Raw genomic sequence first — 255,087 nt, forward strand, 5'->3', positions numbered from 1 at the left:
AACAGCTACTTTTTCCCTCCCCACTCATACCACTCCCAGACAGTCCTAATAAAATTATTGCTTGAGAAATTGCTCTTTTGCTAATAATATATCTTTGTATCTTTTTGACCATTTTCATTTAAAACAATCACAGTAAGGTACTTCAATATTACCTAGGAATTATTTTATATTGAGATGAAAATGGCTGCATTTGACCTTTACAGCTTAAATTACAGTGCATTTATGTAAAAATAATAATAATAGGAATAGTATTGAGTTTAAAAATGTATAATTGGTGGAATGCTGTGGAATTAAAAATACTGATATATTTTGAGATCTGGCAGCGGACCCCCATAGTACTTCCGCGGACGGCACTTTGAGAACCCCTGCCATAGTGAATAGGCCCTGGGGATGATACGGAACCACCCATGCTCACTGAGAAATGTCTGCCACAAAGATATGACCTGAACCAGGCGTGCGTCGCCGGAGATTCCCACCCACCTCTCCAGCCGGTCAACAAGGATGTTATGATCAATAGTGTCAAGCGCGTCACTGAGATCCAAAATAACTAGAATAGAGCATTGCCTAATAATGTCGCTACCATGTTGTTGTTATGTTGTGTTGCTACCATGCTGTGTTGTCATGTGTTGCTGCCTTGCTATGTTGTTGTCTTAGGTCTCTCTTTATGTAGTGTTGTGTTGTCTCTTGTTGTGATATGTGTTTTGTCCTATATTTATATTGTATTTATTTATTTATTTTAATCCCAGGCCCCCGTCCCCGCAGGAGGCCTTTTGGTAGGCCGTCATTGTAAATATGAATTTGTTCTTAACTGACTTGCCTAGTTAAATAAAAATAAAAAATAAAATTCACCGGCTTCGGCAGCCAATAGAAGGTCATTATGGTCTTTCAATAAAGCAGTTTCCGTGCTGTGAAGTGAGCAGAAGCACGACTGGAATTTTTCAAATAAGTTGTTTATACTCAAACAAGCCAACAATTGCTTGAAAACAACGTTTCTAAAATCTTGGATAAAAAAGGAAGCTTAGCATAGGTCTATAATTATTCAGTGAGGAGGGGTCTAGAAAGAGATTTTTAAGGAGAGGTTGGACCAGAGCAGTTCTAAAATAGGCTGGAACAGAGCCAGAGGTCAGGGAACTATTTACAATAGACATAATGTTGGGGCCAACAGTAGGCATAACATCTTTTAGTAGTCTAGTGTAGTGTGTATTGGAGTTCAGACTATCCTATCAGAGTGAGAGGAAGGGAGTGAGAGAGAAAGAGGGAGATACAGACAGAAGAAGAGAAAGGATACTCACTAGTGTCTCAGGCGAACTTGTCACCTGTTTTTCTACCTATGTCTAGTGCCATTTAACCTGTGTAGTCTACCTGTCTGTCTGGGCCTGTGTCTGTGTAGTTTGTGTATGAGACCAGGAGTGGAAGCTCCTTTAGACTTTTGACTAGTAGACTTTCTAATCAAATGAGATGCATTCACTCACTCTGATTAATGAGTTCTTCCGACTGACTCCCCACTCTTCCACTGGCTCTATTAAAAGTGTGTGTTTACTCTTGTGTTTTGGCCTGTGGGCTTTTACCTTACCTCCTCAACAAACAGAGTCTGCCAGTCTGTTTTAGGAGAGCTAGGAAGGAGTGTAAACAGCCAGCCTGTCATGTGAATATTCATGACTGTGTGTGTGTAGACACCCACCCGTAGTGGTCGCCTCTCCTTCCAGTTCTCTGCTGCCACTGACTGGAACGAACTACAAAAATCTCTGAAACTGGAAACACTTATCTTCCTCACTAGCTTTAAGCACCAGCTGTCAGAGCAGCTCACAGATCATTGCACCTGTACATAGCCCATCTATAAATAGCCCAAACAACTACCTCTTCCCCTACTGTATTTATTTATTTATTTTGCTCCTTTGCACCCCAGTATTTCTACTTTGCACACTCATCTACTGTCAAATCTACCATTCCAGTGTTTTAATTGCTATATTGTATTTACTTCGCCACCATGGCCTATTTATTGCCTTTACCTCCATTATCTCACCTCATTTGCTCACATTGTATTTAGACTTATGTTTCTACTGTATTATTGACTGTATGTTTGTTTTACTCCATGTGTAACTCTGTGTTGTTATATGTGTCGAACTGCTTTGCTTTATCTTGGCCAGGTCGCAGTTGTAAATGAGAACTTGTTCTCAACTTGCCTACCTGGTTAAATAAAGGTTAAATAAAAAATAATATAAATAAATAAAAATGTTTTTTGAAGAGGACCACTGTGATATTTATTGATAAAGAAAAAATGCAGTGGCTGCCTGCCTGCTGCTGGCTCAAATTAAAGAATAGATTAAATATACAATAAAACAGATGATTAAGTTCAGTCAGTGGAATTACCTCCCTCTCACTACAGAGGATGTGTTACAATCAAAAAGCAGATAATACATTAACTCACTTTCATCCTTCTCAGAGGAAGTGATCAAAAAACAAATTTGTTCTATTCCTCTTCTTTTGGTCTGGTTGATAGATAGGATAGCTAGGTAAACCGGTTTATTCTTTGGTTCACTTCATTATTCCCTTTGAAGGACATAAAATACAATAAAGTCAACAAAGAAGAGAAGATGAACACAGAGGCTTTGAGATGGTTACACCAAATGTATTACGCATTAAGACCTAGATTCCCTTACAGAGAAAAACACTTGAATAAATAAGCGTTTCAATTAGTAATGACGTCTGTATGCCTTGATCTGATTAACTGTTTACACACGTGGGCCTGGATTCAATCAGATCAAGTGTAAAACAGCGTTGACCGACATACGCAGGGCAGATGTGTAACTGCGGTATGAGCTGATATATCGGTGAGTGGCTGTTAGTGTGTGACAAACCACTCCCTTCCTTATTAGCTTCTCCCTACTGGGTTAGAAGTTCAAAACGGAGCAAGAAAGTGTAGGCTCTATCCATGTTAGAAATAATGACTCTTAAACGTCAAACCATTGAGGTTAGGCTAATGCAATGTTTTCATGTTCATTTGGATGGGAGATTTATGCCTATCAGTCTAATTCGGCTGCATTAACTTCTATGCAGCTACATAGAATTTGTCGGATTATAGTCGGGTGTGGTTTAGTTGCATCCAGTGTATTGTCCAATTTTTGGCAATTTTTTACTATTATTTAACTAGGCAAGTCAGTTAAGAACAAAATCTTATTTATAATCACAGCCTAACACCGGCCAATTGTGCACCACCCTATGGGACTCCCAATCACAGCCAGATGTGATACAGCCTGGATTTGAACCAGGGACTGTAGTGACACCTCTTGTACTGAAATGCAGTGTCTTAGACTGCTGCACCACTCGGGAACCCAATGCAATGAGCCACTTGTGGATTTGACACCTCTAACCAATGGTTGGAACCGGTTCAGGGAACAGAACCGAAAACCGGAAAATAATGACATTATTTGAAGAACAGAACCCGAACCGAAAACGAAAGTGATCTATACTGTTTCGGAACAGAACAGTATTTTGAATCAGTTAATAATGTTATTTTACGTTCCAGGGATTTTTTTCAGACCCACAAAAATTATTTTGGAAACTGGAAACTTATTCCAGCATCTGCCTACCAGCTGGAAATCTTTGCCAGTGGGTGTGCGTGTGTGTGTAGGCTACTTGCCCCTCTACTTTGCTTCTCGTACTGTAGCCTACTGATGACGTTACAAGCGTAATACCGAAATTAGGGAGAGATGTTTAATTAGAGAAGAATGGATACTTTATTTTGCTGGTCGGAAGAGTGTAATGGAACAAAATAAAATGGATTCTAATCAAAACGAAATGGTTGGAAAATAATTTTGGTTCCAACCCCTGGCTCTAACGCAGTTCCACCTCCGACAATGCCAAAATAAAGCTATGAAGATGTCAATCTGATTGAATCTAGTGCCAAGATCTGCATAAAATGACTGTAAATAAATCACTTAATCTAATTTACATATTAATCAGTGTTGTTACACAGGGCGCACATGGCTGCCAGAGGATGTTAGACCCTCACACATGTATGCACGTATGCACACAGACACACGCTGGTGCTGCATTCCATTTTTGAGATACAACACCGGATCCTATCAGAAAAGGTATGCAGCATTTGAAGGCAATAGAAAAATGACACAAATGCCATTTATGACACTTAGTGCAAGAGAGGATGTATGCAAATTCATGGACATCAAATGAGGTCTGACAATATACATTATTTATTGTAGCCTCTTTATTTTGCTTCTCCATAGAAGAACTTTCAGAGAACAGGGACAGGAGATATTAGGTTCAAGCCAGGGTCCTGATTAGATTTGGTAGTATAGCTTTCACCAGTTCCTCCGCATACAGGAAACATGTGCCAAACAGTACAGCATAGAAAGGGTATACAAGAAAAGAAGCCACAGTTTGCAATATGTGGGAACCCACATATTAGCCCAATAAATCTCCTCTAGCAAAATGCATTAAAAAGACATAGCCATAAAAAGACAAAGACAAATGACTGCTCCCTTGAAATCAATCTTAAGATTTGAACAAAGTATTTGTGACTCATTTCAGGAAACTAGGCGTATGTCGTGCATCACTACTTCACAGAAGAGGCATTTGAACGTAACCTTTTTTTTAACAAAATGTTTTTTGGCATAAATGCCTTCAGGAACATGTTAACTTTCACGTGCCTTAATAATACATTTGTATGCCATCTGTAAATACAATTGTTCAATTATGAACCTAGTTGGTTTAGCCACGGAAAATGTCAGGAACCTTCCCGCTAGCCATGATTGTCTGAGATAATGGATGGGCTGGACATACCAAGAGATGAGTTTGGATTGGTCTGCCATGTAGCACACTTCTGTCTATAACATGAGCTGGTCAGTATGTGTAGGCAATCCTTTCTAATGCTGCTTTTTTGAAAGATATCACATAGTAGAATTGCAAATTGTGTTGCTCTCCACTTTCTGGAGGACTGAGTTTTGAAATCAGTGGAATGCCCGATGGAATTAGAATATGATAGCTTAGGATATGGAGAAAATTCAGCCGTTTGATTGTAAATATGCAGAGGGAGTCGAAAACAGAACACACAGAAGGCTGTTGTGTAAAACACCTGTCTCCGGATTACATCTTCAAACTAAGGGCAACCATGGCATCCGTGACAGAGAGGGAGAAGAGTCCATCCATGTATACGGGTAAGATAGTCTAGTTAGTTACATTTTCAGATTTGATCAGAAAGTCATTTTCATTTAAAGTTAAAGCGTACTGTTAGCTGGCTGGCTCGCTAGCTAACGTTACGTGTATTATCTGTGTTGTAATATTATTAGTATCTCAGAGCCATTTGCATTGCTAGTTATAGCCTATTGTTAGCTAGCTAACATTGAACCTGGTTGGTTAGCTACTTGCAGATTCATGCAGGGTACTAACGTTATGAGTTGGAATTATGGTTCATTGTTTAGCTAGCTAGCTAGATGTATAAACAAAAGACTTTACAATCCAAGTAACCATTTCACAACACCTTCTGTATCCTGTGCATGTGACAAATAAACTTTGATTTTATTTTATATAGTATATATTTACCAGAGACGGTAATGTGAAGAACATGATTAGGCTATAACGTATCAAAGTTCTAAAATGCTCTGGTAGAGTGCTGCTTTTATTTCATCACACTCACAATCGTAAGCAATTTTTCTGTAATTGGCTCGCTATTAACTTGTAAATAATGATATTGTTGTGAGTTTATTTTCCTGTAATAATGAAGACAAATGAGCTAAAGTGAAGACGTTGTCAGCTTTATGATATGGTCATTACTTGAACTGGCTAGCCAGCTAACTTAACATTAGCTAGCTAGCGAACAAGCTAATAAACAAACCAAAACATTGTTTAGAAAGTTGCTTTTAGTTCCCTGGTTTGTTAGATTGACATATACTAAATTCATTTTTAAACAGGTGGGTTTATTGGTGTTAAAATACACTAGTTACGCTATTTTGGACCACCAGGCTGCTGATGTCATGCAGCCTGTAGTTTTCTGTTTATACTTTTTCATAACAACAATGAGGGTATGAACGATGCTGAAGAGCTCTCCAATAGGTTAACCAAAACATTCAAGGGCCATTTTCTCAAAAGTGAGGTAACAAGTTTATCAACTTTCAAAGCAGAATTACTTTCCCATTGCTCCTCAACTGTAGTGTATGATATACCATTTTCTAGCTCTGTCTTTACTTTTATCCAATGTAAAAACATAAGACCGAATCGAGCCAGTCGGTCACATTTGCCATTTAATTTCTGCCTCTGCTCTTAATCGTCATTCTGCATGTATGAAGGGAAACATAAATATGGGTGATTGCAAAGAAAAATCTAATTATATTTGATGGACGTCTCTAAACTTTCCAGGATCCTAAATTCAGCAGAACAGGAAGTCACAGTAGCACTTTTAAATGTGACACAAGTTGCCATGGTTATGTGTGAGAGTAAGAAGTAATACAATAGGATACAGATGTAGGATCTTAATCTGAGCCAGTTTGCTACAGCAGGAAAATATTCTTGCAGCAACAGGAAATGTGAATTATTATGTGGATTATAATTAGTTGCAATATTCTTTTGGGGTAACCTACCAAATTCACATAGAAATTTGAGTTATAGATCTGTCATTCTCATTGAAAGCAATCTAGGAAGTGGTAGATCTGTTCAATATGCGTTATTTCTATGCTTCCCATTCTTAAGTTTAGTCTTTTACTTTCATTTTGGTAGACCAGCTTCAAACAGCGGAAAATAATACATTTTTGGTTATTGAAAATGGTACAATAATTCTCTACACTATACTTGCTTGTTTTGTCACATAAACTGAAATTAGAATTTTGCAACCAGGAAATGGTGAAGCGATTTCTGCATAGTAAATCTTTAATGGACATTTCTTGTATGGGTTGACATATTTTTTGTTAGGGCAAATCAAGGCTGACATTTTAAAGTGGAAATTACAAAAGTTAGAAGCATTTTTAAACCTCGAAAACATTACAAGTGTGTATTTCCTGCTGTGCAGCAACATTTTTCAGCAATAAAAAAAGTGATCAAATTAGGATCCCACATCTGTATGGCCCGAAATAGACAGGAAAGCTTCTGAAAAGAGAGAAGAGCGCTAAGTTCTCTCCGTTTCGTCCATAAGTGTCACGACTGTCAACAGAAGAGGACCAAAGCGCAGCGTGGTAAGCGTACATATTCCTTTTGTTTAGAAATGACGCCGACAAAAACAATACAAAACAACCGTGAAGCTTAAGGGCTATGTGCCACAAACAAAGTTAACCTCCCACAAAGAAAGGAGGGAAAAGGGCTACCCAAGTATGGTTCCCAATCAGAGACAACGATAGACAGCTGTCCCTGATTGAGAACCATACCCGGGCAAAACATAGAAATACAAAATCATAGAAAAACAAACCCTGACCAAACCAAATAGAGACATAAAAAGGCTCTCTAAGGTCAGGGCGTGACAATAAGTTACAGGCACAAGGAGTCATATTTCATTTTTTTACTTTATATTTTCCAGTAGCAAGAGTAACTATTTCCCCAATGTTAAAAAACAGAGAATCATAAAACTATAAAATCTAAATAAATCAAAAACAAACATTTAAATCACAGATTTGTTGTAACACATGGTGACCCAAATGTATTACAAATAATGAATAGAAAAACTGTTCCAGTGAAAGGTCTTCATCAGAACTGTCCATATGTCTCTAAATACACCACAAGCTTCTCTCTCTCTCTCTCTCTCTCTCTCTCTCTCTCTCTCTCTCTCTCTCTCTCTCTCTCTCTCTCTCTCTCTCTCTCTCTCTCTCTCTCTCTCTCTCTCTCTCTCTCTCTCTCTCTCTCTCTCTCTCTCTCTCTCTCTCTCTCTCTCTCTCTCTCTTACAGTCACACACATCCACATCATCCTTGCTCATTATAGCTTTCCTTCATTCAACAGCGGAGTAGTGAAATTATATTGACCATCTTGTAGAATACAAAACTTAAAACAATAACTACAATTATGAATAAATCAATCATAACAAATCAAATGCACAGTATGTGATATCATTCCATTTCAATCAAATATCTTTACAACTAGCGAAATAGAAACATTTTCTACTAGATTTTTGACTAAATTGTATTTCAAAATAAATCACTTTCATTAATTTCTTAAGATGTGAAAAGATTTTCATATACAGAGACGTTATAAAGGTGTAGTAAAAATATTTCCACAAATGTACAGTATATTCCTTCACATTTCAAGATCTGATATAACTTAAGTGGTCAGCATAGTATGGATACAGATAAGCTATGTGTTGATGCTGTAAAATGTAGCTTAATAAGCAACTGTCCTCTTTAGTGTTCTCATTTAGAAATCACAATATAACGCCAACACCCGTCTAGACTCTACAAACGATGATTGATTCATTTAAAATATATCAATTACTTCTTTAGTTTACATCATGATTAGGTTGCCTTATCAAACAGATTATCTAAAAACACATTGACATACATATAGCCTTTCCAACATCCAATCACACAAATCCATGTTTTTAGTCACAGACATTTTCAGCCAGGTCCCATGACCCACGGTTTGGAAAACACTCGGTTGATACAATAGGCTAAGAACAATCTGGATGTAAATACTCCCAATGGTATGAATCTTCATGTTGTCGCCTGCAGCCCCCCCCCCTCTCTCTCCCTCTCTCTCTCTCTCCAGTCTCAGTGTCTGGCTACTACATTCCAGAAATACTGGGTCCAGACTAATATTCTGTATGCTGACTGATGGAAGCACAGATCCACATACACCCCACCCAGAATAACTAAGCATTGTTCTATTGGAGTAGTAGTTCCCCTGACACACTGATCTACGGTCAGTTTTGTGAAACACTGGTGTAAAGTCTCATTAATCTCAATCTGTGCTAGGAGCATAAAAGGGCTGTGATAGTGGATTATATCTGTTTGTTCATCTCAGGAAGGAGTGGATGAGAGGGGAAGAGAAGGAGTAGATGAGTAGAGTGGTGAGGAGCCTGTAAGTGAGAATAGCAGCCCCAGACAAAGCCTCCTTTCTCTGTGAGAGACCTGCCTTACATTCCCCTCATTCTGTCCTACTATGTGTCCTGTGTGTGTGTTTGTGATATATTTTTTTAAACTTTTTTTGTTGCAGAATGACCATTACTTCAAATCAAATTACAAAATAAAGATGACACATAAAAAGGAAATAAAACAGCAGGACTGTGAGAGGCACTACTAAAACAATGACTGTCGATCAACAAACATAAACCAGACACATACACAGGCGAAACAAACCCAATCGCACGTCTCCCACAATACATGTCTCCACTTGAAGGGTGAGAATGAGGAACACAACAGTGGGCGTATAAAACAGAGAAAGAGCTTGTGGTGTTGAATCATATTAATCAGTGTTTATGTCGTGTTCACTGGCGTACCAGACACCCCCGCAATCCACGCAAGACCTTGCGAGGTGGCCCCGCAAAACTGTGTTATGCTACTGGTCATGTTCACTTTTGTTTTCCTATTTAGCGCTGACGGCTTGACATTTTCTGAGGGGCAACAATTATAAAAGATCATAAAAAATACATTCTGTCTCAGCATGATAGGGTACTATGACATTTCAAATTAATTATTTGAAATCTAGATATCTAGAATCCTTGGGAATAAATCTTGTCTTGAAAAGATTCTAAGCCACTTTGGTCTGTCCCTTCATGATCCTAAAATAGATACTCTTTCCCTGTCTCTGTCTTGTTCTCTCTACCTCTCACACATACCCTTCCTTAATCCACTTCTCTACCACTATATCCAACTCCCACTCACATACATACAAACACACTACATCTCAATCTATATCTCTGTGCCCTAACCCTAGTCTAGGGTCTAGTCAAAAACATCCTCTCTCCCTCTTATTTTCTCGCACACTATTTCTGTCTTCTCCTCTCCCTCTGCCAAGTCCTCACCACATCACTGTCTGTGTGTATGTATCCATGTATGTGTGTATGTATGTATGTATGTATGTATGTATGTATGTATGTATGTATGTATGTATGTATGTATGTATGTATGTATGTATGTGGTGTGTGTGTTTATGTGTGTCTCTACTCAAAGGAGAGCAGGTCGGGGTGTTGTTCAAGCTCCTCTGTGTCTGTAACTGCTGATCCTCTCATACAGAGGGAGCCATTCTCCATCAGCCCATCCTCACTCACACTCAGACTGATCCTGTATGGAGCCTTCAGAGGGGTGGAAGCCAGCCTCGTGTCCACTCCCGGTGCCTTCTGCCTGGGCTCAGACGTCTTCGACCTGTGGGGGTCCGGGTGGTCCTTATGGATGAGGTCTGGGACAGAGAGCTGGAGCTGAATCTGGGTCTTCTCTGGCTCTCTCCTCTTTTCCGTCTCATCCCCTTCCACTCCATCCATCTTACTACTTCCATTTCTCTCCATCTCCACCACCTCATCCTCCTCTTTCCTCTCGCTGTCCAGAGGGCCAGTCAGTCCAGTGAATCCGTCTCTCCCTCCATCATTCTCTCCATCCCTCTTTCCCTGGAGTGGGGTATGCTCCTTGCTAATGAGGGGGGTCTTGTCAGGGGAGGAGAGGAGGGAGTGATCGGGGGTCTCAGGGGGAGTGGTGACGACAGGGTCAGATGAGATCATCATGTCCTGGGTGGTCTTCAGGGCACGAGGAAGACGCTTCTTACCGGGGGGAGGGGGGTCCAGACGAGGGAAGGAGTCCAGAGAGGTATGACTGGAGGGAAAGAGAAGAGAACTGTGTCAATCCTTGTGTGTTTCTGTGACTGTTTAGTAGACAGGGGAGAGAGAAGATGCACAGACATCCGTTTTAGCTCTGCAGTTTAGCTATGAACAAAACCTAATACGTTGCCTGAACCTGAAATGAATGACTCAATTGTTCAATCCCTCCCCGTCACCCCCTTACTTGCTCGCATCTCTCTCTCTCTCAGTCTCATGCTGTGAGATTGTGTGTGTTTGTTGACTGTGTGTTTATATTATCAGTGGAATATTTCTCTGTCCCCCATAAATGAGCATATTGCCATGGTGATGACTTATCATTGCCATAGTAATAAGAAGTAAGTCACCGCAAAGAATACCAGTCATTTATGACTAGTCTGTCTGTACGTGACTTACCACTCACTGTCGCTGACACACGCTGACACACACACACACACACACTCACACACGTACACTCACACACACACGTACACATGTACACTCACACACTCACGCACACACACACAATCCATATTTCTCAACACATCAGTGTCCAAACACACATCACGGTTTTACCAATTATATGATGAGGATGTGAGTTCGGCAGCGAGTTCAGTCAAGAGACAGACAGATCAATGATCAGCTACAGTGTGTAGACAGACAGCTCATTCTTTCTCTTTAGACAGAGGGAGACCAAAGGCTGCGTGTGTGTGTGTGTGTGTGTGTGTGTGTGTGTGTGTGTGTGGTTTAATCTCTGTCTTCAGTCTAACTAACCCTCCTCTTACTCTGATGAATCATTTAAACATCTTTGACTCCGTGGTTATGATTTTAATATGGAGTGAAAAGTTGCTTTTTGAAATAACTAGCTACAGTTTCACTCAGAATAAAACCAATATTGGAGGGATTCTCCAGAGCACAGTGTCTAAAAGTGTCTGTGTGTAATGTGTAATGTGTACTGTGTGTATCCCTCCTTACCTATTGGCAGTAGTCCCCAGGGTCATCTCCTCCATATTGCTCCAGACTGCTCCTACGTTCTTGTTGACTTCTGTGACCCCAATGTCTCCTAGAAGACTGGGCTCCTTCCTCCGCAGCAGGTCATTGACCTTTGCCCCCACCACCTTTCCCAGGTTCAGGGCGTTCTTCAGCCTCTGCTGACCTCCAGCGACAGTGGTGGAGGAGGGGGCCTCGGCAGGGCTGCTACCCAGAGCAGGGTTAGCAGTGACCAGGGAGCGACGGGCCGAGGCATGGGTCAACCTGGAGGCCTGGAGCCCCTGGCCTGGAGCTCTGGAGGTGTTGGAGTTCTCAAACATACTCTGGTCAACTGGACGGAGAGAGGGAGGGATAGGGATCGTGTAAGATAAAAGTGAGGGTATTGTGAGGGCACATTCAATCAAGGCATTTCTAGTTAAATGCAAGGTTTCAGATACATAGAACATTACAGGCACCAATGGAATGGAACAGATATAAATGGAATGTATAGACGACATTAAATCTCATGACCTGGAGCCAAAGAACACTCCTGACATTCCATTTCTTACTGCATCTTTTATGCTACATTGCAGAATGTTGCAAAATCAAAAACATGTTTAAGTATGGCTTAGTGATAGAATGAGCAAATGGGGTGCCACAAGGCACAGTGTTACAACCACTCCATATGGATGCAACACGTTACACAACCATCAACAAGTCATGATGCAAGCAAGGGGCATGACACATGCGCATAACCACATCCACCAATCACAATGAAGCAGAAAAAGGGACCACAATGCATTACAGGATGGCTAAATGCACAAAGAAGCGGGTTGTTGTCAGTCCACAGTACAATAATAGATTTTCTTACCTCGTGGAGAAAATAATTTCTCAGAAGGCATTAGTAAGACACAACAAGTGCTTAGAATGAATAAAAAGTGTATTTGTAAAGCGGGTTCCAAACATTGCGTACAAAGCGTTATATAAATACATTTTAAGTTCTAAGTTAAGTCGTTTAGCAGATGGTCTTATGCAGAGTGTTTTCTAATAACCTCCAGTACATATGCTAGAGAAAATGTAGAGTTCAGAATGCTGAGCACATTCCAATGGGGCACAATTTACTGCCTGATTCTTTCTCGCTGATCAGACAAACGCTCCGGAGCCCTAACGGGCTCATCATAGGGACTAATAGGGACTTTACGGCTAAAAACCGTGTTGGATTGTAACTCTAAACACCACATCTCATCTCTCGACAGATATATGAAAAGAAACAGTGAGAGCAGTGAGACAGCACAGCACAGGTGCCCTTGACTTCACTTTGTGTTGCGGCTGCAATTCAGATGATTTCAAAGACACTGGCAGCTCCAGAGATCTTAGAATTTATTAGTGTGTCTTTGGAGAGTGAGCTAATATGAATCAGCAGTGAACGAAGGGTGTTTGAAGGAGGAAGAGAGAGGGAGAGTGGACATCCAGGTGGTTATTCACACAAACACTGATATCTCCTTTCAGTGTTAGAGGCTTGCCAGGGGGATGGATGCTCTGTAGCCTGACTAAAGAGAAGTGCTGTTAGAAAAATTATATTTGATTAAAAAAAAACATGAGCTGGCGCACACCCAGAAAATAGTTTGTGTGGAGGTGCTGACTAACGGCGAATAAACTATAAACTATCAAAATAAAGAAAGTCGCACACTCCATGTATAATCTCCCAGCAATTTAATGGGTATTTACCAACGTTTCGGTATCACTTCGGCAAAAATTATATTTAACAGAAAATGAATCTGTTTATCTCTGTGTGTGTGTGCGTGTGTTTGTGTGACAGCTCTCAGCCACTATTTATGCTAGAAAAGCAGTTCCCACACTTCTCTTAGCTAGAATTTTAAGTATGGGCGGGCATGATAATAAATAGCACAAACATAGTCAGCTCCATTACACATTAACTCCCCATGTTAAGACGCTGGAGCTTGTTTGTCTACACCCTGTACTACAATACATACTGGTGTCCCTCTCCTGTCTCTACCCCCCTCTCTCTCTTTCTCTCTCTTGTTTCCCCCCCTCTCTCTTATTTTCCCTCTCTCGCTCTCAACCGCCTAGCCTTAGGGATTGTTGCCATGTTAATTCTTAATTAACACCGAAGTGTTGTTTTTTCTACTCAAGTGCAGAGGTGTCACGTGTGCTCCCTCTCCGGCCTCTAGGTCACCAGGCTGCTCTTTATGGTGCACACCTGTCACCAGCGTTACAATCACCTGGACTCCATCACCTCTTTGATTACCTGCCCTTTATATGTCACTCCCTTTGGTTTCTTCCCCAGTCGTCATTGTTCCTGTTTCATGTTGGTGTGCTGTTCGTGTTTCTTGTTTTGTTCATTTATTTATGAAATGTATTCACTCCCTGAACTTGCTTCCTGACTCTCAGCGTACATCGTTACAAGAGGAGAATAAACATATAGGAATGAAGAACAGAAAACATAAAAGAAAGATCATTAAATGAAAAAAAGACAATTAAATGAAAGAGACAGAATTCTAGAAAGGTGTCATGACGTTGGGTTGGGGGTAGGTTTACGACAGTCATAAATACCTCTTTCCCCCTTTTTCTCTCTCCCCACTATAACTGATGTGACATAAGGAAACCCATGGGTTAACATAGAGATTCTGGGTAACATCAGAAGTTGGGGGAAATGAACTATATTCTGGTAATCCAACCAACTGTACATATGCGGTGGTACTTAAGGTATATTATGTCAGTTCGGTTGCCCTCTGACACATTCTCATCAATGATAGAATGACATAAACGCTACTGTGAAAAGTCTAAACGTCAGAGGTATCGGATTCACATGGAATTGTTGTTTAATTCAAATGTTTGAATATGACATTGTTTGTGAAGAGGTGAAATGTAATTTTACCTTCCAAATGAGAGATCTGTGTTTTCATAAATTTGGCTTCTGCTCAACCAGGGGCCCGCCCCTGTGAAGAGACCTGGGTAATAGACTTTTCAGACACACCCCTCTCCCTCCACTATATAAAGCCAGAGACAAGAATATAACTTCCTGTTCCGGGTACTCTAGGATGACGATCCAGGGTCAGAATGGTTCAGATAATCACTATAGATGAAGCCAACATCAGCATGGACTTTGATTGTGAATGGTATGAACTTTGAACTCGTATTCACTACAGAAGTGATATCTCCTAGCCTTGGAGTTAGCAACAGCTAAACGCAGGTTCGGAAGGACAGTCCAAGTATCCCGTCTTCCACACACAACGTTACTACAAAGTATCCTGTGACAACCAGAGACATTCTCCAAAGGACAGAGGACTCGGGTTGGCGATACGTTCTTCCATCTACCACCAACCTACTGAAGCGCAGCTCAGAGTAAATATGTATTGCATTTTCTTTCTCAAATGGGCGGTAATTTAGAATGCATCAGATACTGATTTACGAGAGCACAGCTTTTGCCCTGTTCCGAATCTCCCGCTCTTTCACTAGGACTCCCCCCCTTTCCTTTGTGACGGTTCTCCCCACTTTTGCACATATTGGTGCCCCGTTGTGTGGAGTCTAAGATAGAATGAGGCTTTCATTTTGATTCAGCCTGTATTAAATTGAAAAGCAGATTACATAATATACCAAGTTTATTATACACATTTTTGGAGTGATAGACAAGCATTTTCGGTTGTGTGTGCTGTAGATTCCCCCGCCCCACGTTGTTCTCTGACGTAGTCAGTGGATAACGTAAGCGAATACATTTCTTGTATGAGGCTGAGAAAGCTAATTATAGAAATCTGAGAAATAGTGCGTTTGGCCAAACGCAGGGCTATTTCTGCCTGGCGCGTTTCATACGCTGGTAGGGCAGGTCATTATTAATTTCTCGAGCGAGGACAAAGAGCCAGCCGATTGAAATTCAGGAGATATAGCGTGACCAGCGATAATTATCTCTCTCTCTCTCGCGATTCAACGCTTAGAGAACACGGTGCGTTTCATGTTTGCCGCGTGTACCGGTTAAAACATCGTCAAAAACCGCCGAAAAGGGTTTGAACATAATACGTTATTAGTAAAAACCTTTTCCCTGCCAAGGGAATCCTACGTGCTACATTTTCAGGCACAAAGGAGGGTTAGCTGGCACGAGGTGCTAAAGCTAACAAGAAAAAAAAATAGCATTTTTTTTTCTTCCTGGTGCCACGCTGAAATTCCTCCGCCTAGCGGAACAGAAGTCCCGCACCGGGTAGTTCCGTTTTATTTCAGGGTGTGAAGTCTGACCGCTGACGTGTGCCAGTATATTCGTTCATGAAGAATTATTCAGGTCACACTCAAGTCATCACTTATGATATCCAGATGAATATCAATGTCTTATCCAAATGAACTAATAAGTGTAAATCTGGCCATTTACATTCTGAAATAGATATTTTAAATAATATCCAAATTGTTTAGTTCTCTAAATAAGACATTGCAAACTTTTTCCAAACTAACCTAGATTAAGCACTTCTCAGGTTAATTAAAGTTTAATTCACAAATTGCCTATACAGGTTTGATTTATCATTAAATTGATCAATCAGTAAAATTTGGGTTTTTCAAAACCCATTCAGTAATCCAGTATTGACAGAAGCCCCGCCCAGCGGGAATCCCATGTGGTTTCGGCCTTAGGGAGAAGTGCCACAGTGTTGAATGTGCCCAACATTTGGTCTACTGTTTCACACTTATGATATCCAATCAACAGAGATTTTATGGATTATCGTCTCATTCAATAAGTTAAATTGTTGAACATAATTTAATGTTCTTCCAATCAAATGAGACACTTTTAAACTTATCATATTAACCTAGATGAAGCCACATCTCATGTTAATTAAAGTTTAATACCCAGATAGCCTACACAGGTAGGATTAATCATTGGCATTGATTAATTAATTCAATTTGCTTTTGCAAATTCATTCACGTCCAACTTCCACATTACTGGTACAGTACTGGTAGTTCGTCAACATCTATAAATAGATTAAACTTGTCTTTGCAGCTTCCAATTAATTCCAAACCCAAACTTTCAATAAATTTAGGGAAAATTTTTCCTCTAAACTTTTCTAATAATGTGCAAGCTATCAAAGGAGGGGGTCACCACTCCTCCGCTAAGTAGTGAACCTCCACCCATAAAAGGATCGATCTCTGACCTCAGCAGCGATACCAACCCTAATTATGCCATTAGTGAAAAAACAGCCGAAATTGCGAACACTCTCCAAAATCAACCATCAAACACAGGCTTTGTGACGGTTCTCCCCACTTTTGCACTAATGTATCGCCATAAGAATGTGGCATCGGTTCAATACCACCGTGCACAGCTGAAGCACGTGCCAGCCATGGCTAGCATTGGGGTACAGGCGGAGAGAACTGAGCCACTATTGACAAAAGCAGGAAATGAAAACATTCTGCTAGTCGAGGAACTGCGTTTGAAATCTGAACAATTGAAAGTAATTGCAAATACTTATGACAATGAACGAGCACAAACTCTTCAACAAAATCGTTGTCTCCAGGAACAACTCAATTTAGCCAAAACTAAATACGAGGTAGTCCACTCCAAACTAGATAAATCTGTTGAGTTATCTACAAATAGGAGCGCGCAATTTGATAACATGCAGGCAGTTTTATTGAACGTTACTCAGAGTAACACGGTTCTACTCAAAATTCTGCAGACCAAAGACGATCAGTTGATGAACACAATGACGAAGTTGGATGACAAATCAGCAGAACTCATTGAAGTCGCTGACCAAATGAATGATGAGAGAACTCGGGTGATGAAGATGGAAATCTTGATTTCTAAGCAAGCGGAAGAAATCTCATCACTGAATCTCTCGCTCCGTACTCAAGACCTCTATTTGCAAACCATGACAGATAAGTTTGAGACCGAAAGGAGCAAGTGCGACACTCACGTGTCCAAAATCAGTACTCTAAGCGCTCAAGTGGACTCTGCAATGCAGCAGAATACCACCCTTAGGTACCATCTGGAGGAAGTCCAGAAGGGTCACGCTCTACAGCGTGACTATCCATCCAAGCAACCGGAGCCCGGTACTCAAAGGAGTGAAGACGATAGGTTTCAGACATTGCCTCCGTCAGGTGTCCCCCAGTCTTCTCCGCTTGGCCATTCGGCACTGAGTAATATGGCGCCTCTTGGCCAACAAAGGCAAAGCTTGGCTTCTCCTCTTGGCCCTTTGGCCCCACTTTCCCCACAGGATAAAGCCCACCCTCTCCGCCCGCTTGACGCGGAATACCTTGACAAACTCGTCAAGTATTTCCCCACCTTTGACCCCGTTCCAGGTCAGCCAAACGATACTGAGACGTTCCTAGCTGACATAGAGGACGCGTTGGATGGCTACCCGAACGCTACGGGTTCTGACAGGGTTTACCTGTTGAAGCGAATGTCGAATAGACACGTGACAAGGTTCATTCGCCTACAACAGCAACACGTGCTAAATGACTACGCTAAACTTGCCACAGCTTTGAAATTAGAATTCAGTGGTTCTGCAACTCGCAAACACGATAGCTCACTGGCTAACACGGTCAAACAAGCTCGGAATGAACACCCACAAGCTTACTATCATAGGCTTCGTTCAGCTTACTTTGGCCTACTCACTGAAACAGGCATGGAAGACCTGTTACCATTTAAACAAATGTTCCTGTCGAACATGTATCCCACCTTCATTACCTACTTGGGCACTGCAGCCCACATTGGCTTGCCTATCTTACAACTCAGAGAGCTTGCAAGCACAGCTTTTGAGGCATCAAAAGCTCGCAATGCCAAGAGCCCTGACCACTCGGTTTTGAAGTTTGACCAGGAGCACTCACTCCAGTCAGAGGGTGCATTATCAGGTATTGGAGCGTTAAGAGATGACGCACAACAACAGTTTCTACCACGAAACCATGATTCCAATAACCTCCGCGGTCGAAATGACCGTAAAGCACGTCGCCATCAAAACGACTACCGCTATAATCGACCTGTTCACTACGTTCCTGCACCCAACCCACACAAAGTGTCAGAGCACAAGGGTAACAAAGGGTTGAAGGATGATCAAAACGTAGACCAATGTTCTCCAGAAGTTCCACTAGGTGAAGAACTAAAGCGAGAAACATTTGAGAAAAGGGTAAAAGATAAGTCACAAGGACTAGTTAGGGAATTACCGGACTCCAGGTCCGCAGGAATTAATACCCATAGCAAGGACGTTAAAATTCAAATCCCTCCTGCTTTCACTCGAGACCCTATCCAGGGCCCGATTGACCAAGAAACAAGCCCACGGGCTTCGTCTATAAACTCTGATACAAAGGTTGCGAAGAAAAAGGTCAAACGCTTCGTTAAAGCCAAGCCCACTCAAAATCGTAAAAGTCAATCTGCTTCCACCTTGAACAGAATTGACACATCACGTTGTTGCGAAAGACCACTCCACTTTGTGGGGAACATGTCCACTAAACACGAATCGAAACGACCATACCTGGAAACAGTCCTGGAGGACTGCTTAACTTGTCATGCGCTAATTGATTCGGGTGCGACAATATCACTCATCTCTCAAACATTGTTTGATGATCTAAAAAGGGCTTTGAAGCCAACTAAACGTTGGTTAAAAGTGGAACGATGCGACACTACACTTCGAGGGGTCACTCAGACTACCTCGCCTCTCACATTGAGAGTCATGCTGAAACTACACTTCAAGGACTTATCGCTCGTCCACCCTGTGTATGTTACTAGCCTCGAAACTGTACCCCTGCTACTTGGAGCAGACTTGATGGATCGGTTACTCCCATTGATGGATTGGAAAACCAACCAGGTATGGTCACAGGCCACAGTGCCTTCTCCACCGACCACACTGTCTTTCCCTAACGCTAGCTGCAACGCAGTCATTCACGAGGGGTATCCGTCGAAAGCACCCCTTGGGAAAAAGACGTTTAAAAAACACTTGGGGCAGAATCCGATCCAAGGAGATATTACGATATCTCAACACATTCCATCAGCCAATCTGATTGACAATTCTTTTCACGTTTTCGAGCCAGCTGTCTCTGTGAATGAGCTACTTCCCTCCTCCTTGCAGTCATGCAATACGGTAGTTGAGATGAACTTCTCTTGCCCTTCGGACACTTCCGCAAGCACTGCGGCCGTCTCAGCAAGAAAAACATTGATGCGCAGAGTATACTCTGCTTCCGATGACACACCTTCCACTTTGTGGGGGACTGTCAACCCTTGCAATGACAATAATGGCGTCAGTCCAGCAACTGACCCGATGACTCCCACTGGTGAAACACTTTGCGATATCACAGACCGATATCCTCGTCTCAGTTCGCAGGTACTGAAGAGGTTGCCACACGCGGTCGCGGTGGTGACTGACAGACCTCGACAGCCACTGAGGGTGTTGAAGCACAAACACCAGGAGATTTGGTTGAAAGGTTGCAGCCATTCTCATAACGCGGCCACTGACAACTCGTACATAGGGTCCGAACCTTTCGTTTGCGCCTTGGATACCAACACCACATGCTGGTGGGGGGGTCCCGAGACGCAAAGGGGGGGAATAGTAGCCCAGACCCATGATGAGCCTTATCGAGGCCGGTGGGGGGGTCGAGACTACGGACAACACCGTACGAGGCCGCCAGAGCATAAACCAAATCTAGTTGTAAACTCCCATTTGAGAACAGTGAGGAGCAGACAGGCCCCTAGACGGGGATTATCTTAGAACACATCTAAGATATTATTGAGGTGTACCACACTGGTCGTAAAGGAAGTCCAGTGGACTTGTCCACCTCCAAAACAAATGGCAACAATAATCATTCCTTGCCATGTGTAGTAGTCACTACAAGACAACTAGTAAAATGCTCTAATCATGTATTCCTGTAGGATAACATTTCAGAATAAATCGGTAGGACGACTGGACCCCTTGAGTACCAGTACCAATACCACAGTCAGCCCAGCAACACTCAGTAAGAGGATTAGTAACCTCACAAGTTAAATTGCTATTGATAATAGCAACATAGGAGTCACTCAGAGTGCAGCGCGGGGAAGGGAATCTCCATTGCACTCTTCCAATGGTTACACACGCCACTAATAAATAGAACCCTCCATTCAGGAGAAAAGTTATTAGAAGTCAGGAACCACGATCACACCACGTACGACTGGTCTAATACTTACAGTACTTCCGTCATGAGGTTAGCTCCTCCGTGGATAACATAGCTATGAAGTATATTTCTTCATACTTACTGCCACTACAATAGTGGAAGACAGTGACTGGTAGTAAAACCACTACAGACTCCTTCGACACCAATTCTGACTGACCTCCAGGCATTGACCTGAAAATTACCTGACTACGTCAGAGTCATTCTGAACAAGTTGTAATCTGCCAGAATACTTGGTTTCCTTCCCTTGGCATGTGTGCTTGCGTAAGCATAAACGCACATGTACAACGGAACATCCAATTAGGATTTATGCTAGGATCACTTAAGGGTCTGAGCAAAATACCAGCCTTAGTAAAGTTGAACATTTATTTTGAGGCCTTTAACTCTACAGCTACAGCACTCACCAGTTTTCTTCTCAGAAGTCCATAGGTCATCCCTGTAGACTACCCAAAACTAGTGCCTTACAGCTGTAGACGTATCATATAGTTATCAACTTAGGATAGTACCTTAACCAACACCCCGCAAATTAAAAGAGCCCTAGATATGACATTAGACAATGCCATGATAGGGTCATTTTGCCAAGTTATTTTGCCAATAACTATATTTTGTTTTGTTTATGCTTTCATTTATTTTGTTTCATTTTCTTCGGCATGTAGAAAGTGATAGCCATAAACAACTTCCCCATACAACCATCAGTTAGTGCCACAACGCCGCTCATTTGGGAGGAAATGTAATGATATATTTCATGAGTGTGTGTGCGTTGTTAACATCTGCCTAAGTTACTGCCCAGATCTTCCAGTCTGGACGACCAGACTACGGGTCCGGAACGGCGATCCCAATCCGGACCTCCGCTGCCCAGCCATGGAGCAGACTTCTTCATTTGCAGACACCCTACCCGGGTCGACCACACCAGAGGGGGGACTGCCACAGCGATCACCAACTGGGCATCTGCTGTCCAGCCATGGAGCAGACTTCTTCATTCGCAGAAACCCTACCTGGGTCGACCACCAGATGGGGACCACAACGATGGTCCACAACCAGAACAACCCACGGTCATTTGTATGTTGGTTTGCAACATGCAGGTTAATCGCAAGATTGAACCCAACATGGGGGGACTGTCATGACGTTGGGTTGGGGGTAGGTTTACGACAGTCATAAATACCTCTTTCCCCCTTTTTCTCTCTCCCCACTATAACTGATGTGACATAAGGAAACCCATGGGTTAACATAGAGATTCTGGGTAACATCAGAAGTTGGGGGAAATGAACTATATTCTGGTAATCCAACCAACTGTACATATGCGGTGGTACTTAAGGTATATTATGTCAGTTCGGTTGCCCTCTGACACATTCTCATCAATGATAGAATGACATAAACGCTACTGTGAAAAGTCTAAACGTCAGAGGTATCGGATTCACATGGAATTGTTGTTTAATTCAAATGTTTGAATATGACATTGTTTGTGAAGAGGTGAAATGTAATTTTACCTTCCAAATGAGAGATCTGTGTTTTCATAAATTTGGCTTCTGCTCAACCAGGGGCCCGCCCCTGTGAAGAGACCTGGGTAATAGACTTTTCAGACACACCCCTCTCCCTCCACTATATAAAGCCAGAGACAAGAATATAACTTCCTGTTCCGGGTACTCTAGGATGACGATCCAGGGTCAGAATGGTTCAGATAATCACTATAGATGAAGCCAACATCAGCATGGACTTTGATTGTGAATGGTATGAACTTTGAACTCGTATTCACTACAGAAGTGATATCTCCTAGCCTTGGAGTTAGCAACAGCTAAACGCAGGTTCGGAAGGACAGTCCAAGTATCCCCTCTAATACACACAACGTGTTCCCGTGACTACCAGAGACTTCTTCAAAGGACAGAGGACTCGGGTTGGCGACACAGGCCATCTACCACCAACCTACTGAAGCGCAGCTCAGAGTAAATATTCATTGCATTTTCCTCTTCAAATGGCGGTAATTTAGAATGCATAAGATAAGATTTACGATAGCACAGCTCGCCTATGCTCAAGTCTCCCGCGCTTTCACTAGGACTCCCCCCCTTTCCTTTGTGTAACAAGCTGTCATATCGATTCTGCCCGCTAGGGACGTTTTTCTGTATGACGTAATTTGTGATCAAGTTATGATTTAATTGTGTATATGTGTTTCTGTGTGATTAGTTAGGTATTTAGTAAATAAATAATTAAACCCAATTTTGTATTGCTGATTCAACTTGTTAGCCAGGATTCTTGCAGATAATCAAGGACTTACAACTTTCAGATGAGACTGAATAAAATTACGATTAATGCGACTGCTATTTAGTAAAATATTACTAAATCTTTAAGAGTTTATTCGAAAGATAACAGCTCTATAAATATTCTTTCGTGGTGTCCCTCTCTAGTTAATTCATATTTACATGATTAGTTCAATCAGGTAATATTAATTACGGAGAAATTATTTTATAGAATAGCATGTCATAGCAATTAATCTGGCATAGTCAAAGACACGACAAAGGCAATCAGCTGTTATGATAGTACGGTACAGTGTGGCACAGCAATTTAAGTAGAGGAGGAGTACGGAAAGAGAGAAAGTAAGAAAGGAGACGTTTATTGAGCAAAAGCAAGGTCAGTGACAGAATGAGATGCAGGGTAAGTGCATTTTCACTCCCACACATATACAGTACAGTACAGTATACTGGGTTTCTGTTTATACAACAGGCCAGCGAAGGACCTGATGGAATGAAACGTTTTGTACCAGAGAAAAAAGACCCAGGTTAACAGAACAGAGGGAGAAAGGTCACACTATTGAGATGCTCCCACAGCCCAATGAAGCCTTAGTCACAGGAATAGGAAACAAAGTTTAGCCACAACTTTGGAACTTAGAATCATAGGGTCCAGTCTAGTTGGGAGATACTGGAATGCAACGTAACGTTCCAATTGGTTTATTTATCATTTAAAGTTTTATCTGAAGTGTTATTCAAAGTTTTATCTCCAGAGTCGCATAATTGGCTGTATTACTTACATATACCCTTAGAGAGAATGTCCATGACGATAACAACTTCTACAGAGTCAGTCAGAGCTTTATATCAGTCTTATAGGCTGCTGTTTCTTTATGGACTCAACATTCCTCTTCATCTGAAGAAAAACTTTAGACTTTGTTCTCAGCTGTGAGTAACCCACTTCTGTCAGAGTGACCACACACACACACACACACACACACACACACACACACACACACACACACACACACACACACACACACACACACACACACACACACACACACACACACACACACACACACACACAAACAGTGGGTGAGACTTGAGCTGTTAGTCAGACAACAGCAGCCCTCCTCACAGAGATGTTATCACAGTTTGAGAAAAGAGGAGAGTAGGAGACAATCACAGGCTGACCACCTGTTACGCGAGCGCGGCAAGGAGCCAAGGTAAGTTGCTAGCTAGCATTAAACTTATCTTATAAAAAACAATCAATCTTCACATAATCACTAGTTAACTACACATGGTTGATGATATTACAAGGTTAACTAGTGTCATGACGTTGGCCTGTGGGTAAGGTTTATGACCCCCCCCATAAATACCTTTCTCCCCTCTCTCTCTTGACTCTACTGAAGGACTCTTGAATAGCCTTTGTTAAATATAGATAGTCGGGGAACATCAAACGGTGGGGGGAAAGGAACCATATTTCGGTAATAGAACCAGTTGAAAATATGCGTTGGTACTTAATGAATATGATGTCAGTTCGGTTGTCATCTGAGACATTATGACTGATGACAGGACGACATAAACTGTATCTGGGAAAGTCGACACATTCTAGTTATCAGATTCACATGGAATTGTTGTGCAATTTAAATGTTTGAATATGAAACTATTTGTGAAAAGATTAAATGTAATTTTAGCTTCCAAATGAGAGAATTGGGTTTTCATAAGGTTAGAGCTCTGCTCAGTCAGTGGCCCGCCCCTGTGAAGAGAAATGGGTTATAAACTATGAAACACACCCTTCTCTCCCTCCACTATATAAGCCCTTGACGAAAATGTAACCTGTTCCGAGGATGATAGGACGACGGTCCGTACGTTAAAAAGGACTAACATGTCAACTACAGAACTAAGCCAACCTCAGCGTGAGCTTGGTTGTGAATGGTATGAACTTTGAACTCTTATTCACTAAAGAAGTGAGACATCCTAGCCGTTGATTTAGCAACAGCAGCTGTAAACGTGGGCGGACGAAGTATCCAGTCTAACACACAACGACGATACTACAACGTATCCAATTTACCACCAGAGACATTCTTCCGAGGACAGGAAGATCTCCGTTGGGCAACACAACCAGCATCTACGACCAACCTACCGAAGCGCAGCTCAGAGTAAATATTTATTGCATTTTCCTTATCCAAATGGGCGGTAATTTAGAATGCATAAGATACTGTATTTACGATAGCACAGCTTCTCCCTTTGTTCCTCAGTCTTCCCGCTCTTTCACTCAAACCCAACCCCCTCCATTTGTGTAACCAGCCGTCATGTCGGCTCCGTCCACCAGGGACGTTTTCTGTATGACATAATTTGCATTCTGTGTATATGTAATTCTGTGGGATTGGTTAGGTATTTAGTAAATAAATAATTAAACCCAATTTTGTATTGCTGATTCAACTTGTTAGCCAGGGTTTGTGAAGATAACCAAGAATTTACAACTTTCAGATGAGACTGAAATAAGGTGACGATTAATATTGACTGCTATTGATGTAAAATATTACTAGGTCTTTCAGAGTTTATTCGGAAGATAACAGCTCTATAAACACTCTTTCGTGGTGCCCCGACTTTCTAGTTAATTACATTTACATGATTAGCTCAATCAGGTAATATTAATTACAGAGAAAAGATTTTATAGAATAGCATGTCATATCACTTAATCCGGCATAGCCAAAGACACAACACTAGCTTGTCCTGCGTTGCATATAATCAATGCGGTGCCTGTTAACCTCTTAGCGCTAGGGGTCAGATTATTATATATTTTTTTCAAATAACGTACCCAACGTAAACGGAAATTTTCTCTGGCCCAGATCGTAGAATATGCATATAATTTACAGATTAGGATTGAAAACACTCCAAAGTTTCCAAAACTGTCAAAATATTGTCTGTGAGAATAAGAATACTTATTCTGCAAGCGAAATCCTGAGAAAATCTACCCCGGAAGTGATATATATATATTTTAAAACTTTGTTTCCTGGCCTGTCTAACCTCCATTTAAAGGGGTATCAACCAGATTCCCTTTTCAATGGCTTCCTCAGGCTGTGACCAGGCTTTAGACATAGTTTCAGGCTTTTATTTTGAAAAAATGAGCGAGATGTTTCAAAACTAGTCAGGTGGCCTGCGAATAGTTCCTGCGCGGGAGAGAGGGGCTCCCCATTTTCCGTTTCTCTCTTAAAGAATAGGTTATGGTCCGGTTTAAATATTATCGATTATGTTTGTTAAAGACAACCTGAGGATTGATTATAAAAAACATTTGAAATGTTTCTACGACCATTTCGGATACTTTTTGGGATTTGTCGAACGGAACACGGCTTTTGATTTTTCATCATAACGCGCAACCCAAATGGCGTTTTTTTGTGATAAAAGTAATATTTATCGAACAAAAATAACATTTGTTGTGTAACTGGGAGTCTCGTGAGTGTGAACACCCGAAGATTATCAAAGGTAAGCGATTAATTTGATTGCTTTTCTTACTTTCGTGACCAAGCTAGCCAAGCTAATATAAGGTTAAACTGTTATAGAATTGAAAGCTACACTCACAAAAGCTTGGATTTCTTTCGCTGTAAAATATATTTTCAAAATCTGACACGATAGGTGGATTAACAACAATCTAAGCTGTGTTTTGGTATATTTCACTTGTGATTGCATGATTATAAATACTTTTAGTCATATTTTTTAATCTGATACGTTTGGAAATTTCCATCTTCCTTTCAGGACCGGAATGAGGCTGTAGTTTTTTTCATCATAACGCGCAACCCAAATGGCATTTTTTTGTGATAAAAGTAATATTTATCGAACAAAAAGAAGATTTGTTGTGTAACTGGGAGTCTCGTGAGTGGAAACGTCCAAAGATTATCTAAGGTAAGCGATTAATTTTATTGCTTTTCACACTTTCGTGACCATGCTAATTTGGGGCTAGCTGATGTAGCATTGAAAGCTACACTCACAAAAGCTTGGATTTCTTTCGCTGTAAAATATATTTTCAAAATCTGACACCATAGGTGGATTAACAACAAGCTAAGCTGTGTTTTGGTATATTTCACTTGTGATTGCATGATTATAAATATTTTTAGGAATATTTTTGAATTTGGCGCCCTGCAATTCAGCGGTTGTTTAGGAAAGTGAACCCGTATTCGGTATCCGTAGATCAGAGAAGTTAACGAAGGAAACCCCAATTCCCTTTGGAGTTTAACTAAATCAGAGGACCGCCCATGAGCACAGTTATGGTATTGCGTCCTGGGACAGGCCCTTTTCTGCTCTTCCGAATAAAACCCCCACCCGGGTTTTCTATCACTAGACCAGCTTACCTCGATAACGAGAGGGCCAAGGTTTGAGAGGAGACCATAAACCTAAGGTTTGAGTAGATGGCTGAATATTTTAACCACACCATGTGGCTAAACTCTTAGACTATCGATACCGACAGAATAAGAACAAGTCTTTGATATTAATTACTAGTCTGCAGCTAGGAATTCGGTGTCATTGAACGCGAAGACCGACAACCGCTGAAACATATATTCTATAACGACATGAATGAATGTCACTCTGAACTATCCATTCTAACCATGACAGACAGAGAGAGAGAGAGCGGACAAACTCTCCAACATAAACTAACTTTTCAACAGAGATCCCGACGACACACTGAGCGTAAATATATATATTGATTGCAATTATTTCCGAATGAGTGAGCGTTCATGTGCAAAGGATTAACATTTCAATTGTTATAATTATCAACTTTGTAGTGTCTCATCTCAGTTGACCCCCACTTCCCTTTGTGTCCACCAAGCCGCGATACCGGTTTATCCCACTAGGGAACTCCGTTATCATTTCCTTGTAACTATCTACTGTTTGTTTATGCATTTCTGTGAATTACTTAGTTAGTAAATAAATGATTTAAGACAATTGATGTATGGATGACTCATAGTGAACTGGGTTCGTGCAGATAACCAACAATTTACGACGTTTGGAATGAGACTAACATGAGGTAAATAATAATTCATTAATTCGAAGACTAAGTGATCAGATATTCAAATATCTGAAAGTTATATTAGGAAAATTATAACTTTATAATCTGAATATTTTCCTTGGTGCCCCGACTTCCTAGTTAATTACAGTTACATGATTAATCAGTTTAATCGCGTAATAATAATTACAGGGAGTTGTCTTCAGTTTTAATGATGCCAAAGACACGACACCCCTTAGTTCCAGTGAAGGGAAAGCTTAACGCTACAGCATACAATTACATTCTGGACGATTCTGTGCTTCCAACTTTGTGCCAACAGTTTGGGAAGGCCCTTTCCTGTTTCAGCATGACAATGCCCCCATGCACAAAGCGAGGTCCATATAGAAATGGTTTGTCGAGATCAGTGTGGAAGAACTTGACTTGCCTGCACAGAGCCCCAACCTCAACCCCATTAAACACTTTTGGGATGAATTGGAACGCAGACTGTGAGCCTGGCCTAATCGCCCAACATCAGTGACCGACCTCACTAATGCTCTTGCGGTTGAATGGAAGCAAGTCCCCGCAGCAATGTTACTTTTGATCATGTAGTGTAGTTTCTGTCTACAGGAGTAGCTAGCAGCTGCTCCCCTAGACTTCCAGTCATGCGCTAACACTAGTAAACCAATGGCTCCAGAAACTACCTTCAAATTGCATGCAGAGACAAACATGGTATTCATGAGTTCATCTGACTCTTGCCAAAATGTAAAACTATCCCTTTAAGTCACTGAACAAGACTGAAGGCTGGGTAGTAAATTAAATTTAACACGCTCATTTGTGGCGATGAATTAATTTAATTGACTGTTCCAAAGTAAAGTAGTGTCTGCACTGTGCACTAACCGGAGATGAAAATGAAGCACTTCAAATAAAATAGGCAAATTATTTTAGATGAGTTACGTCTAACTTTGGAGCCAGACATGACCCAGAGAGCTAGACTTCCTGTTCCCCTGACCCACAGTACAGTAGCCCAGCCACACACTACGCACACCCAGAGCACAGCTATTGTAGGCCAAACATCTATAATTCACACACCCTCGTTTTTTAATATGAATCATTGAAATTAGTGGGTGTTGGGGATGAATAATTTAAGTGCTGTACACTATAGAGCTAGAGGGATACAAGGAGGTCTGTTCATTCTCTAACCTCCTGTTGAGTTGTACACTGTCCTGCTTCCTGTCTGTTGTGGCTTGGACAGGGAGGTCAGAGGTAAAAGGTTAGACCTACAGCTACAGCGGTTGATGGGATTATGAGTTCCCTCCACAGTAAAGTGCTTCTCAATGAGGGGCCAGTGTGTTACTGTGTGTGTTACACCCCCCCCCCCCCCCCCCCCCCCTCTCTCCCTGTCTTTCTCCCTCCCCAACCCTCTCTCTCGGCCTCTGTCTCTCTACCCCATTCTCTCTTTCATTTTCAGAATTAAGCGGCCATAACATTTCATCAATGGTCCGTTTAGCTCAGTCCATAGGCTGTCTCTCCGTGGGTGTGGGTGTGTGTATGTATGTATGTGTGTTGCATCTAATTGATTCCCACTTGCACAGCCATTTTAAATATTACACTGAGGTTAACTCAAAGGTCTGATCAATAGAGTCATTCACAAGTTCACCAATAACATCCAATACATACTGTTGTGGTTAGCAGAGATCAACTAGAATGTGTTGGAGATGACAGGAGCGAGTAGAACCAGTGGTTCCCAGATCATGACCCCCCCCCCCCCACACACACACACACACACCTGTCAGCTGTGAGATTTATGGACGTGTCTGCACCCAAACAAGAGCAGAAAAACCTCAGGAACAATAATTAATCCTCTAACCTCCAGATTAATGAACATATCAAATCCTGTTACAGCAACACACTCTCAACAAAGAAACTCTCCTCAAATCCTGTTACAGCAACACACTCTCAACAAAGAAACTCTCCTCAAATCCTGTTACAGCAACACACTCTCAACAAAGAAACTCTCCTCAAACCCTGTTACAGCAACACACTCTCAACAAAGAAACTCTCCTCAAACCCTGTTACAGCAACACACTCTCAACAAAGAAACTCTCCTCGAACCCTGTTACAGCAACACACTCTCTCAACAAAGAAACTCTCCTCAAATCCTGTTACAGCAACACACACTCAACAAAGAAACTCTCCTCGAACCCTGTTACAGCAACACACACTCAACAAAGAAACTCTCCTCGAACCCTGTTACAGCAACACACACTCAACAAAGAAACTCTCCTCAAACCCTGTTACAGCAACACACTCTCAACAAAGAAACTCTCCTCGAACCCTGTTACAGCAACACACTCTCAACAAAGAAACTCTCCTCGAACCCTGTTACAGCAACACACACTCTCAACAAAGAAACTCTCCTCGAACCCTGTTACAGCAACACACTCTCTCAACAAAGAAACTCTCCTCAAATCCTGTTACAGCAACACACTCTCAACAAAGAAACTCTCCTCAAACCCTGTTACAGCAACACACTCTCAACAAAGAAACTCTCCTCAAACCCTGTTACAGCAACACACTCTCAACAAAGAAACTCTCCTCGAACCCTGTTACAGCAACACACTCTCTCAACAAAGAAACTCTCCTCGAACCCTGTTACAGCAACACACTCTCTCAACAAAGAAACTCTCCTCAAATCCTGTTACAGCAACACACACTCAACAAAGAAACTCTCCTCGAACCCTGTTACAGCAACACACACTCAACAAAGAAACTCTCCTCGAACCCTGTTACAGCAACACACTCTCAACAAAGAAACTCTCCTCAAACCCTGTTACAGCAACACACACTCAACAAAGAAACTCTCCTCGAACCCTGTTACAGCAACACACTCTCAACAAAGAAACTCTCCTCAAACCCTGTTACAGCAACACACACTCTCAACAAAGAAACTCTCCTCGAACCCTGTTACAGCAACAGACTCTCTCAACAAAGAAACTCTCCTCGAACCCTGTTACAGCAACACACTCTCAACAAAGAAACTCTCCTCGAACCCTGTTACAGCAACACACACTCAACAAAGAAACTCTCCTCGAACCCTGTTACAGCAACACACTCTCTCAACAAAGAAACTCTCCTCGAACCCTGTTACAGCAACACACTCTCTCAACAAAGAAACTCTCCTCGAACCCTGTTACAGCAACACACTCTCAACAAAGAAACTCTCCTCGGACCCTGTTACAGCAACTCCACTGATATTCCACAAATCCCCGCAGCCCCCTGGAGGTCGGGCCCCCCTCCCCAGATAGCATTCAAACACGTCATAAGCATGACAAAAATGTTTAGAACTATAAGAACAAATATATAATAATCTCAGCTTTATTGCAAAATGTGTAGAATAGCATGATTAGCTATAACAGTTCTCTCTACCCCATGGCAACACATATACATATATTTTTTTACCTTTATTTAACTAGGCAAGTCAGTTAAGAACAGATTCTTATTTACAATGACGGCCTACCCTGGCCAAACCCTAACCCGGATGACGCTGGGCCAAATGTGCGCCGCCCTATGGGACATCCAATCACGCCCGGTTGTGATACAGCCTGGAATCGAACCCCTTCCAACAATGAAAGGCTGCACTGCTTTCAGACCCTAGTCTTTGAGCCGACGAGGGAGGAGGGCTTATGTACCCTATCACCACAGATAGAGGTGAATAGCTTTTGGTTTTCATGCGTAGGCTCACACACACGCATGTGCGTAAACAAGCACAAATAAACACAAACCCCACACAAACAGACCCACCAGATAACCTCTTTATATGCAGACAAAACGGTTGGGATAAAGCATGCACTGATATTTTCACTAGATTTCAATTATGATGTGAGAAGATGCAGGGAGCTCAGAAGAACATGGTAAACAACATGGTAAACAACATGGTAAACATCTCCTCTGTAAACAGTAAACACCAACAGCAGCAAAATATCAGAACTGAAGAACAAAATCCTGTTAGTCTTATCTTTCTCTCCATCCCTCTCCTCTGCCTCTCCTTCTCTGTCGATCTGTCTCTCTCTCACTCCCTCATCTTTCTCTCAGCGTGGGTTCTTGTTTCTTTTGAGGCTGCAGTGACAGCCTAAGCCTGTTACCTCTGCTACGCTTCTGTGTGTGTGTGTGTGTGAGTGTGAGAGAGAGAGAGAGAGAGAGAGTAAACATTTGTTTTCCATGCCAATAAAGTCCCTTTGAATTGAATTAAGATGGAATTGAGAGAGTGAGAGAGAGCATCTTCTCTTTCATCATTCCAGAAATAACAAGTTAGTGTCTCTAAAATCCTACACACAGTTAGGACAGATGGGATGGACACCCCAGCCGCCTGCCAATAAAACCGCACAGCTGTGTGTGTGTGAGTGTGTGTCTATGTGCATGTGTGCGTGTGTATGCGTGTGTGCGCTGTCTGGTCAATTCCACAGCAGCTTTCCCATTCTCCCTGGGTGATCCACACTCCGTTAACTACAGAGCTGTGAATCTGGGAGTGTGGCTTTAATTAACATTGCCACTAGGCCACTGGGTGTGACAATGACAGTGACGTTGATGACTGTGGTGCTGTTATGTTGGCTGGGTGCGCATGAACAGAGAGACAGGTCTGAACATTTCAAAGTCCGCTGGGTGTCACTGTGACCTCTGGGATCTGCCACCAACCCTGCAGCATCATGTGGCGTTTCCCAGGACCCTGTTATCTCTGCTGTCACTAGGAGAAACCATCATATGTCAGAGGGGTAGGTAGTCAGCAGAACTGTCAATCTATTAAGAGTCACACAAACTTTTCTAACCGACTGACTTTTGCATGACTTTTCATAGTGGCAGAGCTGTGTGTGTGTGTGTGTGTGTGTGTGTGTGTGTGTGTGTGTGTGTGTGTGTGTGTGTGTGTGTGTGTGTGTGTGTGTGTGTGTGTGTGTGTGTGTGTTTGATAGGGCGTGTGAGTGTGTGTGGCATTTTACACAGTGTATGTAAAACTTTAGAAGAGCATCTGTCTAAATATTAAACAAATACTCATGATCAACTCCAGTGAGGTGTGTTGTCTGTGTGTGCCTTTGTGTTAGTCAGGGTGAGTGATGAGTCTTTATTGGTCATTGATTCAGGTCTGGAGCCAATTGCTCCTATTAATCATCAACACGTCCTTCAGCAGGAGAGGAGAGCAAAGGAGAGGAGATGGGAGAGGAGAAGAGAGAGGAAAGGAGATGAGGGGATAGGAAAGGAGACAGGAGATGAGGGGAGAGAAAAGGAGATGAGCAGAGAGGAAAGGAGAGGAGAAGATATGAGAGGGGAGCTGGTGTGGATAAGAGGAGAGGAAGAGAGGAAAGGAGGAGGATAAAAAGAGTATACATGGGGAGTGTTTATCCCAGAGGGTTGTGTGTGGGTGACTGGAGAGGAGAGAGGAAGAGAGGTGAGGGAGAGGCCAGAGGCTGTTGTGTGGGTGACTGAGGACACTAGAGATTGAGGAAGGTGAACAGCTGGACCCTAGCCTCTAGATCTGGAGGCCTTCTGAGACCATCACCATGCTTCACCAACTAACTACTGGATGAGTACAACCTAGAAACCTTCCTCGCTAACCCACTCAAGGAGATCACAAAAGGGGTTGATTGGAGGTGGTATAACTATTCCCACACACATGAACGCACACACACACACACACACACACACACACACACACACACACACACACACACACACACACACACACACACACACACACACACACACACACACACACAACGCACTCTGGGTCAGGTGGGTTATACATACAGGAGAACAGAGACTTCAGAGATCAAAGTTTGATCAAAGGTTGAATTCTTTTAAATAACTGTAACCTTCAATTCTCTGCTCTCTACTCTACTGAATCTGATGCAAGAGATGAGCTGAGGATAACTGACTGATGTAAACTGACTTGACCTGCTTTGGGCCTTTTACTGTATATGATTATTTCTGTAACCTCTATTCTACCCACACACAGTATTGTCCTACGGCCATGCGGTGAATAGGGTTTAATAGGAGGAACATTTGGCAGGTGCTCTTAGTCTCTGTTAGTGCACAAGATCTTAAAGGGGAACGGTTTCTGGCGGGCGTTCTAGTCACTGATACGACACAAAGTCCTATAAATGAATTACATTCCTAGAGGTCTGAATAATCCAAGATTTACATAAATTTGTGCACAAGGTCTTAAAGGGGAACAGTCCACATATGATTCCAAAAAACGGGTTATTCAGAAACAAAAAAAGCTGGAATAATACGTTCTCAACCAACATAATACATATTATAGCGCATCACAATGACCATGTAGAAAATGTCATGTTCCCCTCTATACATACAGATATCCTCATAATCTTCCTAAAAATAGTCTTTGCTTATGAATTGTGGAGAGGGAGAAGAGGCTCCCTCTGTAACAGACACCAACAGTTCTGTACACTTTAGGGCACGTGTCAAACTCGTTCCATGGAGGGCCGAGTGTCTGAATGTTTTCGCTCCTCCCTTCTCCTTGATTGATCAACAAGGTCACTGATTAGTTAGGAACTCCCATCACCTGGGTGTCTAGGTCTAAATTGAACACAAATAGAAAGGAAATAATAAACCAGTACACACTCGGCCCTCCATGGAATGACTTTGACACCCATGCTTTAGGGCCTGCACAGTGCAGATGCCTATACCATTACACTGTGTAGACAGACAGTTTGAGTCATAACCTGTAGGCTGGGGTACACACACAGAAGTGCAGAAAAGGAATCTGTTTACGATAATTCTGACAAAAATGTCTGTGAGCAGAGGGAGAGGAGCAGTGGTGGTCAGGTTATTATGGCTGGTCAGGTGTTTTCACCTGGTGGGGGTGTGTGTGTGTCAATCTGGGTCGAGCAGGGTGGTATGTGCTGGTGTGTGTTTATGAGTGTGTGCATGTGTGAATGTGTGTGTGTTGTCGTGCTACACTGCTATCTCATCCCCCAGGCAGTCTGGTGGTCCCTGTCTGTTAAGCACGTTTAGTAGACGGAGTGTCTCCTCATCAGACCTCCAGCTGTATATGATATCCCTCTCCTCTCTCTCCTCCCTCTCTTCTCTCTCATGTCTCTCATCCCTCTCATCACTATCATCACTATCGTCAGTGTTGGACTCGTACTCAGACGCAATGCCAGACTCCCGGAACCTCAGCAGCTCCAGACTGCCAAGCACCTCGTCGCGGGTTGATGACATCACCAAACCTGACCCGTCCTGACCTTTGACCCCATTCTGACCCCTCCGCTGCGGAGGAGTAGGAGGGCGAGGTTCAGGTGTTGGGGGTCCGGGCAGGAAGCGGAAACATTCTAGCTTGAGGAGACACTGATCCCTACCTAGGTGGTTGCCTAGGGGCAGGGAGGAGGAGGAGAGGGGGAAGGCCGTCCCGTCCTGGCCCATGCTCATGTTGATGCCCAGCGCTGGCAGGGTGAGGTTGACATGGTCCTGGGGTCGCGGGGTCGTAGGGTCACACAAAACTGGGGGAACGGTGGAACGGAAAGTGATCTCCAACAGACTATCCTGGGAACCCACTGAAGAAGTGAAGGAGGGAAAGAGAAAACAAAAATGTCATTAAGGATAAGCATCCTTCCACACATTGAGCTTACATTCATCTGTTTTACATGCTAATGCTAACATGAGCCTCATTCTCATCCACTCCTGGATGTATGAGCAGATTGGGCAACCTGGTCTCAGAGCATTTAGTATTATTCTGTATGTAAAACCGAGCACTCTATTTAGTATGATATGTTACATTTAGTATGGTATGTATTAATTTGTAATGTCCATCACCCATTTCCTATGATATGTTATGCATTTCACATCGTATTATATGTTAAGAAATTGCTAATGTTCGAATTTTCAAAACGTATGATATGTTACGAATTCTAGCTAGGTGGCTAATGTTAGCTAGCTGGCTAACGTTAGCTAGGCTAAGGGTAAGTGTTTAGGTTAGGGTTAAGTCTAGGAGTTAGGTTAAAGAGTTAAGGTTAGAGTTAGGGGAAGGGATAGCTAAAAGGGTTAAGGTAAGGCAAAGAGTTAGCTAACATGCTAAGTAGTTGCAAAGTAGAAAAAAAGTGGTATGTAGTTGAAAAGTTGCTAATTAGCTAAAATGCTAAAGTTGTCCATGATAAGATTCAAAATCGCGAACGTGTGGGTTGCTACACGTTCGTGTTATACACCCACCCATCTGAGTTATATGTTATGTTTCATATGGTATGTATTCATTTGTGGATGTCCATTACCCATTTCGTCTGATATATTATGAATTACAATTCATATTTTTTATTACGAATTTGCAAACGTACAATGTGTTATGAATTTCTAAAATGTATGATATGTTACGAATTCTAGGTAAGTGGCTAGGTGGCTAACGATAGCTAGCTGGCTAATGTTAGCTAGGCTAGGGGTTAGGGTTTAGGTTAGGGTTAAGTTTAGGAGTTAGGTTAAAGGGTTACAGTTAGGGTTAGGGTTAGCTAAAAGGGTTAAGGTTAGGCCAAACTGTTAGCTAACATGCTAAGTAGTTAACCTCTTGACGCTAGGGGTCAGATTTTTTAAATTTTTTAAAATAACGTTCCCAAGGTAAACAGACTATTTCTCAGGTCCAGATCGTAGAATATGCATATAATTTACAGATTAGGATTGAAAACACTCCAAAGTTTCCAAAACTGTCAAAGTATTGTCTGTGAGTATAACAAAACTGATTCTGCAGGCGAAAACCTGAGAAAATCTAACCCGGAAGTGATTCTTTTTTTTATATATATATATTTTTTAATCTGTGTTTCCTGGCACGTCTTTCTTCCATTTAAAGGGGTATCAACCAGATTCCTTTTCCAATGGCTTCCTCAGGCTGTGACCAGGCTTTAGACATAGTTTCAGGCTTTTATTTTGAAAAATGAGCGATATTTTTCAAAACTAATCAGGTGTCCTCTGAATAGTTCCTGCGCGTGAGAGGGTAGCTCTCCATTTTCTTTTTCTCTCTTATTGAATAGGTTACGGTCCGGTTGAAATACTATCGATTGTGTTTGTTAAAAACAACCTGAGGATTGATTATAAAAAACATTTGACATGTTTCTACGACCATTACGGATACTTTTTGGAATTTTCGTCGAACGGAACGAGGCTTTGGTTTTCTGAACATAACGCGCAACCCAAATGGCGTTTTTTTGTTATAAAAGTAATATTTATCGAACAAAAATAACATTTGTTGTGTAACTGGGAGTCTCGTGAGTGCAAACATCCGAAGATTATCAAAGGGAAGCGATTAATTTTATTGCTTTTCTGACTTTCGTGACCATGCTAATTTGGGGCTAGCTGTTGTAGCATTGATTGATACACTCACAAAAGCTTGGATTGCTTTCGCTGCAAAGCATATTTTCAAAATCTGACACGATAGGTGGATTAACAACAAGCTAAGCTGTGTTTTGGTATATTTCACTTGTGATTGCATGATTATAAATATTTTTTGTAATATTTGTGAATCTGATACGTTTGGGAATTTTCTTCTGCCTTTCAGGACCGGAACGAGGCTGTAGTTTTCTGAACATAACGCGCAACCCAAATGGCGTTTTTTTGTTATAAAAGTAACATTTATCGAACAAAAATAACATTTATTGTGTAACTGGGAGTTTCGTGAGGGCAAACATCCGAAGATTATCAAAGGTAAGCGATTAATTTTATTGCTTTTCTGACTTTCGTGACCATGCTAATTTGGGGCTAGCTGTTGTAGCATTGATTGATACACTCACAAAAGCTTGGATTGCTTTCGCTGCAAAGCATATTTTCAAAATCTGACACGATAGGTGGATTAACAACAAGCTAAGCTGTGTTTTGGTATATTTCACTTGTGATTGCATGATTATAAATATTGTTAGTAATATTTTGCGCCCTGCAATTCAGCGGTTGTTTAGGAAAATTATCCCATAAAAGGGATCCGTAGCGCAGAGAAGGTAAAAAGTAGCAAAAAGTAGTAAGTCATTGAAAAGTTACTAATTTGCTCAAATGCTAAAGTTGTCCGTGATGAAATTCAAACTTGGAACCTATGTGTTGCTAGACGTTCGTGTCATTCGCCCATCCATCCGCGTTGATAAGTTTCGTATGGTATGTATTAATTTTCCCACCCATCCAACCACCCCGACCAACCTACTTTTGTCTTATGTAACCATACCAAACGCATTATACAGTATCATACTAATTTGACTGTCCCAGATTTACGTTTATTATGTTACGTCCAGTCTACCAGACCAGGCTGGACTGGGGCATGGTAGGGATTGAGAAACGGTGTCAAACACTATATTAGGAGGAGGTGAGGTGCGGAGTGTGAGCTCAGGAGGAGAGGGCTGAGTTGGCTGAGGTGTAGAGCAGGTTGGTCCGTTGAGGTGTAACATGATAAATGATGTATAATGATGCAGCTGAGAAAGGGGTGGTAAAGTAACAGGTTACATGATAACATGCTGGTTGGTCTGTTGGAGTCTATGCTTGGCCAGAGAGCTTAAAGAGGTGTGAAATGGTCTGTGACGAGAGAGAAATGGGAGGAGAGAGAGTCACCAGGAAGAGAATAAATATGAAAGAGGGGAGGAGTCGATAAACAGGGTTTGATAGGATAAGGAGATGGAGGGAGGAGAGAGAAAGAAAAAAAGGCTCTATTTTCGTCTGCCGTTAACGCGGCGCTAGTGTCAAACACACGTTAGTTTGCAATTTTGTCATGTACAAACTGGCACACTGGCATTTTCCAGCCCTAACACCAGGTTCGGCAATTTACCTGTCTTATAGCAGCTCGCTGGCGCTCAGATGGGCGGGGTTTAAATATTTGAGGTGTGTTCTTAAAAACATGATCCAAAGTGCTAATTTCAGGAGGCGCTGATGGGGATATTTAAGACGAGTAGCCCAATGTGATTTTGGTACCTGTATACTTCGTATTTAGAAACATAAAAATAAATGTTTTTTCCCCATTTAGTTTTATTTGATTAAAAACCAAAGCATAACCTCCCCTTCTCTCAAAGTAGTCAAGGGTTTGACTCCTGACACAGCTTGGAAATATACTGAACAAAAATATAAACGCGAGGGGCGGAGCTAGCATGTTGGAGTGAACGGCGGTGTGTGAGAGGCTCCTGCAGCTTTTTTGCGAAATAATCTAACTTAACCTACTTTATGATACTTTTTACAGCAAACGTTTCTTTCTAATACAACATTGTAACTTTCTGTGTAAAAATGCCGAGTAATAAGCGACCAAAGGACAATAAATCCAAATCGGAGGCCTACTCCACACTAAACAACGAGACAGACATGGCGGAAGGCACAGGCAACAACGTGACACTTAAAGAACTTACCCGGGCTTTGGGAGAACTACGTGTTGCTTTAGCTGAGGATCTTAAGGCTACTATTGCTGAACTGGACACCAAAATCGAGAGCACCATTCGAACGGTCGCTTCGCAGGGCCAGAGTATTGTGGACCTTGAGAAAGCTTCTGAATTCAACGCTGGTAGGATCGACGAGTTAGAGAAGCTATGCTCGTCACTGCAGGATAGTGTGCAGAGGCTTTCTGTGAAAGTGGTCGACCTGGAGGGCCGTTCCAGACGTAATAACCTTCGCGTTGTTGGCCTGGCAGAGGGGGTTGAGGCGGGCTCCCGCCCCACCGACTTCTTCGCCAAGCTATTGAAGGATGCAATGGGATCGGATGTTTTGGCTTCGGACCCCCAGCTGGACCGTGCACATCGCGCCCTTGTCCCAGTGCCTGGACCGGGCCAACGTCCTCGCCCAGTAATCATCTGTTGTCACAGTTTCAAGACCAAGGATCTTATCCTGCGCGAGGCCCGAATGAGGGGCAACCTGTTACATAAAGGGCACCCCTTCCGTGTCTATGATGATTATGCGCCCGATGTGGCAAAGCACCGCGGCGGCTACAGAGATGTCATGACCAAACTCTACAAACTCCATCTTCGCCCAGCCTTGCTCTTCCCTGCAAGACTAAGAATTACCCCGCCTTCCGGTGAGAAGATTTGGCTCTCCTCGGTTTTGGACGCAGAGAAGTTTATCTGGGAACATACGCCAATCCCCCGTACAGGTTAGAGTGCCTTGTCATTGTGTGTTAGGGTCTGCTCATGGAATCGAATCCATACTATACCATAACGGGTGAAACCGTATTGAACGGTCTCAACAAGGGCTACCGAACATGTAAGATGCTGTGGAGGGCGGTCTGAGCTCTCAGTTAAAGTCACTTTCATTCTGGCTGTGTTCAGAGCGATGCCTATTTGGGATGCCTTCCAGGTTTGATCATTGACACTTTCGGATGAATATACTTATATTCCCCCATTTTTTGTTTTGTTTCGTTATTTATTTTTCAATTCTTACATTTATTGTTATTACAATACCATTTATTTATTGCTTGCAGGGGACTGGGGGTGATGGTTGGGAAGGGGCAGACACAGACACCTGAATAGCAAGTTGATGTTTTGTGCCGTTCTGCCTTTGTTTTAGCCGAGGGCCGCTCTCCCGATTAAATCCCCACCAGCCCTCTGTAGTGTCTGTGTAGGTGTGCGTACATATAATTATTATTTGTACTTTATAATTATTTTCTCTTAGCATTTTACTGTTATGTTTGTGTATATTTTAAATTAGTGTAGATTATTACACTGGGGCATGAATGTTTGTGTATGTATGTGTATGTATGTGTATATATGCATATGTATATGTGTGTGTGTGGGTGTGTGTATATGTATATATATTTTTTAAATATATACTTTTATATGTATTTTTTGTGTGTATGTACGTATGTATGTGTATGTGTGTATGTATGTGTGTGTGTATGTATGTATATGTGTATGTGTATGTGTGTATGTATATATATATATATATATATATATATATATATATATATATATGTATATGTATATATATATATATATATAACCTTTTTATTTATTTATTTTCTGACTGGGGGGTACGTTTAATTTAGAAAAATTCTTGTTTCCGATCTAACCCACAATATGTAAATGTACTGCTGTCTATGTCGGTTGCTGATGGTTCATGTTTAGACCGGCATTGCTTAGCAATATAATCTTGTGATGCTATATCTTGCTTATCTCAGGGATTGACCCAAGATGACGCTTAAGTGCGCAATATGCTTAAGTTGCAACTTATTCTCTCTAGGTTTATTAGATGCTAATTGAACACTTTATTCGCGGGAGCCTCCTCAGTTCATATGTTAGTAGAAGTTCTAGGATAGTGAGAGGTGAACGTATAGTTGGGATTTTATTTTTGTTTTACCTCTTGTTCGAGGTCGCGCCGTGCTTTTTTTTTCGGCCAGACAATGTGTTTATTATTTTTCTTTTTCTATTTTTTTCTTTCCTATTTGTGTATGCCTGTTAAAGGTGGGTTGATCGGGGGGGTAAATAGTGGGGAAAGTAGGGGAACAGGGTGGGAAGTAAAGGTGCTTGCAGGGGGGGAGGGGCTGGTTGGATACTGCTCGGGTGTAGCTGCTACATATGCTGATCGTGATGGTTTGGTGCGCTTTCTTACCTTTTTATTGAGTTACATGTTATGCAGGCCACCATAGGAACTACAAATGAGAGGAGGGCAGGGCTCACATTCACTTCCTGGAATGTCAAGGGTTTAAACGAACCAATTAAGAGAGGCAAGGTCCTAGCCCACTTGAAAGCACTCTCGTCTGATATTATATTTTTGCAAGAAACCCATCTGAAAAACAATTCTCATAGCAGACTTAAATGTAGGTGGGTGGGACAAGTGTATCACTCTAACTTCTCTGCCAAAACGAGAGGCACAGCGATTCTGGTACGGAAAGGAATTCCCTTTCTACATAAAACCACTATTGTGGATAAAGAGGGTCGTTATGTGATCGTAATAGGAGAGATCCACTCTACTTCTGTAACTCTACTAAATATCTATGGGCCAAACATTGATAACCCCTCTTTTTTCAAAAGAGTCCTTGCCCTGATTCCAGATATCTCCCATACTAACCTGATCATTGGAGGGGACCTTAACTGTGTGCTAGACCAATATTTGGACAGATCCTCTACCCGGCGAACCCCCACCTCCTATTCAAGTGAATTCTTGAATACCTACATAAAGAACTCTAACTTATTTGATATATGGAGGATCACTAACCCTAAGGGTAGGGAATACTCCTTTTACTCTCATGTTCACAAAGTTTATACTCGAATTGACTACTTTTTGGTTGATGCTAAACTACTCCCCTATACCTGTAATGTGAAGTATCATGATATTATAATCTCGGACCACAGTCCACTCACCTTCTCCCTGAGATTGGGTGACATCGTGCCAAACGAGAGGGTCTGGAGGTTAAATCCTCAGCTCCTCACAGAACCAACATTCTGTGAACACCTTAAAGACCAAATTACATTTTTCTTTGATACCAACGACAACACAGAGACTTCCCCAGCATTACTGTGGGAAACACTTAAGGCTTATTTGAGAGGCTGTATCATCTCCTATCAGACTGCCAGGAGGAGGCAAAACAGGGGAAAACTGGTAGAACTGGAGGGACAAATTCACTTACTGGATAGGGAGAATGCTAGACATCCATCTATGGAGAAACATAAAAAAATTACCTCTTTAAAATTTGAATATAATCAGATTCTCTCAGCTAAAATTGCTAAATCTTTTCTCTACGCCAAGCAAAAATATTTTGAGTTTGGTGACAAACCACACAAATTACTCGCCAGACAACTTCGAAAAAATGTGAGTGACCGAATGATTCACAAAGTTAAATCTGCATCTGGGGAATTACTCTCTTCCCCCAAAGACATCAATGACAGATTCCGTCAGTTTTATGAGACTCTATATACATCTAAAGCAGATCCTAACCCCTTAATTATGCAAAACTTTTTGGAGGACTGTAATCTTCCTGCCCTGAACCAGGAAGATTCTAACTTCCTGAATAAGGAAATATCTCTTGAAGAAATTCGAGAAACAATTAAAACTCTAAAGTGTGGCAAGACCCCGGGCCCAGATGGATACCCTGGTGAATTCTATAAAACATTCAGCAACATGCTCTCTCCCTACCTGCACAAAATGTTGGTTCAGGCCAAGGAGGATGGAGCTCTCCCATCTACTTTGGATGAAGCATTCATTACAGTTATACATAAGAAGGGTAAAGATCCGGAAGAGGTAGGGTCATACAGACCAATATCCCTCCTTAATACAGACCAAAAGATTTTAGCAAAAACCCTGGCTAACAGGCTTAGCACTTTAATTGGCAAATTGGTCCATTCGGACCAGACCGGCTTTATCCCGAACAGAAACTCATTCTTCAATCTCAGGCGCCTCTTCAACATTATGTATTCTCAGAGGTTACCAAACGTGGACCTTGCCGTTATATCTCTTGACGCCGAGAAGGCTTTTGACCAAGTTGAGTGGTCCTATCTATTCAAAGTCCTACAGAAATGTAATATTGGAGATGGGTTCATAAATTGGATCCAGCTTTTATATAGGAACCCCTGTGCGAGAATACTCACTAACCAATCATTGTCGCCCCGATTTAACCTCTACAGAGGGACAAGGCAGGGTTGTGCGCTGTCGCCTATGCTCTTCGCCCTAATCATTGAACCTCTCGCTCAGGCGATTAGATCTGATGCAGCAATACACGGCTATAATACTAAAGATACTCTAAATAAGATTTCCCTATACGCAGATGACATTCTCCTCTATGTAACAGAACCCCAAGCTAGTATTCCAGCTATTCTTGATGTGATTAATTTGTTTGGTACCTTCTCGGGATACAGAATAAATTGGAACAAGAGTGAATTAATGCCCATACGGTTACAAAACACCTCCTGGCTAGAACATCTTCCAGTTAAGTTATCTTCAGAAAAATTTACCTATCTAGGAATTGTAGTTACCAAACAATACTCCTTACTATTTAAAGAGAATTTCCCCTCTCTGATGCAAAAACTCAAGACAAACATACAATTTTGGAGAACTCTCCCAATTTCTCTGCTCGGAAGAATTAATGCCATTAAAATGGTCTTCCTCCCACAACTGCTCTACCTAAACCAGAACATCCCAGTATTCATACCTAAATCCTTTCATAAACAACTGGACTCAATTATCAATCCTTTCATCTGGGATTATAAAACACACAGGATAGGTAAAAAACACCTCTGCAAATCCAAAATGGAAGGAGGATTGTCTCTCCCAAATTTTATATTTTATTATTGGGCAGCTAACCTCCGCGCTGTTACGTTTTTGCTGGATGACGCACGTCCGTCACCCAGCTGGCTTAGTATGGAGCGGGAGGAGTGTCACCCCTTCTCTATTGGTGCTGTGATTTTGTCGCCTGTCAATCTGGAGAGGTCACTTTATCGTAACAATCCTATTATACATAGCACAGTCCGAATCTGGAAGCAAATTAAAACCCACTTTGAGCTTAGACCAATGTCATTCATGCTCCCTGTTGCCAGGAACCCCTCCCTTTCCCCCTCTAACCTTGATAACACCTTTGAGCAATGGGGAGAGTTGGGGATAAGTACCATAGGGGATTTATATATAGAAGGGACCTTTGCTTCCTTTGAGTTGCTGAGGGAAACTTATAATCTTCCCAGAAGTAACTTTTTCAGATACCTACAAATCAGAGACTATGTTAGAAAACACCTCCCAACATTTGGGAATGCTAAGCCTTCCATGTTTGACGGATGCATAAAAACATCCCCCACCTCAGACAAACTGATATCTCGTTTATATGATGCTTTTCAATCGGTTAGCACACCTTCTACAGATGCCATTAAGGCAAAATGGGAGGAAGAACTAGGGACTGACATTTCGGTGGCAGACTGGGAAGATAGCTTGGAGTATATCCACACCTGCTCCATTAACTCCAGACATCGTCTCATACAATTCAAGGTATTACACAGATTACACTATTCCAAAACCAAACTGCATAGGATATTTCCTGATACATCCCCTATGTGTGATAAATGTCAGGCTGCACAGGGTACACTACTCCACTGCTTTGCCCTATGCTCTAGCTTGTATGGTTACTGGTGTGGAATTTTTAGGATCCTCTCTGAAGTTCTGGAGACTTCAATTGACCCAGACCCGCTTCTGATAATCCTGGGAGTGTCTGATTCCCTAAACGGATTAACCAACCCTCAAAAACAACTCATCTCTTACAGTCTCATTTCGGCAAAAAAACTAATCTTGTTGTTTTGGAAAAAGAAGGAAGCGCCCACTACCAAATTATGGCTCAGCGAATTGGCAAACACTGTACACTTAAAAAGGATTAGATATATTCTGAACAATAAATTATCAACATTTGATCAAACCTGGCAGCCTTTCCTCTCTTACTTGGACCATTCGGCGCTGTGAATTTGTACTTTTTAACGCACTCTCAATTGTAATATTTTAATCCACCTTTGGGCAGCATGTGCTGGCACCGCCACCCGAGCAGTCGGGAGGGGAATAAGGGGAAGGGATAAAGGGGGGGAAGAAATGGGGGAGGGATAAAGGGGGGGAATAAGTGGGGGGTGACACCTACCCTCTTTCTTTCTACCTGTCCTTGTTCTGTATGTCTTGTTTTGTAATATTTGTTTTGTACCCAGAACTCTGGGTCTTTTTGTTTCTGTCTGCTCTTTTATGTTTAGATAAAAATTGTATACCTGCCTTTTATACCTATACACCATTCCTGTGTGTGTTCAATAAAAAATATTTGAACGGAAAAATATAAACGCAGCATGTGAAGTGTTGGTCCCATGTTTCATGAGCTGAAAAATAAAAGATCCCAGAAATGTTTCAGATACCAGAAAGCTTATTTCTCACAAATTCTGTGCACAAATTTGTTTACATCCTTGTTAGTGAGCATTTATCCTTTGCCTAGATAATCCATCCACCTAACAGGTGTGGCATATCAAAAAGCTGACTAAACATCATGATCATTACAGAGGACAATAAAAGGCCACTCTAAAATGTGCAGTTTGTCACACAACACAATGCCACAGTGGTCTCAAGTTTTGAGAGAGTGCGCAATTGTCATGTTGACTGCAGGAATGTCCATCAGAGCTATTGCCAGAGAATGTAATGTTAATTTCTCTACCATAAGCTGTCTCCAACATCGTTTTAGAGAATTTGGCAGTACATCCAACTGGCCTCACAACCGCAGACCACTTGTAACCACGCCAGCCAAGGACCTCCACATCTGGCTTCTTTACCTGCACGATAATCTGAGACCAGCCACCCAGACAGCTGAGGAGTATTTATGTCTGTAATAAAGTCCTTTTGTGGAGAAAATTGATTCTGATTGGCTGGGCATGGCTCCCCAGTGGATGGACCTGGCTCCCAAGTGGGTGTGCCTATACCCTCCCAGGCCCCCCCCATGGCTGCGCCCCTGCCCAATCATGTGAAATCCATAGATTAGGGCCTAATGAATTCAATTGACTGATTTCCTTATATGAACTGTAACTCAGTAAAATCGTTGAAATTGTTGCATGTTGCGTTAATATTTTTGTTCAGTATACCAAAGCTTTATGAAAATATCAAGTTTGAGAGGAGTAAAACAGTGAGCTGACATTCCCTTTGTATCTATGCATTGTAGGAAGGCCCACATTATTTTAGCCATGCAAGTCCTGTTTTGGATGTGCGTAAAACCCCCTCCATGATGTAGGCTATGTGTCCATGCCCATCATGAAAGGATATATGAGAACCTCTGTGAATACCGGTGAAACTCGTATATAGAAGTCTGTAACCTGTAAAAATAGCTTGTTTTCTGTTTCATATGTTCAAAAACCAAGCCCTCTCTTAGGCCTGCTATAATGAAGGCTGATTCAACAGCAATGTGTCTTTTTTTCCTGACGATTTTATGATATCATTACATGTATTTATTGTTGTTGTTGTTTTAAAACAAAACAGCTTTTTTCCCGTTACAACCTAACTTATTAGAATGATTCACTTTCCTGGTTTTATGGTGACAATGTCTGTGACGCGCTTGCAATGCAACTTCAGGAGATGTGTGAATGCAATCTGATAAGAAGATGGTTCCGATTCTGATCATAAAACATGGGCCTATTTGGGATCAGTATAACGATGAGTAGACATTCTTTCTATTCATATTGGATCTTTGTCCAGCTACTGTGAAAAGTTTGGATGTGTGTAAACCTTCCATAGTCTACGTTGTTTTAAAATGATATACCCACAGGGAGAAATGATGGTGTCTGTAAGTGTGACATAGCCTATTTAAAACAAGTTGTTTTGTTTAGAGTATGATTCAAATTATTTGTTTTCTTTTTAGGCCTTATCAAAAATGAATTGAATCTTGCTTATTGACAATGTTTGTCATGTCCCTGCTCCGCCATAATGTAATTTACAGTAGGAGCCCCTATGTCAGTGGGAATACTATATACAGTATATACAATTACTAAGAACAATGTGGACTGCAAATGTGTTCAAGTTAATGTTTTAAGCAAAGATAGGTTTACATTTTGTTATTTTGTTTCTGTAAGCCATTTAACAAACTATAACATACTAACATTGGAGTTGGAGTTGATTCCAAGGCAATACATAAATGACCGTAAATACACAACTTGAAGCAACCACATATTTTGCCATGGAGCACGTTCTGATTGGCCAGTGAGAGGCCAAGTCGACACACCCACAACTTGTTTATTCATAAAAACTCAGCCCTTTCGCGCCAACGCCAGCAAGTGCGCCGATAATTGTGATAGTGAAAATAGCAAAAATATTTCTGACACACCCCTGCACTTATAGCCCTACTGCCTGTGCTTAGATTAACCATTGCATTAGGTTTGCTAATATAGAGCCCCAAGACTATCTCCATGCTTGTGTGTGTGTGTGTGTGTGTGTGTGTGTGTGTGTGTGTGTCCGCAAGTCCGCTTGTGCGTATGTGTGGTAATGCATCCATGAGTGTACTCACTGGAGCAGGGTCCTGACATTTTGACCTCCAGCTCCTGGATCTGTTTGACCAGTAGGGAGATGTGCTGCAGCAGGTCCTTGTTCTGGAGCAGCAGCTGGTGCACTCTGGCCTGGGCCTCCAGTCTGGCTGTAGCCTCCGCACTCAGTTGGTCCTTCAACAGGTGCACCTAGAGGGAGAGAACACACACATACTGTACGTCTGAGATAAGGACACATTTGGGAGAAAGAGAACACACACACACACACACACACACACACACACACACACACACACACACACACACACACACAATACAGTATGTGCATACACCTGAGAGAGAGAGTACCAACACTCCTGAGATAAGCATTTACATAAACAAACACTCAATAGCGACTTCATGCTATTGAGTGTCAGTGTGTCTGTCTCACCAAAACCCATTCAATGAAGAACAAGACGCGGACTGCCAGACTCCAAGCTCAAGCTCATGTAATCTTAATGCCATGTATGGTCTGTAGCAGGATTAGACCAAAAGAAGAAAGACAGTTTCCATTAAAGGAGCAGCCTGCAGTGGCATTAGTCACTAAATCATTTAAACCAGAGAAGAAGATACCCTGTTTCTTCTCTATCCCAGGTGTCAACACAGACAACCCTGGGGATGAATCATGTCTTCTCAGAAACAAGTGGAGAGACACTGATGATGGCCAGAGCAGTAGCTGAGGGATTCCTTCAATATCAAGGGACATGCATGTGCATTAGTCTACAGGGTATTACTAGCCAGAGCTTAGATTCAATCTCTTTGATAAAGCTTAATTCCAAGGGGAGGCAGAGTGGCATTGGATGTAGGGCTGGCACAATTACCGTATAACCGTGTAACTGCCGATTAAGGATAAAGAAAAATAGTTTGTGTGTGGATCGCGGTTAAGTCCGTTTCCGCTGTAACATGGACTCTATACAACGTGATGAAACGATGTTGCTCCTTGTTGAAACAAGAAAGGTGTTCTAGCAAACAAGTATTTGGTTGCCTAGGCAACCCTGCAGCAGCAGCACATGCAGTCAGAAAATGTGAGTCTTTAAAAAAATGTTTTCAAAATAATTGCTATTCAAACGATTATAACGGTGACCGAGGACATTTGGCTGACCAATAACCGTCATCCAAAATAGTCACAGACCTAATTGGATGTGCTGTATATTTCACCACATAAGTTGACTGAGAACAGATTCTCATTTACAGCAACAACGTGGGGAACAGTTACGGGGGAGAGGAATGCGCCAATTGGAAGCTGGGAATGATTAGGTGGCAATGATGGTATGAGGGCCAGATTGGAAATTTAGCCAGGACACCGGGGTTAACACCCCTACTCTTACAATTAGTGCCATGGGATCTTTAGACATCCGATCCTATCCAAAAGACAGCACCCTACACAGGGCAATGTCCCCAATCACTGCCGGGGAATTGGGATCTTTTTTTAGACCAGAAGAAAGAGTGCCTCCTACTGGCACTCCAACATCACTTTCAGCAGCATCTGGTCACCCATCCAGGGACCAACCACAACCAATCCTGCTTAGCTCCAGAGGCAAGCCAGCAGTGGGATGCAGGGTGGTATGCCGCTGGCATATATCCTGACAAGAGAAGCGATGAAGACTCAGCAAAGAAAAAGGCTCATCGATTTGTGAATGGACGACAATGAGTGCTACTGTGGTATTTCTAACTTGACATTGAGCGAGCGCTTGTACTTAAAACTTTGTGATGGTTTCTATAGGAACACTTCTGCAGTGGTTTTCTGACTTCAAGGAGCATTATGAATACAAAGGGCTATTTCTGGCTTGGCATACAGCCCATGTCTCTAAAGCACTCCATTCATTTCTCACTTCAAGGAAAATGGAGCATGAATTGAGTCATGAGGCTGTAGCTAGAGAGTCCGAAGCTCTCTGATTCTGTCTTTCAATATAACAAGATGACATGATTCGGATTTCTTCATACATGTACCATAGCTACAAAAACTCTAACCAAGGTAACGCTACTGTGACAATTAGAACTTATCCAAACCAAAAACTGTGAATAGTTGGCAGCATTCACGCAAATCCAACGCATATAACCACGGCAAGGTGACTGGGAACATGAATATGTACAAACAGACCAGTTATGACCTCCGTAAGGCAATCAAAGAGGCAAAACGACAGTACAGGGACAAAGTGGAGTCGCAATGCAATGGCTCAGACACGAGACGCATGTGGCAGGGACTCCAGACAATCAAGAGTTATAAAGGGAAAGCCAGCCATGTCGTGGACACTGACGCCTCGCTCCCAGACAACTTAAACACTTTTTCGCCCGCTTCAAGGAAAACAACACAGAGCTGGCAACATAGGCCCCCGTCGCTCACGTGGACTGTGTGCTCCTGATCTCCGTGGCAGACGTAAGTAAGACATTCAAGCGTGTTAAGGATCATATCACCTCCACTTTATCAGACACCCTATACCGACTACAATTTGCATACCGTTCCAACAGATCGACGGACGACGCAATCGCAATTGCACTGCACACTGCCCTTTCTCACAAATACGAGACAAATACCTATGTGACAATGCTGTTCATCGACTACAGCTCAGCCTTCAACACCATAGTGCCCTCCAAGCTTATCACTAAGCTCAGGGTCCTGGGTCTGAACCCTTCCCTGTACAACTGGGTCCTAAACTCCTGATGAAGGTAGGCAACAACACCTCTGCCACACTGATCCTCAACGCGGGGGCCCTACAGGGGTGCGTGCTCAGCCCCCCTCCTGTACTCCCTGTTCAACCATGACTGCGCGGCCACGCACGTCTCCAACTCAATCATCAAGTTTGCTGATGGCACAACAGACCTGAGTACCAACAATGCTGAGACAGCCTTCAGGGAGGAGGTGACAGCCCTGGCAGAGTGACGCCAGGGAAATAACCTCAATGTCAACAAAACGAAGGAGCTGATCGTGGACTACAGTAGACAGCAGAGAGAGCACACCCCCATCCACATCAACAGAACCGCAGTGGAGAGGGCCAAAAGCTTCAAGTTCCTGAAATGGTCCCTTCACGCCGATAGCGTGGTGAAGAAGGCGCAACAATACATTTGGCTTGGCCCCTACGACCCTCATGAACTTCCACAGATGCAGCATCGAGAGCATCAGGCTGTATCACCGCCTGGTACAGCAACTGCCCCGCCCGCAACTGCAGGGCTCTCCAGAGGTTGGTGCGGTCAGCCCAAAGCATTATCGAGGGCATACTGCCTGCCCTCCAGGACATCTGCAGCACCCGGAGTCACAGGACGGCCAAGATGTTCATCAAGGACCTCAGCCACCGAGCCACGGCCATTACACCCCACTATCATCTAGAAAGTGGAGACAGTACAGGCGCATCAAGAGTAGTGCTACAGAGGGTAGTGCGTACGACCCAGTACATCACTGGGGCCAAGCTTCCTGCAATCCAGGACCTATATATTAGGCGGTGTCAAAGAAAGGCCCAAAAAATGGTCAAATACCCCAGTCACCCAAGTCATAGACTGTTCTCTCTGCTACCGCACGGCAAGCGGGACCGGAGCGACAATTCTAGATCCAAAAGGCTCCTTAACAGCTTCTACACCTAAGCCATAAGAGTGCTGAATAATTCAACAAATGCCCACCCAGACTATTTACATTGACTGACCCCCCTTCCTTTATTTTTACACTGCTGCAACTCACTGTTTATTATCTATGCATAGTCACTTTACCCCTACCTATATCTACAAATTACCTCGACTAATCTGTACCTCTGCACATTGACTCTGTACTGGTACACCCTGTATATAGCCTCGTTATTGTTATTTTATTGTGTTACTTTTTATTACATGTTTTACTTTAGTTTATTTAGTAAATTGTTGGTTTTGGCTTGGTTTTGGCATTGTTGGTTAAAGGCTTGTAATTAAGTAAAGGAAAGTAAGTATTTCACAGTGAGGTCTACACCTGTTGTATTCTGCACGTGACAAATAAAAGTTGATTCGATTTTTGATTTATCTCCAGGCCATCAGACTGTTAAACAGTCATCACTAGCCGGCCTCCGCCCGGTACCCTGCCCTGAACCTTAGACACCGTCACTAGCCGGCTACCAGTCACTTTAATAATGTTTACATACTGTTTTTACTACCTTATATGTATATACTGTATTCTATTCATGGCTCATCCTAGATAACTACTTCTTCTGTACACACCTTTTCTGTTCATATACAGTATTTATTGTCTGGACTCTGACATGATCGTTCTGATATCGCTCATTATTTTTTTAGTTTAGGATTATGTGTATATTGTTATTGTATTGCTAGATATTGCTGCACTATTGGAAACATAATCATTTCACTGCCACAACACCTGCAAAACATCTGTGTACGCGACCAATAAACGTTGATTTGATTTGAACGCGGATGTATAGCTGTCTGTCATCATTGGTGATGTAATAACTGTAAAGACAAACAGTTGATGGTGATGAAATGGGAAAAACAGCTGAAGGACTTTGTGTCTAATAAGAAGCCTCTAAACCGTACAGACACAAGATGGAGCCACTCTTCGACCCCACAACCTCCCCTCTTCCACTTACTGTACACTCCCCTTATTCTCTCCCCTTCGCCCCTTCACTCTCCTCTCTCCCCTTAGCTCTTCTCATCCTCTCCCCTCTTCCCCCATCCACCCCTGGACGGTAAAGAGGGTAAAAGACAGATCAGATTCCATCATCACTCCACAGCGACAAATTGGCAGTGATCTAGCCTACATTAGTGCAGGCCATCACCCTCAGAGTTCATCTGTAAATCCAGACAGTCTAACGACGCGGTCAGGGTAATATACCGCCGTACGACACCTCAAGCACCGCCAGGACACAACATGCGATATGGGGGTTGAGGTACGTGACTCTGAGGAGAAGGCATGCTGTACTGATCAAAGTGTGAAAGCTAAACTGAGTTTAGTCCGACAGGTCTTGGAGAAGGAAGGTGTCACATTTGTCCAAGACGTGACTTCTGAAGTCCTGTGAGACACGCAAAAAAAACGCTGCTCTGTGGTGATGGGGAACGCAGCCTGAATAATAACACAGAGCACAGAAAGACTAAATGTGTCTCTGTATGAGAGAGACAGAGAGAGAGAAAGAAAGAAAGAAAAAGTTAAAGAATGTGTTCTTAACTGACTTGCCTAGTTAAATAAAGGTTAAATAATAATAATATAAAATAATAAAAAAAGTAAAGTAATATAGATGGCTCAATAATGACAGTCTCTAATGAACTGTAACAGGCTAAAACTGGGTCCATCCCCTATAAAACGTTCCTTCTCAATCAACGACTTAGTGTTGAGGTGATGTCCCTACAAGAACCAGAGGATGTACAACTCTATTACCACCCAGTTCAGGATTATCCTCATGTAGTTTACGCAGCCAGGCAGAGAGAGACAGAGAGAGAGTGTGTGTGTGTGTGTGTGTGTGAGAGAGAGATAGCTTCCAGTAGTGTATGAATTAAACTGAACAAAATATATATATACAGTTGATGTTGGAAGTTCACATACACTTTAGCCAAATACATTTAAATTCAGTTTTTCACAATTCCTGACATTTAATCCTAGTAAAAATTCCCTGTCTTAGGTCAGTTAGGATCACCACCTTATTTTAAGAATGTGAAATGTCAGAATAATAGTAGAGAGAATGATTTATTTCAGCTTTTATTTATTTCATCACATTCCCAGTGGGTCAGAAGTTTACAAACACTCAATTAGTATTTGGTAGCATTGCCTTTAAAATTGTTTGACTTGGGTCAAACGTTTCGGGTAACCTTCCACAAGCTTCCCACAATAAGTTGGGTGAATTTTGGCCCATTCCTCCTGACAGAGCTGGTGTAACTGAGTCAGGTTTGTAGGCCTCCTTGCTCGCACACGCTTTTTCAGTTCTGCCAACAAAAGTTCTATGGGATTGAGGTCAGGGCTTTGTGATGGCCACTCCAATACCTTGACTTTGTTGTCCTTAATTAGGGATAGGGGGCAGCATTTTCACTTTGGATGAATAGCGTGCCCAAATTGAACTGCCTCCTACTCTGTCCCAGATGCTAATATATGCATATTATTATTACTATTGGATAGAAAACACTCTGAAGTTTCTAAAACTGTTTGAATTATGTCTGTGAGTATAACAGAACTCATATGGCAGGCAAACTTCCAAACAGGAAGTGGAAATTCTGAGGCTGGTTGTTTTTCAACTCATCGCCTATTCAAATCCCAGGAAGATATGGATTTGTTTGCACTTCCTACGCCTTCCACTAGATGTCAACAGTCGGTAGAACGTTGAATGAAGATTATACTGTGTTGTGGGGCCGGATGAGAGGGGAATGAGTCAGTGGTCTGGCAGATTGCCATTTCCTGGTCACGCGCATAACCTCATGATATCGCCTTGCGTTCCATAACTTATACAGACATGAAGGAATGCTCCGGTTGGAACGTTATTGGATATATATGATAACAACATCCTGAAGATTGATTCTCTACTTAGTTTGACAAGTTTATTCGACCTGTGATATAACTTTTTTAAGTTTTCGTCCGACGTTATGCGTGACTTGCACGAGCGTTTGGATATGTGTAATAATCGCGCTAGCAAAAGTAGCTACTTGGACATAAATAATTGACATTATCGAACAAAACAACAATTTATTGTCGAACTAGGATTCCTGGGAGTGCATTCTGATGAAGATTATCAAAGGTAAGGGAATATTTATGATGTAATTTCGTATTTCTGTTGACTCCAACATGGCGGAGAAATTCTGTTTTTATCTGAGCGCCGTCTCAGATTATTGCATGGTGTGCTTTTTCCGCAAAGATTTTTTGAAATCTGACACAGCGGTTGCATTAAGAACAAGTGTATCTTTAATTATATGTAAAACATGTATCTTTCATCAAAGTGTATGATGAGTATTTCTGTTATTATATGTTGCTCTCTGCAATTTCTCTAGATATTTTGGAGGCATTTCTGAACATGGCGCCAATGTAAACTAAGATTTTTGGATATAAATATGCACAGTATCGAACAAAAATGCATGTATTGTGTAACATGATGTCCTATGAGTGTCATCTGACGAAGATCATCAAAGGTTAGTGATTAATGTTATCTCTATTTCTGCTTTTTGTGACTCCTATCTTTGGCTGGGAAAATGGCTGTGTGTTTTTTGAACTTGGTGGTGATCTAACATAATCATATGTTGTGTTTTCGCTGTAAAGCCTTTTTTAAATCAGACACGATGGGTAGATTAACAAGATGTTTATCTTTCATTTGCTGTATTGGACTTGTTAATGTGTGAAAGCTCCATATTTCTAAACAATTTTTGAATTTCCCGCGCTGCCTTTTCAGCGGAATGTTGTGGGGGGGGGGTTCCGCTAGCGCAACGTGTGTCCTAGAAAGGTTAAGCCATTTTGCCACAACTTTAGAAGTATGCTTGGGGTCATTGTCCATTTGGAAGACCCATTTGCGACCAAGCTTTAACTTCCTGACTGATCTTGAGATGTTTCTTCAATACATCCACATATTTTTCCATCCTCATGATGCCATCTATTTTGTGAAGTGCACCTGTCCTTCCTGCAGCAAAGCACCCCCACAACATGATGCTGCCATCTTCACGGTTGGGGTGGTGTACTTCGGCTTGCAAGCCAACCCCCTTTTTCCTCCAAACATAACAATGGTCATTATGGCAAAACAGTTCTATTTTTATTTCATCAGACCGTACATTTTGGAGAAATGTCCTCTGATCTTTGTCCCCATGTGCAGTTGCAAACTGCAATCTGGCTATTTTTTTTGACGGTTTTGGAGCAGTGGCTTCTTCCTTGCTGAGCGGCCTTTCAGGTTATGTCGATATAGGACTCGTTTTACTGTGGATATAGATACTTTTGTACCTGTTTCTTCCAGCATCTTCACAAGGTCCTTTGCTGTTGCTCTGGGATTGATTTGCACTTTTCGCACTAAAGTACATTCATCTCTAGGAGACAGAACGCGTCTCCTTCCTGAGCGGTATGACGGCTGCGTGGTCCCATGGTGTTTATACTTGGGTACTATTGTTTGTACAGAAGAACATTGTACCTTCAGGCGTTTGGAAATTGCTCCCAAGGATGAACCAGACTTGTGGAGGTCTACAATTCTTTATCTGAGGTCTTGACTGATTTCTTTAGATTTTCCCATGATGTCAAGCAAAGAGGCACTGATTTTGAAGGTAGGCATTGAAATACATCCACAGGTACACCTCCAATTGACTCAAATTATGTCAAATAGCCTATCAGAAGCTTCTAAAGCCATTACATAATTGTCTGGAATTTTCCAAGCTGTTTAAAGGCACAGTCAATTTAGTGTATGTAAACTTCTGACCCACTGGAATTGTGATACAGTGAATTAATTATAAGTGAAATAATCTGTTTGTAAACAATTGTTGGACTTGTGTCATGCACAAAGTAATGTCCTAACCAACTTGCCAAAACTATAGTTTGTTAACAAGAAATTTGTGGAATGGTTGAAAAACTAGTTTTAATGACTCCAACCTAAGTGCTTGTAAACTTGACTGAGTTACAGCTCATATAAGGAAATCAGTCAAATGAAATAAATTCATTAGGCCCTAATCTATGGATTACACGACTGGGAATACAGATATGCATCTGTTGGTCACAGATACCTTAAAAAAAAAGTAGGGCCGTGCATTATCATACTGAAACATGAGGTTATGGTGGCGGATGAATGGCACGACAATGGGCTTCAGGATCTCGTCACGGTATCTCTGTGCATTCAAATTACCATCGATAACATGCAATTGTGTTCGTTGTCCGTAGTTTATGCCTGCCCATACATTAACCACACAGCCACCATGGGGAACTCTGCTCACAACGCTGACATTAGTAAATGGCTCACCCACACGACACCATACACGTGGTCTGCATTAATTAACAGTATGCTCTGGCAACAGCTCTGGTGGACATTCCTGCAGTCAGCCTACCATTTGAACGCTCCCTCAAAACTTGAGACATCTGTGGCATCCTGTTGTGTGACAAAACTGCACATTTTAGAGTGGCCATTTATTGTTGCCAGCACAAGGTGCTCCTGTGTAATTATCATGCTGGTTAATCAGCTTCTTGATAGGTCACACCTGTCACGTGGAAGGATTATATAGGCAAAGGAGAAATGCTTACTAACAGGGATGTAATCAAATTTGTGAACAAAATCTGCGAGAAATACGTTTTTTGTGCATATGGAACATTTCTGGGTACTTTTATTTCCTCTCATGAAATATGGGACCAACACTTTACATTTTGCCTTTACATTTTCATTCAGTGTGTAGATTAAATCTCATTAGCCACCAAAACTAAAAAGGTTCTGCTCTGCAGTGTGAGTCTCATCAAACACAAGTATTCACACTTGACTGATTATGTTAATGATTCTCCTCCTCTCCCTCTCTCATCCTTTCCTCTTTTTCTCTCTTTTCAACTCTCAATGATTGTGATAAGTGTGAGCTTTCATGGAGCAGCTAACTTCTAACTTCTCAGCTATTGTCAGCACTTTGGTTAGAAGTCCTTTCAGTCTCAGAGAGTTGGCACTGTCCCAAACTAACTGGGCCGATCGCTATCCGCACTCCTGGCCCTCCCTCTGAGGCTAAATGGAAGTGATATACTTGACCCACCTTGACACCTGATTGGCGGAGATAAATTATTATATTTTCTTCTTTACTGTCTGTTGCACAAAGTCAATCGTGACATCATCACCCTCTCAGGGCGATCAACTGACTGGACTGGTAGACAGGGGTTAGAGGGGTGCTTTCAATCAGGTACAGCTACCCGGGTACCCTGTCTCACACACACGCAAGAAAGTACAAACACACAGCCACGCACACGCACGCACGCACACACTCACAGGCCTTAAGAACTAGACTTCCACAAGGCAGTCACGTCTTCCTCTGCTTCACTTATTTTCCAAATGTTGTGTTTTATAATCAGCTTATTATTGTCTTCTTTTTAACCTCGGAGTGGGTTTTTAATTCTCCTTACTCATCAAGGGCCAGTTGAAACTAGCTATGGGCAAAGTCTTAATGCCGCAAGGCAGGCAGCAGAACTGATGGGTTTATCCATGCCTGTGCAGTGAGCTGGGGTTTGGACAGAGATAAGCAGGATTGGCTGCCTCTAATGTTCTGATGGCCCACAAGTGTAAAGCCTTACACTTTTAACAGCAAGACAATACAAACAGCAATTAGCCAATAACAACAGGAGGAGGCCGGACTAATCTTTACTTAATAGGCCTACATCGGCTGGAAGGGAGGAGAGGAATGGAGGGAGGAAGAGGAGGTTAGAATGTAAATATTGAGGTTGGTTATTCCCCTGTCCCCATCTAGCGTTGAGCTGAAGCTGTGTGAAGTGTGTGTTTGGGTTATTCCCATGTCCATGTCTGGTACTTGTAGAAGGAAAATTCTCTCTTTCAACACCAAAAACACTGTGTCTGTGGTTTGATCTGACGAGGCAGGGCTTTCCTCAGGGAACCACGGCCAAACACGCTGCTGGAGAGATAAATAAACTAACATCACAACCTCAGATGTATGGAACGACGTTTGGGTCTTTGCGTGTCAAAAAAGATACACCTCAAATAACACTATTTGACACGTTAAATAACACAATTCCATTAAAGAATGTTGTGTGTGCTGAATTTGCATGCACAAGCCCAGCGCCACCATTACAATCACTGTCAAAGCTGGACATTACCACGTTGGTAATAAGGCATTATTTGTTCGACCGAATGTGAAAACGTCTGTGAGCATTTGAAATTAGATCAGGATCAAACGAGCAGGATCAAAAATGTTTGCAAATATCTTTGATACAGATGTTGGTACCTAGCTAGCGCTAATGCAACCAGCCTGAAAACAATGAACAGTAGAAACTGCAGTCATTTTCAATATTCTTAGCAATGATTTAGGAATCCATGTGTTGGGTTCTGAGAATAGGAAATATACGTATTCATGTCACTGATGGAGTACTAAGGTTTAGAGGGTCTACACCAGAAGTTAATGGTTATAGGAGGAAGGTATATAGTGGGTGCAACTAAGCTTGGAATGTGTTGAGTGCAGGGAAGCGATTACATGTGGCAGGCATTGATAAGGGGAGTGAGCCATGGATTGGTGATGAGGGGGGTTGAGGTCGGTTCAGGTCAGGTCACCTTAAGGGAGAAATATACGTTTATGGCCCGTATGATTAGTGTCCTGCCTAGCAGTAAAGAACGATGTTTGTACAGATGGGTAGGAGGAGACTCAACCTATGAGGAACGGTTAAATATCAGTGCTTGTGTGAAAATGTTTTTGTCTGAATGCAGCTGTATTGACCCTCTAGGCAGAATAAACTTGGTTAAGCTTTCATAATGTCCGTTGAGTGTTTTACTCTGAGAATTAGAACCTAACACATGTGAGTAAGTATTAGCTAGGTAGCCAGTTGTTGTCCTCCTATTGAAATAACTAGCTAGCCTCCTACTTAACCCGGTTGCCCAAATCTGATGTTATAAGCAGCCAGCTAGCTTCATCTGCCTACTATGGCTTAACCGGATCGGGTTATGTGTTGTGAAGCTAGCCACAATAAGGATTAGCCACAACAGTGGAATTTGCGGTTCACCTTTAAAATAAAAGTCCCTCTTTGAAAGTGATGCAGAAGGTTTCAATTGGTGAAATCATGCCATATTTAGACTTGATAATGTTAAACATGGTTGGAGTGTTGGAATGTGGAGCAATGAAATGGGGTATCAGTTCTCGGTGACACCCAGAGAGCACAACTGCGAAGAGTTTATGGAAATATCAGTGTTGTAGATCTTATTGCGGGACTTTGACTGTGTGAAATCACCTCCCCAGTCAGCCTATTGTGCGTATTGACATTCATATTGCACTGTACAGCTTTACCTAAGGATTGGGGATCAATGAAATGTGGTATCAGTCTACTCAATACCCAAGTGCTTTTTTCCCAACGTCCTCCTCAGCGTTATCAGGGTTCAAAACATTCACACAGTATTGTTTTTCCTCTGGAATAGTGTTCAATACACATAGGTTGACAATAAATGTGGCTCAATTCACAGTTTCAGAGTCCCACAATAAGAGCTATGACGCTAATGTTCTCTGTGTGTCACTGAGTAGACTGATACCCCATGTCATTGATCCACAATCCATAGGTAAGGCTTTACAGTAAAATAAGTAATCCCCCAATGCAATTCTAAAGTCTAATACATCTAGTGTGATTTCAGATTTTTGTCAAATTAATAAATGATTGTCTTGTGTGTGTGTGTGTGTGTGTGTGTGTGTGTGTGTGTGTGTGTGTGTGTGTGTGTGTGTGTGTGTGTGTGTGTGTGTGTGTGTGTGTGTGTGTTCAAGCAGTTCGAGTTAAATAAAGGGAGCTCAGTTGTGAAATTGCGGCCATTGGACTCCAGGGTTGTTGCTAACTCGCTGACAGTGTGTGTGTTTTGTGTTGTGTAAGTGTGTGTGTGTTCATGGAGTTGCGTGTAAATAGAGGGAAAATAGGGAGAGCTTCGCCAACTGGCTGACAGTGTGAACCTGTGTGTGTGTGTGTGTGTGTGTGTGTGTGTGTGTGTGTGTGTGTGTGTGTGTGTGTGTGTGTGTGTGTGTGTGTGTGTGTGTGTGTGTGTGTGTGTGTGTGTGTGTGTGTGTGTGTAGGAGAGCTGGTGTTAAGGTCACACAAGGTAAGGTTGACATGATTCATGAAGGTTAATATTAGTAAAGTCAAGAGCTCACAGACAAACAAGATGGTAGCTAGCAGGGAACCACACACAAACACACAGTACACCGGGGCAAGGTTAAAACACCATTTGTTATGGTAATGACCATCTCACTGTAGTTCAAACAACAAGACCTACCACAATACTACAAACACCATCTGTTAACATACACAAACGTGTGTCTCAGTCCTACCTGTGCCACGGCTACATGTGTCTGTTGCTGTTGTTGCTGTAGTTGTTGCTGTAGCAGTTGGATCTGGTGGTGGACTGACAGGGGGGTGGTGGGAGGCAGAGTACCCGATGACGGCAGCAGCATCCTGGGGGACGCAAGCAGCAGAGAGGCCTCCTCTGGAACCTGCCATGGAGGAGAGGGTTAATGGTGGATTGATAGATTGAGAGAGGGAGACATCAATACAAGGAGAGAGAGGATGGAAGACGTAAGGAGGAGATGGCGAAAGATAAACAAAGAAAGAGAGACAAAGTCAAAGAAAGAGACATATTGATGTTCATATTCAGAATGTGTGCTTTGGCAGAGAGAGTGTACATTTCCCCCGGTGATAAGCAGAGCTTGAGGTAAAACAGAGGCATGGCTGAACAGGCCCTAAGAGAAAAGGAAAACTCATGCTCACTCACGCATCCACCCAGACAACCCAATATGTCACTACTGGAATAGCATTCACACAATAATGAATTGAAAAGATGAACAATAGCAGCTTGTATCTGTCAAAGGACTGGATGACTATATTGTTTTTCCTTGAAGAGCAAATTCAATCTGTCAGTGTGTCAGAGAGAGATAGTTGCATTTGTGTATGCGTGTGTCAGACAACGATAATTGCATAGACTGAGAAGATGCATTTACTGAGAAGAATTCATAAGATATACTTTATTAGTATAGATAGACGCAAGATAGAAATGTGTCTTCTGCTTTTATCCAACCCCCACTGATACACACACACACATTAGGTTGGAGCACAGGCCAGCCACAGAGCAGCGCCCAATGAGCAATTTTTTTAGGGTGTTAAGCTACTTGCTCAAGCGAACATCAGCGGTTGGTTGCAACTGAGATATTGATGCCAGCAACCCTCCGGTTGCCAGCTCACTCCCCGCCAGCACGGGGATTCGCTGGGGTTCAGAGAGAGATTGATTGATTGAGATTGATTAGTGTGGGAAATAAAGAAAGACAACTCAAGGTTTGTACCCCCACTGGGCCAGTGGATGAGTGATGGTGTGTCGCTGTCTGATCTACAGGTTAATGGGGACATTACCAGACAGGCTGTTTACTCTCACGACTTAATGATGAACAGTGGAACTAGGCCGCTGTGTGTGTGTGTGTATGTGTGTGTGTGTATGTGTGTGTGTGTATGGATGTATGTGTATGTGTGTGTGTAGATGCATGTGTATGTCTGTTTGTGTGTGTGTATGTGCGTGCGTGTAGTGATTTCATCAAGTGCAGTACACATCTTTGCACTGTTTATAATAATAAAGAATTATGGTTTCTTTCAGACAGACATTGTCAAAGCGACACTACAACACTGAAACACTGAATCACAATACACAGTTTGGTGGAAAATATCTCCTTTAAAGAGACCAGGTCTCCCATATCTGTAACCATGCCATCTCATCCTGCCATCTCATCAGAATAATTGCAGTAGTTTGAAGAGGAAAATAATACATTGGCTGTCAGCTCCAAGGCAGACTGTTTTATGTATTTTATCTGCTAAGTACCTTTGCATAGAGAACTGTCAGTGGTATAATGGGAGTAGGAGTAAAGAGGAAAGTTAAGAGGTTAATATAACACATGTGTAATGGTTAGGGGCGCTGGGAAGTAGAGAGAGAGAGAGAAAGGCTGTCTGTATTGGTCGGAAGAACTACACTGAGACATTACGTTGGTTGGGAATATGAAGGGGAGATGGAGAGAGGGAGAAAGAGAGAGAAAGTGATAGGGAAAGAGAGAGAGATTGAAAGAGAGAGTGGTACGGAGAGACAGAAGAGAGAGAAAGAGGGAGAATGGTAAGGAGAGAGACATAGAGAGAATGGTAGAGAGACAGAGAGACACTTTCTGTCAGTTTCCATAAAGGTGTCCATCCATCCCTCTCAGTCAAGCAGAGCTTTGTGACGAGTCATGCTCCACTGAGTCTTCTGTACACATATAGTACGATGAGTAGTTGAAAAGCTACACGAACAAAGACACAGTAGAGGTTATTCAAGACCCTTGTTGTCAGATATAGCGCCTTTACTCCTTCCTATGAAGAAACAGTCAGTAGATTTGTACTGTATATTTGAAGAAAGCAGATGGGTAGCGAGTGAATTGTTGTTATTCATGGTGATTTCAGGGTGTTTTGACTTGGTCTACGCCTTGGGGAGAAATACATTAAACCTGTGGTTTTTGAACAATGGCCCCCTGGCCTCTGTTGGTTAATAGTGAAATACCAACACATTCAGTCAACGCACTCTGGACCACACACACTGAGAGCAGCAGAGAGACCAATGTGTTAAATAAAACCCAGCGTCATTTTGCCTGAGGCTGTACTATGCCCCGCAGGCACAAAGAGACAGACAGACACGCACGTACAGACACATATACCAAGCAGTTCTAACAAGATAACGACAACACACTAACAGGCATACTGAATAAAGATTAGATTCCCAAACAGTGTCTGATCCACAGCCTTCCAAGTGTGTTTAACTCAACAGACAGCGAAAACAACAATCCGTATGCAGTGAATGCCAAATGTGTTTACAGCAATCTGGTCCCAATTTGGATGGAAACAGCATTTGCATTTTTTATTCAGACAAGTAAACAAACGAGGAGAAGAAAATGGGGTCTGAAGTTCGTGTTCTGAGCAGAATTACAACTACAAAACACTTCCCAAATATTTTTTGACATGACCAGAATTCAACATGCTGTAGATGCTACCCACTCTTTCCCCGCTCCCTTCCACCCTCTCTGCAGCACATGTAGGGCACTTCTTCCCCATCAAAGGGGAGATCAGATGTCCTGATACGAGACAGTCATGCCCTTCACAGTACACATTGAAGCAAACTACATGTTCCCTTCCAAGTCACTACTCCCTCCTTTCAGAGAACACTGAAGTGCACTCATCTCCTTCCCTTCAGAGGTCGAACTGCATGTTCCATTGCTCCCGAGTGGTACAGCAGTCTAAGGCACTGCATCTCAGTGCTAGAGGTGTCACTACAGACCCTGATTCGATCCCGGGCTATATCACAACCGGTCGTGATCGGGAGTCCCATAGGGCGGCGCACAATTGGCCCAACGTCGTGACGGTTTGGCCGGGGTAGGCCGTCACTGTAAATAAGAATTTGTTCATAACTGACTTGCCTAGTTAAAAAAAGGTTAAATAAAAATGTAAATGTTCCATTCCAAGTCTCCCTCCCTGACTATGGATGTCCTGAGATCCCTTAAATGCTATGGCCCTCTGCCTTTCAGTACACACACACACACACACACACACACACACACACACACACACACACACACACACACACACACACACACACACACACACACACACACACACACACACACACACACACACACACACACACACCCGTCAGGGGTCTGGGGCTAGTGTTGTAACAGCAGCTGTGAATAAGGCAGTGTGTGTGTGTGTTTACTCCACCCAGTCCCCTCAGATGTCCTTTGTAGCCGCAGTAATCTGCCCATCCATCTCTCTGCCATCCCATCCACTCAGCAACACAGCCCAACGAAGGGAGGGAGGAGAAGAACGAGAGATGAAGCAATGGACCCCTGAGACAGAGAAGGAAGACTGGCTCTCTCGTCCCTTAGCAGTGATTACACTAGCTGCTCTCTGCTATCTACCCTGTCCTTCTGACAACCTGGATCCACCCACAGAGCTGTGTGAGAGAGAGAGAGAGAGAGAGAGATTGTGTGTGTGTGGGGGGGGGGGGGGGGATGCAGAGGGCAGAGTAGCAGGGGCTAGGGGGTAATGGAGTGGGGCTAGGTAGGATTGGATAAGGGGTTGGGTGAGGGATGCCAGTGGTGTGTGTGTGTGTGTGTGTGTGTGTGTGTGTGTGTGTGTGTGTGTGTGTGATAGGGGATAAGAGAAGCTCATCCAAACAGAGCTCTAGGAGCTACAGGCTATTTTGGAACAGGGAGGAACGGGGGAGGAAGTTAACAACAAAGGACCTCTGAAGTGTCACTCCCTCTTGTATCCTGGCAACCATCCAGGACAGGAAGAAACCTCTTGATACAGGAAATATTTTCCAACATGCAAAATAACCATGCCTTGTACCAGTTTAGGCACACTGAGTTCCAGCCATATATCTCTCTCCCCACAAGTTTGTGACCGACTAGTTTTAAACCTGGTCGCCTGAATGTGCCTGCCGAACTAAAGACTAGGGAAACACGAACCATCAGCACTGTTGCCAACTAACTACAGTTGCTCTCTGGAGGCACAATCTAGACAGGATTGGAAATATCTGTGTGTGTGCGCGTTCGCGCGTGTGTAGGGTTGTTGTGATGGAGAGCACCAAGCTGAGAGCCCTGCATGTGGATTGAGAAGGCAGAAATACAGATTATGTAATACAACTGAGATGACAGGGAGAGCAGCCCCCCCCCACCCACACACACACATTAGCATCACTATCCTTGTGGGGACAGAAAAATGTATTGCCATTCAAAATCTAACACTAACCCCTAATTCTAACCCTAAACCTAACCCTTAAGCCGAAAATAGCCTTTTTCCTTGTGGGGACTGGCGAAATTCCCCCACTTGTTCCAATTGTCCTTGTTTTACTATCGTTGTGAGGACTTCTGGTACCCACAAGGATAGTAAAACCAAACCACACACAATGAAACTTAAACAGTCACTGCCATAATAGGACTACCCTAAGTGCATCTTAATATAGAATTACTGCAGTATCTTTAATAATTTCGTCTGAGTGTACCAAACATTAAGAACACCTTCCTAATATTGAGTTGCACCCCTCTTTTGCCATCAGAACAGCCTCAATTTGTCAGGGCATGGACTCCATAAGGTATCGAAAGCATTCCACAGGGATGCTGGCCCATGTTGACTTCAATGCTTCCCACAGTTGTGTCAAAATGGCTGGATGTCATTTGGGTGATGGACCATTCTTGATACACTCTTGAAACGGTTGAGTGAGAAAAACCCAGCATTTACAGTGGTGTGATATACAGGTTTTTATCTGTATTCTGTCCTCATAAATTAAGCACTGTGTCTATCTGTGTCTGTGACATTACTATTGATGACTGATATTAATGGCCTGCTCAGTACGACTAAGCACAGCCAGGTCAATGCCTCTAGACCTGGGGTAATGGAGGAAGGGGAGAGGTGTGTGTGTGCACGTGCGTGCAGCAGAGGAGTATTCTTAATCTTAATGCTAAGAGGTCCCTTCCCTCAGAACTGTCTGTGCCTGTGGCCATGTTTATATACGGTAGCTGATACAGTGAGCCTCCAAGGACAGTGTTTAAATGAGCAGACTGAATGACTCTAGTGTTACTATAGTAAATCTATGCGGCGCAACATGGGGAGAGAGAGTTTGTCAGTGAAGAGCTGATCCAATCAGTGAAGACATTATTCATGACAGATGATTTCTATGACGGTCTATGACATGGTTTGGCAAATGTCAACTCGTTGGAGAGGGGAGGCTAAAACAGCAATTTAGCAGTTAGCAGCACATTTAAACTATTGATACATGTATACCGTTAATGTTTCAGTGTTGTGTTTGGGTAGTTAATGGATATCAGGCTAAGTGGTTGTTGTTCTGAAGTTGTTCAGGTTAGACACTGGTGAAAAACACACTGTCATCATTTATTCACACATACACACACCACTGAACACTTAACACCCCATCTTCCTGATTCTTCAGTCATGAGGTGAAAACAATAATAGTCTTTGGAAAGTTGGCACTTTGAATTATTTACTGATACAGCGAAGAGAGAGAGCGAAACAGAGAGAGAGAGAGTGAGTGAGAGACTTCACTTGCTTTGGTAATGTTAACATATGTTTCCCATGCCAATAAAGCCCCTTGATTTGAGAGAGAGCATGTTAGAGAGTGAGAGAGTGAGAAAGTGAGAGAGGGAGAGAGAGAGAGAGAGAGAGAGAGAGAGAGAATGTTAGAGAGCGAGAGAGAGAGAATGTTAGAGAGTGACAGAGAGAGAGAGAGAGAGAGAGAAAAAGAGAGAGAGACAGCAAGCAGTAGCATCCCAATCTCCTGCTGTAGATAGTTTCCGAGGCCATCTGTTGGGCAGTGTAAGCAGTATGCGCTATTAAAACACACTTTTGCTTTCAAACACACCTGCAGGCATCCAAACAGGAGAGGGGAGGATAAGAGTCGAGTAGAAACAGACTGCACGCCTCGCAGCTGTTTGTTCTATAATTCACATCCAGATCACAGCAGAGCAAAGCAGAACAGAGTTCAGGGACAACAGTAGTATAATCTAAACAACCCAACAAAACTGAGTCCAATAGGTCTCAAACTGGACCATTTTGTTTCTCTCCGTCACCCACGCACATTCAACATTTAGATAATAAAGCATTTGACCTTTCCATTGTGTTGATTGGTTTATTTCCAGTTTTGAAGTATACCTTTTCTCAAGATGATTGATGAGAAAAGTATCATCCAACCCATTGGGTATCTCTCTGCACCCTCATATGCCATGTCTTGAAATATGCAGGCAGACGGATTAAAAGTACATTTTACGGTGCATTTGGAAAGTATTCAGACCCCTTGACTTTTTCCACATTTTGTTCCGCTACAGCCTTATTCTAAAATTGATTTAATAGTTTTTTTTGCTCATCAAACTCAAATCAAATCGTATTTGTCACATGCGCCAAATACAGTGAAATGATTACTTACAAGCCCTTAACTTCTTTATGATAGGGGGCAGCATTTTCACTTTTGGATGAATTGCGTGCCCATAGTGAACTGCCTCCTACTCTGTCCCAGATGCTAATATATGCATATTATTATTACTATTGGATATAAAACACTCTGAACTTTCTAAAACTGTTTGAATGATGTCTGTGTGTATAACAGAACTCATATGGCAGGCAAAAACCTGAGAAAAAATCCAAACAGGAAGTGAGAATTCTGAGACTGGTTAATGTTCAACTCATCGCCGTTTCAATTCCCTGTAAGATATGGATCTGTTTGCACTTCCTACTCCTTCCACTAGATGTCAACAGTCTGTAGAACGTGGAATGAAGCCTCTAGTGTGATGTGGGGCCGGATGGGAGGTGTTTCAGTCATTGGTCTGGCAGAATGCCAGTTCCTGGTCACGCGCTTTCCTCATGATATCGCCTTGCGTTCCATAACTTCTACAGACATGAAGGAATGCTCTGGTTGGAACGTTATTGGATATTTATGATAACAACATCCTGAAGATTGATTCTCTACTTAGTTTGACCAGTTTATTCGACCTGTTATATAACTTTTTTAAGTTTTCGTCTGAGTTTGCCTGCATTTGCGCGAGCGTTTGGACATGTGCACTAAACATGCTAGCAAAAGTAGCTACTTAGACATAAGTAATGGACATTATCGAACAAAACAACAATTTATTGTGGAACTAGGATTCCTGGGAGTGCATTCTGATGAAGATGATCAAAGGTAAGGGAATATTTATGATGTAATTTTGTATTTCTGTTGACTCCAACATGGCGGAGAAATGTTGTTATGTTTGAGCGCCTTCTCAGATTATTGCATGGTGTGCTTTTTCCGTAAAGTTTTTTTGAAATCTGACACAGCGGTTGCATTAAGAACAAGTGTATCTTTAATTATATGTAAAACATGTATCTTTCATCAAAGTTTATGATGAGTATTTCTGTTATTTGACGTGGCTCTCTGCAATTTCTCCGGATATTTTGGAGGCATTTCTGAACATGGCGCCAATGTAAACCGAGATTTGTGGATATAAATATGCACATTATCGAACAAAACATAAATGTATTGTGTAACATGATGTCCTATGAGTGTCATCTGATGAAGATCATCAAAGGTTAGTGATTAATTTTATCTCTATTTCTGCTTTTTGTGACTATTATCTTTTGCTGGGAAAATGGCTGTGTTTTTCTGTGGCTATGTACTGAGCTAACATAATCGTTTGGTGTGCTTTCGCCGTAAATCCTTTTTGAAATCAGACATGTTGGCTGGATTCACAACATGTGTAGCTTTAATTTGGTGTCTTTCATGTGTGATTTCATGAAAGATTGATTTTTATAGTAATATATTTGAATTTGGCGCGCTACATTTTTTCTGGCTTTTGGCCAAGTGGGACGCTACCGTCCCACATATCCCAGAGAAGTTAACCAACAATGCTTTAAGAAGTTAAGAAAAAAAGTGATAAATAAAACATTTAAAATAAAAGTAACAAATAATTAAACAGCAGCAGTAAAATTGTCATGCTCTAATCTGTTTCACCTGTTCCTGTGATTGTCTCCACCCCCTCCAGGTGTCGCTTATCCCTGCGTTTCCTGTCTCTCTGTGCCAGTTCGTCTTGTATGTTTAGTCAAGTCAACCAGCGTGTTTTTCCCGTACTCCTTTTCTATTCTCATTTTATAGTCCTCCCGGTTCTGACCCCTGCCTAACTCTGGACTACTTTCCCGCCTGTCTGATCATCCTGCCAGCCCTGACCTTGATTCTGCCTGCCCTTCGGTACCTTTTGGACTCTGAACTGGTTTTGACTCTTTTGCCTGTCCACGACCATTCTCTTGCCTTATCCTATTGGATTAGTTAATATTGTAAGACTCCAACAATCTGCCTCCTGTGTCTGCATCTGGGTCTCGCCTTGTGTCATGATAAAAATAACAATAGGGAGGCTATATACAGGGGGTACCGGTACAGAGTCAATGTCCAGGGGCACCGGTTAGTAGAGGTAATTGAGGTGATATGTACATGTAGGTAGAGTTAAAGTGACTATGCATAGATAATAAACAGAGAGTAGCAGCAGTGTAAAAGAGGGGTCTGGGTATCCCTTTGATTAGCTGTTCAGAAGTCTTATGGCTTGGGGGTAGATCCTGTTAAGAAGCCTCTTGGGCCTAGACTTGGTGCTCCGGTACCGCTTGCCGTGCGGTAGCAGAGAGAACAGTCCATGACTAGGGTGGCTGGAGTTTTTTAGGGCCTTCCTCTGACACCGCCTGGTATAGAGGTCCTGGATGGCAGGAAGCTTGGCCCCGGTGATGTACTGGGCCGTACTCACTACCCTCTGTAGTGCCTTGCGGTCAGAGGCTGAGAAGTTGCCATACCAGGAAGTGATGCAACCAGTCAGGATGCTCTCGATGGTGCAGCTGTAGAACCTTTTGAGGATCTGAGGACCCATGTCAAATCTTTTCAGTCTCCTGAGGGGAAATAGGCTTTGTCGTGCCCTCTTCATGACTATCTTAGTGTGTTTGGACCATGATAGTTTGTTGGTGATGTGGACACCAAGGAACTTGACACTCTCAACCTGCTCCACTACAGCCCCATCGATGAGAATGGGGGCGTGTTCGGTCCTCCTTTTCTTGTAGTCCACAATCATCTCCTTTGTCTTGATCATGTTGAGGGATAGGTTGTTGTCCTGGCACCACACGTCTCATCATTGTTGGTGATCAGGCCTACCACTGTTGTGTCATCGGCAAACTTGATGATGTTGTTGGAGTCGTGCCTGGCCATACAGTCATTAGTGAATAGGGAGTACAGGAGAGGACTGAGCACGCACACCTGTGGGGCCCCCGTGTTGAGGACCAGCGTGGTGGTTGTGTTGTTACCTAACCTTACCACCTGGGGGAAGCCCGGATCCAGTTGCAGAGGGAGGCGTTTAGTCCCTGGGTCCTTAGCTTAGTGATGATCTTTGAGGGCACTATGGTGTTGAATGCTGAGCTGTAGTCAATGAATAGCATGCTCACATAGGTGTTCATTTCATCCAGGTGGGAAAGGGCAGTGTGGAGTGCGATTGAGATTGCGTCATCTGTGGATCTGTTGGGGTGGAATGCAAATTGGAGTGGGTCTAAGGTTTCTGGGATAATGGTGTTGGTGTTGGTGTGAGCCACAACCAGCCTTTCAAAGCACTTCATGGCTACAGACGTGAGTGCTAGGGGTTGGTAGTCATTTAGGCAGATTACCTTAGTGTTTTTGGGCACAGGGACTATGGTGGTCTGCTTGAAACATGTTAGTATTACATACTCAGTCAGGGACAGGTTGAAAATGTCGGTGAAGACACTTGCCAGTTGGTCAGCGCATGCTCGGAGTACACGTCCAGGTAATCCGTCTGTCCCTGCAGCCTTGTTAATGTTGACCGGTCTTACTCACATCGGCTACAGAGAGCGTGATCACACAGTCGTCCGGAACAGCTGATGCTCTAATGCATTCTTCAGTGTTACTTGCCTCGAAGCGAGCATAGAAGTAATTTAGCTTGTTTGGTAGGCTCGTGTCACTGGGCAGCTTGCGGCTGTGCTCCCCTTTGTAGTCTGTAATAGTTTGCACGCCCTGACACATCCGACGAGTGTTGGAGCCGGTGTAGTACAATTAAATCTTAGTCCTGTATTGATGCTTTGCCTGTTAGATGGTTCGTCAGAGGGCATAGCAGGATTTCTTATAAGCTTCCGGGTTAGAGTCCCGCTCCTTGAAAGCGGCAGCTCTACCCTTTAGCTCAGTGCAGATGTTGCCTGTAATCCATGGCTTTTGGTTGGGGTATGTATGTACGGTCACTGTGGGGATGATGTCATCGATGCACTTATTGATGAAGCCAGTGACTGATGTGGTGTACTCCTCAATGCCATCGGAAGAATCCAGGAAACATATTCCAGTCTGTGCTAGCAAAACAGTCCTGTAGCTTAGCATCTGCTTCATCTGACCACTTTCTTATTGACTGAGTCACTGGTGCTTCCTGCTTTAGTTTTTGCTTGTAAGCAGGAATCAGGAGGATAGAATTATGGTTATGGTCTCTGTGTGTGGAGTAAATGTGGTTTAGAGTTTTTTCCCTCTGGTTGCACATTTTACATGTTGGTAGAAATTAGGTAAAACGGATGAGTTTCCTGGCATTAAAGTCCCCGGCCACTCGGAGTGCCGCCTCTGGATGAGCGTGAGCGCCTCCTGGATGAGCGCCTCCTGTTTGCTTACGGCCGTATACAGCTCATTGACTGCGGTCTTAGTGCCAGGATCGGTTTGGGGTGGTACATAGACAGCTATGAAAAATACAGATGAACACTCTCTTGGTAAATAGTGTGGTCTACAGCTTATCATGAGATACTCTACCTCAGGCGAGCAAAACCTTGAGGCTTCCTTAGATTTCGTGCTGTTGTTTACAAATATACATAGACCGCCACCCCTTGTCTTACCAGAGGCCGCTGTTCTATCCTGCCGAAAAAGCTTAAAACCTGCCAGCTATATGTTATTCATGTCATCGTTCAGCCACGACTTAGTGAAACATAAGATATTACAGTTTTTATTGTCCCATTAGTAGGATATACGTGATCGTAGTTCGTCTATTTTATTATCGTTGATTGTACATTGGCTAATAGGACCAATTGTAAAGGTAGATTGCCCTCTCGGCGACAGATCCTTACAAGGCACCTGGACCTTCATCCTCGATACCTCCATCTCTTTCTCCTGCGAATGATGGGGATGAGGGCCTTGTCGGGCGTCTGAAGTAAATCCTTCCCTTCTGACCCGTTGAAGAGAAAGTATTCTTCAGTACGGGGTGAGTAATCGCTGTCCTGATATCTAGAAGCTCTTTTCGGTCATAAGACACGGTGGCAGAAACATTATGCACAAAATAAGTTACAAATAACGCGAAAAAACATACACAATAGCACAATTGGTTACGGCATCGTAAAACGGCAGCCATCTCCTTCGGTGCCATTCGAACTCATAATGACAGCAAAAATGGGTTTTTAGAAATAAAACTTAAATATCACATTTGCATAAGTATTAAGACCCTTTACTCAGTACTTTGTGGAAGCACCTTTGGCAGTGATTACATCCTCGAGTCTTCTTGGGTATGACGCTACAAGCTTGACACACCTGTATATGGGGAGTTTCTCCCATTCTTTTATGCAGATCCTCTCAAACTCTGTCAGGTTGGATTGGGAGTGTTGCTGCACAGCTATTTTCAGGTCTCTCCAGAGATGTTTGATCGGGTTCAAGTCCGGGCTCTGGCTGGGCCACGCAGACATTCAGAGACGGATGATCAATGGAAACAGGATGCATCTGAGCTCAATTTTGAGTCTCATAACAAAGGGTCTGAATACTTATGTAAATAAGTTTTTTTATTTTTTTATTTTTAATACATTCGCAAACATTTCAAAAAAACTTGTTTTCGCTTTGTCATTATGGGGTATTGTGTGTAGATTGCTGAGGATTTTATTTTATTTTATCAATTTTAGAATAAGGCTGTAACTTAACAAAATGTGGAAAAAGTCAAGGTGTCTGAATACTTTCCGAAGGCACTGTACATTGTAATACCTCGGACAGCCAACCTTTTAACTCTGCCTATAACTACTGGACTTTATAGCACTCATAAAAGGCATGGACTATTCAGTCATTGTTAGTTTTACACTGAAGACATGACTCTGCCGTTGTGCTGTAGCATTTGTGAATTTTGTCTCGTGTAATACATTCAATACATTAGTTTATACTGGATTAACAGTATGACCTCCAGTATGATCTCCATCTTGTGCCAATATCAGTTATTTTTAAGTCTTGGTTCCAGTAGTTTACATTTTTTTCTAAGAGATTGTCTGTTAGAAAGGCTCTCTGCAAGGTTTTGTATATCTTACCTATCATATGAATATCCTTTTTTGACTCAAATGTAAGTAGCTATTTCACAGAACTTACGGACTGTGCCTTTAATCCACAACACTAGCCTTGGTGTCTTTCAAGTTGTTCACATGATGTCGTTGGATTGATTTGTGGCTGTGACCAAGGAGCGGTTGGAAGTAAAAGGCTTCGTCAAATGAATGAGACCTGACAGGAGAAAATAGACCTTAAGCTCTTTGGCATTTCCTTTCATGAGCTTCCAGAAAACCCACAGTGGATGAAGTACACCCCCCCCCCCCCCCCCCCCACACACACACATCTCTACTACCAGTGTCACACACTCCCGTCCCAATCCATCTCTGTGTAATCCATCATGTGCACACACACATACACACACACACTGAGTCAAGGGGGTGAGCAAGGCCTTTCCTAACCCTCTGTTGCTATAGCAATTTCACACCGTGTTGTTTCCAACCTGATCCATATAGAACACGCCGTTGACATAACTCTATCTTTAACCCTTTGATGCGTATGATTACATATTTGTAATCATTGTTGTGTGGTCCCTGCAGCGTACCATCGCAAATACAGTACCAGTCAAAAGTTTGGACACACCTACTCATTCAAGGGTTTTTATTTGTACTATTTTCTACATTGTGGAATAATAGTGAAGACATCAAAACTATGAAATAACACCTATGGAATCATGTAGTAACCTCCACAATCACTCGACCTCAACCCAATTGAGATGGTTTGGGATGAGTTGGAGCGCAGAGTGAAGGAAAAGCAGCATATTAGAAATCTTCGATGTATTTGTTACAGTGTGTACAAGTACCGGAGCACATGACTTGACAAGTCATTTACAGTTCTTGACAAATCACAAAGCAAATAAAATGTTATCGCCTCACAGATCATCACCTCAAATACAAGCCTACTGCCTAGCCTAACTGTAGCGTGAAAGCTAAACAGGGTTGCCAGATATGAATGAAACCATTTTAGGGGGGTTTTGGGGGGATTTCAAGTCCATGGAGGATAGAAATGGGGGAAGGTATCTTGGGGGCATACGATGCAGGAAATATTACTATGATGGGGGATTTAACAATAAATGGGGGGCAAACACAGGAGAAGTTTATAAGCTAAATAAAAATACAACTCCTGGAAAGGGGGTCTGAGCTGGCAACCCTGAGGTACCATAGTTACAATCTGAGGCTGCGTTCAAATCAACTGGGAACTCAGAAATCTCCGACTTCCGATTTCAGTACGCTCACGACAACTGGGAACTCTGAAAAAAAAGAGCTCAGACTGGGATTTATTTTTGAACGGTCATACAACTCAGTCTCTTTCTAGAGCTCCGACTTTCCGACCTAAAGATCACTGACGTCATGATTTGACCTCGTATTTTTTTCAGAGTTCCCAGTTGTACTGAAAGCACCATAAGTCAGTCGAGTGAACCATCCCTTCACCTCATTTTGTTATAACATCTTTGGTCTGACAGACGCTTACGTTACAACCAAAACACATTGTATTATGTCAACAAACATGGCGCCACACATAGCTGGCAAATAGCTTAGCATTAGCTCATCATAATCAGTACAACCTTCAAAAAAATATTTTTTACACACATTATATGTGTCCATTACAATCTAAACAAGAAATTGGAATGCATGATTTGTCACCAGTACTTGAAAAACATGAATAAACAGTAAATGCTCCATATATACAGTCGTGGCCAAAAGTTGAGAATGACACAAATATTAATTTTCACAAAGTTTGCTGCTTCAGTGTCTTTAGATATTTTTGTCAGATGTTACTATGGAATACTGAAGTATAATTACAAGCATTTCATATGTGTCAAAGGCTTTTATTGACAATTACATGAAGTTGATGTAAAGAGTCAATATTTGCAGTGTTGACCCTTCTTTTTCAAGACCTCTGCAATCCGCCCTGGCATGCTGTCAATTAACTTCTGGGCCACATCCTGACTGATGGCAGCCCATTCTTGCATAATCAATGCTTGGAGTATGTCAGAATTTGTGGGTTTTTGTTTGTCCACCCGCCTCTTGAGGATTGACCACAAGTTCTCAATGGGATTAAGGTCTGGGGAGTTTCCTGGCCATGGACCCAAAATATCGATGTTTTCTTCCCTGAGCCACTTAGTTATCACTTTTGCCTTATGGGAAGGTGCTCCATCATGCTGGAAAAGGCATTGTTCGTCACCAAACTGTTCCTGGATGGTTGGGAGAAGTTGCTCTGGTACCATTCTGTGTTCTTAGGCAAAATTGTGAGTGAGCCCACTCCCTTGGCTGAGAAGCAACCCCACATATGAATGGTCTCAGGATGCTTTACTGTTGGCATGACACAGGACTGATGGTAGCGCTCACCTTGTCTTCTCCGGACAAGCTTTTTTCCGGATGCCCCAAACAATCGGAAAGAGGATTCATCAGGGGAAATGACTTTACCCCACTCCTCAGCAGTCCAATCCCTGTACCTTTTGCAGAATATCAGTCTGTCCCTGATGTTTTTCCTGGAGAGAAGAGGCTTCTTTGCTGCCCTTCTTGACACCAGGCCATCCTCCAAAAGTCTTCGCCTCACTGTGCGTGCAGATGCATTCACACCTGCCTGCTGCCATTCCTGAGAAAGCTCTGTACTGGTGGTGCCCCGATCCCGCAGCTGAATCAACTTTAGGAGACGGTCCTGGCGCTTGCTGGACTTTCTTGGGCGCCCTGAAGCCTTCTTCACAACAATTGAACCGCTCTCCTTGAAGTTCTTGATGATCCGATAAATGGTTGATTTAGGTGCAATCTTACTGGCAGCAATATCCTTGCCTGTGAAGCCCTTTTTGTGCAAAGCAATGATGAAGGCACGTGTTTTTTTCCAGGTAACCATGGTTGACAGAGGAAGAACAATGATTCCAAGCACCACCCTCCTTTTGAAGCTTCCAGTCTGTTATTCAAACTCAATCAGCATGACAGAGTGTGATCTCCAGCCTTGTCCTCGTCAACACTCACACCTGTGTTAACGAGAGAATTACTGACATGATGTCAGCTGGTCTTTTTGTGGCAGGGCTGAAATGCAGTGAAAATGTTTTTGGGGGATTCAGATCATTTGCATTGCAAAGAGGGACTTTGCAATTAATTGCAGTTCATCTTATCACTCTTCATAACATTCGGGAGTATATGCAAATTACCACCATACAAACTGAGGCAGCAGACTTTGTGAAAATTAATATTTGTGTCACTCTCAAAACTTTTGGCCACGACTGTACACTATATATACAAAAGTATGTGGACACCACTTCAAATACATTTGATTCGGCTATTTCAGCCACACCTGTTGCTGACAGGTGTATCAAATCAAGCACACAGCTATGCAATCTCCATAGACAAACATTGACAGAAGAATGGCCTTACTGAAGAGCTCAGTGACTTTCAACGTGGCACCGTCATAGAATGCCATCTTTCCAACAAGTCAGTTCATCAAATTTCTGCCCTGCTAAAGCTGCCCCGGTCAACTGTAAGTGCTGTTATTGTGAAGTGTAAACATCTAGGAGCAACAATGGCTCAGCCGCGGCGTGGTAGGCCACACAAGCTCACGGAACGGGACCGCCGAATGCTGAAGCACGTAGCGAGTAAAAATCCTCTGTCTTCGGTTGGCACACTCACTACCGAGTTCCAAACTGCCTCTGTAAGCAACCTCAGCACAATAACTGTTCTTCGGGAGCTTCAAGAAATGGGTTTCCATGGCCGAGCAGTCGCACACAAGCCTAAGATCACCATGCGCAATGCCAAGAGTCGGCTAGAGTTGGGTAAAGCTTGCCGCCATAGGACTCTGGAGCCGTGGAAACGCGTTCTCTGTAGTGATGAATCACGCACCATCTGGCAGTCCGACGGACTAATATTGGTTTGGCAGATGCCAGGAAAACGCTACCTGCCTCAATGCATGGTGCCAACTAGAGGTCGACCGATTATGATTTTTCAACGCTAATACCGATAACGATTATTGGAGGACCCAAAAATAGCTGATACTGATTAATCTGCCAATTTTTATACATATATTTGTAATAATGACAATTACAACAATACTGAATGAACAATGAACACTTTAACTTAATATAATACATTAATAAAATCAATTTAGTCTCAAATAATGAATGAAACATGTTCAATTTGGTTTAAATAATGCAAAACAGTGTTGGAGAAGAAAGTAAAAGTACAATATGTGCCATGTAAAAAAGCTAACGTTTAGGTTCCTTGCTCAGAACATGAGAACATATGAAAGCTGGTGGTTCCTTTTACATGAGTCTTCAATATTCCCAGTTAAGAAGTTTTTGGTTGTAGTTATTATAGGACTATTTCTCTCTATACCATTTGTATTTCATAGACCTTTGACTATTGGATGTTCTTATAGGCACTATAGTATTGCCAGCCTAATCTCAGGAGTTGATAGGCTTGAAGTCATAAACAGCGCTGTGCTTCAAGCATTGCGAAAAGCTGCTGGCAAACGGAGGAAAGTGTGGTTTGAATGAATGCTTACCACCGCTCAGTCAGACTGCTCTATCAAATATCAAATCATAGACTTAATTATAATAAACACACATAAATACGAGCCGTAGGTCATTAATATGGTCAAATCCGGAAACTATAATTTCAAAAAACAAAACGTTTATTCTTTCAGTGAAATACGGAACTGTTCTGTATTTTATCAAACGTGTGGCAACCCTAAGTCTAAATATTGCTGTTACATTGCACAACCTTCAATGTTATGTCATAATTATGTAAAATTCTGGCAAATTAATTACGGTCTTTGTTAGGAAGAAATGGTCCTCACACAGTTTGCAGCGAGCCAGGCGGCCCAAACTGCTGCATATACCCTGACTCTGCTTACACTGAACGCAACGAGCCAGGCGGCCCAAACTGCTGCATATACCCTGACTCTGCTTGCACTGAACGCAAGAGAAGTGACACAATTTCAGGCATCGCATTGATTATATGCAACGCAGGACAAGCTAGTTAAACTAGTAATATCATCAACCATGTGTAGTTAACTAGTGATTATGTTAAGATTGATAGTTTTTTTATAAGATAAGTTTAATGCTAGCTAGCAACTTACCATGACTCCTTGCTGCCTGCAATCACGTAAGAGGTGGTCAGCCTGCCATGCAGTCTCCTCGTGGACTGCAATATAATCGGGCCATAATCGGCATCCAAAAATGCAGATTACCGATTGTTATGAAAACTTGAAATCGGCCCTAATTAATCGGCCATTCCAATTAATCGGTCAACCTTCAGTGCCAACTGTAAAGTTTGGTGGAGGAGGAATAATGGCCTGGGGCTGTTTTTCATAGTTCGGGCTAGGCCCCTTAGTTCCAGTGAAGGGCAATGTTAATGCTGCAGCATACAATGACATTCTAGACGATTCTGTTTTCCAACTTTGTTGCAACAGTTTGGGGAAGGCCCTTTCTTTTTTCAGCATGACAATGCCCCTGTGCACAAAGCGAGGTCCATACAGAAATGGTTTGTCGAGATCGGTGTGGAAGAACTTGACTGGCCTGCATGGAGCCCTGACCTCAACCCCATCGAATACCTTTGGGACGAATTGGAACGCAGACTGCGAGCCAGGCCTAATTGCCCAACATCAGTGCCCGACCTCACTAATGCTCTTGTGGCTGAATGGAAGCAAGTCTCCGGAGCAATGTTCCAACATCTAGTGGTAAGCCTTCCCAGAAGAGTGGAGGCTGTTTTAGCAGCAAAGGGGGGACCAACTGCATATTAATGCCCATTATTTTGGAATGAGATGTTCGACGAGCAGGTGTTCACATACCATGCAGTGTACATACGGTATGCTACAGTAGAAACGACAACACGATATACAGAAAATAAGGCACTTACTTTGATAGGAATGCACACATGTCCAAAGTTATTATTTGTAAGAAAACAACATAGAAGGCAATTCGGGCGCCAGCCAAAAAATGTGCCAGGGGGAAAAAGTTAGTGCAAGGCCTGTTCTGACTAGAGATGCGCAAATGTCTGCATACATGGTCTGGGGAAACACTGTCCGGCTCAGTAAAGCCTCAAACATACATTTTCCGCGACAGTAAAATGGGCTACTTCTTATGTAAATTAATGAGGAGGCGGAACACACCTCAATTCAAACTGTTGTTAGAAAATAATTTTAAATTGTGAAATTGACAAGTTGAAACATATCCTATAGATAATTAGCAGGCAGCGTGCCTTGGTTTAATGGCAGCACGGGTTAACTGTCCTGTTGCGTAACAATCACATTTTGGAACAGTGAGTGCATTCTGACATCACACGCATAAAAAAACTCATTCTGGGGCAACCGTTAGAGATATTAGGAACTCACGCATGAAAAGGTTAATAGGATTCAAGGATAGACTTCACCTCACAGACATCCATTTACCCTCTCTATAATAACCACAAGCTATCTGACTACTAGAAGATACTCAGCATGCTGTAGCAAAGCTAATTATGGGATTATGTTTATAGTTGTGAGTGTAGCTCTAACTACATGTTAATACCACATTAACTACATGGTAATTAGGTGTTAACTAATGTGTGTGTGGGTTCTCCCTGACTCACAAAAACAGTGTCACTGTACATATCAACCTATACATAGGCCACACAATATTGTTTTCCGCCTCCTCAAGCCATCTTTAGAGAGGCCACAATATATTGTATTCTCTGGTCCAAGAAATCTATAGATTGACCAACTGTATTATATTTCCTGGTGTAAGCAATCTATACAGTAGATAGACCAATGATATTGTATTAACTGGTCTAACAAGCAATTACTGTGTTCTCTCATTCCAGCCCTTAGTTAGAATACTGTATGTATGGAACTTTCATCCTGCTTTGCTTGCACCCCACTCCTCTCTCTCCCCCTCAAACACGCCCCAACCTCACCCCCCCAAAACACATACACACACCCCCATACCTTCTTGTCGTTGTCAATATTGTTGAGGTGTGTGTGGTCAGTCTTAGTAGCACCCACTCCGTCCAGGTCAGTGACGCCGCGGTTAAACTCCTCGACCGTACTGTCCGGTAATGGTAAGGGAGCATCCTCCTCATCGATGTCTGTCTCCACAGCAACCGCCGACTTCTCCGCTCCCGTTAACTCCCGGGCTGAGCGAACAAACACACCAACACATTGTCAGAAGGAGGGCCAATGGCGTAACAGACTTCTTTGTTAGAAAAAAAGTTGCTACACCACAAGAGGTAGAGAAACATAAAAAGATGAGAGGAGGGGAGAGGACTCAGAGGTATTTTGTTGAAAGTTGCTACACCAAAAGATGAGGAAGGATGACAAAAAAAGAGAGGGGGCAGGAGGGGAGGAGCTTCATTAAGGTGTTCTCCAGTGGTTCTCTTGTTCTCCCAGCTCTGACAATTAACACTCCAGATAAGCCCATTGGCTGTGCTCAGAGGCTCCTGAGGCTTACACTAGTGGGACAGACAGAGAGAGCTGGGATCAGCTCTCATGTGTGCGTGTGTGTGTCAAATCAGATTGTATTTGTCACATGCTTCGTAAACAACAGGTGTAGAATTACAGTGAAATGCTTACTTACGGGCTCTTCCCAACAATGCAGAGAGAAAAATAGAAAAATAATAGAAAGATAATAACACAAGGAATAAATGTGATGAGTCAAAAGATTTGGTGCAAAGGGGGGTCAATGCAGATGTGTGTGTGTGTGTATGTTTGTGTGTGTATGTGTGTATGTGTGAGCGTGGTTCGTGGATGCTGTGGGCTCATCTGCATATGAAAGGACGCAGCAGTCACTGGAGCCAGAGTCCTCCCACCACTGTTCTGTTCCACAGTCACAGTCTCTCTCTATAGACTGACTCATCTGTGATGCTATCCTCTCAAATGGTATTTTACACTCAATCAGGAGTGTGTTTGTGTGTGTGTATTCACCTGAGAGCGTGGACTCCTCGTTGCAGGTCTTGTCATTGTTTGCGTCCTCCTGTCCATCTGCGTTCTGGTGTGTGTGTTGCAAGCTGAGTTTATGACACACCTCGAATGCCTGGCCCACCGTCCGCACGATACGCATGGCCTGGGACTGGAGAGGATAGACGAAGGAGAGGAGAGGAGGGGGAGGAGGGGATGGAGGAAAGAGACAGAGGGAGAGAGAGAGAGAGTGGTTATTCAATGTTCTTTGATGAGCTACTGTGGATGACTTCTCTCTGTCTTTTAATTAAATATACTGTTCTCGAACCAGAGAAAGAGATAGAAAGAGTAAAGGGGAGAGACAGGTGGAAGAAATCAATAGCATTCCTATTCTTTTAAAATAGTTGGAGGAGGACTGGGGTGTAATAAGAGGTTATCAAAGAGCAGCCAAGAACACTTCATCACACCACAATCAGAATGACTGGACAGGATGAGTGTGTGTGTGTGTGTACATGTGTGGTGCATGTGTGGCTCAGTTGGTAGAGCATGGTGCTTGCAATGCCAAGGTTCGATTCCCACGGGGAACCAGTATGAAAATGTATGCACTCTCTACCGTAAGTCGCTCTGGATAAGAACGTAAATGAACATGATGGATTAGACCAGGGGTGTCAAACTCATATTGCACCGGGGGCCGCACTTGGTCTTCAAAGAGGTCCGGAGGACCGCACTGAAAATGTGTTATATTTCCTCACCGTCAAAATGTGCAAATAATAGTCCTTATCCATAGTCTAGCATTCTAGCTTTCTTTTCGGTGATTATAAGCGAGCTGTACAAAGTCAAGAAACTGTATAATTTCTACACAGTTTTGATTCATTTTTTGTCATTTTAAAGTATATTGCATCTCCCCTGTATGTTTGAGACCCTTGGATTAGACAGAGATGGATTGTGACAGGAGTGTGTGACATTGGTAGCATTGCAGTCTGAACGATTGGCTCTCTATTCGGCCGAGCAGAGAGAGACAGAGGACATTTCCATCCACATTCTGCCCTGCGCTCGCACACACTCCCCACACACACAATTTCATTCACACGGCCTTGTCCTTGCACCAGGATTACATTCATTCATACATTTACAATTATGTATAATCAATAGCAGGTGCAGCACTAGCATCGTTAGCCTTGTTAGAGTCTTTACACTCTCAGAAAAAATATGAGATTTAAGAACCTTTTACTAAAAAAGGTTATATACGGTGCATTCGGCAAGTACTCAGACGCCTTGTCTTTTCCCACATTTTGTTACGTTACCGCCTTATTCAAAAATGTATTCAACTGTTTTTCCCCCCTCATCAATCTAATCACAATACCCCAAAATGACAAAGCAAAAACAGGTTGACATTTTTGCAAATGTATAAAAATAAAATAAAAATATAAAATGTGCATAAGTATTCAGACATTTTACTCAGTACTTTGTTAAAGCACCTTTGGCAGCGATTACAGCCTCAAGTCTTCTTGGGTATGACGCTACAAGCTTGGCACACCTGTATTTGGGGAGTTTCCTCTCAAGCTCTGTCAGGTTGGATTGGGAGCGTCGCTGCATAGCTATTTTCAGGTCTCTCCAGAGATGTTTGATCAGGTTCAAGTCCGGGCTCTGGCTGGGCCACTCAAGGACATTGAAACTTGTCCCGAAGCCACTCCTGCGTTGTCTTGGCTTTGTGTTTAGGGTCGTTGTTCTGTTGGAAGTTGAACCTTCGCCCCAGTCTGAGGTCCTGATCGCACTGGAGCAGGTTTTCATCAAGGAACTCTCTGTACTTAGCTCCGTTCATCTTTCCCTCAATCCTGACTAGTCTCCCAGTCCCTCCTGCTGAAAAACATACCCACAGCACACACCACTGCTTCACCGTAGGGATGGTGGCAGGTTTGCTCCTTGACATTCAGGACAAAGAGTTCAATCTTGGTTTCATCAAACCAGAGAATCTTGTTTTTCATGGTCTGAGAGTCCTTTAGGTGCCTTTTGGCAAACTCCAAGCAGCCAGTGCCTTTTACTGAGGAGTGGCTTCCGTCTGGCCAGTCTACCATAGACGCCTGATTGGTGGAGTGCTGCAGAGATGGTTGTCCTTCTGGAAGGTTCTCCCATCTCCACAGAGAAACTCTGGAGCTCTGTCAAAGTGACCATCGGGATCTTGGTCACCTCCCTGACCAAGGCCCTTCTCCCCCGATTGCTCAGTTTGGCCGGGCGGCCAGCTCTATGAAGAGTCTTGGTGGTTCCAAACTTCTTCCATTTAAGAATGATGAAGGCCACTGTGTTCTTGGGGAGATTCAATACCGCATACATTTTTTGGTACCCTTCCCCAGATCTGTGCCTCGACACAATCCTATCGCAGAGCTCTACGGACAATTCCTTCGACCTCATGGCTTGGATTTTGATCTGACATGCACTGAGTCTGAATACTTATGTAAATAAGGTATTTCTGTTTCATAATAATGTGATATGTGAAATTAAGAACGTAATGTTCTTTATCTCCTAATGTATTACACAAGTTGACTGTAGGTCTTTACTTAAAAAGTAGCTACAAATATTCAAATTTATAAAACAAACTTCAAAGAAATAGTTTCAACAATATTGACGATATGTGTCTTTTTCTAAATACCCCTGTATACGGTATATTCGGTATACCACCCAAGCCTAGTTGTCATGCTGGAATGTCAGTTACATTTTGAATTGACCAAAAGGTTCTATATAGAACCCACCCTAAGAGTGAATGCTTTTACTAAACACATTATTTCCTCTTACTTTTAGCGATCTCGCTAAGTGGTTAGCTTCTTCCAAAATCAAGTATTCACTTGGCAACAGCAGAGAATCACGTTCTGGATTAAGAGCCTTGCTGCCTAATATTTGTTTTGTACAAGCAGCAAACTGTGAGTAGCATTTTTGAGTTACTTCTATACTTGTATCGATTAGATAAGAAACTGTACAAAATGTTTGCAATGTGCTTAACATTTAGTTAGCATTCTCTATGGGATTTTACATGTACTTGTTAGCATTACTAACCTTTGGATTACAGAGTATCAGTGGGGTTTGAAAACAGTGCCAGTACCGGTATTACAGAATATCCCGGAATGGCACAAGGCCGGTATGAAAGTATGACAATTTGGATACCGCCCAAACCTGATGACAACACAAGAGGACGGTGGTTGAACCAACTTGCAAGTAGCCTACCAATAAGCACGTTCTTTTTCAACGTATGAAGGTTAGCAAAGTTGATTATTTTATTAAAATATATGAAGCCAAAGTCATATGATAAACTATAGGCTAGACAAATAAAGTTGAAATATTAGCAGAATTTGAACATGTTTGTGAGCTAGCTACTTTAAGTCACCCTTTCAAGCGAGCCAGCTAATACAAATTATTTGTTATTATGGAATATTCCAAATAGAGCTATAGACCCAGCCTGACATTGGCAATTAGCTAATTGATACTTTTATTTCAGTATAGAGTCAATTGAAGGGACTGTGTTTCATGAGGCCATTAGAAAACTTACTGACTGAGAGGAGGTATGCATAAAATATTTATAATAAATGATGTCTTCATTTTGGCAGATTAACTGTTTTTTTCTCCTTCTTCTCTGGAACCAGTCAGGCAACAACCCATAGTGTACTGCCCAGCCGCTAGGGAGTTGGACTTGTGGGCGGTTCGAATTCTGGGCCAGGCGCTGGAAAGAAATGGGCGGAATTGATCTCACAACTGGAGGGCTGCTGGGTTCATATCCTCAAAACATTCCCTTACCGTTGGGCCCTTGAGCAAGGTCCTTAACCCCACAACATGCTCTCCATCCAGGGGCGCTGCGCTGTAGCTTGAACCTGTGCCAGACTCAACTGTATGTGTGAGGTGTGCTGTTTGGGGGGGTTGAGAACGAAGCAGAAGACACATTTTTGTTGTTCTCTATAACTAATGGACAAATATGTATTGTATTGAAGTCAGCCAGAGTTGACATGGGCCATCTTTCAAACAAAGAGATCTCTGAGGTCTCTCTGCTGGCCACCAGTGCATATTTCCAAACTATGCTTGCATATAATGACAATACATTCTAAAAACTATGCTGGTATTATTAGTCCATTATTGAATTGTTTATGAAATTATATTCTTAGCTAAATATGTTACTATTTATTAATAGTATCCATAAAAAATGGCAACATTCAGTGTTCTACATGGAACCCTTTTTGGTTCTATAAGGATTTTATTTTTTGGAAGAGTGTAGCCCAGATTAAGGACTAGCAGCACTAACATTGTTAGCACCATTTGCCTTGTTAGCCATTAACCCAGATTAAGTACCAGCAGTACTACCATCGTTAGCATCGTTAGAGTTGTAAACCCAGATAAAGGACCAGCAATAGAACAGCCCCCTAATGTTAGTGTGTCATAATGACTCTCTCGGTCTCTCTAACTGCCAAGCCTTTGTTCTGAGTCAAGGTGTTTCCCTCCAATTCAGCCTGCATATTACCAGCCATTATGGCTCAACAGTTTCTCAGACAGTCATTAAAACAGACAGGGCTGGGGTGCAACTGTGACTGCTCTGAACAATGGCAAGGGGAATGACTAAGAGGATGTCTTTGAAGATGAATTATCAGATTCATTAATTTGGAAAATGTAGCCAGATTGGTGAGTATTTGCATGGTCAAATAATGTTAGCCACCTGCTGGCTCAGTCTCCTGGGTGATGGATGCCCAAAGCTATGCCACTTGGCCCATGCCAGGGCCCTGTATCTGAGACTGGTAGAGTGGCAACTGGCAATGGATAGGAAGGACACACACAAGTCAGTCTCCCATTAGTCCAGGCCTCTGGTCTCTAACGGGTTCTCCCTGCAGGTCTCCCCCTCGTTTAACTGTCTGTGATGGAGATAGCCTCATTAATTACTCTGCCTTAAACTGTCCACAGGAGGACAGCTTGAGAGGAGGGAGGAATTTATTTGTATTTATTAAAATGTATTTAAAAAGAGAAATCCCATTGAGACCAAGGCCTCTTTTACAAGGGAGCCCTGCACACAATCATACAAATTCAAAATATTTACAATTCCAATGCAATAAAGCATTTATGAAAAGTAACTTACAAAACACGATCATGAAAAACAAACATTCCTCAATAAAATAAGTAATCAACCAGCTGTCTGAACTGCCCTAGCGGCACCAAAATATCCAACTTTAGAGGGTCCGGGAGAATGGAGGGAGAGGGAGGAATAGAGAGAGAGACAATAACAGAAAAAGGGATAGGGATCAGTGTTGCCAACTAATTTTCAGGGGAAGTTGCTAGGGGCAGGTCGATTTGTTGCTAAAAGTAGCTAAATTACATTGTGATGTCATTGCGTGATGACGTCAATACCTAATAACGTAAAACTGCGTCATTACATAGAATACACAATAACGTTTCTCAAATTGACTGGCCATCTCGGTGAAAAATATGATTTGACATTTGTTAGTTTAGATTTGTTTGTTTTTTATCACATATTTTTATTTGTAAAAGTAAGATAAACACAACACATTTTATATGATTAGATATTTTAATTTTTTTTAAACACAACACATTGAATTATTGAACATTTACACATTACACATTATTGAACAATTACATTTTTTAAATTTTCTTTTTAACTAGTAAACCTACACATTCTGAACAATTATAGTTTGAAGCAGTGTATTGGTAGTTAGTTAACATGCTACCTAACTGATCAACAATTATAGGTACAAGCTAATAACAAGGTATATATGCTATCTTATTGAACAAGCAACTTAACCCAAATAATGATGTGTGCACTAAGCATCTCTCTCCAGGTTGTTGTGCTGCTTGGCTGGCTAGCTGCTCAATGGTTTCCTCCAGATATTGCCACCGTTCTCATTGACACTGCAGTGCACACTGTCACCATCAGCTGTGTGTCTCCGCCAGTTCCAGAAAGTCCACTCCTTGCATACGTACTGTAAATATGATGAATCATAGATTGGCAAGGAAATCCTCTTCATCTTCACTGTCCAACTGCATTGTCATGGAGCTGGAACCAGCAGAAGAGGATGGAGCGGCCTTAAAGCTGTATGCTGCTGTGGTGCCAAACTGCTGCAGAACTTCACTTGGTCGTTTATGCTGGTAACAGGTTTCACCAGCCAGCTTCAGTCCATACTGAACCAGGAGTATGGAGTTGAGAGTGTGCAGTGACATTCTATTTCTTAACTTTGACTTGACCACACTCATTTGGCTGAACAGCCGTTCAACCTCCGCATTTGAGTGTGGCAAGGAGAGGGCAGCAAGTGCAGCTTTGCACAGTTCTTCAAATGGATTTGACCTGGAAGAGTCCGTGTAGTCACACACTTCACTCCAAAACTCGACTGTATTTTCAGTTGAGTCCCACCTAAACAGATGGATGTTTCTCCATTGGGAAACAATTGTATCAATTGTTTAGGGCTGGTACCCCAGTAGCTCAGCTACTTTAATAATTTCAGTGGTGCCTTTATTGTGCTTTAGCGTTTCCTTAACCCTGAACAAGGCCATGTTTCGCAAGACTTCTAGGTTGTCTAGGAGCCTTGCTTGCAGCTCCTTGCTTAAAGCAACAATGTAGTTGATGCACTGTCTCCGAATGACCTTTTCATCCTCTGGCGCAAGACTGAGTTGGTACACCGTGCTCTCGAAAAGGTACCCAAGGTATGGTGATGGACTGAGATGTCCATCAATGGCATCCTTCAGGACATACATTTTTGCCATAGGGTTGACTACTCTGCTGCAAATTGATGTTAAGAGGTGTACCAGATTGTCAAAAAGTTTGACAGGATCTGTTTGCTCTCCCTCAAATGACTTCACTGCAACTTGTACGTCAGACAGGGTTGATTTCAAGAATGTCAGGTAGACATAGTCGGTCTTGTCCATGTACATGCGTGGAGCACATCCGCCATGTATCAATGCTCACTGGCCTTGGTCAACTCAAAGTGGAGCTTCAGTTCTTCCCACTGGCTCAATATAGGAGTTACCGCAGGTTCAATTGATAGCCAACGTGTGGCACACACTTTGCTGATCCGCAGGAGTTTCTGGCCACAATTAATGGTGGCATACAATGCTTTGTACGCCTCGTGCCGTTCTGGGGAAATCAAAAACCAGTTGTAGGTTTTCCTGATTAAGTACTCAACGCTCCTAGGGATGGTTTCTTTGGATGCTGCACTGACAGCCAATTGTAAAAAATGGCACACACAGCGGATGAGTACCAAATTGGGCAATGCACATTCTTCCTTTAAAATCTTGTGCACCCCGTTGTGCACCCCAGTCATCACGGACGCATTATCAGTGCCAATACCCTGAAGATTCTCTTTTTTAAGGTTACACTTCTCAAGAAACTCAACTACCGCCTTTGCTATTGATCTGGCATTGCCCCGCTCCAATTCAACCAGCCCGAGAAATATGGACACAGCGGTTATTTTTTTAGCACTGAAATACTGAATCACCACACCCAGGTATTTTGTGACACTGACATCAATGGACTCATCCAAAAGGAGACTGAACTTCTCATCCCCCACATCTGATGTTACACTTTTGAGAAAATAAGGAGCCAGTATTCCCCTAATCATTTCTGTGCACTTGGTGCGGTGCATTTGGAAGTTTGTTGCTGCCACAAAATCTGAAAAGGCAGCTTTGCAAGCCATACCTAAATGGTTGCATGCTAGCAGCGAACAATGCTCCGCAATGGCCATTGCCATAGTAGCTTCTGCGCTTTTGCAGTTATCCACTTTCTTAACCAACTGTGGTAATGTAGACTGCGTTGTGGGTTGTACGGTTTTGATTTATTTATATGCTTTGCTGTAGCACAATGTTTTTTGATGTCATACATTTTTGCAAGCATATCTGATTTGAAGTACGCACAGTGCCCGACAATCAGCCCCAATTACTGGCTTCAGCCACAATTTAAATTCAGGTATAGACTCCCACTCTTTTGTGTACAATTTTGATTGAGACATGCTAATTGATGTTGTAAGTTCTGTTCAAGATCAAACATTCGTGACCAACTATATTCATTGGGGTTGTCTCGTCGAACGCATACTACTGCTGCTGCAGTTAGCCAACAATGATTTGCAATTTGCTGAAATTGCTGCTGGCCTGCTACTGCCTGTGCACAAGCTGAGCGCCTGCTGCTGACGTCACTCACAATGCACTTTTGCAGCCAGGCACGTGTGTTGTGACTAAGTGTGTGACAGAGATTTTTTTGGTTGTTGTGTCATTTAGAGGGAAAATGTGTGCATTTTAGCGTTTGAGTCACTTTTCAAAAGTTGCTAAATGTTCCAAATACATTTTTAAAAGTGTCTAAATTTGTTGCTAGGTGCTGATTGAAATACGAAGTTGCCAGGGTTGTCCGAAAAGTTGCTAAATCTAGCAACAAAATTGCTAAGTTGGCATCACTGATACGGATAGAGAGAGAGAGAGATATCTTAATGGGCTAACTGGACCAAACGTGGAGAGGTGTGTCTGTGTGCAATGGTAATGGAAATTCTCTAAGGATTTACAGGTTCACAATCTCAATGTTCTACCATGCTGTTTGACTTGTGGTGTCTGGCCTTTTTCACTGTTGATCTGTGAATTCCTTTAAAACCTCTTGAAGCTAGGGGGCAGAATTTTTATGTTTGGAAAAATAACGTTCCCATTGTAAGCTGCCTATTTCTCAGGTCCAGATGCTAGAATATGCCTATAATTGACAGAGTAGGATAGAAAACACTCTAAAGTTTCCAAAACTGTCAAAATATTGTCTGTGAGTATAACAGAACTGATTTTGCAGGTGAAAACCTGAGAAAATCCAACCCGGAAGTGACTTCTATTTTGAAAAATCCCTGTTCCATTGCTTGCCTATCCTCCATTTAAAGGGATATCAACCAGATTCATTTTCCTGTGGCTTCCTCAGGGTGTGACCAGTCTTTAGACATAGTTTCAAGCTTTACTTTTGAAAAATGAGCGAGATTTATCAAAACACGTCAGTGGATAGACAGATGTCCCTCCATTAGTTCCTGCGCGCGACACAGGTTGCTCGACATTTTCTTTCTCTCCAGTATTGAATAGTATACAGTCCGGTTGAAATATTATTGATTATTGATGTTAAAAACAACCTGAGGATTGATTATTAAAAACGTTTGACATGTTTCTACGACCTTTACGGATACTATATGGAATTTTCGTCAAGCCTTGATGACTTGCCTAAGGCTGTGGAATACTGAACATAACGTGCCAAACAAATGGAGGTATTTTGATATAAAAAAAATCTTTATCGAACAAAAGGAACATTTATTGTGTAACTGGGAGTCTCGTGAGTGCAAACATACGAAGATCATCAAAGGTAAGCGATTCATTTTATTGCTTTTCTGGCTTTCGTGACCAATCTACATGGCTGCTAAGTGTTCTTAATGTTTTGTCGATAAACTCACAAACGCTTGGATTGCTTTCGCTGTAAAGCATATTTTCAAAATCTGACACGATAGGTGGATTAACAACAAGCTAAGCTGTGTTTTGGTATATTTCACTTGTGATTTCATGAAAATATTTTATAAAAAAAAAAAAAAATGTAATTTGGCGCTCTGCAATTCAGCGGTTGTTTACGAAAATGATCCCGCTAAAGGGATCCGTGCGTCAAGAGACAAATAACTTGAAACCAAAAGAACTCCCTATTCTCTCTGTCTCTAATACGAGCAGGTCTTGTTGAGGTAGAATACAGTACAGCCATGGGCCTATAACACTTCATCACTGTGAATATCAGTGTAAAGGCTGTGAGTGTGTGTGTGTGTGTGTGTGTGTGTGTGTGTGCACATGCTTGGCATAGTTGATAGGGGGGGCAACGAGTGAAAGTGTGTGAGAGCGTGTGTGTGTGTGTGAGAGGGTAAGATAGAGTGAGTGTAAATGTGTGAATTCCTTTGCTACATTTAGCACACATTACTGGACTTTGCTTAGTAATGTCAATGGGACTGTGGATAACCTTACCCTGCAAGAGAGGCGAGAGAGAGCAAAAGAGAAAGTGTGTTTAGGTTTCTCACCTTCTTCTTGGACTTGAAGACGTTACAACGGAAGATGTTACTCTGTCCGTCTCTGGCGATGTAGCTGAAGATCTTCAGGTCCTGGGAGTCATGAGACACATAGAAAATCCTACAGGACAGAAACAGAGGAAATAGATACACAACCAAAAGTAACCATAGAGGAGGGACACTCAGGGCTGAACAATAACTCAATCTGTTTGTGTAACTCAACCTCTCACGCAAACATCTGATTAACGTCAATGGATGACAGCTGACTAATTAAAAACAGAACTACTATGCCAAAAAGAAGTGTACTATATTGTTTTGTATTGAGACTATAGGGCGTTTACATCATGGCATGTATTTGTCTTATTCAACAAAGCTAGCCCAGTCAAAGAATGCCTTTCTCTGCTTTGAGGTTCCTATTAAACTCTGTGTAACACTGACCCATAACGCTGTCGTGTAAACCATAATTCAAGCGGAAAATTGTTCTAATTGCTCTTGAAATGCTAGATGTCAATAAGCTCCGAGGTAGGAGACATCACACACACATTATTACACATTATCACACAAGAACACACACACACACTCACACAAACACCCCTAAAAGACAAATCAGAGGACAGCTACTGCGGTGAGAGAAAATAAACACAACCTTTAATTAAGAACTGTGTGTGTGTGCGTGTGTGTCACGCCAGGGGCCTAGCTGACGTCCAATGACCTCTTGGTAGCTGCAGTGCGTTATGTCCCTGCCTACTCTACGCTATGAGGTTCTTCACACTTACCTTCTCGCAAAAATATCCTCCGCTACACACACACGGCAGGGTAGCCTAGTGGTTAGGGGGCGGCAGGGTGGCCTAGTGGTTAGGGGGCGGCAGGGTGGCCTAGTGGTTAGGGCATTGGACTAGTAACCGAAAGGTTGCAAGATCAAATCCCTGAGCTGACAAGGTAAAAATCTGTCGTTCTGCCCCTGAACAAGGCAGTTAACCCATTGTTCCTGGGCCGTCATTGAAAGTAAGAATTTGTTCTTAACTGACTTGCCTAGTTAAATAAAAATACACTGAGTGTACAAAACATTAGGAACACCTTCCTAATATTGAGTTGCACCCCCTTCTGCCCTCAGAACAGCCTCAATTCATCGGGGCATGGATTCTACAAGGTGTTGAAAGCGTTCAAGAGATGTTGACCCCCATGCTTCCCACAGTTGTGTCAAGTTGGCTGGATGTCCTTTGGGTGGTGGACCATTCTAAACATGAGAAACTGGTGTGTGTGAAAAACCCAGCAGCGTTGCAGTCCTTCACAAACTCAAACCGGTGCACCTGGCACCTAATACAATTCCCCGTTCAAAGGCACTTAAATCTTTTGTGATGCCCATTCACCCTCTGAATGGCACACATACACAATACATGTCTTAACAGTCTCAAGGCTTAAAAATCTTTCTTTAACCTGTCTCCTCCCCTTCATATACACTGATTGAAGTGACATCAATAAGGGATCATAGCTTTCACCTGGATTCACCTGGTCAGTCTATGTCAGGGAAAGAGCAGGTGTTCCTAATGTTTTGTACACTCAATTTAAACTTGCGAACTTGTCACTTCTCCACCGCTATCTCCGGAGGTAGAGCACGACACTCTCTCGACAGTTGCTAAGCAGGATAGTGTAAACAGAATTGTCTGAGAGCCAACACTCTTTCAGTACATTTAAAAAGAATAGCAGAGTAATGTTTTTGAAACAGCTGAAACGTACAGACATTTTCCTTATTTTTGAGACTTGCTTTATTGAGTTTTTACCTGAAACTGTAGTAACAGCCTGTTACATTCTGAAATTGTCACCGTAGCTTTAAATCTTGACAGTGATTTTTTTTGTTTTTGCTTCACTGCACTGAGCCACTGATGTCCAGGCAAGATGCAACTCCCCTGGGAATGATCAACATTTTCAGTCGCAATTTGCTTTATATAATTACTTCCATCATTGTCTTGCATCAGATAGTGTGTCGATTCCGCCTCGTATCTCGCAAAGGGTAATGGGATAGACCAAAAGTAGTCATGCTACAATAGGCTGCCATAACATTCAAAAATAGAACCTTTTTTATTTCTATTTAACCTTTATTTTAACAGGGAAGACATATTGAGACCTAGGTCCCATTTCCAAATAATAATTATACAAATAATTGTATAATACAATATACACTGAACAAAAATAAATGTAACATGCAACAACTTCAATGATTTTACTGAGTGACAGTTCATATGAGGAAATCAGTCCATTTAAATCAATTCATTAGGCCATAATCTATGGATTTTACATGACTGGGAATACAGATGTGCATCTATTTGTCACAGATACCTTAAAAAAAGGTAGAGGCCACTCAGTACCTGGTGTGACCACCATTTGCCTCATGCAGTGTGAAATCCTGTTTCTGAGCTCTACGGACAATTCCTTCCACCTCATTGCTTGGTTTTTGCTCTGACATGCACTGTCAACTGTGGGACCTTCTATCGACAGGTGTATGCCTTACCAAATAATTTCCAATCAATTGAATTTACCTCAGGTGGACTCCAGTCAAGTTGTAGAAATTTCTCAAGGATGATTAATGGAAACAGGATGCACCTGAGCTTAATTTCGAGTCTCATAGCAAAGGGTCTGAATACTTATGTAAATAAGGTACAAAAAAAAACTTGTAAAAAAACTTTCGCTTTGTCATAATGGGGTATTGTGTGTAGATTGATGAGGAAAACAATTAATTTAATCAATTTTAGAACGTAACAAAATGTGGAAAAAGTCAAGGGGTCTGAATACTTTCCGAATGCACTGTATGGTGTCATTTCATGGGCTCTGAATAATACGGAGTGTTGCTGGCCTTTTACTTCACACATTCCATTGGCGCCCAAATCATATCATATGCTCTTACTGCATTACAGAAAACTCGCTAACCAAACAACAATGCAGGGCATGCTCACTGAATTAATGGCAACTACACTTTTTTTTAAATTTATTTTTTAAGTGTCTTAGATTTTTCCCAGACCTCAAAAGCCATCCCCTGATGTCGTGTAAGAATTGTTGTGAACACATAAAATCTAATTGTTGTTTTTCTACTCAAAAAGTGTACAAAAAAATGGGTAAACCAGAAAAAAATGGGGGAAATCCAAAAACCTGGAAACGGAATTTGGAAAGAAAACAGAAGTAGGCAAAACATTGTAATTGAAAGTCCCAACGTTTTTTTCTGTGCATGACTGCACTTTAGAGTGTGTGTCATCCTGCAACACACCATTTTAGGGGAAGTTGAGGTCAGGTCCAATATTGACTATGCACCCAAGAGGGAAAGAGGTTGGGCCATCCTAGAAATGTTTTAGTGAAATATAATATATACAATTTAGCAGACTTCCACAGTCATGCGTGAATAGATTTTTACGTAAGGGTGGTCCCGGGAATCAAACCCAATATCCTGGCATTGCAATGCTCTACCAAGGTTATAAATTATTTGTGAAGCCTCAACTTAATATGATTTATAAGGCCTTTATTAAGGGGTGCTTATGCCACCCTTTATAAAGAACAGGTTTATGTCATATTTGACATGGTGGATGGTTATATGTCACACAGTTATGCCACATTTATGAACCCTTTATAAAGCATGACATACGTTATAGATAATTTGTAACACATAGTTTGTGCTTACTGACTAGCTAGTGGCTACTGTGATATGTATGGTCAATTTGAGCAGTGGACCAAGAATGTCGTGTTGCCAGCCACAATGAAAAGTAAGGCAAGGATGTAATGTGAATTGAAAAGTAGAAATCTCCTCAGACTCTCCTTCATCTCTCGTAGTGGGAGTAGGGCCTATGCCCCGCCATGCCCATGGTGATGTAGGTAGATGGTGTGGTGATTAGCACAGAGAGTGTGACAAAGACAGGGAGGATACACACACACACACATTTTGATCTTGCGACATCACCAGGCAGGTTATAAGTTAATAGACCAATAACAAAGAGAGTTTCAAACCGCTCTGCCTGCCAATAACAGCTCATTTTTAGGCTACATATCCCTCCCATTAGGCTCATCCAATTAGGCCCCTCAGACCACTCCCAGACAGCTAGTGAAATTCTTGCTTGAGAAATTCCTCTTTGCTAAAGAGCAATTTGTTTCTTTCTGAGCATTTTAATTTAAAAACAATCACAGCAACGTACTTAATTGTTACCCAGAATTGATTTGATATTAAGATTTAAACAGCTGCATTGGACCTTTAAAGATAAAAGTGTTCATTATCTGTCTTCTTCAGCTGATCTGATACACATCGATCTCCCGCCAAGACACTGGCTTTCATGTAGAGGTGGAAAGGAGAGGGAGGATATCGACTGCCAAAAAGTGCCTGCCCAGAAGCTTTAAGGAAGGTGGGTTATCTGCTGCCAGAAAATGTGAGCTCGCTGTTCTGAGAAATCTCCGGGATCAATTTAAACGACAGACAGATACATGTACATCAACACCAAACAACAGATATATCAACACTGTGCCAAACTCTGCCTCAAAAACCTCTATAGTCTATACACCAATACCAACAGCAGCAGATGGATCTAGATTTAACACCTGTCACCAGACAAAGGAACACTAGATATGTCTATATAAAGCATAGAAAGACACCAGCCTTACTGTGTGTGTGTGTGTGTGTGTGTGTGTGTGTGTGTTAGATAGGGATGCACTGGAGCCTGACAGGTAAATTAAAACTTCAGTGTCTCAGTGGGGTGTGTATCAACAAGAGAGATGGAGGGAGAGAGGGTGGGAGGGAAGATGAGATGGAAGGAGAGAGAACATTGGACAGGGTACTCCCCTGTCCACCTAATGAAAGCAGTCATTGTCTTCAACCCCCCCCTCCCCCCCCTACACACACACCTTAAAAACATTTAGTAATCAGTTCAAGGCCCTTTTAACTTTGAAACCTTCTTTGCTTGACCCAGCGCTTTGTAGAGGATGAAAAAAATACAATTTGCTGAGGCAACATCACTTTTAATACACATACGCACGCACATGCACGCACACGCACACACCCTCACACACGCGCATATACAAACACACACACCACTTTTAATACCGTGATAGCCCAGTATGAGACAGGTTGATATGTCACAGTAATTTATGTGATGTGTTTTAGCTTGGCTTTGTTTACTCTGATTAATATCTGCTATGAAATATGCTGCCGATATATCAGATGCTAAGAGGCCACAGCATTCTGTCATCACACACATACACACACTCACACACACACCCACGCATGCTCTGAGAGAAATAAAGGAGAGAGAGCGAAAGAGAGAGTAAGAAAAATACAGTAAGTTAGTGATGACATTTGATCAATATTTTCCCATCTATCCTGCCAGATATCAAATCAAATCAAGCTTTATTTAGAAACTGAAATGTTTTTGTCCATTGTGTATTTCCGTTTGCTGAATATTTAGATTAAGCCTGGAATAAAAGAAAAAGGGCTACCTACAGTATAATTCAATGATAAACATATTTAGCTTCTATGTGGTAAATGGTATGTGTGTAAATAGATTGTGTACAGTGCCTTGCAAAAGTATTCATCCCCTTGGCGTTTTTCCTATTTTGCTGCATTACAACCTGTAATTAAAATGTATTTTTATTTGGATTTCATGTAATGGACATACACAAATAGTACAAATTGGTGAACTAAAATAAAAAAAAAGACTTGTTTTGAAAAATTTGAAGAAGAAAAAATTTAAAAAACTAAAACAGCAAAGTGGTGCGTGCATATGTATTCACCCCTTTGCTATGAAGCCCCTAAATAAGATCTGGTGCAACCAATTACCTTTAGAAGTCACATAATTAGTTAAATAAAGTCCACCTGTGTGCAATCTAAGTGTTCCATGATCTCAGTATATATACACCTGTTCCCGAAAGACCCCAGAGTCTGCATCACCACTAAGTGTCACGGCCGTTTAAAGGAGTGGACCAAGGCGCAGCGTTTTGAGCGTACATACTTATTTATTTACCAAACAATAAATATCAAAACGACACGTGAAGCCAACGTAGTGCATCCAGGCAACTAACAAGGACAGACGGGCGAACCTGGAGGGAGGAGACGGAGAGACAGCCTGGTCCTCGGAGGAGGCACAGGATAGACCGGGCCGTGGAGGCGCACTGGAGGTCTCACAACCCGTCCTGGCTGGATGGTGATTTTACCCCAGCACTTGCGGGCGCAGGCACAGGACGCACTGGGCTGTGCAGACACACGGGAGACACAGTGCGCAGAGCCGACGCAGGATATCCTGGCCCGAGGAGACGCACTGGCTGTCTGGAGAGCAGGTCTGGCACCAACCGCCCTGGCTGGATCCTCACTCTAGCCTGGCAGAGGCGGGGAGCTGGGATGTAGCCCGCACCGGGCTAAGAGCGCGTACTGGGAACACCGTACGCTCCACCACATAAACCGGTGCCTGACCAATACGACGCCCGCCATGGTAAGCACGGGGAGTTGGCTCAGGTCTCCTACCTGACTCAGCCACACTCCCCATGTGCCCCCCCCCCCCCCCCCCCCCCCAAAATGTTTTTGGGGCTGCCTCTCGGGCTTCCTTGCCAGCCGTGTTCCCTCGTAACGCCGGTTCCCTTTCCCTGCCGCCTCCGCTCTCCTGGCTGCCTCCACCTGTTCCCATGGGAGGCGATCCCTACCAGCCAGGATCTCCTCCCATGTGTAGGATCCCTTACCGTCTAGAATGTCCTCCCATGTCCATGAGTCCAGATTGCACTGCTCCTGGTTCCCACGCTGCTTGGTCCTTTTTTGGTGGGTAGTTCTGTCTATGGTTAGTTGCCTGTGTCAGCACTATTATTATATAGCTTCACGTTCGTTTTGTTGTTTTTGTATAGTTCGTTCAGTGTTCTTTCTTCATTAAAGAAGATGTCGTCAAATCACGCTGCGCTTTGGTCTCATCACTATAACGAATGTGACACTAAGCAAGTGGCACCACCAAGCAAGCGGCACCATGAAGACCAAGGAGCTCTCCAAACAGGTCAGAGACAAAGTTGTGGAGAAGTATAGATCAGGCTTGGGTTATAAAAAAATATCCGAAACTTTGAACATCCCACGGAGCATAATTAAATCCATTATTAAAAAATGGAAAGAATATGGCACCACAACAAACCTGCTAAGAGAGGGCCACCCACCAAAACTCATGGACCAGGCAAGGAGGGCATTACTCAGAGAGGCAACAAAGAGACCAAAGATAACCCTGAAGGAGATGCAAAGCTCCACTGCGGAGATTGGAGTATCTGTCCATAGGACCACTTTAAGCCGCACACTCCACAGAGCTGGGCTGTACGGAAGAGTGGCCAGAAAAAAGCCATTGCTTAAAGAAAAAAATAAGCAAACACATTTGGTGTTGACAAAAAGGCATGTGGGAGACTCTCCAAACATATGGAAGAAGGTACTCTGGTCAGATTAGACTAAAATGTTGCTTTTTAGCCATCAAGGAAAATGCCATGTCTGTCGCAAACCTAACACCTTTAACCACCTCGAGAACACCCTCCCTGCCGATGGAAAAACATCCCCACAGCATGATGCTGCCACCACCGTGCTTCACTGTGGGTATGTTTTTCCTTCGGCAGGGACTGGGAAATGGGTCAGAATTGAAGGAATGATGGATGGAGCTAAATACAGGGAAATTGAGGGAAACTTGTTTCAGTCTTCCAGAGATTTGAGACTGGGACAGAGATTCACCTTCCAGCAGGACAATGACCCTAAGCATACTGCTAAAGCAACACTCGAGTGGTTTAAGGGGAAACATTTAAATGTCTTGGAATGGCCTAGTCAAAGCCCAGACCTCAATCCAATTGAGAATATGTGGTATGACTTAAATATTTCTGTACATCAGCGGAACCCATCCAACTTGAAGGAGCTGAAGCAATTTTTCCTTGAAGAATGGGAAAAAATCCCATTGGCTAGATGTACCAAGCTTATAGAGACATACCCCAAGAGGCTTGCGGCTGTAATTGGTGCAACAGGTGGCTCTATAAAGTATTGACTTGGGGGGGGGGGGGGGGGGGGGTGAATAGTTATGCATGCTCAAGTTGATTTTTTTGGGTGTTATTTCTTGTTTGTTTCACAATAAAAAATATTTTGCATCTTAAAAGTGGTAGGCATGTTGTGTAAATCAAATGATACAAACCCCCCAAAAATCTAATTTAATTCCAGGTTGTAAGGCAACAAAATAGGAAAAATGCCAAGGGGTGTGAATACTTTCACAAGCCACTGTATAGGCTTGTCTCCCACATGAATCTTCTCTTTGTGCCAGACTGGGTTCAAATAGCTTCTGTTGAATTTTTCTGTATATACACTGCTCAAAAAAATAAAGGGAACACTAAAATAACACATCCTAGATCTGAATGAATGAAACATTCTTATTAAATACTTTTTTCTTTACATAGTTGAATGTGCTGACTACAAAATCACACAAAAATTATCAATGGAAATCAAATTTATCAACCCATGGAGGTCTGGATTTGGAGTCACACTCAAAATTAAAGTGGAAAACCACACTACAGGCTGATCCAACTTTGATGTAATGTCCTTAAAACAAGTCAAAATGAGGCTCAGTAGTGTATGTGGCCTCCACGTGCCTGTATGACCTCCCTACAACGCCTGGGCATGCTCCTGATGAGGTGGCGGATGGTCTCCTGAGGGATCTCCTCCCAGACCTGGACTAAAGCATCCGCCAACTCCTGGACAGTCTGTGGTGCAACGTGGCGTTGGTGGATGGAGCGAGACATGTTGTCCCAGATGTGCTCAATTGGATTCAGGTCTGGGGAACGGGCGGGCCAGTCCATAGCATCAATGCCTTCCTCTTGCAGGAGCTGCTGACACACTCCAGCCACATGAGGTCTAGCATTGTCTTGCATTAGAAAGAACCCAGGGCCAACCGCACCAGCATATGGTCTCACAAAGGGGTCTGAGGATCTCATCTCGGTACCTAATGGCAGTCAGGCTACCTCTGGCGAGCACATGGAGGGCTGTTCGGCCCCCCAAAGAAATGCCACCCCACACCATGACTGACCCACCGCCAAACCGGTCATGCTGGAGGATGTTGCAGGCAGCAGAACGTTCTCCACGGCGTCTCCAGACTCTGTCACGTCTGTCACATGTGCGTGTGAACCTGCTTTCATCTGTGAAGAGCACAGGGCGCCAGTGGCGAATTTGCCAATCTTGGTGTTCTCTGGCAAATGCCAAATGTCCTGCACGGTGTTGGGCTGTAAGCACAACCCCCACCTGTGGACGTCGGGCCCTCATACCACCCTCATGGAGTCTGTTTCTGACCGTTTGAGCAGACACATGCACATTTGTGGCCTGCTGGAGGTCATTTTTCCTCCTAATCCTCCTTGCACAAAGGCGGAGGTAGCGGTCCTGCTGCTGGGTTGTTGCCCTCCTACGGCCTCCTCCACGTCTCCTGATGTACTGGCCTGTCTCCTGGTAGCGCCTCCATGCTCTGGACACTACGGTGACAGACACAGCAAACCTTCTTGCCACAGCTCGCATTGATGTGCCATCCTGGATGAGCTGCACTACCTGAGCCACTTGTGTGGGTTGTAAACTCTCATGCTACCACTAGAGTGAAAGCACCGCCAGCATTCAAAAGTGACCAAAACATCAGCCAGGAAGCATAGGAACTGAGAAGTGGTCTGTGGTCACCACCTGCAGAACCACTCCTTTATTGGGGGTGTCTTGCTAATTGCCTATAATTTCTACCTTTTGTCTATTCCATTTGCACAACAGCATGTGAAATTTATTGTCAATCAGTGTTGCTTCCTAAGTACACAGTTTGATTTCACAGAAGTGTGATTGACTTGGAGTTACATTGTGTTGTTTAAGTGTTCCCTTTATTTTTTTGAGCAGTGTATTTATCTGTATATGTTATGCATGTATGTACAGTACCAGTCAAAAGTTTGGACACACTCATTCAAGGGTTTTTCTTTATTTTTACTATTTTCTACATCGTAGAATAATAGTGAAGACATCAAAACTATGAATAAACACATATGGAATCATGCGGCAACCAAAAAAGTGTTAAATCAAAACATATTTTATATTTGAGATTCTTCAAAGTAGCCAACCTTTGCCTTGATGACAACTTTGCACACTCTTGACATTCTCTTAACCAGCTTCATGAGGTAGTCACCTTGAATGCATTTCAATTAACAGGTGTGCCTTGTTAAAAGTTAATTTGTGGAATTGTTTTCCTTCTTAATGCATTTGAGACAATCAGTTGTGTCGTCACAAGGTATGGGTGGTATACTGAATACATGACACTGTCTGTGATTTATTTAGAATTCAAGGCACCTTTAATCTGCATGGCTACCACAGCATTCTGCAGCGATACGCCATCCCATCTGGTTTACGCTTAGTGGGACTATCATTTGTTTTCAACAGGACAATGACCAAACACACCTCCAGGCTGTGTAAGGGCTATTTGACCAAGAAAGAGAGTGATGGAGTGCTGCATCAGATGACCTGGCCTCCACAATCACCCGACCTCAACCCAATTGAGATGGTTTGGGATGAGTTGGACCGCAGAGTGAAGGAAAAGCAGCTAACAAGTGCTCAGCATATGAAGGAAAAGCAGCTAACAAGTGCTCAGCATATGTGGGAACTCCTTCAAGACTGTTGGAAAAACATTCCAGAGGAAGCTGGTTGAGAGAATGCCAAGAGTGTGCAAAGCTGTCATCAAGGCAAAAGGTGGCTACTTTGAAGAATCTAAAATCTAAAATATGTGTTATTTCATAGTTTTGATGTCTTCACTATTATTCTACAATGTAGAAAATAGTAAAAATAAAGAAAAATCCGTGAATAGGTAGGTGTGTCCAAACTTTTGACAGGTACTGTATGTATGTACAGTCGTGGCCAAAAGTTTTGAGAAAAATGACACAAATATTACATTTCAAAGTTTGCTGCTTCAGTGTCTTTAGATATTTTTTGTCATATGTTGCTATGGAATACTGAAGTATAATTACAAGCATTTCATAAGTGTCAAAGGCTTTTATTGACAATTACATGAAGTTGATGCAAAGAGTCAATATTGGCAGTGTTGACCCTTCTTTTTCAAGACCTCTGCAATCCGCCCTGGCATGCTGTCAATTAACTTCTGGGCCACATCCTGACTGATGGCAGCCCATTCTTGCATAATCAATGCTTGGAGTTTGTCAGAATTTGTGGGTTTCTGTTTGTCCACCCGCCTCTTGAGGATTGACCACAAGTTCTCAATGGGATTAAGGTCTGGAGAGTTTCCTGGCCATGGACCCAAAATATTGATGTTCTGTTCCCCGAGCCACTTAGTTGTCACTTTTGCCTTATGGCAAGGAGCTCCATCGTGCTAGAAAAGGCATTGTTCGTCACCAAACTGTTCCTGAATGGTTGGGAGAAGATGCTCTCGGAGGATGTGTTGGTACCATTCTTTATTCATGGCTGTGTTCTTAGGCAAAATTGTGAGTGAGCCCACTCCCTTGGATGAGAAGCAAGCCCATACAAGAATGGTCTCAGGATGCTTTACTGTTGGCATGACACAGGACTGATGGTAGCGCTCACCTTGTCTTCTCCGGACAAGCTTTTTTCCGGATGCTTCAAACAATCGTAAAGGGGATTCATCAGAGAAAATGACTTTACCCGTCCTCAGCAGTCCAATCCCTGTACCTTTTGCAGAATACCAGCCTGTCCCTGATGTTTTTCCTGGAGAAAAGTGGCTTCTTTGCTGCCCTTCTTGACAAAAGGCCATCCTCCAAAAGTCTTCGCCTCACTGTGCGTGCAGATGCATTCACACCTGCCTGCTGCCATTCCTGAGCAAGCTCTGTACTGGTGGTGCCCCGATCCCGCAGCTGAATCAACTCTAGGAGACGGTTCTGGCGCTTGCTGGACTTTCTTGGGCGCCCTGAAGCCTTCTTCACAACAATTGAACCGCTCTCCTTGAAGTTCTTGATAATCCGATAAATGGTTGATTTAGGTGCAATCTTACTGGCAGCAATATCCTTGCCTGTGAAGCCCTTTTTGTGCAAAGCAATGATGACGGCACGTGTTTCCTTCCAGGTAACCATGGTTGACAGAGGAAGAACAATGATTCCAAGCACCACCCTTCTTTTGAAGCTTCCAGTCTGTTATTCAAACTCAATCAGCATGACAGAGTGTGATCTCCAGCCTTGTCCTTGTCAACACTCACACCTGTGTTAACGAGAGAATCACTGACATGATGTCAGCTGGTCCTTTTGTGGCAGGGCTGAAATGCAGTGGAAATGTTTTTGGGGGATTCAGTTCATTTGCATGGCAAAGAGGGACTTTGCAATTAATTGCAATTCATCTTATCACTCTTCATAACATTCTGGAGTATATGCAAATTGCCATCATACAAACTGAGGCAGCAGACTTTGTGAAAATGCATATTTGTGTCATTCTCAAAACTTTTGGCCACGACTGTACAGTTGAAGTCGAAGTTTACATACACATTAGCCAAATACATTAACTCAGTTTTTCACAATTCTTGATATTTAATCCTAGTAAAAATTCCCTGTCTTAGATCAGTTAGGATCACCACGTCATTTTAAGAATGTTAAATGTCAGAATAATAGTAGAGAGAATGATTTATTTCAGCTTTTATTTCTTTCATCACATTCCCAGTGGGTCAGAAGTTTACATACTCAATTAGTATTTGGTAGCATTGCCTTTAAATTGTTTAACTTGGGTCAAATGTTTTGGGTAGCCTTCCACAAGCTTTCCACAATAAGTTGGGTGAATTTTGGCCCATTCCTCCTGACAGAGCTGGTGTAAATGAGTCAGGTTTGTATGGCTCCTTGCTTGCACACGCTTTTTCAGTTCTGCCCACACATTTTCTATAGGATTGAGGTCAGGGCTTTGTAAAGGCCACTCCAATACCATGACTTTGTTGTCCTTAAGCCATTTTGCTACAACTTTGGAAGTATGCTTGGGGTCAATATCCATTTGGAAGACCCATTTGCGACCAAACTTTAACTTCTTGACTGATGTCTTGAGATGTTTCTTCAATACATCCACATAATTTTCCTTCCTCATGATGCCATCTATTTTGTGAAGTGCACCAGTCCCTCCTGCATCAAAGCACCCCCACAACATGATGCTGCCACCCCCGTGCTTCATGGTTTGGTTGGTGTTCTTCGGCTTGCAAGCCAACCCCTTTTCCCTCCAAACATAACAATGGTCATTGTGGCCAAACAGTTCTAATTTTGTTTCATCAGACCAGAGGACATTTCTCCAAAAAGTACAATCTTTGTCCCCATGTGCAGTTGCAAACCGTAATCTGGCTTTTTTAATGGCGGTTTTGAAGCAGTGGCTTCTTCCTTGCTGAGAGGCCTTTCAGGTTATCTTGATATAGGACTTGTTTTACTCCAGCATCTTCACAAGGTCCTTTGCTGTTGTTCTGCGATTAATTTGCACTTTTCGAACCAAAGAACGTTCATCTCTAGGAGACAGAACGCATCTCCTTCCTGAGCGGAATGACGGCTGCGTGGTCCCATGGTGTTTATACTTGTGTATTATTGTTTGTACAGATGAACGTCTTGGATGATTTCTTTTGATTTTCCCATGATGTCAAGCAGAGGCACGGAGTTTGAAGGTAGGCCTTGAAATACATCCACAAGTACACCTCCAATTGACTCAGACTATGTTAATTCGCCTATCAGAAGCTTCTAAAGCCATGACTTATTTTTCTGGAATTTTCCAAGCTGTTTAAAGGCAAAGTCAACTTAGTGTATGTAAACTTCTGACCCACTGGAATTGTGATACAGTGAATTATAAGTTAAATAATCTGTCTGTAAACAATTGTTGTAAAAATGACTTGTGTCATGCACAAAGTAGATGTCCTAACCGATTTGCCAAAACTATAGTTTGTTAGCAAGAAATTTGTGGAGTGGTTGAAAAACGAGTTTTAATGACTCCAATCTAAGTGTATGTAAACTTCCGACTTAAACTGTATGTGTATATATACAGTGTGTATGTATGTGTATGTGTATGTATATTATTTTACTGCTCTAGGGATATAATTATTGTTTGGATAACCTTATTTACTATTATGTATTGATTTTGACTCTTTTTGCGATACGCACCTCAGAGAACACCAGAAGAATTGTCACTGAGTTACCACAGTGAACTATTGTAATGTTTGTTTATGTATCAATTAATCCCATAAGGGATGGGTTGTCAATTGGCAATTTGACACAAAAATAAAATTTCATTCATAAAATGTAATTCATATACAGCACATTTCAAACATGGAATGTAATGTTACAACCTGTTTTAACTGGTCTTTTCCTCTGAGGAATAGTATCTAGAACAACATAGGACTGGGCGGTGTACCATATTTGACTATATAACGGTATTGGTCCTGGGTCCTGAGATCCTCAAAAGGCTCTACAGCTGCAACATCAAGAGCATCCTGACTGGTTGCATCATCGCCTGGTACGGCAATTGCTCGGTCTCTGACCGCAAGGCACTACAGAGGGTAGTGCGTACGGCCCAGTACATCACTGGGGCTAAGCTGCCTGCCATCCAGGACCTCTACAGGCGGTGTCAGAGGAAGGCCCTAAAAATTGTCAAAGACCCCAGCCACCCCAGTCAGAGACTGTTCTCTCTACTACGGCATGACAAGCGGTACCGGAGTGCCAAGTCTAGGACAAAAAGGCTTCTCAACAGTTTTTACCCCCAAGCCATAAGACTCCTGAACAGGTAATCAAATGGCTACCCGGACTATTTGCATTGTGTGCCACCCCCCCAACCCCTCTTTTTACGCTGCTGCTACTCTCTGTTTATCATATATGCATAGTCACTTTAACTATACATTCATGTACATACTACCTCAATTGGGCCGACAACCAGTGCTCCCGCACATTGGCTAACCGGGCTATCTGCATTGTGTCCCACCCACCACCCCCTCTTTTACGCTACTGCTACTCTCTGTTTATCATATATGCATAGTCACTTTAACCATATCTACATGTACATACTACCTCAATCAGCCTGACTAACCGGTGTCTGTATGTAGCCTCGCTACTTTTATAGCCTTGCTACTGTATATAGCCTGTCTTTTTACTGTTGTTTTATTTCTTTACCTAATACCATTTTTGCACTATTGGTTAGAGCCTGTAAGTAAGCATTTCACTGTAAGGTTGTATTCAGCGCACGTGACAAATAAACTTTGATTTGATTTATTGATGCATGGACCGGTTTGGGATTTAACTTTACCTTCTATAACGGTATTTTAATGTTTGGTTTGTTAAATGTGATATGCCGTGTGTAACGTCCATTTTGATAGTTTACACCTACTTGAGTCATCCCTCTCCGCTCTCTCCATGCCGCTTTCCACAAAGACCTAGCCCCACCCCCGTCACTCAAGGAGCGAATTTGTTGTTGCTTGACCACGAGACACTTGTGTTCAGTCTGCAGGGTCAATGCAGCACATGCAACAATGACAACGATGTTGTTTCCACCTTGCTTGTTAATATAAATTCACAAATGTTCTATTAGTACACTGTTAGTTTGTGTTTCTTACATTGTTAACAGCTAGTTTGTCTCTTCAAGTTCTTTAAATCGTGTTAGGGATGACTCAAATGCTAATCTCTATTTAGCTGGCTAGCTGACATTTTAATTCGTTGTGATGTCAAACACTGTATCCAAAGTGCCCACTATTACTTATCAAATAAACATTCTATTTCCATGATTCCAACAGTTCACCCAAGTGTTTTGATCTAAATCGCAATTGCAACGTTTGGTTAAAAATAAGGCCTACGTGGTAGTGTGGAAATTATCTTAAATGAGTGCAGAAAATGCAGGAAATTATTTTTGATTGAAGTTGAATTGAACAATATTAAACAATCAGAATGGATAAAGCCCTGAATGAAATAATTTAGAATGTATGTGTTGCCACCCTAGGGTCACGCACTACTCATGAAGTAAAATGTAAAACTTCTATTACTTAAAAACATCAAATACGGTCAAATATCATCATACCGTAAATAAATATAAAAATACAGTGATATATTTTGGCTATATCGCCCAGTCCTACAACAAGATCATAAAAGATGAGTGTGAACTAAAGTTGAAGACTGTAGTTTTAGCTTTGTTTCCGTCTCTTTTGTCCCCTGTGAAGATAAGAGGTGAATGTATGTGGAGTACATCTGGCCATGGAGTCCAAGTGTCAGCCCAAAATCTGACTCCATACGCTGTCAGTGGAGCGTAAGCGTAAACTACTGTAGTGCTATAAATTTAGAACAGCTAAGAAGATCTGCTTTTAAATTGTTGACTTAGTGTAGAATGGCTATGAATACATGTGTGTGTGTGTGTGTGGTTTGTGCTATGAATATCAGCTCTTAATACCTGTTTTGTGAGGGATCACTATGACCCGTAGATAAGACATTTCTCCACCTATCAATACAAACCTTACTCATACACATCCACAACACAGGACGATAGAAGGGAGAGAAGATCCACTGGGCACACACTGGTTGAATCAATGTTGATTCCACGTCATTTAAATTAAATGATGTTGAACCAACGTGGAATAGACGTTAAATTGACGTCTGTGCCCAGTGGGTAGGCTCCCAAGGGAGGGAGGGAGTGGAGAGAATGAGGGGGAGTAAAAAGAGAGAAAGAGGGAGTATGTGAGAGAGACAGGAGGATGAAGACCAGAGGGATTATCCATATGAAGGTCCTTTAAGTCTAACATCCCTCCTCCACGCCTCCATGACAGATCTAATGAGACCTGGGTTCCTACTCCCCTCTCTTCCTGTAACCCCTGCAGACAGAGGGAAACGACAGGAGTGTGTGTGTGTGAGAGAGAGAGAGAGAGAGAGTGTAGTGAAGTGTACTGTTCTCACACTACTCCATCTCACACACAGACAAACCGATGGATAAACATCCCAAGCAAGAACTAATCTCTATAATCCACCTCTGTTTGCTGTCCTTCACTCTGAAGAGGCTGATCCATCAGTGGTGTGCTTGTGTGTGTGTGACAATGTTATTCTAGTTTTGTGTTTTATTTGTTTTTCTGTTTAGTTTAAAATTCAGTGAGTTTTTAGACCCGATTTGCTAGTTTTGTCATTATTTGGTATTGTGTGTGTAGATAAAATAAATAAATATCAATTTTAGAATAAGGCTGTAACGTAAAAAAAGTGGAAAAAGTCAAGGGGTCTGAATATTTTCCAAATGCACTGTATGTACAGTGAGCTAATTTTATAGCAGATGGTGTTAACTTACACTGGTGGGAATTGGCCTATATGAATAGACCTCCATTGAAATGTTTCTTACAGAAGAAATGGGAAAACAATTTGTGCGCATACAATGGAGTCCAGATGCAGAGCACACAAAACATGCTCAATGGGTGACGTGTCTGGTGAGTATGCAGTTCATGGAAGAACTGGGACATTTTCAACTTCCAGGAATTGTGTCATGGGGCCATGCATTAACAAGCTGAAACATGAGGTGATGGCGGATGACAATGGGCCTCTGGATCTCGTCACAGTATCTCTGTGCATTAAAATTGCCATCGATAAAATGCCAATGTGTTGGTTGTCCGTAGTTTATGCCTGACCATTCCATAACCCCACTGCCACCATGGGGAACTCTGTTCACAATGTTAACATCGGCAAACCGCTCATCCACATGACGCCATACACGTGGTCTGCGGATGTCACGTGGTCTGCGGAGGCCGGACGGACGTACTGCCAAATTCTCTAAAATGATGTTGGAAGCAGCTTATGTCAGAGACATTAACATTAAATTATCTGGCAACAGCTCTGGTGGACATTCTTGCTGTCATCACGCCAATTGCATGCTCCTTCAAAATTTGATACATCTGTGGCATTGTGTTGTGAAACAAAACTGCACATTTTAAAGTGACCTTTTATTGCCCCCAGCACAAGGTGCACCTGTGTAATGATCATGCTGTTTAAATAGCTTCTTGATATGACACACCTGTCAGGTGGATGGATTATCTTGGCAAAGGAAAAATGCTCACTAACAGGGATGGAAACTAATTTGTGTACAAAATTTTAGAGAAATAAGCTTGTGTTCTAAGAACTCATATTTCAGCTCATGGGACCAACTTTACATGTTGCGTTTATATACTGCTCAAAAAAATAAAGGGAACACTTAAACAACACAATGTAACTCCAAGTCAATCACACTTCTGTGAAATCAAACTGTCCACTTAGGAAGCAACACTGATTGACAATAAATTTCACATGCTGTTGTGCAAATGGAATAGACAAAAGGTGGAAATTATAGGCAATTAGCAAGACACCCCCAATAAAGGAGTGGTTCTGCAGGTGGTGACCACAGACCACTTCTCAGTTCCTATGCTTCCTGGCTGATGTTTTGGTCACTTTTGAATGCTGGCGGTGCTTTCACTCTAGTGGTAGCATGAGACGGAGTCTACAACCCACACAAGTGGCTCAGGTAGTGCAGCTCATCCAGGATGGCACATCAATGCGAGCTGTGGCAAGAAGGTTTGCTGTGTCTGTCAGCGTAGTGTCCAGAGCATGGAGGCGCTACCAGGAGACAGGCCAGTACATCAGGAGACGTGGAGGAGGCCGTAGGAGGGCAACAACCCAGCAGCAGGACCGCTACCTCCGCCTTTGTGCAAGGAGGATCAGGAGGAGCACTGCCAGAGCCCTGAAAAATGACCTCCAGCAGGCCACAAATGTGCATGTGTCTGCTCAAACGGTCAGAAACAGACTCCATGAGGGTGGTATGAGGGCTCGACGTCCACAGGTGGGGGTTGTGCTTACAGCCCAACACCGTGCAGGACGTTTGGCATTTGCCAGAGAACACCAAGATTGGCAAATTCGCCACTGGCGCCCTGTGCTCTTCACAGATGAAAGCAGGTTCACACTGAGCACGTGACAGACGTGACAGAGTCTGGAGACGCCGTGGAGAACGTTCTGCTGCCTGCAACATCCTCCAGCATGACTGGTTTGGTGGTGGGTCAGTCATGGTGTGGGGTGGCATTTCTTTGGGGGGCCGCACAGCCCTCCATGTGCTCGCCAGAGGTAGCCTAACTGCCATTAGGTACCGAGATGAGATCCTCAGACCCCTTGTGAGACCATATGCTGGTGCGGTTGGCCCTGGGTTCCTCCTAATGCAAGACAATGCTAGACCTCATGTGGCTGGAGTGTGTCAGCAGTTCCTGCAAGAGGAAGGCATTGATGCTATGGACTGGCCCGCCCGTTCCCCAGACCTGAATCCAATTGAGCACATCTGGGACATCATGTCTCGCTCCATCCACCAAAGCCACGTTGCACCACAGACTGTCCAGGAGTTGGCGGATGCTTTAGTCAAGGTCTGGGAGGAGAACCCTCAGGAGACCATCCGCCACCTCATCAGGAGCATGCCCAGGTGTTGTAGGGAGGTCATACAGGCACGTGGAGGCCACACACACTACTGAGCCTCATTTTGACTTGTTTTAAGGACATTACATCAAAGTTGGATCAGCCTGTAGTGTGGTTTTCCACTTTAATTTTGAGTGTGACTCCAAATCCAGACCTCCATGGGTTGATAAATTTGATTTCCATTGATAATTTTTGTGTGATTTTGTTGTCAGCACATTCAACTATGTAAAGAAAAAAGTATTTAAGAAGAATATTTCATTCATTCAGATCTAGGATGTGTTATTTTAGTGTTCCCTTTATTTTTTTGAGCAGTGTATTTTTGTTCAGTGTATAATCCTCTATCGCATCTTTCAAAATACATAGCGTCCTCATAATTTAAAGCATTTCATCACTCAGACCACAAAACATTTACAAAAATTGCCCAATTAGCAGGAGGGATGACTGTCAGTCAACACTCATACAGAGCTGTGAAGTGGAGACCCTAAGCTCTGACATCATGTACAGCTTGTTACTACACAGCCACTGCGTTCCAATTTAGGTGCTTACAAGCGTCTGAATCTGACATTTTCAACCTGTATACAGAGAAAAATAAATATCCTATGAATAGCATTGGCTACAACAAACTTGAAACATTGTATAACATATTATGAGCCAGTGAGCTTGGGACAGACACAGCTGCAGGCTATTTGTGCAAGGGATAAGAAGTAATCAGGTATTTTATGACGTTTCCACTGGATCAGAACATTACATTTTTCCCTTTCATACCAAGTGGTTATTAAAAGGGAGAAAGCTGGAAATATTGTTCAAATACTTTGAGGAACTATTGTCATTCTTAATTGATTCTAGAAACAGACTTTGTTTGCGCCATAGCTCATTAGTGGTGGTGAGTTAAAACAATCAGAAATACTATCAGACATCCCGAAAAGGGCACATTAGTAGCCCTACATTTGCATGCAGGCAAAGTAGAGTAGTCCTACTGTATGGACCTCACTTTGTGCACATGGACATTGTCATCAAATCAAATGTTAATGGTCAAATACACGTGTTCAGCAGATGTTATTGCGGGTGTTGCGAAATGCTTGTGTTTCTTGCTCTGACAGTGCAGTAATATCTAACAAGTAATATTTAACAATTTCATAACATATACCCAGTACACACAAATCTAAGTGAAGGAATGGAATTAAGAATATATTAATATATGGACGAGCAATGTCAGAGCGGCATAGACTAAGATACAGTAGAATAGTATAGAATACAGAATATACATTTGAGATGAGTAATGCAAGATATGTAAACATTATTAAAGTGACTAGAGTTCCATTTATTAAAGTGGCCAGTGATTTCAAGTCTATGTATATAGGCAGCAGCCTCTAAGTGCTATTGATGGCTATTTAACAGTCTGATGGCTTTGAGATTGAAAAACCGCTTCGGTCTCTCGGTCCCAGCTTTGATGCACCTGTACTGATCTCGCCTTCTGGATGATAGCAGGGTGAACAGGTAGTGGCTCGGGTGATTATTGTCCTTGACAATCTTTTTGGCCTTCTGTGACATTGGGTGCTGTAGGTGTCCTGGAGGGCAGGGGCAGGTAGTTTGTCCCCGGTGATGTGTTGGGCAGACCGCACCACCCTCTGGACATTCCTGCGGTTGCCGGCGGTGCAGTTGCTGTACCAAGAGGTGATACAGCCCGATAGGATGTTCTCAATTGTGCATCTGTAAAAGTTTGTGAGGGTTAAATTTAATTCAGCCTCTTGAGGTTGAAGAGGCGCTGTTGCGCCTTTTCCACCACACTGTCTGTGTGGGTGGACCATTTCAGTTTGTCAGGGATGTGTATGCTGAGGAACTTGAAGCTTTCTACCTTCACCACTGTGGTCCCGTTGATGCTTTGTTTTGTTGACGTTGAATGAGAGGTTATTTTCTGGCACCATACTCCCAGAGCCATCACCTCCTCCCTGTAGGCCGTCTCGTCCTTGTTGGGAATCAAGCCTACTACTGTTGTGTCATCTGCAAACTTGATGATTGAGTTAGAGGTGTGCTTGGCCACACAGTCATGGGTGAACAGGGAGTACAGGAGGGGGCTGGGCACGCCCCCTTGTGGGGCCCCAGTGTTGAGGATCAGCAAAGTGGAGGTGTTGTTTTCTACCCTCACCACCTGGGTCGACCCATCAAGAAGTCCAGGGCCAGTTGCACAGGGTGGGGTTCAGATCCAGGGCCTCTAGCTTAATGATGAGCTCGGAGGGTACTATGGTGTTGAATGTTGAGCTATAGTCAATGAACAGCATTCTTACATAGGTATTCCTCTTGTCCAGATGGGATAGGGCAGTGTGCAGTGTAATGGCGATTGCATTGTCTGTGGATCTACTGGGGCGGTAGGCAAATTGAAGTGGGTCTAGAGTGACAGGTAAGGTAGAGGTGATATCCTTGACTAGTCTCTCCAAGCACTTCATGATGACAGAAGTGAGTGCTATGGGGCGATAGTCATTTAGTTCAGTTACCTTTGCTTTCTTGGGTACAGGAACAATGGTGGCCATCTTGAAGCATTTTGGGACAGCAGACTGGGGTATGGAGAGATTGAATATGTCCGTAAACACACCAGCTAGCTGGTCTGCGCATGCTTTGAGGACGCGGCTAGGGATGCCGTCTGGTCCGGCAGCCCTGCGAGGTTTAACACGCTTAAATGTCTTAGTCACGTCGCCACAGAGAAGGAGAGCCCACAGTCCTTGGTAGCGGGCAGCGTCATTGGCACTGTGTTGTCCTCAAAGTGGTACAAAGAAGGTGTTTAGCTTATCCTGAAGCAAGACGGTGTCCATGACGTGGCTGGTTTTCCTTTTTTAGTCCGTGCTTGTCTGTAGACCCTGCCACATACGTCTCGTGTCTGAGCCGTTGAATTGCGACTCCACTTTGTCTCTATACTGACGTTTTGCCTTTTTGATTGCAATGGAGGGAATAACTACACTGTTTGTATTCTACCATATTCCCAGTCACCTTGCCATTTTTAAAATGCGGTGGTTCGCGATTTCAGTTTTGCGCGAATGCTGCCATCTATCCACGGTTTCTGGTTAGGGTACAACATCTCCTATACACTTCCTGATAAACTCAGTAACCGTATCAGTATATACGTCAATGTTATTCTCTGAGGCTACCCGGAACTTATCCCAGTCCGCGTGATCAAAACAAGTTGGATTGTCCTTAGCACGGGTACTTCCTGTTTGAGTTTCTGCCTATAGGAAGGGAGGAGCAAAATGAAGTCATGATCAGATTTGCCGAAAGGATGGCCGGGGAGGGCCTTGTATGCATCCCCGAAGTTGGAGTAACAGTGGTCCAGTATTTTAGCAGCACAAGTACTACAGTTGATATGCTGGTAGAATTTAGGTAGCCTTTTCCTCAAATTTGCTTTGTTAACATCCCCAGCTATAATAAATGCAGCCTCAGGATATGTGGCTTCCAGTTTGCATAAAGTCCAGTGTTCCTTGAGGGCCGTCGTGGTATCAGTTTAAGGGGGGGATATACACGGTCGTGACTATCTCAGAAGAAAATTATCTTAGAAGATAATACGGTTGGCATTTGATTGTGAGGTATTCTAGGTCGGGTGAACAAAAGGACTTGAGTTCCTGTATGGTATCACAATTACACCATGAGTCGTAGATCATGAAACATACACCCCCGCCATTCTTCTTCCCGGAGAGATATTTATTCCTATCTGCGCGATGAACTGAGATGCCAATTGGCTGGACCGACTCAGACAGTACATCACGAGATAGCCATGTTTCCGTGAAACAGAGTATGTTACAATCCCTGAGCCCTCGCTCGGAGCTCATCAACTTTATTATCCAAAGACTGAACATTTGCGAGTAATATATACGGAAGCGGTGGGTGTTGTGCCCGCATCCTAAGTCGGACTAGGAGACCACTCCGAGTAGCTCTCCTCCACCGGCGTTGTTTTGGGTAGGCTTCTGGAATCAGGTCAATCGCCCTGGGGGGTGCGAACAAAGGATCCGCTTCGGGAAAGTAGTATTCCTGGTCGTAATGCTGGTAGTACTGTTGAGTTACCACTGCTCTGATATCCAATAGTTCTTCCCGGCTGTAAGTAATAAAAAAAAATTGTGCTAACAATGTAAAAATAAAAAATATATATACTGCAAAGTTTCCTACCCTCTCTGCCAGTGCCATTGTTGAGGCCCTTTCCTAACCAACCAGGAAAGGGCCTTCCCCAAACTGTTGCCACAAAATCATCTGGAATGTAATTGTATGCTGTAGCATTCCCTCCACTGGAACTAAGGGGCCTAGCCCGAACCATGAAAAACAGCCACAGACCATTATTCCTCCTCCACCAAACTTTACAGTTGGCACTATGCATTGGGGCAGGTAGTGTTCTCCTGGCATCTGCCAAACCCAGAGTTGTCTGTCTGACTGTCAGATGGTGAAGCGTGATTCATCACTCCAGAGAATACTTTTCCACCGCTCCAGAGTCCAATGGTGGTGAGCTTTACACCACTCCAGCCGACGCTTGGCATTGCGCATGCTGATCTTAGGCTTGTGAGCGGCTGCTCGGCCATGAAACCCATTTCATGAAGCTCCCGACAAACAGTTATTGTGCTGATGTTGCTTCCAGAGACAGTTTGGAACTCGGTAGTGAGTGTTGCAACCGAGGACAGACACACTATACGCTTCAGCACTCGGCGGTACTGTTCTGTTAGCATGTGTGGCCTACCACTTTGCGGCTGAGCCAATGTTGCTCCTAGATGTTTCCACTTCACAATAACAGCACTTACAGTTGACCAGGGCAGCTCTGGCAGGGCAGAAATGTGATGAACTGACTTGTTGGAAAGGTGGCATCCTATTATGGTGCCACTTTGAAAGTCACGAGCTCTTTAGTAAGGCTATTCTACTGCCAATGTTTGTCTATAGAGATTGCATGGCTGTGTGCTCAATTTTATACACCTGTCAGCAATGGTTGTGGCTGAAATAGCCAAATCCACTCATTTGAAGGGGTGTCCACATACTTTTGTATAAATAGTGTATCTGTATCCATTCATCATCATCACCTATAGTGTCTCCCAGGTCTTCCTACCATTTTTGTTTGGCATGTTTTGTCATTGGGAAAAGCCTCCAACCTTTGATACCGTTTAGAAATCAACTTGTTTGTCAGACTGCTTTAAAATAGTTTAAATCTTGTTTGCTGCACAAAGAGTATGTTCTATCTGCAAAAGTTCACCTCTACGCCGTCACAGACTTGTCTTCCCTGGTTGCCTGACCCTGTTGAGACACCTGTCACCATCTGATCCTGCTCAGATGAGGCATGACAAAGAATGACCTTGGTGTACATTTATACATGATATTATCCAAAAATAGAATCAATGTTTCAATAATTGAAATTACCATTATTCCCAGATCCCAGACTGTAGCCTACCCATCAACTCAAGATGGAACTTTGTATCTATTCACTGATTGTTATCAGTGGTGTAAAGTACTTAAGTTCCTGAGTGGCACAGCGGTATAAGTCACTGCATCTCAGTCCTAGAGGTGTCACTACAGACCCTAGTTCAATTCCAGGCTGTATCACAACTGCCTGTGGTTGGGAGTCCCATGGGGTGGAGCACAATTGGCGCAGCGTTGTCTGGGTTTGGCTGGGGTAGGCCGTCATTGTAAATAAGAATTTGTTCTTAACTGACTTGTCTGGTAAAAATACTTGAAAGTACTACTTAAATAGTTTTTTGGGGTATCTTTACTTTACTATTTATATTTTTGAAAACGTTTTGTTTTACTTCACTACATTCCTAAAGAAAATTATGTACTTTTTACTCCATACATTTTCCCTGACACCCAAAAGTACTTGTTACATTTTGAATGCTTAGCAGAACAGGAAAATTGTCTAATTCACACACTTATCAGGAAAACATATCTGGTCATCCCTACTGCCTCTCATCTGACGGACTCACTAAACAGTGTGAGTGTTGGAACGTGCCCCTGGCTATCGGTAAATTAATAAAAAACATTGATTGACCCTGCTTGGACACCTGTCGCCATCTAAGACATGATGAGCATAGTGTTGTGTACTGACTGTGCACCATTACAGTGTAGCCTGTAGAGCTGTTTATACCGTGTCAGTGTGAAAAGTAGGGAATTAGCTAAGAAAACTGACAGATCAATAACGTTACATTGCTATACTGACTCGAATAAAAACTCTCATTGCGCTGTAAAAAAACGTCAGAATATTGATATTCAATATTTTGCCCGCTGGTTTCATCGTTTGATTCAGGTCTAGTGTGATTGAGCAAAAATAAAAGCTAAAGTTAGTGAGCTAGCTAGCTAACATTTTTGGCTTGCTCTAATGGTACATCAACTAGTTAGCTAGCTAGTTTATTCTCTTCAGGCAGAACTTCAGTCAAGAGGGGATGAAACATGATTAGCTAACTTTACATGTCAGTTACACTACTAGCTCAGCACTGGGAATAACTACTTTGTTTCTGTTAAGTCAAACAGCAGTTACCTTGCCAGCTACATCAGTAAACTAAAGAAAATACAGTTTCTGCTCCGCTTGCTTTTATAACAAAAAGTGCAACACACACAAACAGCAGCTGCAGGCAGCAGCACAGTGCTGGTCCTCCTTCACACAGCCTGTCCTCACTCTCTGTGGTGTCCGCACAGTCCTAAATCCAGCATCTGAAACTGCCAAACAGCCTACCCGACCGCTCTGAGTTGTCCGCATCGTCCTAAGCACACAATGCCGCTTTTTGTATCACAGTGCAATGATAAAACTGTGGGGAGACAAAAGCAATTTTAGAATGTGGGGGTGTTATGTCCCCTCCGTCCCCAGTGAAAGTTGCGCACCTGCACCAGAGTTTGTGAGAAGAGTTGAGAGTTGGAAATCGTACTCATTACTCACGGAACCGTCTTTGCGCACCGTTCCGAGGCTCAACATCCTTTCTCCAGCTGTGCTAAAAATCACTCAGTGCTCACAGGAAAAAAAATGTCCGCTCCATATTTGCTACATCTGTTTAAAAAGATGATTTAACAAACACCCCATCTACTTTTGTGACAATGTACCATTTGGTTTTGAAGTAGGCTATTGTAAGAAGCTTCAATATTTCAACAACATGTAATTTGCTACTAAACAAGGACTTACAGTGCATTCAGTGCATTTTGTTATGTTACAGCCTTATTCTAAAATATAATACACACAATACCCCATAATGACAAAGAAAAGCTTGGCACACCTGTATTTGGGGAGTTTCTCCCATTCTTCTCTACAGATCCTCTCTAGCTCTGTCAGGTTGGATGAGACACGGCTATTTCCAGGTCTCTCCAGGGATGTTAGATTGGGTTCAAGTCCAGGCTCTGGCTCGGCCACTCAAGGACATTCAGACTTGTCCCGAAGCCACTCCTGTGTTGTCTTGGCTGTGTGCTTAGTGTTGTTGTCCTGTTGGAAGGTGAACCTTGGCCCCAGTCTGAGGTCCTGAGCACTCTGGAGTAGATTTTCCTCAAGGATCTCACTGTATTTTGCTCTGTTCATCTTTCCCTCCAGCCTGACTAGTCTCCCTGTCCCTGCCACTGAAAAACATCCCTGCAGCATGATGCTGCCACAACACTTCATCATAGGAATGGTGCCAGGTTACCTCCAGATGTGACGCTTAGTATTCAGGCCAAAGAGTTCAATCTTGGTTTCATCAGACAAGAGAATCTTGTTTCTCATGGTCTGAGAGTATTTAGGTGCCTTTTGGCAAACTCCAAGCGGGCTGTCATGTGCCATTTACTGAGGAGTGGCTTCTGTCTGGCCACTCTACCATAAAGGCCTGATTGGTGGAGTGCTGCAGAGATAGTTTTCCTTCTGGAAGGTTCTCCCATCTCCACAAAGAAACTATGGAGCTCATTCGGAGTGACCATCGGGTTCTTGGTCACCTCCCTGACCAAGGCCGTTCTCCCCGAGTGCTCAGTTTGGCCGGGCGGCCAGCTCTATGAAGAGTCTTGGTGGTTCCAAACTTCTTCCATTTAAGAATGATGGAGGCCACTGTGTTCTTGGGGACCTTCAACGCTGCAGACATTTTTTGGTACTCTTCCCCAGATCTGTGCCTCAACACAATCCTGTCTTGGAGCTCTACGGACAATTCCTTCGCCCTCATGGCTTGGTTTTTGCTCTGACATGCACTGTCAACTGTGGGACCTTATATAGACAGGTGTGTGCCTTTACAAATTATGTCCAATCAATTTAATTTACCACAGGTGGACTCCAATCAAGTTGAAGAAAGATCTCAAGGATGATCTACGGAAACAGCATGCACATTAATTTCGCATCCCATCGCAAAGGGTCTAAATACTTATGTAAATACTTATGTATTTCTGTTTTTAATTTTTAATACATTAGTAAGAATTTAAAAAAAACTGGTTTTGCTTTGTCATTATGGGGTATTGTGTGTAGATTGATGAGGGGGGGAAAAGTATTTAATCCATTTTAGAATAAGGCTGTAATGTAAAATGTGGGAAAAGTCAAGGGGTCTGAATACTTTTCAAATGCATTAGGTAATAGGCTTTGTGGCCACTGTGTAAAAAAAGAAGCTTATTCTCTAATCTATTAATAGTCAGATACTTCAGTTGTAACGCTCAGATTTTACAGTTGATTGACAACTTCAGCATCATTACAAACTTAGACTCCTCTTTTTTTAAACAATAGCCTATTTAGAAACCAAAATGTCTCCGGTGATGCTGCATTCATTGTCTTCCATCAACTACACAGGCTGTTTGACCTATTTCTTGGTCAACTCATATCAACATCACATGTATGTCATACAGCAAACACTCTTACAGTAGTGAGTGCATACATTTCATACTTTTCTTTCCCCATACTGGTCCCCTGTGGGAGTTGAACCCACAACCCTCGCATTGCAAGTGCCATGCTCTACCAACTGAGCCTCAAGGGACCATTAGTGGTGGCGTAGCCTAAATACATACAACAGAATAGGCCTAATTAAGAGAACAGTAAAGAAAAATAAAATAAAATGCTGGGCAGAGCATGGCCAGAGCTCGTGGCTGAGCGGTACCAGAGCGAAATTGGAGCAGGGGAGAAGGCCAACTCTCCTAAATGTTTTGAATCCGCTCCACACTCCAGACAAATTATGCACGCGCCGCTCCTCGCTCCAAACCAGCTCCACTCCGCTCATATCCTCTGTAATACACATAACAATGTATAGACCAGAGGTGGCCAGTCTTATCATATTCTATTACATAGCTCTTCCTTTATTTCTCCTTACATCGACTGATATCAGATGAAGGTCACATGATCTCTAGAGATCCCGCAAAGCACCACGACGTACAGTAAATTGTGTGTGTGTTTCTGTTGATGTGTTTGTGTGTGTCTGTTGGTGTATGTGTGGAGCTCCATTTTCCCCTGCTGCTCAACCGCATTCTCTCTCTATCTCTCTCTCGTGAGTAAATGAGTCAGATAAAAAGTAAAGGGCCTGTGTGTCATGACATCCTCTAGTCTCAAACCCCCAGACAGCTTCTGTAGATGAGACTGGCTGGCTGTAGAGTAGTCAGTGCTTTGAGAGTGACTCCAAGGTCATCCATGGAACTCTGCTAATGCAGAGGGAAGGAGGGAGAGAGGGAGAGGGAATCCAACTACACTAAACAACTAACTGGCTATTCCATTCGGTGTAACAGAGATACCATAAACTATGTTAGGTAAGTGAAACAGGGCTGTTATGTTTATGGACTAGTGGCCCTTTTACAGTTGATCAGTTATAGTGATTTTTAGATATAATCACAGCCATATTTCACAGCTCTCTTTTACTGCTCCAAATGATACTCTAGTGCAGAAAGAGAGCAACAGGTTGTGAAACATATGGTACTCTCCTCTAAACAACAATACTTTTTTAAAACTAACCGAGGATCAATATGCTGTATGATTGGATGTTATGACTGGCCCGTGTCTGCCAATAGCTACCCCTGATTGACGATGTTACTAGAGTCCTCTGTTAACACCCTCAGTCATTGGCTGACACCATTTGTGCTCCCTGGGGGTGAAAGTCTGGACATTTTACCCTGATACTGCACTTTAAGGCTCTGAGCTGGGATAAGAGAGAGAGTGTCTGTAAATATAGCAGACAGAGTTTGTTTATATACTGTTAACAAGATTAAACGGTGAGATTATCTTGATTAAATAATCACGGCGGAATTAATAGCACTGGAGCATGCTGTACGCACACTATTTACGGGTATTTATACACACACATCTCATTTCAGCAAAGTTCTTTGTGAAAGGTTTCAGTTTATTTACCTTTATTGATTTACTCTGACCTCTAATAATGTATGAATATGAATGAACATGTGGAATGTTCACTTGTTTGCAAACATGCTTACTACTGTAAACAGCATACCAAGTTACTCTTCAGACACTGTTTTATCAGCAGACTAGGTCAGTGTGACTGTGTGTGAGAATAATCAAAGCTTTAATGAGATATTCATCTACACTGCCCTTCCCACCGCTTTAATTCTGTTATCAGGGTGTGTTCACACCACTTCTACAATAACAAAACCGTATGTGTGTGTGTACACACTCATCAGTGTAATTGCTGAGGAGGTATTGCCAGATATACCCATTGGGAGAGGTACATGAGGTCACATTCACACAGTGGACCAGATCCTAACGGACACACACACACGGTCGGTCGATCAAAAGGCTATGAAGGGGCTGATGCTTTTTCTGCTATTTGTTGAGAGAGCAAGAGAGAGAGAGAGAGAGAGAATGAATGAGAGCTATGAAGACCAGCCGTCTATATTTGGCAGACGCTTTGAAATGTTTTGAAGAGAATGAAGTCCAGGAGCTCAGGATCAAATAGAAACCTCTATGTCAGAGGAGTGAAGGATGATGATGGCATTTCCTGGAAGGCATAGAGAATTCCAGAACTCTCACATCTGTTCTAGAAGTATATATCCTGCCCCTGTCGACTGTGTGTACAAATTGCGTGTGTTTCTCTGTGTGTACATGAGTCTATCCTTGCCAATGTGTGAGTGAGTATAGCAGAGTAGCTGGTCATTAGAGCTGAGTTTGATACACTATATGTACAAAAGCATGTGAACACCCCTTCAAATGAGTGAATTCGGCTATTTCAGCCACACCCGTTGTTGACAGTTATATAAAATCTAGCACACAGCCATGCAATCTCCATAGACAAACATTGGCAGTAGAATGGTCTTACTGAAGAGCTCGGTGACATTCAATGTGGCACCGTCATAGGATGCCACCTTTCCAACAAGTCAGTTCATAAAATTTCTGCCCTGCCAGAACTGCAAGTGCTGTTATTGTGAAGTGGTAACATGCAAAGTGATAGGCCACACAAGCTCACAGAAAGCCACACATGGTTTGGGCTCTTTAGTTCCAGTGAAGGGCAATCTTAACGCTACAGCATACAATGGCATTCTAGACAATTCTGTTTTTCCAACTTTGTGGCAACAGTTTGGGAAAGGCCATTTCCTATTTCAGCACGACAATTTTTTTATTTATTTTATTTCACCTTTATTTAACCAGGTAGGCTAGTTGAGAACAAGTTCTCATTTGCAACTGCGACCTGGCCAAGATAAAGCATAGCAATTCGACACATACAACAACACAGAGTTACACATGGAATAAATACAACATACAGTCAATAATACAGTAGAAAAATAAGTCTATATACAATGTGAGCAAATGAGGTGAGATAAGGAAGGTAAAGAAAAAAAAGGCCATGGTGGCGAGGTAAATACAATATAGCAAGTAAAACACTGGAATGGTAGATTTGCAGTGGAAGAATGTGCTAAGTAGAAATAGAAATAATGGGGTGCAAAGGAGCAAAATAAATAAATAAATAAATACAGTAGGGGAAGAGGTAGTTGTTTGGGCGAAATTATAGATGGGCTATGTACAGGTGTAGTAATCTGTGAGCTGCTCTGACAGCTGGTGCTTAAAGCTAGTGAGGGAGATACGTGTTTCCAGCTTCAGAGATTTTTGCAGTTCGTTCCAGTCATTGGCAGCAGAGAACTGGAAGGAAAGACGACCAAAGGAGGAATTGGCTTTGGGGGTGACCAGTGAGATATACCTGCTGGAGCGCGTGCTACGAGTGGGTGCTGCTATGGTGACCAGTGAGCTGAGATAAGGCGGGGCTTTACCTAGCAGAGACTTGTAGATAACCTGTAGCCAGTGGGTTTGGCGACGAGTATGAAGCGAGGGCCAACCAACAAGAGCGTACAGGTCGCAATGGTGGGTAGTATATGGGGCTTTGGTGACAAAACGGATGACACTGTGATAGACTGCATCCAGTTTGTTGAATAGAGTGTTGGAGGTTATTTTATAGATGCCATCACCGAAGTCGAGGATCGGTAGGATGGTCAGTTGTGGTCACTTGTGCACAAAGCAAGAAATGGTACATGGTTTGTCAAGATCGGTGTGGAAGAACTTGACTGACCTGCACAGAGCCCTGACCTCAACCCCATTGAACACCTTTGGGATGAATTGGAACGTCGACTTTGAGCCAGGCCTAATCGCCCAACATCAGTGCCCAACCTCACTAATACTATTGTGGCTGAATAGAAGCAAGTCCCCACAGCAATGTTCCAACATCTAGTGGAAAGCCTTCCCAGAAGAGTGGAGGCTGTTATAGAATCAAAGGGAGGACCAACTGCATATTAATGCCCATGATTTTGGAAATAGGTGTTCGACAAGCAGGTTTCCACATACTTTTGTATATGTGACCCACCACCTGGATTCGATCCTATATAGAAGATTTTGAAATTGTGTTTTTTATATGGGATAAAAGTAGAGAGCTAGAAAAATGTATATCATACGCTGCAGTTGAGGAACAATGGGAAAGTAATTCTGCTTTGAAAGTTGATAAACTTGTAACCCAACTTTTGAGAAAATGTCCATTAAATGTTTTGTCTACACCAGGGATCATCAACTAGATTCAGCCACGGGATGATTTTTTCTTGAGGGGATGGTCGGTGGGCCAGAACATAATTACAAATAACTTGTAGACTGCAAATTGACCGCAAGAAGCCCAAACAGATATGTTCGACTAAAACAATAATTTCTAAGTTTGCTTACATTTGTATATGATCACGTGTCTCTATTATGCCTGAGAATACATGGGAACAGATTTCTTAAATTAATGTCACTTGGAGCTGATGTCCTGGTGTTTTTACAGTCTTATGTCCAACAATGAAAATTCTACCAATAAACCACCAAAAACCCACCAATTTGGCCCGCAGGCTGCCAGTTGGGGAACCCTGGTCTACACCGATTCAGCATCATTCACACCCTCTTAAGCCTTAGCCTCACCCATCTCTTTAAGGATTCACATGTGAGGCCATGTCCTAAACAGAGTGAGTAAGGTAGTGTAGTAAACAGCCAAAGATTTCAAGACTAAAATTGGTAGCAAAAATACACTTTATCTAGTCCTTGGTCTACATCCGAATCCAGGGGTGAAAGTAGACACCTAAATGCCCGCACACATTTTTTTTATTCTACAAAATTACAAGGAAGGCTACTCTGCTGACACTGACAAACAGATAAATAAAAACAATGTTGTCTGATCCATATAATTGGTCAACGAAAAGGGGAGACACATACAATATGACATCCATCTAACCTGGAGGAGGAAATTATTGTCCAAAAACAAACAAAAGTGGCACTGACCCAATGACAAAGGCAGTGAATATACACACTCACCGGAGATATGGCCAATGTTTTCCTCTGGTGCCAACAATATAGGCTACTGTTCGCTCAACTAAGTTAAGACAGATTTAAGTATTTTCATTGTCATCTCTTTACAGCAAGAGCCATTTGATTTCCGAACAGTTTTTCCACAATTGTATTTTTACATATTGCGATATGCCTGGCTGGGTCTCTCTGCTTTTCACTGACAGTCGCAACAATCATCTATTTGGTATTTGCAACCCGCGCTGTCAAAATTGATTATATTTATTTCTTTATAGACAGGAGTAAGCTAATTAGGCTATATAATGTTTGCAATCTAATTCAATTTACTGTAGGGAAAGCTTAGCTTCCCCTAGCCTTATGGACACGCCGGCTATGCCTTTTAATTTGGCATAAACACAACCAGTCATGATGTTTTCATCTGATTGTCAAACAACCACTTAACCAAGGCACTCGTGTAGGCTACCAACGCACGGCTACCTGCGCACATTCGTCCCCATACAAAATAATTTTAGCACCAAACCCCAACAGTGCACTTCGCACCTGTAATTTGATGAATGGAAAGTGACATATGCTACAAACACCTACGTGTATTGCAATGACATACTGCGATTGTCATTAGACCTACACTTGTAGCCTGAATTGATGCATCCACTTGTTGTCCATGGGCGCCTCGGTCTCAGCCACTAATTTCTGCCTTGTCCGCAAGAGTCTCAACCACTCCCCGTCTTGACAAAATGTAAGTGTTCTCCTCAAATAACAACGCAATTTGGAGCGTATAGCACCGCTTCTAGTGAATTCGCAATTTTTTCATGCGACTAACATGCATTAATGTTGAATAATGGTGTAATAGTGTAACGTCCTGACCAGAGTTCTTATGTGTTTTGCTTGTTTAGTGTTGGTCAGGACGTGAGCTGGGTGGGAATTCTATGTTGTGTGTCTAGTTCGTCTGTTTCTGTGTTCAGCCTAATATGGTTCTCAATCAGAGACAGCTGTCAATCGTTGTCCCTGATTGAGAATCATATATAGGTGGCTTGTTTTGTGTTGGGGATTGTGGGTGGTTGTTTCCTGTCTCTGTGTTTGAGTTCTGCACCAGCTAGGACTGTGACGGTATGTTCTTTTTGTTATTTTGTATAGTGTATTGTTTTGTTTTGATTAAATTCATTATGGAAAATTACCACGCTGCGTATTGGTCCTCTGATCCTTCTCGCCTCTCCTCGTCTGAGGAGGAGGACGACTTAGACTGCCGTTACAGAACCACCCACCAAACCAGGATCAAGCAGCGTGGCAACGGGCAGCAGCGCTACCAGGAGGAATGGTCATGGGAGCAAATATTTAACGGAGAAGGACCCTGGGCTAAGGTTGGAGAATATCGCCGCTCTCGGGAAGAGATGGAGGCAGCTAAAGCCCAGGAGCGGTGGTCTGAGGAGGCAGCACGGAAGCGGGGCTGGAAGCCCGTGAAGAAACCCCAAACATTTCTTGGGGGGGGGGGGCTAAAGGGTAGTGTGGCAAGGGCAGGTAGGAAACCTGCGCCCACTTCCCATGCTTACCGTGGAGAGCAGGAGTACGGGCAGACACCGTGTTATGCGGAAGAGCGCACGGTGTCTCCTGTACGGGTGCATAGCCCGGTGCGGGTTATTCCACCTCCCCGCACTGGGCGGGCTAGAGTGAGCATTGAGCCAAGTGCCATGAAGCCGGCTCTACATATCTGGCCTCCAGTACGTCTCCTCGGGCCGGTGTACATGGCACCAGCCTTACGCATGGTGTCCCCGGTTCGCCAACACAGCCCAGTGCGGGTTATTCCACCTCCCCGCACTGGACGGGCTACGGGGAGCATGCAACCAGGTAAGGTTGGGCAGGCTCAGTGCTCAAGGGAGCCAGTACGCCTGCACGGTCCGGTATATCCGGCGCTACCTTCCCGCCCCAGCCCAGTACCACCAGTGCCTACACCACGCACCAGGCTTCCAGTGCGTCTCCAGAGCCCTGTTCCTCCTCCACGCACTCTCCCTGTGGTGCGTGTCTCCAGCTCAGTACCTCCAGTTCCGGTACCACGCACCAGGCCTACTGTGCGCCTCAGCAGGTCAGAGTCGGCCGTCTGCCCAACTCCGCCTGCACTGCTCGTCTGCTCAACGCCGCCTGCACTGCTCGTCTGCCCAGCGCCGTCTGAGCCATCCGTCTGCCCAGCGCCGTCTGAGCCATCCGTCTGCCCAGCGCCGTCTGAGCCATCCGTCTGCCCAGCGCCGTCTGAGCCATCCGTCTGCCCAGCGCCGTCTGAGCCATCCGTCTGCCACGAGCCATTAGAGCCGCCCGTCAGTCAGGAGCCGCTAGAGCCGTCCGTCAGTCAGGAGCCGCCAGAGCCGCCAGCCAGTCAGGAGCCGCCAGAGCCGCCAGCCAGTCAGGAGCCGCCAGCCAGTCAGGAGCCGCCAGAGCCGCCAGCCAGTCAGGAGCTGCCAGAGCCGCCAGCCAGTCAGGAGCTGCCAGAGCCGCCAGCCAGTCAGGAGCTGCCAGAGCCGCCAGCCAGTCAGGAGCTGCCAGAGCCGCCAGCCAGTCAGGAGCTGCCAGAGCCGCCAGCCAGTCAGGAGCTGCCAGAGCTGCCCTCCAGTCATGAGCTGCCCTCCAGTCATGAGCTGCCCTCCAGTCATGAGCTGCCCTCCAGTCATGAGCTGCCCTCCAGTCATGAGCTGCCCTCCAGTCCGGAGCTGCCACTCAGTCCGGAGCTGCCACTCAGTCCGGAGCTGCCACTCAGTCCGGAGCTGCCATTCAGTCCGGAGCTGCCATTCAGTCCGGAGCTGCCATTCATCCTGAGCTGCCTCTCTGTCCGGAGTTGCCCCTCTGTCCTGAGCTACCTCTCTGTCCTGAGCTACCTCTCTGTCCTGAGCTACCTCTCTGTCCTGAGCTACCTCCTAAATCATGTGGGGGCCTTGGGGAGGATTCTTAGGCCAAGGTCGTGGGCGAGGGTCGCCACTCAAAGGACGCTAAGGAGGGGGACAAAGACAGTGGAGTGGTGTCCTCGTCCACCGCCGGAGCCGCCACCGCGGACAGATGCCCACCCAGACATTCGTTCGGAGTCCGCACCTCAGGAGGGGGGGGGGTACTGTAACGTCCTGACCAGAGTTCTTATGTGTTTTGCTTGTTTAGTGTTGGTCAGGACGTGAGCTGGGTGGGAATTCTATGTTGTGTGTCTAGTTCGTCTGTTTCTGTGTTCAGCCTAATATGGTTCTCAATCAGAGACAGCTGTCAATCGTTGTCCCTGATTGAGAATCATATATAGGTGGCTTGTTTTGTGTTGGGGATTGTGGGTGGTTGTTTCCTGTCTCTGTGTTTGTGTTCTGCACCAGCTAGGACTGTGACGGTATGTTCTTTATGTTATTTTGTATAGTGTATTGTTTTGATTAAATTCATTATGGAAAATTACCACGCTGCGTATTGGTCCTCTGATCCTTCTCGCCTCTCCTCGTCTGAGGAGGAGGACGACTTAGACTGCCGTTAAATAGCCTATAGTTTTTTGGCCATGTTGTATTAATTGTTTTTTGTCTTAAAGGCTCACGTTTTACTGGTACGGAGTAGCCCCACATTTTATTTTGCCGGGACGCCGTAATGGACCGTACCACTTTACTTTCTGTCATAATCTGATTTTGGTGCAGGTCATGTTGTTCTTCACATTACCGTCTCTGGTAAATACACACTATATCAAATAAAATCTAAGTTGATCTGTCAGATTCACAGGATATAGAAGGCGTAAACGGTACAGTGAAATGGAAGTGGAAGTCCTTTGTTTAGACATGTAGCTGACTAAACAATGAACCATAATCCCAACTCATAATACAATGCACCATGTATGAATCTGCAGGTAGCTAAAGCTAACCAACTAGGTTCAAAGTTAGCTAGCTAGCTAACATTAGGCTATAACTAGCAATGCAAATGGCTTCCTGAGATACAAATAATATTTCTACACAGATCATACACATAACGTTAGTTAGCGAGCCAACCAGCTAATGTTAGCTAGCTAACCGTATGCTTTAACTTGCAATGAAAATAACTTTTTGACAAAATTAGAAACGTATAATATCTAAAAATATAGCTAGACTCTTGCCCGTATACAAGGATGAACGCTTCTCCCTCTATGCCATGGTTGCCCTTAGTTTAAAGATGTAATCTGGAGACAGGTGTTTTATACAACAGAGAACAGTGTTCTCTTTTCGACTCCCTCGGAATTTGCAATCTTACTCTGCTTCCAACGGGAATTACACTGATTTCAAAACTCGGTCAACAACACTGTTGATTGCTGTTTCTTCTCCATCACTGTCATTAGAAGATTCTACCATTTCTGGTTCAATTAAAATGTTTTTACCTAAATCACGGATTTCTTCATCGTCTGATTCATTTTCCGAGTCAGCATGGCAAGATCAACCTCCAGAAAGTAGTCCATCACAACATTTCCCCTCTGATCTTTGTCGATAGCGCCTGTTAAATTCAGGGCAGCAATTTTGGAGCAGAAGCAACAATTTTGCAGTTCTTTATGATATCTTTAAAAAAGCTGCAGTTGAAAGGATTACAGTTGAAGTTGGAAGTTTACAAACACTTAGGTTGGAGTCATTAAAACTCGTTTTTCAACCACTCCACAAATGTCTTGTTAACAAACTATAGTTTAAGCAAGTCAGTTAGGAGATCTACTTTGCGTATTACACAAGTAATTTTTCCAACAATTGTTTACAGACATATTATTTCACTTATAATTCACTGTACCACAATTCCAGTGGGTCAGAAGTTTACATACACTAAGTTGACTGTGCCTTTAAACAGCTTGGAAAATTCCAGAAAATGATGTCATGGCTTTAGAAGCTTCTGATAGGCTAATTGACATCATCTGAGTCAATTGGAGGTGTACCTGTGGATGTATTTCAAGGCCTACCTTCAAACTTAGTGCCTCTTTGCTTGACATCATGGGAATATCAAAAGAAATCAGCTAAGAAAATTGTAGACTTCCACAAGTCTGGTTCATACTTGGGAGCAATTCCCAAACGCCTGAAGGTACCACGTTCATTTGTACAAACAATAGTACGCAAGTATAAACACCATGGGACCACGCAGCCGTCATACCGCTCAGGAAGGAGATGCGTTCTGTCTCTTAGAGATGAACGTACTTTAGTGCGAAAAGTGCAAATCAATCCCAGAACAACAGCAAAGGACCTTGTGAAGATGCTGAAGGAAACAGGTACGAAAGTATCTATATCCACAGTAAAACGAGTCCTATATTGACATAACCTGAAAGGCCGCTCAGCAAGGAAGAAGCCACTGCTCCAAAACCGCCATAAAAAAGCCAGACTACGGTTTGCAACTGCACATGGGGACAAAGATCGTACTTTTTGGAGAAATGTCCTCTGGTCTGATGAAACAAATATAACTCTTTGGCCATAATGACCATCGTTATGTTTGGAGGATAAAGGGGGAGGCTTGCAAGCCGAAGAACACCATCCCAACCGTGAAGCACGGGGGTGGCAGCATCATGTTGTGGGGGTGCTTTGCTGCAGGAGGGACAGGTGGACTTCACAAAATTGATGGCCTCATGAGAAAGGAAAATTATGTGGACATATTGAAGAAACATCTCAAGACATCAGTCAGGAAGTTAAAGCTTGGTTACAAATGGGTCTTCCAAATGGACAATGACCCCAAGCATACTTCCAAAGTTGTGGCAAAATGCCTTAAGGACAACAAAGTCAAGGTATTGGAGTGGTCATCCCAAAGCCCTAACCTCAATCCCATATAACTTTTGTGGGCAGAACTGAAAAAGTATGTGCGAGCAAGGAGGCCTACAAACCTGACTCAGTTACACCAGCTCTGTCAGGAGGAATGGGCCACAATTCCCCCAGCTTCTTGTGGGAAGCTTGTGGAAGGCTACCCGAAAACGTTTGACCCAAGTTAAACAATTTAAAGGCAATGCTACCAAATACTAATTGAGTGTATGTAAACTTCTGACCCACTGGGAATGTGATGAAATAAATAAAAGCTGAAATAAATCATTCTCTCTACTATTATTCTGACATTTCACATTCTTAAAATAAAGTGGTGATCCTAACTGACCTAAGACAGGGAATGTATTTGGCTGAGGTGTATGTAAACTTCTGACTTCAACTGTATCTACACATACTGAGCAGCTTATGTTATAGACAGAAGCACACTACATTGCAGACCAATCAAAACTCCTCTCTCTGCATTTTTATCAAAATGCGTTTTTTGGGCAGAAATGCATTCTGGAACATGTGAACTTTCATGTGCCTTAATAACAAACTTGTATGCCATCAGTGAATACGAATACAATTGTTAAATTACGAGCCTAGTTGGTTTAGTCACAGAAAAAGTCAGCAACCTTCCCGCTAGCCATGATTGACTGAAATAATGAGTGGGCTGGACATGCCGAGAGATTGAGTTTTGAAATCAGTGGAATTAGAGTATGCTGGCGAAGAAGATGGAGAAAACACCTATTTCCGGATTACATCTTCAAACTAAGGGCAACCATGGCATCTGTGACGGAGAGGGAGAAGCGTCCATCCATTTATACGGGTAAGAGTCTAGCTAACTACATTTTTCAGATATTACACATTTCTAATTTTGTCAGAAAGTTGTTTTCATTTCAAGTTAAAACCTCTCTAGGGTATGTGGGACGGTAGCGTCCCACCTCGTCAACAGCCAGTGAAACTGCAGGGTGCCAAATTCAAAACAACAGAAATCGCATAATTTAAATTCCTCAAACATACAAGTATTTTACACCATTTTAAAGATACACTTGTTGTAAATTTGTGGAGGGCACTGTACTGTTTAGCTTTTCTTTAGCTTTTGTCTTAATAACAAAAGACTCCACTATGCAAGTAACCATTTCAATAGAATGTTCGTGATGTCAATGTGATAACTGTTGATATACGTAGCAGGTAAATTTGCTCTGGCTATCTACTCCGATTTCAGAGCACTCTCATCTGAGTGTGCCAGAGTGCAGAATAACTGAGCGTCCATAATTACGAACTCTCAACACCCGTTGAATATGGCCAATGTCAATAAATGTAACCCTGCAGCACAGTTGCAGTCACCAACGATCTGGATAACATAAAAACAGCCTAACCAGCTCCGCTAGGGCGAGTAAAATGGTCAGAGTGAGCTGTTCTCTCATTTGTGTCTGGAAGTAGCTAGCAAGCTAGCCAACGTTGGCCAGTTAGCTTGGGTGATTGACTGCTGTTGTTAGGACAGAACAATCGGATCTACCCTACTCCTCGGCCAGAGCATCCAGTGTGCGCTCTGAACGCTCCAAGAGCGAAATGCTCTAAATATACTAATGGACAATCTGACAATGCTCTGAGTTTATGGGCAGGGCTATAGCTTAAGAGGGTGTGAATGATGCTGAATGGGTGTAGACAAAGAAGAGCTCTCAAAACATTCAAAGGCCATTTTCTCAAAAGTAAGGTTACAAGTTTATCAACTTTCAAAGCAGAATAATCTTCCCATTGTTCCTCAACTGTAGTGCATAATTTAACATTTTCTAGCCCTGAGTCTCTACTTTTATCTAATGTGAAAAACACAATTTCAAATTTTGCTACATCGAGCCGATCGGTCACAAATGCCTCTTCTGTGAAGTAGTGACGTGCGACATACGCCTAGCTTCCTGAAACAGGTTACATACTACTAATCACCATCTTGATTTTGCATGCTTGCTGTGTGTGTGTGTGTGTGTGAGTGACCCGCCTCTCATCAGCGTAATTGCTGAGGAAGTATTGGCAGGTATCCCCATAGGGAGAGGTACACGAGGAAACACACACTGGGCCAGATCCTATCCCACATACAAATGCATACATCAAACTTTGACAAGGGATTTGAGACATCCTTCCTAACAACAGGAGAACAAACAAGTTCCATGTTCTAAAAACAGCTTGCAGCTTCAATCTTCCTGACAGAATAACAAATCCCGTTGTGCTCTCCTCTGTAGCCCTGAGGCAGGCTGCGCTAGCTGCTACCAAATACATCGCTGATGAGGCCAGGGAGCCCCCTCTGTTGACAGCAGGTGTATATACAGTATACAGTATGTGTGTATATACACTGAGTATACAAACATTAAGAACACCTGCTCTTTCCATGACATAGACTGACCAGATGAATCCAGGTGGAAGCTATAATCGCTTATTGATGTCACTTGTTAAATCCACTTCAATCAGTGTAGATGAAGGGGAAGAGACAAGTTAAATAATAATTTTTAAGCCTTGAGACATGGATTGTGTATGTGTGCCATTCAGAGGGTGAATAGGCAAGACAGAAAATGTAAGTGCCTTTGAACAGGGTATGGTAGTAGGTGCCAACCGCACTGGTTTGTGTCAAGAACTGCATCGCTGCTGGGCTTTTCATACTCAACAGCCAGCCAACTATAACACAACTGTGGGAAGCAATGGAGTCAACATGGGCCAGCATCCCTGTGGAACGCTTTCGACACCTTGTAGAGTCCATGCCCCGATCAATTTAGGCTGTTCTGAGGGCAAAAGGGGGGAGTGCAACTCAATACTAGGTGTTCTTAATGTTGAATACTCATTAATGAATAATCAGTATATATGTGTTTCTGTGTGTGAAGGCAGGGCTGAATCACGGGGTTCTAACTAGATAGTCTGTCTGTTGTCCTCTCCTGTCATAACCCAGTGTCACGGCAGAGCCACCAGCATTACTCTACTGATTTACAGTACTGGAATACAAATGTTCCTTGCTAGCTTTGTCATTCACCCTCCATTGGTTTTACAGTCTGTGTGTGTGCGTGTTTGTGTGTGTGTGTGTGTGTGTGTATGTATACGTGATTAATGCTTCAGACACGGCACTGTATTTATCTAATTTCTCATCAAATCTGTCTGAGCCTCCAAATCCCTCCACTACAGTGTGTGTGTGTGCACGTGCGTGTGTGTATGTGTGTTCAGGGGCCTGTAACTGCTGCCTCAAATTTTGAGCCCCCTCTCTGCACTTCTGTCACATACACATGCGCGTGCACACACACACACACACACACACACACACACACACACACACACACCAATCTCCAGCCAGGAACGGCCTGGTCCATTTCCTCAGAGGCAATCCTGTGATTTGGACTAATACCACAGCCTCTTATTATCCCAGCTGAAAGAAACACACACCCTGCTGCCAAGATGCTGCTGGCTGCCGCAGCGTACGGAGGATCTTCCTACAAGGTTACGAGAAATTCTCCTTCACAAAGTCTTTGAGTTAAAGGGGCAAGGCTGGCATTATGGGCAGGCCTTAGGGGCCCTGGCCCGCCATACCGTACCTCCATGCCCCTCCAACAATACTGAACAAAAATATAAACGCAACATGCAACAATTTCAAAGATTTTACTGAGTTACAGTTCATTTAAAGAAATCAGTCTATTGAAATAAATTAATTAGGTCATAATCTATGGATTTCACATGACTGGGAATACAGATATGCATCTGTTGCTCATACACATTGACTACAGTTCAGCGTTCAACACCATAGTGCCCTCAAAGCTCATCACTAAGCTAAGGACCCTGGAACTAAACTCTGCAACTGGACTAGCCTGTACCCTTGCACACTGACTCGGTACCGGTGCCACCTGTATATAGCTTCGTTATTGTTATTCTTATTGTGTTACTTTTTATTATTACTTTTTATTTTAGCCTACTTGACAAATACTTTCTTCTTCTGCACTGTTGGTTAAGGGCTTGTAAGTAAGCATTTCACGGTAAAGTACACTTGTTGTATTCGGCGCATGTGGCAAATAAAGTTTGATTTTGATTTGGATCCTGGACTTCCTGAAGGGCCGCCCCCAGGTGGTAAGGGTAGGTAACAACACATCCACCACGCTGATCCTCAACCCGGGGGTCCCTCAGGGGTTCGTGCTCAGTCTGCTCCTGTACTCCCTGTTCACTCATGACTGCATGGCCAGGCACAACTCCAACACCATCATTAAGTTTGCCGAAGACACAACAGTGGTAGTAGGCCTGATCACCAACAACGACAACGAGGTCATAGACCTGGCCGTGTGGTGCCGGGACAACAACCTCTCCCTCAACATTAAACTTTTAATTAGATCATACATAATATAATTTTACACAGATTCAGTCATTAAAATCAATAACGGATTCACTGGACAATATCCATCACCAAAGTCCTGTGTGTGTGTGTGTGTGTGTGTGTGTGTGTGTGTGTGTGTGTGTGTGTGTGTGTGTGTGTGTGTGATGAATCATTAAAATCAATAAAGCGTCTACAGATGCATACTCTCCATCACTAAACCACCATAGTCAGCCAATTAACCCAGCAGCGTTTACCTGCTCATTCTGGGCACTGGGCACTGGGCCATTCATTACCATCAACCATATCTAAACCAGCCTAACACACACATAGACACACCTACACACACACACACACAATATATAAGTGTATACTGTGCAACACAGCTAGGCTTTTAAACTTTTAGTATAACACAAGGAATTAGCTGTGGGCAATCGTTTGTGAAATTAAAACTCTCAACCCCCTCCATGGTCATGTCTTGGACTGGTCTGAACCACCCAGAAGAGCTGCAGGGTGTGTGTGTGTCTTTTTATGTGTGTGTGTGTGTGTGTGTGTGTGTGTGTGTACGTGTACGTGTGGGTGTCCCAGGGTCAGAGTGGGCCGACCCAGCCCATCTGGATCCAATGAGATGCTAATCCACTTGGTGTGTCACTATGGAAACCATTCAGGTCCCGCCCTGACCTGTCCTGCTCTCTGATGGGCCACATTAACTGGTGGTGAAGTGTTACCTGTAAATGGGATCCTGCATCACCATCATCTTACTCTCATCCCACGTCCACTCCTTCTTCTGTGGAAAGACAGAATAAATTGTTCAGTGAGGAGTGTGCCGCAGATAGTCAGCCAGAGGTGTGTGTGTGTAAGGAGTGTGTGAGAGATGCTAAGATGGAGTGAGAGGAGGTCAGGACCTCTGTGTAGTACGTTCACGCCAGACACTTTAAAATGAGTCTGTCCCCACTGGCTACTGCCATTCACCACTGTGTCTTTGATTGCCACAGTAATGAACTTTGGCCTAGGGTGGGCTGGATGTTGAGCCCAAGGACTGGAGATATTGATTCAATAGAGCCAATCGATCCACAATCCACACAGTGAATAAAGCAATTATTTCGCCCATTCTCTCTTACCTTATTTTGCTCCCTTTCTTCCCATCTTTCTCACTCAGTCTTGCTTTGGCTGCTCTTTTTCACTTGCTCTCTCTCTCTCCAGCGCTTCCTCTATCTTTTTCACTTGCTCTCTCTCTCTCCAGCGCTTCCTCTATCTTTTTCACGCTCTCTCTTTTTCTCACTTGCTCTCTTTCTCTCATTTTCCCTAGCTTTGTCTCCCTCTCTGTCTTCTCTCTCATTCTCTCTTTGTCTCTCTTTTTCTCGTTCTCTCTCCCGTTCCCTATCCCTCATTCATTCTCATTATCTTTCTTTCTTTCTACACTGGGCTTCGTCCAAGTTTTCTGAGACAATATAAATGTCAACAGGAGCGATTGGAATTATTCCTCCTATTGATTTTTCGTTTCGCCATTTCCACTCAAACATCTCTCTTTTCATACCTCCTTTCATCTCTCCATTCGGTGAGATGTAAATGAGGCGGTCTCTGGACGCGTTGACATTTCAGTCTTGGCCAGAGAGCAGGCTGAGAGACAAAGCAGACAGAGCCATAGAGTCCCATTCAAATCACAACACCTTTCATTCTCATTGTAACAACACAAACACCACTGCTATGCTGCGCTGTGTTCAGTTCACTCCAGCTGTTTAGAACAATTCAACCAGAGATTCTGGATCTGGCAGAGGCATTTACTATCTATTTAAGGGGACTGACCAGGGTACAAGGCGCGTGTCTCTTTCTTTTACTGGGGTTATCAAGATAAATTATCATTCACTGTCTTGCGATCACTACGTCTATTCTCCTCTTTCTCCTCTCTCTATTCCCGTTGTCTTCCTCCCCATATTATTTTCTCCTTTCTCTATTCCCTTCTTCCAGTGGTGGAATAAGTACTACATTTTCATACTTGAGTAAAAGTAAAGATACCTTAATAGAAAATGACTCAAATAAAAGTCACCCATTAAAATACTACTTGAGTAAAAGTCTAAAATTATCTGGTTTTAAATGTAATTAAAAACATGCTCCAATTAGTAAGTATTTTGTAAACCTCCCGCTTTGGGCTGGATGTGTCAATATGTGGCACCATTATATATATTTTTTACAGACAGACAGAGGCACACTCCAACACTCAGACATAATTAATTTACAAACGCAGTATTTGTGTTTATTGAGTCCACCAGATAAGAGACAGTAGGGATGACAACACGTTATTATTCATAAGTGCATAAATTGGACCATAATTCTGTCCTTCCTAAGCATTCAGAATGTAACAAGTACTTTTTGGTGTTAGGGAAAATGTATCGGAGTAAAAAGTATATATTTTCTTTAGGAATATAGAGGAGTACACGTGAAAGTTGTCAAAATATAATTAGTAAAGAAACATTCAGATACCCCCCAAAAACGACTTAAGTAGTACTTTAAAGTATTTTTACTTAAGTACGGTACACCACTGCCTTCTTCCTCCTTTCTCTGTTCTCTCCATCCATAGGATCCCATAGAGTCCCATATAAAGGGCCTTGGTCTGTGTGGACTCTAAAGGGAAATCCCTTCTGCACTGGAATCACTCTGATATAAGACTGTCTGGCAGTTGGTGTTCATGTATTGTTTTTTTCTCCATACCTCATTCTAGGACTCATTCTCCCACTCTACTGACTGCATAAATAAAGCTTCATTCACAGATCTGTGTTGGTTGGGATGTGTGGATGAGGCTTTATGAGCGATCGACCAATGGACAGCAGATATAGACAGCTGCATAATAGGCTGACGGATCCTTGCGGATATGGAAGCATCCATTGGCATTTAGAGTGGGAAAAAGTGGACACGCACGCAAGAATGAACTCACGCATGCGTGCACAAACACACGCATTAGCTGCCCTTCAGAGTGGTCAAATGAAGAGGTGTGCCCTAGAGGACCACTAAGAACAACTCAATTAAGGCCTGACTGTAATCAGTGTGGAGGGAGGGAGGGAGGGAGAAGCTAATGCAGCTAGGGGATATTTATACCCGGCCACATACCTTCTCTCTGTAGCCTCCCTCCTCCCTCCGCACCATTGTTAAAGGTTGTTAAGGCATGTTAAAGGGTCCTACACAGGCTAAATGCATTACAGATTCCTATAGAGCTTAAGTGTAGCCTTCAGCCTTCAGTCACTGCCTTGAGCCATGTCTAGTGCATTAGTACTGTCCTCTCTTTACAAAAAAATGAATAGAGAGAGGAGAGAAAGGGAAAGAAGATCTCCATACAGGACTCCAGACAATGGAGGGTCGAGGAAGGAAGAAGACATCTGCTGAATACCAGTGGCTTCTTTAGGCTTGTTTGCATACCAGCGGTTATAAGTGTACTTCTAGCTTTAATAGGGACTGACGTTAATACTGTAGTTAAACTGAGAGACAGGTGAGAGGTCACTCAAGGTAAACCCAGTCGAACTACTGTCAAGGTTTATTATAAACCCAAATCACTGTAAAACTGGCAAAAAGAAAGCTTTATACAAATTACATGGAGAGCAAAACAGGGGGTATATTTAGCATAGCATAGAACGGATTTGCTCTCACCCTACACTCTACCCTGTCTGGAACGTTATTTAGCAGGGCACAGATTCACTCCTCTCCTCCACTCTAACCTGTCTGGAACGTTATTTATCAGGGCACAGATTCCCTCCTCTCCGCCACTCTACCCTCTCTGGAACAATATTTAGCAGGGCACAGATTCACTCCTCTCTGCCACTTTACCCTGCCTGAAGCGTTATTTAGCAGGGCACAGATTCACTGAACTCTACCCTGTCTGGAGCAATATTTAGCAGGGCACAGATTCACTCATCACTCCCTCTCACTGCAGGTGACAGTTAATGAATCCCACTCACTCCTCTACTCACAACCCCAGGATATGACACTGCTCAGCAATGGCTGAGTGCGCAGTTTGACTGGGGTTGGTTAGAAACAACACAACACCCATCCACTCTACGCCCTGCCCCTAAGCTCCAGACAGTTCAAATGGAAAGAAACTGGTTGAGAGATAATAACAGGTTATAAAAGAAAAATAAATACTCACTTTTAACTTTTTTCTGAGTGCCACCTTCACTCCATCCACTGAGACAATGATGTTGACCTTCTTCTTCTTGATGTTCTTCACTTTGAATTCATACTGTGGAAAGAATGATTGATTAACATTAGTAAGAATATATTAAGACATTGAATTTATATTGAGGAAAGAAAGATTTCTTAACATTAGTAACAATATGATGTGTTACCAGTGAAAGCATATAAAGTGGAAATTAAATGAAACATTGCCCCCAAAATAAATGAAAGTATAGCTGCAAGCAGCAATGAAACGGGGTGTTGGAAGCGTTAAACATCCTCCCTCATTCTAAGCTACATGTAACAATTCAAAACACTTCATGTGCAAGTTTCATGTTGATAAAGTATAGAGAAGTGAAGTTATTAGGCTTTAATTGAGGATACAATATTTTATTTGAGATAGTTGTCATTTCCTCTTCCATCTTTCAACATATTGCTTAGCTTCCCTCTAACGTACTAGAGACAGACGTGATAACATACATTTTGAGTTCCAAGTCAATCGGATGTACGGTTCATGAGAAAAATATCTATGAAAAATCAAAGATGGCGGAAATCCAAAATGGCGGAAGTCATAGGTCCATGAGGCAATTTTTTTACTTGTGTTGAGAAAAATTCATATTTCAACCACTATAATGTTCCTATCAATACACAATTATTGAACTGACCAAGTTCTCCAATCTTTTTTCTGGCAAGTTTTTGGTTTATCCAAGTTTGTAACAATGATGTATGAAGACTTCATGAAAAGGTTCAATAACATCAGTAACAATATATATGAAGACTTAGAATGTATATTGAGCAGAAAGATGTGCTAATTGGTTAGGATTGAGTAGAGTCATTAGTATTTTACATTCATTTTGAATTTCATTTATCCAGGGAAAGAGTGTGTGTGTGTGAATGTGTCTTTCCATTTAGCCAAAACATTTAACTAAAAGGTATTTTCTATGGCTGAGATCTCAAAGGTATTAGCTACTAGGGTAGCCACTTGCAGGCATTAGCTAGCAGGGTAGCTAGAGGTTTTAAGGCTGTGGCTAGTTTCCCTACATCTGTAGAGTCGATTAGCCTTATCCCTGCTGGTGTCTGATAAATCAGGGTTAAGCATAGGAAAGCTTTCTGCTCTTCAAAAATATCACACACCGTACCTACCCAGCCATAGGGATTTCCATTTGCACAACTTGACTGGGAATAACAACTATGTCATAACCAAATATGGGCCTAGCAGCAGCATGAATCAATGTGAACCTGCTGCCTTCATGTCTTGAATATATCGCTTTAATGTTCCTCTGGTCGGACGCCTGCTCTGTGGTTGGTGACTGACTAGGCTGGGTGTGTGTATGTGGTGTCTGTGTGTGTGTGTGTGTGTCCTCTCCTGTCTGCTCTATAGCCACCTGCACCTGCACCTGGTCCAGACAGACACAGCTGGGTGTGTGTGTCTGTGTGTGTGTGTGTGTGTGTGTGTGTGTGTGTGTGTGTGTGTGTGTGTGTGTGTGTGTGTGTGTGTGTGTGTGTGTGTGTGTGTCCGAATGCCTGTGGTGTGTGTGTGTGTGTGTGTGGCCAGACTGGCCACCTATCTCTTGTGTTGGCCCTGGACTGACGCCCTGATGTCTGATGCAGACAGGCCACCTGTCTATGGTGTTGGCCCTGGAGTGACGCCCTGATACTGATGTAGACAGGCCACCTGTCTTTTGTGTTGGCCCTGGACTGATGCCTCATGCAGACAGGCCACAGGTGCCATGTGCATTTTACGTTCAGCTTAGAAAATCCCAAATCTCAGTCTCTAGGCACATTCAAGTATTCAGTACAATCCACACCAGCTGATCCATACTGGCAAGGTTTTAAAAGTCCATTAAACGTTTCTCTGTGTCTGGGTGAGGTGTCTGCCCAGGCTGGTCACTAGAAATAGACAGCAATTTTGGATGTTTGAAAAGGTCCTGAGAACGTCGATATATTGAATGCTTTTCTCGGCTCTCAAAAAAAAAGAAAACCGATTGTAAAGCACTGGGTGCGAACTCATTACGCTCGGAGCCGGTGCTCCAGCAAGCTGTGAGAACACTATGAATACTGAAGATACCTAGTGCATCGTTTTTAATTACTTTGTTTTAAGCCTTCCCCAAACCATAGCCGTAACCTTAACCTCTCAGAATGAGTGCCTAAACTGTTAACATTTGAGTTGTTTATGTTTTAACCTTGTAACCATGCGGAATTAACCCTGTAATCACACAAAATGAAATCTTCAAAAATAGATGTTCATCCATAATACATCGAATTTTGAAGGGAAACTATGAGATCATGTTGGTCTACCTGGCCTGTTCAGTGCAGGGCAATTCCCTGGTAACATAATTACATATTTTATTTCATGCAGCAGTCAGGATTCTGAGCATAGCTCCATTCTCTGGTGGAGAGTATTCATTCCAGGAGAGTATTACCAGTATCTTTGATATTAGACAGGCTGCTATGAGGCCTGCCAGGAATCTCATCCCTTGCTAATCCTGTGGAGGAATAATCTGCTGACCACTACCTGTTACCAGGTCAGTGGATAACACAGACAGCTGGGATAGATAGACAGGCAGAGAGACAGGCAGGCAGGCAGACAGACAGCTAGGCTGGGACAGACAGACAGACAGACAGACAGACAGACAGACAGACAGACAGACAGACAGACAGACAGACAGACAGAGGGGCAAAGACAGATAGAGAGTACAGTACCGTGACTGTCTGTGCGACATGTGTGTGTGTGTGTGTGTGTGTGCATACCGTAGGTGTTCGATGTGAGTGACCTCTTTACATATTACGACGTCTATCTAATGCCTCTCAATGGACGGCTGGCACATACAGTATATGCATCTATGCGGCGTAATGTGACAATCTTTTAATAGGCCTGTCTATCCCTCATGATCCTGCTCCATCTCACAGTAAATCACATCAACTAGTCTGGTCTGGCAGGCTCGTAAAGAGGTGCCATAGCACATTCACTTTCAATTTCCAATCTACATCTAATACTGATGATAGGATGTTCAACAACACATGAAACAACCAAATAAACGGACCTAATTACGACAGTCAACACCACAATGGCTCCCTGCTAAAAAAGGCACAGGCCATACATTTTTTGTGCTGACATTTTGAAAATTAGATCTTGTAAAGAAGACAGGGCTTAGAAAATTAATCCTTACATAACAAGAAAGACTTGTCATGTAAAGACTGTATTGTGTGTGTCTCAGCATGTGATCTATTTAACATTTAGCCTCCATATTGCCAGATAAGCAGGTAATTATCACCAGCCGTTTGCTCTGTAATCCATCATAGCAATAACAATACCATCAGACAAACATAATGCCATCTTCAATCTCAAAGGCTATTTTCACACACATACAAATACCCCTTAATCTGATCCACCAATGAGACCGGGCCATCCATCAATGACTGTCATAATAATAAACCTTTTCAGCGAGTTTGGATGCAGCATTTTCGTCTCGCACACGCACGTACGTACGTACACACGCAGGCACACACATCATCAGACAGTAAACCACTGCAAAATATGTCTTCCAGAAGCACTCAGACAGCTAGATGTCTAGTAGTGTTGCACGGTATACCAAAACTTTGATACCTTTTTGATACTAGAACATGAAAAACGGTTTGGTACTAGAATTTTTGTTACTTTTGGAACTTCTGTCAAATGTGTCTCACAGATCATGTATGTCTATCAGTGCAGCCGATGTCCCCCTTATAGCCTGCACTTAGCCTGCACTGGGAGTCTGAGCTGCATCATGTTAGCTCACCACTCATGCTGCACAGAAGTGAACACACTTTAATGGTCACTTTATCCCTACCTATATGTACATATCTACCGCAATTACCTCATACTCCTGCACATTGACTGGTACTGGTATCCTGTGCATATATGCAAGTTATCGTTACTCATTGTGTATTTATTCCTTGTGATTTTATTTATATATTTATTCCTTGTGTTATTATTATTATTGTTATTTCTTTTTCTACTATTTTGCTTTTTTTCCTGTGCTTTCAATGTGATTTGATGTGATAATGCAACACGACATGTAGAAATGTTTAAACTGCTCATTACTGTTCGCAAAACAATGTCCATGCAGGCTAGAACACTTTACAATGCAAGAAGATACCAGTAGCATCCATTTTTGTGGGCTAACTTCTGCTTGCTATCTCACAGCTGAAGCTAACATCAATTCACTACCCAAGTACTTTGTGATAATATGCTAACCATAATGCAAAATATATTGATTTCAAGGCTGATTGCCACCAAAACAAAGTACTTGGCTACTCATTCACATAATCTGTCTCTCTCTCATGTCTCTTCCAAAGATGATCTATTGCCTCAGCGAACTGACTGTGTGTGAATGGGGTTCCGTCCCCCCTTGCCTCGTGAATGACGTCATTAATTAAGCTACTTCTATGCAAATGTTGTTGATCAGTACAATAAAATATTCCCCAAATGGAAGGAAAACAGATTGTTTGTCATCTGTAGCCCCATGAAATCAGCCAAAACAAGCTCAATAACTCAATGCAGGCACACACTCCTATTGAATATTCATTCACCTGTATTTTGAATAGGCTACATTTTGATTTACCCAGCTTATCAGTAGAGATTTATCTTTCAAATAAATGATTAGCATTATGTTGTTATGTAGTTAGATTGGTAAAAACAAAGTCAAATTGATTCTATGATTGTATAATTTATTAAAACGTTGCCATAAAAAATGTCAAATGCAATGATAGTGAACTAAAAAGATGCCCAAAGCCTGAAGAGAGCAGTAGCTGAGATAATCTGTCTGGATCAAGTATCATTCATTTTGGTATCGAGTATCACGATGGTATCGAGTATCACGATGTCATCGAGTATCACGATGGTATCGAGTATCACGATGGTATCGAGTATCACGATGGTATCGAGTATCACGAGTAGGAGATACCACATTTTGGCCTTTACTACTGAAGCCCATAGAAACACATTGAATAACACATTCATAAATGGCAAAAAGGACAGTCAACAAATATATCATAAGAAACAAGGTTTTGAAGTGTCTGTACTAATTGTTTCACACATATTTAACCTCTTTTTTTGCAGTAGGCACAAAACAACCTTTATTTCTTACTTCCATTAGCTTTTTTAAAAACCGGTACCAGTTACCTTCAGACGAGTCCTGTGACACTTGTGTGTGTGGGTCATAGGGCAAAAAAGAGAACACCATCGTGTTCGTGAGAATCTCCCCTTTCCACAGTGGAGTCCCATTAGTTTGCAGCCCAAACGGTTTGGACGCTACCAAACAGAAGTTGGCACATCGACCGTACCAACTTCAGACGAGTCTCCTGACACTTGTGGGGGTTGTAGAGCAAAACGGAGAACACCATCGTGTTCATGAGTCTCCCCTTTCCATTGGGTCATAATAGTTTGTAGGTCAAACCGTTCGGACGCTACAGACGTTTTCATGAGACGACCGATTTTTGGGATGTCTCATGCTCTGACAAACACCGCTCTCTAGCTCTGCCAACTTTCACCGCAGATGCGGAAGTGCGACACTGGTGGATGCGGTGGATTGAGACGCATCCAATGCAAAAAAAAGAATATCTCTAGCTTGAACCATTAGACCCCAAATCACTTTAATTGATATTGCTATAATCAGGTTTGCGTTTTGTCGATTGAAGAGATCGGCCATAGGCCATCAATTAAAACTTAGAGATGCCCTGTGTCAATGGCTAGCAGAGCCATGAGAGGACAGCGAGGGGTTTCCATAGCGACTCGTTAGAATATCAAGATTCCTTCCAGAAGCATTCATCTAGAGAGAGCCATTACCATGTCATCATTAGACCCCTCTCTCTCTTATTCTCTCTCTCTGTTTTTTTTCATGTTCTTACTCTTGCCCTCTGTCTTTCTATCAAGCTCTCTCTCTCTCTTTCTCTCTCTCTCATATCTCACTAAGGACCTACAACATTGGCCAATGGAGAGAGAGAAATAGAGCGAGAAAGAGAGGGACATAGAGTGATATCTCTCTCATCCCACTAGAAACATGTCATATTCACTCTGCTAGAACAGCACACATTCACCACGCCTCCCCCAATGAAAAATTAAATCTATGGGAATATAGAATACAAACCCACTGGCCTGTGGCTGATTCAATACCCAGTAAGCAGTTCTCATTCAGCGATGTCACAGTTGTACAACCACAACAAAGCAATGTGTGAATTAAAGCTCGGAGCAGTCAGAGTGTGAGAGAGTACAGTCTGTAACAGTGCATCACCAGAGGTGGAGGCAGAAGATATTGAATGCTATCTATCTATAAAAGGCCTCCATCTTCTCATCTAGTCTTTGAAAAAGAGAGTGGCTTCATCTAGATGTGAAACAATGGGGAGTGTTTGCGTTGCTACAGTAGCAGCCAGTAGAAAGGAGATGTCTCATTCCCCTCATCCTATTAGGAGCATTAGAAAGCTAGCCCACGGCAGTAATCACACCACAGATACTGTAGCTGTCTGTCTGTTACAACACAGATACTGTAGCTGTCTGTTAAACCACAGATACCGTAGCTGTCTGTTAAACCACAGATACCGTAGCTGTCTGTCTGTTACAACACAGATACTGTAGCTGTCTGTTAAACCACAGATACCGTAGCTGTCTGTTAAACCACAGATACCGTAGCTGTCTGTCTGTTACACCGCAGATACCGTAGCTGTCTGTCTGTTACACCGTAGATACTGTAGCTGTCTGTCTGTTACACCGCAGATACCGTACCTGTCTGTCTGTTACACCGCAGATACCGTAGCTGTCTGTCTGTTACACCGTAGATACTGTAGCTGTCTGTCTGTTACACCGCAGATACCGTAGCTGTCTGTCTGTTACACCACAGATACTGTAGCTGTCTGTCTGTTATACCACAGATGCTGTAGCTGTCTGTCTGTTATACCACAGATGCTGTAGCTGTCTGTCTGTTACACCGCAGATACCGTAGCTGTCTGTCTGTTACACCACAGATACTGTAGCTGTCTGTCTGTTACAACACAGATACTGTAGCTGTCTGTCTGTTACAACACAGTGCCAAACTATATTCCATCTCTACATCACAGGGAAGAGAGGAATGTACTGACAGGTAGAGCAGAATAAACACACTATTAGGAATACAATGTACACCAGGGATCATCAACTAGATTTAGCCGCGGGTCGATTTATTCTTAATAATTTGTAGACTGCAAATTGACTGCAAGAAGCCCAAACATAATCATTCCAAACCTTGCTGACATTTGTATACGATCACATATCTCTATTATGCATTTGAATTCAAATCACTTTTTTACTGGTATTTCACAGTATTTTATCTCCCCCAGAAAACTTGGGGGGCTTAGTAAAATCATCAAAGGAACCCTGGTGTACACCTTTTCATTTCTCTATCTCTCTCTTTCTTGAATTTCATATATTTTATCAGACAGTATGAAAAGATGCGAGAGAGTGGGATGCAGGGAGATATAGAGAGAGAAAGAAAGTGAAAGTACAATGAAGAGAGGAAGGGAAAGAGAGGGAAGGGAGAGAGGGTAACAAAGAAAAAGTGCTAACAGTGTCCTGTCTTGTCTCCAGTCTCGCTTTGTAGTCTATTCCATTACTGAGGTGATGCCGGCCTCCCCCTCTCGCTCTTTTCTTTTTTCTTCTCTTTCTATTGACCATGGGAGAGAGAACCTGATTGAATACAGTTATCTAGTCTGGTTGGAGTTGAACGGGGATCTGTGTAACAACACAAGACAAACCCAATTTGGAAGCCATTTTGCAATAGAGTACTTCCAGGGCCAATCTATGAGCAATAATGACAGTGGTTTGAAAGAGTTCTGGGGTTTACAGTTAAAGTCAGAAGTTTACATACACCTTAGCCAAATACATTTAAACTCAGTTTTTCACAATTCCTGACATTTAATCCTAGTAAAAATTCCGTTTTAGGTCAGTTAGGATCACAACGTCATTTTAAGAATGTGAAATGTCAGAATAATAGTAGAGAGAATGATTTATTTCAGCTATTATTTCTTTCATCACATTCCCAGTGGGTCAGAAGTTTACATACACTCAATTAGTATTTAGTAGCGTTGACTTTAAAATTGTTTAATTTGGGTCAAACGTTTTGGGTAGCCTTCCACAAGCTTCGCACAAAAAGTTGGGTGAATTTTGGCCCATTCCTCCTGACAGAGCTGGTGTAACTGAGTCAGGTTTGTAGGCCTCCTTGCTCGCACACGCTTTTTCAGTTCCGCCCACAAATTTTCTATGGGATTGAGGTCAGGGCTTTGTGATGGCCACTCCAATACCTTGACTTTGTTGTCCTTAAGCTATTTTGCCACAACTTTGGAAGTTTGCTTGGGGTCATTGTCCATTTGGAAGACCCATTTGCAACCAAGCTTTAACTTCCTGACTGATGTCTTGAGATCTTGCTTCAATATATCCACATCATTTCCCCTCCTCATGATGTCATCTATTTTGTGAAGTGCACCACTCCCTCCTGCAGCAAAGCACCCCCACAACATGATGCTGCCACCCCCGTACTTCACAGTTGGGATGGTGTTCTTCGGCTTGCAAGCCTCCCCCTTTTTCCTCCTAACATAACGATGGATATTATGGCCAAACAGTTCTATTTTTGTTTCATCAGACCAGAGGACATTTCTCCAAAAAGTACGATCTTTGTCCCCATGTGCAGTTGCAAACCGTAGTCTGGCTTTTTTATGGCAGTTTTGGAGCAGTGGCTTCTTCCTTGTTGAGCGGCCTTTCAGGTTATGTCAATATAGGACTCGTTTTACTGTGGATATAGATACTTTCGTACCTGTTTCCTCTAGCATCTTCACAAGATCCTTTGCTGTTGTTCTGGGAATGATTTGCACTTTTCGCACCAAAGTACGTTAATCTCTAAGAGACAGAACGCGTCTCCTTCCTGAGGGGTATGACGGCTGTGTGGTTCCATGGTGTTTACACTTGCGTACTATTGTTTGTACAGATTAACGTGGTACCTTCAGGCGTTTGGAAATTGCTCGCAAGGATGAACCAGACTTGTGGAGGTCTACAATTTTTTTTCTGAGGTATTGGATGATTTCTTTTGATTTTCCCACAATGTCAAGCAAAGAGGCACTGAGTTTGAAGATAGGCCTTGAAATACATCCACAGGTACACCTCCAATTGACTCAAATTATGTAAATGAGCCTATCAGAAGCTTCTACAGCCATGACATCATTTTCTTGAATTTTACAAGCTGTTTAAAGGCACAGTCAACTTAGTCTATGTAAACTTCTGACCCACTGGAATTGTGATACAGTGATAAGTGAAATAATCTGTCTCTAAACAATTGTTGAAGAAATTACTTGTGTCATGCACAAAGTAGATGTCCTAACCGACTTGCCAAAACTTTAGTTTGTTAACAAGAAATTTGTGAAGTGGTTGAAAAAAAGAGTTTTAATGACTCCAACTTAAGTGTATGTAAACTTCCGACTTCAACTGTAGTTTAAAGAGACTCTCTCCCTCTCTCTCTTGCCCTGTCTCTCTCTCTCTTGCTGTCTCTCTCTCTCGCAATATCTCTTTTTCGCTCTCTCTCTCTCCCTCTCTTTCTCTCACAGATGGAGCAGTTTACAGAATATCTTCTTAACGTGGGTGGTCTTTAATCTAGTGAGGTTTGGCTTTTATTTAATGTCTCACTTCTGGCGGGCGGGCAGGGGGGGGGTTGTCCTCTCATCCTACAGCTAATGAAGGCCTTTGAACCCCATATCTACTGCTTTATTACACAGCCTAATGACAGGGCTAGTCAGCAGAACACAGAAATGCAGAAACAGAGAACATGTCAGACGAGGGAGTTTTGGTAGCCAAGTGAGTAAGAGGCTCATCAACTTACGAGTCTATGAGTGTGTCTAAAATGAATGCTTGGAGTGGACAATTTGGTTATAAAAAATGCAAAAGCATCAGTCATCACTGAAGCAGTCTGAGGGAAAACTAGACGGGTCATGATCTGATTTAGAGCGATCAAAATCAGAAGATTTTTGTCAGTTATATTTTTGTCAAAAACTGATGAATCATTGTATGAAACTCATTGCTGTTACAAAGATACTTTACACACAAAATTCTCTCTTATTCCTCAACTAATCTGATCATCACCCAGATTCAATCCCTTGACTCAATAATGAACACATTATTACACACACACACACACACACACACACACACACACACACACACACACACACACACACACACACACACACACACACACACACACACACACACACACACACACACAGAAACAACCAATTACACAGTGAAAACTCTCCAGTGTTGACAAGGTGAGTTAGCTTCAGTGGAATGTAATTACAGTGAACAGAGGAGTTGGAGTCTATTATGATATGATAACCACATAGTCATATACATGCAACAGTCTTATTAGTTCACGCTCCTTTAAATAACATTAACTGCATGAAGAAACTTTAATTCTAAAGGGGCTTGAGACTCCCAGCTGAAAAACTTTGGTTAAAAGACCCCATTCTAAGTACAGTATCATCTATTCTACATTCATTTGTGTGTGTTTGTGCGCGTGTGGCTGTGGAACAGGAAAAGTCTCTGAGCCATAGGACTCGGCGTGAAGTCAATGTGAAGTGGGGAAACAGTTGAAGAGTGTCTGCTCGGCTCCTGTTCTAGGTTTAGTTGTTATAACTCTCTCACACAGACACATCGGAGACAGTTACCAGGAGACAGTTACCGGGGACTGGCTCTGTAATATAAAAGTGGAAAAGGCAAAGGAGGGGGAGCAGTTCTATTTGCCTGGAAAAGCACACCTCTTTTAATCAAGAAACATGACACTGAGATCTCGCCTGCTCCATCTCCCAAATAACATTTAATCTGCCCAGGGAGGGAGAGAGGGAAGGAGAGCGAGAGAGGTGGGGGTAGAGAGAGGGATGTAGAGGGTGAAGATAGAGGGGGTTAGAGAGAAGAGAGAGAGCGAGTGAATGGGAGGTAGAGGTGGAGAGAGAGAGAAACAGAGGTAGAGAGAAAGAGACAAAGCGAGAACGGTCGTCTGTTGTGCGCCGGGTGAAATGAGAAATCATTGTGCGTGTAGCAGTCGAGAGCCGGTAGTCTGGGCGGGTGCATCAATAAGACAGACAGGAGGAGGATACGAGATTGTTTTAGCCTCCATTCTCACAGCTAGGGAACAGCAGTGAGGACAAGTTCACTGTGGCATAAAGCCTCTAAATCTCATCAGCAGTGATGACTTGGACACCACCTGTATGTATCTCCCCTCTCCTTGCCTCTCTGATGGTGATGGTAATAGGTTCAGAACGCGTCCACTGTATCCAAACAGCACCACACGACCCCTCATATAGGCTAGTCCTTATCCCTGTGTGTGTCTCTCTCTTTCTCGCTCTCTGTTTATCTACAGTATCTCTGTCTGTCCCCCTCTGTCATAAAGCCAGGAGACCTGAGTGTAGTCCATATTTCTGCTCTCTAATATAGCCAACAGTAAAAGCATTAGAAACAGAATGTAGAAATCAGAATGATGACCACAGCATTCCCATTCCCTCTAGGATCATGGAAATTGCCTTTTTATTAGCTTGGCAAACCATCAGCCCACTTTATCACCATCACAAACACACACGCGCACACGTACAGGAAAACCCAGAGTGTGCTTAGATGAAGGACGAGACAGGACAGGATATGTTTACCCCAACCATGGTTTATCCACCCTGAGGGAGTTCTCTCTGTAAAATCGAAACTGCCTGAGTCAACCACACAATGGAGAGGAACAGCTCTGAGAGGACTACAGGGAACTATCTCTGGCCCTGCCATCACTGTAAAACACAAACCAAGTGAGGTACATCCTTGTGTTTTCACAGTGTGTAGCGGCCTGTCCTTGTTGTTAAAGAGACACCAGTGGCCTGCTCTCTCCTGCTATCTTATCAACTACTATAAACCACAAACAGTGCTGTGCTGCATTGATGAATGTTTTCACAGAGGGGTTATGTAGCAGGCCAGGCACCATTGTGTCTATTGTTTAAAGGATACGCACACACGGTGGCCCAGCTATCTAATCACCCTGGTCGTTTTTCAGCGGGAGAGGGGAGAGAGGGGAAGGAAAGTGGTTTTGAGAGAGAGGAGATGGAGAGGGGTGCAAGAGGGGAGCGAGAGGGGAGCCAGTGGGCCGCGAGAGGCATTCCATAGTCATAATGTAGGCCAGACAACACAGGAACTGTCGGCTAAAAGGGTCTTCTCAGGAGCAGCACAACTATTATGGTCTTAACCTCACACTGAAGGGTTATTGGGAAGGCAATTCCAGCTGCCAAGAGCCTCTGTGGATTGGAGTGGACTGGGATGTGGCTGCTGTTATAGGATGGTTGACTTAATTTACTCTGGCTATGAGGAGTATTTGTGGGGAATATTGTGGGGAATCTCCCATTCAAAGTAGCAGACCGAAAGCTGGAGAAAGTTTTAATTGTCAGTTTTCTGTCTGTATCGGTACTCCTGTCCACATTTTCTTTAGAGAACAGTTCCCTGACTGAGAAGTTATTTATTTGTCTCTGACGTTTCTCCTCTGGACCATTTTCCTTGAGGTGTAAGCTTTTAAACCTCTCCACAATGCATGGGTGGGTTCACAACTCTCCACCCGGCACGATGGATCCTGAAGAGTTTCTGGGCAGACAGATTGAGTGGTATGGGTAACTGTCCTGTCAATAGTCAAGACTTTTCAATTTCAGTTAAATACCAGCAGATAACCCCACTGTCAAAATCATTCTGACTCTGTGAGTGTTGACTGAGTGCTAACAGCACATTGTCGAACTGTTTAGCACTGAGAGGTGCTACATCCCAAAACCTTCCTCGACTCAACTTCTAAATGTCTGACTGAGTGAGCACCCTTCTGACGGGTCTGTGTCATTGTCACGCCCTGACCGTAGAGAGCTTTTTATGTCTCCATTTTGGTTTGGTCAGGGTGTGATTTGGGTGGGCATTCTATGTTAATTTTCTATGTTTTGTATTTCTTTGTTGTTTGGCCGGGTGTGGTTCTCAATCAGAGGCAGCTGTCTATCGTTGTCTCTGATTGAGAACCATACTTAGGCAGCTTTTTCCCACATGGTTTTGTGGGTAGTTATTTTCTGTTTTGTGTTTCTGCACCTGACAGGACTGTTTCGGTTTTTGTTCATTTTCTTTGTTATTTTTGTTATTTAGTGTTCAGTTGAAATAAAAGCATGAACACTTACCACGCTGCGCTTTGGTCCACACCTTCTTCAACAGACGATCGTTACAGTCATAGATGTAATGGAATCTTCCACTTGACAGAACTCAATAAAAGATAAAAAACTTTTTAGAAAATATCCAAATGCAGAATACATTTGAATATTACGATTCAGTGAGCAGTTAGTCGCTTGTCTGCCAACAGGGCTAAAAAGTAAAGTTGGTGAACTTAAAACAATCCATTTTTTCTCTCATTCCTTTCTGTTAAGATTTAAATGACAATTTATCAAGCCTGTTCACACGGTTGGTTAACTGTGGAGACTCCTTTGGTGTCCAGAGAGTTTAGTAAATCAGCCTTTAATTTCCTTGCACCTTACGTGTGGAATGATCTACAATACACTTAAAATTGGAGGAATTAGTGGCTCTAGGGCATTTCAGAGATTGTTAGGGGACCTTTTTACTGAAGAATGTGTCTGTTTTTTATGATTGTGTTTTGCTTTTCATGTATCGTTGTGTATAATTACATGTATTTTAATGTGTATATGAATGTGTAGTTTAATGTGTTTATTGTATTGTGATGTGTATAGATAGGTGTGCTATACAGGGCACATCTGGTCTCAGCATTGACTCCGTGTCAAAATGTACATTTACATTTAAGTCATTTAGCAGACGCTCTTATCCAGAGCGACTTACAAATTGGAAAGTTCATACATATTCATCCTGGTCCCCCCGTGGGGAATGAACCCACAACCCTGGCGTTGCAAGCGCCATGCTCTACCAACTGAGCCACACGGGACCACCAAAATAAAGGTTAAATAAACTCTCTCCCTAAAATGCATCTTTGGCCGGTTCATAAACATTTCAGTGGGCTCAATTCCACACCCAACACTAGCAGTACTGCAATCCATTCTCTGCGTTGGTCTGCCTGGCCCCATCAGACGCCATACGTCACACCCCATACGTCACCACAGGGTGAAATCTGGTTGACACTGCTCCAAGAGAAGGGTGGTAATTGGCAGACTAAGAGAAAGGGGGAGAGTGAGAGAGACGAAGAGAGGAGAGGTGTTTTATTGGAGAGAGGCTCTTCATGCATTGTGTCTGTAAAGAAAAGATCCCTTCAACTGATAAAACGATTGAGAGAGAGAGATGGAAAGAGTGAGAGAGAATGTCTGTCCATTTGCCAGGTCCTAGTTGTTGTTAAAAAAAATATTTTAACCTTTATTTAACTAGGCAAGTCAGTTAAGAACAAAGTCTTATTTTCAATGATGGCCTAGGAACAGTGGGTTAACTGCCTTGTTCAGGGAGAGAACAACAGATTTGTACCTTGTCAGCTCGGGGATTCAATCTTACAACCTTTCGGTTACTAGTCCAACGCTCTAACCACTAGGCTACGCTGCCGCCCCAATGACGGGCTGTGTTAGATATCACATCTGGGACACGACACACGTCTTTATTGCTAAAGCTACTCTGAGATTTCCTTCATTTTGAATAGTAGGCCTGGTTTGTCAATCACTCTCTTCCAGTATTTATGCAGTCTAATTTAAAAACATAAGGAAACAGAACTAAAGACAAGGCAGGTGTTGCTGTAATGTAGGCTAAATATGATGAAATCTCTCTTGCAAAACAGTTGTAGCAAAAGCCATTTACAAAGCAATTTACATTCACCAACTGTTCCTCAGTGATTCATATCATCCTGTGCGATATTTCATTAGTTGAACGCATATAATGTGCTTCTCTTCCATTATTTCTCTCGCTGTTGTCCCTTGAACAAATCCGCTCTGTGCAAATTAGAAATTCCTTAAAAGTGACGGACGGCATAATTATTGAATCTCTCCTCAGAGAGAGGAAACTAATCTATATTTCAGTCATTCCGCTGTAGCTTTCAGGGTTGAAGAACCCTCCCTGTCTCATACAACACAAAGTCTATGAATGAATTCTCTCACAACGTTAGCCAGTGCTTGACTTGGACTGAAATAGGTGCTGGTAATCATTTTGGGTGCAGCTACTGTTTACATTTATGTGCAGGAGCTCCACAATACTTTTGAGCTAATATTCTATAAGAGGAACAGGAGCTCAAGCAGCGAGCAATCATCCAGGCTGTCCCGCTTCTCCTCCAAATCTGTCTCTGCTCTCCCCCGTGGAGCTTAGTGCTCAGCAGCCATAGGCTCAAAGTGGGAGGCGTGGAAACCAGAATGTGGGGCTAGTTTGGGCCGTGTTTACTCAGCACATAGCTAGAGAGAGCCTGAGTCTGACTGACACGTTGCTTTGATCAAAAGTCTGAGAGAGCTGGAAGAGCTAAGAAAGCTCCCTCAGAGGAGCTAGCGCCGCGGGCAGGTTAGCTACAGTAGCAGGAATCAGCACTCTAGAACTGGAACACTGACTACATTGACTGACTCATCAGAGTTCTACTGCAGGCCTGCTGACCAGTTGTGTCAACACTAGTGGATTTGAAGTTGAGGAAAATGCTTTTCAGCGCCTACTCTGACACTGACTAGTACAAAGTAAATCACACATATCTCAATATGAATAGATCGGGGAATTTCAAAGTGTTTCAACTTACTCAACTTTCAAGAGATTACTTTTTCTGAGAAGGGATGCCCAGATAGAGGATAACCAAAACAAGATGGCAACTTCAAACAGCCTTCTATGTGTTTTGTAGCCAAAGCCTGTTCTCTCGCATGGCCAGAGCAGTTATGCCCTCGAAGTGTGTAGGCCTATCTCTGCTTGGTACCTTATCACTGTGCCCTAAACCTTTTGGCCTGTTACACTAGGCAGCTAAAGGAAGTATTCAGAACTACTGGACACCTACTGGACACCTACTGGACACTCCTTTTCAACTATTCGTACCCCTAATATAATCGCAAGCAACAAGAAAAACTAGACACGCACCTCTGGCAGCCCTGTAAAGGTGGACCTGAGACAGGCAGGCTGACAGTGTAGAAATCCCTGTAATTGGAGAGCCGTCAAAGCTCAGCCTCTCTACGAGAAATGCATCAAAGCTGACAGCATTCAGTGGATTCCTCCCTGTATGCAAGGCCATTGGACAGTCAACGTTCTCTCTCTCTCTGACTCCCACGTCTGGGAGATACCGATGGTTTTATCTGACATGTTTCCACAAAAGCTTTTAATTGACAACCAATTCCATACAGTACAAGGTCAGTTTCCCTTGACTGTGGGGGGCTTTAGTAACAGATACTGTCTGTCTGTGCAGACCAGGACAAATGTATCTAACTCTCTCTAAACTCTCAATTTTCTTCCTCTACCTTCAGCTGTTACCCTACTCTGATTTGGCAGAGGTTACCTTGGTAACACTCCCGCTTTGTATTTGCATAATATGAAGAATAGTAGGGAATTGCAGGGGCGGCAGGCGAGGAGGAAGTTCCCCTGTGTGACTGAAGAATCTGGCAGCTGTGATTGGAAAAGTATGGAAACTCTGAACAGGAAAGCGTAGGGTAGATGTGCATCTTTGTGTGCTATAGCCCCGGAGTAATCCAACTTTAACAACTACAGAGGGCCAGCACAAAAAAAATATGTCTATTTCTTGTGTGTGTGTTCATGTCTAGCAGACATTGGCAACAAACACTCTGTAGAACTTCAACTGAGGAGAGAGAGAGATGTGTGTGTCTTATAGGGAGTAATGTTGTCTCTGTCTGTCTGATAAGATAGGACACAGGGGAGATAGAAATCTGCCAGCGTGACAGATAGACAAGCTAACAGAGTTACCAGTCATTCAGTCCACACTTCTACAGGCTTAGTCAGGTCTCTACAACATAATACAACTGTATTAATATTAGATGTCGACCGATTATGATTTTTAAACGCCGATACCGATACCGATTTATTGTAGGACCAAAAAAGCCGATACCGATTAATCGGCCGATTTTATTTATTTATTTATTTGTAATAACGAAAATTACAACAATACTGAATGAACACTTTTATTTTAACTTAATATAATACATCAATAAAATCAATTTAGCCTGAACTATATAATGAAACATGTTCAATTTGGTTTAAATAATGCAAAAACAAAGTGTTGGAGAAGAAAGTAAAAGTGCAATATGTGCCATGTAAAAAAGCTAACGTTTAAGTTCCTTGCTCAGAACATGAGAACATATGAAAGCTGGTGGTTCCTTTTAACATGAGTCTTCAATATTCCCAGGTAAGAATTTTTAGGTTGTAGTTATTATAGGAATTATAGGACTATTTCTCTCTATACCATTTGTATTTCATATACCTTTGACTATTGGATGTTCTTATAGGCACTTTAGTATTGCCAGTGTAACAGTATAGCTTCCGTCCCTCTCCTCGCCTCTACCTGGGCTCGAAACAGGAACACATCGACGACAGCCACCCTCGAAGCATCGTTACCCATCGCTCCACAAAAGCCGCGGCCCTTGCAGAGCAAGGGGAACAACTACTTCAAGGTCTCAGAGCGAGTGACATCACTGATTGAAATGCTATTAGCGCGCACCCCGCTAACTAGCTAGCCATTTCACATCGGTTACACCAGCCTAATCTCGGAAGTTGATAGGCTTGAAGTCATAAACAGCTCAATGCTTGAAGCACAGCGAAGAGCTGCTGGCAAACGCACAAAAGTGCTGTTTGAATGAATGCTTACGAGCCTGCTGGTGCCTACCACCGCTCAGTCAGACTGCTCTATCAAATATCAAATCATAGACTTAATTATAACATAATAACACACAGAAATACGAGCCTTTGATCATTAATATGATAAAATCCGGAAACTATCATTTAGAAAACAAAACGTTTATTCTTTCAGTGAAATACGGAACCGTTCCGTATTTTATCTAACGGGTGGCAACCATAAGTCTAAATATTCCTGTTACATTGCACAACCTTCAATGTTATGTCATAATTATGTAAAATTCTGGCAAATTAGTTCGCAACGAGCCAGGCGGCCCAAACTGTTGCATATACCCTGACTCTGCGTGCAATGAACGCAAGAGAAGTGACACAATTTCCCTAGTTTAATATTGCCTGCTAACCTGGATTTCTTATAACTAAATATGCAAGTTTAAAAATATATTCTTTTGTGTATTGATTTTAAGAAAGGCATTGATGTTTATGGTTAGGTACATTCGTGCAACGATTGTGCTTTTTTCGCAAATGCGCTTTTGTTAAATCATCCCCCGTTTGGCGAAATTGGCTGTCTTTGTTAGGAACAAATAGTCTTCACACAGTTCGCAACGAGCCAGGCGGCCCAAACTGCTGCATATACCCTGACTCTGTTGCACAGAACGTAAGAGAAGTGACACAATTTCCCTAGTTAAAAGAAATGTATGTTAGCAGGCAATATTAACTAAATATGCAGGTTTAAAAATATATACTTGTGTATTGATTTTAAGAAAGGCGTTGATGTTTATGGTTAGGTACACATTGGTGCAACGACAGTGCTTTTTTTTCGCGAATGCGCTTGTTAAATCACCCATTTGGCGAAGTAGGCTATGATTCAATGATAAATTAACAGGCACCGCATCGATTATATGCAACGCAGGACAAGCTTGATAAACTAGTAATATCATCAACCATGTGTTGTTAACTAGTGATTATGTTAAGATTGATTGTTTTTTCTAAGATACGTTTAATGCTAGCTAGCACCTTACCTTGGCTCCTTGCTGCACTCGCATAACAGGTAGTCAGCCTGCCACGCAGTCTCCTCGTGGAGTGCAATGTAATCGGCCATGATCGGTGTCCAAAAATGGCAATTACCGATTGTTATGATAACTTGAAATCGGCCCTAATTAATCGGCCATTCCGATTAATCGGGCGACCTCTAATTACTATTGGCCTGGATGGTAGAAACTGATATTTTCAGTCAAGGCCACTGTAGTATATTTTTTCTAAAGGAAGTATAGACTGTCATATTTCAACCTATCTGCTAGCTCCATTGCAGTGGTGGGAAGGTGGTTGAACACTTACATAAAAATAGCTATATACAGTACATGCAAATCATTATCAGGATTATCATTCATTCTCACAATAATGGATGACGCATCACAATCAACTTGATTTCCTATCAATCACTTCTCTCTGCACATGCCCCTGCAGAGAGAACTAGCTGTAGTCCATCTGTATTCTTGCATAGAGCTCAGTGACATAAAACCATGCACATGCACGCACACACACAGTTCATCTGCATTCCAGGGTACAGCTCTGTGACAGAGCGGCTGGCAGGAACAGATCCTCGACACTGTCCATGTTTGTTTCTGTTATCCCTGTCAGACAGTGTGCCTCTGCACACGCAGAGCACGTATGAGCTTGCATACACTTTCCTACAGAATTTAAAAACTTTAAATACACATGCCATACCTTTGTGCTACCTAGCTATCAACTGACAGTCAAATAATGCAGTTCTGTCCAACTTCGTGAGATAAAACTTAGTAACTCGCTTCCTTCCTACTTTTCACATTAGTTCTGAGTTCCATTAGTGAGTACCTGCTTTGCAGTGGCACCCCATCTCATAGCTCGTCCCCAGCTCTGGGGCTTCTGATGATAAATTAACTTATTATTATTTAATTATCTTATTTTTTTATTATTATTATTATTATTATTAAAATATTATTTGTGCGACATTATTAAGAGGACATTACTTCTGGTTGATGGATCCATTTGTAGTGAACAGTAACACATCTTATTTAGATATTGTTAACTGTAAATTCACCCAGTACTGATGCACATTTAATGGAGTCGTTTCTCAAAAACAGGAATTAAAAAGATTAATTCGTCATAAACTAATATGGACATCAATTTCAGCATATTATTTCAGGTAGTCTGTAAGTTATAGCTACTGTAATGATTAACTAGGCTATATCATGCCAGGACTCCACACAAAACAATACTGTACGTAAAGGGATTTCAATTGGGTAGAATGTGTGAGGACTTTCAAGAAATTACATCATGACTTAAAGCTGCAATATGTCATTTTTTGGCCGACCTGACCAAATCCACATAGAAATGTGAGTTATAAGGCCTCCCAAGTGGCACAGCGGTCTAAGCACTGCATCGCAGTGTTGCAGCGTCACTACAGCATGGAGTTTGAGCCCAGGCTGTGTCACAACTGGCCGTGACTGGGAGTACCATTCGGCGGCGCACAATTGGTCCAGCGTCGTCCAGGTTAGGCCGGAGGGGCTTTCCTTGGCTCATTGCGCTCTAGCGACTCTTTGTGGCAGGTCGGGCGTCTGCAGGCTGACTTCGGTCGTCAATTGAACAGTGTTTCCTCCGACACATTGGAGTGGCTGGCTTCCGGGTTAAGCGAGCAGGTGTTATAAATCGTAGTTTGGCGGGTCATGTTTCGGGGGACGCATGACTCGACCTTTGCCTCTCCCGAGCCCATTGGGGAGTTGCAACGATGAGACTAGATCGCTAGGAAATGCTGTAGCAATGCTCAACCGGTGTCGCTCATTCAGCCGACAGAAACTTTCAACCGGTTCTCCCCATTAAGCAGCAAGTTGGAATCAGAGGCCGAGCGTTCTCTGGTCTCTACTCCTCCCGTTACGGGGTCTGAGACGCCGAAGCCTCCCACCATTAGCTCTGACAAATTGAAAACCCTAGTCATTGGCGACTCTATTACCTGCAGTATTAGACTTAAAATGAATCATCCAGCGATCATACACGGTTTACCAGGGGGCAGGGCTACCGATGTTAAGGCTAATCTGAAGATGGTGCTGTTTAAAGCTAAAACTGGCAAGTGTAGAGTGTATAGGGATATTTCTATCCACGTCGGCATCAACGATGTTAGGATGAAACAGTCAGAGGTCACATAGCTTCAGCGTGTAAATCAGCAGGAAAGATGTGTCGGCATCGAGTAATTGTCTCTGGCCCCCTCCCAGTTAGGGGGAGTGATGAGCTCTACAGCAAAGTCTCACAACTCAAATGCTGGTTGAAAACAGTTTTCTGCCCCTCCCAAAATATATAATTTGAAGATAATTGGCCCTCTTTCTGGGACTCACCCACAAACAGGACCAAGCCTGGCCTGTTGATGAGTGACGGACTCCATCCTAGCTGGAGGGGTGCTGTCATCTTATCTACGAACATAGACAGGGCTCTAACTCCCCTAGCTCCACAATGATATAGGGTGCAGGCCAGGCAGCAGGCTGTTAGCCAGCCTGCCAGCTTAGTGGAGTCTGCCACTAGCACAGTCAGTGTAGTCAGCTCAGCTATCCCCATTGAGACCATGTCTGTGCCTCGACCTAGGTTGGGCAAAACTAAACAAGGCGGTGTTCGCCTTAGCAATCTCACTGGAATAAAGACCTCCTCCATTCCTGCCATTATTGAAAGAGATTGTGATAACTCACATCTCAAAATAGGGCTACTTAATGTTAGATCCCTCACTTCCAAGGCAGTTATAGTCAATGAACTAATCACTGATCATAATCTTGATGTGATTGGCCTGACTGAAACATAGCTTAAGCCTGATGAATTTAGTGTGTTAAATGAGGTCTCACCTCCTGGTTACACTAGTGACCATATCCCCCGCGCATCCCGTAAAGGCAGAGGTGTTGCTAACATTTATGATAGCAAATTTCAATTTACAAAAAACCCCAGACGTTTTCGTCTTTTGAGCTTCTAGTCGTGAAATCTATGCAGCCTACTCAATCACTTTTTATAGCTACTGTTTACAGGCCTCCTGGGCCATATACAGCGTTCCTCACTGAGTTCCCTGAATTCCTATCGGACCTTGTAGTCATGACAGAAAATATTCAAGTTTTTGGTGATTTTAATATTCACATGGAAAAGTCCACAGACCCACTCCAACAGGCTTTCGGAGCCATCATCAACTCAGTGGGTTTAGTCCAACATGTCTCCGGACCTACTCAGTGCCACAGTCATACTCTGGACCTAGTTTTGTCCTGTGGAATAAATGTTGTGGATCTTAATGTTTTTCCTCATAATCCTGGACTATCGGACCACCATTTTATTACGTTTGCAATCGCAACAAATAATCTGCTCGATCCCAACCAAGGATCATCAAAAATCGTGCTATAAATTCTCGGATAACCCAAAGATTCCTAGATGCCCTTCCAGACTCCCTCCGCCTACCCAAGGACGTCAGAGTACAAAAATCCGTTGAGGAACTCAATTTAACCTTGCACAATACCCTAGATGCAGTCGCACCCCTAAAAACAAACAACATTTGTCATAAGAAACTAGCTCCCTTGTATACAGAAAATACCCGAGCTCTGAAGCAAGCTTCCAGAAAATTGGAACGGAAATGGAGCTCTTCCGACTAGCTTGGAAAGACAGTACCGTGCAGTATCGAAGAGGCCTCACTGCTGCTCGATCATCCTATTTTTCCAACTTAATTGAGGAAAATAAGAACAATCCCCAATTTATTTTTAATACTGTCGCAAAGCTAAGTAAAAAGCAGCATTCCCCAAGAGAGGATGGCTTTCACTTCAGCAGTGATAAATTCATGAACCTCTAAGGAAAAGATCATGATCATTAGAAAGCAAATGACAGATTCCTCTTTAAATCTGCGTATTCCTCCAAAGCTCAGTTGTTCTGAGACTGCACAACTCTGCCAAGGGAGGATCAAGGGAGACACTCAAGATTTTTAGTACTATCTCTTGACACATTGATGAAAATAATCATGGCCTCTAAACCTTCAAGCTGCATACTGGACCCTATTCCAACTAAACTACTGAAAGAGCTGCTTCCTGTGCTTGGCCCTCCTATGTTGAACATAATAAACGGCTCTCTATCCACCGGATGTGTACCAAACTAACTTAAAGTGGCAGTAATAAAGCCTCTCTTGAAAAAGACAAACCTTGACCCAGAAAATAGAAAAAACTATCGGCCTATATCGAATCTCCCATTCCTCTCAACAAAAAAAAAGCTTTTGTGCAGCAACTCACTGCCTTCCTGAAGACAAACAATGTATACGAAACGCTTCAGTCTGGTTTTAGACCCCATCATAGCATTGAGACTGCACTTGTGAAGGTGGTAAATTACCTTTTAATGGCGTCAGACCGAAGCTCTGCATCTGTCCTCGTGCTCCTAGACCTTAGTGTTGCTTTTGATACCATCGATCACCACATTCTTTTGGAGAGATTGGAAACCCAAATTGGTCTACACGGACAAGTTCTGGCCTGGTTTAGAAATTATCTGTCGGAAATATATCAGTTTGTCTCTGTGGATGGTTTGTCCTCTGACAAATCAACTGTAAATTTCAGTGTTCCTCAAGGTTCCAATTTAGGACCACTATTGTTTTCACTATATATTTTACTCTTGGTGATGTCATTCTGAAACATAAATGTTAACTTTCACTGCTATGCGGATGACACACAACTGTACAATTCGATGAAACATGGTGAAGCCCCAAAATTGCCCTCCCTGGAAGCCTGTGTTTCAGACATAAGGACGTGGATGTCTGCAAATGTTCTACTTTTAAACTCGGACAAAACAGAGATGCTTGTTCTAGGTCCCAAGAAACAAAGAGATCTTCTGTTGAATCTGACAATTCATCTTTATGGTTGAACAGTCGTCTCAAATAAAACTGAAGGACCTCGGCGTTACTCTGGACCCTGATCTCTCTTTTGATGAACATATCAAGACTGTTTCAAGGACAGCTTTTTTCCATCTACGTAACATTGCAAAAATCAGAAACTTTCTGTCCAAAAATGATGCAGAAAAATGTATCCATGCTTTAGTCATTAGACTACTGCAATGCTCTACAGTCGTGGCCAAAAGGTTTGAGAATGACACAAATATAAATTTTCACAAAGTTTGCTGCCTCAGTTTGTATGATGGCAATTTGCATATACTCCAGAATGTTATGAAGAGTGATCAGATGAATTGCAAAGTCCCTCTTGGTCATGCAAATTAACTGAATCCCCCAAAAACATTTCCACCGCATTTCAGCCCTGCCACAAAAGGACCAGCTGACATCATGTCAGTGATTCTCTCGTTAACACAGGTGTGAGAGTTGACGAGGACAAGGTTGGAGATCACTCTGTCATGCTGATTGAGTTCGAATAACAGACTGTAAGCTTCAAAAGGAGGGTGGTGCGTGGAATCATTGTGCTTCCTCTGTTAACCATGGTTACCTGCAAGGAAACACGTGCCATCATCATTGCTTTGCACAAAAAGGGCTTCACAGGCAAGGATATTGCTGCCAGTAAGATTGCACCTAAATCAACCATTTATCGGATCATCGAGAACTTCAAGGAGAGCGGTTCAATTGTTGTGAAGAAGCCTTCAGGGCGCCCAAGAAAGTCCAGCAAGTGCCAGGACCATCTCCTAAAGTTGATTCAGCTGCGGGATCGGGGCACCACCAGTACAGAGCTTGCTCAGGAATGGCAGCAGGCAGGTGTGAGTGCACAGTGAGGCGAAGACTTTTGGAGGATGACCTGGTGTCAAGAAGGGCAGCAAAGAAGCCTCTTGTCTCCAGGAAAAACATCAGGGACAGACTGATATTCTGCAAAAGGTACAGGGATTGGACTGCTGAGGACTGGGGTAAAGTCATTTTCCCTGATGAATCCCTTTCCGATTGTTTGGGGCATCCGGAAGAAAACTTGTCCGGAGAAGACAAGGTGAGCGCTACCATCAGTCATGTGTCATGCCAACAGTAAAGCATCCTGAGACCATTCTTGTGTGGGGTTGCTTCTCAGCCAAGGGAGTGGGCTCACTCACAATTTTGCCTAAGAACACAGCCATGAATAAAGAGAGGCAGGGCTTTCTCCTATAGAGCTCCATTTGTATGGAATGGTCTGCCTACCCATGTGAGAGACACAGACTCGGTCTCAACCTTTAAGTCTTTATTGAAGACTCATGTCTTCTGTAGATCCTATGATTGAGTGTAGTCTGGCCCAGGACTGTGAAGGTGAACGGAAAGGCACTGGAGCAACGAACCGCCCTTGCTGTCTCTGCCTGGCCAGTTCCCCTCTCTCCATTGGGATTCTCTGCCTCTAACCCTATTACAGGGGCTGAGTCACTGGCTTACTGGTACTCTTCCATGCCGTCCCTGGGAGGGGTGCGTCACTTGAGTGAGTCGAGTCACTGACGTGATCTTCCTGTCCGGGTTGGTGCCCCCCCTTGGGTTGTGCCATGGTGGAGATCTTTGTGGGCTATACTCGGCCTTGTCTCAGGATGGTAAGTTGGTGTTTGAAGATATTCCTCTAGTGGTGTGGGGGGCTGTGCTTTGGCAAAGTGGGTGGGGTTATATCCTTCCTGTTTGGCCCTGTCCGGGGGTATCGTCGGATGGGGCCACAGTGTCTCCCGACCCCTCCTGTCTCAGCCAGTATTTATGCTGCAGTAGTTTATGTGTCGGGGGGCTAGGATCAGTCTGTTATATCTGGAGTATTTCTCCTGTCTTATCCGGTGTGAATTTAAGTATGCTTTCTAATTCTCTTTCTCTCGGAGGACATGAGCCCTAGGACCATGCCTCAGGACTACCTGGCCTGATGACTCCTTGCTGTCCCCAATCCACCTGGCCGTGCTGCTGCTCCAGTTTCAACTGTTCTGCCTGCGGCTATGGAACCCTGACCTGTTCATCGGACGTGCTACCTGTCCCAGACCTGCTGTTTTCAACTCTCTAGAGACCGCAGGAGCAGTAGAGATACTCTGAATGATCGGCAATGAAAAGCCAACTGACATTTACTGGTGCTGACCTGTTGCACCCTCGACCACTGTGATTATTATTAGTTGACCCTGCTGGTCATCCATGAACATTTGAACATCTTGGCCATGTTCTGTTATAATCTCCACCCGGCACAGCCAGAAGAGGACTGGCCACCCCTCAACGCCTGGTTCCTCTCTAGGTTTCTTCCTAGGTTCTGGCTTTTCTAGGGAGTTTTTCCTAGCCACCGAGGATGAGGGGTTCTTTAGGTGAAGACAACACCATTAACTGAATGACCTCAGCATGAAGGAGGCCAATCTGAAGGGTGATACTTTCAGTCATGCGAGTCACAAGACCAGTTCCGAGAGGTTGTCCGTCCAGCGCATTAATCCTAAAGGGAGGATTAACAGGGATTAATTTTACCTTTAACTGTTCTGCCAATTGTTCAATGAAATTTTATGCAGCCCCGGAGTCCATTAGTCCCTCCACAAACTGAGTGACCCCATTAGCTGCCTTTTTTTTTTTTACCAAACTGCCTTTTGGTAAAGTTCAAAAACGTAGAGGTGCTTACCCGGGCGGAAGTGGAGGGTTTGAGTAGGTGGTTACTCTCCACAATATAGGTACAGGTTCTCACGTAACCTCTAACCTCTCATGGGGCTATTGGACCGCGGTGGACAAGAGAAGGGCGCGGAAGACTCGCAGGCCATGGGCGACTGTATAGGTCTGCGGTCCACCAGTAGGTTGCCAATGGATATGGACATCCAGATGTATTGGTTTAGGTCTGTTTAATCTCCTCTGCGGGCCAGTTCGGTCTGTAACTCCCGATTAAGCCCCCTCCGGTAGACTAAGGAGAGCTGATTCACTCCATCCACTGCCGGCAGCCATGGTACGGCACTCAAGGGCATACACAGTGGTGGAGCGGTAGCCCTGTCGCAGCTCACATAACAGGTCCCTGGTGTGACGACCTGAAACTGAATGGTTGAACACCTCCTTGAAGAGGGCGTGGAAACGTGATTCAGAGGACAGATCAGAACTTTGAGCGGCCCACAGGGCTGGGACCCAATCCAGAGCTTTGCCTGTGAGTAGGGAGATGACAAAGTCCACCCTGTCTTTGTCAGAGGTGAAGTCAGTGGGGTGATGGTCTATGTACAGGTTACACTGCATGAGAAATCTTTGACATTTCCCTGGGGAGCCGTTGTATATATTAGGCATGGATATGGGGGAGATGAACGAGAGGAGACTGTGGCACCTGATATCGGTGAAGCAGGAATGGACTGGCGAAGGAGGTCACAGAGTTCATTGATTAGTTCCTCCTGTTGGGCCAGACGTAGCTGCAGCGCCGCTGAATCCATCTGTCGTTTTTGCTGAGGTATTCTGTAATAAACACGAGGGGAGACAGAGAGCTGGTTTCAAGCGCAGGGCGCAGCAGGTGTTAATTGAAAAGGACCACAGGAGGAGGCAGGTAGCTGGGTCCAGGGGCAGGCAGAAGGTCATACACAGGGGGTCCAAAAGGGCAACAGTACAGGCAGGGAATAGGCATTGTTAGTGAGGCAGGCAAAAACTATCATACACAGGAGGAGTAACTCATGGGAAAACCAGCGCCCCGAAAGACATGTCACAAAACAAACAATACCTCACAGTGATGGGGTGAAAAGAACTGAACTAAATAGTGTGTGATAATGACATACAGGTGTGTGAACAGGTGATTAGAATTCAGGTGATTGGGATCTGGAGAGTGAGCTGCGTTCAGGGGATCTAGTTGTTTGAGACTGTGAGCTGGAAAGTGGGCTGGAAAGTGAGCTACGTTCAGGGGATCTACGTGTTTGAGGGTGTTAGTTGGAAGCAGACGTTACAGGTACAATGATTCTCTACACTTTAGTTGCTTGTTTTTTCACATAAACAGAAATTAGGCGAACTATTCGAATTTTTGCAACCAGGAAATGGTGGAGCTATTTCTGCATAATGCATCTTTAAAGAATTAATCTCTGTACACAAGAAACAGGACCCCTTCTCTTATGCAAATATTCAAACCTCACCTGTCACTTCCCCAGGTCCATTCTCCTGGTGTGGAAAGACAAATTATCCAACCATATTCACTGTCCAGTCAAACACAATCACATCTCATTGTAATTTCCAATGAAAACAGCGTATGTTCTTCTAGCTAACCGCCCCTCTGGCTTGATAAACATGCGAGGCAAACTAGTTTTGATTGATTTCAGAGACAGTTATTTCTTTATTTCTTAACCCTGTTTTCTCCCCAATTTCGTGGTATCCAATTGGTAGTTACATTCTTGTCTCATCGCTGCAACTCCCGTACGGACTCGGGAGAGGCGAAAGTCGAGAGCCGTGCATCCCCCGAAACACAACCCAACCAAGCCGCACTGCTTCTTGACACACCATGCCCACTTAACCCGGAAGCCAGCCGCACCAATGTGTCGGAGGAAACACTGTGCACCTGGCGACCGTGTCAGAGTGCACTGAGCCCGGCTCGCCACAGGAGTTGCTAGTGCATGATGGGACAAGGACATCCCTGCCGGCCAGACCCACCCCTAACCCGGACGACGCTGGGCCAATTGTGTGCCGCCCCATGGGTCTCCCGGTCACGGCCGGCTGCGACAGAGCCTGGACTCGAACCCAGAATCTCTAGTGGCACAGCTAGCACTGACCACTGCGCCACTAGGGAGGCCGGCAGTTATTTCTAGGTGTATCAATAATGATATCTGCTTCAACTAACATGATCAAGAAGTGTATCACATGCTCGATGAGTCAAAAGAATACAACTGTGCCTCTTTGGGGAATGAAAGTAATTTACCTCTGATCCACACTCATCTCCAAGCAGGGAACAAGGCACATAGCCCTTATGGGATATATAACGGCCAACTGGAAACAAAAATATGGGGCACACATCTCAAGAATAACATAGACTACTCAACATACACCACACTGATATCATGTCTGAGTGCTTTATATGCAGCACACATACTCATTCCACATATAACAACTCTACTTCACCCTACCTACATGTACAAATTACCTCGAATAACCTGTACCTCCGCATACTGACTCGCCACCAGTAACCCCTGTATTAGCCTCATTATTGTTATTTTATTGTGTTACTTTTTTTTTTTCTACTTCAGTTTATTTTGTAAATATTTTCTTAACTCTATTTCTTGAACTGAATTGTTGGTTAAGGGCTTATAAGTAAGCATTTCACGGTAAGGTCTACTACAATAAGGCTGTAATGTAACAACATGTAGAAAGTGTCAAGAGGTCTGATAACTTTCAGAATGCACTGTAGCTGGTGTCTGGGAAGCCACTCAGACCTGGGTGTTCCTCTTTTACCACAGCCATGGGGGGGGGGGGGGGGTTCAAAGCAAACTAACCTGTGCCCCCGCACATTGACTCTGTACCGGTACCCCCTGTATATAGTCTCTCTATTGTTATTCTACTGCTGCTCTTTAATTACTTGTTACTTTTATTTCTTATTCTTATTCGTATTTTTTTTAAACAGCATTGTTAGTTAGGGGCTCGTAAGTAAGCATTCTAAAATGTATTAAATTGTTTTTTCCCCCCTCATCAATCGACACACAATAACCCATAATGACGAAGCAAAAACAAGTTTTTAGACAATTTTCCAAATGTATTAAAAATAAAAAACGGAAACGTATTCAAACCTTTTACTGAGTACTTTGTTGAAGCACCTTTGGCAGCGATTACAGCAAAAAGCTTGGCACACCTGTATTTGGGGAGTTTCTCCCATTCCTCTCTGTAGATCCTCTCAAGCTGTCAGGTTGGATTGAGAGCGACGCTGCACAGCTATTTTCAGGTCTCTCCAGAGATGTTCGATTGGGTTCAAGTCCGGGCTCTGACGGGGAAACTCAAGGACATTCAGAGACTTGTCCCGAAGCCACTCCTGCTTAGTCTTGGCTGGTCGCCTTTCCAAATCATGTCCAATCAATTTAATTTACCACAGGTGGACTCCAATCAAGTTGTAGAAACATCTCAAGCATGATCAATGGAAAAAGGATGAGAGAGAGAGAGAGAGAGAGAGAGAGAGAGAGAGAGAGAGAGAGAGAGAGAGAGAGAGAGAGAGAGAGAGAGAGAGAGAGAGAGACTGTCTGTACATTCGTCACTGATTCACGCTGACGTACCATCACTTCAGAAGGATGAGTCTGGCTATGGGCTTTATCAACACCTTCAAACACTACTCCTGACATCCCAGATCACATAGTGACTGAGCCAGCTCAGATATGCTTCTGTTAACTGCAGCCATTGTGTGCTATGACCACAGAGCTGGGTTTAAACAGCCAGTGTTTTGCTGGGCACAGAGCATGATTAAACACTGTAATCATCATCCAATTATAACACTCTAAATGGGTTGATGGTGAATTATTTGGAGAGCTTGACTTGACATGTTATAGCCCAGCCCTGCCATTACCCAGACCATCAGTGATAACACTTAAGACAGAGATCACACTAGGTCAAATCTCAGCTGAGACATATCGGCTGGCAGACCACAACGGAACGCAATATCAAATGAGCTGACTGTATTACACAACAACAACAACACTGGTCACAATGCTGTCATTATACACTTCATAACAGAGGGAAATGCTGGACAAAAGGATATTGACGATGAAGATTAATAGGCTATAAGTTGTGTTTACATAGGGGCAATTCTATGGTAACAGAGCGATGCTGAGACTAAAATTTGTCACAAAGAAAAACCAATGATTGCAAAATCAAACAAACCACACAACTCTATGCACAAGGACTACTTTTAAGAATTTCCACCGAAAACTTTATAACACATTTCCTTGAAGAACAGTTCAAATGCAAAGTTTGGTAACAGAATGATGCCACAAACAGCAAACCGTCATTCTGTTAGCAAACTTTCTTCAAGTAAATAATAATAATAATAATTAATAATAAAATTATTTTTTTTATGAAATTCTTAGAAGTAGTCATTGTGCATACAATGGTATGGTTTGCAATAATTGGTCAAGTGAGTCTCAGCATCACTCTGTTACTGTGGAATTGTCCATAGTGCTTTTAACTAAGTGTCAGCCAGATCCTACTTCAACCCATGTTGAACAAATGTGCATCCACTTCATAGTTATGACTGTAGACTGTAACTGGAATATTGGGGATCTTTGGATGAACTTGGTAGCTTGTCATGTAGTTCTAGCTGTATCAATGGCCTGGGGATTCTGAAAGCATTGATTCTGAGTCTGTGTAATAGGATGAAAGCAGGCATTCCATTGAGGCCCTAATTCTGAAGAGACATGATAGATTACACTTCTATCTGAGCTAGTAACTTCCCTCCACTGACTGGCTCTGCTGTGAAATAATTATCCAGTAGTAATCCTCTGAAAGGAGAGGTTCAAAGACCTGGCAGGCACGCAGGAGCAGAGGAAGCCAGACCAAAAATACTAGATTAATTGATCTTTAGTATAGAGGCCCAAGATACATGGTTTCAAACTGGCTGACTTAGTTTTGGGTAGCTGTTGGTCGTCTGTAGAGATTTAGGATCAGCTTACCCAAAACTATTATGGAGCGTTAACTCAAAACTGACCTTACATCAGTGTGTAGTGGCAACATCAGTCTACTGCCCAAGCTCTAAACAGAATTGGCTATGAGGCAGGCAAAAGTACACTACAAGTATGTGGACACCTGCTCTTCAAACATCTCATTCCAAAATCATGGGCATTCTTATGGAGTTGGTCCCCTTTTGCTGCTATAACAGCCTCCACTCTTCTGGGAAGGCTTTCCACTAGATTTTGGAACATTGCTGCGGGGACTTGCTTCCATTCAGAAACAAGAGCATTAGTAAAGTCGGAACGCAGTCTGCGTTCCAATTCATCCCAAAGGTGTTCGATGGGGTTGAGGTCAGGGCTCTATGCAGGCCAATCAAGTTCTTCCACATCTCAACAAACCATTTTCTATGGACCTCGCTTTGTGCACGGGGGCAATGTCATGCTGAAACAGGAAAGGGCCTTCCCCACAAAGTTGGAAGCACAGAATCGTCTAGAATGTCATTGCATGCCGTAGCGTTAAGATTTCCCTTCACTGAAACTAAGGGGCTTAGCCCGAACCATGAATAAAAGCTCCAGACCATTATTCAACCTCCACCGAACTTTACAGTTAGCACTATACATTTGGGCAGGTAGCTTTCTCCTGGCATCCGCCAAACCCAGATTCGTCCGTCGGACTTCCAGATGGTGAAGAGTTATTCATCACTCCAGAGAACGCTTTCCACTGCTTCAGAGCCCAATGGTGGCGAGCTTTACACCACTCCAGCCCACGCTTGGCAGTGCGCATGGTGATCTTAGGCTCGTGTGCGGCTGCTCGGCCATGGAAGCCCATTTCATGAAGCTCCCGACAAACAGTTCTTGTGCTGACGTTGCTTCCAGAGACAGTTTGGAAATTGGTAGTGAGTGTTGCAACCAAGGACAGACTTCAGCACTCGGCGGTCCTGTTCTGTGAGCTTGTGTGGCCTACCACTTCGAGGCTGAGCCGTTGTTGCTCTTAGACATTTACACTTCACAATAACACTTACAGTTGACCGGGGAAGCTCTAGCAGGACAGAAATTTGACAAACTGACTTGTTGGAAAGGTGGCATCCTATGACGGTGCCACGTTGAAAGTGTGCTCGATTTTATCTACCTGTCAGCAACGGGTGTGGCTGAAATAGCCAAGACACTCATTTGAAGGGGTGTCCACATGCTTTGTATACTGGTGTATATTGTGGGCCAGCCAGGTAAACATTTTAAAACCAGTTAACCTGTTTGGGCTGCAGGGGGAGTATTGAGTAGCCAGATAAAAGGTGCCCATTTCAAACGGCCTCGTACTCAATTCTTGCTCGTACAATATGCATATTATTATTACTATTGGATAGAAAACACTATCTAGTTTCTAAAACCGTTTGAATTATTTCTCTGAGTGAAACAGAACTCATTCTGCAGCACATTTCCTGACCAGGAAGTGGAAAGTCTGAAATCGATGCTCTGTTCTACTTCCTGCCTATACATGGGCATGATACGTAAGAGTCTACGTGCACTTCATACACCTTCCCCTGGATGTCAAGAGGCGGTGAGAGAAGAAATGTTGTGTTTATCTTGGTCTGAGGTGGAATAAAAGCTCTTTGTATGACGTGACCGTCCATTTTCTGTTTTCTGGAGCGCGCGAAAGGGGACATGGATTTGCCTTCTGTTTAGCTGTCGTTATGGACGACTAATATCTCCGGCTATGATTTTATTTGATACATGTGACCATATCATCGTAAAGTATGTTTTTTCAATATAGTTTCATCAGATTATTGAACATTTTTCGGGAGTTTTGCCGTGTTCCGTTCTCTTCCGTTTGTTGACTTGGAGAGCTTTGTGCCACTTGGCAAGTGCGCGTGCTAAATCGAGAGGGAAAATGAACGTTCTAAATCCAAACAACGACTGTTCTTGACAAAGGACACCTTCTACAACATTCTGATGGAAGATCACCAAAAGTAAGAAACATTTTATGATGCTAATTCATATATCTGTCGTGCATGTGAATTAGTCGTGGGCGCCCAACTTTGGGGTACTCAGCTATACCGAAGCTGGATGTCGTAATGAAGTTATTTTTTAGAATTCTAACACTGCGATTTCATTAAGAACTAATGGATCTATCATTTCCTATACAACATGTATTTTTTACTTATGTTTATGAATAGCTATTTGGTCAGAATATGTGTGTCAGAAAACGTGTCAGAAAAATATCGTTGCTGTTTAGACGTTGTGGAAAAAGTAGCTAAGTTAGCACAATGTGTAACCACTGATTTCAGCTCTAAATATGCACATTTTCGAACAAAACATAAGTGTATGTATAACCTGATGTTATAGGACTGTCATCTGATGAAGAAAATCAAGGTTAGTCAAAAATTATATATCTTTTGCTTGTTTGTTACGATCGCTAACTTTTGCTACTGGGAAATTGCTTGTGTTTTTGGCTATTGTGGTAAGCTAATATAACGCTCTATTGTGTTTTCGCTGTAAAACACTTGATAAATCGGAAATATTGTCTGGAATCACAAGATGCCTGTCTTTCAATTGCTGTACACTATGTATTTTTCAGAAATGTTTTATGATGAGTATTTAGTTATTTGGCGTTGGTGTCTGTAATTATTCTGTCTGCTTTCGGTGCAATTTCTGATTGTAGCTGCAATGTAAACTATGATTTATACCTGAAATAGGCACATTTTTCTAACAAAACATATGCTATACAATAAATATGTTATCAGACTGTCATCTGATGAAGTTGTTTCTTGGTTAGTGGCTATTTATATCTTTATTTGGACGAATTTGTGATAGCTACTGATGGAGTAAAAAACTGGTGGAGTAAAAAAAGTGGTGTCTTTTGCTAACGTGGTTAGCTAATAGATTTACATATTGTGTCTTCCCTGTAAAACATTTTAAAAATCGGACATGTTGGCTGGATTCACAAGATGTGTACCTTTCATATGCTGTATTGGACTTGTTAATGTGTGAAAGTTAAATATTTAAAAAAAATATCTTTTGAATTTCGCGCCCTGCACTTTGAGCTGGCTGTTGTCATAAGTGTACCGGTGTCGGGCTGCAGCCATAAGAAGTTAACACTGAGAAGCATTGGAGTATCTATGAGGGACATGAGCAATGGTTCACTCTGGAGAGAAGAGAACAAGTTCATTCAACTGTCTAAATAGTGTATCCAATATGACTGCCAGCCCACTTCCCTCCTGATTCTTATTCCTCGGACATATCCAATCAGAGAGAAAGTCGTGGCTCTGGTTAGTGGAGAAGTGATTGGCATTCTCAGTGTCACCAGTGAAAGTGTGAATAATTATGTATATAAACAGTGTTATCGGAGCGGATAGCGTATGACAAGCAGAGAGAGATGAGGGAATGAATCATGCTATGGAGTGCCATGGAGCCACCGGTCACAGGCTCATCCTATTCTATTAGAGAACAATCACAATCTAATGGGAAGGCCATATTACTAGCGGAGCAATACGATAGGCTTCTGCCTCCCTACACCCAACACCACAATGATCGAATGCACACACATACACCCTCCCTCTTTCAAAAACCACTATAATCGAGGGCTTTACTTCTGCTGTCCAGTACTCTACTGCTACTGCCAACCCATGATCCATTACTGCATGAACAATGGGGAAGGGGAGTAGGGAATGAAAAAGGGAAGGGAAATAAAGGAATAAGGGGGAGGGCACTTTGACATTTAACTAAAAATGTTTTATGTATTTTGGTATTGGTGCCAGTTTCACACCATTGTGTGAGCTGCCTCGTTAAACCCTTCCTATTATGGATTAGAGAAATAATGGTCCTTGACTAACGGTATACTGCGGTATGGTAGAAGTGGAGACATAGAGGTTAAATAGTTGACAATGTTTTAGAGCAGGTATTCCCAAACTGGGGTTGCGCGATTGCCGTCGGGGGTATGCTAAATAAAAATGTGATTCACATTTCAAAAAATATATATTGATGTTTTTTTTAACATATTTTTTCTTCACATTTTCAAGCAGTCCATTTATATTTTCCAACGGGGCTATACATTTGGGTGAGGTTTCTTTCTCGCCCGAGTAGCCTCGTTTCACTGCCAAAAATAAAATTAAACCATTGTAACATCCTGACCAGAGTTCTTATGTGTTTTGCTTGTTTAGTGTTGGTCAGGACGTGAGCTGGGTGGGAATTCTATGTTGTGTGTCTAGTTCGTCTGTTTCTGTGTCCAGCCTAATATGGTTCTCAATCAGAGGCAGCTGTCAATCGTTGTCCCTGATTGAGAATCATATATAGGTGGCTTGTTTTGTGTTGGGGATTGTGGGTGGTTGTTTCCTGTCTTTGTGTTTTGTCTGCACCAGCTAGGACTGTATCGGTTTGCCACTTTTTGTTATTTTGTATCATTGTAAGTGTTCACTGTTTCGTTTAATTAAACATGTTGAGCACTGGCTACGCTGCGTGTTGGTCCGATCCCTGCTACACTCTCTCTTCTAGTGAAGAGAGGGAAGGCTGCCGTTACAACCATCTAGTGTTCAGCGAAATAACAACACAATGTCATATACAGGTAGCCTAGTCAAATAATTAACAACCAATCACATAAACCGTTACTCTCTCGCGGGAATTCCACTAACTGCCTTGTATGTAGCCAAACGTAGCTGCTGCACAAGCTGGTATCTGTACTGATGGCGCAAAAGCTATGACAGGGAGACAGAGCGGAGTGGTAACGCACGTGCAAGCAGTTGCTCCCGACACCACTTGGGTACACTGCAGCATCCACCGAGAGGCTCTTGCTGCCAAGGGAATGCCTGACAGCTTGAAACACGTTTTGGACACTACAGTGAAAATGGTTAACTTTGTTAAAGCAAGGCCCCTGAACTCTCGTGTATTTTCTGCACTATGCAATGATATGGGAAGCGACCATACAGAAGTGCGCTGGTTATCAAGAGGCAAAGTATTGACACATATTTTTTTTAATTGAGAGACGAGCTTAACATTTTCTTAATTTTCACTTGTCTGACCGTTTGCATGATGGCTAGTTTCTCACACGACTGGCCTATCTGGGTGATGTTTTTTCTCGCCTGAATGATCTGAATCTAGGATTACAGGGACTCTCCGCAACTATATTCAATGTGTGTGCGGGACAAAATTGAGGCTATAATTAAGAAGTTGGAGCGCTTTTCTGTCTGCATTAACAAGGACAACACACAGGTCTTTCCATCATCGTATGATTTTTTGTGTGCAAATGAACTCAAGCTTATGGACAATGTCAAATGTGATATAGCGAAGCACCTGAGTGAGCTGGGTGCGCAACTACGCAGTTCCTTTCCCGAAACGGACGACACAAACAACTGGATTTGTTATCCCTTTCATGCCCTGCCTCCAGTCCACTTACCAATATCTGAACTAGAGAGCCTCATCAAAATTGCAACAAGTGGTTCTGTGAAAAATTAATTTATTCAGAAGCCACTGGCAGATTTGTGGATTGTGCTGCGCTCAGAGTATCCTGCCGTGGCAAATTGCGCTGTTAAGACACTGATGCCCTTTGCAACCACGTACCTATGTGAGAGTGGATTCTCGGCCCTCACTAGCATGAAAACTAAATACAGGTACAGACTGTGTGTGGAAAATGATTTAAGAGACTCTCCAATACAACCCAACATTGCAGAGTTATGTGCATCGTTTCAAGCACACCTTTCTCATTAACCTGTGGGGAGTTATTCACAATTTGATGAACAAATAAGGTTTTACATGTAAGAAGGTTAAATAAAGAGCAAAATTATTGATTATTATAATATTATTATTTGTGCCCTGGTCCTATAAGAGCTCTTTGTCACTTCCCACGAGCCGGGTTGTGACAAACTCACACTCATTCTTATGTTTAATAAATGTATCGTATTGTGTGTGGCAGGCTTACAATGATGGCAAAAAACAATATTCGAGAGTGCGCTGACCCTGGTGCTAGAGGGGGTACGCAGCTGGAGGTTGAATGTTTGAAGGGGTACGGGGCTATAAAAAGTTTGGGAACCACTGTTCTAGAGTATTGTAAGAATACAAAAGAGTACCAAAAGAGTACTTCACTTTGGTCACAGGCCATTTCCATGTAAAAGGACCTATAAGCACCAACATGTGAAGCTTTTTTATTCTAAATACATTTTTATTGTTTAAAGAAATTATGAAAGCGATTGCTGTGTTTTTTCACTATCTAATCAGACAGAGAGCTGGTTTCAAGCGCAGGGCGCAGCAGGTGTTAACTTGTAAATGACCACAGGAGGAGGCAGGTAGTTGGGTCCAGGGGCTGGCAGAAGGTCATACACAGGGGGTCCAAAAAGGCAACAGTACAGGCAGGGAAAAGGTTAGAAACGTCGTCCGGGAGATCATGGATTAGGTTGAGACAACAGGAAATCCGATAGGCTAAGGTACAGGCAGGGAATAGGCAAAAGGCGTCGTTAGTGAGGCAGGCAAAAGCTATCATACACGGGAGGAGTAAATTACGGGGGAAAACAGCGCTCCGAATAGAAGAGTGTCACAAAACAAACAATACCTCACAATAATGGGGTGCAAAGAACTGAACTAAATAGTGTGTGATAATGACATACAGGTGTGTGAACAGGTGATCAGAATTCAGGTGATTGGGATCTGGAGAGTGAGCTGCGTTCAGGGGATCTATGTGTTTGAGAGTGAGAGCTGGAAGCAGACGTTACAGTACAATGATGAACTATTTGTTCTATTTGTATTTGTTTTGTCTATTTGTTTAAAATCTATCACTTGATGGTTTAATTTCAGAGGAAAATAATCATGTTTTCTTGCAAAATGCTATATATCCACCTAACTCTCTGATAAATAAGTAGTAGTGCTAGGTTTGACACAGTCAAATGAAACAAACAACTATATTTTTTATCAAATTTAACAATTATACATTTGTGACATCAATATAAATTATAATTAAATACAGTAATATTGTAACGTTCGTCGTCGGGAGAAGGAGAGGAGGACCAAGGTGCAGTGTGGTAAGTGTTCATTATTTTTATAAAACAACCGAACACTGAACAAAACAACAAGAACGACAAACGAACAGTCCTGTAAGGTGACGAAAAACACTAAACAGAAAATAATCACCCACAACTCAAAGTGGGAAAACAGGCTACCTAAATATGGTTCTCAATCAGAGACAACGATAGACAGCTGCCTCTGATTGAGAACCACACATGGCCAAACACAAAGAAATAGACAACATAGACATATAAACATAGAATGCCCACCCACATCACACCCTGACCAAACAAAAAATAGAAACATACAAAGCAATCTATGGTCAGGGCGTGACAAATATGAGATAAGTAAAACATTTACATTTCACGTTTTAGTCGTTTAGCAGACGCTCTTATCCAGAGCGACTTACAGTTAGTTTATTCATCTTAAGATGGGTGAGACAACCCCATATCACAGTCAAATATACAGGATACAAACAATCCAGAAGGACAACCATCTCTGCAGCACTCCACCAATCAGGTCTTTATAGTAGAGTGGCCAGACAGAAGCCACTCCTCAGTAAAAGGCATATGACAGCCCGCTTAGAGTTTGCCAAAAGGCACCCAAAAGACTCTGACTATGAGAAACAAGACTCTCTGGTCTGATGAAACCAAGATTGAACTATTTTGCCTGAATACCAAGGGTCACGTCTGGAGGAAACCTGGCACCATCCCTACGGTGAAGCATGGTGGTGGCAGCATCATGGTGTGGTGATGTTTTTCAGCAGCAGGGACTGGGAGACTTGTCAGGGTCGAAGGAAAGATGAACAGAGCAAAGTACAGAGAGATCCTTAATGAAAACTTGCTCCAGATTTCTCAGGACCTCAGACTGGGGCGAAGGTTCACCTTCCAACACGACAACGACCCTAAGCACACAGCTTAGGGACAAGTCTCTGGATGTCCTTGAGTGGCCCAGCCAGAGCTCAGACTTCAACCCGATCAAACATCTCACCTGAAAATAGCTGTGCAGCGACGCTCCCCATCCAACCTGACAGAGCTTGAGAGGATCTGCAGAGAAGAATGGGGGAAACTCCCCAAATACAGGTGTGCCAAGCTTGTAGCGTCATACCCAAGAAGACTTGAGGCTGTAATCGCTGCCAAAGGTGCTTCAACAAAGTACTGAGTAAAGGGTCTGGATACTTATGTAAACAATTTCCATTGTTTTTATTTTTATACATTTGCAAAAAAAATATTGAAAACTGTTTTTGCTATGTCATTATGGGGTATTGTGTATAGATTGATGAGGGGGAAAAACAACGTAATACATTTTAGAATAAGGCTGTAACGTAACAAAATGTGGAAAAAGTCAAGGGGTCTGAATACTTTCCGAATGCACTGTAGGTATATGGTTTCTTAAACATTGTAATGAATGGTTTTTGCTTGGCATACATTCTTCCCTACAGTAAGAGAGGAAAACAGTGACACAAAACAATATGTGAGAGATACAGAGCGAGAGAGAGAGAGACAGAGAGAGTTAGTTCCCAGAGCCTTGTCATAGCCGGGTCAAACAGGGCTAGCAGCTTGTCTGTATGACATGTATGTCTAGCGGCCGGAAGGAAGGTGATCCTCATTGGGACTAATTACACTGAGTTCCTCTAAGATGGCAGATTAAGCATTAAACAGACTTCAATGGACAGGGAGAGACACACACTGTAGCATCGAAACTCTTAGGGGAAAGTTCCAGAACACACCAGAAAAATGTTCAAGATAGAATTAGAAAAGTAATGCCTCAGTACAATGCATGCAACAGCAAAGTTATACGTTTGCAGACTTGTAGGGCTATCTTGGAAGATAAGGTCATACAGTCCTTCATTCCTCTTCTTCCTTCCTGGTCTGTATGATTTGTTAAACTTGTTCCTTTCCTTATTTGTTTTCTCTCTCTCTCTCTCTCTCTCTCTGTCTCTGTCTCTGTCTCTGTCTCTGTCTCTGTGTGTGTGTGTGTCTGACTCATTGACTGTGTGTCTGAGTTGTGATAAAGCAGAAAGGCCCATCTGTAACACTGGATACAGGCATTGCTCTCCTATTTCCCCTACATGAAACCCCTTCCTGAGGATGATTCACACACGCACACACACACACGCAAACAGAGAGAGAGAGAGAGAATAAGACAATAAAATTGCCTTCCAGAATGCTGTGGTGTAAAGGGTCTGTTGACATTTCACATCCCCAGCCTCTAGATCTACCCCATCACACACATACCATTTTCATCCCGTGGTGTGTGTGTATGTTTGTGTGTGTGAGTCTCTCCACTAGGGAACTTGTTATGTACATATCAATACAGTGGCTATTCTAAAGGCCATGGCACACATTGATCTCTATCTGTACATGCTGGTACTTACACTCTCACATTTCCATGCCAGTGCAAAATACGCTACACAAGGTGGGATCTTTTTGTGTCGATACAATTAATTATGCGAGAAATGGTGGTGGAAACGCTTTTATGCGCAAATATTGATATAATAACCATCATATCAAAGTAAATTTGGAGGCAGGCGATGTCATATTGTGTGGTCCTCCCAATAAGACTTGTTGAGAAAGTATGCTGTTTATTAGGCTACAGATGAAATAAGTTATGTTGAACTTCACAGGGTGGTGAAAGTGCACGGTGATTATCTTGATGCTCCATTCAAATAAATGTTGAGGATCTTATTCTGGTGACATGATGATCGATGCTTGGCTGCTGACAAATAAAAGATGATTTATCTCTTTTGTCCATAATAATCTCATCATGTAGTAGCCTATACCTGCATTGTATCTGTGAGCTGTAGGCTAGCGCACGTGCCAAGATCAGACTGGGCACATTTTCTACACTGCTCAAAAAAATAAAGGGAACACTTAAACAACACAATGTAACTCCAAGTCAATCACACTTCTGTGAAATCAAACTGTCCACTTAGGAAGCAACACTGATTGACAATAAATTTCACATGCTGTTGTGCAAATGGAATAGACAAAAGGTGGAAATTATAGGCAATTAGCAAGACACCCCCAATAAAGGAGTGATTCTGCAGGTGGTGACCACAGACCACTTCTCAGTTCCTATGCTTCCTGGCTGATGTGTTGGTCACTTTTGAATGCTGGCAGTGCTTTCACTCTAGTGGTAGCATGAGACGGAGTCTACAACCCACACAAGTGGCTCAGGTAGTGCAGCTCATCCAGGATGGCACATCAATGAGAGCTGTGGCAAGAAGGTTGGCTGTGTCTGTCAGCATAGTGTCCAGAGCATGGAGGCGCTACCAGGAAACAGGCCAGTACATCAGGAGACGTGGAGGAGGCCGTAGGAGGGCAACAACCCAGCAGCAGGACCGCTACCTCCGCCTTTGTGCAAGGAGGAGCACTGCCAGAGCCCTGCAAAATGACCTCCAGCAGGCCACAAATGTGCATCTGTCAGCATATGGTCTCACAAGGGCTCTGAGGATCTCATCTCGGTACCTAATGGCAGTCAGGCTACCTCTGGCGAGCACATGGAGGGCTGTGCGGCCCCACAAAGAAATGCCACCCCACACCATGACTGACCCACCGCCAAACCGGTCATGCTGGAGGATGTTGCAGGCAGCAGAACGTTCTCCACGGCGTCTCCAGACTCTGTCACGTCTGTCACATGTGCTCATGTGCTCAGTGTGAACCTGCTTTCATCTGTGAAGAGCACAGGGCGCCAGTGGCGAATTTGCCAATCTTGGTGTTCTCTGGCAAATGCCAAACGTCCTGCACGGTGTTGGGCTGTAAGCACAACCCCCACCTGTGGACGTTGGGCCCTCATACCACCCTCATGGAGTCTGTTTCTGACCGTTTGAGCAGACACTTGCACATTTGTTTAATGTATTTAACAATTAAATTTATTGTCAATCAGTGTTGCTTCCTAAGTGGACAGTTTGATTTCACAGAAGTGTGATTGACTTGGAGTTACATTGTGTTGTTTAAGTGTTCCCTTTATTTTTTTGAGCAGTGTATATAACGCAACGCAACATTTTTTGTGACAAAACCATTAGTAGAGTTGAAAATGCGATGCCATTTAACTTTTATTTTTATTTGGTACATGGGAATTTAACCACAGAAGTTATTTTTACTACGTAATCTTGCACAGCCTTTCATCTGCAACAAGTCAATGTGATAGGAACATCTCTGGTGGGAAAATGTGCATATTGTTTTTATGCAGATTTTAGAATACTCACATGAAAATTTGTCGCCAATTGGATGGAAACCTAGCTAATGAGTAAGACATGAGGAATCCAAAGATCTTGTCAAAAGCCACCCACAGACCTCCCCCACACCCCATGGCAATTCAACGAGTATACAGTATCAGTTCTCTATGTCTGACAAGTAGTATGGAGCTGTGGCTCTGAGTATTGTTTCTTCATCCTATGTAATGTATTCTCAGTGAATTTGGTAATGTTTTTTTCCCATGTTCAGAGAAATTAGTCATTGAAGTTGTTTGGTTTATGTCCTCTACATCCTGATATTACCAGGTTGTGATCAGTAGATGGTGCTGTTCCTGCTATTAGGTGTAAAGTTTGGTCCAATTCGGATCTTAGGTACTATATTTATTTAATATTATATGAACCCTATCCTATGAATTAAAATGGCCAATTTGGGTGCAATCAATTAGCTTAATTTTTCGAGATCAAATTATATTTCCAAAAAATTATGTTGCTAATCTTATCTGTTTCTAACAACATAAACATTTTCAAAACAATCTGAGATTGAAGGTGTCGAAATCCTCTGTCTTGTGCTTTTTGAGGTGGAACAACCCAGAATCGTTCAAGGCACATACAATATTAATAACAGTATGTATATTCTCAAAGACAGCCTGGCAATCCGGGCATACATTGAGCTGTCTGTGTTTATGCCTTATTTGAACATGTTACCAGTTTGTGTTTTTCACCATCTGGTATGTAGCCTACATATAAACACACTGCAAAAAAGAGAGAGCATACATCGAGTACTCTCAGTGTATGGTACTGTTTACATATTCACAATTGAGTTGTGGATAGCACTTTATTTTATGGCCAGGTCTATACAAAGAAATGATGTGGTAAAAATGTTCACAGTAATAAGGTGATCCTAGATCTATGCTTAGACACTTCTACCCTGAGCCCAGACTCCGCAGACGTCTCTTCCACTCCCACACAACGTCCTTGTTATATGCTGACCACACCGCATGCGCGCGTGCGCCATTGCATGCAAGTTGATTTTGTCCACCCACACCAGACGCAATTAGGACACGCAGGGTGAAATATCAAAACAAACCAATTCTATTAATTTGGGGACAGGTCCAAAAGCATTAAACAATTATGGCAATTTAGCTAGCTAGCTTGCTGTTGCTAGCAAATTTGTCCTGGGATATAAACATTGGGTTGTTATTTTACCTGAAATGCACAAGGTACTCTACTCTGACAATTAATCCACAGATAAAATGGTCAACCGAGTTTGTGTCTAGTAATCTCTCCTCCTTTTTTCAGGCTTCTTCTTTTCATCTATTGCTACTCATTGGACCCTATGATCACTCAGCTACACATGCCTCTCCCTAATGTCAATATGCCTTGTCTATTGCTGTTTTGGTTAGTGATTATTGTCTTATTTCACTGTAGAGCCCCCAGCCCTGCCCAATATGCCTGAGATAGCCCTTTTGTTCCACCCCCCACACATGTGGTGACCTCACCTTAACTGGTGCCTCTAGAAACAAAACCTCTCTCATCATCACTCAATACCTAGGTTTACCTCCACTGTACTCACATCCTACCATACCCTTGTCTGTACATTATGCCTTGAATATATTCTTCTATGCCTAGAAATCTGCTCCTTTTACACTCTGTTCCGAACGCACTAGACGACCAGTTCATATAGCCTTTAGCCGCACCCTTATCCTACTCCTCCTCTGTTCCTCTGGTGATGTAGAGGTTAACCCTGCAACCCCAGCACCACTCCCATTCCCCAGGCACTCTCATTCCCCAGGCGCTCGAATACAAACAGTGTAGCTACTCCCTCCGCAAGGCAATCAAACAAGCTAAGTGCCAGTATAGAGACAAAGTAGAGTCGCAATTCAACAGCTCAGACACAAGAGGTATGTGGCAGGGTCTACAGTCAATCACGGATTACAAAAAGAAAACCAGCCCCGCCGCGGACCAGGATGTCTTGCACCCAGACAGACTAAATAACTTTTTTGCTCGCTTTGAGGACAATACAGTGCCACTGACACGGCCCGACTACCAAAACCTGCGGCCTCTCCTTCACTGCAGCCTTCACTGCAGCCGAGGTGAGTAAAACATTTAAACGTGTTAACCCTCGCAAGGCTGCAGGCCCAGACGGCATTCCCAGCCGCGTCCTCAGAGCATGCGCAGACCAGCTGGCTGGTGTGTTTACGGACATATTCAATCAATCCTTATCCCAGTCTGCTGTTCCCACATGCTTCAAGAGGGCCACCATTGTTCCTGTTCCCAAGAAAGCTAAGGTAACTGAGCTAAACGACTACCGCCCCGTAGCACTCACTTCCGTCATCATGAAGTGCTTTGAGAGACTAGTCAAGGACCATATCACATCCACCCTACCTGAAACCCTAGACCCACTCCAATTTGCTTACCGACCCAATAGGTCCACAGACGACGCAATCGCAACCACACTGCACACTGCCCTAACCCATCTGGACAAGAGGAATACCTATGTGAGAATGCTGTTCATCGACTACAGCTCAGCATTTAACACCATAGTACCCTCCAAACTCGTCATCAAGCTCGAGACCCTGGGTCTCGACCCCGCCCTGTGCAACTGGGTACTGGACTTCCTGACGGGCCGCCCCCAGGTGGTGAGGGTAGGTAACAACATCTCCACCCCACTGATCCTCAACACTGGGGCCCCACAAGGGTGCGTTCTGAGGCCTCTCCTGTACTCCCTGTTCACCCACGACTGTGTGGCCATGCACGCCTCCAACTCAATCATCAAGTTTGCGGACGACACTACAGTGGTAGGCTTGATTACCAACAACGACGAGACGGCCTACAGGGAGGAGGTGAGGGCCCTCGGAGTGTGGTGTCAGGAAAATAACCTCACACTCAACGTCAACAAAACAAAGGAGATGATTGTGGACTTCAGGAAACAGCAGAGGGAGCACCCCCCTATCCACATCGACGGGACAGTAGTGGAGAGGGTAGTAAGTTTTAAGTTCCTCGGCGTACACATCACGGACAAACTGAATTGGTCCACCCACACAGACAGCGTTGTGAAGAAGGCGCAGCAGCGCCTCTTCAACCTCAGGAGGCTGAAGAAATTCGGCTTGTCACCAAAAGCATTCATAAACTTCTACAGATGCACAATCAAGAGCATCCTGTCGGGCTGTATCACCGCCTGGTACGGCAACTGCTCCGCCCACAACCGTAAGGCTCTCCAGAGGGTAGTGAGGTCTGCACAACGCATCACCGGGAGCAAACTACCTGCCCTCCAGGATACCTACACCACCCGATGTCACAGGAAGGCCATAAAGATCATCAAGGACAACAACCACCCGAGCCACTGCCTGTTCACCCCGCTATCATCCAGAAGGCGAGGTCAGTACAGGTGCATCAAAGCAGGGACCGAGAGACTGAAAAACAGTTTCTATCTCAAGGCCATCAGACTGTTAAACAGCCACCACTAACATTTAGTGGCTGCTGCCAACATACTGACTCAACTCCAGCCACTTTAATAATGTGAATTGATGGAAATGTATGTAAAAATGTATCACTAGCCACTTTTAACAATGCCACTTAATATAATGTTTACATACCCTACATTACTCATCTCATATGTATATATATATATACTGTACTCTATATCATCTACTGCATCTTGCCTATGCCGTTCTGTACCATCACTCATTCATATATCTTTATGTACATATTCTTTATCCCTTTACACTTGTGTGTATAAGGTAGTAGTTGTGGAATTGTTAGGTTAGATTACTCGTTGGTTATTACTGCATTGTCGGAACTAGAAGCACAAGCATTTTGCTACACTCGCATTAACATCTGCTAACCATGTGTGTGACAAATAAAAATGTATTTGATTTGATTTGTTGACTTCTGTAACCGTAAAACCTTGGTTTCATGCATGTTAACTAGAGGTCGACCGATTATGATTTTTCAACGCTGATACCGATACCGATTATTGGAGGACCAAAAAGCCGATACCGATTAATCGGCTGATTTTTTAAAATGTATTTGTAATAATGACAATTACAACAATACTGAATTAACACTTATTTTAACTTAATATAATACATCAATAAAATCAATTTAGCCTCAAATAAATAATGAAACATGTTCAATTTGGTTTAAATAATGCAAAAACAAAGTTTTGTGCCATGTAAAAAAGCTAACGTTTAAGTTCCTTGCTCAGAACATGAGAACATATGAAAGCTGGTGGTTCCTTTTAACATGAGTCTTCAATATTCCCAGGTAAGAAGTTTTAGGTTGTAGTTATTATAGGAATTATAGGACTATTTCTCTTTATACCATTTGTATTTCATATACCTTTGACTATTGGTTGTTCTTATAGGCACTTTAGTATTGCCAGTGTAACAGTATAGATTCTGTCCCTCTCCTCGCCCCTACCTGGGCTCGAACCAGGAACACATCGACAACAGCCACCCTCGAAGCAGCGTTACCCATGCAGAGCAAGGGGAACAACTACTCCAAGTCTCAAAGCAAGTGACGTTTGAAACGCTATTAGCGCTCACCCCGCTAACTAGCTAGCCATTTCACACCAGCCTAATCTCAGAAGTTGATAGGCTTGAAGTCATAAACAGCTCAATGCTTGAAGCACAGCGAAGAGCTGCTGGCAAACACACAAAAGTGCTGTTTGAATGAATGCTTACGAGCCTGCTGGTGCCTACCACCGCTCAGTCAGACTGCTCTATCAAATATCAAATCATAGACTTAATTATAACATAATAACACACAGAAATACGAGCCTTAGATCATTAATATGGTCAAATCCGGAAACTATCATTTTGAAAACAAAACGTTTATTCTTTCTGTGAAATACGGAACCGTTCCGTATTTTATCTAACGGGTGGCATCCATAAGTAAATATTCCTGTTACATTGCACAACCTTCAATGTTATGTCATAATTACGTAAAATTCTGGCAAATTAGTTCGCAACGAGCCAGGCGGCCCAAACTGTTGCATATACCCTGACTCTGCATGCAATGAACGCAAGAGAAGTGACACAATTTCACCTGGTTAATATTGCCTGCTAACCTGGATTTCTTTTAGCTAAATATGCAGGTTTAAAATATATACTTCTGTGTATTGATTTTAAGAAAGGCATTGATGTTTATGGTTAGGTACAGTCGTGCAACGATTGTGCTTTTTTCGCAAATGCGCTTTTGTTAAATCATCCCCCGTTTGGCGAAGTTGGCTGTCTTTGTTAGGAAGAAATAGTCTTCACACAGTTCGCAACTCTGTTGCAATTCTGTTGCAAGAGAAGTGACACCATTTTTCCTAGTTAAAAGAAATTCATGTTAGCAGGCAATATTAAGTAAATATCCAGGTTTAAAAATATATACTTGTGTATTGATTTTAAGAAAGGCATTGATGTTTATGGTTAGGTACACGTTGGAGCAACGACTTTTCCGCGAATGCCACCGCATCGATTATATGCAACGCAGGACACGCTAGATAAACTAGTAATATCATCAATCATGTGTAGTTAACTAGTGATTATGATTGATTGATTGATTGTTTTTTATAAGATAAGTTTAATGCTAGCTAGCAACTTACCATGGCTTCTTACTGCATTTCCGTTACAGGCAGGCTCCTCGTGGAGTGCAATGTAATCAGGTGGTTAGAGCGTTGGACTAGTTAACCGTAAGGTTGCAAGATTGAATCCCCGAGCTGACAAGGTAAAAATCTGATTATGATTGATTGATTGTTTTTTATAAGATAAGTTTAATGCTAGCTAGCAACTTACCATGGCTTCTTACTGCATTCCCGTTACAGGCAGGCTCCTCGTGGAGTGCAATGTAATCAGGTGGTTAGAGCGTTGGACTAGTTAACCGTAAGGTTGCAAGATTGAATCCCCGAGCTGACAAGGTAAAAATCTGTCGTTCTGCCCCTGAACAAGGTAGTTAACTTCTTATGGCTGCAGGGGCAGTATTAAGTAGCTTGGATGAAAGGTGCACAGAGGTGCCCATAGTAAACTGCCTGCTCCTCAGTCCCAGTTGCTAATATATGCATATTATTATTCGTATTGGATAGAAAACACTCTGAAGTTTCTAAAACTGTTTGAATTATGTCTGTGAGCATAACAGAACTCATATGGCAGAGAAAAACCTGAGAAGTTCCACTTCCTGTTTGGATTTTTTCTGAGGTGGCAGATTTTCAACCAAGCTCTCATTGAAATTACAGCGAGATATTGATGAGTTTTCACTTCCTACGGCTTCCACTAGATGTCAACAGTCAATAGAACTTTGTCTGATGACTCTAATGTGAAGGGGGGCCGAAGAAGACAGGAATTAGTCACCACTGCCACGAGCTGACCATGCTTTCACATGCGCGTTCACATGAGGAGGACCTCCGTACCACCGCTCATCTGAAGTCAATCTAATTCTCCGGTTGGAACGTTATTCAAGATGTATGTTAACAACATTCTAAAGATTGATTCAGTACATCGTTTGACATGTTTCTACTGACTGTTACGGAACTTTTGGACATTTCGTCACGTTATAGTGGACGCGCTTTGTGACTTTGGAATTGTTTACCAAACGCGCTAACCAAAGTAGCTAATTGGACATAAATAACGGACATTATCGAACAAATCAAGCATTTATTGTGGACCTGGGATTCCTAGGACTGCATTCTGATGAAGTTCATCAAAGGTAAGGAAACATTTATCATGTATTTTCTGGTTTCCGTTGACTCCAAAATGGCGGCAAATTTTGTTATATTTCTGAGCGCCGTCTCAGATTATTGCATGGGTTGCTTTTTCCGTAAAGTTTTTTTGAAATCTGACACAGCGGTTGCATTAAGGAGAGGTATATCTATAATTCCATGTGTATAACTTGTATTATCATCAACATTTATGATGAGTATTTCTGTTGAAACGATGTGGCTATGCAAAATCACTTGATGTTTTTGGAACTAGTGAATGTAATGCGCCAATGTAAACTCAGATTTTTTTATATAAATATGAACTTTATCAAACAAAACATGCATGTATTGTGTAACATGAAGTCCTATGAGTGTCATCTGATGAAGATAATCAAAGGTTAGTGATTAATTTTATCTCTATTTCTGCTTTTTGTGACTGCTATATTTCGCTGGAAAAATGGCTGTGCTTATTGTGGTTTGGTGGTGACCTAACATAATCGTTTGTAGTGCTTTCGCTGAAAAGCATATTTGAAATCGGACACTTTAGTGGGATTAACAACAAGATTACCTTTAAAATGATATGAGACACATGTATGTTTGAGGAATTTTAATTACGAGATTTCTGTTGTTTGAATTCGGCGCCCTGCACTTTCACTGGCTGTTGTCATATCGATCCCGGTAGCGGGATGCAGCCATAAGAAGTTTTAACCCACCGTTCCTAGGCCGTCATTGAAAATAAGAATGTGTTCTTAACTGACTTGCCTAGTTAAATAAAGGTGTAAATAAAAATAAAATATAAAACAACAACAAAAAATCGGCCAAATCGGTGTCCAAAAATACCGATTTCCGATTGTTATGAAAACTTGAAATCGGCCCTAATTAATCGGCCATTCCGATTAATCGGTCGACCTCTAATGTTAACATTAGAAGCCTCCTCCCTAAGTTTGTTTCATTCACTGCTTTAGCACACACCGCCAACCCTGATGTCCTAGCCGTGTCTAAATCCTGGCTTAGGAAGGCCACCAAAAATACTGAAATGTCCATCCCCAACTACAACATTTTCCGACAAGATAGAACTGCCAAAGGGGGCGGAGTTGCAATCTACTGCAGAGATAGCCTGCAGAGTTCTGTCATACTATCCAGGTCTGTGCCCAAACAATTTGAGCTTGTACATTTAAAAAAAACATCCTGCGGCGTTCTGCATTAGCATTGAATAGTCCCCGCGATATGCGAGGGAAGTCAGGAACTAATATACACAGTCAGTTAGGAAAGCTGAAGCTAGCCTTTTCAAACAGAAATTTGCATCCTGTAGCACGAATTCCAAAAAGTTTTGAGACACTGTAAAGTCCATGGAGAATAAGAGCACCTCCTCCCAGCTGCCCACTGCACTGAGGCTAGGAAACACTGTCACCACCGATAAATCTAAGATAATCGATAATTTCAATAAGCATTTTTCTGGCTACACCTAACTCAGCCAACAGCTCAGCACCCCCTGCAGCAACTTGCCCAACCCCCCCCCCCGCGTCTCCTTCACCCAAATCCAGACAGCTGATGTTCTGAAAGAGCTGTAAAATCTGGATCCCTACAAATCAGCTGGGCTAGACAATCTGGACCCTCTCTTTCTAAAATTCAAATTATCCGCCGAAAATGTTGCAACCCCTATTGCTAGCGTGTTCAACCTCTCTTTCGTACCGCTGCCGCGGTCATCCCCATCTTCAAAGGGGGAAACACTCTAGACCCAAACTGTTATAGACCTATATCCATCCTGCCCTGCTTTTCTAAAATCTTCAAAAGCCAAATTAACAAACAGATCACCGACCATTTTGAATCCCACCGTACCTTATCCACTATGCAATCTGGTTTCTGAGCTGGTCATGGATGCACCTCAGCCACGCTCAAGGTCCAAACAATATCATAACCGCCATCGATAAAAGACAGTACTGTGCAGCCGTCTTCATCGGCCTGGCCAAGGCTTTCGACTCTGTCAATCACCGCATTCTCATCGGCAGACTCAATAGCCTTGTTTTCTCAAATGACTGCCTCGCCTGGTTCACCAACTACTTTTCAGATAGAGTTCAGTGTGTCAAATAGGAGGGCCTGTTGTCCGGACCTCTGGCAGTCTCTAAGGGGGTGCCACAGGGTTCAATTATAGGGCCGACTCTTTTCTCTGCATATATCAAGGATGTCGCTAATGATGTCGCTCTTGCTGCTGGTGATTCTCTGATCCACCTCTACGCAGATGACATCATTCTGTATACATCTGGGCCTTCTTTGGACACTGTGTTAACAAACCTCCAAACGAGTTTGAGGCCATATAACACTCCTTCCATGGCCTCCAACTGCTTTTAAATGGTAATAAAACTAAATGCATGCTCTTCAACAGATTGCTGCCCACACCCGCCCGCCCGACTAGCATCACTTCTCTGGACGGTTCTGACTTAGAATATGTGGACAACTACAAATACCTAGATATCTGGTTAGACTGTAAACTCTCCTTCCAGACGCACATTAACCATCTCTAATCCAAAATGAAATCTAGAATTTTCCTATTTCGCAACAAAGCCTCCTTCGCTCATGCTGCCAAACATACCCTCATAAAACTGACTATCCTACCAATCCTTGACTTTGACGGTGTCATTTACAAAATAGCCTCCAACACTCTACTCAGCAAACTGGATGTAGTCTACCACAGTGCCATCCGTTTTGTCATCAAAGACCCATATGCTACCCACCACAGCGACCTGTATGCTCTCGTTGGCTGGTCCTCGCTACATATTCGTCGCCAAACCCACTGGCTCCAGGCCTTATGTCAGCTCACTGGTCACCATAGCAACACCCACCCGTAGCACGCGCTCCAGCAGGTATATTTCACTGGTCATCCCCAAAGCCAACACTTCCTTTGGCCGCCTTTCCTTACAGTTATCTGCTGCCAATGACTGGAACGAATTGCAAAAATCACTGAAGCTGGAGACATATCTTCCTCAGCTGTCAGAGCAGCTTACCAATCACTGTGCCTGTACACAGCCAATCTGTAAATAGCACACCCAACTACCTCATCCCCATATTGTTATTTATCTTCTTGCTCTTTCACACCCCAGTATCTCTACTTGCACATCATCATCTGCACATCTATCACTCCAGTGTTAATGCTCAATTATAATTATTTCACCTCTATAGCCTATTTATTGCCTTACCTCCCTACTCTTCTACATTCGCACACACTGTACATAGATTTTGCTATTGTGTTATTGACTGTACGTTTGTTTATGTGTTGTTGTTTTTGTCACACTGCTTTGCTTTATCTTGGCCAGGTCGCAGTTGTAAATGAGAACTTGTTCTCAACTGGCCTAGCTGGTTAAATAAAAGTGAAATAAAAATAACAAAAAATGTGGACTTTATATGGCGGTTGGCAACCAACTTTAAGGTGCATTACCACAACCGACTGGAGTGTGGACCTCAGTTCATCTTTCAATCACCCACGTGGGTATGTGCTCCTAAAAACCAGCGTCACAAATAGAACCAAGTTCTATTTTAGCAATTGGCTACGCAGACTCTCGCTGACGCGCGCAAGCAGTGTGGGTGCAATGATTGAATAACATGTATGTGTAAATTTATTTTGCAACGTGTGTCCGGTCTGGTCAGCATGTTAGGCTGAAGGAACAGGGTTTGAAACACAGAGTTGTTATTCCGTTGTTTGTGTTTCTGTGGTTTCTATCCCTCCATGAAAGTTTCAGTGGTGTCTTGTAGAGCCTTGATCAGCCCCATTACTTTATCTCCCATACACAACAAGCCAATCAAAAACGGTCATAAACACAATCAAAGCAGATCAGAGGAAGATGTAAAAAGACACACACACACAGCCCCTGTTCCACGGCCCTCTGATTGATCATGTGTTAGTATATGTACTGTGAGGACTGGTGTTTAATGCAGCTAGCAGGCGGCCCCAGTTCCACACAATAACTGGTATGTAATGATACAAAGGCCTACACATGCCAGCATGTACACGGTCAAATGTTTTAGTGTTTAAACTTAAAAAGATAAGGCAGGCCTACTCCACTGACTTCAATTGTTATGAATGAATGACCCTTTCTGTGAGTTGAGTCTGACAGCCTGCAAACATGCTTGGTTCATACATGCCAATTACATTGTAAACCTGTTTCTGAAAGTAAAGAGACATCACCTGGTGAAGAAAAACATGTTATTTATCCCAAAAACTGGGTCAATATGAATCCTTTATGGAAGAACATTTCCACAGGGAGACATGCCTCTTGCCTTAGGTCTAACGTTTTTTATAAACTATTTTAGAGACTGTTTATTGAGGTGCTTCAATGAAATCATTGAACATTGTTACGTTTTACACTGTTGATCATTAGCCTATAAAACCGCAAATGCTTAATCGGGAAATAGAAAATCCTTGCTGTGCTTTCCTGCCTAAGCCTGCTATTATGGCTATTACATCCCTTTCAGACCATAATGTGGGCTAATAACTGGTGCCCAACAGAGAGCGATATATAGAGGCTGTAAACACAGAACGGGATCAGTTAATTACATATGTCCAATCATCACATTAAAGAAATTGATATTCAGCAATTTGTGTGTCCAATATGAGGCAAAACATAATTTCCTGGAATTAAAATGCTCTGCCGTCTGAGTCAGACATAGTGGCAGTGCATCGTCTGTGACTGTCCTGCATGGCTGGCTGCTCAGATCTGTTTTACATCTCCTAAAACTCCACTGTTCCGCGACTGACCTCTACTTAGGACATTTGCATATAAGAAAACCCAAAGAGCGTGTTGGGTGCTCTGCTAGTTATGGATCAAATGCATCAGCATCATCCCAGCTGCAGTGTCAGCTCCACACAGTTCTGTTGACAACACAAATTATTGGGACTTGAAAAGACCAGTCTATAAATTAGCTGGAAGTGGACATATGCTCTGAGAGGTCTCAATGTTTTTATAATGCAGATCTGGCAGTCACGCATCAACCTGACAGAAGGCCTCTCGCTGCCTCACTCACTGCCAAGTCGCCCTGACTCCACTCTGAACGTCAATCATGTAGAAACACCTGCAGCGACCCAGCAGAGAGAGAGATGGGAGAGAGGAGAGAGAGAGATGGGGGAGAGGTGAGTGTGTATGTGTGAGCGAGAGCGAGTGAGAGAGAGATGGAGAAGGGGTGTTAAGCTGAGATAGGAGAGAGAGAGAAAGGGAGAGAGAGGGAGTGTTGAGGTGAGAGAGAGGAGTGAGCGAGAAGTCCAAAAGAAGGGAAAGGAGAGGGGTGAGGGAGAGGGGTAAGAGAGGGGTGATAAGTGAATGTGTGAGAGAGGGGGAGATAGCGAGCAAGCGAGAGAGAGCTGAGGTAGGACCCAGGTGATGGATAGGCTCTATGCAAATTGACTCAGCTAAACTAGAACAAATGAGGCCTGCTCCCTCCTCTCGGTAAATGTGAGACAATCCGCCATGTGTAGCTGGATCATTTCATTGTTTTGACACACGGCACAATAGATGACCTGTCAGTCAGGGTGAAAAACGACAGTAAATAAAAGTCTGGCCCTGGGTCCTGCCCCACCACTTACAGAGACGGGGAGTGAAGGAGGGACTGGGAGCTGAAGAAATATAAAGACCAAGAGAAAGTAGGGGCATTGAGGCTGTGGAAGTAGTATGTCAGTAGTGTGGGGTCAGCTGCAGAGTAATAGGAACATCATGATGCGGTCACCTAGGGAGTATGAGACTATTAATCCTAGATAGCTAAAAGTACGTGTTGAACATTAGCGAGGAGAGGAAGAGCCATTAGTAGTATTGAGATGCAGCCGACCAGGAGTTGACAGATGAGAGGAGAGCCAAGGTCAGGGGGAGAGATGGGCATGACTATATTAACATTATCCCTAGTGTGTGTGTGTGTGTGTGTGTGTGTGTGTGTGTGTGTGTGTGTGTGTGTGGTGTGTGTGTGCGTACATGACTGTGAGTGTGTTAATGTAAGCCATCCATTCTGGGATAAAACACTGACCCATTCAATCTCCCATGCAGAAGATATTCTGTTCTCAAGGTAGTGGCAACACTTCCAGCTGATCTGCATCAGTAACAGTGGAATGCTTAGAGAATAGATAAACAGCTCTCTCTCTCTCTCTCTCTGGAGGAGGCTATTGGTACAGGACTATGACAGTGATTCACCAGCGTTAAATCAGCATAGTAGATCACAGCTCTCCAGACCTCCCCTTGAGATGTCCATGGTGTTGCTGTGTGTGTGAGTGTGTGTGAACGTGTATGTGCATGTCTGTGTAGGACAGCCAGTTCAATGTGCCTCCATTCATTCTCAGAGCCAAGCAGCCAGGATGAAAGGTACAGTCAGGGGGATTTCTCAACTGACATTTTGCTGGGGAGAAAGCAATTCCCTCTCCAATAAAGAAGCCATCTTTTCTACATAACTAAATGAAATGCGATCAGAGGTGTAAGGATGCCTGCAGCATCTGGGCTACATTACCCTGTGACAAGATTAAGAGTGTCGCTGGGCTCCAATGCTGTGTGTGTGTGTGTGTGTGTGTGTGTGTGTGTGTGTGTGTGTGTGTGTGTGTGTGTGTGTGTGTGTGTGTGTGTGTGTGTGTGTGTGTGTGTGTGTGTGTGTGTGGAGGGAGGGAAACTATGGCTCACCCCATTTAGTCGACTGGTCGATTGTTTGGTTGATAGGCTGTTGGTCGACAATTCTTTTGTTGTTGTCAAGCAGTAGGAAATATACACTGCTCAAAAAAATAAAGGGAACACTAAAATAACACATCCTAGATCTGAATGAATGAAATATTCTTATTAAATACTTTTTTCTTTACATAGTTGAATGTGCTGACAACAAAATCACACAAAAATTATCAATGGAAATCAAATTTATCAACCCATGGAGGTCTGGATTTGGAGTCACACTCAAAATTAAAGTGGAAAACCACACACTCCAACTTTGATGTAATGTCCTTAAAACAAGTCAAAATGAGGCTCAGTAGTGTGTGTGGCCTCCACGTGCCTGTATGACCTCCCTACAACGCCTGGGCATGCTCCTGATGAGGTGGCGGATGGTCTCCTGAGGGTTCTCCTCCCAGACCTTGACTAAAGCATCCGCCAACTCCTGGACAGTCTGTGGTGCAACGTGGCTTTGGTGGATGGAGCGAGACATGATGTCCCAGATGTGCTCAATTGGATTCAGGTCTGGGGAACGGGCGGGCCAGTCCATAGCATCAATGCCTTCCTCTTGCAGGAACTGCTGACACACTCCAGCCACATGAGGTCTAGCATTGTCTTGCATTAGGAGGAACCCAGGGCCAACCGCACCAGCATATGGTCTCACAAGGGGTCTGAGGATCTCATCTCGGTACCTAATGGCAGTCAGGCTACCTCTGGCGAGCACATGGAGGGCTGTGCGGCCCCCCAAAGAAATGCCACCCCACACCATGACTGACCCACCGCCAAACCGGTCATGCTGGAGGATGTTGCAGGCAGCAGAACGTTCTCCACGGCGTCTCCAGACTCTGTCACGTCTGTCACATGTGCTCAGTATGAACCTGCTTTCATCTGTGAAGAGCACAGGGCGCCAGTGGCGAATTTGCCAATCTTGGTGTTCTCTGGCAAATGCCAAACGTCCTGCACGGTGTTGGGCTGTAAGCACTGTAAGCTGCACTACCTGAGCCACTTGTGTGGGTTGTAGACTCCGTCTCATGCTACCACTAGAGTGAAAGCACCGCCAGCATTCAAAAGTGACCAAAACATCAGCGAGGAAGCATAGGAACTGAGAAGTGGTCTGTGGTCACCACCTGCAGAACCACTCCTTTATTGGGGGGGTCTTGCTAATTGCCTATAATTTCCACCTGTTGTCTATTCCATTTGCACAACAGTATGTGAAATTTATTGTCAATCAGTGTTGCTTCCTAAGTGGACAGTTTGATTTCACAGAAGTGTGATTGACTTGGAGTTACATTGTGTTGTTTAAGTGTTCCCTTTATTTTTTTGAGCAGTGTATATACACTACCGTTCAAAAGTTTGGGGTCACTTAGAAATGCCCTGTTCTTGAAAGAAAATCACATTTTATGTCCATTAAAATAACATCAAATTGATCCGAAATACAGTGTAGACATTGTTAATGTTGTGAATGACTATTGTAGCTGGAAACGGCCGATTTTTAATGGAATATCTACATAGGCGTACAGACGCCCATTATCAGCAACCATCACTCCTGTGTTCCAATGGAACGTTGTGTTAGCTAATCCAAGGTTATGATTTTAAAAGGCTAATTGATCATTAGAAAACACTTTTGCAAATATGTTAGCACAGCTGAAAACTGTTGTACTAATTGAAGAAGCAATAAAACTGGCATTCTTTAGACTAGTTGAGTATCTGGAGCATCAGCATTCGTGGGTTCGATTACAGGCTCAAAATTTCCAGAAACAAAGACCTTTCTTCTGAAACTCATCAGTCTATTCTTGTTCTGAGAAATTAAGGCTATTCCATGCGAGAAATTGCCAAGAAACTGAAGATCTGTGTACTACTCCCTTCACAGAACAGCACAAACTGTCTCTAACCAGAATAAAAAGAGGAGTGGGAGGCCCCGGTGCACAACTGAGCAAGAGGACAAGTACATTAGAGTGTATAGTTTGAGAAACACACGCCTTACCAATCAACTGGCAGCTTCATTAAACGTCAACAGTGAAGAGGCGACTCCGGGATGCTGGCACTCTAGGCAGAGTTCCTCTGTCCATTGTCTGCGTTATTTTGCCCGTCTTAATATTTCCTTTTTATTGGCCAGTCTGAGATATTACTTTTTCTTTGCAACTCTGACCAGCATCCTGGAGTCGCCTCTTCACTGTTGACGTTGAGACTGGTGTTTTGCGGGTACTATTTAATGAAGCTGCCAGTTGAGGACTTGTGAGGCGTCTGTTTCTCAAAACAGAACATTTGTACCTTTTAATTTATTAAGTGATTTCTTGGCTACACAGCATTATTAACCTCTCTGTGTCTCCTGGAGCAGCGGATCACTACGGGTTTGGCTAATCTAAAAAGCGGTCTGAAATTAGAGAGGCATCTCCATTAGTTACTGTAGAACCTGACAAAAGGCAGCCTTTTTCTAAGAGAAACAGTGAATCAGCGAAAGTTTAAACTTAGGGGTGGGCGATATGTTGAATTAATTAGATTAATTCCAATGCCTATTTTGCAAGATTAACGTGTTTTTTTAAAAACGTTTTTATATGTTGTTTATGTCTGCTTGTTCTCATGTTGTCCTTTTGGTCTAGTCTCCTACGCTCCTTCCCATTTATACCACAGATATGTACAGTGTATTTGGAAAATACTCAGACCCCTTTCCCTTTTTCCACATTTTGTTACATTACAGCCTTATTCTAAAATTGATTAAATCATTTTTTGCCCTCATCAATCTACACAAAATACCCCAAAATGACTAAAGCGAAAACAGGGGGTTAGACATTTTTGCAAATTCATTAAAAAAACTTTCAACCTGAAAGAGCTTATTTAGATAAGTATTCAGACCCTTTGCTATGAGACTCAACATTTTGCTCAGGCGCATCCTGTTTCCATTGATCATCGTTGAGATGTTTCTACAACTTGATTAGAGTCCACCTGCGGTAAATTCAATTGATTGGACATGATTTAGAAAGGCACACATCTGTCTATATAAGGTCTCACAGTTGACAGTGCATGTCTGAGCAAAAAACAAGCCATGAGGTCGATGGAATTGTCCGCAGAGCTCCGAGACAGGATTGTGTCGAGGCACAGATCTGGGGAAGGTTACCAAAATTGTCCTGCAGCATTGAAAGTCCCCAAGAACACAGTGGCCTCCATCATTCTTAAATGGAAGAAGTTTGGAACCACCAAGACTCTTCATAGAGCTGGCCGCCCGGCCAAACTGAGCAATAGGAGGAGAAGGGCCTTGGTCAGGGAGGTGACCAAGAACCCGATGGTCACTCTGAATGAGCTCCAGAGTTCCTCTGTGGAGATGGGAGAACCTTCCAGAAGGACAACCATCTCTCCAGCACTCCACCAACCAGGCCTTTATGCTTAAGTGGCCAGATGGAAGCCACTCCTCAGTAAAAGGCACATGACAGCCTGCTTGGAGTTTGCCAAAAGGAACCTAAAGGACTCTCAGACCATGAGAAACAAGATTCTCTGGTCTGATGAAACCAAGATTGAACTCTTTGGCCTGAATGCCAAGTGTCACATCTGGAGGAAACCTGGCACCATCCCTATGGTGACAGCATCATGCTGTGGTTATGTTTTTCAGCAGCAGGGACTGGGAGACTAGTCAGGATCAAGGAAAAGATTAAAGGAGCAAAGTACAGAGAGATCCTTGATGAAAACCTGCTCAGGACCTAAAATTGTGGCGAAGGTTCACCTTCCAACAGGACAACGACACTAAGCACACAGCCAAGACAACCCAGGAGTCGCTTCGGGAAAAGTCTCTGAATGTCCTTGAGTGGCCCAGCCAGAGCCCAGACTTGAACCTGATCGAACATCTCTGGAGAGACCTGAAAATAGCTGTGCAGCGACGCTCCCCATCCAGCCTGACAGAGATTGAGACGATCTGCAGAGAAGAATGGGAGAAACCCCCCAAATATAGGAGTGCCAAGCTTGTAGCGTTACACCCAAGAAGACTCAAGGCTGTAATCACTGCCAAAGGTGCTTCAACAAAGTACTGAGTAAAGGGTCTGAATACTTATGTTAACGTGATATTTCCGTTATTTTTTTTAAATAAATTTGCAAAAATGCTTTGTCATTATGGGGTATTGTGTGTAGATTGCTGAGGAAAAAAACAATTTCATCCATTTTAGAATAAGGCTGTAATGTAACAAAATGTGGAAAAAGTCAAGGGGGGTCTGAATACTTTCCGAACGCACTGCATATAATGACGAGATGATCATGTCTCTGCCCTAACAATGGGAGTTGTTGTCCCAAAGGCGGGAAGACAGGCGACAAGCTTAGGTCCAAAATAAGCCCATAGAAATGCATTGGCTTTATTTTGGACAGATTTTGGCGAGCTCGCTATTTGCATTTGATCACTGGTCCAACAGAATCAGTCATATGGACAACGAAACATAATGAGCCACTAATTTACTGTAATAGAGGAGAAGTTAACCTTTCTAATGATGCCCTTTATGGCTCAACTGCTCAAATTGTGCACAGAGCAAACACTCCTAAAATGGGAATATCATTTGATAAACATTTATTCTGGGAAAATTCTTGCTCAGTTTGTCGCATGCGGCATTGCTGTACCACATCCCGCTAGCAGAATTTTAGCCAAGTACTATTATACTAGCTAGCTAGTCTGTGTTTTATAAATGTGCAATAAGAATAAAACACAATTATATAAGGAATTGGCAACTCGTTGTCATTCTGAGAAATAAGGTAGGCGCCTTGATCTCAACATCTGAACAAAGTGGGCAGGCTAGCATGTTGTTCAAACAGTTGGAGACATAAAGAGGGGTGTGTTTATAGCAATTCTACTGTTTTGCCTTGTTAGCTAGCAAATAGATAGAAGTTGGCTAAACTTGAAATATAAAGATTAGCTGACTACTCACTAGCACCTGGGCTTGTGCTTTAGAGATTGTTTATGTGTTTTCTATAATGCCTGCTACAAGAAGTTAGTCATTATTAGTGAATGTGCATTATGCATGGTTCTGGTTACATTTGGATCAAAAAGGGTATTTTCATAGACAGACTTGAAAGCCAGGTCAGTGATTCATTGGCTTATGCTGACTGTTTGAAATGCAGTGTATTTGACCATCATTTGTACAACAAAGCTTATTTAGAGAAAACATAAAACATTTTAGATATGATTTTTTTAGGCCATATCGCCCAGCTTAAGTTTCCCTCCTGATGAGGGGTGGGGTGGGGGGGGTGAAATTACTTGCTCAATGGAGGAGGGACGGAGGGAGAGAGAGGGAGACTGTCAGGGAGAAATGCTGAGAAAGCGAAAGAGATTAAGGGAGAAAAAGAGTGTAGGAGAGAGAGAAAGGGAGGTTGGGAGAAAACGGGAGAGGGTATGGAGGGTATGGTTTGATTTAGAGCTGTCAGTCTCTCTGGGAAACAAGTGCAGGGGTCCGACTATGTCTTGGCTCTGTTTCCACACTCTGGGTCAGTGCTGCTGAGGACACATTGCTGCTGCCGATAGTGAGAGTACACACACACACACACACACACACACACACACACACACACACACACACACACACACACACACACACACACACACACACACACACACACACACACACACACACACACACACACACACACACACACAAACTGGGTGTGAGAGAGGGCAGGCACAGCATGCCCACTGACAGAAAGACTGTCCAGAGAGAACAGATGGGAGAGGAACCCTCAACTGAGCCTTTTGCATATCTAATTGCTCTACACCAATGACTGTATAGCCCCACAGCCCCTCTGTGTGAGTTAAGTGTCTGGTACAACACTAGGCTAGCTAGCGATCACTCATCCCCACAGCAATACTCCCTAAGGCCCTACAGTTTAGCCACACTGATGAAAGTTTCCATGAAAGCTACTGAGCTATTCATACACAGCACTGGTGGTCGGTGCCGTTTAAGATTAGGGAGGACGATAATTTTTTATGAGCATGGCCTTATTATTGATTACACCATATTGGATGACTGTCATTCATATTCCATTCACCCAGCTCAATGTAACATTAATAGGTTTAGGCTACTACATGATACTTGAATTTGCCCTAAACCAATCATGACCCAAATTAAAGTTTATAACGTAGGTGCACAGGTAGTAAACAGTTCATTTAGACCCGCTGTTTATTTGAAACAGGCCTTTATTCTCTGAAATGTGTGCCATTGCCTGGCTATTAAAAAGGGACAGGCGACTATTTGAGACTCTGCATTTAATTTAAGTTTTACAGGAGCTACTATAACTAACACATTAGTAATAGGGATGTGACACATGTTACATTTTTCTTAATGTTTAAAGAGTCATTTTTTTATTGTTTAAAAGTAGAAAAAAGATCATAAAATGACGTGAATTCACAATTCAGATATGATCCTGCGTATGACCGCTAGGGGGCAATGCAGTTCAATCTACCACAGTCCTGGCTACCTTCCAGACACTGCTCACCTTCCTGTCCCCCACCCACTCAGCAATGATGGTATTAATCGTGTTTTAGGTTCTCTGTTGTGTGCCTCTCCTCCATGTTCTCAGTTGTCAGTACATTACATGCTGTAATTTTCTCACTCCATCCTTATCGCACTGCTGCCTGCAACGGTTTGGGTCTCACGGTGCCTCCCTTTCAGGATTGCACCCATACTGTCACTGTAGCTCAATTCTACCTTGCAAAGTTTGCATTTCATCGCCTACTCAAAGTATTGCCATACAGGACTTCACTGCAGTCACTTCCCTGTTTCACTCTCTGCCATTTTTCCAACTGTTAACGACGATGAAGTGTGGAGCGCTTTATTTCCGTGGCAAATGATTTGAAAGATGCACATCTCCTACTTACAGCATTGTTCTATGATAGGTTGGAGGACGTCCACTGGAAGTCATCATAGTTACTATGTAAGCCTATGGAAGGGGGTGAGAACCATGAGCCTCCTAGGTTTTGTGTTGAGGTCAATGTACCTAGAGAAGACAGAATATAGCTGTCCTCCAGCTACACCATGGTGCTACCCAAGAATATGCTGTTGAGGCTTATGTAGACCATTGCAAAACAGTGTGTTTTAATCAGTTATTTGGTGATGTGAATATATTTAGTATAGCTTTATCTAAAAATGATAACTTTTTTAATGTTTCACTATTTTAATTTTTATAAAATTCACTGAGTAGAATGCCCTACTAGAATGCTACTGTCAGCCAACGCAGTCTCCCTGCAGGGAAGCCAGTCATCCTTACACAGGTAAGAAGGCTACAGTACGGGTATGTGGTGTGTTAGTAGTGTGTTATTGTTGGGCTGGCACACCCAGCAGTTTTCCAGGACCAGTACGTACAGTGCGGTATGTACAGTGCATTCGGAAAGTGTTCAGACCCCTTGACTTTTTCCACATTTTGTTACTTTATTCTAAAAAGGTTTAAATTGTTGTTTTTCCTCATCAAATATTCCGGATGGCCATTTGATTCATTGTTCAGCAGTCTTATGGCTTGGGGGTAGAAGCTGTTAAGGAGCCTTTTGGACCTAAAATAAGTTACAAACAATTCTAAAACAAACACACAAAACAGCACAATTGATTAGGAGCCCGTAAAACGGTTCCATTGAAACGAGACTTGTCCCAAAGCCACACTTGTGCTGTCTTGGCTGTGGCCCTGTTGGAAGATGAACCTTCTTCCCTGTCTGAGGTCCTGAGCACTCTGGAGTAAGGTTTTCATCAAGGATCTCTCTGTACTTTGCTCAATTCATCTTTCCCTCAATCCTGACTAGTCTCCCAGTCACTGCCACTGAAAAACATCCCCACAGCAGGATGCTGCCACCACCATGCTTCACTGTAGAGATGGTGGCAGGTTTCCTTCTGACATAATACTTGGCATTCAGGCCAAAGAGTTCAATCTTGGTTTCATCAGACCAGATAATCTTGTTTCTCATGGTCTGAGTCCTTCAGGTGCCTTTTGGCAAACTCCAAACGAGCTGTCATTTTACTGAGGAGTGGCTTCCGTCTGGCGACGATACCACAAAGGCCTGATTGGTGGAGTGCTGCAGAGGTTGTTGTCCATCTGGAAGGTTCTCCCCATCTCCATAGAGGAACTCTGGAGCTCATTCAGAGTGACCATCGGGTTCTTGGTCACCTCCCTTACCAAGGCCCTTCTCCCCTGATTGCTCAGTTTGGCCGGACCGCCAGCTCTAGGAAGAATCTTGGTGGTTCCAAACTTCTTTCATTTAAGAATGATGGAGGCCACTGTGTTCTTGGGGACCTTCAATGCTTCAGACATTTTTTGGTACCTTTCCCCAGACTTACGGACAATTCCATGAACCTCACGGCTTGGTTTTGTGCTGACATGATTGTCAACTGTGGGAGGTTAAATAGACAAATGTGTTCCTTTCTAAATCATGTAAAATCAACTGAATTTACCACAGGTGGACTCCAATCCAGTTGTCGAAACGTCTCAAGGATGAGACGCCTGAGCTCAATTTCGAGTCTCATAGCAAAGGGTCTGAATACTTATGTAAATAAGGTATTTCTGTTTTTTTATTTATTTTTAATACATTTGCAATATTTTCAAAAAAACTGTTTTCGATTTGTCATTATGGGGTATTGTGTGTAGATTAATGAGGGGGAAAAATAATTTAACCCATTTTAGAATAAGGCTGTAATGTAACAAAATGTGGAAAAGTCAAGGGGTCTGAAAACTTTCCGGATGCACTGTAGATCCCTGATGCAAATCAAATCAAATCAAATTTTATTTGTCACATACACATGGTTGGCAGATGTTCATGCGAGTGTAGCGAAATGCTTGTGCTTCTAGTTCAGACAATGCAGTAATATCCAACATGTAATCTAACCTAACAATTTCACAACAATTACCTTATACACACAAGTGTAAAGGAATGAATAAGAATATGTACAGTACATAAAAAAAATATATGAATGAGTGATGGTATAGAACGGCATAGGCAAGATGCAGCAGATGGTATAGAGTACAGTATATACATATGAGATGTGTAATGTAGGGTATGTAAACATTATAAAAACATTGTTTAAAGTGGCTAGTGATACATTACATCAAGATGGCAAGATGCAGTAGATGGTATAGAGTACAGTATATCCATATGAGATGAGTAATGTAGGGTATGTAAACATTATAAAAAGTGGCATTGTTTAAAGTGGCTAGTGATACATTACATCAAGATGGCAAGATGCAGTAGATGGTATAGAGTACAGTATATACATATGAGATGAGTAATGTAAGGTATGTAAACATTATATGAAGTGGCATTGTTTAAAGTTGCTAGTTTCATTTATTACATCAATTTTTCCATTATTAAAGTGGCTGGAGTTGAGTCAGTATGTTGGCAACAGCCACTCAATGTTAGTGGTGGCTGTTTAACAGTCTGATGGCCTTGAGATAGAAACTGTTTTTCAGTCTCTCGGTCCCTGCTTTGATGCACCTGTACTGACCTCGCCTTCTGGATGATAGCGGGGTGAACAGGCAGTGGCTCGGGTGGTTGTTTTCCTTGATGATCTTTTTGGCCTTCCTGTGACATCGGGTGGTGTAGGCATCCTGGAGGGCAGGTAGTTTGCCCCCGGTAATGCGTTGTGCAGACCTCACTACCCTCTGGAGACGACAGGATGCTCTCGATTGTGCATCTGTAAAAGTTTGTAAGTGTTTTTGGTGACAAGCCGAATTTCTTCAGCCTCCTGAGGTGCAACTGCGCCTTCTTCACCATGCTGTCTGTGTGGTTGGACCATTTCAGTTCGTCCGTGATGTGTACGCTGAGGAACTTAAAACTTTCTACCCTCTCCATACTGTCCCGTCGATGTGGATAGGGGAGTGCTCCCTCTGCTGTTTCCTGAAGTCCACGATCATCTCCTTTGTTTTGTTGACATTGAGTGTGAGGTTATTTTCCTGACACCACACTCCGAGGGCCCTCACCTCCTTCCTGTAGGCCGTCTCGTCGTTGTTGGTAATCAAGCCTACCACTGTAGTGTCGTCTGCAAACTTGATGATTGAGTTGGAGGCGTGCATGGCCACGCAGTAGTGGGTGAACAGCGAGTACAGGAGAGGACTGAGAACGCACCCTTGTGGGGCCCCAGTGTTGAGGATCAGCGGGGTGGAGATGTTGTTACCTACCCTCACCACCTGGGGGCTGCCTGTCAGGAAGTCCAGGACCCAGTTTCGTCTCAGGGTAGGTGAACGGATGATCGGTTGGAATCCAAAATCTCAAATTTGGACTCATCAGACAGACTTCCAACAGTCTAATGTCCATTGCTCGTGTTTCTTGGCCCTAGCAAGTCTCTTCTTATTGGTGTCCTTTAGTAGTGGTTTCTTTGCAGCAATTCGACCACGAAGGCCAGATTCAGGCAGTCTCCTCTGAACAGTTGATGTTGAGATGTGTCTGTTACTTGAACTCTGTGAAGCATTTTTTTGGGCTGCAATTTCTGAGGCTGGTCATTCTAATGAACTTGCAGCAGAGGTAACTCTGGGTCGTTCTTTCCCGTGGCGTTCCTCATGAGAGCCAGTTTCATCATAGTGCTTGATGGTTTTTGCGGCTGCAATTGAAGAAGCTTTAAAAGTTCTATACATTTTCTGGATTAAAGTAATGATAGACTGTCGTTTCTCTTTGCTTATTTGAGCTGTCCATATGGACTTTGTCTTTTACCAAATAGAGCTATGTTCTGTATACAACCCTTACCTTGTCAGTCACAACACAACCGATTGGCTCAAACGCGTTAAGAAGGAAAGAAATTCCACAAATTAACTTTTAACAAGGCACACCTGTTAATTGAAATGCATTCCAGGTGACTACCTCATGAAGCTGGTTGAGAGAATGCCAAGCGTGCAGGTGTGTCCAAACATTTGAATGGTACTGTATGTAAATATATCATAGACAACATTACTATACGGTTATAACTTGCTTATAAATGATAACATATGTGACACGTTTCAAAAAACTAGGTGTATGTCGCATGTCACTACTTCACAGGAAAGGCATTTGAACATATATTTTTATCAAAATGCGTTTCTGGAAAGAAATGCTTTCTGGAAAATGTGAACTTTCATGTGCCTTAATAATAAACTGGTATGCCATCAGTAAATACGAATATAATGGTTAAATTACGAGCCTAGTTGGTTTAGCCACGGAAAAAGTCAGGAACCTTCCTGCTAGCTATGTTTGGCTGAGATAATGGATGGGCTGGACATGCCGAGAGATGAGTTTCGGATTGGTCTGCAATGTAGCAGGCTTCTGTCTATAACATGAGCTGCTCAATATATGTAGATAATCCTTGCTACCAAATACGGCTTTTTTTAAAGATATAACGTAAGCCATGGAGAACCATAAAAGTGTTGCTACTGATCTCAACAACATTGCTGCCCAGAATTTAGCAAGCGCTATTGACAAAGATCAGTGAGAAAAAGTTGTGATGGACTACTTTCTGCACACGGTCAGTGTGAACCAGAGTGACTTGACACAACAACGAGGCAAACAAGCTGTAGCTAGCGACAAACCAAATGAAAAAGACACGCCGCCGTGAAGCGTTCATCCCATGTATACAGTTAAGAGTCTAGCTACATTTTCAGATATTATACGTTTCTAATTTTGTCAGAAAGTTGTGTTCTTTTTAAGTTAAAGCGTTCTGTTAGCCAGCTAGCGAACGTTAGCTTGCTGGCTCGCTAGCTAACGTTACGTGTATGATCTGTGTAGTAATATTATTTGTATCTCAGAAAACCATTTGCATTGCTAGTTATAGCCTAATGTTAGCTAGTTAGCAGACATTGAACCTAGTTGGTTAGCTTTAGCTACCTGAAGATTCATACCACAGCATTTCATGTGGCTAGCTATGACAATCAGTTTGTATTAGTAGTAGTTCATTGTTTAGCTAGCTAGTTAGCTAGCTACATGTCTAAACAAAAGACTCCACTTCGCCAGATGATTTCATTTTTATTTAACTAGGCAAGTCAGTTAAGAACAAATTCTTATTTACAATGAAGTCCTACCGGGGAACAGTGGGTTAACTGCCTTGTTCAGGGGCAGAACGACAGAATTTTAGCTTGTCAGCTCAGGGATTTGATCTAGCAACCTTTCGGTTACTGGCCCAACTCTCTAACCACTAGGCGAACGGCCGCCCCATGACCTATCAAGTTAGCCAGGTGTGTCTGGGGTTGATTACGGCCATCTATTGTATTTCATGAACATGTGTACATGTCTAGACAATAGTGACCCATCCACTTAGCTATGTGGCTGGGGGGTGGTTATAGCATTTCTTTCACATGACCCATCAATTTAGACAAGTGTGTCTGGTAGGGGTGTGCCGACATGGCCATACTCATATTCATAATCGTATCTATAAATTGACAGTTGATATTTGGATCGGATGATACTCATGATCAGTGGTGTGTTTTCATGGACGCCAAGGGAAGCCAGCCCCCCCAATTTATTTTTTAGACAAACATTTAAAATAATTTATTTAGTCTCTCTGTGTTTTCACAATTTTCCTTCAATTCGCAAGAGCCTGATTGTATCTCAACGGAGAAAGCATCCAAGCGAGTGAAACAGCGCCCCTCTGTCTCTGTATGTGTAGGCTATCTATCTGATTCTGTCCTGTCATAAAGAGTATGACATTGTTGTCACCCGTAGCATTGAATGCAAGGGAAGCCAGCGAGCATTTGACATCCCTCGATAAAAAAAGTATAAAAGAATAGCCAATCAGCACTGAGCTAAACTGAGTGAGCTCAACTGTGAACAGTTCTGACACACCCAAATAAAATCAATAAACTTTGATTTTATTTGATATAGTGTGTTTATGACGGTAATGTGAAGAACAACATGACGTGCACAAAAGTCAGATTAGGATATAGGCCAAGGACTAGATAAAGGGTATTTTTACCTGGAGTTTTGTGTTATTGTAGGCTACTACTTTAACCACTTTTAGTCTTGAAATCTTTGGTTGTTTAATACACTATCTAACTCACTCTGTTTTGCAGATGGCCACATACGTATGTGAATCCTTAAAGAGATGGGTGGGGCTAAGGCTTAAGAGGGTGTGAACGATACTGAATAGGTGTAGACGAAGAGCTCTCCAGTAGGTGTACCAAAACATTCAAGGAACATTTTCTCAAAAGGCGGGTTACAAGTTTATCAACTTTCAAGGCAGAATTACTTTCTTATTGTTCCTCAACTGCAGTGTATGATATACCATTTTGTAGCTCTGAGTCTCTACTTTTATCCAATGTAAAAAACACAATTTCAATTTTGCCACATTAGACCGAATCGAGGCAGTCGGTCACATATGGATAAACTGATGATGTTTCAAAGGGCATCAGAGCATCATCTAGACAGCAGAATTAGAAGCTAGTCATAGTCAATTGATGTATTCTGGCGCAGTGGAACTCTCTTCTCATCCTTGGTCTGTCTCTAATCATTTCCTTCTGCTGGTCTATCAGAGCACCGTCAATTAACCCAGCTAAAGCAGATTAATGAGAAATGAATCCCTTTAAGACACTGCAAAGGTCTCTTCTCCTCTGAAGAGCTGCAGCTCCAGTACTGAGGCTATACAGGGAGGCTAAGTTAAGATATAGAGCCTGATTCTCTTCCCCTTCTACTATTTATCTCCCAGCACAGATTTCTCATAATGCTCTGCTGTAAATCATTCATATAAAATGTCCTTTAATACTCAGAGAATGGATTATTTGAAATATGGGCTCTCTGCAAAAGTGTGTATGTGGATGACTCGTATGTGTGTGTGTGTCAGTGGCGCAGCGCAGTTTTGCGGGGCCCCCCACAAGGTCCGAGCAAGGCCCCCTCATATGTATTCAAATGTTGAGGTTTCAAACAATTAAGTAAATGTTTTCAAAATGCATACTGCAACTAGCTCATTGCAAAGTGGTGTGTGACACACTGATGAAGCCTGCCTTCCGTTGAATATGTTTGCTGTTTGAGATGCTGTAGCAGCAGGTCTCGCGCTGTCGGACAGTTTTCCATTCAATGGCTCTGTATCTGTATGCTGTACGCATGATAAATAAGATAGGCCTACATAACGAATATACTGTACATACGTGCCCAAATAATTCCACTAAATTATGCAAATGAATGTATAGACCAATAAGCATGACCGATCAAATGTATTTCCATCGACTGGTATTTCCATCAATGAATAGGCTAAAAAGCATTATTTCCCAATAGGATTTTTTCTTATTCCGGACAATTGGCCGTTCCCGGCTGTTCTATTTTTTTTATTGGTTACCAGGTATGGCAGTTCTGATAGGTGACACACACACACTATCAACAAGTTGCTTAGCAACCACAATGACACATGACTCAGGGAAAAAAACCTGATGAACACTAATTTGCTGCTAGACTAGTGAGATAAGTTAACAGTGAGACAAACCAACACAGCTATTTTACAACAAGCCTACATATTGACCTTTAAACTAATACCATACTGTTCAATACGAACAAAGTACACTATTTTTATTAGGAGTACACTGTACTTACAGGAATAATTACACAGTAATAAGGACACCGCAATGTAAAAATGTGACTTGAAAGATTAAAGTCCATACGAACAGTCTGTCCAGAGCTTCCATGCCAGGCCCAGATGCCTGTTTCCGTCCTTTGTGTTGACCAGGCCTGTTTTAACTATTTTCACACAGTAAGAGGTAGAGCCTTTTCTGCTGGCAACAACAACAGCTGCTGATTTGCCCCGGCAGGGGTCCTCACTGTGGGCAGGGGGTCTCTGCTTTCAAACAATTAATAGGATCATTTGCACCTTGCGTGTGTATGTGTGTGCGTATGTGTGTGTGTGAGTTGATAAGACAAGTATCAGGAGCCTGCAACAACAGGGAATGAAGAGAACATCTGAGTAACAATGTCTAAAAAATAACAAACAATGATACAAAGCTCTGTTGTGTGGTGGGAGTATGGGAAAACTCTCTCATCTCTCTGATATTCCACATATTTGGAAAAACACAGATAAAAACTTTCTCCTGAGGAGAAGTAATATTTCATAGTAATCTTTCTTGAGATAAAACTCAAACTGCACACACACTTACAGGAACTTGTAAGCCAGGGCCATGAGCAAATATTGACCCTATAACCTTTGCTTGTACTGGTTAAACAGTAATGACATAGCCTACCTTCACCAAACAGCCAGAATTATCAGGATATACAACTGTAGAAATTCAACAGGACATAGTACAAGTAAATGGTCATAAGACAAGAAACACAGGATGGTGGTGAATATTGAGATCAATATTTTAAGATGAACATAGGCTAACGATAAGACAATATAAGACCAATGAAGAGCGCGAGACCGCGAAGCGCAGTTTCTATAAAGCATTTCCACCCCATTGCCTCACTTCAAAGAGCGCCATCCCTGATCACTGTCCGACCGCATGGACCACATGAGAACAAGAAAAAGCGGCCCGTACAATTTTCAGGAGCCTATAAACCCGAGTAATATATTTTACTTAACTAACCCGATTTAGTTCTGCAAAGCCGAGTCATTTGTCGATTGGTTTGTCACACTTTCTAGTGGCGTGGTTATGACGCTGGAGCCTGTACGCAGCCAGGCCACCCAGATAGGAACACTGTTATAAGCGCATCTGTGTTTAGTTCTTTCACGTTCTTCTTGTCATTAAATCCAGCCAGATTTATCGCATGGCCTAGCCTACCTACATAGGCATTATGACATTGTTTCGCAATGGAACATCAGTATCCAAGATTGGTGACTAGTTTGTTTAGATGAAGGGCATAACTAACCCGTATTCTTCTCATAGCAGCTACGATCTCCACTCTGCTGTTCGGCCGCGCCACGTCCAGACTGCCGATGTACTGGTTAGGAACAAAACAGAAAGCAATTATATAAATGTTACCATATTTGTTTTTACTACTGCGATATTCAAACACCAACATTAACAACATTAATGAGGGAAAAGTAGAAGGGGGATTAGCCTAGGATATAGCCTAGGCTGATCCTTAACAAACCTTATTAAGCAAAATACAACATTGTCAAAAGTTAATGATTGTTTAGCAAATAATATCAATACAATAGCATATACAAACAACTCACCTTGGCTTCGAAGTTGATCCCATGTTGGAATGCTTCCTCGTTATGCAATGGAATTCTCAAATCATGGCCATCGTCCACAAGATTGTACTTTGTTTTCGCTGGCATGACTGCCGACTATCCGTTTTCGCAACACACGGAAAGGAGAATTTACGTTACTTGTTAATCCAAAACGCTGCCAGACAGCTAAAATATTCCCAAAAATCAGGAGTCCCAAATTCCTTAATTCCAGTGGTCCATCGTAGCAACTGGACTCGTCCCACACCTGAGTATCACACTAGTATATCCAGTGGGCTAGGTGTAACGAACGTTAACTTTGTATCTATTGCTCACGCAAGTAGGCTGGCTTCCCGTTCTGATAAAAAACAATCGTCGCTCTCTTGCGAATCAACTCACTTCCAAAAATAAGTAGCCCAAGGTTTCTTCCAACAACGTAAAATCACTTATAACCAAAAACACTATACACAATAGTCCAAATTTGTGAATTTTCTGGTCCTGCCGAATTTCCCCTGCCGAACTTCACTACAGCGCCATGACCAGCCTCTTTACTCTCTCCCATGGATTCTCACGGCAGATCGGGATTGGAGGAATCTGGGAATTCCACCTGTTTTCATTGGAACAGAGTTACATCATGGAATAGTAGGAGGGAGAAACGCTCGAACTCAGCCCCAGGAAAGCGGCGAATGTCAACCAGCGGTTTAACGAGAAGGAATTGTTGCTCTTTCGGTCCAACTTTCCTAAAACCTATGTAGTTACATGGTCGTGATTAATGAGTTACATAGGCATGTAGGCGGCTACAGTGTAGGCCTAATTGCAGTGTAGGTGAACACTGTTACACTGTAGGCCTACGTATAACTGTGTTATAACACCTGTTTGAAGTTTGTGTAAAACTTAAACACATTGTTATGCTTATGCATTGCATTACTAAACCAACTCAAACTAAGTGTTTGTAAATTCTCCCTCACCCAACAATGTATCCTATGTTTTAGATCAGGTATCTTTATTAGATGTTAAATTATGATTATGTAGAATAGTGGTGTTGTTTAGGCAGATATAAAATAGGATGATAGCAATGGATAGACAGCCGCTTGAGATTTAGAAAGAGCAAGACTACCTACTAGTGGTCACCTAAGCTAATGACTGTAATAAGGCACTTATTATGCAATGCAGGCAATATTCTGTACATCATGCTCTGTACATCAAGTGCATGAATGCTGCTTGGTGTTGTATAATGCAGAGTCCATCTGTGTCACCTGCACTGTAACTTACAGTAAGAAGCAGTGCTCTGCTCCCCAAGGTGTCTCAGATGTGAGGGGAATTGGAGCAGCACTAATTCACATTCTCAACACTTCACTGGCAGCAGCTAAAAGCTGTCACTGTACTGACTAACTAGTCTGAGGCTGCATCTCAATAGTCTTAAGTGGCTTCATCTCCTCATCTCATTAATCATCAACATGTTGTCCCAAGCAGTGAAATAGATAATTGCAGTAAAGGCGTAAATCCTAACAGTCTAAAGTCGATTCCTCTCCTGGGTGAAAATCATATGGATAATTTAGGGATGCCTTGGGCCATCTGTTATCACCTATCCTGTGCTTTCAGATCAGTGTGGATGAAGGAAAGGAGAGGAAGCAACTTTAGACTATTCGAAGCAGCCCAAGTCTCACTAGCTCTCTCTTGAAAGAACATCATGGATAATCTCCCTTTAGTCGTTGGTCTCCATTTCCATCTGTGTGTGCTCAATACTGTGCTGGCTTTGAAAGCATAATATGCTCCCAGCATCAAGTGGATTTTGGACATCAGTCATTATGCTTCCTGATTCTTTAGCAGAGGGATCTCTGATTCTGCCATCACTGACCATTTCTGCGATTAGGCTACTGCTGCTGATTATCAGCCACAGTTATTCCTACCTCAGGTGGTTCTACATTTTCTAGTGCATCTAAAATGGCTATGAAGTAATAACCTTGTGATCATTTACAGTATTTAATGTGTTGTGATACACGTATTGATTTAATTAGTGTGTTTAGCTGTACAGGCTGGGGATGTCTTCGGTGGCAGTGGGTCAGAACAGAAGAGAGGCATGCTGGTCCGTTAATAGCCCCTGCTGCTGCTATGAGCTCCATTCCACACACACGCACACATACACACACAGCTAGCCCAGGGGCCTTTTAATCTGAATTAATCATGGCATTTCTTTAAGAATGTGGGGCAAGTGACACAGGCAGGGGATGGACCACTCCCCAGAGACAAGCAGAGAGAGAGAGAAGAGGAGGAGAGAGAAATATAAAATAATAATAAAATGATTGTGCCATTTCCCAATCTCAATGTTCACAAAAAAAAGACAGTTTAGAATAATGTTACTTTTCATTTGCTGCTTTCCAAATCCCAAGGACATTGTACAATGGAAAGATGAGAGACAGAAAGAGAAACAGCAAGAGAGAGAGAAAGAGAGCGAGAAATACAGAAAGAGAAGTGGCGAAACTGGTTTCAATGAGGGGAAGCTGGAGATTTACTGAGTTAACTGGGTGGATGAAGAGAGCGTAAAACATCCAATATAGACAGTCAAAAGGCAAAATTGTCAAAAAATCTTTTAACAGATGGTTATTGCCGTGGCCCGGTATGCAGGAAGAACATAAACTGTTATCCAGTTAGAAGAAACACAGAGACTCATCCACACCACATTACTCTCTGGTCCTGCAGATGATTAACCTGGGGTGCTTTTATGCAGTGACTTCCTTGTTTGCATGCAGTACATCACTTGGAGAGCTGGAAGTGCCTTTGTGTGCAATAATATAAAGCTTTTGAATATATATGCAGAAAGGATTTGAGCAATGACGTGTCTTTCACATTGTCAATTAACTCCAAAGATGAGCGATCATTCAAGCACATATTCCATCCTGCTTTCTGAGAAACATAGACACACACTCTCTCTCTCTGTCTCTCTCTGTCTCTTGCTCTTCTTTTCTCTCTCTCTCTCTTGTCTCCTTACTCTGATGTGACAATGAGAAGCTCCTGTTCAAGGTTCACATTGTGGGTGTAATATTACTTGCTCCCATAGGGGCGCAAGAACTGCAGAGATTAACACTAGTCAGCATTTAGTACAGAGACAGACTGATGACATGATGACAAATGGAAGGTATCATTAAGGCATTAGTCTAAATTCTCTCTCTCTTTCTCTCTCTCTCGCTCTCTCTCTCAATGTTTTTTACTGCACTATTTAAGCTACTCTGCCTTTCTCATCTGCTCACTTGGATCTACACACAGAGAAAGAGGGGTCCTCAGGGTATGAATAGGTGTTTTCAGTTAGGCCTGCATGTACAGCACTACAAGATGGAGTCTCTCCACGGGAGATCTAAGGCCGTGATGATTGTAATGTATTTTTTGTAATTCTGTGTGGGCATCATTCTAAACTCTGTCTTTTCCTCCAACTGCAACCTACTCTACTCTAAAATTCACATAATGAGTCTACCCAGAGGTGTGAGAGAAAAGAGAGAGAGAAGGAATGAGAAAGAAAGAGAGGCTGGGAGAAAGAAAGAGGAGGGAGAAAAGAAGAGAGAGGGACTGGTGAAAGAAAGGGATGCTCTGATTGATGATGATTTGCCTTCGATCTGCACACTCTTTAGCTCACACAATAGACAGCCAACCACTCAAAGCACAAATGCCTCTCTATCTATCTATCTCTCTCTCTCAATCTCTCTATTGCTCTCTCTCTCTATATATATATATATACAGTACATTAATTTCAATTTTCAATTTAAGGGGCTTTATTGGCATAGGAAACATATGTTTACATTGCCAAAGCAGGTGAAATAGATAATAACCAAAACTGAAATAAACAATAAACATTAGCAGTAAACATTAGAATCACAAAAGTTCCAAAGTTCAAATGTCATATTATGTCTATATACAGTGTTGTAATGATGTGCAAATAGTTAAAGTACAAAAGGGAAAATAAATAAACATAAATATGGGTTGTATTTACAATGGTGTTTGTTCTTCAGTGGTTGCCCTTTTCTTGTGGCAACAGGTCACAAATGTTGCTGCTGTGATTGCACACTGTGGTATTTCACCCAATAGATACTAGTATTTCCTAGCCACGGTGCTTCTACACCTGTATTGGTTGCTATTTGCGGTTTTAGGCTGGGTTTCTGTACAGCACTTTGAGATATCAGCTGATGCAAGAAGGGCTATATAAATACATTTGATTTGATTTGAAATGGAAGTTGATCAAATTTGGATGAGTTTTTTCGAATTCTTTGTGGGTCTGTGTAATCTGAGAGAAGTATGTGTCTCTAATATGGTCATATATTTGGCAGGAGGTTAGGAAGTGCAGCTCAGTTTCCGCCTCATTTTGTGGGCTATGTGCACATAGCCTGTCTTCTCTTGAGAGCCAGGTCTGTCTTTTTGGGTCAGTCACAATGGTCAGGTATTCTTCCGCTGTGTACTCTCTGTTAGGGGCCAAATAGCGTTCTAGTTTGCTCAGTTCTTTTGTAAATTCTTTCCAATGTAATTATCTTTTTGTTTTCTCATGATTTTTTGGGGTCTAATTGTGTTTGTGAACAGAGCCCTAGGACCAGCTTGCTTAGGGAACTCCTCTCCAGGTTCATCTCTCTGTTGGTGGTGGCTTTGTTATGGAAGGTTTTTTGAATTGCTTCCTTTTAGGTGGTTGTAGTATGTAACAGCTCTTTTCTGTATTTTGATAATTAGCGGGTATCGGCCTTATTGTTGTGTGTTTTCCATTGTACACAGAGGAGTCTCAATTTGACGTTTAGCCCATTTTGTGAATTCTTGGTTGGTGAGCGGACCCCATACCTCACAACCATAAAGGGCAATGGGTTCTTTAAACCTCTTAAGGATCGGACCCTTTTTTTATTTTTTATTTTTTATTCTCCAAAAATGACATACCCAAATCTAACTCCCTGTAGCTCAGGACCTGAAGCAAGGATCCAAAAACAGCAGGGGTTCAAACTTTAGAACAGTTCCTACATTTGACTATAAAAATACATTTTATCAAACAAAACTATGCTACATTTTATCTCTGGGACCTTCAGGATGACAAATCAGAGCAAGATTACTGAATGTAAGTACATTATTTACTTTCAGAGGTGAATGTATCAAACCAAGTGCCGTGATAAACGTTTTTTGTTGTTGTGCACTCTCCTCAAACAATAGCATGGTATTTCTTCACTGTAATAGTTACTGTAAATTGGACAGTGCAGTTGAATAAACAATAATTTAAGCTTTCCTCACCCTCTTAAATAAGCATGCCCCATTCAAAAAATGTAGAACTAAGAACAGATATAGCCCTTGGTTCACCCCAGCTTCCCACTGCACTGAGGATAGGAAACACTGTCACCACCGATAAATCTACGATAATCGATCACTTCAAAAGGCATTTTTCTACGGCTGGCCATGCTTTCCACCTGGCTACCCCTACCCCGGCCAACATCTCAGCACCCCCTGCAGCAACTTGCCCAAGCACCCCCACCCCCGCTTCTCCTTCACCCAAATCCAGACAGCTGATGTTCTGAAAGAGCTGCAAAATCTGGATCCCTACAAAACAGCTGGGCTAGACAATCTGGACCCTCTCTTTCTAAAATTATCTGCTGAAATTGTTGCACCCCTATTACTAGCCTATTCAAACTCTCTTTTGTATCGTCTGAGATTCCCAAAGATTAGAAAGCTGCCACGGTCATCCCCCTCTTCAAAGGGGGAGACACTCTAGACCCAAACTGTTATAGACCTATATCGGTCCTGCCCTGCTTTTCTAAAATCTTCGAAAGCCAAGTTAACAAACAGATCACTGACTATTTTGAATCCCAAAGTACCTTCTCCACTATGCAATCTGGTTTCTGAGCTGGTCATGGGTGCACCTCAGCCATGCTCAAGGTACTAAACGATATCATAACCACCATCGATAAAAGACAGTACTGTGCAGCCGTCTTCTTCGACCTGGCCAAGTCTTTCGACTCTGTCAATCACCGCATTTTTATCGGCAGACTCAATACCCTTGGCTTTTCAAATGACGACCTCGCCTGGTTCACCAACTACTTCTCAGATAGAGTTCCGTGTGTCAAATTGTTGTCCGGACCTCTGGCAGTCTCTATGGGGGTGCCACAGGCTTCAATTCTCGGGCTGACTCTTTTCTCTGTATATATCAATGATTTCGCTCTTGCTGCTGGTGATTCTCTGATCAACCTCCACGCAGACGACACCATTCTGTATACATCTGGTCCTTCTTTGGACACTGTGCTAACAAACCTCCAAATGAGCTTCAACGCCATACAGTACTCCTTCTGTGGCCTCCAACTGCTTTTAAATGCTAGTAAAACTAAGTGCATAGTCTTCAACAGATTGCTGCACGCACCCTCCCGCCCGACTAGCATCACTACTCTGAACGGTTCTGACTTAGAATATGTGGAAACTACAAATACTTTGGTGTCTGGTTAGACTCTAAACTGTCCTTCCAGACTCACATTAAGCATCTCCAATCTAAAATTAAATCTAGAATCGGCTTTCTATTTCGCAAGAAAGCCTCCTTCACTCATGCTGCCAAACATACCCTCGTAAAACTGACTATCCTAACGATCCTTGACTTTGGCGATGTCATCTACAAAATAGCCTCCAACACTCTGCTCAGCAAATTGGATGTATTCTATCACAGTGCCATCCGTTTTGTCACCAAAGCCCCATATACTACCCCCCACTGCGACCGGTATTCTCTCGTTGGCTGGCCCTCACTACATATTCGTCGCCAAACCCACTGGCTCCAGGTCATCTATAAGCATTTGCTAGGTAAAGCCCCGCCTTATCTCAGCTCACTGGTCACCATAGCAACACCCACCCGTAGCACGTGCTCCGGCAGGTTTATTTCACTGGTTGTCCCCAAAGCCAAATGTCACGGCCGTGAAAAGAAGAGGACCAAGGTGCAGTGTCGTGAGCGTACATACTTTTAATAGTAGATGTCGCCAACAAAACAATAAACAATACCAAAACAAAGCGTGAAGCTTAAGGCAATGTGCCATCAAACAAAAGTTAACTTCCCACAAAGACAGGTGGAAAAAAGGGCTACCTAAGTATGGTTCTCAATCAGAGACAACGATAGACAGCTGTCCCTGATTGAGAACCACACCCGGCCAAACACAAAGAAATAGAAAACATAGAAATAAAGAAACTAGAATGCACACCCTAGTCACACCCTGGCCTAACCAAAATAGAGAATAAAAGCCTCTCTATGGCCAGGGCGTGACACCAACACTTACTTTTGCCACCTTTCCTTCCAGTTCTCTGCTGCCAATGACTGGAACGAATTGCAAAAATCACTGAAGCTGGAGTCTTATATCTCTTTCTCTAACTTTAAGCATCAGCTGTCAGAGCAGCTTACCGATCACTGTACCTGTACACAGCCAATCTGTAAATAGCACACCCGACTACCTCATCCCCATATTATTACTTACCCTCTTGCTCTTTTTCACCCCAGTATCTGTACTTGCACATCATCATCTGCACATCTATCACTCCAGTGTTAATGCTAATGTAACGGCTTTCTTCCATAGGTGAAGGAGAGGACCAAAGTGCAGCGCGGCTAATGTTCAACATGTTTAATAAAAGAACAAGTGAAACACTACAAACAACATACAAAATAACAAAATGTGCAAAAACCGAGACAGACCTATCTGGTGCAGACAACCACAGAGACAGGAAACAAACACCCACCAAAATCCCAACACAAAACAAGCCTCCTATATATGATTCTCAATCAGGGACAACGATTACCATCTGCCTCTGATTGAGAACCATATTAGGCTGGACATAGAAACAGACAAACTAGACACACAACATAGAATTCCCACCCAGCTCACGTCCTGACCAACACTAAACAAGCAAAACACATAATAACTCTGGTCAGGACGTTACAGTACCCCCCTCCTGAGGTGCGGACTCCGAACGCACCCCTACAACTCAAGAGGGTCTGGGTGGGCATCTGTCCGCGGTGGCGGCTCCGGCGGTGGACGAGGACACCACTCCACCACTGTCTTTGTCCCCCTCCTTAGCGTCCTATGAGTGGCGACCCTCGCCCACGACCTTAGCCTAAGAATCCTCCCCAAGGCCCCCACATGATTTTGGAGGTAGCTCAGGACAGAGAGGTAGCTCAGGACAGAGAGGTAGCTCAGGACAGAGAGGTAGCTCAGGACAGAGAGGTAGCTCAGGACAGAGGGGCAACTCCGGACTAGTGGCAGCTCCGGACTGAGTGGCAGCTCCGGACTGAGTGGCAGCTCCGGACTGAGTGGCAGCTCCGGACTGAGTGGCAGCTCCGGACTGAGTGGCAGCTCCGGACTGAGTGGCAGCTCATGACTGTAGGGCAGCTCATGACTGTAGGGCAGCTCATGACTGTAGGGCAGCTCATGACTGTAGGGCAGTTCATGACTGTAGGACAGCTCATGACTGTAGGGCAGCTCATGACTGTAGGGCAGCTCATGACCGTAGGGCAGCTCATGACTGTAGGGCAGCTCATGACTGTAGGGCAGCTCATGACTGGCTGACGGCTCTGGACGCTCATGGCTGACTGACGGCTCCGGCAGATCCTGTCTGGTTGGCGGCTCTGGCAGATCCTGTCTGGTTGGCGGCTCTGGCAGATCCTGTCTGGTTGGCGGCCCTGGCAGATCCTGACTGGCGAATGGCTCTAGCGGCTCCTGACTGACGAACGGCTCTGACGGCTCGGGACAGACGGGCGGCTCTAACGGCTCGGGACAGACGGATGGCTCAGACGGCGCTGGGGAGACGGATGGCTCAGATGGCGCTGGGGAGACGGATGGCTCCGATGGCGCTTGGCAGACGGACAGTTCAGACGGCGCTGGGGAGACGGACAGTTCAGGCGCCGCTGGGCAGACGGGCAGTTCAGGCACCGCTGGGCAGACGGCAGACTCTGGCCGGCTGAGACGCACTATAGGCCTGATGCGTGGTGCCGGAACTGGAGGTACCGGGCTGAGGGCACGCACCTCAGGGCGAGTGCGGGGAGGAGGAACAGGGCTCTGGAGATGCACTGGAAGCCTGGTGCGTGGTGTAGGCACTGGTGGTACTGGGCTGGGGCGGGAAGGTGGCGCCGGATATACCGGACCGTGAAGGAGGACACGCGCTCTTGAGCACCGAGCCTCTCCAACCTTACCAGGTTGAATGGTCCCCGTAGCCCTGCCAGTGCGGCGAGGTGGAATAGCCCGCACTGGGCTATGCAGGCGAACCGGGGACACCACCTGTAAGGCTGGTGCCATGTACGCCGGCCCGAGGAGACGTACTGGAGGCCAGATATGTTGGGCCGGCTTCATGGCACCCGGCTCGATGCCCAACCTAGCCCTACCAGTGCGGCAAGGTGGAATAGCCCGCACTGGGCTAAGCACGCGTACTGGGGACACCGTGCGCTTTACCGCATAACACGGTGTCTGACCAGTACGACGCCCTCTCACTCCACGGTAAGCCCGGGGAGTTGGCTCAGGTATCCAACCCGGCTTCGCCACACTCCCCTTTAGCCCCCCCCCAAGAAATTTTTGGGTGAGCCTCTCGGGCTTCCAGCCTCTCTTACGTGCTGCCTCCTCAATCCACCGCTCCTGGGCTGTGGCTGCCTCCTTCTCCTCCCGAGAGCGGCGATTCTCTCCAACCTTTGCCCAGGGTCCTTTTCCGTTCATGATTTCCTCCCATGACCATTCCTCCTGGTACCGCTGCTGCTGTTGCTGCTGCCCGTTGCCACACTGCTTGGTCCGGGTTAGGTGGGTGTTTCTGTAACGGCTTTCTTCCATAGGTGAAGGAGAGGACCAAAGTGCAGCGCGGCTAGTGTTCAACATGTTTAATAAAAGAACAAGTGAAACACTACAAACAACATACAAAATAACAAAATGTGCAAAAACCGAGACAGACCTATCTGGTGCAGACAACCACAGAGACAGGAAACAAACACCCACCAAAATCCCAACACAAAACAAGCCTCCTATATATGATTCTCAATCAGGGACAACGATTACCATCTGCCTCTGATTGAGAACCATATTAGGCTGGACATAGAAACAGACAAACTAAACACACAACATAGAATTCCCACCCAGCTCACGTCCTGACCAACACTAAACAAGCAAAACACATAATAACTCTGGTCAGGACGTTACAGCTAAATTGTAATTTTTTGTTCTCTATGGCCTATTTATTGCCTACCTCCCTACTCTTTCACATTTGCACACACTGTACATAGATTTTTTCTATTGTGTTATTGACTGTACGTTTGTTTATGTGTAACTCTGTGTTGTTGTTTTTGTCGCACTGCTATGCTTTATCTTGGCCAGGTCGCAGTTGTAAATGGTGTCTAGATGGAATTTGTATTTGTGGTCTTGGCAACTGGACCTTTTTTGGAACAACATTATTTTTGTCTTACTGGGATTTATTTTGTCTTACTGGGATTTACTGTAAGTTACTGCTTACTATGCAGATGTTATTATTCCGTGTCCCTCAGGCTATGGCAGGCAAATACATATTTGGCTGCAAGAGGAGCCATCGCTCTTTCGCCCATGAGTATTTTTAGTTTTTCCTCTGGGTTTAATAAGTTAAAATTTGGAATAAATGTAGTCATTTCTGTGAATAATGAATCTCTTGGTGAGGAATATTTATCACAGTAAAGGAGAAAGTGCATCTCTGTTTCTACCTCCCCTGTCAGGCAGTGACCACATACACGCTCCTCTTTGGGTAGCCATGTCTTTTTATGTCTGCCGGTTTCTATTGCCAATCGGTGGTCACTCAGCCTGTACTTGGTAAGGATCTGTCTCTGCTTTGTATCTCTGACAGAGTAGAGATAATCAGCCAATTCATATTCTCTGTTTAGGGTCAGATAGCAATTTAGTCGGCTTTGGGATTTTGTTTCGTTTTTCCAATGTTGTATATACAGTATGAGTCCTTTGATTGGTTCATGAGTTTGTTTATTGGAATTCTTTCTTTTGAAGCAGTGCTGGTGTCAGCTTGGTTGGTTAGGTCCAACACCAGCTGACTGAGAGGGCTCGTTTCTGGGCTCAGCTCTTGGGGTTGAAGTGCTTTAAATTGCAGACTCAAATTTGGACTTGAATTTAGATGTAGCCAAAATTTTAATGATCTTTTCTGTATTTTCATTATTACTGGAAAGCGGCCCAATTCTGCCCTACATGCATTAGTTGGTGTATTTCTCTGGACTTGTAGGATTTTCCGACAGAATTCTGCATGTAGGGCTTCAATTGGATGTTTGTCCCACATTTTAAAGTCCAGTTTATTGAGTAGCCCCCAAACCTCACTTCTGTAAAGAGCTATTGGTAGGATTACACTGTCAAATATTTTGGTCCTAATTCTAATTGGGATGTTGATTTTGAATAATTTCATTTTTATTGCATACAATGCTCTGCGGGTTTTTTCTTTGAGTGCATTCACTGCCATATTAAAGTTTCACGATGCAGATATGATCAGACCAAGGTAGGTGTAATTTTTTGTGTGTTCAATTATGGTGTTGTTCAGGGTGAATTTATATTTGTGTTTCTGACATCTGTTTATTTTTTGGAAAATCATGATTTTAGTTTTTTGGAAATTTACTGCCAGGGCCCAATTATGGCAATATTGCTCTAGAATATGAATGTTCTGTTGAAGACCTTCTTTGGTTGGTGATAGAAGTACCAAGTCATCAGCATATAGCAGGTATTTCACCTCTGTGTCAAATAGTGTGAGTCCTGGGGCTGGAGAATGGTCCAACATGTCTGCTAATTCATTGATATAAATGTTGAAAAGATTTGGACTCAAACTACAGCCTTGTCTCACACCTCGACATTGTGAAAATAATTCTGTTCTTTGGTTTTTGATTTTTATTGCACACTTGTTTTCTGTGTACATACATTTTATTAAGTCATACACCTTACCACCAAGCCCACTTTGGAGAATTTTGTAGAATAGCCCTTCGTGCCAAATAGAATCAAATGCTTTTTTAAAAGTCAATAAAGCAAGCAAAGATTTTGCTCTCTTTGTTTTGGTGGACGTGTTTATTAATTAGTGTTTGTAAGGTATATATATGGTCCGTAGTGCGATGGCCAATTTGACATTTAGTTATTACATTTTTTTCTTGAAGAAAGGTTTGAATTCTTGAATTCAAAATGCTACAGAAAACCTTTCCCAAGTTACTGTTTACGCAAATTCCCCTGTAATTATTGGGGTCTGATTTGTCTCCACTTTTGTGGATAGGGGAGATGAGCCCCTGGTTCCAGACATCAGGGAAGCAGCCAGACGTTAAAACCATGTTGAACAATTTAAGCACAGCATTTTGCAACTCAGGTGTGCTGTTTTTCAGCATTTCATTTCTGATGTTGTCTAGACCACAAGCCTTCTTTGATTTAATAGATTTGAGCTTTTCATTTAGTTCTTGTTGGGTTATTGGGTAATCTAATGGATTTTGGTTGTTTTTAATGACTGATTCAAGGATGTTCAATTTTTCTTCAATTTTTCTTTAATTTCTAATTGGTTCTGTTTTAAGTCTTTTTGTGAGATGTTTTTGTATAGATTATCAAAATAAGTTTTCCAAATTCCTACATCTTGTATGGCTAATTCTTGTGGCTTTGTTGTGCTTAAATTGTTCCACATGACCCAGAACTGATTTTGGTCAATTGCATTTTCAATTTCATCAAGTGTCTTGTTGTTATAATTCAGTTTCTTGCGTTTCAGTGTATGTTTATACTGTTTCAGAGTTTCAAAGTATTCATATCGTAGCTCTGGGTTGTTTTGCTGCTTACTGTACATACACACACACACACACACACACACACACACACACACACACCATTACATATAATTATTATAATAATACCGGTGCCAATGAAATTAAGAATAGTTGTAAACAAATGAATAAGAATGGAATAAGATTGCACAAAAATAAGTACAATGCAATCTGCAACCCTGTGTGTGTGTGTGTGTGCGCGTGTGCGTGTGAATTAAAGGGTCTGTCTAGCTCAGTAGTCTGCATATTAGTTGCAGTAGTTGGCGCACCTCTCCTATCTCTGATTGTTCTAGGTGTCTTTTGCCAGAGGTTACCTCAGCATATGTAGGCTGATGATCTGAATGATACATGGTGTGGACTGCATCATGTGGTGTACTTCTCTGAAGGACAGTGTTCTGTCCGACCCTGGAGTAGTGGTCAGAGCTGTGTTGTGATGGGCCAGGTCCAGTAGAGATGTGTTGTGATGGACCAGGTCCAGTAGAGCTGTGTTGTGATGGGCCAGGTCTAGTAGAGCTGTGTTGTGATGGGCCTGGTCTAGTAGAGCTGTGTTGTGATGGGCCTGGTCTAGTAGAGCTGTGTTGTGAAGGCCCTGGTCTAGTAGAGCTGTGTTGTGATGGGCCGGGTCTAGTCGTGCTGTCTTGAGGCAGGTCTGGTCTGGTAAATCTGTGCTGTGTTGGGCCTGGTCTAGTAGAGCTGTGCTGTAATAAGCCGTGTCTGGCTCTTTTCTGCTGGGGATGGTGGAGGTACTGTTGTTTCAGAAGGTGGGGCGGGGGACCTTTGTTGCTGGGGTGATGGGTGTGTGGGTCCCTGCCAAGTGTTGCATCTTTTAGGTCCTTGGCAAAGGTTCTGATACAGTCCTGATCAAGATGTACATTATCGTATAAGTGGTTCTCTCTCTCTCTCTCTCTCTCGGCAGTGCATCACAATTCAGCTGACTCAGAGACATTGGAGAGACCCGCCTCTGCACTCACAAAGGTTAATCATTACATTTTAAAGGCAGTTGAACTGAACTGAAAAACACCCTCAACTCAGAATGGCTGCAAGTTGTGAAGACAGTTTGGCAAATATGTTATGACTTTAGGGTGCACAATGTGTTTTGTTTACTCTTTGTGAATGTAGGGTGCTTGAGAGTTATACACTGTTAGACCTTTGTATGAAGGCATAGCTTGATGAATGCAAATGTGTTTGCATGGATGTGTTTGAGTCTTCGGTAGCTAAGCAACAAAGTTATTCATTAACTCCCTCGTGTGGATTGGTTGTTTTCATGTGGTGAGTCATGGAACTGGAGAGACTTAGAATATTCTAAGTCAGAACCGTCCAGAGTAGTGATGCTAGACGGGTGGGCGGGTGCGGGTAGCGATCGGTTGAAGAGCATGCATTTAGTTTTGCTTGCATTTAAGAGCAGTTGGAGGCAACGGAATAACTTTGACATTGTATGTTGCAGGCTTTATGGGTAAAATAAGGAGTGGAGAAATATAAAGCACTAAAAAATGTGTAATTCCATGGTACTTATAAGCACCACATTGTTTGTTTTAGGCTAACCACAGGGTGTCACTAGATATCTTAATAATTTAATTTAAATGTAGCTTTCAATTACCTGTCCAGTTCTTTCAGAACAGTGCAGATGAAGGAAAGAAGACGAGGAGAACCATTACGTGAACCATTATGAACCATTATGGATAATCTGCACATTTATTTTTACGTCATTACATTAAGATATAAGGGGGATCATAGCTACTGTATATTCAATAAAATGTGTTTGTTTTCCACGTTGCACCTGCAATTTTAAACAATACAAGGGGCTTAAAGATGGCTTAAGCCTGATGAATTGACTGTGTTAAATGAGGCTTCACCTCCTGGTTACACTAGTGACCATATCCCCCGTGCATCCCGCAAAGGCGGAGGTGGTGCTAACATTTACGATAGCAAATTTCACGTTACAAAAAAATAAATGACGTTTTCGTCTTTTGAGCTTCTAGTCATGAAATCTATGCAGCCTACTCAATCACTTTTTAAAGCTACTGTTTACAGGCCTCCCGGGCCATATACAGCATTCCTCACTAAGTTCCCTGAATTCCTATCAGACCTTGTAGTCATAGCAGATAATATTCTAATTTTTGGTGATTTTAATATTCACATGGAAAAGTCCACAGACCCACTCCAAAAGGCTTTCTGAGCCATCATCGACTCAGTGGGTTTTGTCCAACATGTCTCTGGACCTACTCACTGTCACAGTCATACTCTGGACCTAGTTTTGTCCCATGGAATAAATGTTGTAGATCTTAATGTTTTTCCTCATAATCCTGGACTATCGGACCACCATTTTATTACTTTTGCAATCGCAACAAATAATCTGCTCAGACCCCAACCAAGGAGCATCATAAGTCGTGCTATAAATTCTCAGACAACCCAAAGATTCCTTGATGCCCTTCCAGACTCCGTCTACCTACCCAAGGACGTCAGAGGACAAAAATCAGTTAACCACCTAACTGAGGAACTCAATTTAACTTCTCTAAGAGAAGGGGCAGCATTTTCACTTTTGGATAAATAGCGTGCCCAATTTCAACTTCCTTCTACTCATCCCCAGAATATAAGATATGCATATTATTAGTAGATTTGGATAGAAAACACTCTGAAGTTTCTAAAACTGTTTGAATCATGTCTGTGAGTATCACAAAACTTATGTAGCAGGCAAAACCCCGAGGACTAACCATTCAGATTCTTTTTTTTTTTAGAGGTCACCGTGTGTTCAATGGTTTTCATTGGGATACTAGATTTTTAATCAACCTGTTTGCAGTTCCTACCCCTTCCACTGGATGTCACCAGTCTTTGGAAATAGGTTGAGGTTATTCCTTTGTGCAATGAAGAAGAACGGCCATCTGGAATCAGTGTAACGTTATGTGTACTGTTTGAGAGTTGCGCAAGACTAGAAAAGTATCGTTAGTTTGTTGTCCTCCTGTATTGAAAACAGATAGACCCGTCTTCAATTTGATCGATTATTAACGTTTACAAATACCTTAAGTTGTATTACAAAAGTAGTTTGAAATGTTTTGGCAAAGTTTATAGGTAATTTTTGAGATATTTTGTAGTGACGTTGCGCAAATTGGAAGCTGTTTTTTTCTGGATCAAACGGACCAAATAAATGGACATTTTGGACATATATGGACGGAATTAATCGAACAAAAGGACCATTTGTGATGTTTATGGGACATATTGGAGTGCCAACAAAAGAAATTCGTCAAAGGTAAGGCATGATTTATATTTTATTTCTGCGTTTTGTGTTGCGCCTGCAGGGTTGAAATATGCTACACTCTCTTTGTTTACTGTTGTGCTATCATCAGATAATAGCATCTTATGCTTTCGCCGAAAAGCCTTTTTGAAATCTGACATGTTGGCTGGATTCACAACGAGTGTAGCTTTAATTTGGTATCTTACATGTGTGATTTAATGAAAGTGTGATTTTATATCATTTTTTTTTTTTTTTTAATTTGGCGCTCTACATTTTCCCTGGCTATTGGCCAAGTGGGACGCGTCCCACATATCCCAGAGAGGTTAACCTTGCGCAATACCCTAGATGCAGTTGCACCCCTAAAAACTAAAAACATTTGTCATAAGAAACTAGCTCCCTGGTATACAGAAAATAGCCGAGCTCTGAAGCAAGCTTCCAGAAAATTGGAACGGAAATGGCGCCACACCAAACTGGAAGTCTTCCGACTAGCTTGGAAAGACAGTACCGTGCAGTATCGAAGAGGCCTCACTGCTGCTCGATCATCCTATTTTTCCAACTTAATTGAGGAAAATAAGAACAATCCGAAATTTCTTTTTGATACTGTCGCAAAGCGAACTAAAAAGCAGCATTCCCCAAGTGAGGATGGCTTTCACTTCAGCAGTAATACATTCATGAACTTCTTTGAGGAAAAGATCATGATCATTTGAAAGCAAATTACGGACTCCTTTAAATCTGCGTATTCCCCCAAAGCTCAGCTGTCCTGAGTCTGCACAACTCTGCTAGGACCTATATCTCTTTTGTCACAATGATGAAAATAATCATGGCCTCTAAACCTTCAAGCTGCATACTGGACCATATTCCAACTAAACTACTGAAAGAGCTGCTTCCTGTGCTTGGCCCTCCTATGTTGAACATAATAAACGGCTCTCTATCCACCGGATGTGTACCAAACTCACTAAAAGTCGCAGTAATAAAGCCTCTCTTGAAAAAGCCAAACCTTGACCCAGAAAATATAAAAAACTATCGGCCTATATCGAATCTTCCATTCCTCTCAATTTTTTTTGAAAAAGCTGTTGCGCAGCAACTCACTGCCTTCCTGAAGACAAACAATGTATACGAAATGCTTCAGTCTGGTTTTAGACCCCACCATAGCACTGAGAATGCACTTGTGAAGGTGGTAAATTACCTTTTAATGGCGTCAGACCGAGGCTCTGCATCTGTCCTCGTGCTCCTAGACCTTAGTGCTGCCTTTGATACCATCGATCACCACATTCTTTTGGAGAGATTGGAAACCCAAATTGGTCTACACGGACATGTTCTGGCCTGGTTTAGATCTTATCTGTCGGAAAGATATCAGTTTGTCTCTGTGAATGGTTTGTCCTCTGACAAATCAACTGTACATTTCGGTGTTCCTCAAGGTTCCGTTTTAGGACCACTACTGTTTTCACTATATATTTTACCTCTTGGGGATGTCATTCGAAAACATAATGTTAACTTTCACTGCTATGTGGATGACACACAGCTGTACATTTCAATGAAACATGGTGAAGCCCCAAAATTTCCCTTGCTAGAAGCCTATGTTTCAGACATAAGGAAGTGGATGGCTGCAAACTTTCTACTTTTAAACTCGGACAAAACAGAGATGCTTGTTCTAGGTCCCAAGAAACAAAAAGATCTTCTGTTGAATTTGACAATTAATGTTGATGGTTGTAAAGTCATCTAAAATAAAACTGTGAAGGACCTCGGCGTTACTCTGGACCCTGATCTCTCTTTTGACGAACATATCAAGACTGTTTCAAGGACAGCTTTTTTCCATCAACGTAACATTGCAAAAATCAGAAACTTTCTGTCCAAAAATGATGCAGAAAAATGTATCCATGCTTTTGTTACTTCTATGTTAGACTACTGCAATGCTCTACTTTCCGGCTACCCGGATAAAGCACTAAATAAACTTCAGTTAGTGCTAAATACGACTGCTAGAATCCTGACTAGAACCAAAAAATTTGATCATATTACTCCAGTGCTAGCCTCCCTACACTGGCTTCTTGCAAAGGCAAGGGCTGATTTCAAGGTTTTACTGCTAACTTACAAAGCATTACATGGGCTTGCTCCTACCTATCTTTCCGAGTTGGTCCTGCCGTACATACCTACACGTACGCTACGGTCACAAGACGCATGCCTCCTAATTGTCCCTAGAATTTCTAAGCAAACAGCTGGAGGCAGGGCTTTCTCTTATAGAGCTCCATTTTTATGGAATGGTCTGCCTACCCATGTGAGAGACGCAGACTCGGTCTCAACTTTTATGTCTTTACTGAAGACTCATCTCTTCAGTGGGTCATATGATTGAGTGTAGTCTGGCCCAGGAGTGTGAAGGTGAACGGAAAGGCTCTGGAGCAACGAACCGCCCTTGCTGTCTCTGCCTGGCCGGTTCCCCTCTCTCCACTGGGATTCTCTGCCTCTAACCCTATTACAGGGGCTGAGTCACTGGCTTACTGGTGCTCTTTTATGTCGTCCCTAGGAGGGGTGCATCACCTGAGTGGGTTGAGTCAATGACGTGATCTTCCTGTCTGGGTGGGCTATACTCGGCCTTGTCTCAGGATGGTAAGTTGGTGGTTGAAGATATCCCTCTAGTGGTGTGGGGGCTGTGCTTTGGCAAAGTGGGTGGGGTTATATCCTTCTTGTTTGGCCCTGTCCGGGGGTATCATCGGATGGGGCCACAGTGTCTCCTGACCCCTCCTGTCTCAGCCTCCAGTATTTATGCTGCAGTAGTTTATGTGTCGGGGGGCTAGGGTCAGTTTGTTATATCTGGAGTACTTCTCCTGTCTTATCCGGTGTCCTGTGTGAATTTAAGTATGCTCTCTCTAATTCTCTCTTTCTCTCTTTCTTTCTCTCTCTCGGAGGACCTGAGCCCGATGACCATGCCTCAGGACTACCTGGCATGATGACTCCTTGCTGTCCCCAGTCCACCTGGCCGTGCTGCTGCTCCAGTTTCAACTGTTCTGCCTGCGGCTATGGAACCCTGACCTGTTCACCGGACGTGCTACCTGTCCCAGACCTGCTGTTTTCAACTCTCTAGAGACAGCAGGAGCCGTAGAGATACTCTTAATGATCGGCTATGAAAAGCCAACTGACATTTACTCCTGAGGTGCTGACTTGCTGCACCCTCGACAACTACTGTGATTATTAATTTTTGACCATGCTGGTCATTTATGAACATTTGAACATCTTGGCCATGTTCTGTTATAATCTCCACCCGGCACAGCCAGAAGAGGACTGGCCACCCCTCATAGCCTGGTTCCTCTCTAGGTTTCTTCCTAGGTTTTGGTCTTTCTAGGGAGTTTTTCCTAGCCACCGTGCTTGCTGTTTGGGGTTTTAGGCGGGGTTTCTGTACAGCACTTTGAGATATCAGCTGATGTAAGAAAGGCTATATAAATACATTTGATTTGATTTGATGACATAAAGTAGCCTACTTGAACTCAGAAATTCAAATACTGGAATAGGCCTTTTTTGAAAATCCGACATTTACTAATTGTGGTGCTTGAAATGTTCTTGCAATTATTGTAGACAATTTCTAAGTTCTCCTGCTCCCTTATAATAATCTGTTTTTAATTTTGATCAGTTTTTGTGAGAGATTTGGGCACTTAAATTTGTTTCCCGCAGCTTCAATTAAGGGGTGTTGCGGTACTCTGCTGCGGTAAAACCACATGCGGGTATTATGAGGAAGACATCTAACGTTGGCTTCAACCTGGCTTTCCATACAAATCCTTCCATGAAAAATGGAACCTGTTTTTTGATCACTTTCTCATTACACAATGTTACCGCTATTCATGGCTTTAAAAGGTTTATGTGTGCCTGCGTCGGCCATGTAGGCTACAGAAAAATTGCCATTCATGCATCCAATCTATTTAGTCAGGCAATGTCCACATTATTCTCACATATTTTAGAATGTAATACTATTTTGAAATTCAAGGCCTAAAAAATATCATTATTCTTAAAGTGGTAATATTCTACTTTATCTTTTACACTTTTTACATGTTTTTTTGGTGCTGGGGGTGTTCTACATTAAGCCCTATATGTACAGCTATATAAATTATACAATTGTATAACATTGAGGTCCTTGAAAATTTCAATTAAGTGCTTGAAGAATTCCCTGAAAGTTCTTGAATATTACTTGCCAATGGCTGTATGAACCCTGCTTAAGGATGTATAGTCTCATGCCTATGTTGTTGTATACAGTGCATTCAAAGTATTCAGACCCCTTTCCTTTTTCCACATTTGGTTATGTTACAGCCTTATTCTAAAATTGATTAAACAAAAAAAATTCCATATCAATCTACACACAATACCCCATAATGACGAAGCAAAAGCAGTGTTTATTTATTCAACTATTAATTTATTTTAAAAAATGCAAAAATTAAATACCTTATTTACGTAAGTATTCAGACCCTTTGCTATGAGACTCGAAATTGAGCTAAGGCGTATCCTGTATCCATTAATCATCGTTGAGATGTTTCTACAATATGATTGGAGTCCACCTGTAGTAAGTTCAATTGATTGGACATGATTTGGAGAGGCACACAGCTGTCCATATAAGGTCCCACAGTTGACAATGCATGTCAGAGAAAAAATCAAGCTATGAGGTTGAAGGAATTGTCCGTAGAGCTCCGAGACAGGATTGTGTCGAGGCACAGATCTGGGGAAGGGTACCAAAAAATGTCTGCAGCATCGAAGGTCCCCAAGAACACAGTGGCCTCCATCATTCGTAAATGGAAGAAGTTTGGAATCACCAAGACTCTTCATAGAGCTGGCCGCCTGTGTAACAGTATAACTTTAGACCGTCCCCTCGCCCCGACACGGGCGCGAACCAGGGACCTTCTGCACACATCAACAACAGTCACCCACGAAGCATCGTTACCCATCGCTCCACAAAAGCCGCGGCCCTTGCAGGGCAAGGGGAAACCCTACTTCAAGTCTCAGAGCAAGTGACGTAACCGATTGAAACGCTATTAGCTCGTACCCGCTAACTAGCTAGCCATTTCACATCCGTTACACTCACCCCCCTTTCGACCTCCTCCTTTTCCGCAGCAACCAGTGATCCGGGTCAACAGCATCAATGTAACAGTATAACTTTATGGCGTCCCCTCGCCCCGACCTCGGGCGCGAACCAGGGACCTTCTGCACACATCAACAACAGTCACCCACGAAGCATCGTTACCCATCGCTCCACAAAAGCCGCGGCCCTTGCAAGGCAAGGGGAAACCCTACTTCAAGTCTCAGAGCAAGTGACGTAACCGATTGAAACGCTATTAGCGCGTACCCGCTAACTAGGTAGCCATTTCACATCCGTTACACCTGGTCAAACTGAGCAATTGGGGGTGAAGGGCCTTGGTCAGGGAGGTGACCAAGAACCCGATGGGCACGCTTACAGATCTCCAGAGATCCTTTGTGGAGATGGGAGAACCTTCCAGAAGCACATCCATCTCTGCAGCACTCCACCATTCAGGCTTTTATGGTAGAGTGTCCAGACGGAAGCCACTCCTCAGTAAAAGGCCTGCTTGGAGTTTTCCCAAAGGCAAATAAATGACTCAGACCATGAGAAACAAGATTCTCTGGTATGACTAAAACAAACTCTTTGGCCTGAATGCCAAGCGTCACGTTTGGAGGAAACCTGGAACCTTCCCTACGGTGAAGCCTGGTGGTGGCAGCATCATGCTGTGGAGATGTTGTTTAGCGGCAGGGACTGGGAAACTAGTCAGGATCAAGGGAAAGATGAACGGAGCAAAGTACAGAGAGATCCTTGATGAAAACCTGCTCCAGAGCACTCAGGACCTCAGAGAGGGGAGAAGGTTCACCTTCCAACAGGACAACGACCCTAAACTCACAGCCAAGACAACGCAGGAGTGGCTTCGGGACAAGTCTCTGAATGTCCTCGAGTGGCCCAGCCAGAGCCCGGACTTGAACCCGATCCAACATCTCTGGAGAGACCTGAAAATAGCTGTGCAGCGACGCTCCCCATCCAACCTGACAAAGCTTGAGAGGATCTGCAGAGAATAATGGGAGCAACTCCCCAAATACAGGTGTGCCAAGCTTGTAGCGTCATACCCAAGAAGACTGTTTTTGTGTTGGCATTATGGGATATTGTGTGTAGATTGATGAGGGAAAAAAGCATTTAAATCCAATTTTGAATAAGGCCGTAACGTAACAAAATGTGGAAAAAGTCAAGGGGTCTGAATACTTTCTGAATTCACTGTTGGTGGACTTATGGGCCAATTTGCATATATTCACTTGTATTCCTCTAAGTACATTCGTGGAACTGCATAAAAATCATTTTATTTTTGTTTCAAACGATTTAGAAATGTTGATCCCAAAATCAGGCATTGGCCCCATTACTTATAGAAAGACCCACATCTCTTTAAAACATGTTTTGCTTTTAATTTTTACTTGATCTCATAATATAAGAGTATCTTCATGAAGTCAAGCAAATCCGACACTATCCTACCACCTGTAGATCCCAAGTCTCCTAAATCGTTCCACGAGTGGCAAGGACAATCAAAATCATCATCACCAAATTCTTCACAATAACTGCAAAAACTAGTATTTTGAATTGTATTGGCTCCAAAAGGAGATTGCACTGGTAATTATTCTCCCGGGCTTGGCTGTACTGGTTGCATCATGTGGACAGATTGCACTGACTAAATAAACAAATTGGCCTGCCATTTTAGCTTCTGTTTTTTCGTCCTGCCACATATGCCAAACTTGCCAAATGCTATCATGAAAGAGGACCACAATGGAAATAAGTTGTGTACTTTGTGTTTATCCTTGCTGAGGGCATCATTTTGTATGTGTACCTTGTTTAAAATGATCAAATATACTGGAATTTTCAATTACCACAGCCCCCTCTTACAGTAGCTTTCCAGCTTTTGCTTTAGGTAAGATTCCTTCACCTTCCCAAAATCACAGCCTGTGTTGATTTACATTTTAGCTGATGCTCTTATCCAGAGCGACCTAATACATTTTTGTACAGGTTCCCCATGGGAATCGAACCTCAAACACAGGCTTTAGAAGCACCGTGCTCTACCAACTGAGCCACACAGGATGGTGGTATATGCAATCTTTCAGACAAAATATGATCATAGTGGTCTTTGTACCTCTGGAGGAAATAGATGTTGTCCTCTGTGTGTGTGAGAGATCCAGCTCAGAGTCTCTCCTCCTTAGCTCAGCCACCTCCTGCCACATTCGCTCCAGGCGTTCTTCAGCACAAATCACTTCAGCCCTCTCCTGGGCTCTGATCAGCTCCTTTACCTCAAAGCCCCTTCTTTCAATGGAGCAGATCAGCTCAGCAAAGATCCTCTTATAGTCCTCTACTGTTACATTGGCAAAGGGTTTCAGTGGCATCATAGCTTTTTTGAACTTCTCAATCTCCCCCAGTTTATTTTATGTAGGAATGTTTCCTGTTTCAATTTCAACTGATTCTGTTTCTCTGTCCTTTCTGCTGCAGCTGAGACTATCATGACCTTTATGTTCATCTAACAAACACATAACAGATACACTGCTGATTGGTATGGCAGTAAATCTCCAGCAGTTTATCATGAAGAGAGCAGATCTTCTGCTGTAGTTGTGAGGAGGCTTTGACCAGCTTGTGCTTGTTAAAGGCAGGAGATTCAAAGTGAGGCTGGAGATGAGACTCGCAGTAAGGCCAGACACACCAGACAGGATTTTCTCCCTGTGCAGATTTTTTTTTCTTTTTTTTTTTTCTTCACCTTTATTTAACCAGGTAGGCTAGTTGAGAACAAGTTCTCATTTACAACTGCGACCTGGCCAAGATAAAGCATAGCAGTGTGAACAGACAACAACACAGAGTTACACATGGAGTAAACAATAAACAAGTCAATAACACAGTAGGGGAAAAAAGAGTCTATATACATTGTGTGCAAAAGGCATGAGGAGGTAGGCAATAAATAGGCCATAGGAGCGAATAATTACAATTTAGCAGATTAACACTGGAGTGATAAATCATCAGATGATCGTGTGCAAAAGAGCAGAAAAGTAAATAAATAAAAACAGTATGGGGATGAGGTAGGTAGGTAGACTATGTATAGCTGCAGCGATCGGTTAGCTGCTCAGATAGCAAATGTTTAAAGTTGGTGAGGGAAATAAAAGTCTCCAACTTCAGAGATTTTTGCAATTCGTTCCAGTCACAGGCAGCAGAGAACTGGAAGGAAAGGCGGCCAAATGAGGTGTTGGCTATGGGGATGATCAGTGAGATATACCTGCTGGAGCGCGTGCTACGGGTGGGTGTTGTTATCGTGACCAGTGAACTGAGATAAGGCGGAGCTTTACCTAGCATGGACTTATAGATGACCTGGAGCCAGTGGGTCTGGCGACGAATATGTAGCGAGGGCCAGCCGACTAGAGCATACAGGTCGCAGTGGTGGGTGGTATAAGGTGTTTTAGTAACAAAACGGATGGCACTATGATAAACTGCATCTAGTTTGCTGAGTAGAGTATTGGAAGCTATTTTGTAGATGACATCGCCGAAGTCAAGGATCGGTAGGATAGTCAGTTTTACTAGGGTAAGTTTGGCGGCGTGAGTGAAGGAGGCTTTGTTGCGAAATAGAAAGCCGATTCTAGATTTGATTTTGGATTGGAGATGTTTAATATGAGTCTGGAAGGAGAGTTTACAGTCTAGCCAGACACCTAGGTATTTATAGATGTCCACATATTCTAGGTCGGAACCTTCCAGGGTGGTGATGCTAGTCGGGCGGGCGGGTGCAGGCAGCGAACGGTTGAAAAGCATGCATTTGGTTTTACTAGCGTTTAAGAGCAGTTGGAGCCCACGGAAGGAGTGTTGTATGGCATTGAAGCTCGTTTGGAGGTTAGATAGCACAGTGTCCAAGGAAGGGCCAGAAGTATACAGAATGGTGTCGTCTGCGTAGAGGTGGATCAGGGAATCGCCCGCAGCAAGAGCAACATCATTGATATATACAGAGAAAAGAGTCGGCCCGAGAATTGAACCCTGTGGTACCCCCATAGAGACTGCCAGAGGACCAGACAACATGCCCTCCGATTTGACACACTGAACTCTGTCTGCAAAGTAGTTGGTGAACCAGGCAAGGCAGTCATCAGAAAAACCGAGGCTACTGAGTCTGCCGATAAGAATATAGTGATTGACAGAGTCGAAAGCCTTGGCCAGGTCGATGAAGACGGCTGCACAGTACTGTCTTTTATCGATGGCGGTTATGATATCGTTTAGTTGTTTTAGCTGATTTGTATGGGTCCAGGTTTTGCAGCTCTTTCAGAACATCTGCTATCTGGATTTGGGTAAAGGAGAAGCTGGGGACGCTTGGGCGAGTAGCTGCGGGGTGGTGGGGGGTTTGGGGGGGGGGGGGGGGGCGGAGCTGTTGGCCGAGGTTGGAGTAGCCAGGAGGAAGGCATGGCCAGCCGTTGAGAAATGCTTGTTGAAGTTTTCGATTATCATGGATTTATCGGTGGTGACCGTGTTACCTAGCCTCAGTGCAGTGGGCAGCTGGGAGGAGGTGCTCTTGTTCTCCATGGACTTTACAGTGTCCCAGAACTTTTTGGAGTTAGAGCTACAGGATGCAAATTTCTGCTTGAAAAAGCTAGCCTTTGCTTTCCTGACTGACCACGTGTATTGGTTCCTGACTTCCCTGAACAGTTGCATATCGCGGGGACTATTCGATGCTATTGCAGTCCGCCACAGGATGTTTTTGTGCTGGTCAAGGGCAGTCAGGTCTGGAGTGAACCAAGGGCTATATCTGTTCTTAGTTCTGCATTTTTTGAACGGGGCATGCTTATCTAAGATGGTGAGGAAGTTACTTTTAAAGAATGACCAGGCATCCTCAACTGATGGGATGAGGTCAATATCCTTCCAGGATACCCGGGCCAGGTCAATTAGAAAGGCCTGCTCGCAGAAGTGTTTTAGGGAGCGTTTGACAGTGATGAGGGGTGGTCGTTTGACAGCGGACCCGTAGTGGATACAGGCAATGAGGCAGTGATAGCTGAGATCCTGATTGAAGACAGCAGAGGTGTATTTGGAGGGCAAGTTGGTCAGGATAATGTCTATGAGGGTGCCCATGTTTACGGATTTAGGGTTGTACCTGGTGGGTTCCTTGATAATTTGTGTGAGATTGAGGGCATCTAGCTTAGATTGTAGGACTGCCGGGGTGTTAAGCATATCCCAGTTTAGGTCACCTAACAGAACAAACTCTGAAGCTAGATGGGGGGCGATCAACTCACAAATGGTGTCCAGGGCACAGCTGGGAGCTGAGGGGGGTCGGTAGCAGGCGGCAACAGTGAGAGACTTATTTCTGGAGAGATTAATTTTTTTAATTAGAAGTTCGAACTGTTTGGGTATGGACCTGGAAAGTATGACATTACTTTGCAGGCTATCTCTGCAGTAGATTGCAACTCCTCCCCCTTTGGCAGTTCTATCTTGACGGAAAATGTTATAGTTGGGTATGGAAATCTCAGAATTTTTGGTGGCCTTCCTAAGCCAGGATTCAGACACGGCAAGGACGTCAGGGTTGGCAGAGTGTGCTAAAGCAGTGAGTAAAACAAACTTAGGGAGGAGGCTTTTTCGATCACAGAAGTCAACAAATGAGGGTGCCTGGGGACATGCAGGGCCTGGGTTTACCTCCACATCACCCGAGGAACAGAGGAGTAGGATGAGGGTGCGGCTAAAGGCTATCAAAACTGGTCGCCTAGAGCGTTGGGGACAAAGAATAAAAGGGGCAGATTTCTGGGCGTGGTAGAATAGATTCAGGGCATAATGTGCAGACAGGGGTATGGTGGGGTGCGGGTACAGCGGAGGTAAGCCCAGGCACCGGGTGATGATAAGAGAGATTGTATCTCTGGACATGCTGGTTATAATGGGTGAGGTCACCGCATGTGTGGGAGGTGGGACAAAGGAGGTGTCAGAGGTATGAAGAGTGGAACTAGGGGCTCCATTGTAAACTAAAACAATGATAACTAACCTGAACAACAGTATACAAGGCATATTGACATTTGAGAGAGACATACAGCGAGGCATAAAGTAATCGCAGGTGTTGATTGGGAGAGCTAGCTAAGACAACAGGTGAGACAACAGCAGCTAATCAGCTAACACAACAACAGCAGGTAAAATGGCGATGACTAGGCAGAGAGGGTCGGATTAACTACACACAGAGCCTGAGTTTGCGGCTGGGGCTGGGGCCGACAGATAAAAAATAAACAGAATGGAGTACCGTGATGAATGGACAGTCCAGCAGGCATCAGCTATGTAGCCAAGTGATCATAGTGTCCAGGGAGCAGCAGTAAATGGAACAGGGAAGCTGCGGAGTAGTCGTCACTACGCTAGCACGTGGGCGACACGGCGTTTAAAGTTAGTAGCCCGGGGCTTGTAGAAGCGTCTGCTCCGACGGAGGCCGGTTGAAGGCACAACGGATGGAGTATTCGTCGGCAGACCAGTCGTGGTGGTGCGGCGGGGCGCCGTGTCGACAGAGGATCCAAGCCAGATGGCGAAAGTGGTATTGTAGAATTTAGTTTGCTAGCCGGGAGATGCGCCTGGCTCACGGCTAACTGGTGCTAGCTTCGTGGCAGGGGCGTTAGCCACTATAGCCACTCGGTAGCAGCGGTGAGTCCGGGTGAGCAGCTGAGTAGGCCGGGAGGTGGGCCTCAGGGATGGCTTCGGTACTGGGTGCCACGGTGGGTGCTAGCTATCTGTGAAGATCAGAAGTAGTGGTCCAGGGATTTCGGCAGGAATCCGGCGTTGTAGTGGAGAGACAGTCCAATACTGGTAGACTGGCGAGTATTATCCAGGCTAAAAACAGGGCTGGTATCTGTGCAGAAGGTAAAAGCCGCTAGCAGTGGCTAACAATGACTAAATAGCTTGTAGCTAATTAGCTTGTTAGCTTCTGGTGGTTCTTGGATGTGTTCTAAAATTAAAAATAATAGAGATTCCGTATCACATTGGGTGAGGCAGGTTACCGGAATATAAATATATACAAAAAAGAAGAAAAATACAAAAGTACACGAGAGGACAAACAAAAACACGTCTTCACTGCTACGCCATCTTATCACACTCCACGTCTACTGGTCTAGCATTCTTTAGTTTCTCTGCTACTTCAGCCAGCATTGTACTTCTGTTCCGAAAAGGCCTTGGGATGAAGGTCTGTCTGCACTGGGGGCATTTGTAGACTCCCCTCTGATCATCCTGATCCCACCAGCCCTCAATATAGTCCATACAGTATCTGTGTCCACAGGCAGTTGCCACAGGATCCTTCAGTCGATCCAGACAGATCAAACAACAGAATTGGTCCCTATCAACAGAAATATTAGCAGCTGCTATTTTCTTGCCAATAGATAGGTATACAGACTTGGACTGTTAAAATTGGTTGAAAGTCTAGAAGTAGTTAAACATTAAGAAGTACATGTCACGCCCTGGCCATAGAGAGGTTTTTATTCTCTATTTTGGTTAGGCCAGAGTGTGACTAGGGTGGGCATTCTAGTTTCTTTATTTCTATGTTTTCTATTTCTTTGTTTTTGGCCGAGTGTGGTTCCCAATCAGAGGCAGCTGTCTATCGTTGTCTCTGATTGGGAATCATACTTAGGTAGTCCTTTTTCCCTCTTTCATTTGTGGGTAGTTATTTTCTGTTTAGTGTCTGCACCTTACAGAACTGTTTGTTTTTCTGTTTTGTTACTTTGTTCGAGTGTTTTTTGATATTAAATAAAATCATGAACACTTACCACGCTGCGCTTCGGTAAACTCCTTCTGACGTCAAGGTAGATAAATACAAAACGGTTTAGCATTTCCCTGAGCACATCGTTTACCAGAGCCTGGAAGACAGCGTTGGTGAGTCCAAACGGCATGACCTGGTACTCATAATGTCTGCTGGCTGTGTTGAATGCTGTCTTCCACTCATCTCCTTCGCATATCCAAACCAGTTGGTAGACATTCCAAAGGTCCAGCTTTGAATAAATGGTGGACCCCTGGAGAGGTTCAAAAGCCGAGGAGAGGAGTGGTAGTGGGTAACAATTTTTAATCGTAATGTCATTCAGACCCCGGTAGTCAATGCACGGACGCAGGGTCTTGTCCTTCTTCTCCGGCAGGAGATGCAGATGGACGGACGCCTCCAGTAGCCAGATACTCCTCTATGTACTCCTCCATGGCCTTGGTCTCCGGCTCGGATAGAGAATATAGCCGACCACTGGGTGGTGTGGTGCCTGGGAGGAGATCAATGGCACAATCATAAGGAAGGTGTGGGGGAAGAGAAGTAGCACGTGCCTTACTGAAAACTTCCAGGAGGCCATGGTATTCAGTGGGAATGGCAGAGACATCCAAAGCCTTGCTAATGCCCTGAGGAGGACGTCTCGGGGACAGCTGTGCTGCTTTAAGACAGTGGGAATGGCAAAATGGGCTCCAACCCAGGATGGAGCTCATGGTCCAGTTAATAACAGGGTTGTGATTTTGGAGCCAGGAAAATCCCAAGACAACAGGAACATGGGAAGATGCAATGAGAAGGAACTGTATGGTCTCACTGTGGTTTCCTGTATATGAACTGGCACTGTACTATGGGTGACACTTCCAATTGAGCGGCCGTCCAGTGCCCTAGCATCCATGGGGACAGAGAGGGGTTAAGCGGGAATACCAAGTTCAGAAACAATAGTAGCATCCATGAAACGTTCATCAGCCCCAGAGTCAATGAGCACTCAGAGAGACTTAGATTGGTCTCCCAACAGCAAAAGCACAAAAAAAGGAGTGCAGGTGTTGGGAATTAGGGAACTCCCAGTCTGGCAAACTCCCAGTTGTACCCACCAGAGACAAGGGTTTCCTAACAGGGCAGGTAGCTACATAATGTCCTGCCCCTCCACAGTACAGACAACAGTTTGAACTCAGCCTACATGAGCATTCCCCAACCGATAACCTAGCTCTTCCCAGTTGCATAGGCTCAGGAGTATCCAACTCACCCATCATTGATGATTCTCGGGGTACCTCGGGTGTTTTCGGTTCTCCTCGGAAATACACACTTTGGGGATTTCCGGATTCCTTAAGACGAGTGCTATCATCAGACAAACAAGTGTTTCCGAGACCTGACCTCCTCTCACACCGGTGTTGTCATAGGCGACCATCAATCCTAATCGAAAGGGCGATAAGGGGTCCAGTGGTATTTCCCAAGCTGCGAGCTCGTCCTTTATTCCCTCAGACAGTTCATGGAGGAAGGTGTCGAACAGAGCCTCCGGATTCCAGGAACTCTCGGTGGCCAATGTGCGAAAATCTACTGCGTAGTCTGCCACACTATGGGAGTTCAGATGTACCTGCAATACTTTGAGCCGTCTTCCTCCCGGGCACCGGAGAATCGAAAAATCTTCCTCACTTCTGCCATGAATTCCTCCAAGCTCTTGCACACAGCGGATTGCTGCTCCCACACAGCTGTTGCCCAGGAGAGCGCCCTTCCAGACATTAGCGCGATTAAATACGCTATCCTTGATCGGTCCGACGGGAATGAAGAGGGCTGGAGTTTGAATATGAGAGAGCACTGGGAAAGGAATGCCCGACAGGTACCAGAATTGCCTGCATAACGTTCCGGAGGAGGTAAGCGGGGCTCTCGGGGAGCCGGGGAAGGTTGAACCAATCCACCACTAGTAGGAAGGTTACTGGGTGGTTGGGAGGTCTCAGACGTGACGTTCTGCCTATGAGCTAATTCACTGATTTGCTCCATTATCGCCTTGAACCCTTGGTCGTGGCGTTCCGTCAGGGAATGAAGCCCTTCCAAAAGGTCCTGAAGTACCTCCTCATGCCTCCCAATGGTGGCTCCCTGAAGGGAGACAACGTGACAGAGCTGGTCCAAGTCTGCTGGGTCTGTCATGGCCAGTTCGTACTATAAGGGCACAAGGCGAGACCCAAATGCAGACACAGGAGGCAGATGGTAGAGCTCCGATATGTATTAAAACAAAAGGAGTAAGCAAAGGCAGGTCGGGGACAGGCGAGAGTTCATAAACCAGGTCAGAGTCCAAACAGTACCAGACGATAGGCAATCTCGAAGTCAGGCCAGGCAAGGGTCAGAAACCAGATCCGAGTCCAAAACAGTGCAAGAGGATAGGCAGGCTGGTAATCAGAACAGTCAGAGTGGCAGGCAGGCGGGTTCGGAGTCAGGACAGGCAAGGGTCGAAACCAGGAGGACTAGAAACAAACAGAGACTGGGAGAAATAGGAGCAAGGAAAAACGCTGGCTGACTTGGCAAACAAGACGAACTGGCACAGAGAGACAGGAAACACAGGGATATATACACCGGGGATAATAAGCGACACCTGGAAGGGGTGGAGACAATCACAAGGACAGGTGAAGAAGATCAGGGTGTGACACACAAGACAGAACTCGACAGGTTTGAATTTTCTCCCAGTGCAGACATCAAACTCCAAATCCCCAGGTCCAGCGTAATAGTGAGCAGGTGGAGCAGCTTGGAGTCCTGTCTTCAATTCCTCCACCAATTCAGCCAGCATTGTGTTTCTGTTCAAAACAGGCCTTGGGAAGAAGGTCTGTCTGCACTGGGGGCATTTGTAGACTCCCCTCTGATCATCCTGATCCCAGCAGTCCTCAATACAGTCCATACAGTACCTGTGTCCACAAGGAATTGCCACCGGATCCTTCAATATGTCCAGACAGATCGAACAACAGAATTGGTCCCTAGCAACAGAAATATTAGCAGCTGCCATTTTTCTTGTCAACAGACAGGTCTACAGACTTGGAATGAGTTCCAATAATTTTTTCAAAGTAAAGAGTACAGACCATCCGATTAAATGCATCAAGTGTAGAGGCAATGTTGTGTTGAGTCGTAAAATGGAGGTGAGTGAGTCTGACTTAAGTTTACATTTCTCTGAAACCTTCATTCAGATAAGGAGTGGCTTATGGAACCTGTTTAGCAGGTTGTATGTATGACGATTGTGGATCAAAATATGCCACGTAATAGAAAGGTATTATGAGGAGTGGTTTGTAGAATGGACTTAGAATGGCTGCAAATCAAAACTGTAGGTTTCACTTAAAAGGTTTTCTCAAGATACAGTTCATGATTAAGTTCACAATGCGTTCAGTCAACTAAATGCATGTAGGGTGCTATAAAGGAGTGCTTTAAAGTGTTATACACAAAGCATAGCTTGATGAATGCAAACGCATTTGCAGGTAAAGGTTTGAGTTCTCGCGGGCTAAGCAACAAAGTGATTCATTAACAGGTGGTGTGGTTGTTTTCATATGGCTGTTTTTCATGTGGTGAGTCATGGAACTGGAGAGACTTTCTTCATGACGTCTCTGACATGGCTGGAGAAAATGTGACTTCATATCTTTGGCATGATACTGTGTACTGCAATGCATCATTGATGGATATAAAGTGTCTGCAGGTGGAAGATTCAGAGATGTGGAAGGTGTGGAAAAGAAGGTCATGGTGAATGTGAGGAACAAACTGTGAATTGTTGGAAATCATGTTACTACATATTTGGAGTGCCCGTCAAGGGTGAAAGAGAATGAAGTTGCCTAAGTCAGAGCCGTCCAGTGCATTTCATACACAGAGGCGGTTAAAAGGGTTGAGGGAACGAATGGTCCCCCTAAGGACTTCATTGTGTTGGATAGTCCTTCACTGCAGGATGCAGAGTTGATCTCCCACCAGCAGGAGCCAGAGATATTACGTGTAAAGAGGGTGGACTTTGTGATTTAAAGTGCACAATGAGTTTAGTTGACTCTTTGCATGTAGGGTGCTATAGAGGGTTATATACTCTTAGACCTTTGTCTGAAAGCATAGCTTGATGAATGCAAATGCATTAGCAGGTAAATGTTTGAGTCCTCGGGGAGCTAAGGAACAAGGTGATTCATTAACACCCTTGTGTGGAGTGGTTGTTTCCATGTGGCGAGTCATGGAACTGGAGAGACTTCATGACATCCCTGACATGGTTTGAATAAATATGTCTTTGACATTGTATGTTGCATCCTTTATGGGTAGAAGAAGGAGTAGAGAAATAAAAAGCACTAAAACATTTTAAATCCAGTGATTCCACATTACTTGAGAGTAATAGAAGCAGCAGATTCTATGTGTTTTAGCCTAACCACAGGGTGTCACTAGAGCTCTTCAGAATTGTGTTCAATATAGCTTTGGCCTGTCCAGTTCTCTCAGGTCAGTGCAGTTGAAAGAAGACAAGCAGAGAAATGGGACACACTTAGGAACCATTATGGACTTCTGACATTACCATTCAGTTTAATGTTGCTTTTTTAAAAACAAAATAACAGCCTTAACAGCAATAATCATCTATATTCTGCATAACAATGTCATAAAGAAAATAATACATTTAATTTCACTAGTCTTAACCCCCCTAGAATCGATTGATTCGCCCGCTTGTCAATCGAATTAGCATACTACAAAATTCCCCATCAAAATCTGTCTGGTTAAGCTAGAGATATGTTTTTTTTTTGCATGGGCTGCTGCATCTGTGGTGGAAGGTGGCAAAGCTACAGCATTTTTTGTCAGACCAGGAGACATCCCGAAAATGTGTCTTCTCACAAAAACATCTGCAGAGTTCGAACGGTTTAGGATAGAAACGAATATGAACCCACCATCGAAAGCTGAGACTCTCACGAACACATACATTTTGGTTGTTAAATGCATCAAGTGTAGAGGCAATGTTGTGTTGAGATGTAGACTGGGAGTGAGTCTGAGTTAAGTTTTGTCTACTCTGAAACCTTCATTCAGATAAGGAGTGGTTTATGGAACCTGTTTAGCAGGTTGTATGGATAACAAATGTGGATCAAAGTACACATAATTGAAAGGTCTGGTGGGGAGTGGCTGCTAGAAACAACATAGCTAACTCATATGTACAATCAAATTGTACAAAACTCCTCCAACTTCTCTTCTACAATGGAGGGGAGCCTGCAACCCTACTAGTCACCACACACCTCATTCAACCAGATCACAGATAACCCTTTAAATGCCCCCACCTGCAGTCATTAGTCCTCTTTCAACCAAACCAACATGGACCACTACAGACGCGTTATTGAATGTGTATTGCATGAGTGTGGAGTGGCGGCCAAGGTATTTTGTTCCTATTGCTATGTAGATTTATATTGTTTGATTGTTGTGCATATAAGTGCACTTCCCTTATTTGCTAGTTGTGTAACACTGTAGCATTTGGAGTATTTTAGTTTGGATATATTTGCCCTTTATTTACCATGCACCTCTGTTTTATTTTAAAGTCATGTTTCTGTTTACCTAGACATCAACATCTTTCAGCTGTGACATTTGAAGGCTACAAAACACTAACAAAGCTGTTCTAAAAAAAGTTGAAAGGTTACCCACTCCTTGTGTTCTTACAGACATACCCATTGCGTTACCTCGCACCCATCCCTACCCAGACTTTAAGCTATTTTTCAATAACTGACTATACTGATTACATATGCCATATGTCACTCCATATGTTAAATGTCAATGTACTGTAATTTGAAATTGGACATTAACCCCCCCACAAAAGGTAAGCCCCATCTTTCCCATCCCAACCTATCTCTGAGTTGAACAGTGGCTTCAGCCTCTGTCCCTACCCTGAGGCCTCAGGAACATGACGTCTTAGCTGACACACACTCTTATTTCCAATCCCCGGTGCATGTCCTCTTGTGTGTCCCCAGAGCAGTATGTGTATTGGGTGGGTTAAGGCTTCCTCTCCCCGAAGGAGAGATAGTAGTAGAGAGTGGGGTAAGTTAAGAGTTAAGTTGAGCCACCCTTGTTTCTGTGAAACCATACACAAAAGTAAGAATTTGACCAAATTTAGGAAGAGCTAATTTAATGGAGTCTGAAGGATAATGCAAGTTATGTCTCAAACTGATTTTCACCAAGTCAAATGTATTTGTGTTAGAGGTTTCATGATGCTTGATTCTAAACCATAGTAGATCATTTTACTATTATTCTATACATCAGTTGGTCTCTAAATGCTTTATGAGGTCCTAAACCTAGCATGAAAGTAGACCACACTATCTACCTAGAAAGTTTTCATCTGTATTATTCGTAGCTGTCTACATACCACTCAATGAGCTGTATACCGCCATAAGCAAACAGGAAAATGCTCATCCAGAGGTGGCGCTTCTAGTGGCCGGGGACTTTAATGCAGGGAAGAACCTTAAATCAGTTTAACCTAATTTCTATCAGCATGTTAAATGTGCAACCAGAGGGGGAAAAAAATTCTAGACCACCTTTACTCCACACACAGAGACGCGTACAAAGCTCTCCCTCACCCGCCATTTGGCAAATCTGACAATAATTATATCCTCCTGCTTCTTGCTTACAAGCAAAAATGTAAGCAGGAAGCACCAGTGACTCGTTCTATAAAAAAGTGGTCAGATGAAGCAGATGCTAAACTACAGGACTGTTTTGCGAGCACAGACTGGAAAATGTACCAGGATTATTCCGATGGCATTGAGGAGTACACCACATCAGTCACTGACTTTATCAATAAGTGCATCGAGGACATCGTCCCCACAGTGACTGTACGTACATACCCCAAGCAGAGGCCACGGATTTACAGACAACATTCGTACTGACCTAAAGAGTAGAGCTGCCGCTTTCAAGGAGCGGGACTCTAACCCGGAAGCTTATAAGAAATCCCGCTATGCCCTCCGACGAACCATCAAACAGGCAAAGCGTCAGTACAGGACTAAGATCGAATTGTACTACACCGACTCCGATGCTCGTCGGATGTGACAGGGCTTGCAAACTATTAAGGGAAGTACAGCCGCGAACTGCCCAGTGACACGAGCCTACCAGACGAGCTAAATAACTTCTATGCTCGCTTCAAGGCTAGTAACACTGAAACATGCATGAGAGCATCAGCTGTTCTGGATGACTGTTTGATCACACTCTCCGCAGCCGAAGTGAGTAAGACCTCCAAACAGGTCAACATTCACAAGGCTGCAGGGTCAGACAGATTACCAGGACGTGTACTCCGAGCATGCACTGACCAACTGGCAAGTGTCTTCACTGACATTTTCAACCGCTCCCTGTCTGAGTCTGTAATACCAACATGTTTCAAGCAGACCACCATAGTCTCTGTGCCCAAGAACACTAAGGTAACCTGCCTAAATGACTACCGACCCTTGGCACTCACGTCTGTAGCCATGAAATGCTTTGAAAGGCTGGTCATGGCTCACATCAACACCATTATCTCAGTAACCCTAGACCCACTCCAATTTGCATACCGCACCAACAGATACACAGATGACACAATCTCTATGCACTCCACACTGCCCTTTTACACCTGGACAAAGGGAACACCTATGTGAGAATGCTATTCATTGACTGCAGCTCAGCGTTCAACACTATAGTGCCCTCAAAGCTCATCACTAAGCTAAGGACCCTGGGACTAAACACCTCCCTCTGCAACTGGATCCTGGACTTCCTGACGGGCCGCCCCCAGGTGGTAAGGGTAGGTAACAACACATCCGTCACACTGATCCTCAACACAGGGGACCCTCAGGGGTGCCTGTTCAGTCCCCTCTAGTACTCCCTGTTCACTCATGACTGCACGGCCATGCACAACTCCAAACCATCATTAAGTTTGCTGATGATCACCGACAACGATGAGACACCCGATAGGGAGGAGGTCAGAGACCTGACCATGTGGTACAAGGACAACAACCTCTCCCTCAACGTGATCAAGACCAAGGAGATGATTGTGGACTACAGGAAAAGGAAGACCGAGCACACCCCCATTCTCATGGACGGGGCTGAGGTGGAGCAGGTTGAGAGCTTCAAGTTCCTTGGTAACCACATCACCAACAAACTAACAGGGTCCAAGCACACCAAGACATTCGTGAAGCGAGCACGAAAAAGCCTATTCCCCCTCAGGAGACTGAAAATATTTGGCATGGGTCCTCAGATCCTCAAAAGGTTTTACAGCTGCACCATCGAGAGCATTCTGATTGGTTGCATCACTGCCTGGTATGGCAACTGCTCGGTCTCTGACCGCAAGGCACTACAGAGGGTAGTGCGTACGGCCCAGTACATCACAGGGGCCAAGTTTCCTGCCATCCAGGACCTCTATACCAGGCGCTGTCAGAGGAAGGCTCTAATAATTGTCAAAGACTCCAGCCACCTCAGTCACTGTTCTCTCTGCTACTGCACGGCAAACGGTACCAGAGCGCCCGGTCTAGGTCCAAGAGGCTTCTAAACATCTTCTACCCCCAAGCCATAAGACTCCTGATCAGCTAATTAAATGGCTACCCAGACTATTTGCGTTATCCCCCCTTCTACGCTGCTGCTGCTCTTTGTTATTATCTATGCATAGTCACTTTAATACCTCAAGATGTGCAAGATGGCGCCGATAGAGATGGCAGCTTCGCTTCAAATCCTTAGGAAACTGTGCAGTATTTAGTTTTTTTATGTATTATTTCTTACATTGTTCGCCCAGAAAAACTTAAGTGTTATTACATACAGCCGGGAAGAACTATTGGATATCAGAGAGACATCAATTTACCAGCACAACCAGCACCCACCGCTTCTGAGTATATGTAAAAATTAGGGCAAGAGTTGCTTTCCAAAGAGATATCTGGGATTGTAACATACTCTGTTTCACGGAGACATGGCTAGCTGCGGACATGCTGTTGGAGTCCATACAGCCAACGGGATTTTTAGTGCATCGCGCAGACAGGAACAAACATCTCTTTGGTAAGAAGAAGGGTGGGGTTGTATCTTCCATGATTAATGACTCCTGGTGTAATTGTAACAACATACAATAACTCAAGTCCTTTTGTTCACCTGACCTGTAGAATTCCTCACAATCAAATGCCGACCATATTATCTCCCAAGAGAACTCTCCTCGGTTATCATCACAGCCGTGTATATCCCCCCGCAAGTAGATACCAAGAAAGCCATCAAGAAACTTCACTGGACTTTATGCAAACTGGAAACCATATATCCTGAGGCTGCATTTATTGTAGTTGGGGATTTTAACAAAGCTAATCTGAGAACAAGGCTACCTAAATTCTATCAGCATATCGACTGCAGTACACGAGCGAGTAACACACTCGACCACTGCTACTGTAACTTCCGCAATGCAAACAAGGCCCTCCCCCGCCCTCCTTTTGGCAAATCTGACAATGACTCCATCTTGTTGCTCCCCTCCTATAGGCAGAAACTAAAACAGGAAGCACCCGTGCTTAGGTCTATCCATCGCTGGGCTGACCAATTGGATTCCACGCTTCAAAATGTATTCGATCACTTGGACTGGAATATGTTCCGGGTAGCCTCAGACAATAACATTGAAGTATACGCTGACTCGGTGAGCGAGTTTATAAGGAAGTGTATAGGAGATGTTGTACCCATTGTGACTATTAAAACATTCCCTAACCAGAAACTGTGGATTGATGGCAGCATTCGCACAAAACTGAAAGCACGTACAACTGCATTTAATTATGGCAAGGCGACTGGAAATATGGCCGAATATTAACAGTGTAGTTATTCCCTCCGTAAGGCAATCAAACAAGCAAAGTCTCAGTATAGAGACAATTCAACGGCTCAAACACAAGACGTATGGTCAGGGTCGACAGATAATCACGCATTACAAAAAGAAAACCAGCCCCGTCGCGGACATCGACGCCTTGCTCCCAGACAAATTAAACAACTGCGCGTTTTGAGGACAATACAGTGCCACCGACACGGCCTGCTACCAAAGACTGTGGGCTCTCCTCTTACGTGGCCGATTGGAGTAAGACATTTAAACGTGTTAACTCTCGCGAGGCTGCCGGCCCAGACTGCATCCCTAGCCACGTCCTCAGAGCATGCGCATATTCAGTCAATCCCTATCCCATTCTGCTGTCCCCACATGCTTCAAGATGGCCACCATTGTTCCTGTTCCCAAGAAATCTAAGGTAACTGAACTAAATTACTATCGCCCCGTAGCACTCAATTCTGTCATCATGAATTGCTTGAAGAGACTAGTCAAGGATCATATCACCTCCACCCTACCTGTCACCCTAGACCCACTCCAATTTGCTTACCGCCCCAATAGGTCCACAGACCAATAGGTCCACAGATGTGATCGCCATCACACTGCCCAATCCCATCTGGACAAGAGGAATACCTATGTAAGAATGCTGTTCACTGACTACAGCTCAGCATTCAACACCATAGTACCCTCCAAACTTATCATTACGCTTGAGACCCTGGGTCTCCATCTACGTAACATTGCCAAAATCAGAAACTTTCTGTCCAAAAATGATTCAGATAAATGTATCCATGCTTTTGTTACTTCTAGGTTAGACTACTGAAATGCTCTACTTTCCGGCTACCCGGATAAAGCATAAAATAAACTTCAGTTAGTGCTAAACACGGCTGCTAGAATCTTGCTAGCCTCTCTACACTGGCTTCATGTTAAGGCAAGGGCTGATTTCAAGGTTTTACTGCTGACCTACAATGCATTATGGGCTTTGGGCTTGCATGGGCTTGATCCTAACTATCTTTCCGATTTAGTCCTGCTGTACATACCTACACGTACGCTACGGTCTCAAGACGCATGCCCCCTTACTGTCCCTATAATTTCTAAGCAAACAGCTGGAGGCAGGGCTTTCTCCTATAGAGCTCCATTTTTATGGAATGGTCTGCCTACCCATGTGAGAGAGGCAGACTCGGCCTCAACCTTTAAGTCTTTATTGAAGACTCATCTCTTCAGTGGGTCCTATGATTGAGTGTAGTCTGGCCCAGGAGTGTGAAGGTGAACGGAAAGGCTCTGGAGCAACGAACCGCCCTTGCTGTCTCTGCCTGGCCGGTTCCCCTCTCTCCACTGGGATTCTCTGCCTCTAACCCTATTACAGGGGCTGAGTCACTGGCTTACTGGTGCTCTTCCATGCCGTCTCTAGGAGGGGTGCGTCAGTTGAGTGGGTTGAGACAATGACGTGATCTTCCTGTCCGGGTTGGCGCCCCCCCCCTTGGGTTGTGCCATGGCGGAGATCTTTGTGGGCTATACTCGGCTTTGTCTCAGGATGGTACGTTGGTGTTTGAAGATATCCCTCTAGTGGTGTGGGGGCTGTGCTTTGGCAAAGTGGGTGGGGTTATATCCTGCCTGTTTGGCCCTGTCCGGGGGTATCGTCGGATGGGGCCACGGTGTCTCCCGACCCCTCCTGTCTCAGCCTCCAGTATTTATGCTGCAGTAGTTTATGTGTCGGGGGGCTAGGGACAGTCCGTTATATCTAGAGTATTTCTCCTGTCCTAGCCCGGTGTTCTGTGTGAATTTAAGTATGCTCTCTCTAATTTATTGGACTTATTTCCATTGTGGTCCTCTTGAGACAAGATGGCTAGACAAGATCAATCAAAAACAGCTTCTATCTCAAGGCCATCAGATTGTTGAACAGCCACCACTAGCACAGAGAGGTGGCTGCCTACCTACAGACTTGGCCACTTTAAAAAATGGAACACTAGTCATTTAATAATGCCACTTTAAGAATGTTTACATATCTCACATGACTCATCTCATGTATATATACTGCATACTGTATCCTTCACTATAAATTCTTTACTATCTATTGTATCTTAGCTGCTCTGTCACTGCTCATCCATATATTTTATACTTATATATTCTCATCCCATTCCTTTACTAGATTGTGTGTATTAGGTTTTGTTGTGGAATTGTTAGATATTACCTGTTAGATACTGCTGCACTGTCAGATCTAGAAGCATAAGCATTTCGCTACACTCGCAATAACATCTGCTAACCATGTGTACGTGGCCAATAACATTTGATTTGATTTGAACTCTACCTACATGTACATATTACCTCGACACCGGTGCCCCCGCACATTGACTTTGTACCGGTACCCCTTGTTCATAGCCCCGCTATTGTTATTCACTGCTGCTCTTTAATTATTTGTTATTCTTATCTCTTACTTTTTTAAAGGTATTTTCTTAAAACTGCATTGTTGGTTAAGGGCTCGTAAGTAAGCATTTCACTCTAAGGTCTACACCTGGTGTATTCGGCGCATGTGACAAATAAAATGTTATTTGATTTGATTTGAAAGTGCGTACTTGTAGCTGTGTTGGCTAATATAGTCAAAATGTTTGCTCTGGTAAGTTGAGCCACTGGCAAGTTTAACAAATTGAAGTGTTTTCTTCCCAGGTGTAATACAAGGCGTTATTGCTGGGATTTGAGGTAACAGGGCCTGGTCCGTTAAAAGTGTTAAAACAAAGAAGTACAAAGTGTTAGGTGTTAAGGCTGTTTTAAAAGATGCTTAAAATTATTTAAAGACAAAAAGGAAATTGATTGTTAAATTGTGTTTTGGAAATTAAGATAGACATGGTTTAAAAAAGTAGTGGTAATATTTCATTCAGAACAGACATTTGTAAGTGGCTTAACGTGCCCTGTTCCGCAGATCAACTTACAACTTACAACTTACACTAAGTTGTGCCAAGAGACCACTTTTTTGGGCAAGCTATGTTTTAAAAACTGTTTACATGAATTCTGAATTATTCCACAGATACACAACAACCTGAAATATATGTAGATATCTTTGTTGGAAATAATACTATATTTCTCTTGATGGAGTGATGCTGAATGTAAACAATTGGTCAATTTACCCCACTCTCTCCTACAGGACAGAGACACCATGTCAAACTATTCCTGGAGGAGACTTCATGCAACACATGTACCCCAGTGGCTCTCTTGCAGAAGATGTTCATTTTCCATCCATTGAGGAAAGGCCTTAATGGTTATTTATGATTCACGTCAGTATGTTCATTTATGTAGTAGTTAATAGTATATAATAGTTTAATTTATATTCAACATTTTATGTAAAGGTTTAACTATCAATGAGGACTGTTCTGATGTTTCTGTTGAATGCAAAGAAAATCAAATGAACTCTGACATGTAGTTAATGAAAAGCTATGACGAATGTGGTTAAAAATAGTGACCAAACTTGGTGGCTAAATTTAGAATGTTCAAAAATCTGGTGTGTTCTACTCTTAAAAGTGATTATCCATCTGTCTTTCGGACCTGTAGCCCAGGAGTAATCCAACTTGAATAGAAAGTCCATGCAACAATTTATTTGAAATAGAAGTGAATTAAAATAAAGAGTGTACTTGCGGGGGGTGACAATCTTTTGTATTCAAGTTGTATCATCAACTGAAGCATCTTGAGCTACACAGTGCTACTAAGCCAAATAAACAGTGTATGGAACATGTCCTGAAAGAACCCAATCAACATCAAACACTAAGAGGGACTGGAGGAGTGACTGAAGCCTAATAAACCCTATTATCACACACCTCAGTGATCGAGAGTGGCTACAGACTACAGCCTTCTAAAAGATTCAGCCTGGATAGATTCTAGCCAGGTGTTTGTCCATACAATGTATTTGTTACAGACTCCAGCCCCAGCCCACCTCCATAGCCCTCCACACCTCCGGCCCCAGCCTCAGCCTCAGCCTCCATCCCACCTTCGCCAGCATCCAACCCACCTTCCCCAGCCCCACCCCACCATGCCTCAGATGAAAGCGGAGAAGCCAGTCACTCAGCGGCATCTGGTCTGATATCCATCTCCTGCCCTGTGCTGTGCTGCACGTAGCCTCACAGCTGTTGATAACACATCCACCAATGACTGACAAGATTACTAAACAATGTGCACATGTGCCCCCTCCCCACCCCAGACTAGCTACCTGTCTACGGGTCAGTTGATTAAGCGAAGAAAGGCTTGCTTGTTAGTTTTGTCAGAACATTTGAGTTCCAAGTGTGTAACGTCAGGACAACAGTCTAATCAGGGGTTTCGTTCTTTCTCATTCTTTCATGTTTTGAAAATGTAATGACGAAGTTAGTTAGTCAGTCAGTCAGTTGAAAATAATATCAATCACCTAAACTACAGTATGTAGGATGCAGAACAGGGTAGCATGAATATTTTGATGTGTCAGTTGTGATTATGAGTTATAGTCTGGACACAGAAATGCAGGCATCTCTGTCTCCTCTGCTTCTCTTAATCACACTGATTGATCATGCACAGACAAATCCAATCAAATCCAATCAAATGTTTTTTGTCACATGCGTCGTAAAAAACAGGTCTGGACTGATAGTGAAATGCTTACTTACAAGCCTTTTCCAACAATGCACCGAGAAAGAAAATTGAGAGATAATAGAAAAGTAAAACAAGTAATTAAATAATTAATAATAGATACACAATGAGTAATGATAACTTGGCTTTATACAAGGGGTACCAGTACAGAGTGGATGTGCCGGGGTACGAGGTTATTGACGTAGATAAGTACATATAACTAGAAATAAAGTCACAGATAATAAACAGCAGCAGCAGTGTATGTGATGAGTCAAAAAAGTTAGTACAAAAAGAGTCAATGCAGATAGTCTGGGTAGCTTTTTGGTTAACAATTGAACTAACAATTGATCAGTCTTATGGCTTGGGGTAGAAACTGTTCCGGGTCCTGTTGGTTCCCGACTTCGGTACCACTTGCCGTGGAGTAGCAGAGAGAACAGTCTATGCCCTGGGTGGCTGGAGTCTGACCATTTTTAGGGCCTTCCTCTGACACCAACCTTTTTGTCTCTGTCGATCTATATGTGTGCCATCAATCATGAAGGCTTTGCAGAGTCACTCCTGGAATCACAAATACAAAAATGTGGTTTAGTAGCATAACACCCTAATGCTGCCGGCGCACACACCAACCATAATCTCTCTCTCTCTCTCTCACCTATCTCACCTATCTCATCTATATGGTAATGCTCTAACTCTGCCTGAAATGTGGTCTTTTGTCACGCAACCAAACAACCATGTCCAATATTTTATCAACAAATTGAATCACCACAAATTTTTGTCCCTATTTCAGTCAGACATTCCATTCGCACTTCCAGAATGTGAGGTTTCGGTTAACTAACTAATGAGACAAAACATCCTCAAATACATTCCAGATTGTCATGGTAATGAGAAGATCTGTTTATTGAACTGCACCTATCCCTCAGTCATTCCCATGCTGACAGAACACAATGGGTGTTTGTTGTGTGTAGCCCTGACAGAAAGGGGCTACTGATAGCCAGGTGGGCTAGCCTGCCTCAGTGTCTACAGAAAAACAGGTGTGTTCAGGCCTAGAGGAAAATGTCATTACCACCTGGCCAGGGCCGGCTTAATACAGGGGTTTACCGGGGCTGAAGCCCCTGGGCCCAGGTTCAGGCCTGTGGGGGGCCGAAGGGGCAGTAAACAACCCCTGCCATAACATATACACTATATATGCATAAGTATGTGGACACCCCTTCAAATGATTGGATTCAGCTATTTCAGCCACACCCGTTGTTGAAAGGTGTATAAAATCGAGCACACCGCCATGCAATCTCCATAGACAAACATTGTCAGTAGAATCGTCTTACTGAAGAGCTCAGTGACTTTCAACGTGGCACCGTTATAGGATGCCACCTTTCCAAGTCAGTTCGTCACATTTCTGCTCTGCCAGAGCTGCCCTGGTCAATTGTAAGTGTTGTTATTGTGAAGTGGAAATGTCTAGGAGCAACAGCTGCTCAGCCGCGAAATGGTAGACGACACAAGCAGCTGCAAATAAGCACTTGCAATGCCAAGTGTCGGCTGGAGTGGCGT

The 255,087-nt window shown here is 43.1% G+C and overlaps 1 protein-coding gene across 1 annotated transcript; it reads right to left on the reverse strand.

Annotated features, from left to right (window-relative positions):
• Positions 1-9,987: 9,987 nt before the first annotated feature.
• LOC120054941 (carboxyl-terminal PDZ ligand of neuronal nitric oxide synthase protein-like) lies at positions 9,988-211,090 on the reverse strand. Its single transcript, XM_039002707.1, has 12 exons — positions 210,518-211,090; positions 210,208-210,279; positions 138,596-138,688; positions 135,189-135,247; positions 91,344-91,452; positions 81,334-81,478; positions 80,359-80,546; positions 60,860-61,021; positions 47,938-48,103; positions 35,378-35,572; positions 11,691-12,036; positions 9,988-10,734 (listed from the first exon to the last, which is right to left on the reverse strand). Exons 1-12 carry the CDS (start codon positions 210,620-210,622, stop codon positions 10,092-10,094), a joined length of 2,283 nt encoding a protein of 760 aa, XP_038858635.1. The 5' UTR covers positions 210,623-211,090; the 3' UTR covers positions 9,988-10,091.
• Between the last annotated feature and the right edge of the window lie 43,997 nt (positions 211,091-255,087).

The sequence above is a fragment of the Salvelinus namaycush genome, chromosome 10 (assembly GCF_016432855.1).
Source record: "Salvelinus namaycush isolate Seneca chromosome 10, SaNama_1.0, whole genome shotgun sequence".
Taxonomy (NCBI): domain Eukaryota; kingdom Metazoa; phylum Chordata; class Actinopteri; order Salmoniformes; family Salmonidae; genus Salvelinus; species Salvelinus namaycush.

Excerpts from the sequence above, each read along its gene's own strand:
- LOC120054941 (XM_039002707.1), bottom strand. The coding sequence starts at position 210,622 with ATGCCAGCGAAAACAAAGTACAATCTTGTGGACGATGGCCATGATTTG. Across the intron at positions 138,689-210,207 it reads CTGCTATGAGAAGAATACGG|TATGAATTCAAAGTGAAGAA; the intron begins GTTAGTTATGCC and ends TTCTTTCCACAG. Across the intron at positions 81,479-91,343 it reads TCTTCAAGTCCAAGAAGAAG|TCCCAGGCCATGCGTATCGT; the intron begins GTGAGAAACCTA and ends TATCCTCTCCAG.